Raw genomic sequence first — 285,911 nt, forward strand, 5'->3', positions numbered from 1 at the left:
TGAAGATTATTGGCTGCCACTTCTAGGGTGCCAATTTATTTTTGTAGCTATGCCTTTAAAAAGTAGGCTCATTATTAGTAAACTTACCTTTATACGCTGAAGAGACACTCCTATGTGTTTCTGAATGTCACGGCTGGGGGCTTTCCAGCCTGAGTTTCTTCTTTAAACCCCGTTTCCTCTCCTCCACTGGGATTCTTATCACTGATCCCTTAGGATTGGAGATAAGAGCCAATTTAACAGCATTCACCCCGCTCATTTTAAACTGCAGGGTTTTAGAAATATAAACAGCCTGGGTGGGAACTTAAGCTTTAAATTAGACATTTTGTCCTGTAATGAATGTTTTCTTGAGAATCTTAAATTTTTAAAAATGATGCTGTTGCATGACCCTCCCCTAAAAAATTAATCCCTCGGCCTCTATGGTCAGTCAGTGTCCAATATATAAGGAGGAGTCTTATCTCCAGCCTCTGGTAGGGGCTGCAACAAATCACCCCCATCCTCCATAGCGGGGAGATTCCCTCGGTCATCCCCAGAGGACTTTCAGAGCCCCCCAAACTCAAAATAGGTTGCCTCCACTTCTAGGATGTACAGTATATGTACATTTCACTTCAAATACAGGTTGTATGCGCAGGAGAGGAGACGGAGCAAGGTGAGAGAAAGCACACAGTCCACCTCAGCTTTTATCAAAATCACCCTATCGCCAAAATTTATTGGTTTTCTTTATGGCCCCAGAAAATCAAAGAGTAAAAAAAAAAGAGAGATGAAAACACATAGAAAAGAGAAAGTGAGAGAAAGAAAAGAGAGATAAGGCTGGCCCCTCAAAACTGAAATCACACTTCCATTGCCATTCCAGGGGTTTACAGGGGAGCAGGGCAGCTCTGAGAAGAGAAGTAGACCCTCCAAACTGGAGGCCAAGCTGTCCTGACCAGAAATTGAATGTTATCTTGGACCAGAACAAGGTAAAAAGGTTGGGGGAGGCGCCAAAGACATCCATGTTTTTCCAGTCATGAAAGGAAGTCAGACGAGAAAATAAGGGGGAGTGTGACCGTAAACGTAGAGGGCTACCAACACGAGGCGGCAGCCTTGTCAACTTCATAGCCCTCAATAATCAGGTCTGTGTTATCTGCCAGAGCAAATGTTAACTTAACCGTTTCCTACACGCACTCTCAGACGGGCAGCAAAAAAACACAAGAGGTTTCCTGAGGCTGCAGTGAAGGCGCAAGCAACGCTGACGGAATCCAGGAGGAGCGTGCCTCGCTTTCCAGCTGAATCCCACCTCCGGGAAACAAGATTCAGCCTGAAATGCGAGGAGGGGCAGCATCCAACCGCTCATACAAACTAGAGCAGATCCCCCTGGAATGAAGGAAAACGACATGACCTCTGCCATGACGAGTCCGCTCCGTTTCAACAGGTGTACTCGAGGAGCCGAAACCTGGAGTTTAGCCCGAGAGACGCATTTCCAAGCAAAGGGAAATGAAGAGTGAGTTTTGGCAGCATGAGAAGGTGGAGGACAGCCACCGCAACAGGCAGAGGGCCACATCCAGATCCTGGGTTGCCCACCCAAGTTCCAGGGGGCTCATATGAAGAGTTAGCACCGGTTTCTATTGCCCATGACCCCCCCATGCCTAAAGGGGCAAGTGGGAACTTGAGATAACTTATGTGTTTGCTGGGCCACCTGCGTTTCAGAGAGACCACACGCCAGGCTTCTCTCTCTCTCTCTGGTTTCCTTCTCAAGAGCCTGTAAAAGTTAGTTTCGGAGCTGTTGTCTCGAAGAACCAGTGTCTTCTCAAGAGGTCCCTCACCGTGTGTGTCCCCCTTTTTTTCATCCCCTGGAATAGGACACACTCTCCCCCCCCCCCGTTCTCTCTTCTGCATTCAGCAACAGGGTGTTTCCATCCAGGTGAACTCAACATGGAGAAGGGAAGCTAAGCCTCAAAGGAGCTGCCGACGGTCGGTGGGAGACGGCCGGGAGAAGGAAGGGTTCCTGAGTCCAGGATTGGCAGCGAAACCCCGCTTAGGCCTGAGCGGCAGGAAGGCTACTGCTGTCCGGCAAGACGTCCTGGTGAGCCTCCAGCCGGGCGAGGCGGCTCTGCTCCAGGGCGATGGCCTCGGCCGAATGTTTGCACTTCTCCGAACCGCACTGGCAGGTGAAGTATTTGCTCTTGATGTCCCAGAAGCGGTCGCCGTAGTCAAACCTGCGGGCCAGAGCAGGGAAGGAAAAGAAGCAGTTAAGGGGCTCATCGGTCATTAGAAGATGTGAAAATGCAACCAAACGCCACTGTCTCTTAGAGGCCCATGTGAATGTTTTCCCATTTAGTCCCTGTATTCTAATTTACTTGTCTGAAGTAGACCACCTTCTACCAAATCTTACATTAAAATATAGTTATGTCTTTAAAGTGCCACATCTTTTTTTATTTTGTTTTGTGTTTCTCATTGAAACACAAACCAACACAGCTACAGACCAACACAGCTACAAGTCCGAAAACGTCCTTCCACTGTGTATGTCTGTGAGATGCCTTGGAACACAAATCTAGTAAGGACCACCCTTTTTCAGAGCGGGAGGACCCACGTTGTACCTACCAAGGGGTACTTTTCCTAGAGTAGGACCTCCCCTATCTGTGGGACCAGTATCCACTGATTCACTTATCTGCTGCCTGAAACTAGTAAATAAAAATTACCAGAAATATGTACAGTGGTGCCCCGCACGACGACGATAATCTGTTCCATTGAAATTGCTGTTTAGCGAAAACATCGTCTTGCGAAAACTGTTTCCCCATTGGAATGCATCAAAACCCGTTTAATGCGTTCTAATGGGGAAAAATCGTCGTCGTTCTGCGAAGATCGCCCATAGGGAAGCCATTTTGCGAAGCGCAGATCAGTTGTTAAAATGGCTGCCCTGCGAAGTATCGGTCCCGAAAACACCCGTTTTGCAAAGTGCAAAATTGTCATCTTGCGAAAATCGGTTTGGGAAGCACGGACCCAAACATTGTCCAGCGGAAATCGGCCATTGGAATCACTGTTTTGCGAATTGCTATAGCGATCGCAAAACGTCATCGTCATGCGGATTCGTGGTTTTGAAAGGTCATTGTCTAGCGAGGTACCACCATATTTGTACAGTATTTATTTTCACATCATATTTACCAGAACTGGCCACTAGAGGGAGCCAGAAACCATGCAAAGCATAGTGTTGGCTACTTCTGCCGTTTTTCACATCTGCTGTGGAATCGATCCCCTGCAGATACCATCTCCTACTGTACTTTGAAACAGCACAAGCGTACAAATGGATACACACAGTTCCTCATCACCCACCTTTTTCATCCCCCCACCACCACTAAATCCCAGTCTTGCTTGTCTATTGTCAGAAATGATCCTCTCTTTTTTGAGTACGTTTTCTCAAAAATCCTCAGTTTAAGCCATGCTGGCTAGGTGACCGTGGCATTTGTACTTTAACAAAAGCAGAACATTTCCAAGCTCTGCGGCCCCTCCCCACAGGCCCTTTCTCAGCACTGACCCGAGCTCTTCACCGGTCTGAATATCCCGGCTACTGAAGAAGGCGATGCGGGGGAAACGCAGGTCCTGGTGTAACATGAACACCCGCACAGGGATGATGTTGGGGTCGCACAAATGGTTGATGAAGCGGCTGACGTTGCCGTAGTAACGGGCATCGATGCAGTAGACTTCGCCATCCTGCCCAGAAGTCGGGAGGGGGCAGAGACAATTTAATTTCAAATCAGGCAGTTTCCTTATTTATTTAAAATAATTTTACCCGGCTTTTCTCCTTAAAGAGGACCCAAGGCGGCTTACATCATAAAAAGACAATATTTAAAAGCCAAAAACAGTAACTATTCAAATATTTTTAAAGGATTTAAATTTTTATCTTTTTTAAAAAACAAATAGGGTACTGTTTTATTGAACAAGACTCCTCGTGTCTTGTTTCCAACCTTGGGTAATCTTGGACTGCAATTCCCAGAAGCCTTTAGACCGCCTCACTGTGCTGGCCAGGATTTCTGGGAGTTGTAGTCCAAGGATATCTGGGGACCCAAGGTTGGGAACCACTGATCGAATGGGGAAATAAATAAATAGTCATTAGAGGTGAGGGCAGAGGAGTTGCTGGGAGTCCTCTAAGCATAGCCAAATTGCACCCCTCAGACAGCACAAAGGGGCTTTGAGAGCCATTAAAACTATTTTTTTAAATGTGGGTTGGCCAAGGTTGCTGAAAGCCGCTTGCTGCATGCAAGCCACTATGTTCTTTCACACCCAGTCAAATGCCCTACCTATTCAGGTGTTGTGTGTCTCTCTTTATCCAGTACACTATGAAGGAAGCACCTCGCTTGCTTCCCTAAAAATCACTGCTTTTTCTACATGGGAAGGGACTGGTTCTCCAAGGAGGTTCCCGTCTCCATGTGGGCTCTGTATGTGAGGCAAGAACCCTCGACTAGCAGTGTAGCTGTTTCAGGGCCCAGCTAGATTGAGCCCTGCATTGTTCACAAGTGCCCACAAAGCCTCCGACTCCAAGACAAACCAGGCAGGCTGAACAAGCTTACCTTATTGTCGAGATCAAACAGGTAGGAGTCGTCTTCTCTGACGTCTGCTTCGGCATCCGAAATCAATTCCCCCACATACCTCAGGAAGCGCAGGACAAAGAAAGAAAGAGAGAAAAAGATGTAATCTAGACTGCTGAGGGAGTGACTCGTTAACCTCAGCCAAGACGTCTCAGGCCTGGCAACACCAGCCCTTGAGGGTAGGGTAAGGCCTGCCCAACACATTTTGCTGCCTGAGGCAGCAGATGGTGTTTTTGCCTGCCTGCCAAAGCCAGCTGAGATACCTGTTGGTACATAAAGCAGAAAATCCAGAAGCCCGCACCCCCATCCCTCCTGTCTTTGGTGGTCAAACAACCATAAGGCAAGGCAGATAAGAAATGTGTTGCTGCCTTTTGGGGCCCCCTGATATCTGATCCCTGAGGAGACTGTCTCACTTAGGTCTGGGGAACGCCTTGCCACTGCCTTCCCACTTTGTCTTTTCTATATGGACAGAGCCTCAGAAGAAGAGAAAAGGGGTTCCCCTCCCCTCCCCAGCCACTCACTCGCATATAAAAGTCCCCTGGGGAATCGTCTGTAACGCGCGGACACCCCATCCCATTTTGGCAGTGCGGTAGAGCTGCAAACGGACCCTGCGGGAAAGGAGACCAAGAGAAAAGCAGCATTATTGAGACCCTTTTTACGAGAAGCATTTGGAAAAGTGAATTTGGGGACTACAGATCTTAGAGGCCCTCCCCGACAGGGCCAAACGTCACGGAGGATGGAAGGGAGTCCAAAATCTACAAGGGCAGAGGTTTCTCCATCAGTGGTCAAAATGTCTACCAAGAACTGGGGAAAAATTAAGCAAACTGAATGAAATGAAGCGAACCTTTCGCCCGTCAGCATCTCTCAATCTAACTCAAACTCACAAGAGGTTCTTCCAAGTATAACGTACTGGTTTGAAAAACGACTCTTAAAAAACTTTAAATCCCAGAGATGAGATCTTTTTTTTTTCTTTAGCTGAGAGGAAATAAATCAGCATATGTGTGTCTATAATCATCTGTAAATAAATAATAGCTTGTATTTTTTAAAAAGAAATCCATCCAACTAGATGGCTTTCGATTGCCATATCTTGTGACACTGAGTTCCACCGGTGAATGCTGTGATTTAGTTCCCCCCCAGAACTTCGAGTAGTACTTTTAGAATTGCTGGATTATGTGCTATTTTGTTATCAGCACATTAAAAAAAACACAGGAAATATCCTCTGGTTGGCGATTTCTGATATTGCACTTTGGAAATACTCACTAGAATGCAAAACACATGGCTGAAATTCTGCTCGTGCAGTTGCGCCTACATAAGGCTGATGATGTAATCAGTAGGGACTATGCTTTTTTGAAAATAAAGACTTCCCACTTTTGTCCCAAAGTTCCCATGGCTCCTATGCAATCCCTTACACCATCAGGAAGCCAAGAGAGATGCAGGACAGAAGAATGAGGTCTTTCATTACCAAGAATCACTAATGCCAGGATGACTTCATATAGAACTGAAAAGAGAATTATTTCTAAAGAACCTCTACAAATGCCTGAAAGAGAAATATTTGGTAATAACTAGAACAATTTACTCATTACATCACCAGAGTCACTTTCCCCCATTTGTTACATTACATCTGAAGCATTCACTTTATTATACATACACCCCCCCCCCATTGCAAAAGCAATTTGTTATAGGCAACTGAGTTACCGGCAACATGTTACTTTCCATTTCAATTTCCCACTACCTTAGGACTGTCCCTCTAAGCCAGTGGTTCCCAACCTTGGGTCCCCAGATATTTTCAGACTAAAACTCCCGCAAGCCTTCACCACTACCTGTGCTGGCCAGGATTTCTGGGAGTCGCTATCCAAGAATATTTGGGTTATCCAAGGTTGGGAACCACTGCTCTAAGCCACAAACTATTTCCAGCTCTCCAAACAATTTATGTCATTCCCTGGAGATAGAAGTGGCTTCTGAGAGAAGAACAGTTCCCAGAATAATGTAACGGCAACAACCCACGCTTCCACGTTTTAGGTGATTGTGAGCAAGGGGGTAGGGTAAGGGAAAACTCACTTGATGCCACTCTGCACAACCCGATTCTTGCAGTTCCTCCAGCACGTGCATGCCTGGTTACATTCGAAGATCAAGGGCGGTTCAATCTTGTTGAACTCCTGTAGCAAACGGCCATCCTACAACAGCAGGGAAAGGAGGAAGAGGGCATTATGAGGGCAGGGAGCCAATGTCAAGTCAGGATCACTCCCTCCCCCTTCTCTGCATGGCTGCTGCCAGAGCTCCACCGGATGCTGCCTCTGCAGATCAGTACCCATGGTGGTGTTTATGTGGTGCTGGAAAGGCATGCATGCATGTTTGCTTGTGTCCCTCCTTGCTTCCATCCAGCCACCCATCCCTCCCAGAAGTAAACCTTCCCAACTCATATTACTAGGACTGACCACTAGATGAAACCAGACTATGCTATATCCAGGCGGCGTCAGAAACGCACTTAGGACCTGACCTCTCCATGGGAAGCAGCTTCTGATGAAACGGAGAAGCTGCATCTGCAGGGACCAGGGGAGAAGGACATGGAGTGGCAGTCGTTTGCGTCAGGGAAGGCTCCCTTGCGAACAGGAGGGCGGGAAACTCAGTCCTTTGGCAAGACTAGGTCAGGACTCCCTCTCTTGACCATGCACGGACACCAGAGATACTGGAAGTGCTTCGCTGAACCCATCTTTCAGCCACCCATGTGGGAAAGAGCCTTGGAACTGCCCCCACCCCCCGTGGATACCGCAGTTCTATCATTCTCTGCCTAGCAAAATCCCTTCTTCTCCCCAGGACTTAACAGGAAAAATCCTGCCACGTCTTCCAGGGAGGTTGGTGTCCTCTTCAGATGCCCAGGGCCAGAGGTGTGTTGGAAGCAACCCAATGTCTTGAGCCAGGAGTCCGCCACTTTTTTCCCCCCAATTGCATCTTCTCCAGCAGCCAGCACCCCCCCCCCCCTTTTACAGTATCTAGCTTTCCTTCCGGTTCCCCTACTTCTGATTAAGCCAATCAGGGACCCTCTTCTAAACACTCACCTTGTCATACCAGCAGCGGATGCTGAGCTGCCCACACAGGCAATTGCTGGAGGAACAGTCGTCCTGACACGTGCAATGCTAGGAGGGGAAAAAAAAAAGAGATGAGAGACGAGCAGGACACTCTGCACGCCTGGGATGGACACCTGAATTAAATGCTCCCACCCCATGTTGCTGTTGTCATGTTTTTATGGGCCATCAAGTAGCCCCTGACTTTCGGTGGAACCTATGAATGAGGGCTCTCCGAAACGTCCTTCCCTCAACTGTGATGAGATGGGTTTTTAAGTTAAAATCTTAAAAAGGCATATGGGTTTTGTAATTATGAAGTGAGCCAGAGAGGTTCCATTTTGTTTCTTTGTATATAGTATCTGTGCTATGCTGACAAATTGTTTTCTAGGCGAGCAGAGAGAATGTTATTCTGAAGGCCTGAGAAGGACTCTGTGTGATTAGATAGATGGGAATTGTTGTGACTCTTTGAGAAACCACCGTTAACCCAAATAACATCTGCTGTGTATGAGAAAGAAGTCATGTGGTACAACAGGACTGTTTGCCTAGTAACGAACTCTGACTGGATGACATCGTGGGAAGGTGCATTAAGCCCTTGCCAGTTACTCTTGAAAAAGGAACTTTTTACCTATGGACTTTGTCTCTCCAAGACCGACCTTTCAATGATTCGTGACCTACACTTCAGCCATTTGGGACTTACCCTGATGTCTTTAGAGAGAGTTTTGTGGCCTACCTACATGGACTGGTTTCTATGCTTTGCTGGATTACTTTTGGATTTATGGGATTTTTCCTAAGGACTGTGCATGGACTATTTTCTATGGACTGTTCTATGGAATATTCTTTATGGACTTCTTTTCTTGGAATACTCCATATGGACTATGCTCTTGTAATTTTGTAAGGACTATGGTATATTTACTGGATTTTTCTTTTCTAAGGACTATGGGACATATAATGGATTTTTACTTTTGTTTAGGGGTTTTTATTCTATAGGATCACTGAGGACTATAGCCTTGTTATAACCTACTTGGATTATTTTATTTTACTAATGATTTCCTGGACTGGAACTGTTTTGATTCTTTTCAATGGCTTTTTGTATTTTTAATAAGGTTTTTGAACTCTTTTATATTTTTCATGTTTTCTTTGCCTCACTACATCTGTGTAACTAAACAGCACAATGCTAGTTTATTTGTTTTGGTTTAATTTGGCTTAGTAACATGCTTTTTTTTCTTTAATAAAATAAAGATTATAAAACTCATTTGGTTTCCTGAACAGTACACTTGCCATAGGGTCATCTGAGAGTGCTGCCTCAGCTTAGCTTACTTAGAGTCCTGTCAGTGGTGCAAGTTAAGTCTAAGGACTACAAAGCCCACTTGACCTTTTCACAATAATATCTGAGAGTACCAGGGTGTTCTTATGTGGGCAGACTTGTGAGAAGGAGTGTTGTAGCATGGCTGGCTGAACTGGACTCTTTCAGCTCATTTTAGCATGTGCAAACTCCTGATTGCTCTCTGTCCAAGCTTACACGTGTGTTTTCGAACCCGTGTTCGCTGAGCCCTGCTCAGCTCTTGCAAACTCAAGCTTGTGGCTTCCTTTAGGAAGTCAATCTCTCTCATGTTCGGTCTTCCTCTTTTCCTGCTGCCTTCAAGCTTTTGCAGCATTATTGCCTTTTTCCAGGGAATCCTGCCTTCTTATGATGCACCGAAAGCAGGAGAAGCGCCTCGGTTTCAACATTTTTGCCTCGACAGATAGTTCAGGCTTGATTTCATCTAGGATCCATGATACAACCTCATCGACTCTACTTCTGCCAGTAACTGTCCTTCCGATAGCTAGAAACTGGGCTTGGGCCATGCTTTTCCCCCTCCGTCCTTCTACATCAATATGGGAGGCATCGTTCTCCTCCCTTTGTTAAAAGGAGGGCTCATTTCTAAGCTACTCTCTCCTGTCTCAAAAATGGTTTCTCTGGAAAGGAAAAGTTGATGCAAGTACCTGCAGGTGGGTAATGTTGCGGTCAATGTTCATGGTGGACGTCTCACAGTTTTCCGAGATGTACTTGTAATCATCCGGGCATGGTTCATCATCTACCGAGTTGACGCAGGGAATGGGGACGTTCTCATAGCCGCGGGCCACGTCCCTGCAAAGAGAACCGAGAAATAATCAAGAATACTTGTTGTTGTTGTTTACATTCATATGGTTTCGGAATCTTTGTATCCACTTCCATCATTACCCTGCAAAACAAATGTCAAGTCCATTCTGAAATTCTATTTGATTGCTTCAGACTACTGTTTCCCTGTCTGTAAGTTACAGCAATGATGGATTCACAGAAAACAATGGAAGAGAATGATTAGGAGAAAAACATTAAACAACCACCCCCCAGGTAATGAATAACATTTCATTTCACTTCCCCTGCTCATTCCTTCACAGGTATCGTTCTTGCAATTTGTACTGATGTAGTCATGTGGAAAGCCTTTAAAGGGCATATTTAAAATAGCTGCCACCCCTCCCCTCCCAGCTGTTTCGGTCTTTCGTTATGGAGCCAAAGGTTGGACACTCGATTCCCCATAGCACCTCGACAGGTTGGCCTTGATGATCCGTGGGGCCCCTCCCAGCCCTCCAGTTTTATTCCAATGATGATCTCTCTCTCTCTCCCCTCCTTATTGCCCATCCACACAAAGATCCCTGGAATGCCTGCCGGCTGAAGTAAAACATGGTACAGCCCAAAAATCATATTAAAGTCTTAATCCTAGAACGGAGACATGCAAGACATAACAAAACACAACACTGCACAATGCTGCCCCCTACAGGTCAACAGTGAGGCTGAATCTCCCTCCACCCTGGGTGTGAAACTCAACGGCAGGTTCCACAGCCAGGGGGCCCACCACTGAGAAAGCACTGCCACCTGAGGTGGCTGGAAGGGGGGGACCAAGGGGAACATGAGCAGAGCCTCCTCCTGCCAGTCTTTAAATCTGCGCTGTGAAAAATGCAACCTTCCCCAGCAAGGAGAAACAAAGCTAATCGTGTCCTCCTTTTTCACCTCTTCTCTTTCTCTCTCTCTCTCTCTCTCACACACACACACATACACACACACTGCCCAGGCATTGCCCACCTGCTAATGATGCGTTCCGTGCGAACAGAGCGGTTCAAGATGCCTTGGCGAATCTTGCGGTTGAGCTGCAGGGCGAACCACACTTCGGAGTTCTCCAAGGTGAGGTCCAGAGGGGAATCCCCTTCCTTATTGCGCACCTCCGTGTCCGCCCCTCGCGAGAGGAACAGGCTGCGGCGTGGGACGTGGGGTGGAAAGAAAGGTTAAAAGCCAAGGCCACCACAACCTCCAGACTAAACCCTGCCATCCCTTACCATGCTAAAACCAAGAGCCCTGCTGCTTACAGGACACACTCGTGGTAGCTCTCCCGGGCAGCGATGTGCAGAGGGGTGTCTCCGTGGAAGTTGACCGCGTGGAGGTCGCACTGGGCATTCAGCAGGACCTCGGCAATCTCTGCGCTCCCCGTGAAAGAGGCCCAGTGCAAGCAAATGTTCTCTTCCTGGGAGGAGAGAAAAGGCAGGGTTTGAAGGGACAAGGAAGGATTCGGGTGGCTCAAAAGGCTGGTTCCTCCCACTCACGCTGCCACGGAACCGCTAACGTGCCTGCAGTCACCAGACGGCAGAAAAATTGAAACGAAAAGTGACCAGGATCCCACTTGTATTTTCAAAAAGGTTGTAACAGCATCCGTTCTGGAGCCAACAAGAAGAAGACACTGCCCTGTCAATCTACTCGATGCATTTCAGGCAGGAGCAAAAACAAACAAACAGAGAACCACCTTCCTGACTTTGAAGCCTAAAAGGCCAAAATAAAGCACAAATGGGCCACAGTTCTTGTGGTTCTCCCTTGTTTTAAATTTTAAATGAGTATCAGTGCAAGGGTCCTCCTACAGGGGGTGTAAAAAACATGTAACCTTCATAAAAATGTCCATCCGTGAACTGACAGAACAGGAGGGTGACAGCTCAGACGTGCTGGGAGACCCAGTTTCCACCCGTACCCTGAAGAAGACAACGGCAGCCTGACAAAATCTTCAGTAGAATTTTTCTACTGCTTTTTTCCTCCTCGCGCTGTCCTTGATGGCTTTTGCAGGAAGACCTTTTCCTGTAGTCTAAAATGCAAATTCCCTCCATTCCCTTATTCTACTGCAGGCACACATCCAGGGCGGACACCTCATTTCTTCAAAGCAAAAGCTCCAGGCTGCCTAGGGCAAAACCCCACTCATTTCTCTTTCATGCCAACTGGGCAGATTCTGGCGCTTCACCCTCCACAAAATGCTGCACCCACCCACCCACCCCAAACTCACATACATTGTCAGTCAACGTGACGTCCGCTCCACGGGTAAGCAGCATACGGATCACCTCGATGTGCTTATGCTCGGCAGCCCAGATAATGGGGGTCCAACCTCCGCTATCCTAAACAAAGTCAAGGAGAGGAGTCTGGGTGTGTCGCCACTCCTTAATAGCTGTCATTCAGAAGGCGGCTTGTGATATTTTTTTTTTTGGGGGGGGGGGGAACGGACAGTGGCTGACAAACTGTTCTGGCTGATGGGGTCAGAAGCCACAGCGGCTAGTGATGGGCAGAGGGAAGGCTGGAGGCTTTCTGGTGCTCCTTTTTCCTCCTCTCCCAGTAGGATGAGGCTGAGTGCAGGACCAGAAGGGGAACCTAGGCCCCAGGGAGTGGGGTGGCCAGGTATAGCCTGACCTGAGGCAGTGCCCCATTTGCCAAACTGGGCACATATGGCTACTTATAGCTCCACAGTCTATGCTTTTGGCCAGATTATCTGTCCATTTATCCCACTATCGTTTCCTTATCGCTCTCAGCTGCTTTCCAGTTCTCTGTCAGGAAACCCATCCCACGGTCTCCACTCTGGCACCATAGCGTCTCTCTCTCTCTCGGGTTCCCAAACTTGGGTCCCCGGACGTTCTTGGACTAAACCTCTCAAATTCCTTCACCCATAGCTGTCCTGGCCAGGATTTCTGGGAGTTGTAGTCCCAGAACAACTGGCTGATCCAAGATTACCTCTCACCTGATCCAACCTTTCACCTCAGAATGTCGTCATTACAATTCATTGGCTTTACAAAGTTTGTCTTTTTGACGAGCTGTACAAGTGCCTCTCGCTCATTTCTTTTTCACGCCAAACGCACAGAAAAGCCGTTTAGACATGGCACAAAATGAAACACCACACAGCCGGTAGTAGGTGATCAGAAAAAGGGCCAGACAGGGGACTTGGGAGGCCCAGCATCAGAGTCTCCATTGAACCAGGGAGCTCAAAGGGGAGGGGGGCCGTGGACCATTCCTTCTCTCCCAACCTAATCTACCTTCACAGGGTTATTGTGAGGTAAAAGTTTGGAGGAAAGAGAGCCATGCATCTCACTTTACATTCACTGAAGGAAAGGAAGGACATACAGCAAACCTAACTAATAAATAAAAGTACACTACACAGGAGAAGAAAAAGGCACCAATTCTGTCCCCCTCAAGCACCTTACTCACTTGGGCATTAACATCCACCTGTCCTGTGGAGAGCAACAAGCTGACCATTTCAACGTTTCCATTCTTGGCAGCATGATGGAGGCAGGTAGAGCCATCATCTTCCTACAGTGAAAGTAAAGGGTAAAATAACAAGAAATCAGAAGGCTGAGAACTCAGAAGGGCAGCAATACGTAAAGAAATTCGAAAAGATCATCCTGTGCCAATCACTTCTTGTCGAAGTTATCTACCAGTGAGGCTCTTGTTCCTTTAACAGCAGAGGGGCATGTGAGAAATTCAACATCACAGGAAAAGGCAGGTCTGTGCTATTTTTGCTTTTTGCATAAGGCACCAAAACATGCAAGAGGACAATCTACTCTAGTCCTCCATCAATGTACTTTTGCAAGTCTCCCAAAAATGTCTTCCTAGACAACCTGCCCCTTAAGAATTGTCTCTACCTCCTCCTCAAACACAGAAACAGTGCTCCAGAAGTCCAGCTTTCCTTCTATAGCCTTACTTTGGTATAAACACAACCACCCCTTTTGATCAAGTAACGTGCTAATTCCACGTGGTTGTTTGCAACAGCTTCCATCAGAGGCGTCCGATGCAACTTGTCCACCGTGTTTATGTTGGCACCGGCCTGTGGCGAGGAAAAAACAACAACGGAGTTAAAGGGGATCCTTAAACATTGTTCTACAAACCAAATCCTAAGCACCCACCCTCTAAACTTCCACAAGGTTCTCTTATGGAAAATGCATAGATTAGTAGCTTGTGATTCAGAATGCCTATAAATTTCAGCTGGAGGTGAGAACTAAGAGCAGGCCTTGGAAGAAATTACTGTTGGACAATCATAACATACAGTATAATGGACAGAATACTGGACTAATAAACAGGAGACCTGGGTTCAATTCTTTACTGCTCCATGGAAATTCATTTATAGGAAGAAAAATATCCATATACAGTGGTGCCTCGCACAACGATGTTAATTGGTTCCAAAAAATTCATCGCTGTGTGAAACCATCGTTCTGCGAAACACCATTTCCCATAGGAATGCATTGAAAACCGGTTAATCTATTCCAATTGGAACGGATTGCCGTCCTTAAGCGAAAATTGCCATAGGAAACATCGTTGAGTGAAACCCGGTTCCCCAATTGAAATGCATTGAAGCCGACTCAATGCATTTCAATGGCTTTGCTAAGTCCTTTTTCGCTCCTGTAAAAGTGTCTTAAACTGTTAGAAACCTGTTTTAAATGCTTGCAATCGTTAGCCCACCTCCTGAAACCTATGCAGACTTAATTTGGTGTTGTTCTGAGTCGTCGTTAATTTTTGGTGATTTTTAGTTTTTTCTCTCATTGAACTCTATTGAACTGTCCGTCCAATGCATTTCAATGAGAGAAAAAACAAAAAATCACCAAAAATTAACAACGACTCAGAACAACACCAAACTAAGTATGCATAGGGTTCAGGAGGTGGGCTAATGATTGCAAGCATTTAAAACAGGTTTCTAACAGTTTAAGACACTTTTACAGGAGCGAAAAAGGGACATCGTTGAGTGAAATTCCCCCATAGAGAACATCGTTAAACGATGGGGGAAATTCCTCAAAGAAACCCATCGCTGTGTGAATTCGTCGTTGTATGAAGCAATCGTTGTGCGAGGCACCACTGTAGTTGGTTATCTTTAGCTGTAACTACAGATGGACATGAACCACTAAACTGACAGTTTGTGCCGGTTCATTTTTCAGCCAAATAGGTGTTTGGCACTTCCCAGCCCTCCCTCCTCTGGTGGGCATCCTCTCAGAGGCAGTGGTTTGGCCTCCTTGCCCCACCTCCTCCTTCAGATGCTGCCTCTGAGCGGGTGCCTGGCAGAAGAAGGAGGGCTGGGAAGGGTTAAACACCAGTTCAGATGAAAAATGAACCAGGACAAACTGCCGATTTGGTGGTTCATGTTCATCTCACGCCCAGAAGCCACTGGGAATGGTGCGGCTAAAAAATATTGTAAATAAATAAATAAATAAATAAATGATCTCTAGTTGTCACCAGTTATAGTTTAGCTGTATTCATTTATTTGCTAGATTTTTATCCCGTTATTCATAAAAACAATTAAAACGAGTTACATTGACAATATTAATATTAATCAAGATGGAGAAAATGAAAGTAAAAACTAAAAATCAGGTATTGATAGGAGGGAAGGCCTGCCTAAAGAGCCAAGTCTTTAATTGGCTCTTAAAAACACCCAGCGAGAGTGCCAGGTGGATCTCTGGCGGCAAGCTATTCCAAAGGCGAGGGGTCACTGCCGAGAAGGCCCAGTTTCTTGTTCTTTCTTTCCGGGCCTCTCTCAGTGTTAGGCCCCTCAGCCGTCTTTCCTGGCTATAGCGAGTGACTCGGGTAGATCTAGGTGGGAGAAGACGTTCTGTAGCGAGCAAATGCTAATCGCTTGAAAAATTACTTTTGAAGAGCATTTTAAGGTATTTTGATAGCCATTTTTCAGGTTTTGCATCCTCTTACTAATCCTAGCTGGCCAAGAAAATATTGTTTGGGTAGTCTGTGGTGGTTTTTTAAAATAAGTGCTTCAACCAGATTAAAAATAAGAGCAGCCCAGCCACTGAAAAGTAATGAATAAGGCAACACATTTCTTTTTAAAATGTAACAGACCATGCTGTAATTAAAGAGTTAGGTCAAAACCACATGGAGGGAAGAGAAAAGCATTATTGCATGGGTGTATTAAGGAAAGATGTGTCATGTGTCAGGGCAAATAAATTATACTAGAAAGCAGGAGATCTTTGACAGACAGGCAATGATGGAGTTTGGGAAGGAAAGGTGGAAGACAGGGAAGGTGCAAGGGATAAAATCCAAGTCAGTGATGGCTATTATCTTGGATAGCTTTAAAAGAGAATGGGACAAAATTATGGAAGATTGGGCCAGCCACGAGAAACATAATAGGGAGGATAGTGCTCGTGGGCTTCCTCTTAAGACATCTGGCTGGCCATTGTGTGAACAGGATGCTTGGACCAGACAGGCCTTCATTCTAATCCAACCTGGTTCTTATTATGATTACGGAGAGCCCACCTCCAGGGAAGCAAACCAGAGGAGCACAAACATCTGGTTTAAGCTGAACAAGCAATAACTCCTGTTTTACAAATGGCAATTAAGAAACACAGATTAGTCATGACATCTATTTTCTTCTTTTTCCTGCCTGAAGTTTTTCACTCACACTTTTTAAATTATCAAAGAACAGGAAGGAACTCTTGAAGATTTCCTGAAAATCGTAAGAGATCATACTAGTTGGTCTCAAAAATCTGCATTCTGGCCCTCCTGTGAACAGCTCCGAAAGCGAGTACAGTGGGGAAGATTTGATTAAAATATAGTAATTGGTCTAATAGAATCGTCATCGTGTGCTGTCAATTCTGACTTATGGAACTCCTTTATAGGTTTTTGCAGGGAGCGAATATTCAGAAGTGGTTCCTTCTTCTGGGGACGCCCTGGGGCTGTGCAGCTTGCCTGAGGCTACACGGGCTGGTTCTTCACCCACGAAGCACAGCGGGGAATCAAACTCGCAGCCTTTGGCTCCACAGCTGAGTGCCTAAACCACTGAGCTAAGGCACAATGTTTTTGTCTCTTCTTCTTGTTTTAGGTATCTGGCTGCAGAGCCAGAAGGTTGGGAGTTCAATTCCCCATTGTGCCTCCTTAATAGAGGCTGGGCCTCAATCTATAGGGTCCCTTCAACTTTGCAGTTCTAAGATTAAGCGTGTTCAGCCTAGTTCCGAGAAATCAGGGTTCTAGTCACTATTCATAACAGAAAAATAACAGAAAAGGAAAGACCAGAGATCTGTTCAGGAAAATTGGCGATATTAGAAGAACATTTTGCGCAAAGATGTACATGATAAAGGACAAAAATGGGAGGGACCTAACAGAAGCAGAAGACGTCAAGAAGAGGTGGCAAGAATACACAGAGGAATTATATCAGAAAGATGTGGATATCCCGGACAACCCAGACAATGTAGTTGCTGACCTTGAGCCAGACATCCTGGAGAGTGAAGTCAAGTGGGCCTTAGAAAGCCTGGTTAACAACAAGGCTAGTGGAGGTGATGGCATTCTAATTGAACTATTTAAAATCTTAAAAGATGATGCTGTTAAGGTGCTACATTCAATATGCCAGCAAGTTTGGAAAACCCAACAGTGGCCAGAGGATTGGAAAAGATCAGTCTACATCCCAATCCCAAAGAAAGGCAGTGCCAAAGAATGCTCCAACTACCGCACAATTGCACTCATTTCACACGCTAGCAAGGTTATGCTCAAAATCCTCCATGGTAGGCTTCAGCAGTATGTGGACCGAGAACTCCCAGAAGTACAAGCTGGATTCCGAAGAGGCAGAAGCACTCGAGACCCAATTGCTAACTTGCGCTGGATTATGGAGAAAGCCAGAGAGTTCCAGAAAAATATCTACTTCTGCTTCATTGACTATGCAAAAGCCTTTGACTGTGTGGACCACAACAAACTATGGCAAGTTCTTAAAGAAATGGGAGTGCCTGACCACCTTATCTACCTCCTGAGAAACCTATATGTGGGACAGGAAGCAACAGTTAGAACTGGATATGGAACAACTGATTGGTTCAAAATTGGGAAAGGAGTACGACAAGGCTGTATATTGTCCCCCAGCTTATTTAACTTATATGCAGAATACATCATGCGGAAGGCTGGACTGGATGAATCCCAAACCGGAATTAAGATTGCCGGAAGAAATATCAACAACCTCAGATATGCAGATGATACTACTCTGATGGCAGAAAGTGAGGAGGAATTAAAGAACCTTGTAATGAGAGTGAAAGAGGAGAGTGCAAAAAACGGTCTGAAACTCAACATCAAAAAACTAAGATCATGGCCACTGGTCCCATCACCTCCTGGGAAACAGAAGGGGAAGACACGGAGAAAGTGACAGATTTTATTTTCCTGGGCTCCATGATCACTGCAGATGGAGACAGCAGCCACGAAATTAAAAGACGCCTGCTTCTTGGGAGGAAAGCGATGACAAATCTTGACAGCATCTTAAAAAGCAGAGACATCACATTGCCAACAAAAGTCTGAATAGTCAAAGCTATGGTTTTTCCTGTAGTGATGTATGGATGTGAGAGCTGGACCATAAAGAAAGCAGACCGCCGAAGAATTGCTGCTTTTGAATTGTGGTGCTGGAGGAGGCTCTTGAGAGTCCCTGGACTGCAAGGAGAACAAACCTATCAGTTCTAAAGGAAATCAACCCTGAGTGTTCACTGGAAGGACAGATCTTGAAGCTGAGGCTCCAATACTTTGGCCATCGCATGAGAAGAAAAGACTCCTTGGAAAAAACCTTGATGTTAGGAATGTGTGACGGCAAGAGGAGAAGGGGACGTCTGAGGATGAGATAGCTGGACAGTGTCTGCGAAGTAACCAACATGAATTTGACACAACTCCGGGAGGCAGTGGAGGATAAGAGGGCCTGGCGTGCTCTGGTCCATGGGGTCACGAAGAGTCGGACACGACTAAACGAACGAACGAACAAAGTCACTATTGAATCAGGGACCTTACCAGTCACTCTGTCTCCGCCTCACCTCCTTCACAGGATTCTTGTGAGGATAAGATGCGGGGGAGAGTCATGTACTCTGAATTGAGCTCATTGAAGGAAAAACCAGTAAGTATTATTTAAAACAAAGGTCAGGGCAAAAAAGATGGTGCCAGAGGCAGGAGGCAGTGGAAAGCCAGATACACACAACAACTCACCTGCAGCAAAACATGACAGATCTCCAAGTAGCCCTTCTGTGCTGCAGCATGAAGTGGGAACCGTTTGCTTTGCTGTTCGCTCTGGAAGTTTGGGTCCAAGCTGTCCACTGGAAAGGAGGGGCGGCAGCCCGGAGAGCAAAAAACAATTGGTGAAATGGAATGGTTTCTAAACAGACATGAAAGGAAGTGAAAACAAGTTTGCCCCTCTGAGTCACCAACATCTCTATCTATCTGGACAGGAGTATCTCCCAAAGGGGAGAACCCTGGCAGGTATGAGGTATGTGTGTGTTGGGGGGGCAATTTCTCCTCCTGGAACTTTTTGCAGGCTATTCCTGCTAGAAAACATTTTAGCTTCCTTGCCCTTTTTCAGCTGCATATTTTCACATGCTTACTCCATATGAATTTTACCTTGTAAAATTTCCCCGGCTCACTGTATTTGCCAGGGATTTGACACTGTTGCTTTTTATGGGTTATCTACAATGCATGTTGTCATGCATGCAGTACATACTGTTGCACAGTGGCCCAAAACCCACTTTTGGGGCTGTTTTTGGCTGGGGTTCCTTTTTTTAAATAACTTTTATTTTATAACACATGCATATATACATACAAAACAAAACAAAAACATCTAAAACATTCAAAAACATATAAGAACAAACAAAAACATATAAGCGGGGAGGTAATTCACATTCAATCTTATCCATTATATAATTCTGACTACATCAAACCTTATTACCCTACTCCCATACTAAAACATAATATATCCATATATATCTATGCATATTATATTTCATATCAATATTTCAAATCAATACATATGTAGTACGTATATGCACAAGTACGCAGTACATACTTTTGCACAGTTGCCCAAAACCCAGGTTTTTGGGCTGTTTTTGGCTGGGGTTTCTAGTCCACAAATTTCTAACCAGCGGGACTGTTGAGGTGGCTATCCATTTACATTCAAGGCCATCTCCTCCAACTTGAGATGTTTTAGACCAGTCGTTCCTAACCATGGGTAATTCCAAGTATTCTTGGACTGCAACTCCCAGAAACCCCAGCCAGCACAGCTGGTAGTGAGGGCTTCTGGAAATTGCAGTCCAAGGACACCAGGAAGTTTAGATGATGCCTTCCGTAAGGCGGTTGTCAGAAATATGCTGATGGTCGCCTTTCTCCAACCAAATTCCCTCCAGAAGCAACTTACACAACATGAGCACCACTTTCTGGAGCTCCCCTTGCTTAACGGAGAGATACAGCTGGCGGGGGTGGAATCGCAGCTTCTTCCGCCTGCCAGAGAGAGAGAGAGAGAGAGAGAGGATAAGATGGAGAGAGAGAACAGAAGAAAGATATGTTGGATTTAGCAGGATACTTCCATTTTCTATAGTGAGAAGAGGACACCCTGTACAGTGGCTTCACTGTACCCTTCCTTCTCGCTTCTGGTCAGTATGAACTAAACAAGGAAGGAGAACTTTTCAGGGCTTTCTCAAGAGGAGGAGAAGAATCTGAAGAGAGAGGAACCTGCCCAGCAACCCCCTTGTGGAGGACAGCTTCCTTCTCCAACAGCAAACGAGGCCCACCTTGGGCTTATCCTGGCCCATGAGGCCTTCTGGAGCAGCCTTCTTTCAGGTGAGCCCAGTTTAGGCTCTCCCAGAAGGAGCATTTGGGGATTTAGAGTCCAAACAGAAACAAATGAACATGCGTAGAAGAAACCATGAAAGCCACAAGAGCGTCAATGAGAATTACCCGTACTCCTACTCTTAACCCGACTGTCTTAACTGTTAGAGTAGTATGACAATGGAACCCATTACCTCAAGGGTGGTGAGCACTCCAACACTGGATTTTCAAGACAAAATTGGACCACCCTCTGTCAGATCTGCTTTGATTTAGATTCTTGCCTTGTACATGGGGGTTCAACTCAATGGCCTTTCAAGGTCCTTTCCAACTCAGTTATTCTATGATTCTAAGCATGGATTGAAAAGGGCTATAATTATTTTTTTAACATGGGCTTGGATAGATTCGAACATGGCAGGCTTAGCCCATTCTTGTTTTATTACATCCATAAATTGGCTATGAAAGGTATGTCTGTTGTAGACGTAACAGTTCTTTTAAATGCCTTCTTCTGAACAATGACGTTAAGCTTGGCCGAAGTCAGTATGACTAACTTCCAAAACTTCCATGGCTTTTGTTAAGCGAAAGTACAAAGTCTTCTGTGTCAAATCAGAAGATTCATGGTCCTCAGAGGAGAATCTAGCCTCTGCCCTGGTCAAACTGGGCTGAGCTAGGAGAGCCAATGCCTTTCTGGCCTCGAGACTCCTTACAGAGTTTTGCATCCATCGACATGGCAGAGCCCTGCTCTTTTCCACTGGACCTAAAATGGCAGTTGGGGTCAGGGGAAGCCAAGCGAGGGTCAAAGGCCCCACCAAGATAAGAGGATTGGGGAAGAGACCAGGGGGAGGGAGGTTCCCAGAGAAAGTGGCAGTTTGAACACAACAAGGACCCATGCTAAGAGTATCTGGAATGTGAGTTCCACTAGAATCATCCTCATCCTCATCTTAGAACTACAAAGCTGGAAGAAACCCTATGGATCATCAAGTCCAGTCCTCATCAAGGAGGCCTGGGGGGGAATCGAACCCCCAACCTCTGGCCCTGCAGCCAGATACCTAAACCACTAGGCTTTCCAGCAGTCCAGAAACAGCCATGACTATTGAGGCATTAAAAGTCCTCATCCCGCTGATAAATTCACGATGTAGGCTCTGTTCCTCCATCACTGGGGAAGAAGGGGAATCTTTTGATAACAGGTCCCTGGGACTCACCTCTCGACTGCCAAACCTGAAAAGCCCCCCACAGTACCTTTTTAATGTGGGTAGACACAAGACTCTCTATGGCAGTACTTCCCCAAACTTGGGTAACCCTGATGTTCTTGGACTACAACTCCCAGAAATCCTGGCCAGAACAGCTAGAGGTGATGGCTTTAAGGAGACTCAATGCCCGAAAGACAGTTCTCTCTCAAGCAAGGCCCTGGTCAATCATCATCATCATTTGTTGTTCTCCTGGCCCGGCCCATGTCGACTAAGCCACAGGACCATGACAGACGGACCGCCTAAGGCTAGGATAATTTCCTCCCACCTCTGACACAGTCTGGGTTTGGTTGAGATTGCAGCTTATCAAACAGACAGAGAGAAAGGAAAATGAAATGCATTTTTTTAAAGAGATGGAAAAGGGACAGAATGAAGTAAGAATTGAGGTGAGCAGCGCACTGAAACAACACGAGTCTTGCATGGTGTTCCTGTCAAGAGCTGGGATTGGGACAAGAACCTGCCTCTTATTTATTACTTATTTCGAATATTTCTATCCTCCCTTTCTCCCCGAAAGAACAGTGAATTGTGGAGGCTCTGCTTTGTTTAGCTACTCAGGAGCAAGGAAGACGGGCCCCATCCGTCAGCTCAGGACGAATCCTCTTCTTCACCATGGGAAAAAGACAGTTCTCTCTCCAGTCAGGAAAATAGAAATCCAGAAAAAGCAGAACTGGCAAAAGGAAAAAGACAAGCCAGAAAGGACATTTCACTGGCTTAGAAGGACAACAGCCACACCTTATTTATTCAGCACCCTTCCACAGGCACTTGTAAAAAAGAGCTCTCCGCCTGCTATAAAGCCAAATAAAAACAATGGCTGAAATAATAAAAATCGTTGTAGGTAGTCTTGCTTCCATGAAAGCAGAGAGAGAGAGAGAGAGAGAGAGAATGGGGCAAGCCCCTGCCTTCACTTACCGCTCAGATTCCTGCACCACGAGGGCCCGCTCCAGTTGTTCCCGCCCGGCCCCTGGCGGCAGGCCCTGTGCGGACAGCACAGCGCCGTTAGGAAGGGTCAGCCGGGGCCCTGCGCTGTCGATCCCCGGGCCCAAACTGGCTGAATCATCCGGCAGGTGTTCGACTCCTGAACCTCCACGCATCCGGGCACTGAGGAAGAAAAACACCAGGGCTAGAAAACACGCTCACAACAGGGCCTCCCTTAAGGATCAAGCACGCAAGAGGCTAGCTGTGAATCCAAACTGAAATCAGAAGAACTCTGAACGTTTGCCTGGTTGAATAGCAGGCGGATATAAACATATATATATGTATGATACACATACAGAGAGATATACATTTATACAGATTTTATTTACTGTTACATCGCTCCTCTGCTGCCATCAGTTGTTATCCTGTATCCATAGTTAGTATGGGATTGGTTTCTTTTATTTGCTGCTTATTATTGAATTCTATGTATGTCGAGGGCGTGACGTAAGGCACTAAGAGTAGTGGTTTGGCCATTAGGTGGGTGTGGTAAAGTTTAAAACAAATGAATAAATAAAATAAGAGAGAGAGGGAGAGAGAGAAAACACACAAACGTATAGTATATCACAGGAGTACACCCCCTCACATTTCGTAAACATTTTAGTACCATTTCCCTGAAAATAAGACCTAACCTGAAAATAAGCCCTAGTATGATTTTTCAGTATGCTTATAATATAAACCCTGCCCCCAAAATAAAATAAAGTTAAGTGAAAGCCCACCCTCCACCCTTGTACAGTAACCAGAAGATGAACACGACTGTATTTGAATAAACATAGATTGTTGTACAGTGGTGCCTCGCTTAACGATTTTAATTGGTTCCCAAAAAAATCACTATGGGAAAACATCACTAAGCGAAACACCATTTCCCATAGAGATGCATTTAAAACTGGATAATCTGTTCCAATGGGAACGGATTACCGTCCTTAAGCGAAAATCGCCATAGGAAACATCACTAAGCAAAACACAGTTCCCCCGTTGGAATGCACTAAATAGGTTTCAATGCATTTCAATGGTTTTGACAGGTCCGTTTTCGCTATTTTTAAAGTGTTTTAAAATGTTCAAAAACTGCTTGGAATCGTTAGTGCACCTTGTAAAACCTTTGCAAGCTTACGGTAATTTGGCTTTGTTCTGAGTCTTCGTTAACTTTTGGTGAATTCCCCCCCCCCCCCCGGAATGCATTGAACTGTAGATTTGACAGCTGTGGGTTTTTCAGGCTCTTTGACCTTGTTCTAAAAGTTGTTCTTCCTAACGTTTTGCCAGTCTCTGTGGCCGGCATCCTCAGAGGATAGGAGTCAGGACTCTGTGCTCTGGTCACAGCAACAGTCTAGGGCTCATCTTACCTCAGGACCTCATAGGTTGTAATTTAGTTTCCTTTCCTGCCAAAATAATGAAGGATTCAGGGCTGCACCAAGATGGAGGGGGCACATTCTGATAGCCCGCCTGACGGCAGGGATTGCAAACATTTGGCCTGCCAGATTTTTGGAGGACAACTTGCAGAATCCCCACCTTCACTGCCCATGAGAGAAGGTCCTCTGGATGTTGTAGTTCAAAACATCTGTAGTGTGGAGGAAAAAACACCCTTGCCCTAGAGGGCCCCGTAGGTGGAAATCTGGAGTACAGGCCCCTCCCTCTGCCACCTCCCTTCTCACCTGGGCTGGGTGGTATCCGCACGGCCTGTGCCCTCCGAGGCGCTCTGCCCGTGAGAAGGTGGAATGGGGACAGGTGTGGAGGTGTCTGCCTTGGCTATAGTGATTTCCTGGGCCTCGGAAGCATCTTCTCCACAGTGCGGGCAGAAGATCATGCCGTTGAGCTGGGAAACGCAGGCCTTGTGGAAACGGTGAGCCACACGGAAGTCAGGGTGGCACTCCAGAAAGGTGCCCTGCCGAGGAGAAAAACAGACCAAACCATGGATGTGGAGGGCCTGAGGAAAGAAAATTGATGGGTCTAGGCCTCCCAGAAATGGGGCCACTCAGATCTTCTACTACTGACAGCCAGGAAAAAATCCTCTGAATGGATGTAACTTTGCACCAGTTATTCTAAACTAAACCTTTAGTTCTTGCCCAGGGAACAGGGCAAACCTTCCTTCTTGGTACACGTCCGGACAGAACCCCCATGGAACCATCCTGGCAGGGAGTCTCCCAAGATTATTTTGTGGTCTGAAGAAAAGAAACAAATGGTGTGGGCCCATGTCCCGTTTCATGCATAAAAGCCAGCTGAACCGGCGGGTGATTCTTTTCTCAAGACTCATGAATGGGGAAGCCTTTCCCACAACATTTGGAAGGAGGAGGCTGGTTTAAGAGGTGCAGAGCAAGCTGTGTGGCCTTTCTCGCGGCCAACATTTAGTCACCGGTCACCTGAGGCCACTGCTCCTCTCCATCTAAAGTGAGGGCTAATCTGCGATCCTGCACTGGCCAATGCATCTTTCAAATTAGACTGTTGTGCTCAATTGGTTTTAAGTCCTTTTTTAGCATCTCTTTTTTTTTGGCCATTTTTAGTTTATTTATTTAATTTTTATACCACCCATCTGGCCGAGGCCACACTAGGCGGTTAACAACATATACCACCAAGTACAGTTTAACATAACAAAAAATGGAAATAATAAAATAGAAATAAGCAATAAACTCAAAGCATAAAAATACATCAAAATGAAATACAGTGGTGCCTCGCTTAACGAGCGCACTGTATAACGACAAATCCGCATAGCGATCCCGTTTTCGGGATCGCTAATGTGGAGGCATAGCGTCGGCCCCAATGGGCAAAACTCGCATAGTGAAGATTGGTAAGCGTTTCTCTTGCCGATCTTCGCTTTGCGACGCCCGCAGATCAGCCGTTCAGCGGTTTCAAAATTGCCGCCGGACGCCCAAAATGGCCACGCGCAGCGTTTTCGCACCCTCCCCTCACTTACCGAGGGCGCGAAAATGGCTGCCGGACCCTGGAAACTTCGCTAAACGGTGAGTTTTGTGCCCATTTGGAACTTCCCAATGGGCTTCTCCATTCCGTTTAGCGAAGTTTTCACATAGCAAAGGTTAATCCGGAATGGATTAACCTCGCTATGTGGGGCACCACTGTATTTAAAAGCATTCAAAGCATTTAAACCATATAAGAGTGGATATTACTTATATCCTAATAGCCTAATTAGATTCAGCTGAGTTTGCAGGTATGATGATTTCAAATGCTCGCCTGAATAGCCAGGTTTTTAGTGACTTTTTAAATATCACCATATAATACTTAATGCTTTTTTTTAACTATTTGCATAGCCATTTTTCCCTAGCTTTTAAATATTGTCTAATGATGTTAAGGGTCCATTTAAGGAGAAAGGCAGAGTGTGTGACTATTTTAAAGAAACAAGCATGCATGACACAACGTGGTCCAACTCTGGGTTCTGGGACATGTACGGATCCCCCCCAGCCTAATTCCCTTCCTTCCCAGGCATTTGACAAGTTCTGCAGATAGAGGGTCTTCTCCATCTATCCAACCAGCACACCCTCCCGGGTCCCCTTCCCCTCACCGCAGTGCAGAAGTAGCCACATCCGGGGCAGCAGTGATGCTTCACCATCCTGGCTCGGTGGGCTTCACACAGGACCATGAGCGGAACCCGGCTGGAGGGACGCATCGTCTCCCGCTTGAGGATGCTGCTGCTGCAGCCGTTCAGCTATAAAGCACAGACAGGAAGATGGTATTTCTCTCTTGCTTATTCCCTGGCCTTCACTGAGACTGCATCGGGTTTGTATAATTTCTAACGTCAGGAGGGGACTGGGATGTTTAAATGGTCTTCCGCATCTACAAATGATTCTGCCCCACAGGCGCTTTGCCCCCTTTTCAATGAGCCCCAAAGGCCAGATTCTGCTGGAAGTCCTTGTATACCTCCAAGAAGCACCGAGGCTTGGCTTTCAACCAGATACATCACGGAGAGTATCCAGTGCAATTATTTTATCATTACAGAAAGCAAAACAATGCAAAAGATGCTGTTAAGGTCCTGACCCATAGTGCTAAAGCACTCACTGAGCTGTTTACAATTCAATTATACAAGCTACACATTCCCCACCACCCTCACAAGCTGGGTAATCAATTTATCAACCTTGGAAAGATGGAAGGTTGAGTGAACCTTGAGCCAGCTGGGATTGAATTCAGATCATCATCAGAGGCATGACTGCAGTACTGCAGTTGAACTGTGCCACAAGGCTCCTAATATTTGAGTTGCAGCCATAAAACAAGCGAGAGCTGACAGCTTGTTTCTATGCTACCTTTCCCCCCAAAAAAATAAATTAAAGGTAGAGACTGTGCTTTTATCTTTTCTTGCCATCTTTTTATTACCGCCATTATTCAAGGATGCTGCAATTCTGCTTCTCGATTCTGATACCTTTTGAAAATCTGAGATCTCTACTTGAGTCTTCCAGATGGTGAATGCATAGATGCAAGTACAGAGTGAAAAACGTGGTTTTCTAACCCTCCTCCTGGTACGCTGAGCTTCTCCTACAATGTATTTGACCCTTGAGTTGGCTGGATAGCACAGTGCTTTAGGTCTGGCTGTGGTGCCAAAGGCTGGAAGTTTTGATTTTCCACTGTGTCTCTTATGAGCAGAACCAGCCTGTGTGGCCTTGGGCAAGCTGTACAATCCCAGGGCTACCCCCAGAAGAAGGGAAGGGTAAATAACTTCTGAGTACTCTCTACCTGGAACGCCCTAAAAAGGGCTGCCATGTCAGAACTGCCTTGACAGCACGTGATCATTGTAATGTCTTTAATAACGGTAAGAACAGCCACAAGAATAATGACGATATTATCTTATGATTTTTAGCTAAACGTGATTTTATCTATTTTTATTCTTTTACATCATTTGCAGGTCACCTTGAGCATTATCATTTCGTGGAAAGGCGGGATATAAATGTAGCAAGCCAATAAGTAAGTAAATAAATAAAGTCCTTGTTTATACTCAGCAGAGGACCTGAAAAGGAGCTCTGTGACTGTGAGACACAACTGAAATATCTAAAGCACCTTAAGCAAAAGACGCTTCAGTCTCTTGCTTCCTCCCAAACCTGCTCCCCCAACCCCCAAATCTTACCTCTCCGTCAGCACTCTCTGTGGCCATGCACTGATTCCCCGCCTGCTGGCTGAGGCGCTCTATCGTCGGCGCTTCCATGCGGCAGGAGCAGAGGGGCAGTTCTTCAAAGCGCTCTGTCTCCAGTGAACTTGTCTCATTAGACACCCCTGTAAAGGGGAGGGAGAGAAAGGAAGGAATGAAGGAAGGAAGGACGGACAGTGGGAACTGGGTAGGATCTACAGATATGCACCTACATACAGCCACACCCAGTCTGAAGAGCCTCTTCTGACTGGGCCACGGCTGAGCCAAGGGTGGGTAGAGAACCTTTGGCACACCAGATGTTTTGGACTATAACTCCCATAGGTAAAGGTAAAGGTTCCCCTTGACAATTTGTGTCCAGTCGTGTCCGACTCTAGGGGGTGGTGCTCATCCCAGTCTCCAAGCCATAGAGCCAGTGTTTTGTCCGAAGACAGTTTCCACGGTCACGTGGCCAGCGGAATTAGACACCTTCCCACCAAGGTGCTACCTATTTGTCTACTCGCATTTTTCCATGCTTTAGAACTGTTAGGTTGGCAGGAGCTGGGAAGAAGCAACGGGTGCTCCCTCCGTCGCGTGGATTCGATCTTACGACTGCAGGTCTTCTGACCTTGCAGCACGGAGGCTTCTGCGGTTTAACCCGCAGCGCCTCCACGTCCCCTACTCCCATAGTCTTTCATTATTGGCACTATAGGCTGGGGATGCTGGGCGCTGAAGTTCAGAACATGAAGAGCACCAAAGTTTGGCCAGCCTCGAACTAGACTCTCTCAAATCTCCTGCCTGTCCATGACTAACGACACTTAATCCCAGTCAGAATTAAAAGCAGTTTGTGATAAAACCATTCCAGTTTCCTCTGGTGAAAACAACACAGGGCAGAAGCATTCCTAAGAGGAGGAAGAAATTCAGTGTTCCCGAGCATCCATTCACAAATGCCCGAACTGTGCTTGTATCTGAACGGGCTCCTGGTGCTGCCCCATTTCACAGTGACCACAGGATTATCAGAAGGAAGCCACCTACCAGCGTTGTTGGGAGAGAGGGCGCCTTCACTGGGAAGCTCCAAACAGCCAAGAGGCACCTCGGTATATTCACTCTGTGTAGTTGAAGGGCCGCCGTTCAGTCCTGGAGAAGAAGAAAAAGAACAAGAGGATGGGCAGAGGAAGAGGGTGGGCGGGAAGGAAACCAACATTGGCAGAGAGCCAGGTCCCTTTGCATGCAATTCTCATCCACCACTCGGCTGGCTCTTCAGCCAGTTTAGCGCTGTTCTTCTGTACAGTTCTGGTGATATCTTCAAACTCATTGACTCACCCATATCATTTCAGTAGCGACTGATTCCCTAACAATCCTGGAAGGCCATCATACACTGTATTGTATTGCACAAATGTCCTCAACAATCGAAATCATTTACTTGGGGTTGTTTCCTTGGAAGCCAAGCCCTACAAGGAAAGACTGAAAGAACTGGGCGTGTTTAGCCTTGAGGAAAAAAAAGACTACAGCACTTTTCAAATTTTTGAAAGGCTGTTATTCAGAGGAGGGGCGAGATCTGTTCTCGATCACCCCAGAGTGCAGGATAATGGGCTCAAGTTACAGGAAGCCAGCTTCAGGTCGAATAGCAGGTAAAACTTCTTAACTGTTAGAGCAGTACGACAATGGAATCAATGACCTTAGGAGCTGGTGAGCTCTCCGATGCTGGAGGCATTCAAGAGAAAATTGGACAATCATCTGTCAGATCTGCCTTGGATTCTTGCCTTGAGCAGGAGGTTGGACCCGATGGCTTTCTAGGCCCCTTCCAACTTCATTATTCTTCGATTCTCTTTCATTCTTAATTATTCCCTTTTGCGTTAATACCTGGCCCGACATACCTCTTGTAATCTTTCGAGTCTACAGTGGACCCTCTACTTAAGGAATTAATCCGTATTGGAACGGTGGTTGTAAGTCGAAAAGTCTGTAGGTCGAATCTCCATTGACCTACAATGCATTGAAAACTGATTAATCCCACAACTGGAAGTTTTTATTCTATTTTTGTTCCATTTTGGTTTTTTTCTGGTCTGTAAGTCGATTCTCCGGCTGCAAGTCGAATCTAAATTTTGCAGCCAGAGAAGTCTGTAACTCGAAAAGTCTGTAAGTCGAGCCGTCTGTAAGTCGAGGGTCCACTGTAGTTCTAAAGGCAGCGCTACCCACTTTTCGTGGCTCCCCTCTTCCAAAAGAAGAGACCTCCCCCATTCCCACCTCCAGAAGCTCCGGTGCCAGAGCCCTTCAAAGGGATCATTACCTCTGGCATCCTTAGGGTGGGGCTCTTTGCGCTTCCGTTTCCGGGATGGTTTGACCCACGGGCTGTCATTCCGCCAGCGCTTCCGGGCCTTCCGCTTAGAGCTGGAGGTAGCACTCTGGGAAACAGAATATGAAAAGATAATACGAGAACAGCAGCACATGCTTCGGCAGGGCGGCAACTCAGGAAACAGCTTGGAAATAACGAGTTACAAGCAATGCAGTTAACTGTTATTTTTCCATAATGACAACAGAATTGCATTCCAGAAGTAACTGGATAATACCAACTTTCAAATGTGACTTTTAAAGTGTATTTTAAGGTGTGTTTTTTTTACAAGATTTTTTTCAAGTTCTACCCTCGTTTCTTTAAAAAGTCCTAATATGAAGAAAAGAAACAGGAAGTCCATCAGCACAACAAACGGTATAACCGGTTATTCTGTCAACACTGTTAAAACAAGCTCTAGTTTAGGGAAAAGAGAATGTATCTCGTGGAATGCAGCAAAAACTAGATCCAGTCCCTGCCATCTTCAGCTACCAGCTGAAATTATCAGTGCTAGCCAGAATTTGTGAAAAGTTCATTTTTTGGACTCAAGCATCCAGAACCTCTCCAGTCAACATGACTACTAGACCTCCTGGCTGGGTGATTCTGGAAGCTGCAGAATCTGTTAGTAGTGGTTCCCAACCTTAGGTAAACCAGGTGTACTCAGACTGCAATTCCCAGAAGCCTTCACCACCAGCTGTGCTGGCCAGGATTTCTGGGAATTGTAGTGCAAGAGCACCTGGGTTATCCCAAGGTTGGGAACCATTGGGGGATGTTGTGTTAAGGGACTCAAACCTATTTGGAATTATGTTTTCCCCTTTGTATTCCAATATATGGCACGTGTAGAATAAAAGTAGGACATATTCAGCATATGAGCCGAACATGAGGTTGTTGGAAAGGGGGACACATCTCATCAAATTCAGGAAAGGTTACTTGGAACAATATTTTAAAAATAAATAAATTGTTAAACAAGGTAAGTTGTTACGTAATTAAGCAGCCTCTATAGAAAAACCCCATCCCTCACCAATTGAGTAATTCTCTATTTTTTAATAAGCTGCAACTCACCCTATCAGAGAGGTTGCCCGATTCCTCGTCCTCATCTTCTTCTTCCTCCTCCTCTTCCTCCTCCTCTTCTTCTTCCTCTTCTTCCTCCTCTTCTTCTTCCTCTTCTTCCTCCTCCTCTTCTTCACTCATATGTTCTCCAGCAACATCTGCATCTGACTATAAAAAAAGGAAAAAAATTAAAAAGGCAGCAACCTATGCTGAGAGGGGGCGGTGGATAGAACAGTAGGGATCAGGAAGCTCCTACAAAGGTCAAGGCATCAGAAGGCAGGGGAGCCCATTCACTGTTCACAATGGAAAATGGCAGTTTTCAGCCCAAGGAAACGCTACTGGGCGCTGGCAGGTGCACAGGAATGCCATCAAGCCTAAAGATTTAAGACTTCAAAGTACAGTGGTGCCTCGCTTAGTGATCGCTCCACTGAGCGATGAAATCGCTTAGCGACAGGGTTTTTGCGATTGCTTTGCAATGTCCCTATGGGGTTTTTTTGCTTTGCAATGATTGTGGGAAAACGATCATCGCAAAGCGCCCATTTTCGCACAGCTGATCGGCGGTTTCAAAATGGCCGCCGGGAAATAAAATGGCCGCCCGCTGTGTTTCCTCGCTTAAGAGGCACTGAAAATGGCCGGCCCTATGGAGGATCTTCGCTTAAAAGTGAGTTTTTAGCCCGTAGGAACGCATTAATTGTGTTTTAATGCGTTTCTATGGGCTTTTTAATTTCTCTTAGCGATGAAATCGCTTAGCAATGTTTTTTCCAGAACGGATTAACGCCGCTAAGTGAGGCACCACTGTACTACTGGTCCATGTATATTACCTAAGTTTTAAAGAAACACTAATAAAGTAACAATAATCTCAAGCCATCAAATCGATTTGGACATACAGTATGGTGAACCTTTCTGGGGTTCCCCAGGCAGACAGTACTCCCGTTTTCTAGAGCCATCCTGGGACTGTGGAGCTTGCCCAAGGCTACACAGGTTGGCTTTTCTCCAACCTGGAGAAGAGCCAACCTGGCTCATTGGGGAATCCAACTCCTAACCTCTGGCTCTGCAGCCAGATACCTAACTCACTGAGCTACCCAGCCAACAATGTGACTGAATTAAGCAGCAGCTTTCTTATCTCTCCTTCTGTGCAAAAATCATCTTCATCAGAAGAAAACTCCCCACCGCCCTCCATACCTACCTTGCTGTCTGAATCAGCATGGCCATCCACGGAGTAACTGTCATAAAAGAGGCTGAAGTCATCCCCCACTTCTGTCTCCCACTCCTGACCCCTTTCCTCCTGCGAGGCCGTGGCTGGAGCAGTCATTTCTTCCGTGACTGTGATCTAGGAACAAAAAGTTATTTATTTATTTATTTACGGCATCAGCCGCCCACTCTTCAACCAGAGCTCTTGGGAGCAGCTGGTGAAACAGAAGAACGGAAGCACCTAATAAAATAACAGTTTTAAACCAGTAAAAATAACAGTTATAAATTCCAGCGAACAAGAAAACGCAAAACGACAAAGGCTAAAGAAATAAAGAGCGTGCCGTTGGTGGCTTTCTTTCATTCATTCAGTGAAAAGGAAAGAGGCACAGCAGCAAGAGAACTTCTGAGGAAGAAAATGTCAAAGGCAGGGATTTCCCACCCTTGAGAGAGTCAGAGCAAGGCCTCTGTGACTAGTTTTTAAATTCATACAGGAAACACGTGTCCCTTTATTTAGCTGGACATATGAGTGAATGTATTGGCTGGGATACACAACGCCACAGTGCCCTTCGTGTCACATGACAGACCACAATCACTTTCACACTGCAGACTGTCAACTAATTCAATTTTTTAAAATGAAGCATGATGGCCAACAGTAGACCAACCAACAAGCAGATGTTTCAAGCAGTGGATCTGGAGACGCTCTTCAGTGAAAGCAAAGGAAGAACTTGGCAGAAGTGGGCAACCAGAGTAAGCTTCAAGAAATATTCTTCTCAGTCTTCTGCCTACATCATGGATTTTTTGTGGTTAATGCCTGGAGGGAGTTCTTAGCAAACTGCACATCTCTCTACACAGAAAGCCCTATCAGAAGGGACTAGAACTCCCAAACTCACAACTTCAAGCCTGTTTACAAGGAACATAAATTACAATCATAATAGAGAGTGACCCAAATTAGAATATTATCAATCCAATAATAGGAGGTTGGGTTCATTGGCTTTACAGGCTCCTTCCAACTCCATTATCCTTTGATTCTAGGATCTTTCGGCAAAAGAACCCGAGAGTATCTTCATCTCATAAATTCCTTCAATATATAAAAACCTTAGCTATTATTAATATTTTTAATGTAGAGGACGGAACATTTTGGAGATCGCTCATTCATAGGGCCACCAGAAGTCAGAGGGGACTTGATGACACACAGCAACAATTTTTGAAAGTGTTCAGGCTATTTGAATAGCTCAGTGGTTAAGGTATCTGGCTGTGAAGCCAAGCATTGGGAGTTCGATTCCCCATTGTGTCTCCTGTGGGTACAGCCAGCCTGTGTGGCCTTGGGCAAACTGCACAGTCCCGGAACTACCCCTAGAAGAAGGGAAAAGGAAACCACTTCTGTGTATTCTCTACCTGGAACACCATGGAAAGGGTTGCCATAAGTCAAAATTGAACTTCACAGCACATCATGATGATGATCGCTAGCTATTTATGTAGCATTAAAAAAAACCATTAATTTTTTTCCCTACATAATCATACTATAATAATAGAGAGATAGGAAGGCAGGTTAAAAACCTAACAAAAAATAACCAAATAAATTAAATATCTGCTAGGAAAAAAATGTACTGAGAAGATAAAAGAGAAAAGGGGAAAGCTTAGAGAAAATGTATTCTTCTTCTACTCCGACTCTGAACTTCTCTCATTACATTCGTGTAGTGCTCAGAGACTTATCATCATACAGTGACTAAAAAAAACTACACATCTACATATAAACAAAAGAAACAACATGATTGAGAACCACAATGTCTACAATCTACATACAACCGCAGAGAATGTTTATCTCACCAGCTCCTGCCAAACAGGACTTAGACATCAGCAAGACAACGAATGCCTGTAGGAGCTTTTTCCGAGATAGGAACGGACAAAGCGATACAACAGTTATGCGCGGTGTCCTGCTAGACCACATCTACTCCACGAGAATGCTCCAAGAATACTTTATAGGGAATAAAGGTTTTTTTAAAAAAAGAAAAGAAAAAACCTAAGAGAGAAAAATAAAAGAAACAATACAGTACAGGAGCCTTTAAGAAAGGACCGGATGTTCTGGCATCACCTTTCTCATCAAAACTCTGCTGAGCTTCACTGACATAACAGGAAAAGGGGCACCCCCATGCTCTAGCAATATTTCCTTCACCTTGAAAAGCCTGGTGAACGCTCCTGCAGAGAGTAGCCACAAGGTATGGAAAGAGCAAAAGAGAAGGAAAATGGATACAGTTGATGACAATTCGGAGTTCTAGAGGAGCCCTCACCATTCATTTCACTCCCCCCACTGACGTCAGCGAACACAATGGAACTTTTGCATCACTTTTGAGTTTCAAACTAAATACATCCTTTTGTAGAACTGCACATTTTGTGCCTGGTTGCACCTTAAACGGAAAAAAACAGCTTTGAAAGCATTACAAAATAAGCCGATCGTTTCTGGGAGATCTGGTGACTAAGATCAAACCTGTTCGGGCACCAGATCCATCTCTGAAGTGACTTTTGACTTGTCTTCTGGAAGATCTACCCTGCTGTTTCTTCTCAATGGGGGTAGAGACCTGGTATCTGGTCTAGAACTGGGAGAAATTATTTTTGGACTACCATTCCCAGAATTCCCTGCCCGCACTGCCAGTGGCTTCTGGGTACTGTAGTCCGAGAGAGAGAGAGAGAGAGGTAACTCTTTCAAGATCTAGAACGGACCACGCTGCTTTGCTTATGGCTGAAATTTCCCATCCCACCCAAACGTACTGGCTTCTGCAATTACAAAAAGGTCTTTTGGGGGAGTTAATTTATTAACCAAGAGATAGTAGGGGTGAGCTTACCCACTCAGCTCGCTTGCAACCTCAAGTTCTGCTCTCAATGCACAAGAGACTCTGGTAACTTCACAACAGCATTCCTTGCGGCGGCATTATATGAGAAAGCATTGCTTTCTGAAGAGCCACATGGCAAGAGGGCCTCATGCGCCAAAGCCTGCACTCAGCAGCTTGAGGCCCCACCCAGGCCTCCAGAAGGAAAGCAAAATTAAAACTGGTCAAGTTCTTCTTAAAGCTGTACACACACATCACCGTGCCTTCTCTTTTGCTCCTAATAGACTGTACAACTGCTGTAACAACTTCTCAAAACCCGGCAGGTCCCTAAAAACCACCCCCTCACACACACTCTCCTAAAAACCGAACCGCACTGGACCACCACCCTCCTCTTCCTTCTCTCCCCTCTTTTCCTCCATCCACTCTGGGATTAGTTGGTGCCATCTGGCTTTTTAGGGTTCTTGCTCTTGGTTTAAATACCTCGATTTTTTATTTTTGTTTCCTATTTTATGAGATGTAAACAGACCCGGAGTAGTGCTGTGACACTAATGGGAGTGGGATACAAACTGAATGAATGAATGGATTTTCCCCTCCCTCCCAAGCAAAATGTGTCTAACAACACAGGGGCTCCTTCAGCGATCTGGCAGAGATATCCAAAAATAAATTAAACAGAAACAGAGACATACGTGGTTTTAACTGCAAATGCACTCCTGGCTACGGCCAAAACCTGAGTATCCAGCTCAAAGACAAATCCAAGAGGACACCTGGGATTTCAGGGGGGAGGGCAGCCCCACCCAGCACGGTCCGGATCCGTATTCCTTGATGTTTACTCATTTTGGCTGTTCAGGAGCACCTCTGTCTTGTTCCAGATTAAGTTTCAGTTTATTCACCCTCATCCAGGCCTTTACTGATACCACACACTGATCCGCTACTGATCCGCAGCTTCCTCAGATTTAGATGGCAAGGAGACATAGTTGGGCGTCATCCACATACTGGTGACACCAAAATGCAAAACTCCGGACAGCCTCTCCCAGTGGTTTCATGTACATGTTAACTAGCAGAGGGGACAAAACAGGACCCTAATGGACACCTCAGACCAATGGCCAGAGTGTCAAACAGAAGCCCCCAACATCACCATCGGACTTCTCTCACCCAGGAAGAACTAGAGCCACTGTGCCTCCAAGTCCCACCCCAAGGAGATAACCCAGAAGGATACCATGGTCGAAGGTATCGAAGCCTGCTGAGAGATCTAGCAGAGGATACCCGAGTGCTTAAGAGTACCCAGCTTCAACTATCTCCTTCCACACGAAGGAAGTGACACGGAGAGGAGAAATCCCGGTTTGCATGTAGGTTCTCCATGAAAACAAGAATCCTTGATTTGCAGATACCCGTCAGGGATGGTTGGTATCTGCAAATCAGGAAGCACACATAGAGGAAGAACTCCTCTGCAGACACACAGCTCAGGCCATGCAAAAACATTTAAAAAGGGGGGAACCATGGCAATAGAAGGTCAGGTGCTCCCGTTAAAGAATAGCCAAGTATATATATCTGCAAAGGTAAGGCTTAGATAGAGATTCCCTTTCTATTTTTCCCCCCAAACGAGAATATGGCTCTTTTAAACTGTTATGTATAATAATACAGTGGTGCCCCGCATAGCGACGATAATCCATGCAGCAAAAATCGTCACTATACGGATTCGTCCCTATGGGAAAATAAAAAGCCCATAGGAATGCATAAAAACCCATTTAATGCGTTCCTATGAGCAAAAAACTCCTCCATACAGCCGCCATTTTTGCTACCCGGTAAGCAAGGAATCCAGGCGAAAACACAGCGGGTGGCCATTTTTTTTACCTGGTGGCCATTTTGGAACCACCGATCAGCTGTTGGGAAATCATCGTTATGCGAAAATCGGTAAGCGAAACAGCTTACCGATCACCACAAAGTGATTTTTTCCCATTAGAAACATCTCAATGCGATCGTAAAAACGATTGCAAACAATTCGTCGCTATGCGGATTCAGCGTTAAACGGGGCGCCCGTTAAGTGAGGCACCAGTGTACATTTGTGCATTGTTTAATTCAGGTCTGGGGAACCTTTTGCCCTAGAACTCTCACCAGAACACAGCTGGCATGGAACAAACCACAGGGTTCCAAACCTTGAGTAACCCAGATGATCTCGGACTGCAACCCCCAAGCAGCACAGCTGGTGGTGAAGGCTTCTGGGAGTTTCAGTCCAAGAATGTCTAGATTATCCAAAATTGGGAACCACTGTACCAGGGTATTAAGAAAATTCATTCCCAAACCCTTGAAGGCCAAAGGTTCTATCACTCCTGATTTAGATGCCACATCATCCATGCATTAAACAAAAACAAAAATAAGAGCTGTTTTTCTTCAAAATGGTTGTTTTTCTTCATGTGGAAATCTATTCAGGCAGATTCATTAAGTGATTAAACTGCATTAACTGATAATGTGACTGTGCAAGCTAAAAATTTATTTAATGACCTGAGCGTCTGAATAAAGACTGGACGTAATCTGTATCCTGTTAAAACAATTTTTTTGAGGAGGCCTACCTCTGTCGTTGCCCTGGGACTTGACCGCTGGAGTGAGAGGGGCATCCTTTTGTGCATTGCATCGGCCATATAATCGTATTTCCTGCGTTTGGCAGGTTCTTCTTTGGGAAGAGAAGGAAAAAGAGGGAAAGTGAGAAGGGTGGCCTAGGAATTCTACAACCCACAAGCCCTTGGAACCCCTGTCCATTTCTGTGCCCCCCCTTGTTGTTCAGCAATTTGCACCCCCAGGTGAAAAAAAAAAGGCCTTGAAGAGCAGTAATACACCTTAACAAGGCGACAAGGCACTCCTCCTACACTTTATTTGAATCCAAAAAACTACATTAAAAAGTTGTTATGAACGTTGTGACGAAACCAGAAGTGGACTTCCAGCTACTTCCAAGTTTTCTCTAAGGGAATCTTCTAGGGGTGCAACAAGTGGACCCTAGAGCTCACCGACCCCCCAGCTCTCGTTCTATCCTGCAGTCTTGACCTCAGAATCACAAAGCTCAGGCGTGCCCAACAGATGTCCTCCCACCAAGTCATACCTGGCTCTTCAATGGCCCTCAGGTCATCTGGGACTCGAAAATGCAGCATCTCTGAGACTCGCTTTTCAGGGACCTTGGGATGAGAGGAAAGGAAGGACACTTATATCCAAGTCTCAGATTATGTCTTTTTTTAGCCAACTGGAGAGCTCAGTAGTATAGATTGCAGAGCCAAAGGTCAGAAGTTTGATTCCTCGCTGTGCCTCCTGAGGCAAAAGCTAGCCTGGGTGGCCTTGGGCAAGATGCACAGTCCCAGGGCACCCCCAGGAGAAGAGAACGGCAAACCACTTCTGAGTATTCTCTAACAATAACGACATTGTTACCTGTCCTGGAATTCTTATGAAGTATGGCGTAGAAATAATGAAATAAACAAAGCTATCTACAGTCGGATGCTTCTGAGCCAGAAAGCTCATGTGAATAATATTCAAAAGTGTTACGAACATTTCTCTGTGGCTTTCACTGCTGAGATAGCCCCAAGCTGTAAGATAATACACATAGAGTGGCTAGTAGCCAGATGTCAGTTTCAAAAACTAGGTTACATTCATAATCGCTTTAAAAAGTTATTTTTTGGGGACTGCAGCTCTCAAGTTACCACACCGCCCGGCCATACTGAGTAGGGGCTTTGAGGAGCTGTAATCTAACGTGAATGTCCATGCTCTACTTATAATGAAAAGCTGGCTGGATAGCTCAGTGGTTTAGGTATCCGGGTGAAGGGCCAGGGGTTGGGAGTTCAATTCCCCACTGTGCCTCCTTTAAGTACAGTGTGAGCGGAGGAAGGAAAGTGAGCCGTCCTCACAGGCGTCAAAAGAAGAAGGAGGCGGAGAATGCGCTGTGGGAGAATTGATAAAACTAGACGAGGAAGAAGGGGGCGCTAATAAGGCTATAGAGGTGTTCCTAGCGGAGAGGACGAGAGACTGGGGGGAGGAGTCGGGAGATTGGAGATGGGATGAGGTTATAAAGGAGGAGAGAAGAGAAAAAGGGTGAGACGGAGAAAGGGAGGAGAAAGGCACTCAAACGAGAGAGACAGGAGTAGAGAGAGAAAGAATTGCGACTCTGGTTAAGAACTTCCCAAACCTGATGAGAGAAGACGGTTTGCTACCTCTACCTAAAGAGCTGAGCCAGGCGGGAGTCCGTGAGTCCAAAGAGGGATGGAAACCGGGAGGGGGTATGGCTTTTCGCCCTACGATGGACAAGGCAACCCCTGGTGGTGTCAGCCCTTTCCTACCCAGATTGGAGGGGGCGACCGTGGTCCATCCCTGTTGCAGGACTACCTGCTCAGTTCTGACTGCGTCGGTCGCGAACCCGAACGCAATCGCTCGTTTTGGGGTGAAGAAACAATGAAAAACAAAGATGTTGTGCCTGGGACAAAGCCCAAGAAATATAACTTGTTAACTGACGAAGAGTTGCCGGACCCATTCGGTCCAGAGTTATCTGATGTTAAAGTTAATAAAACCAATCCGTTTTTGACTGTTACATCGACTCCTGCCATTATTCCCGCCGAATCCCTTGGTCCGCCCTCTTCAGGAAAAGAACCCAATCACAGTGGCGCCCAACGTGGGGCGGACCAATGGGGAGGCAGGGAAGAGATGACGAGGATGTTGAAGACTATAGAGAGGCAGGAGAAGATGATTGAAAGTTTGACGGAACAGCAAATGTTGGTTACCAGACACATGATGAGGCTGGGGATGGACGATGAAAGAACCCCAAAGAATAATGTGTTTATAAAGAATGGTCTGGTGGCCGGCCCCGCCCCCATCAGAATACAAAAGATGAGCGCTAGCGATGACCCGGAGGCGTATCTACATACATTTGAGCGAGTGGCGGTGGCTGCAGGGTGGCCCAAAGAACAATGGACTTTAATATTGGTGCCTTGCTTGACAGGACTATTACAAGAGGTGGTAGACACCCTGAGCCCCCAAGAAGCCGCACAATACGAATCCGTAAAAACAGCGATTCTGAGGACTCTTAATTTGACGGAGGAAGCGTATAGGAAAAGATTCAGGGAACTTAAGTGGAAACCCGGGGTACATCCACGAACCTTGGTGCAGAGAATGAAAGCTAACATGACTAGGTGGATTAAACCAGAGGACAAATCTAAAGAGCAAGTCATGGAAGCGTTTGTGTTAGAACATTTAGTGACGACTTTGAGCGGGAATCTGAAAGGGTGGGTGCAGAAGAATAACCCAAAGCAGTTGGAAGAAGCCATCAAGCTGATCGAAGACTATTGCGCCTCCGAAGAAGCAATCAAGGAAGGTCCCGCCTTTTCAGGGGAACGTGGGAGACCTCGTGAGAAGGCGGGGACGCAGACACAAGGCGGCGGAGTGAAGAGAGGGATGGACGTGCCAGGAGGAGCTCGCCCTCGCGGACGCCCCTTCGAACCTATGGGGCCGAAGCCAGTGCGCCCGGTTACAGTGGATGACCGCGTGTTTGGGGGGCTTGTGTGTTTCGGCTGCGGGACCCCAGGCCACGTGCGTCGGGATTGCCCTGGGACAGACTGCTCTTGGGTAGGAGGATCGAATAATGCCCAAGAGAAACCTGGGAAACAAGCAGGTTGGGAGGTGGTTGCATGGGTGAATGGGGAGAAGAAACAGGCATTAATTGATACAGGATGCGGCAGAACCTTAGTGCGGGAAATAAAATTAGAAGGGGTGGAAGAAGGGTTTACAGTGAAGTGCATACACGGAGACTCTAAGACCTATAAGACGACGTGGGCCGAAGTTAAAGTTGGAGATAAGAAACGGAAAATGAAAGTGGGGATTGTTCCAGGACTTTCGAGAGAAATGTTATTGGGAAGAGACTGGGTGGGGGATAGAACATTAGCGGAATGTAGAGAAGCGATGCAAGGAGACTGCGTTAAAATTGAAGTGGGAGATGATTTCTTACAGGAGACAACACGCGACCACATGCGTATGTTACAACAAGATGACGCCACGCTGCAAGAACACCTGCGAGCCGCGCGTGAGGTGGGCGAAGTAGTAGGGGGAGAAAAGGGGATGATCTTGGACAATGGGCTGTTGTATAATGTGACAGAGAAGGGGGAAAGGCGGTTGGTTGTTCCACAGAAATGGCGTATGGCGATTTTACATCTGGCCCATGATATCCCTATGGCGGGACATTTAGCATATGATAAGATGAAACCCAGGATTGAACAACGGTTTTGGTGGCCAGGAATGGAGAGAGAAATAGAAAGCTATTGCCAGACATGCCCAGAGTGCCAGAAAACTCAGGCCAAACCTAGACCAGGAGCCCCCTTAATACCCATGCCCCTAGTGGATCAGCCCTTCCAGAGAATAGGGGTGGACATTGTGGGGCCCCTTCTTAAATCGGCGGGGGGTCACACCCACATTTTGGTTATTATAGATTATGCTACCAGGTACCCAGAAGCAGTACCCTTGCGGTCCACGACATCTAAAGTGTTGGCTCGGGAGTTGTTACAAGTATTTACCCGGCTGGGCTTTCCGAAAGAAATCTTGACAGATCAAGGCACCAACTTCATGGGACAAACATTGAAAGAAATGTGGGGGTTATTGGGGGTAAAACCCCTCCATACAGCAGTCTATCATCCTCAGACTAACGGATTAGTGGAGAGATTTAATAAAACACTTAAGGGGATGCTAAGGAAACTAGTGATGGAAAAACCGAAAAGGTGGCACCTGCTAGTAGCGCCATTAATGTTTGCGGTGAGGGAGGTTCCACAGGCTTCCACAGGATTTACACCTTTTGAGATGATGTATGGCTGGAACCCCAGAGGTATACTCGATTTGGTCAAAGAGAAGTGGGAGAGTGGGAGAGATGAGGTGCAAACGAATGTTAAACATGTCATAGAAATGAGAGAACATTTGAAGTTAGTGGCCTCTTTGGCGAGGGAGAATTTAGCGAAAACCCAAGAAGGACAGAAACGGAGGTACGACGCCAAAGTTAAGACAAGGCAATTCGAACCTGGGCAGAAAGTTTTGTTATTAATGCCAGCGGCTTCATCAAAACTGTTCGCCACTTGGCAAGGTCCCTATAAGGTGTTGAGAAAGGTAGGAGAAGTAGATTATGAGATTTGGATGCCCGACAAAGTTAAAAAGAAGGGCATCTTTCATGTAAATTTGTTAAAGGAGTGGAAGGAGAGAGAAGCATTATGGGGCGAAGTAAAAGACGAAGAATTTGGCCCGGAAACCAAGGACTTTTTACGCCAAGGGGTAGAATTAGATTTGGGAGAGGAGTTAACTGCAGAGCAAGAGAAGCAGATGAGAGAGATAGAACACCGATACAAGGAGGTTTTCTCGGGAAAACCTGGTAACACCACGTTAGTCGAACATGCAATTAACACACAACCACAAGTCATAGTCAGATCTGGAAGTAGGAGTTGGCCTAGGCACCTGAGGGAGACTATTAATAAAGAGATAGAGGAGATGCTTCAATTGGGTGTAATTGAGCCATCTTATAGCCCCTGGAGGAGTTACCCAGTAGTGGTACCAAAACCAGATGGGAGCGTTAGGCTGTGCATCGATTATCGCAGATTAAATGAGGTGTCCAAGTTCGATGCTTATCCGATGCCAAGAATTGATGACCTGCTAGAACGATTGGGAGGGGCGGAGTACCTCACATCATTAGACCTGACCAAGGGATATTGGCAAATACCCTTGAGGTTAGAAGATAAAGAAAAGACAGCATTTGTGACCCCTAAGGGTCTTTACCAATTCTCGCGTATGCCCTTTGGGTTGCATGGGGCAGCGGCGACGTTTCAACGGCTAATGGATAAAGTGTTAACCCCTGTTAAAGATTTTGCCGGAGCTTATATTGATGACATACTTATATATAGTAAAAGTTGGGAGGAGCATTTGGTGCACCTAGAGAAGGTGCTACAGGTGTTGCAAGAAGCTCGACTGAAAGTTAATCCAACCAAGTGCAAAGTGGCGTGTAAGGGGGTGAAATTCTTGGGGTTTCAAGTGAAACAAGGTAGAATACAGCCAGTATCAGACAAGATCGACCAAGTGACGGCCTGGCCCGTACCCCGGACAAAAAAGGAAGTACAGAGATTTTTAGGGTTAGCAGGTTATTACAGGCAATTCGTTCCCAACTTTGCCCACATTGCGGCTCCCCTAAGCGATTTGACTAGAAAGAAGAAAGCAAAATTGGTTTATTGGGGAGAAAAGGAGACCAAAGCTTTTGAGGAGTTGAAACAGATACTATCTGAATTACCCAGTAGATATGCTCCAGATTTTTCCAGGCCTTTCATAGTTCAGACTGATGCCTCAGATCGGGGAGTGGGGGCAGTGTTATCACAAGAGAAGGATGATGTAGAATTTCCCGTAATGTATTTAAGTAAGAAACTAACCCCTAGGGAGCAGAAGTATTCGACTATAGAAAAAGAGGCTTTTGCTGTTAAATGGGCTATACAGGCTTTAAGGTATTACCTGTTAGGGGCACCCTTTACTCTCGTCACAGATCATGCCCCGCTACAATGGCTGAACCGGATGAAGGATGTGAATCCCAGGTTGACCAGGTGGTACTTAAGTTTGCAGCCATTTACCTTCACAGTGAAATATCGTAAGGGAAGTGCCCATGCTAATGCGGATTACTTTTCCCGACAGGGAGAGATGCTACCGCAAACCAAAGAGAGGACGGCCCACTCCTCAGGGGGGGCGTGTGAGCGGAGGAAGGAAAGTGAGCCGTCCTCACAGGCGTCAAAAGAAGAAGGAGGCGGAGAATGCGCTGTGGGAGAATTGATAAAACTAGACGAGGAAGAAGGGGGCGCTAATAAGGCTATAGAGGTGTTCCTAGCGGAGAGGACGAGAGACTGGGGGGAGGAGTCGGGAGATTGGAGATGGGATGAAGTTATAAAGGAGGAGAGAGGAGAAAAGGGGTTAGACGGAGAAAGGGAGGAGAAAGGCACTCAAACGAGAGAGACAGGAGTAGAGAGAGAAAGAATTGCGACTCTGGTTAAGAACTTCCCAAACCTGATGAGAGAAGACGGTTTGCTACCTCTACCTAAAGAGCTGAGCCAGGCGGGAGTCCGTGAGTCCAAAGAGGGATGGAAACCGGGAGGGGGGTATGGCTTTTCGCCCTACGATGGACAAGGCAACCCCTGGTGGTGTCAGCCCTTTCCTACCCAGATTGGAGGGGGCGACCGTGGTCCATCCCTGTTGCAGGACTACCTGCTCAGTTCTGACTGCGTCGGTCGCGAACCCGAACGCAATCGCTCGTTTTGGGGTGAAGAAACAATGAAAAACAAAGATGTTGTGCCTGGGACAAAGCCCAAGAAATATAACTTGTTAACTGACGAAGAGTTGCCGGACCCATTCGGTCCAGAGTTATCTGATGTTAAAGTTAATAAAACCAATCCGTTTTTGACTGTTACATCGACTCCTGCCATTATTCCCGCCGAATCCCTTGGTCCGCCCTCTTCAGGAAAAGAACCCAATCACATACAGCTAACCTGTGCGGCCTTGGGCAAGCTGCACAGTCTCAGGGTGCCCCCAGAAGAAGGGGATGCGTAACTACTTATGAGATTTTTCTACCTGGCAAAGCCTGAAAAGGATCGCTGCAAGTCAGAATTGACTTGACAGCACATGATTATTATGTTGATGTCTTCTTTATGCTGTTCAGGTTTGATTGATCTAAGCAAGACCATTTAAATGACAGCAGATGCTTAAAAGGGCAACACATGACTGAAAGAAGGGGGCAGATTTAAATCAGGTTGGTCTAACTGGAACTTGCAAGGTACCTTTTCTGAGACAAGCCTGTATACAAAACAGTGTACAGTGCAAACTGTCTGCAAGCTGAATAGAACTTCTATATCACCCCAAGAACACAATCCAAAAAGATGTGGTCACGCAAAACACATGGTTTTCATACAGCAGAATTCCACAGCCGTTTGCAAGAGGGAAAAAAATTGGCAAGACTGATTTTGTTCTGCCAACAGGGAACGTAAGGATATTAAACAAGTCCTGTTGCTTAAAAGATGAAGTAATCAGAACTTTCCAGTGCTGGCTGCTTCTTGATCAAACAGTTTCATCACATGAGACATTTGAAGGCTGCTATCAGGCAGATGAGAATCCAAATATTCATAAACTGCAAAGTGTGCAGATTTTTGCTCTTGGACCACAATTATCCTAGGAGCTATAGTCCAAAACCAAAAATCTGCATACCCTTACTGTCCACAACCATCTAACCTGCTACCGTTTCTCACCGGTGGTGCCTCCAGGTATTTCAGATTAAATAGACAAATGGCAGAGATCAAGCAAGTTTCATTTTGTGATAAAAAAAATCTCAGAATTCCATTCCACCCCCCAACATTGCTCATGTTAGCAGGGTGTGTTTGGACAAGGAACTTTCCCACTACAGTGGTGCGTCACTTAACGGCGATAATCCATTCCAGGAAAATCACCGTTAAGCGAAAACATCGTAAAGCGAAAATAAAAAGCCAATTGAAATGCACTGAAAACCTTTCAATGCGTTCCAATGGGCTTAAAACTCACCGTCCAGCAAAGATCCTCTATACGGCAGCCATTTTCGCTGCCTGTACAGCGAGGAATCCGTCCCTAAACACAGCGGGGAGTCATTTTAGTTACCTAGTGGCCATTTTGAAACCGCCAATCAGCTGTTTAAAAATCATCGTTTTGCAAAGAATCAATTCCCGAAGCAGGAAACAATCATCGCAAAGCGAAATTCCCCCATGTAGACCATCGTTTTGCGATCACAATTGCGATCGCAAAAAGATCGTCGTAAAGCGGATTCATCATAATGAGGGGCAATTGTAAAGCGAGGCACCACTGTATCTCCACAGAGACGTATCCACTGCCAGTGGCCAAAGGTTTGCAGTGTATCAGCTCCAAGACAGAAGCTGCATTTTGAAGTTCTAACCTGAGCACTGGGAGGTTTCGACATGGTCTTCCGAGCCCGATGAACTTTGGGCTTAGCTTCTTCCGCCGCTTGCACCGGAGGCTGCGCGGGGGCCAGGATTGGGGCCGGGGCCGGAGTTTCTGCCCCGGGCGTTCCAGTTTCCCCAGGAAGGCGTGATCCGGGCATACTCAGCAGCCGCATTGCCAAACTTTGGATAGATGTCGGAGACTTGCTGGTTCCTGTTAGGGACATCTTGGCCCGGCTGGGCCCGCCTGCTTTGCTGGGGGATGATGGAAAAGTCTTGGCGGCATGGCCTGAGGCAGAAGAACAGGATGATCATTAGACATGTCTGCCCTCATTAGAGGGGTTTGTTCCCCCCCCCCAGAGTGTATCCACATCAGGGCTTAGAAAAGTTACCTTTTTTGGAATCCCAGAACCTTCTAGTTCACATGAGCATAAATAGAGCTGCATCATGGAAAATCTATACCAAAATACGAAGGTCAACGTTGGATTGGCATCAGAACCTGCTATGGTCCGCAGCTCTATTCCTTTTCTTTCTAGCTTTTGCAACTCATTTTTCTGTTCTGGGGCCCAACCAAGATACAGTACTCTGCTTCTAGAAACAGAGCAGGAAAAGGCTCCCCCAAGTTAAGATGCTTCAACCTCGAACCCCTCACAGATCAAGGTGTCTCGTACTCCTCCTCATCCCTGGCAAGACAATTAATTTATCTGATTTGTATTTACTATTCCATTAGTGCGAAGCACAATTCTGAGCAATTTACAACAATAGACAAAAACATGCCATACTAAATAGTACCTACACAAGAATTAAAACATTAATAAAATAAGAACAAGTGGCATCCGAGAACGATCATCTGAATGAAACACAAGGACAATAACTTTAAATGGCCAATCATCTGCTGCTCCCTTTCACCACCACTCGATCGGCTGCCTCAGGCGGCTGCCTCACTCTGCTTAATGGTAGGGACAGGCCAAGCATGGCTGTCAGGGTGAGAGAGAGAAAGAGCAGTAGATTCTGGCATGAAACTCTGGAAAGTCACAGTTGGTCTCCGCTGACAATTCCAATCTTGAGGGACTCACGTTCTCAGTTAGTTATTAAAGAGAACTTTGTTGTTGTCATCGCTAACATGCATCTTGACCACTCCCTTGAGCAAACACTGGGGCCAGAGGAGAGGTCATGTGAAGAGGTGGCCATTGCAGTGGTGAGGAGGTAGGCCCATGCAGGGAATAAAAGCCCACCAAGAACAAGGCAGGCTCTGGACTTCTCACTGCATGAGGCAAAAACCATGTTCTCCCCCTTCCACTGAGTCAAATCCCTCTTACCCGTCTTCCTCACCTGGCAGACCTTTACCCCCTGGGCTTGGGCTGGTGTTGGATCCGGCCGAGATCCCCCCTGCTTCTGGAGACACGCCTCCCATTTCTTTGCCACTTCCCGTCATCTGCGCCCTTCCTCCATCCTCTCCGTTTCGACCAGAGGCCAACAGGCTCTCCCCTGCTCCTCCCTGGGTGCTTTTGGGCTTCCGGGGAGACAAAGATCCTGAAGCAGGATCAGGACCCACATCTCTGGCGGGTGCACCACCTGGGGAAAAAAAAGAGGTAGACACACATCATGCCGAAGGGCTAGCTTTCCCCGTCTGTTTCAAACCCAGATTTCTAATCCCAGCCTACCTGTTTCATCTGGCCCCACTTCCACCAGTGATGTTGACCCTCGTGGAGGTTCATCCTGCAGAACAAAAAAAAAGAGGTTATTCACTCAAATGGAATGGTAGTGTATTTCTATCATGGATGGATAAATCAGAACTCATCCAGAGGTAGCTGAACAGCAACTCATTGCATCCCTCATCAATGGTAAGGCTGGCTGGGGCCAGTGGGAATTTACAGTCCAACATCTGGGAGGCAGAACTTTGTCCCATTCCTCATCTTTATGAATATGTAGGCTTCCGGTTTTGGCTCATGCTGTGTACAGTGGTGCCTCGCACAGCGAGGTTAATCCGTCCCGGATTAACCCTAGCTGTGTGAAACATCGCTAAGCGGGGCAGAAAAGCCCATTGGAACGCATTAAACAGTGTTTAATGCGTTCCAATCGCGTGCTGTACTCACCGTTCAGTGATGTTTCTCCGATGGCCGGCAGCCATTTTCATGCCCTCCCCTCGCTGAACGAGGGCGCGAAAATGGCTGCGATCAGCTGTCCGGCGGGTTCAAAATGGCCGCCGGAACAGCCGACCGCAGCATTTTCGCGCCCTTGGTAAGCGAGGGGAGGGCGCGAAAACGCTGCGCGCAGCCATTTCGGCTGTTCCGGCAGCGTTTTCGCGCCCTCCCCTTGCTTACCAAGGGCGCGAAAATGCTGCGGCCGGCCATTTTGGCTGTTCCGGCGGCCATTTTGAAGTCGCGGAACAGCTGATCGGCGGGTCGCAAAGCGAAGGCCGGTAAGCAAACCACTTGCCGACCTTCGCTCTGCGATTTTCGCCCATTGGGGGCATCGCTCTGCGATAGCATTAGCGACCGCAAAAGCGTCACCGTAGAGCGAATTCATCACTCTACGGGGCGCTCATTGTGCGAGGCACCACTATATTTGTAACTCACAGTTGGGCTACCAGCCAGGAAGCTGCAGATTCATATCATGTCTAGGTTACTAATCAGTCTTAGGGTATTCCCTACTGGGGTGTCCCTCTCTCCCCCCCCCAATGCAACTCCCAAAATTGAATAAAGAATTCTAGGACTTCCTGCCCACACCTACGTTTTGCTCACCTGAACAGGCCTTCCTTCCAAGCTATTTCAGACCTACTTCCTGCGCAAAAAGAAAACAGCCCCAGTGGTTCCCGGCCGGCCTAGGTCTTTCTGGCGGTGTAGGTCTTTGGAGAAGCCCTCCAATAGAGCCTAACGGTTAGCAAGTCTATACCTCCCATGAAGACTGGGGCAGTTTCCTTTTTTGTACAGGAAGTAGGCCTGAGAAAGCCAGCAACAGAGGCGTATTCCAGGTGAGTGAAATGTCGGTGTGGTTCTGTGTGCAAGAACTTCCAGAATTTTGCCTGGGAAATTCTTAAGAGTTGCAGTTAAAAAAATAGGTACACAGTTCATTCCCTATTCTCTCAGCCTCCCAGTTAATTATAGGGGGATAATACCACTGGCCTACATTACAAAGCTTTTGGAAAAAAAAACTCTGATAGAATCTGTGCAATGTTTTTGGACACTTTCCATTTTTTGTCTCCTTTTTAAAATCTGTGACTCCTTTAAATCATCCTGAAAAAAAATCTTCTTGATGAACAGTACAAAAATATATTAAATGAACAAGCTTGACTTGCATTACATACAAACACAAAAACATACAAAATCATGAGTGTTTGGCTCAAGGATTGTTACAAGAGTTTCCTTGGCTACCAACATACAGTAGTTCAAACACAATTGAAAGTAATGGCTATGACCTACACAGTCCTCTACAACATGGGCCCTGAGTACCTGAAGGATGGTACGTATCTTCCTATACGAATCTGCCTGGACTTTCAGAAGTTTGCAGGGGGGAGATTTTCCCTCAATCCTTGCCATTCTCACACACAGGCAACTTTGGTAAGGACACAAGAAACGAGACAAGGTCTTCCTGGTGTCTGCTCCCTGGCCTAGAACTCTCTTCCAAGGGAGATTTTAAAGCGAACCTTTCTTTCTTTCTTTCTTTCTTTCTTTCTATTTTATTTGTATCCCGTCCATCTGGTCTATGCGACTTCTTACCTCTTTTGGAAGCAGACAAAAGTGTTTTTATTCAGACAGGGCTTTAGCCCCTAGTTAGCTGCTGCAGAAAGTTTTTTCCCCAATGGTGAACACTGTACATTTCCTTTATCTCTTGCTATGCTTTTAAATGACTTTAGATTGCTTTAATTCTGTACTTGTGTTTAACAGAATGCCTTGCCTGATTTTTATTATTTTATTTCAAGTGGCTGCTTTTCAACTTTTTAAAGTTGAAAGCTGCCTTTGGGTCTGCACTGAGGGAAAGGCACGATTTAACTAAAATAATAAATACACTGAAAATTATATATTTTTTTAAAATGCTGATCAATGGTTTATATTTTTAAAACGCAAAGGTACAATACCTGAGGAAATATTTTCCGATTATTACTAGTGGTATCCGTGTTCTCTAATCCAGTGGTTCTTAACCTTTGTTACTCGGATGTTTTTGAACTGCAACTCCCAGAAACCCCAGCCAGCACAGTTGGTGGTGAAGGCTTCTGGGAGTTGCAGTCCAAAACTCCTGAGTAACCCAAGGTTAAGAACCAGTGCTCAGTCTAATCCACTGGTTCTTAACCTTGGGTTACTCAGGAATTTTGGACTGCAATTCCCAGAAGCCTTCACCACCAACTGTCTGGCTGGGGTTTCTGGGAGTTGCAGTTCAAAAACATCCGAGTAACAAAGGTTAAGAACCACTGCAAGTCTGCCATCTTGCTCCCCACATGGCATTTATTTATTTAAATATTACATGCTGCCTTTCTCTAAAGGATAAAAGCCGGCTTACAGTATTAAGAGAAACAAAGTTAAACGCTAAAACAATGAATGGTTACAGTATTAAAAAAGAATTACATTAAAACTTATAAATAAGAGCAATCAATAGAATATGATAATCTTTTTAAAAAAACACATTGATCAACCAGCCATTTTAAAAAAAGTCCGGCTCAAGAGAAAAAGTCTTCACCTGCTTACAGAAGAACAGCAAAGACGGGGCCAGTCTGGCCTCGTGTGGGAGGGAGTTCCAGAGTCTTGCAGCAAACATGCAATGCAGCCTGAAACACTGCTCAATAGCATGTTAAACATGCAACAGCCATGCAACATTGCTAGATAGATAAGCATGTTTACTTAGAATTAAGCATCGCTGAACTCAATGGAGATTTTATTTGCCATTTGTCCTTAAAATTGTAAATCACTAGTGTTTACAAGAGGGATGATATAGTCAACAGCAACAGCTGCTGTAATACCAGAAACCAGACTGGTGGCTGAACTAGATTTCTCTGCCCACCTTGTACTTCTGAGACTTCGTTTTTGGAAACGTGAAAAGAGACTGCATTTCTTACTCTAGAAAGCAAGAAGCAGGTCTCTAAATTAAACTGAAATTACATCCCCAAGCAATCTAATTCACCATTCTATTGTTGGGAAAGGGCATGATTTGGCTCAAATGCTTCGGGTATTTTGGACTGTAACTCCCATAATCCTTCATCTGTGGACAGACTGTGTGAGGATAATGGGAACTGAAGTCCAAAGCGTCTAGGTTTCCCCATCTCTGGATCGCAATACAGGACAAGGGTTCAGAATCAAATCCTCACTGAAGCACACCCGCTCTTTCAAGCTTAAAGCCACCTCTGAGGAGAAAACTGAGAAAGCTTCACACACCCCAACGGGAGGAATTAAGACAAAATGAAGAAAGCAGCACATAAAGAAGACCTGCTCTTTGCAGGAGGTAACCCAATTAATTAGAAGCTGTTTTAAAAGGTCAAGGGATGCACTCGCAACAAATGTGAATTTTGTTCACACAAGACCCTAAGTCACCCTCAATCAACTTCCAGAGAATTCTCTAGAATCTACACCCACTCACTCATACTTTCCAAAATGTGACAACCCAAAAACGAAATCTTTGGCCTTTGAGCATCTTCTCAGCCATCAAGTTACTCCTGTTTCTTACACCCAAAGGCGGCTTTCCTCTTCCTCCAAAACGAGTCAACCTGGCAGAATTCCTCTGCCCCATTTGGAACCATTAAGCAGCCAGTGGAAATGAGGCCTCCATGAAGCCTCTCTCTCTCCACTCAGGTAGAGGGAAGGTGCTGCTAATTGCCAATTTTATAAGTCCCACCCACCTCTACTATGGAAAATGCATGATCTGGAAAGAACAGACCTGCTTCCTTTCTCCAGACCATCCTTTCCCCCAAGAGTTGCATGGAAGCAAAGGTTGGAAACCCCTGTTTTCAGATGACCTTTCCAAGAACTCTGCAGCCATTCTGATTCTGGGAACTTTGGACCACAAAAGCAACCTTTTCAACCTCTGTAAAGAATGCCTTTTCTAATGTTCAGACAGAAGGCAAAGGCCTTCCTTCTTAGGATGTTTAGATTGGCATAATGAAGAACTTCTGGCCCTTCAGGCTCTTTAGACTACAACTCCCAGAATCCCTTGCAATCGACCATGCTGGCCAGATCTGGGAATTGAAGACTAAAACGTCAGGCTCCTCGCTTGCTTTAGTAGTACAACACAGATTCTGCAAAATACGCAAGCATTTTGTGGTATCTCAAACACTAACTTTCTTATGGCACAAATATTTGTGGATTAAACCTTGCCACCAGATGCATTCAATATGGGTGGTGGTGGTAGGTAACTGTGAGACCTGAGGGAAATGAAGAAAATGTAGACAGTGATATATTTGCTATTCCAAAATTGGCAGCTACTGAGCAGTAACACAAACAGTCTGGTACAAGGTACAGTACCTTATGTACTATAATTTTTATAAAACTTTATCCTGATTCAGAACTCTAAAAAACTGAATCAAGATAAATATTTGTTTTTAACTGGGACCACAGTAATTTGTCAGAAGCCATGGTGTAGTTTGTTTAAAACCTAATTTGTGATGAACAAACATAACCAGCCACAAACTATATCAACTCATAGTGTGTTGTCAATTTACAAAATCTAGATTATTCATGCCATGGTTTATTGTGATGTCTAAACCTTGTCTTATACCTGGCTGGCTTGCTAAACTGCCCGCCTCAAATAGGACCCCAGAAAAGACAATTAAAAATGCTGGACAAAGCACAGCTTCTGGTCTGTCATGGAATTTGGGGATGAAATCACAACTGTGTTCAAATACTAAACCTCAGTTTTTTGGTGGGCAGTTTAACTGGTCCAGTGTGATGCAACATACTTGGATTGGGCATCGGTTTCGAGGGTGGGGGTAGGTAGATCTGGCATCAAATTTCTCTAAGTGAAAAAGTGATTCATGGGCAAAATCACAGCCCCCTTTTTAAACCTGACTAACAGTTGTTTAGTGAGCTAAACAGATCTTTTATTTTAAGCAAGAAATTATTTGCACATCATCCAGAATCCTACTGGCTATTTATACCAATAGAAGCACAGTGATATATGAATTACAGCAGTAAATTGCCACTAGCTAACAAAACATTGCTTGTATTCCTCATCACATACCAAGTCATACCACTAGTATTCAATGAAGAATACAAGCAGCAACTTGCCAAGTATGGTACTGGCAATTTGTTACTGAGATTTATATCACTCTACAGTGGTGCCTCGCAAGACGAGCACTTCGTTTAATGATGAAATCACATAACGAAGAAGTTTTTGCGATCGCAAAAGCGATCACAAAACGATGTTTCCTATGGGTTTTTTTTTTTTTTTTGCTTTGCGATGATCAGTTACCTGCTTCGCTAACCGATTATCGCAAAACGAAGATTTTTGCAAAGCTGATCAGCGGTTTCAAAATGGCCGACAGGTTAAAAAAAATGGCCGCCCGCTGTTTTCTGGGATGGATTCCTCGCTGCATGGGCAGCGAAAATGGCCACGCTATGGAGGATCTTCGCTAGACGGTGAGTTTCAAGCCCGTAGGAATGCATTAATCAGGTTTTAATGCGTTTCTATGGGCTTTTTAAAATCGCTTTATGATGTTTTCGTTCTACAGCGATTTCGCTGGAACGAATTAACATCGTAATGCTTGGCACCACTGTACGTATGTATGTACATACATACATACAGTCCTGCCACTAGGCTTCCATTAAGGCATCTGGTGGGCCGTGGTGTGCATGAACAGTATGCTGGCATGAGAATTAACATCGTAATGCGAGGCACCACTGTACTTATGCTGGTATAAAGATCCAATTGGATTCTGGCCATGAACGACTTCATATAAAATATTTAATTTATTTAAAATTATTAACAACTGTTAAAATACTTGAAACTCCCTATGGAGAGAAAGATGGCACATACACAATTCAAATAAATGAATAATAAATAAACAACATTTTAATATTAAATATAAAATATTGCAAATATGGAATATGAAATGTTTCAGTACCAAGTGCCTGCTTCAGACTAAAGTCCTGTGATTTCAGCACGTGTGACAAAAATCGGAATCTTACACAAAAACATATTCTGTATCCAGAATGATGTGAATATTTAAAATACCTGTGATGCAACATTTTAAATTTTGCAAGGATTTTTAAATATATATATATATACACTGTATAAAGGTTTTTAAATTCAATGTACAAACTGAGGGTCAATTCATGCCTGGGGAATAAACACATCCCATGCATGAGGCCCTGAATCCTTTGAAAGATGAATGAAACGCAGATATAACTAAACATATCAGCAGAAATAGGAACAGCATTGTTTGAATCAGTTTTCCCAAAGCAAGGGGTCTGAGAATTCCTAACAAAGCGAGAGTTTTAGGCATCATTGCCTAATGCCTTACTATTATTATTTTGCACGGGGCGGGCGATTCAAATATTGCTGGTGGAGGGGATCGGAAAAACACGTGGACTGCAAGGAGGTACCGGGGGAAAAACTAAGAACTCAAGGCAAGACAGAAGGAAATCTAAAGATCACAAGTGGGGAGGATCAAAAGTGAGAGGGTGATCTGAAGGCAGGCTCGCCCTGAGGCAATGATTCCTACTTTACTCTTATGATTACTTTCCTGCCTGCTTCGAAACAATTCTCTTTGTGTTGTTTACCATCCTCCTGAAATCATAAAGAGCTTGAACGCTCATCGGGAGCCTCCCTTCTTATTGCAAAGAGTAAACGAGCTACCCAGAACTAATGCAACCTGGGAACAACAGAGGAAATCCTTGCTCCCCCCCCCCTCCAATCACTTCCAACTGCAAACCGTCTCTTCTCCTCCAAGGATCAGCTCCCTTACTCCACCCCATGAAGAATCAATGCAGAAGACAAAAAGAGGGGGGGGGGGAGAGAAATCTGCTTTTGCATTTCCGATTCGCCCTGAAAGCCCCTCCCAGTTTGCAATGGGGGAGCAAAAAGGCCACGAGTGATGAGGACCGGCGGGGGGGAAGATATTGGATGATCTCCCCTTGTTGCCCCCCTACTTTCTCCCCTACGGAGCCCTATCGTCCTGGTTCCACCACCGTCCCCCTGCACGCGCATAAATCGGCGCCCCAAACCTGCGCGACTCCCGCTCCTGCAGCCTCCATGGCCTCGCGCCGCAGCAGCAGCAGCAGCAAAGCCGGCCCCGCACTGACGTCACAGCCACGGGGAGAGTCAAGGGGAGAAAGGAGGCAGGCCCTTAAAGGGGCCGCGGCTCCCGCGAGTTCGCCCCACTTCGGACAAAAGAGGCCGGAGGAAGCTGGAATGGCCCAACCGCCTAAGCAATCTGTCCCTTGGAGGATATCATTTGATCTGTGCTCAGTTTCCCTGCCTCGAGATCCGTGCTCAAGTTTCAGGAAAAGATGAAGCGAAAGGGCCTCTGAGCATGTACAGAGCGTGGGGTTCTAGTCCTCTTTTTGTAGCACAGGCTGCTGGATCGCGGCAGAACCTACGCCCTTTCAAAGGGGTTTCGACTTTAGCTTTCGGCGACCCAGATAATCCGCTTCGGTGGTCTTGGAGAGCTAAACATTGGAATATTGGAAGCCGCCCAGAGTGGTAGAATATACCAGATGGGCGAGATATAAATCAAATAAAATAAATAAATAAACCTACAGAGTTGTTTGTAGTGGATAGGGTTACACTCTGCCTGAAAGGTCAGGCCCACTGTTTTTGTGTGCCCCTGGAGTCAGCCCCCAAGCGAGGATGCCTAGGGTTCAGCAGCAACCAGGAGGGCAATGACACAGGGAAAGATAATGTAATTAATAATTTTAGAACTGCAGAGCTGGAAGGCGACCCAAAGGATCATCAAGTCCAGCCCCTGTCCGGGAGGCACACTGGGGAATCGAACTCCCAACCAGACCTAAAACATTGAGCTACATATTGCATCACTGTGCCCATTCCTTGAAGTACTGTACCCGACCTGTGGCTATGGTGACACATGCTTGAGCTAGCTCTCACCTGGATTACTGCAATGTCTCTCTGTGGGGCTGCGTTCGAAAGAGCGTTCGGAAGTTTCAGATGATCCAGAACTGCTGGATAGCTGAGGGGTTTCGGTATCTAGCTGTTGAGCTGGAGGCTTGGGAATTCTTCCCTTGCCTCCTTGAACAGGGGCTGCTCTCGGTGATCCATAGGGCCCCTTCCAGCTCTACAGTTCTAGGATTAAGATTAAAATACTACATCTGGGGACGTGGTGGCGCTGCGGGCTAAACCGTAGAAGCCTGTGCTGCAGGATCAGAAGACCAAGCAGTCGTAAGATCGAATCCACGCGACGGAGTGAGCGCCCGTCGCTTGTCCCAGCTCCTGCCAACCTAGCGGTTCGAAAGCATGCAAATGCAAGTAGATAAATAGGGACCACCTCGGTGGGAAGGTAACAGCGTTCCGTGTCTAAGTCGCACTGGCCATGTGACCACGGAAGATTGTCTTCGGACAAAAACGCTGGCTCTATGGCTTGGAAACGGGGATGAGCACCGCCCCCTAGAGTCAAACACAACTGGACAAAAATTGTCAAGGGGAACCTTTACCTTTACCTTTTTACTACATCTGGACTGGTGCGGGTTAATGGGGAGCATGCAATCCCCCTATTCTAACAGCTTCAGTGGCTGCTGGTTTATTTCCAAGCCCAGTTCAATTTGCAGGTCATGCTTGGGCCAGGCTACCTGAAGGATTGTGTCACACCACACAAACCACACGGGCTTTTAGTATTTTCTGGGGAGGCCCTTCTCTTGGTCTCCCGGGCTTGTATGCGAGGATGCAAAAAAGGCCTTTTCAATGGGTGTTCCCAGATTGTGAAATGCACGCTTCTGGGAAGCCCTCTTGTCCTTGCCAGGCAGATTTGTAACCGATTTGGACCTGCATTATTGTGGAATATATTTCCTGGCTTTCAGAGGGGCGTGTTTTTGAAACTTGGTTTTTAAAATTTATTTATTTATTTATTTATTTATTTATTTATTTATTTATCTATCTATCTATCTATCTATCTATCTATCTATCTATCTATCTATCTATCTATCTATCTATCTATCTATCTATCTATCTATCTATCTATCTATCTATCTATCTATCTATCTATTAAATTTATACCCCGCCCCTCTAGACCATGTCTAACGTACAGTAATTTCTTGTGCCTTTCTTATTGTGGCCTCTGTTTCTGGAATAAAATGCTGACAGAGATGTGCCAGGCTCCTTATGTTATGAAGATGGTAAAGAGGGAATTATTTAAAGCTGCCTTCGAGAACTGAATCTCCGGGATGTATGTATGATCAATAACAACTTTTTAAAAAATATTACGGATTTTATAGGGTTATTTATTTTTATGGTTATCCTTATTGTTGGCGGTGTTGTCGTAATCTGTGTGTGGAATGGAGCCGGGCAAACTACCTTCTCCCTTGCATCAAGAAGCCAAATATCCAGCCACCCAATTCTTATTCTCATAAATAAATCCATGGTGGTGAAACTATATGATGGATATGAATTGACTCAAGGTTCTAGTTTTTGACCTGTAAATCCATAAACAATCTGGGCAGAAAATGTTTGCAGGACAGGCTAAACTCATGTGAATCTATGGGAATCTGTTCACGGCTGAATCTCTGAGGCTCTGCTTTCCAGATGTTTGGTAAGTTCCAGGAACAGGGCTCTTTCTGTGCTGGTCTCACACTTTCAAACCCTTTCCCCATGAAAGCATTTATGTCTTTACATAAGAACACCTGGCAGGACAAAGTTCCAAATAGAGTAGTCCTAGAACAAGCTGGAATTTTTAACATGTACACATGACTGAAACAGTGACGTCTACATTGGCTCAGGCATGTCGTGACAATGGCTGATGGTCGGATTCCAAAGGATCTCCTGTATGGAGAATTAGTGCAGGGAAATCGCCCCAGAGGGAGACCACAGCTGCGATACAAGGACATCTGCAAGTGGGATCTGAAGGCCTTAGGAATGGACCTCAACAGATGGGAAACCCTGACATCTGAGTGTTCGGCCTGGAGGCAGGCGGTGGATCACAGCCTCTCCCAATTTGCAGAGACCCTTGTCCAGCAGGCTGAGGCAAAGAGGCAATCCCGAAAGCAGCAAAATCAGGGAGCTGGACAGTGGACAGATTGGATTTGTCTTCAGTGTGGAAGGAAATGTCACTCCCAAATTGGTCTTCTCAGACACACTAGACGCTGTTCCATGTCTTCTGTTCAGAGTACGTTACCATAGTCTCCTAAGACTGAAGGATGCCTAATCTCGAATAAGAACATAAACAGAGCCCTGCTAGATCAGGCCAAGGGCCCATCTAGTCCAGCTCCCTGTATCTCACAGTGGCCCCACCAGATCCCTCTGGGAGCACGCGAGACCACTAGAGACCTGTCTCCTGATCCCCTTCCCCTGAGTCAGGCATTTGGAGGTCCCTTCCTTCTCTAAACCTGGAGATTGTACATCCCCATCATGGCTTGTAACCTCCAATGGACTTTTCCTCCAGGAATTTGTCCAGTCCCCTTTTAAAGGCATCTAGGCCAGATGCCATCACCACATCTTGTGGCAAGGAGTTCCACAGACTAATGACACGCTGGGTAAAGAAAGTCTTTTATGTGTGTTCTCACTCTCCCAACACTCAATTGGAGTGAATGTCCCCTGGTTCTAATATTGTGGGAAAAGAGCGTTCCTCTATCCATTTTATCCACCCCCTGCATAATTTTAGACATCTCAGTCATGTCCCCCCTCAGGTGCCTTTTCTCTAGACTGAAGAGCCCCAAACGCTGTCGCCTTTCCTCATAAGGGAGGTGCCCCAGCCCAGTCAACATTTTAGTCACTCTCTTCTGCACCTTTTCCAGTTCCACAATGTCTTTTTTGAGGTGCGGCGACCAAAACTGTATGCAATACTCCAGGTGCAACCTTACCAGCGTTTTGTACAAAGGCATTATAATGTTGGCTGTTTTATTCTCAATCCCTTTGTTAACGATTGCTGGGTTTTTAAAAGCTTTCCAAATAGGTTTTTTCTTCCGGCCTGTGCTAAGTTTATATATGCTGGTGATGATTTTAAATTAATGGTTGAAACTGTCCATTGTCCTGTCGCTAAATTTAATTCAAAATCTTTTTTTTTGAAGCAGCTCTGTAAGGGTTACTTACTCCCCAAAGTTCCTTTCAAAGGGCATTTTAAGAGTTATGTCTAAATTAAGTTTTTCAGAATTTATGCCATTTTGTTATCAATGTAAAGTGCCAAGGTAAGTAAAATAGTTGTAAGTAGCTTTTCGGTTTTGACTTATTGGAATTTACCATCAGAAGGAACCAGAGAGTATCATCACTCTATAATTTTCTGGCCTATTGGTAGCCAGAAAATTACGCCAATCAACCCAATGTCTTAATAACACATACAGTCGGGTCTCTACTTAAGAACGTCCCTACTTAAGAACAATCCAACTTAAGAACAGCTCCATTCGTTAAATCTTGTTTCTACTTGAGAACGGAGATCCAAGATAAGAATGGAAAAAAAAGTTCCTACCCTTTTTTACCTTTTAGGTCATCTTAGGTTAAAAAAAAAATCTTCCCGTAGTGGTAGAGTACAGATTAACTGGCTTTGCATTAGTTCCTATGGGAATTGATGCTTCGACGTACTGTACGAATGCGCCTCTACATAAGAACAAAAAACAGCTGGAACGGATTAATCGGTTTTCAATGCATTCCTATGAGAAAATTTGCTTCAACTTAAGAATGTTTCAGTTTAAGAATACCATTCCAATATGGATTAAGTTTTTAAGTAGAGGTTCCACTGTAGTTTCTATGGACGGAAAAGAGCAGATACGGATTAAATGGTTTTCAATGCATTCCTATGGGAAATACAGATTCAACATAAGAAGTTTTCAACTTGAGAACCACCTTCCAATACGGATTAAGTTCTTAAGTAGAGACCCCACTGTAGCAATAATGGCAAGCTAGGTGCTGCAAATGCAGGGTTCTGGCTCTATGGGGGACAAAAATGGAACACCGGTTCTGTCATTAGGCACAATGGAGCTGTCACCTTGGGTAGCAGATGACACATGATGCAGAAGAGGGAGCTGCAGTGCGTCCCCCCCCGCTTATTCTCTTGTGGTGGAGACAGAGGGCTGTGTGCCACCTGGCATCTCGTCCCTACCTCACCAGCTCTAAGCTAGATTTCTGTCTTCATGAAGGGTGGAGGATGCTGTTTCATCAGCACTGCTTAAGTAAGATTCATCTGTCAGTCTGTGTGGGCTTCATACACAGAACTGAGAGATCCATCTTGTCTTTTAGCACTCACTGTCTTAGCAAAATGTCTCAAGGCTAGCATCAGGTGATGGCCTTGGTTTCATACCAGTCTTGTGAACTTCCCCTGAAGGAACTTCAGTTTGCCTCAACAAGGCACGCAATTTGTAGGAGTTTATTTTCTGTTCACTTTCCCAAGTCTTTTTTTCTTTGGCCCTTGAAGATCCGGAACGTATGTGTTGTGGCCCTCACTCTGAAAAGTTTGGGGACCCCTGCTCTATATACATCACAGTTATTCAAAACACTATTCAACAGACTTCCAAATCTACAGATCAGTGCTTCCCAACCTTGGGACCCCTGATGTTCATGGACTACAACTCCCAGAAATCCTGACCTGCACAGCTAGTGGTGAAGGCTTCTGGGAGTTTTAGTCCAAAAACATCCAGAAGACCCACGGTTGGGAATCACTGCTACAGATCATCAGACGCAAGAATCTTGTTCCATTCCCAATAAGGTCCAGTCCACATAGTAATGACAACAAAACCATAGAAATGTTTATTTTTTATTTTTTTTTAGAAAAAAATAATGGAAAAGAAACTAGCTAAGAGTCCAGGAGATCAGAGTCAATACCACTTTGAAGGGGGGAAAATCCTCATACCCTATTGTCACTTCTAGGACTATTTCCAAGACTGTATGGGATTCTGCGTAGGTGAGCATTTTGATGGTAAAGACTGCAGTAATCCAGAGGATTTGAGCTTCCTTATTTTCACACAGACAAGCAAATTTCTAGCCCTCAAAGCTGTGATGGAAAATGCTTGAAGATTATGCGCAATTCCTGTGCTTAGATTGGAAAGCAGAGTGGAATTAATGCAAAGATCAGAAAATATTGCTCGTTTGCATGACAACTTTCAGAATATCCTCACCTAACATCTCTGGATTAACGGGCCTTTCAAGAGGGCCAGACCTAACAAATGTGAAAAAAAGTCATCTCTGACCCCTGGTTCTCCTTGGAAAAATTAAAAGACCATGTATAATCAGACACAAATGTGTACATTTGGTTGGATGTGCCAATTCTGCCTGGGCTGCAGAACTCAGCATTTCACAGTTCAGCCCTCTGATTAAAAATAAAATAGCACCATCTTTACATAATTCTTGTAAAAAAGTGATATAAAAGTGACCAGCCTGCTAAAAGACTAGTAGCCTGTATTTCCATGATGGTTGTAAAACAAAGGAGACTCTTCAACGGTCATCAGAGGAAAAACAACCAAACTCTTAGCACAAGGAATGGGCAGAACAATGGCAGCAGGGGGACCTACCTTTTTTTGGTTTTGTTCCCCACCCCACCCCACCCCATTGCCTCAGGATCTACCAACTGCAATTTGGTGCCGAAAAATCTATTTAAAATTGAAGAATTCTGAGCCCAAGGATTCTGTTTTAGGTACCTAAACCAAAACGATTACCCAATATTTTCAAGCAAAAATTCATTCTTGGTGTCTCTCCCTTACACACTTTACTTTGCTTCATAAAATCCTGAATTTAATTAAGAAAGCAGCTGCAGAGGCCAAAAAGACAGTCGTCATTATTTCTGTGAAACCACTGGCGGTGAAATTCACTGAGTCAACCAGGGATCTACCAGTAACCCCTCACTCATTCCACCCCACCTTCACTGGTCTGAAATTCTTGGTTGCTTACAACTACCAAGCAGGTTGTTAAAACAGACGTCTGGAACATATCATGTTAACAAAATGCTTCTCAAAAGTCTGGCATAGATCATGCTGAAAAATGTTCCACATCGTGTTTTGTTTGCTTATTTTATGAACTGCAACCAACATTCTTAAGAAAAGGGCGGAGGCTACTTGGAGGAGACCAGTGAAGCGGTCTCTGAATTCAGATTAATAAGAAAATAAGAAAACAAAACACTGGATGTGGAACATTTTTCAGCATCGTCTATGCCAGACATTGTGCATCTTTTGAGCATACAAAGTGCCTCCTATCTGAAGCCTTATAATACAACACTCTGCATACAACTGCTGGAGATCTGGTGACTTAACACTATTCATAGTTAATCCCTAGCCATGATTACTCAGAGGTAAGCACCAGTGAATTCAGTCGGGCTTACTTTCCCCAAAGCGCAACCGTAGCAGTTACTGATCAAGCAAGATCTGAACGGGGAATTTTTGCTCAAAGTTTAAGACCAGAGGGTGGCCGGAATTTAGATAAAGGTCTGTGGCAGGCTCAGTAGCTTTGGTAGGACCCAGGACAAATTTTCTGCTTCCAGAAACCTCTGAAGTCTTTGTGGACTGCCAAAAGCACATGCGCACAAACACAAACTCACAATGAATTTAAAAATGGCTGGAATTCTTCCTGTGGTTATTTGTGGAGGAGGTCAAATGATGCATGGAAGACCCTGCTCCTTATTGTAAAAGTGAATCGCATGGCAAATTAGCATTTATTTATTTTTTGGCTGGGAAAAATGGGACCAGAGGAGAGACAGGGAAGTAAAAACCCAACCTCAAGGGGACACACTCTGCTTGCCTCAATATATAGCAAAGGTAAGAAATATGCAGCCTTCCACGTCATTGTACTGCACCTTCTATCAGCCCTACCCGGTGCAGCTAATGATGATGGAAACTGCAGTCCAACAGTATCCAGAAAGCCGCATGGCCCCCATCTGTGATCCACTATAGATCTCTGGTACAAAAGCAAGCGTTTTTGTCTGATCCTGTTTCCAAGAGTATCTTCTTAGCACTTCCGGAGGGGGGAGACGCCCAGAAGGAAATCCGTATGTTAGAATGTGAAATCATAATGGCCTTAGTAAATCTATACAAAAATTAGAGTGTAATGGTGTAATGGACAGAGTAATGCACTAGTGCTCAGAAGATCTGGGTTCAAGTCCCCTCTTGGCCATAGAAACTTAGAGGGAGTGGTTTTAGAAGAGGTAGTTGTGTTAGTTTGTGCAGGCAGGTCACACAAAAACAAAAGTAAAAAAATACAGAAGACAAAATGTTCTGGGTCCTTTGTACACACACACACAAATATGGATGGTATGGGTGTACATACTGTATATTATATATCAGTTAGTCTTTAAGGTGTCACAATACTTCTGTCTTCTTTACTTTTTATTTTTCTTTTGATTTTGCCTGTCTTACCAGGAGTGGTACTAGTTAAGCCACTATTTAAATACCTCACATGCCTCAAAAACCCACTAGGGTCACAATATATTGGACCTGATGTGGCAGCACATAACACTCAGAAAGAATGTATTGGTTTCCTTTTCTCACAATTCACTCTGCTTTTGCTACCCAACGGAAAAAGCAAGGAGATCTACACCTGAAGTCCAGTTCTCCAAACACAGAAAACCTACTCACTGTGTTTCTGGGTGAAAAAAAATTCCAATAAACACTGTGCCTGCCTATCAAGCATATGTTCACAGCCATGAGGACTAGAAACCTCTGTAAAAGTCCTTGAATTGATTATAAAAATAGTCTTAGAAGGTTGACATTCTACACCTGGATGATGTAATTGTGGAAAAACAGGATACGCTCAGCTCTGCTGCTCCCCTCTTCGGTTTGCCTTCCTAATCCACCAGATTCCTCTAGATTACTCATTTGGTATTTGGATGAAATTCCACCCCGCGAACCAAAGCTAGCAGGCTTCTGAAGTCACACTACGCAGCAGAGACGCTTTTTGTCCAAATGATTTTGGGGTCTGAATCCTCGGGGGAAATCCACACATTAGATTTAAATTGTGATAACTTCCCTTTCACCGCTACAATTCCCCAAACTCTGCAAACCGTATTGGGGGGGCTTCAAGTAAGGATTTCCTGGTGAACCGTTCCCACCTCCTGAAAACCAGGAAGGAAAATCAGAGGTCACAGACTACGGTCCATTCACCTTCCCTGCTGACACTGTGTTGTTTTAAAACAACCTCTTGTTTTGTTTTGTTTCTTTGGCTGCTGAGATAGAATGAGGTCTTTCACCCTTTAGCGGAGGGGGAGGAGGTATTTAGGAGGCCAAGGCATCTCCCCAAACAACCCAAAGGCCACAATCCTACACCCCATCGCTTGGGAGTTGGTGACTTCAACGGGACTTCGCTGTCCAGTAAACATGTGTTAAGACTGGGCTTTAAAAGAGGTAGCGGTTTTTTATCTGGCAATAGGGCATTTGGGGCACAGCAGTGGGAACTGTGAAGGATATCATCCTCTTCGGACTGCCGAGCTGGAAGGGACTCTACGGATCATCAAGTCCAGCCCCTTATCTGGGAGGCACAGCGGGGAACCAAACTCCCAAACTCCGGCTTTGCAGCCAGAGACCTAAATTCCTGAGCTATCCAGCAGTTCTATTGAGAGAACAGAACCCAAGAATCCAGTGCCCTACCCTCTGATCTGCCAGTCCCTGTTGAGTGACTAGATCCCCTTCATTTCCTGGGTAAATCAGGAACCTTTCTTCCCATGTAACCTATTCTTTTCTAATCCACTAGCCCTACCCCACCCCCAAGCCCCTTCCACAGAATCCGTGAGCTCCACCTCGCTAGTATACTAGACACTAATGCTATTCCCCCAAACTTCGAGGAGTCCTGGCTCGCCACCCCTACGTTCTAACCACTACACCCCATTTCCCTCCCTCAGAGCTCAGGAGCCCCTCCCCTTTCCACTTCCCGCCAAATCCGGCCCTACTACCAACACTTGTTGCCACCAGGTTCTCCTCTTCAGCGTATGAGGACGTTGATCTCGGTCACGCTGGCTTCCATGACGTTCTCGGCCGTCGTCTTGCCGTGCTGTTCCTTGAGGTGGCGCCGGATGGCCGGCTTGTGGGCGAAGCGGACATCGCAGTAGGAGCAGCGGTACGGCCTCTCGCCGCTGTGGAGGTTCATGTGGTCGTGGAGGGTGGACTTCTGGGTGAAGCACTTCCCGCAGATGGTGCAGGAGTGGGACTTGACGCCGCGGTGGACGTTCATGTGCCGGTTGAGGTTGCTGCTGTGGTTGAACTGCTTGCCGCAGCGGGGGCACATGAAGATGAAATGGTGGGCCCGCATGTGGAAGACCAGCTTCTCCACCCCTTGGAAGACCTCCTCGCACTTGGTGCAGCGAATGATCCTCGAGACGCTCCCTCCTCCGGCGCTGCCGCCTCTTCCCACAGCGGGGAAAGTGGAGAAGGGGCGCCCGCTCAGTCCGGCAAGGACCAGCCCCATCCCACCTCCGCTGCTCTGGCACTCTGCCGCCACCGCTGCCGCTTCGCTGGTCTCCTCCAAGTAGCCTCCGCCCGGAATAATTAAGAGGCCTTCGCCCTCAGCATCCTCAGTGAGGCTGTAGGAGGCCTTCACCACCCCGTGCGGAGGCTTCTCTGGAGTGGATTCTGGAGAAGACCCCATGGCTTCGGCCACCGTAGAGTTGACTTGAGGCTCTTCCTGGTCTCCGGATCCATCCTTGTTCCACCCAGGTGGGGGAGAAGACTCCTTGCCCCACGTGGGCTGAGGAGAACTTTCCTTGTTCCAACTCTGTTGAGGAGACATATCTTTGCTCCAACTGGCTCCTCCTTGCTGGGGCTGCTGCTGTTGTTGCTGCTGCTGCTTCTTTTGACGCTGGGCCACCTCCAGGGCCGATTCTATCTTCACAATGCAGATGTCAGAGACAGCATCCTCATCGCCATAATCATCTTCCTGCTCTTCATCCTCATCCTCCGCTTTCATCTCCAGCTCTTCTTCAAGGGGGAACTCCAGCTTGACAGGCCGTTGCAGGGACCTGAGGGTCACACAAAGATACAAACGTGAGCACGCCAGTGGGGGAAATGGCCGACAGTGTCTCCACAAGGTTGCCCTTATGCCACCCCTTCTCAGTTCTGGGGTTCTCCGGGCCGAGTGTGATTTTTATTCTAAAACACCAGAGGGGCAACAAGTTGTGAAAAATCTTTATTGAAAAATCACTGTTCGGAGCAGGAACAGGGAACTTGTGGCACTCCAGATGTTGTTGGACTACACCTCCCAGTATCCCCAATCCCTGCTCAAGCTGGCTGAGGATGATGGGAGTGTCAATCCAGCAAAACCTGGGGAGCCTGATTCCCCACTGCAATTCTGGCCGGCTGGCTGCATCTCTTTCAGGTTTCAGAAAGAAGGAAACATTGCAAATATTGTTACCTGGGACTATTTTAGGCACCAGTGTTAGGCTCTCAATGCAAAACCTACAAGCCATTATTCTACCACTGAGCCTCAGGACCGCCTTCCCATTGATGGGTTTAAAATGCATGGACAGCGACAGTGGTCTAGGGCGGGAACGTCTAGGCATCATTCCCCTGTCATCGGTTTCATTGGGGTGAAAGTGGGAAGTGAGAAGACTTGATAGGAAAACACTCAAGAAATTGCCTTGATCTGGGGAACAGGACCACTTCACACAACAGCTTAAATAAAGCTACAGTACTGATATTTGTCTACTGATAAGTTGGTTTTCTTAGATTTTCTTACTGGCGACTATCTGTTGCCTTCTTAGCAGCTTTCTGCCTTAACATCAGCACCTACTGGTCTTTGATTTTCATATTTAATTGGACACTTCATTATTCCTTTAATTTTAAACTGAAAAGGAAGTGCAGCTCTCTGGAAAAGAAACAAATGCTTGGATCCAGAGATCTACAAAGCTGCCTTTTGCTGTGATGTAATACCTTTCTGCAGAAAATTGGTAACTGAGGAGCAATATTCTTCAAGAAGAATATGACGAGTAACTTTGTTTGCTTGCATGAGGTCAACTACGAGAAGGAGCTGAGAAGGATCCCAATTTCATACGCCATACCATCCCTTCTCTCCTCCATTCTTTGACACGCGGGCCACTACCATACCAGGGAGAACAACATTCTCAAGTCTGCCCTACAGGACTGTATGTGAACACCTTCATATGGGAAAAGTATAGAAGCTTCTGTTTAAAGATATGTGTCTGCAAGCTGATTGATCTAGGCTTTCATGCCAGCACAATAACAAAAAACCCAACACCAAGATACAGTGGTGCCTTGCTTAGCGATGTTAATCCGCGCAGCAAAAATCGCTGCTATGCGATTTCATCGCTAAGCAATTTTTAAAAGCCCATAGAAACGCATTAAAACGCGTTTAATGCGTTCCTATGGGCTTAAAAAGTCACTTTATGCGAAAATCCTCCATAGGGGCAGCCATTTTCGGTGCCTCTAAAGCGAGGCAAAACAGCGGGCAGCCATTTTGGAACCGCCGATCAGCTGTGCAAAAATGGGGACTTTGGGATGATTGCGGGGAAGCGCTTCCCCACGATTATCCCAAAAATGGGGGCTTTGTGATGATCACTTCCTGCGATCATTGCAAAGCGAATTTTCCCCATGGGGCCATCGCAAAGCGATTGCTCTTGCGATGGCAAAAAGTCCATTGCAAAGTGATTTTGTCGTAAAACGGAGCGATCCCTATGTGAGGCACCACTGTACTTCTGTGATTGGAAGCAACTGTCGTGAAAAGCACCCTGTTTGGATCAGATGGTGTAGTCTAAGGCACTATCACATAATGGGGCACAAGCAGAGATGGGCATGAACCGCTTGCTTGGTGGTTCATAATGGCTCATTCTTCAGATGCACAGGTGTTCCACAGGGGCCCTGCTTTCTTTTCCCTGCCTCCTCCAGCAGGCACCCATTCAGAGGAGGAGGCATGGCTGAGCAGTCTGAGATACTACCTCTGAGTGAGGAGGCACAGTGCGGGAGGGAAGCCAGGGCGCCTGCTGATCACCTGTGCATCCGAAGAACAAACCCATTACAAACCGGCAGTTTGTGCCCATTTCTAGGCACAAGCTTTCTTCCGTTTCATGCATGCCCACATTAAAAAACGTGACCCAACACGTGACGTAGCCCACAGCATGGGCATGTTAATTCTTTGCACTGCAACTCCCAAAAGCTGGCATGCTTTTTTCAACACCGCCCGTTCCTTATACTGCAGCAGCCGTCACTGAGCCCCTGCAACTGAATTTATAGGTGCCAGACCACACATTACATCCTTCTCACGATTACATTCTCAGGGACATTTGGAGGCACTTAACAGAGGCAAATCAGAGCATGTTGAGGCAGAGTTTACAATTTAATCAAACAGGTAAAGTAGGACTAATTTGCACTGAAACAGATACTGTAATATTTTTTTCATCTGCTGTCAGGAGATGGTGCTATTGCCTTGCTTCCTCAGCATTTTTAGATTTTTTTCCCCAACTGCAATTGAACAAGGATTATTATGGAAAAAAAACATTAAATTGCTGGCCTTGGTCGCCTGTGGAAGATAAAGAATCACCTCCAGGCGACTAGGCAAAGACCCTTGACAAATGTTAAGTTGCCTAATGTAGATACATGTTAGTTTCAATGTCAAGAACACAAAAGGACTAGTGACTGTGGGGAACTTATTTGCCAGGATTGTAGGAACATAGACTCTTCCGCAAACCTCTTCCGTGAGTGTTCTTTGTGGGATGAGGTCGAGCAGCCCACTACGCTAGGGGACTTGGACCGACGGTGTCCTCCATATTTTGCCGTTTCTTCCTTGAGGCTGATCTTGGGCTCAATGAACTGGGACAAGGCATTCCGGCATTTCTCCACCACATGCTCCATCTGCAGGTAGCTCGCGGCCGTCAGGTAGTTGACGATGTCCCGCACAGCAAACTCCAAGGCGCCCGTGTAGCACGAGAGGAGGAGATCAGCCACGATCTTGGCGCTGTGCATGAGTGAAACCTGGAGCTCGGAGGAAGGGTTGAGGAGGAACTGGTCCCTCAGGAACGGGGAGCAGGCCGCCAGGATGACCTTGTGGCCCCGGAACTTCAGGCTGTCGGCCACAATGGTGACGTCGCAGAAGCGCTCCTCGGAACGGAGCTGGTTCATATTGCGCAGGGTGGCCGCCTCGTGGCCAGGGAGCTGGAATCGAAGGAGCTCCACGCCAGAGGCCATTATGAGATGGGGGGAAAGAGCGCAGGAACAAAAAGGGGTGGAGGAGATACGGCTGCAAAAGCAGACAGCAGGAGGGCTCCAGAAAACTGAGGTACTGAAAAAGACAACAAGAAGAAAAGGTAACGCCAGGCAGTGTACGTCAACTCAAGTGGCTATGGTGGAAGGGTACGTGCCCAGGTCTCAATCCAATTGCTAGTTTCAGCCAGACAGACCCACTGAACCCATGGGGTGGACTTATCACTCAATCATTGTATCTACTCCAGATGGGACCAGGGGCTGGGTTTATTAAAGAATTTCTTTTCTTCTTTTTTTTCTATTCTGATATTTCCAAAACGCAACCAAGCCTAGATAATTTTATTCAGCTCAGATCCCCACCTTTTTATGAAGAGCTTTTTCGAGTTTATACACTGCTGATGGGTTAAAACAGTGCCACGCACACACACACCCCAGCCACTATTATTTCCTGCCTCTCCTTTCCTTCCACATCTCACCTAGTCTCACCTTAGTCCCATGGCTAGCCTGTCTGAACCACTGCCCTCCCACTGGCTTATTCTGAACCTCACCCAACTAGTTTAAATTGTTAAGTTGTGGTTGTTTTTGTAGGCTGTTGAGTCGAAATAGACTAATAGTAACCCTACCTGGGCTTTCATGGTAGGTTTTACCAATTCAGCCTCCTCCAGTGAGTTTCCACGGTCAAGCAGGGTTTTGAACCCAGGTTTCCTGAGCCCGTCTATCCACTACACCACACTGAGTATCCCCTAAACCAGGGGTCCCCAGCTTTGCTCCTCCAGATGTTCTTGGACTTCAACTCGTATAGACCAGATGGGCGGGATACAAATCAAATCAAATAAATAATAAACTCCCAGAAATCCTGGCCAGCAGAGGTGGTGGTGAAGGCTTCTGGGAATTGTAGTCCAAGAACATCTGGAGGCCCAAGGTTGGGGACCACTGCCCTAAACTGTTAAGATTAGACTTCAATCTTCTTAAAATGTGCACACATACCACTGAGAAGGAATGGTCAGCAAGAGAAGGTGTGGGAACTGGAAACAAACCCGCCCCCCCATATAATGTTTTCCACTCTGTCTTCCAATGTCACAAGAAAGCATGATTTGCTACAATAGGGTAGGATGTCAAGCTCTTCCTGGATTCACATGGTCTCTCCCTCTTCTGGCCTATCCATAACAGCAGTGGTCCCCAACCTTGCACCTCCAGATGTTCTTGGACTACAACTCCATCATCTCTGGCCAGGATTTCTGGGAGTTGAAGTCCAAAAACATCTGGAGGCCCAAGGCTGGGGACCACTGCATAAGAGGACTGTAATTTCCCACTTCCATTTTTAGGTTACAATTTATAGGCTTAGATACAGTACCGTCCTTAACTGCTACTAATCCTAAATAGAAATGGGCATGAAGGTTTGGCGGTTTCTGCTGGTTCATTTTGGGGGCTGAACGGGGGGGGGGGGGTGCAAGTTCCCAGCCCCGCCTCCTCCATTGAGTGACCACTCAGAGGCAGCGCCCTGGCTTCCCAGCCCCGCCTCCTCCAGGGGCTGCCTCTGAGTGGGCAGCCCCTGGAGGAGGCGGGGCTGGGAAGCATCAAAAACCTGTTCAGCTCAGAAACGAACCCACACGAACCACCGAAGTTGTGGTTTGTGCCCAATCTCTAATCCCAGCCAAATCCCAAGGCTTGGCTGAATCGAGCAAAGCTTCACAAACGGAACTCTGCAGCTGGACTGTGTCACAAAAATCATCATTAAAACCAACCCCAGCTTCTCAGTTTGGACAACGCCAGCTGCCACTGTTACTCAAACATAGAAATAAACACCTCTAATTACCTCCTCACGCCTGGATTGGAGGAAAAGCAGGGAAATGCTAAACTTGCTCCAAAAATAATGATTTCCCAAGCCATAGATAGCTCAGTGGTTCAAGCATCTGGTTGCAGAACCAGAGTCTGGGAGTTCAATTCCCCACTGTGTATCCCAGAAGAGTGAGCCTGTGTGTACAGTCCCAGGATGCCCCCAAAAAACGGGAAAGGCAAACCACTTCTGAGTATTCTCTACCTGGAAAACTCATCATGTGTCATCAGTCAGAATTATATAAAGCCATACAAACAGCCCTAATCCCTCAATTTAGTTGAGTGCCCAAGTGTAACGGTCATTTTCCTGTTCTCCCCTTCCAAATCTGTCCACATTCTGCACATTTTTGTGTCACACACAGGTTGTGCTCACAGAGATTTGCATCAGCATCGCACAACTCTCTTGTAGCTGTTGTTTGGCTGTTCACCCCATCTTCCAGTCAACTAACATGGCTGAACTTGTCCATTTCAAAGGTTATACAGGGCATCACTTTCTGCTACACAGACACCCTGCAACAGACATGCAATGAAGCTCAATTTGCTGCACAGAAAAGTTGGATGGAGAGAATGGCTGTTTTTTTAAAAAAAGGGACCGGTTGTAAGAAAAAAGTACCATGTGATGAAGGAACAGGTGTTCTTTTCAGTAAAGCACACCCACTGGGAAGGTGCATAGACACAAAGTGAAACACCCAAGTGTACGACCTGCATGATGACAATGTTGTACCTGCACGTGCTTTCTATGTGGGAAACAGACAATCTATGGAACCGCCTGGGAACCCCAAACCTCTTGTGCAGACACAGCTGCTTTTTTCTTCTTCATTTTTTGCATAGTTTCTGAGCACACGGATCTCGCCTCTGTTCACACGCACACCGTTCCTGCCTGTACTATGGCACCATTCAAAGAATCCCTTTGATTCCTCCCCCCCCCCCCGTCTCCATTCAAAGCCACACACAAAACAATACGATCTCCACCCCTCCTCCTCCTCCTCCTCCTCCTCCTCTTCTCCCAACTCTCTTCTCCCCCCTCCTCTCCCCCGTTCACACGCTCCTTTCTTTCTTGCAAGCCCACAATTCTCCGATCCCTCTTTCCTGCCCCCTTTTTGCCCCCTTCAATTTCCCAACCTCTTCTGCCCCCCCACCCCGACCCTCTTGCTCTCCTCCTCCTCCTCCCTTCCTCACCTTGCACGCTGCTCTCCCCCTCTCTTGGAGGAGAGGGGGTGGCCCCGAATGGCCAAAGAAGGAGGCAAAGCGAGAGAAAGGAATTAAAGGGGCCTCATTAAAGGGCCAGGCGGTCCGAAAAGTGGGGAGCAATATTTGCCCGCCACATAGAAAAAGTCGAGGGAAAAGGTCAATGAAAGAAGGGGTGGGGGCAAAAGGGAGGAAGCGTTTCGCTGCATTGTGGGAAGAACGGCTAATCCCTCGGCGAGTCCTTTAAATCCGCTCTCTCTCTCTCTCTTCCCCTTTAAAGGCTGGTGATGTCATAAAAGCGCGCCCAGAAGGCGCAGGAGAAGGGAGGGGTGGGTTTTCCTCCCCCCCCAGGCTCCTCCAAATCACCTTGGCAACTAGTGTCCCAACTTCCGAAAAGAGGGTTTTTCGTTTATAAAGAGGGTGGTTTGGGTGGGTGAAATAAAAGTTTGGATTGGGAATTAAAATGTCATACATCTGAATAGCTTTCAAATGTAAGGGGCTAGAATTCAACCGATGTAGCTTTTCTCCTCTTAAGCCTCAAATAATCGGCTTTTATTGTTTTATACAGCTGTTCATCAATCCCCCCCCCCACTCACCCCGTTTTGTACACCTGGAAGCCTAGGAAAGAGAAAGTAGGCAAAACGGTCTAATGTGTTATTTCACAGCTTCCTTGCCTCCCCCCCCCTTTTTTTTTGTAAAGGACCGACTTTTCAACTTTTAAATAATATTTTATTTATAGTATCACTGGAAGGACACGCACTGACAAAAACACCATCACCAAGTGAAGGTTGGGGAAAAAAATTAGACCTCGAATAAGGGAAGAAGTTAGGGACCAAGCTTGTGAAATAAGAAAGAAAAAGGGGAAAGAGGATGGGGGGGGGGAGAGAGGTATGGACCACTTTTATTTGTTGCCTCTGGGATATCTTAAATTTGGTCATACTATTTCAGGCCACTGCCCAAACATTAGTTTAGCTTCAAGATTATAGACTATCTCAAGAGGTAAAATCTAAGATACACCGCTTTATACTTTATTCAGATGGGAGGAAAAGTGGTTGCTTTATTAGCTGTTCTTTTAATCACACTAAATCTATTAATCGCCTTGAGTGTGTATGAATTTCTGTGTCTTCATCCAACTATACTTGTTAACTACTACTGTACTACTAATCAATCTTTGTACTAGCATTTCCATCCCTCTTCACCCCCCAAAGATGTGTATATATATTATGCCCATTGATTGAATACTCCATGTATTTTATGAAGCAAACGACTGTAGTTCAAATAGTATATACCAAATAAACGTTAGCACAGTACATACTGTGATGCTGCAAACACTTTTTGTTGTTAATACTTATATGTGATTTCACCCACCCATCCCAATTGAATTGTTTGTATGAACAGGAGCTTTCCATTGGTAGCTCTTCAGTTGTGGAACTCTGGGACCATTTTAATCAATCTGAGATAAAATCCAGTGTCCTGATAAATGAACTTGACACAGCGTTCCAAGTGAGGTCTGATCAAAACACAATTGTTACTTGCCTTGATTTGTACACTTTATTTCTGTGAATGCTGCCTTATATAGCATTAGCTTTTTTTTGCAGCTGCATTCCATAGTTGACTGATCTTTAGCTTGCGCTCTATTAAGGTGCTCTGGGTTCTTTTAAAGCAGAAAGGTGGGATAGAAAATTTTTACATAAAATACATTTTCACATGTACTATTCCCAAGTCATCTGCAAACCAGCTTATACTTGTGCATCTGTTTTTTCCCCCCCTTCTTCTCCCTGTTGAAAATTTGTCTGTTTTGGCCCACTTCTCTAATCTGTTTAGGTCATCCTGAATCCAGATTCCATTTTCAAAGTATTAGATACCCATCTCACTTTGGTGTCATCTGCAGATTCGATGTGCATCCCCCTTTGTTCCTGAATCCAGTCATTTATAAAGATGATGAATAACAATGGGATCAGGAAAGAGCTCTGTGACATCCCATGTCACATTCCCACCTGCCTTGTGGTTGTTTCACTAAACAAAGGCACAAGCTATGTGTCGTTCAGCTGCAACCAGTTCAATTACATCAACGTTATTCTCTATTAAAGATAGAGGTCCAGTCAATGCACCAACCTCCATTGCTGAGGAGACTGAAATTGAACAATTTTATGAAGATTTACAACACCTTCTAGAACTGACACTGAAGAAGGATGTTCTTCTCATTCTGGGGGACTGGAATGCTAAGGTAGGGAGTCAAGAGATAAAAGGAACAACAGGGAAGTTTGGCCTTGGAGTTCAAAACGAAGCAGGGCAAAGGCTAATAGAGTTTTGTCAAGAGAACAAGCTGGTCATCACAAACACCCTTTTCCAACAACACAAGAGGCGACTCTACACATGGAAATCACCAGATGGGCAACATCGAAATCAGATTGACTATATTCTCTGCAGCCAAAGATGGAGAAGCTCTATACAGTCAGCAAAAACAAGACCTGGAGCTGATTGTGGCTCTGATCATCAGCTTCTCATAGCAAAATTCAAGCTTAAACTGAAGAGAGTAGGAAAAACCACTGGGCCACTCAGGTATAATCTAAACCAAATCCCTTACGAATACACAGTAGAAGTGAAGAACAGATTTAAGGAACTAGATTTGGTGGACAGAGTGCCTGAAGAACTTTGGATAGAGGCTCGTAACATTGTACAGGAGGCAGCAACAAAAACCATCCCAAAGATAAGGAAATGCAAGAAAGCAAAGTGGCTGTCCAACGAGGCCTTACAAATAGCAGAAAAGAGAAGGGAAGCAAAATGCAGGGGAGATAGGGAAAGTTACAGAAAATTGAATGCAGACTTCCAAAGAATAGCAAGGAGAGACAAGAGGGCCTTCTTAAATGAACAATGCAAAGAAATAGAAGAAAATAACAGAAAAGGAAAAACCAGAGATCTGTTCAGGAAAATTGGAGATATTAGAGGAAAATTTTGTGCAAAGATGGACATGATAAAAGACAAAAATGGAAGGGACCTCACAGAAGCAGAAGACATCAAGAAGAGGTGGCAAGAATACACAGAGGAATTATATCAGAAAGTTTTGGATATCCCGGACAACCCAGACAATATAGTTGCTGACCTAGAGCCAGACATCCTGGAGAGTGATGTCAAGTGGGCCTTAGAAAGCCTGGCTAACAACACGGCCAGTGGAGGTGACGGCATTCCAGTTGAACTATTTAAAATCTTAAAGGATGATGCTGTTAAGGTGCTACATTCAATATGCCAACAAGTTTGGAAAACTCAACAGTGGCCAGAGGACTGGAAAAGATCAGTCTACATCCCAATACCAAAGAAGGGCAGTGCCAAAGAATGCTCCAACTACCGTACAATTGCACTCATTTCACATGCTAGCAAGGTTATGCTCAAAATCCTACAAGGTAAGCTTCAGCAGTATGTGGACCGAGAACTCCCAGAAGTACAAGCGGGATTCCGAAGGGGCAGAGGAACTCGAGACCAAATTGCTAACTTGCGCTGGATTATGGAGAAAGCCAGAGAGTTCCAGAAAAACATCTACTTCTGCTTCATTGACTATGCAAAAGCCTTTGACTGTGTGGACCACAACAAACTATGGCAAGTCCTAAAAGAAATGGGCGTTCCTGACCACCTTATCCATCTCCTGAGAAACCTATATGTGGGACAGGAAGCAACAGTTAGTACTGGATATGGAACAACGGATTGGTTCAAAATTGGGAAAGGAGTACGACAAGGCTGTATATTGTCACCCTGCTTATTTAACTTATACGCAGAATACATCATGCGGAAGGCTGGACTGGAGGAATCCCAAGCTGGAATTAAGATTGCAGGAAGAAATATCAACAACCTCCGATATGCAGATGATACCACTCTGATGGCGGAAAGTGAGGAGGAACTAAAGAACCTTGTAATGAGGGTGAAAGAGGAGAGTGCAAAAAACGGTCTGAAACTCAACATCAAAAAAACTAAGATCATGGCCACTGGTCCCATCACCTCCTGGGAAATAGAAGGGGAAGATATGGAGGCAGTGACAGATTTTACTTTCTTGGGCTCCATGATCACTGCAGATGGAGACAGCAGCCCTGAAATTAAAAGACGCCTGCTTCTTGGGAGGAAAGCAATGACAAACCTTGACAGCATCTTAAAAAGCAGAGACATCAACTTGCCAACAAAAGTCCGAATAGTCAAAGCTATGGTTTTTCCTGTAGTGTTGTATGGAAGTGAGAGCTGGGCCATAAAGAAGGCTGACCGCCGAAGAATTGATGCCTTTGAATTGTGGTGCTGGAGGCGGCTCTTGAGAGTTCCCTGGACTGCAAAGAGAACAAACCTATCAATTCTAAAGGAAATCAACCCCGAGTGCTCATTGGAAGGACAGATCCTGAAGCTGAGGCTCCAGTACTTTGGCCATCTCATGAGAAGAAAAGACTCCCTGGAAAAGACCCTGATGTTGGGAAAGTGTGAGGGCAAGAGGAGAAGGGGACGACCGAGGATGAGATGGTTGGACAGTGTCATTGAAGCAACCAATATGAATTTGACACAACTCCGGGAGGCGGTGGAAGATAGGAGGGCCTGGCGTGCTCTGGTCCATGGGGTTACAAAGAGTCGGACACGACTAAACGACTGAACACACACCAGTCAATGTGTCATTTAAAAACCAAAGTAGAAATTGTTTATTGTTACAAGAAATAAAAGTTCAATCAGTGTCGTTAACTCTCAACTAAAATAACATTCCTTTCTATTCTCTACCGCCCTCCCAAACTTTCTCTCAACTCCAGACTCCCCAACTCTAACTTCCCCCTCCTCTTATCATCTCCCTTCTTTTTCTTCTCCCTCCTTAACTCCGTCCCACCAACTCCCATTGGTGCATACAAATCTCAACACGAATACTGTACAGTATTAATAAGCACAGTGAATGCTACACCCCCCCTTGTCACTTTTCTCCAGGACTACAACCATTCATGAGCACTCTTTGTATACCCCCCATCAGCCAGCTACAAATCTATCTAGAGCCCATGTTGTGCAGTCATCTTCATGTCTACTCTGACATCTCATTGAATTCCCTGGGATGTCCGAGTAAAGGTGAAGCCTTTGGGAGCCTCGGAACAAAGGAGGGAGCCTTCAATGTCAGAAATTGCCAGCAGCAGTCCCAATATTAAAGGCTCCTCCCCCCTCCCTGTCCTGGGGTTCCCAAAGGTTTCCCCAATGCAAAAAGTGTCAGAATTTGAAGGGGAAGGATAGGAAGTTTTAAATTAAAAAAAAAATAAAGAGTAACATCATCGTGTGATAACATCAATGCTGTTGCATGGTGTAAAGTTACATCAACTGGATTTCAGCCAGTGTGTGATGAAGTTCCTGAGACAAATCGTTCTGTGCCCAAAGACAAGTACATATTTCAGAGTGCTCAAAATTGCCCGTTCGGTAGCTGCCACCACTCCTAATGGAGATCACTCAAAAACATTTCCAACATCATAGAATGACTAAGGGTAAAGAATTGGATAACAGGGACACACAACTCCACTCTCAGTCACCTTGCAGACAAGGTCTGCAAGTTTTATAAGGTTTATTAAAAAGAAAAGGTAGAAAGGGGGGGGAATCAAAAGGAATATTGCAGAAAAATTCAAACAGTTCCAAAATCACAAAAACGTCTAGAGATAAGTCAGGTCTACTTGTAAATTGTTGGAAATTACAGCTTGGATTGAATCACCCCCTACTTCCTTCTTGGAGTGAAATATTGCTGTCAGACCTGAGAGTGAAAAAGACCCAAGTTCTGCTCATCTATTGTACAGATGGGCTAGCTGTTAATTACTTGTAATCCTCTTTTAACTCAGCAGGGAGTCAAGAAGCAGAACATAGCAAAATCCAGGTCCTGCCAGTATCTTAATCAGAATAATCCGAGGGCAACCTTTTTGACTTAGGATGCATAACATCCAGGACATGAACTTTAATTAAAAAGGATGATACCTATTGGTTTCAAGGGCACTTTGAAACAACAAACCACAGGATAATTAGGTGTGAATCTGTTGCAAAGGTTTGAATTTTTTGTTAAATTCCTCTAGCTGCTGTGCAGCAGAGGTACTGTACAGAAGTTCACAGAGTAGAATAGCTTCAAGTTCTCCAGAGTAGTTCATCTCTGTTCTCATCAACTGGCACTTACAATCTCAGGAACTCGCTCCGAGGCATCAGAAGTAGAAAGAATAACATTACTGTAGTTACAATTTAACAGATCAGACAGCAAACAAAATATGACTCCTTATAACAACAAACTTCAGCTGGGAAAACTGCTGAGAGGGGAAAAAGCTCTCAGCAGAGAAGCAGGGATCTCTCTGAAATCAGAAGCAGAGAAAGAACAATTGGTAAGTGCTGGACACCCCAGCCCAGAAAGGTCCATATCAGCCACTCCAACTGGAGGCAGCAGGCAAGGCAATAAAAACTCCATCAGAAACATCTGCTGAAACCAGCTTGATTAGAAGTCCTTGGAAAGGACTCAATAGAACCTTCCCATGTTCCATTTGTTTCGGGGTGGGGTTCAGTCCATTTCCCCACTTACTTTAATTAGTCCAAATAATATCTGAAAGTCCAAATCATTCCTTTGCATTGAGGAAAACTCTATTGTAGAAAATATACTTTGTGTTACATTTTTATAAAATGGCTCTAGATGTTTTAGTGTCATTTAAAAACTGATTTGGCTTGATAGATTTCTATCATATGCTTTTCATTAGCTGCTGAATCTGCTTCACATTTGGTATGTTAATACTGATGCTTTACTTAATTGCATATTTACCCTTACAATATATTTTTTTAACAATTTTATTTTTAATATAAGGGATGACAAAAAGGAAAAGGGGACTTGGGAATTTATGGGGAAGAAGAGAGATTATAACATGCTAACAACCATTCTAAACTTAATGCCATATCATAGTTTTAAATTGTTCTGTTTTCTCTTTTCTGCCTTTTAGATTAAGCACTCATTTCAGTATATGCTATTTACACCCTTACAATATATTTTGATGCATTTTAATTTGTTATATTTAGGATTGAAAAATATCCTCTTCTTTTCTTTTGTAAATAATCTTGAAGCATTTGCCTTCAAAGATTACATAAAATTAATTTTATTGGTGTATATGTTGAATTGACTGCTGTAACACTCCCTATGAGCCCTTTAAGCACTATGGGGCCACATAAAAGCATCCTATTTTATGCCCAGTGACTCTTCCCCCCATTTTTGTTTGTTACCTCTGGTGATCCATTTCCAATTTGTTGTTTAATAATTAAAACAGATAAAAATCTAGTGAGCTTGCGATAAACGCATGGCTATCCCATTTGTTTGTAGTTTGCCGGCTTTGCTATCATTTATCAAAGAAGGACAAAAAGAGGCCGTTTTTATTTGTTTGTTTGTTTTCCTTGTGGGTGATTTTTTAAAAAATTATATATTTTTTAAAAAATTAAATAATTTTTTTCAGTAAAAGGGACCCCTTTTACACCTCTTTTTGGCTTAACTAGAAGGGAGTTGGCTAGTTTCACAACAGAGGCAGGGCCTATGGAGGCAAGAACTAGCCTTGACTTCTGGTCTAGTAAACTTAGCCAAAAATAATAAAAAATTTAAAAAAGCAAACCCACATTGATATACGGGAAATTGAAGGGCAACAGGAGGGCGACTCTGACAATGCAGCCCGTGCCAGGGATAGATTCGAGGAACAAGAAAGGGAAAGGCTCAGGAGTCATACACGGACATCGTTGAAATCTGAGTGGTCATTTTACAAGTTTGGGAAAGTCCAAGGATCATTTATTTGTTTTTCCGCAATTGCAAAATTGCGCGCGCTAACAACAGCTGGGGAGGCCAACCCCGATCAGTAAAAGCGCCGGGGAAGACATTTCCCAGGAGGGCTTCTCCCTTTCCCAAAAATCAGGCGAGGTCTTTCGGAGGGGTTTCCTCAATCCCCACGTTTCTCCCTACACGTCGTCCCCACCACACGCTCTTTATCGCCGAAGGCGGATCCGCAAAGTTTTCCCGCCGCTGGGAAGCCCGCCTGGGAGATTCCCACATGACAGCAGCCGCTTGCCCCGGCATGGATCGCGGGGCTCCGGGGCGCCTCTCCAGCGCCACCAGGATGAGCCCCTTTCTCTGGGCCGCCCTGCTCAGTCTCTGCCCAGGTAGTAGTAGCCCCACAGCCCCTTGGCTGCTGCAGCGGATTGGGGGCGGGGGAGGTGGGGGGGACGGGGTGTTGTTTGGCAATGGGGCCAGGTTGGGGGGGGGGCATCTGCTTTCTCTTTCTGTGTTGTCTGTGGTGTTTTAAGTCTGCATATTTCCCCCCCTTTCCCTCTGATTCCCTGATTTCATTCCTTACAGCCGGGACACCTCCATGTATTCTGCAAAATCCAAAGAAACTAAACAAAATAAGACCAAAATAGGTGTTACCTTTAAGATTTACGATGACATTTTAATTGCGATCGTTACGTTTCACATTACATTTTAATGTTTCACATAACATCAGCTGGGTCAGACATACGGAAACAGAATGAGATGCTGAATGAAACAATCAGTTTCATACTAAATATTCATTGGCTTTTGGAGGTATGTTACATTTGCAGGCGGTAATTCATGGCTTGTGTTGTCTTAGGGCTCTGTTGTAAAAAATTCCTCGGGAGACAGAAAACAGGCCAGGCGTGAGCAAAGATAAGGGAGGGGACAGAGAAGAGCAAGAAGGGTGTGTGGTGTTTTTTTTTTTTTAAGATTGGGGATTAACTTAAAATTCAGAGGGGGAGGAAAAATATTAAATATAAAAATGAAAGAAGATAGTGAAGGAATCATGTGTGTTAATATAGTAGGGCATATTGACAGTTTTTATCTTTGAGCTTTCATATGAGGGATGGGCTTGGTACTTGTGAAGAAAATAACAGTGGCAGTAGATAACAGCAGAAGCATTACATTTGGTAATGATTGAAGAAATTTAGGCTTAAATTCAATCAATTTATATGGGTGTCCATCACTCATGTAAATTTTATCTCAGTTGTTTCCCTCTGTATTCTTGGTTTGTAACAATTTTGTTCCAAAATACTGTAGTGACTTTCAGATCTTCCATCCATCCAGTAATAGTATGAAACTTACGTATATTTCATTCAACATTTCATTCTGTATCCATATGTCTGATGAGGTGGCCGTGTCTTCAAAAGCTCATATTAGAATACTGTATAATAGTCTTTAAGGTGCCACATGTTTTTGCCTTGTTTTGTTCCTTTGGATTTTGCCTGATGTGCTTGCCCAGACTAACACAGCTACCTCTTCCAAAATTAATCCATTTACTAGTTACTGTGCGAGCCAGTGGAATTCCAGATGTTCCATTGACTTCAATGGGATCTAACTCCCTGTGTATGTGTAGCGGCAAGCTTACAAGCTCCTCTCACCCACCCACCCGCAAACTTTTCAGTCTCTTTTTTTTTTCAAAATTTATAGACTTTAAAGTTTAATTTGTTACTAATTAACTGGGGTTTTAATCCCTCCATTCTATGTTGCCGCTTTTCCTTTCTCCTACTTTCAGTTGCCATGTAGCTACCTGAATAGGTCCTGCTGAACTCATTGGGATTTGTTGTTATGTGCCGTCAAGTTGTCTCCAACGCATGGTGACTCTATGAATGAGCCATCTCCAAAAGGACCTGTCCTCAACAGCCCTGCTCAGCTCTTGTCGACTCAAACCTGTGGAGGTTAGGGAGTTAGTCCATCTAGTATTTCGTCTTCCTCGTTCTTAAATGTCCAGCTTTCACACCCATACATGGTGATCGGAAATACAAGAGTGTGAATGGTCTTGGTCTCCAGTGACACATCCTTACACTTGATCATCTTTTCTAATTCCTTCATTGCTGCCCTTCCTAGTCTCAGTCTTCTGATTTCTTGGCTGACTTCTCCATTTGGGTTGATAGTTGAAGCAAGGTACTATACAAAATCTCTAACGATTACTATTTCTTCATTGTCATTTCTGAAGTTGTGTAGTTTTTCTGTAGTCATGACTTCTGTCTTCTTAACATTCAACTGCACACCTTCATTTGGCACTTCCTTCTTTCACTTTCGTTTCAAGTCATTCCTGTTTTCTGCCAGTAAGATGGTGTCCTCTGCATATCTTAAATTATTCTCATTTCTTCCACCAATTTTCATTCTTCCTTTATCTGAATCTAGTCTGGCTTCCCATGTGATATGTTCTGTGTACAAATTAACAGATAAGAGGATAATATGCACCATTGTCTGACAACTTTGCCTCTCCATTTTCTGTCCTAATGGTAGCTTCTTGTCTACAATACAGTTATGGAACAGGATGATCAAATGCTGAGGCACACCCTTTTCTTTGAGAACAACCCATAGTTTCTCATGATCTACAAAGTCAAAGGCTTTGCTGTAATCTATAAACCATAGACTGATCTTCTTTTGAGATTCTTTAGTGCTCTCCAGTAGCAAGTGGATATTTGAAATATGATCTCGCGTGCCCCTTTTCGGAATCCAGCTTGCACATCAGGCATTTCTCACTCCATATAAGGTAAAAGCCTTTGTTGCAGCATCACTTTGCTTGCATGGGAAATTAAAGCAATGGTCCTATCCCACAAAGTGCTTTGTTGTTGTTTAGCCATTAAGTCGTGTCCGACTCTTTGTGACCCCATGGACCAGAGCACGCCAGGCCTTCCTGTCTTCCACTGCCTCCAGGAGTTTGGTCAAATTCATGTTGGTTGCTTCGGTGACCCTGTCCAACCATCTCGTCTTCTGACGTCATCTTCTCCTCTTGCCTTCGCACCTTCCCAACATCAGTGTCTTTTCCAGGGAGTCTTCTCTTCTCATGAGATGGCCAAAGTACTGGAGCCTCAGCTTCAGGATCTGTCCTTCCAGTGAGCACTCAGGGTTGATTTCCTTCAGAATGGATCTATTTGTTCTCCTTGCAGTCCAGGGGACTCTCAAGAGTCTCCTCCAGCACCACAATTCAAAAGCATCAATTCTTCGGCGGTCATCCAACCTTCTTTATGGTCCAACTCTCACTTCCATACATCACTACTGGAAAAATCATAGCTTTGACTATGCAGACCTTTGTCGGCAAGGTGATCCACACCCATTCCCAACTGTCCTTCCTCTCTCTCCACCTCCCCTGTTCCTGCTTCAAACTCCACCCTCCTTTTCCTCTCTTTTCCCGCCTTTTCTCCCTGAACCTCCACAGTCATCACATTCTGCATGTCTTCCGTCAGCTCCTCTATCTCTGTCTCCTGCTGAGGTCTAGCTGTAGGCTCTGGTGCGGGTTTGGGGTCCACTTCCTTAGCCTTGCTGTTGAGGAGGGACGGCTCTCCAGCGAGTGGGGTATCCCTCTCGCCCTCTGTCTCACAGCTGGTAGAAGAGGTCAAACCATGCCAGAGTGGACTTCCAGCATGGAATCACATTTCTGTGGGTCTATCCATGTGAAAGCAATAAACACCCCTGAAAACAGAAGCCCTGTTCTTTTTTTTTTTTTTTTTTTTTTTTGGCATCTTGTGTATGGAATTCCCACTCCAGAGAAGTTTACTTTGCACTGTTTGATTATGCCCTGGTGTCAAGCGGTCATACAGTGGGGTCTTGACTTGAGAACTTAATCCGTATTGGAAGGTGGTTCTCAAGTCAAAAAGTTCTCAGGTCAAATCTGCATTTCCCATAGGAATGCATTGAGAACCATTTGATCCGTATCTGCTCTTTTCCGTCCATAGAAACTAATGGGAAGCTGCTATTCCGCCTTCGACCACTAGAGGGGGATATTTTGTTTCTTTTTTTCTCAGGTCAAGAAAGGTTCAGGGAAGGCAGGGAAAATACAGTCCAGGCAGTACCAGGCAGTCTGAAGACTGCCTCCCAATCCACTCTCTAAACGCTGGGAGGAGTGAGGAAGCAGACAGGCACCCTTTTCACTGGCCAACAGTTAACTGAAAGTTCAAATTTTGCACTTTCCCTGCCTCCCACGTGGTTTTTTTTTCAGTTCATAACTCAAATCTAAGTATGTAAGTCAAGTCAATATTTTCCTATGAGAGCGGTTCTTAAGTCAAAATGTTCTTAACTCGAGCCGTTCTTAAGTCAAGACCCCACTGTATTGGCTTGTGATGTTTGTTTTGGGGCATCTTTTCTTGCATCTTTCAAACATTTAATTGGGGTTTAAAATAAAAGATTGCAAGGCATTCGCAGCTGATGGTAACTCTGGTTTAGGAAGTGCTAGGAAGCCTGCCACCCCAGGCTTTCGTCTGCTCTTTGCAGGTGTTGCTTAAGGTAATGAACATATTCTAGGCAGAGAGCCCAGTCTATCCAGAATCACAGTGTGGATTTCTAGCTAATAGATCCACCACCGACATGGTATTTTCCCTCAGTTGTAGGAGAAATGTAGGGAACAACACAGCTGCTCTTTGTGGCCTTCGTAGATCTCACAAAGGCCTTTGATTTGGTTAACAGGGATGGCCTTTTTAAAATACTTCCCAAAATTGGATGTCCACCTCGACTCCTTAACATCATCAGGTCCTTTCATTAGGAAATGAAGGGCACTGTTGTTTTTGATGGCTGAACATCAGATCTCTTTGACATCTGGAGTAAAACAGGGCTGTGTCCTCGTGCCGACCCTGTTTGGGATCTTCTTTGCTGTCATGCTGAAGGACACCTTTGGAACTGCAACAGAAGGTGTCTATCTCCGGACTAGATCAGATGGAAAGCTCTTTAATCTCTCTAGATTGAGAGCAAAGACCAAAGTCCAACTGAAATGCATGTGGGACTTCCTCTTCGCTGATGATGCAGCCATTGTGGTCCACTCTGCTGAAGACCTCCAACAACTCATGAATCATTTTAGCAAGGCCTGCCAAGACTTTGGACTAACAATCAGCCTGAAGAAAACACAAGTCATGGGCCAGGGCGTGGACTCACCTCCCTCTATTACTGTCTCCATGCAAGAATTGGAGGTTGTTCATGACTTTGTGTACCTTGGCTCAACGATCTCCAGCACCCTCTCCCTAGATCTCGAGCTGGATAAACGCAGCCTGGCAAAGCAGCTACCATGTTCTCTAGACTCACAAAGAGAGTATGGCTTAATAAGAAGCTGATGGCATATACCAAGAACCAGGTCTATAGAGCCTGTGTCCTGAGCACACTCCTGTACTGCAGTGAGTCCTGGACCCTTTGTGCACGGCAGGAGAGGAAGCTGAGCACGTTCCATATGCGTTGTCCCCGACGCATTTTTGGTATCACCTGGCAGGACAAAGTCCCAAATAGAGTAGTCCTGGAATGAGCTGGAATTTTTAGCATGTATACATTACTGAAACAGTGACGTCTATGTTGGCTTGGGCATGTCGTGAGAATGGCTGATGGTCGGATTCCAAAAGATCTCCTGTATGGAGAATTAGTGCAGGGAAAGTGCTCCAGAGGTAGAGTACGGCTGCCATACAAGGATATCTGCAAGTGGGATCTGAAGGCCTTAGGAACGGACCTCAACAGATGGGAAATCTTGACGTCTGAGCGTTCAGCCTGGAGGCAGGCGGTGCATCATGGCCTCTCCCAATTTGAAGAGACACTTGTACAGCAGGCTGAGGCAAAGAGGCAGTCCCAAAACCAGCAAAACCAGGGAGCTGGACTGGGAACAATTGTATTTGTCTTCATTGTGGAAGGGATTGTCACTCTCGAATTGGCCTTCTCAGCCACACTAGACACTGTTCCAAGACCTCCATACAGAGCACGTTACCATAGTGTCTCAAGACTGAAGGATGGCCACACACACCAGGTATAGAGCCCAGTTCGATGGAGAGCAAAGGACAAAGTAAAAACTGGAATGGATTCACAGTACCCCTGCAATTGGAGTTAACATGGTCACCATAATAAAATTAACAGTATTAGCCATTGTTAGGTTCATTTCCAAAGGACTGTTGTTACCCTCACAATCCTTCAATGTAACATGTTAAAGATAACACAGTTACTTATAATGCCATTGGTTATTGTGCTAACAAGAAGTAAATACAGTAGGAGTCTCATATCCATAGGCGATCAGTTTCAGGCTCCCCAATGGATGCTGAAAAACGCAGATTATTGGAAACGCTTCTTTAATAGCTAACGCTATATATCGCATGGCCTCTGACTCCCTCTGTTGGCCATTTCTGGTAACTTCATATTAAGAAAAAAATCTACAGTATTTCTAGAATATTTCTTTTGATATTTTTAATATTTTCAGAGTGTGGATGAATGAATCAGAGGATACTGATCCAGTGAATAAGGGAGTCCCACTTAAATGGTATTCTCTATTGCTGGCCACTTGTCATGCATCGCTTCTACTTCTATTCCATAACTTACTTGTAACATTTTACTTCTATCCTCTGCAAGAAGGAGATTGTCAGTTTAGCCCTGGTGACAGGACAACTTCCTTCACTACAACCATGTGTAGCTTATCAGGACATCTTATGAGGTTTAGAGATGTCCAAGGGGTGCACCCAGCTTCACACTCCTACTCCTGCTTCCCCCTTCCCCGCATCTTTTGCCTGAAGCAACTAATTAACTTACTTTGGTTCTTTTCAGTTGTATGTGTTGACTAGTCCTTAATGGCTAAGATGAAAATGCTCTAAAAGGTGGAACTGAATAATTACCCAGAAGTACATGATTTTGATATAATTATATAATTATATCAGAAAGTTTTGGATATCCCGGACAACCCAGACAATATAGTTGCTGACCTTGAGCCAGACATCCTGGAGAGTGAGGTCAAGTGGGCCTTAGAAAGCCTGGCTAACAACAAGGCCAGTGGAGGTGATGGCATTCCAGTTGAACTATTTAAAATCTTAAAGGATGATGCTGTTAAGGTGCTACATGCAATATGCCAACAAGTTTGGAAAACTCAACAGTGGCCAGAGGACTGGAAAAGATCAGTCTACATCCCAATACCAAAGAAGGGCAGTGCCAAAGAATGCTCCAACTACCATACAATTGCACTCATTTCGCACGCTAGCAAGGTTATGCTCAAAATCATACAAGGTAGGCTTCAGCAGTATGTGGACCGAGAACTCCCAGAAGTACAAGCGGGATTCCGAAGGGGCAGAGGAACTCGAGACCAAATTGCCAACATGCGCTGGATTATGGAGAAAGCCAGAGAGTTCCAGAAAAACATCTATTTCTGCTTCATTGACTATGCGAAAGCCTTTGACTGTGTGGACCACAACAAACTATGGCAAGTTCTTAAAGAAATGGGCGTGCCTGACCACCTTATCCATCTCCTGAGAAACCTATATGTGGGACAGGAAGCAACAGTTAGTACTGGATATGGAACAACGGATTGGTTCAAAATTGGGAAAGGAGTACGACAAGGCTGTATATTGTCACCCTGCTTATTTAACTTATACGCAGAATACATCATGCGGAAGGCTGGACTGGAGGAATCCCAAACTGGAATTAAGATTGCCGGAAGAAATATCAACAACCTCCGATATGCAGATGATACCACTCTGATGGCGGAAAGTGAGGAGGAACTAAAGAACCTTGTAATGAGGGTGAAAGACGAGAGTGCAAAAAACGGTCTGAAACTCAACATCAAAAAAACTAAGATCATGGCCACTGGTCCCATCACCTCCTGGGAAATAGAAGGGGAAGATATGGAGGCAGTGACAGATTTTACTTTCTTGGGCTCCATGATCACTGCAGATGGAGACAGCAGCCCTGAAATTAAAAGACGCCTGCTTCTTGGGAGGAAAGCAATGACAAACCTTGACAGCATCTTAAAAAGCAGAGACATCACCTTGCCAACAAAAGTCCGAATAGTCAAAGCTATGGTTTTTCCTGTAGTGTTGTATGGAAGTGAGAGCTGGACCATAAAGAAAGCTGACCGCCGAAGAATTGATGCCTTTGAATTGTGGTGCTGGAGGAGACTCTTGAGAGTTCCCTGGACTGCAAAGAGAACAAACCTATCAATTCTAAAGGAAATCAACCCCGAGTGCTCATTGGAAGGACAGATCCTGAAGCTGAGGCTCCAGTACTTTGGCCATCTCATGAGAAGAGAAGACTCCTTGGAAAAGACTTTGATGTTGGGAAAGTGTGAAGGCAAGAGGAGAAGGGGACGACCGAGGATGAGATGGTTGGACAGTGTCATCGAAGCAACCAACATGAATTTGACACAACTCCGGGAGGCGGTGGAAGATAGGAGGGCCTGGCGTGCTCTGGTCCATGGGGTCACGAAGAGTCGGACACGACTAAACGACTGAACACACACATGATTTTGGGGTCACGAAGAGTCGGACACGACTAAATGACGACATGATTTTGAATTCAATGACATTTAATCCCGGATATGAGAGCCACGGTGGTGCAGTGAATAGAGCAACAGAGTAGGATTCAGGGCACCAGAGTTCAAATCTCTACTTAGCCATGGAAACTCACTGGGGAGCAGAAGTAGTAAGAACTGTAGGAAGTTTTTGCAGACTCGCATGCTGCCTTTAGTAGGTTTAGCTGGGAGAGACCTTTTTTGGGCTGGAGTGACTTTCAATCTATCTAGCACTAACCAATCATTCTTTCCTTGCTTCTAATTTCAAAGAGAGCCACGTCTTTCTGCTCTGTGTCTTTTCCATTCTCTTTAGTCTGCTGAAGTCTGTTGCTGAAAGCAGTCACGTTTGTCAGTTTGCTGTTTGATCTGTTGATTTGTAAGTAAAGAAAATGTGTTTTCAATTCTGTCCACTACTAATATCTCAGAGTGAGTTATTGAGACTGTAACAAGGGGTGGACTACTCTGGGGAACTTGAAGCTATTCTACTCTGTACCGCTAGACAATCTTAACCAGAAATTCAAAACACTGCAGCAAAAAACACGCCATACGTATCTCACATACCATGAAAGGCATGTTAGGGCTTTTCCATGGATCAGGTGTGACTTTATGGCACATAACATGCAATCCTAGGCACAACGAATGGAGAAGGAGGGCAGAGGTTGTCATTCAGTAACCACTATAAGGCCACATGCTCCTTACCTCTGGATTTTTGGCCAGTGTCTGATAGGGGAAAGCTACTCTGGCTGCATATGTTTTCCCAAAGCTGTGAAACGGAGCAACAAGAACAGGCCAAGATGCTGAAGAGATCCGAGCGGAAACCCTAAGCACGTAACACCTGTCTCTACCCATTGCAGCCGCTGCTGTACAGGAATCGGCCCCTGATGAAACACCATCCTGTCCGAAAGACCTGTCTATCCGAGGTGGCACCTTCTCACTCTCCGACGGGTATCGCTCTGGAAGCATCCTTGCCTATTCCTGCCCACCCGGTACCTATCCGTATCCCACGCGAAGCCGGATCTGCCAGTCAGATGGAAAGTGGACACCGATGTTTTCCTCCAGTGGAACCCGTACCAACGTGGCTCAGTGCAGAGGTACGTAGGGTTTGCTGGCAGACGAAGAGCCGTGTAAGGTCCCGTATGGGGTGCACGGTGGTTTAGAATGTATAGTCAGTGTTTTGTATTTTTGTATTTGTTTTTGTTTTGAAAATTTAAAATGATGATGATGATGATGATGATGATGATGATGATGATGATGATGATGATGATGATGATGATACATCGTTTGCCACAGGCAGCAAAATGTCACAAGCTAGCTCTGTGTCCTGGGGTTGTAAACAGTGCAGAAGGCCAGTTCTTTGATTGCCCTAAGTCATATCAGAAAATAATTTAAAAAATCAGTCCACCTCCTCAAAATTTTATATATGGAATCTCTAACACAGCTCTTTTGATGATGATGATGATGATGATGATGATGATGATGATGATGATGATGATGATGATGATGATGATGATGATGATAATAATAATAATAATAATAATAATAATAATAATAATAATAATAATAATAATAATAATAATAATAATAATAATAATAATAATAATAATAATAATAATAATAGCATCATAGAATAATGGAGTTGGAAGAGGCTTATACTGTACTATAAGGTCATCATGTCCAATGTTCTCCTGAATGCGTCCAGCGTTGGAGCTCTCACCACTTCCCAAAGTAACTGGTTCCACTGTTGTACTGCTCCAGCAGTTTTTTTCCCTCATATTACACTGAAATCTAGCTTCCTATAACTTAAGCCTATTATTATGTACCTTATACTCTGGGATGATGGAGAACAGATCCTGCCCCTCCTCTGGATCATGAAACATCATGATCATTCAAGGGAAAATACACATTTCCCTTGAATTGCATTGTGGTTTCAGTTATATTCAGATGTTTCTATCAATCAATGTTCAACAAAGACTGTGCTGCTATTTGTCTCCAGGAAATGGCCTGAGAAAGGTTAGGTCTCGGACTTACTAAGGCCCCTGTTTGGGGTGTGTGACAGCCCCCTCTCCTGGCATACTGGCTCCTCATGGCAGCTGGGAGGCCTAAGCGGGTTGGGGAAGATGTGTGTGGATGTGTGTATTAATTAATCAAATCTTTATGCATTTTGCATAAAAATTACATGTGGATTTTGAAATACATGAGGGCCCAGCTAGCCCAACCCAACAAGGAGACGTGTATTTGAAAAGTGCTGTCGTATCACCCGTCAGGACCCCACACTTCAGGAAGGATCCCAGGAAACTGGAAGAAGTTCATAGGAGAAGAACAAGGATGATCAGGGGGCTGGAAACTAAACCTTATGAGGAAAGACACTGGGCATGTTCAGTGTTGAGAAAAGAAGACTGAGGGGAGATCTGATAGCACTTTTCAAATTCTTGAAAGGATGTCATTCAGAGGAGGGGCAAGATCTGTTCTCGATCATCCCAGAGTGCAGGACACGAAACAACGGGCTCAAGTTAAAGGAAGACAGATTTTGACTGAATATCAGGAAAAACTTCCTAACTGTTAGAGCAGTATGACAGTGGAACCAATTACCACCTGACAGATATCCTTTGATTTGCATTCTTGCACTGTGCAAGGGGGTTGACGTCCCTTCCAACCTCATTATTCTATGATTCTTTTCTCAAGGCTATACATGCCCAGTTCCTTCAGTCTTTCCTCAGAAGGCTTGGTTTCTTGTCCCCTGATCATCCTTGTCGCCCTCCTCTGAACTTGGGGACTTGGAGACTATACTTCTCTTCATGCGTTCTAAAATCACCTTGGCCTATCTTGCAGCCACTTCATGCTGTTGGCTCATATGAAGCTTGTGGGATGACTCACGGTATTGCTGAGCCAAATATCCCCCATCTTGTAACTGTGCATTTAGCTCTTTCCTTATCTTCAGTAGAGATTAGGGAACAGATACAGGAGTAAATAAGGGATTTCTTTCTGGCTTTTACACATTTTCTAAAAACTCTTAGTGTGTTCCTTATTCTGTTTATATTAATTTTTATTAGCTTGTGACGGTAACATTAAATCATTCTGCGCATCGTGTCCAGTTTACAGTTCCTTCCCATTTTTCATGAATCTGTGCTTTCATGTATTGCATCATGGCATTTCCGAGACCTCCCAGAATGCATCCCACTAAAATTGCCACAAGATGATTCTGTCCAAGGTCAAAGAACAGCCAACGGCCCTGCCTTGCTCTTTACTGGAAATGTCTGGAGAGAGAAAGTGAAAGGATGAGGGGAAATCTCGTGCTGAAAGCATCGGTTTTCAGGGCCATAACTAAGATGGAGCAACTAAGGCTTTGCCACCCGAGCACCAGAATTTAGAGATGATGTGAGAGGAAACCCCTGATAAACAGCAGCCGTTGCACCTTGGGAATTTAGTGCTCTGTACTTGGAACCTTTTAAAAAATGCCTTCAGGCCTTGCGTTTATATTTTTAAATGAATGGAATTATGAGTCAGTGTTTCTGAAATGTACCTCTTGCATATATGGGAGAAACTGTGTTGTGTAAATGGGTGTTGAAGCACAAGTAACGTGCTTAGAGAAAGACTGCAAACAAATATCAAGCTTAATTACCATACTGCAACGACAGTGCTTTATCTCTGCTGTAGACAAGAAATAATTTTGACAGAAACAAGGCTTTCTTCCATCCTTCCAAGGTTGGTAAAATTAGAATCCAGCTCGCTGGGGAGTAAAGTGTTCTTTGTTTAATTATGCTGTAAACCGCCCAGAGAGTGCCCTAGCATTGTGGGGCTCTATCTAAGTTGAGATAACAACAACAACGATAATAATAATTTTAAAATGCATTACTGCAAATACAGCAGGTAGTAGAGGAGGAAAAAAGAAGCCTAAATGATTATATCAGTACAAGCAAGAAAAATTACGGTACCTAAGGCAGTGAAAGTGGAGAATATTTTGAAAACAACAAACAAAGGCTCAATATAAGAAACAACAATTTGAAAATAAATTAAACAGTTGGAAAAACAAACCACTACTTGGATTACACCTGAGAAATATTGATGGAAAGCATGATCATAATTCAACATGAGCATGGCTAAAATTGGGGACCCTTAAGAATAAACTGAAGGCTTGATTTTTGCTGCATAAGAACAAGCACTCCAAACTAATGTGATGAAAGCCAGGATTCAAGGAATTGGCACTAACAACAAATGTCAACTCTGCCAAGAAAAAGATGAGACTGTGTCACAACACATCTGCAAATGTCCAAAGATTGCACAGATTACAAATTTAGACATGATAGAGTGGCAAAATTAGTGCACTTACCATTATGCAAAAAATATAACTCGCCAGCCTCCAAAAGCCCATGGGAACATCAGGTAGAGAAGATGTCAGAAAATGAGGGAGTCAAGATCTTGTGGGATTTCCGGATCAAAACGGACAAACACCTTGAACATAACACACCATAGTAGTAATAGAATGAAGAAATGTCCGGATCATTGACATTGGAATTCCAGGGGATGCCAGAGCTGAAAACAAATGGAAAAACTAACCAAGTACAGAGACCTGGCATCAAAACATCTCGCCTTTGGAAGAAACACACTATAGTGGTCCCCATAGTCATTGGGACTTTGGGGACAATATCAGGAAACTTCACACAATACTATAAGCAGTTTACGGATCTCCGCCCCCCTGCATGCATGCGCGGTGGGCATGTCACACTTGCAGGGGGCATGTTGCACCTGCGGGAGGGTGTATCATGCTCACACAGGGTGTGTGTCATGCTCGCACAGTGGGCATGTCCCGCTCACGCGGGGTGGGTGTCATGCTCGCGGAGGTTGTGTCACACTGGGGGGTGTTGCGCTCACGCTCATGCACATTCACATGGGGGTGCCCCGCTCCCCCAGTGCATGGAAGTTTTCCCCCCCCAGCTGGTCCACAGCCCCAAAAAGGTTGGAGACCCCTGGGTTAGAGGATCTGCAGCAATAAGGGATTTGAGGTACAAGACAAGGCCAATTTAAGCCCCTGGCATCAGGCCAGACATCAATTCCTAGTATTTCTGGATAGCTGCCCCGGCTCCAATAGCTGCCCCCTACACCCCTGATTCCCAGCCTTGGCTTCCCAGACATTCTTGGACTGTAGCTCCCAGAAGCCCTTGCCAGCATAGCTAGTGGTGAAGGATTCTGGGAGTTGCAGTCCAAGAACATGCAAGGTTGGGAACCACTGCCCTACACCAGTGCTACTCATGGACCTCCACTTGCCCCATAGGGAAACATCCTGCCGTTGTAATTTTGTTTTACGTATCTGCGGGAATGACCGTTTCTGTTCAGGCAGGCTTTAGGTAACTTGAGAATGTGACTAGATGGAGTTTTGTCCCATGGTTTGGTCTGCTGTGGGAACAGGCTGGCTCGTTCCTTTTCCTGTTAACCACATGACATACGTGTCATTGTGAGCCAACTAGTCTTTGATCCATGCCTACCTGCACTGGCATCCATTCCAGCTGGGCTTCAGGCCATGCCACAGAACAGAAACGGCATTGGTCACCCTGTTTGATGACCTGCTGAGGGAGGCCAACAGGGACAAAATGTCTCTGCTGGTCCTCCTCGATATCTCATCTGCCTTTGATACCGTCGACCACGGGGTATCCTCTTGGAAAGGTTCTCCAAGTTGGGAATCGGTGGCCTGGCGCTTGCCTGACTCCGATCCTTCTTGGAGGACCGTCCCCAGAGAGTCCAGCTTGGGGAGAGTGTCTCGGGCCCGTGGAGTCTCAATTGTGAGGTTCCACAGGGCTCGATTATCTCCCCAATGCTGTTTAATATCTACATGAGGCCTCTGGGTGGGGTAATCAGGGGGTGTGGGGCTTTGTGTCATCAGTACGCTGATGACACCCAGCTCTACATCTCCTTTAGCCCTACAACAGTGGATGCCTTTTCATCCCTTCAGCGCTGCCTGGAGGCCATATTGAAATAGATACAGGTGAATGGACTGAGGCTGAACCCGGACAAGATGGAGGTCCTGAGGGTGGGTGGCCCTGCCATTGGTGGTTTGGGAGACTCCCTCACATTTGGGGGAGTGACTCTCACCACAAAGAGTGAGGTTCGCTGTTTGGGGGTCCATCTGGATCTGGTGCTTACTATGGAAACCCCATAGGTAGTGTCAATCTTTGGCGGATTGCCCGGCTGTGTCCCTATCTTGATGGTGGGGCGTTCGCCACTCTGGTCCATGAGCTTGTAGTCTCGAGATTAGACCACTGTAATGTGCTCTACGTGGGGCTACCTTTGAGACTGATATGGAAACTTCAAATGGTGCAGAACACAGCGGCCAGACTTCTCACCCGGGTGAGAAAACATCAACATATTTTCCCCACTCTGGCTGCCCTGCATTGGCTGCCCGTACATTTTTGCATTGATTTCAAAGTATTAATGATGACATATAAAGCCCTAAACGGTTTAGGTCCTCGATATCTATTGGAACGCCTTCTCCTACCTAGATTGTTCTAGCCAGGAAGGGCAGCTGAGGGGCCTAATGCCGAAGGAGGCCCGAAGAGAAAGAACAAGAAACTGAGCCTTCTTGGCAGTGGCCCCTCGCCTCTGAAACAATCTCCCCCCAGAGATCTGTCTGGCTCCCTCGCTGGGTGTTTTTAAGAGCAAACTTAAGACCTGGCTCTTTAGGCAGGCCTTCCCTCCTAGTCAATATTTAATTTATTTATTGCCATCTTCAATCGTATTAATGCTGTTGTTTTATTTTATATTTTTATTATTTTATGAATTGCTCTTAGCCACCCAGAGTAGACTTCGGTCTAGATGGGCGAGATATAAATTAAAAAATAAATAAATAATAAAACTAATTTTAGCTCCCTGTCGGGGGTTGGTGGTTTTTTCTCCCTGCTGGGATGATTATAGTACCTCTCTCTCTCTCTCTCTCTCTCTCTCTCTCTCTCTCTCTCTCTCTCTGTGTGTGTGTGTGTGTGATCTCTGGAACTGAACCAAAGCGGATGGCTTAAGTTGTCTCTTTGTTTAAGCTACTTCATGATCTCGAGAAAACTTGTTGCATCTGGTGGAGAAGGAGAGAGAAGAAACAAAGGGTTTTTTGAAGCCCTAGACAATGAAGAAAGGTGACAAGAAAAAAATTGATTCATTAGAAATGTGCTGGATGAGAGCTTTGTAGATATCCTGGATTGCCAGAAAGACAAACAAGTGGGTCCTACAAGGTCAACCACAGGCCTGAGTTCACAAGAGCTGAGACAGGAGAGTTTGGCAATTGTTCATTCACAGGGTTGTCGTGAGTCTGTTTAAAATTTTAATTTAGAAGTTAATTTAAATTATAACTATAGATTTTTAACTGAAGCAAGCTATAGAAAATGTCACTAGTGTTATAAAATTCAACTGTAATCTGGCTTTTGCTCTTTTGTTTTTAATTTTCATTGGCATTCATTTCAGAACACTGCTATTTTGTGCTAATAATATGGTTGATTTGTGTGTCTCAAATAATTTGATTCTTCCTCCAGTTGTCACTCCTCCTTTGTCTGAATTTAATTTTCTGTTCCCCCATTTTTATGCTGGAAGGCAGGCATGCAGGTAAGGCATGAAGACATTGCCCGGATCACAAATGGAAGCTGACTCGTAAGATGCCATTCACCGCTAATCTTCCTTTTTTCCCTCCCTCAACAACAAGGAAGAAAATGAACACAGCCTGAAAGAGGAAACTGTTAATTGATTTGACATAAATGGTTTTATTTGCGAGCAAACATTATTGAAAGATTTGAGTCATTGGGAAGGGCTGGCTAGATAATGAAGGATGTCCATGCAGAGTGTTCCGACAACAGCCGCCTAGAGTGGTCTTAATCGACTAGATAGGCGGGATATAAATAAAATAAATAAAATAAAAATAAATAAATAAACAGTTAACAGAGAAGCCACCCAACTTCACCATTCTCTGACTTCCATGCCCAAACGACATTGCTATTAAGATTGTTTTCATCCCCGTTCTCTCCTTTGCAGTCGTACGCTGCCCTCCACAGAGAGCCTTCGAACATGGTTCGTTCAGCCCACGACGAAGCGCACATCCAGTGGGTGACATCTTGAGCTTTGAATGCTTTGATGGTTACCAGCTGCTTGGCTCATCTCAGCGGCACTGCCTACCCAATGGACGCTGGAATGGAACCTCCCCAGTTTGTGATGATGGAGGTGAATCCTAGCTGGCTTTCATTCTAAACCACCTCTAAAGCAGTAATTTGTCATCTTGGGGAAGAATGAAATGGTTCTTGTGGGCTTTGCATGCATTATACAGTGGTGCCTTGCATTACGACGTTAATTCGTTCCAGCGAAATAACTGTAGAACGAAAATGTCGTAATGTGAAATTATAAAGCTCATAGAAATGCATTAAAACCCGATTAATGCGTTCCTAGGGGCTTGAAACTCTCCGTCCAGCGAAGATCCTCCATAGGGTGGCCATTTTCGTTGCCTGTGCAGCGAGGAATCCATCCCAGAAAAGAGTGGGGAGCCATTTTTTTTACCCAGCGGCCATTTTGAAACCGCTGATCAGCTGTTTTAAAATCATCGTTTTGCGAGAATCGGTTCCCAAAGCAGGGAACCGATCATCGCAAAGCGAAATTCCCCCATTGAAAGCATTGTAAAGCAATTGCTTTTGCGATCGCAAAAAGTTCGTCGTAATGCGGTTTCGTTGTTAAATGGGGCGCCCGTCTTGTGAGGCACCACTGTACTTTAAAAAAAATGCACCCAAGCCTCCGCAGGTTCTTCTTCAGTATCAATATTTTATTTATTTATTCTAAGTATTTTTACCCGGCCTTTCTCTTTGAAAGGATCCAAGGAGCTAGCAGTTAACAAATTAGTTACAAACATTTTCACCTCTTGTGCTAGAGCAGTGGTTCCCAACCTTGAATAATCCAGGTGTTCTTGGCCTACCATTCCCAGAAACCATAGCTACTCAAGGTTGGAGACTACTGTAAAATGTTCCATGCTCACTCTAACTGGGTCTAATCCATGTACAGTGGTGCCTCGCTTAACGAGGAAATCACTTGATGATTAGGTTTTTGCAATCGCAAAAGTGATAGCAAAACGATGGTTTAAATGGGAAAAATCCATTTCACAATGATCGGTTCACTGCCTCGGGAACCGATTTTCGCATTACGACGATCTAAAAACAGCTGATCGTCGGGTTTCAAAATGGTCGCTGGGTGTACAAAATGGCCCCACACTGTTTTCTAGGATGGATTCTTCGCTTTGCAGGCAGCGAAAATGGCCGCCCCTATGGAGGATCTTCGCTGGACAGTGAGTTTTCAGCCCATTGGAACACATTGAATGGTTTTCATTGTGTTTCAATGTGCTTTTTTATTTCGCTTAACGAGGATTTCGTTCTACAGCGATTTCGCTGGAACGGATTATCCTTGTTAAGCGAGGCACCACTGTAATTTGTTGTAGGGAGTGCTTTGCTTTGCTTGTGGAGAGGTATGGTTGCAAATTGCCTGGTCATACCATCCTACAAACACACTAGATTTTATTTCATTGTGTAAGCTAAGCAGGATGGCTCCTAGTTAATACTTGGGAGGCCACCAGGGAGTACCAGAGGGACGTGGTGGCGCTGTGGGCTAAACCGCAGAAGCCTGTGCTGCAGGGTCAGAAGATCCGGCAGTCGTAAGATTGAATCCACGCAACGGAATGAGCACCCGTCACTTGTCCCAGCTCCCGCCAACCTAGCAGTTCGAAAGCATGCAAATGCGAGTAGATAAATAGGGACCACCTCGGTGGGAAGGTAAACAGCGTTCCATGTCTAAATCACACTGGCCATGTGACCACGGAAAGATTGTCTTCGGACAAACGCTGGCTCTATGGCTTGAAGAGCGGGATGAGCGCCACCCCCTAGAGTCGGACACAACTGGACAAAAATTGTCAAGGGGAACCTTAGGGAGTACCAAGGTACCTCGTTGGTTAGGCAGAAGAAAGAAAACCCTGCAGAGCAGTGGTTCCCAGTCCTGGGTCCCAAGGTGTTTTTGGACTTCCAGAAATCCTGGCCAGCACAGCTAGCAGTAAAGGTTTCTGGGAGTTTTAGTCCAAGAACATCCAGTGACCCAAGGTTGGGAACCACTCCTGCAGAGTCTTGGCTGTCGGTCAGAGGATTAGTGGATTAGATGGACCAGTGACCTGACTTAGTAGAAAGCAGCTTCTTCTTTTCAAATGTTTCTGTGGCTTCTTCTCAGATTGATGGATTTTTTTTGTCCTGTTCCCTCTTCAGTGGGGCACTGCCGCAGTCTTGCCATCCCGCCAGGGGCGATTGTTTCTGGGGTGCATAACCAACTTGGTGATCGAGTCTCCTTTCAGTGCCAGAATGGCTTGGACTTGGTAGGGTCCGCCCAGCGTGTCTGCACTCCAGAAGGTGAATGGTCAGGAGCCGAGGTCAGTTGCAGAGGTAAGCTTTACGGCCTCCCCTGTCCTCTTGGGGGGTGAGCCTGCAACACACGGTGGCCTTCTAAATATTTTCGACTTCAGCTCCCAGAATTCCTGACCATTGACCATGGTGGCTGGGAGATGAAACCCAAACATCTTGAAAGTCAACAGTTAAAAACTTGTAGAGTAGCTTACTTCCAAGACCCTTCTAAGACTGGGAGTCCACCGCTCCCCCATCTACTGTTTTCATGTTCATTATAAGGCATGCTACTTATATACTGCCCCATAGTGCTTAAAGCCTGCACATTGACCACCCCGTGTGAGCTTACCATTCTTGCAAGGATGGAGGGCTAAGCAAATCTTGAGCCAGCTACCTGGGATGGAATACAGTGGGGTCTTGACTTGAGAACTTAATCCGTATTGGAAGGCGGTTCTCAAGTCAAAAAGTCTGTAGGTCAAGTCTCCATTGACCTACAGTGCATTGAAAACCGATTAATCCCGTAACAGGCCGTTTTTGTTCCATTTTGGTTTTTTTCTGGTCTGTAAGTCAATTCTCAGGCTGCAAGTCAAACCTAAATTTTGCGGCCAGAGAAGTCTGTAACTCAAAAAGTCTGTAAGTCAAGCCGTCTGTAAGTCAAGGCTCCATTGTACAGGTATTCCTCCTACTTTTACTGGTAAATCTGTAACCTGCCTTGAGTGCTATCTTTTAGTGCAAAGGTGGGGTATCAATAGGGATGATGACAGTGATGATGACAATGATAATACGTTTCTTGCTTCTCTGTTCCATGTTTCCATTTTTCTTCTTGTGTGCAGAAGTATGAGTACCGAAACGTTTCAACCTAATAAGAAAGAAGTCCAGTTGCCATGACTCAACTTCCAGATATGTTCCTTCTTGTTATTTCCACTTCATCTTCCTGTCCCTCTTCATTAATTGGACTACAACTCCCATGATTTGCCACCAGCAAACATGTGGTAGTCCAAAGCAACTGTTCTCAACCATTTTTTGGGCATGGCCATAAACGCAATACATATGAAAGAGATTTGGGGCGAATCAGGATTGTTTACGTTGCATAATATGGTGGTGTGTGAAGAATTGTTTCCAATCTGTGGCCCCCTTCAAATGTGCCGGGGGGGGCAGGGGACCATATGGCCCCTGTTGAGGATGGCTGGTCCAAAACACCTGGAAGGCTGCTTTACAGGATCTGATCATGTCCCTTCTACCTCTCTTCTGAAATTCCCTTCCCCCAGATATTCACACGGCTACACAAATACTCTCTCAACCCTGGCCTTTTAAACTTATCTTTTCTCTCAAGCTTTTTCTAATGGAACCTTTGTCTACTCTTATTTTCAGTTTCCCTCGCTTCTTTTGCGTTTCAAGTCCACTTTGCACAGGGAGATTATTGAAAAAGTGCATCGCTGTTTGTTCTGTCCGCAGGACTTAACTTCTTATCTGTTCTTGGGAAATATCTGTTGTTGTCATTGTGACGAAGTGCAAGTGTACTGCTTTTTTCACCAACCTAGCAATCTCAGGTGTCCGCGGCTGGACCAAAACACTTTGCTGCCTGAGGCCTGGCAGCAAAGGGCAGCTCTCTCCCACCCTAAAACAAGCTGCATGTAAGCCGAAAACCACACCAGCACTTTGCTCTATCCTTGGCAATAAAAATACAATGACAACAAATTAAATAGCCCAGAGTCTGCTGTCCGTTTGTGGCAGCCACTGCAGGCTGCCACCTCATTATTCCTATTGGCAGGACCGGCCCCCTCAGCGCTCCAATATCAGTCCTGGGAAGATCCTAAGAAGAACTTTGGAACATCCTGACCGTCAGGAAGTTTGACTGAAGTTCTCGTCAACCATCAGTTCAGAGACAAGCAGAGCGGCTCATGCCAGACAGAGGCATTTCTGAACTGATGGTTTTACTGCCCCTGTCAGCTGTTCTACGGTTCTGTTAACTTTCATGTTTATGTTTATATGAGAGGGATGGCAAATTTCTCTTTATTATGTTTACTCTTGTGATGATGCACTGCTTTTGCAAATGATATTTACTTTTTATGGTGATACACCTACTGTAACGATAGCAGGATGAAAGGCAGCCTTTCCATTTTGAAAATAAAATCAATACAGGCACTTTGTGGTCTCAAGCAGATCCCAAAGGGCAGGGGCACACACACATACACACTAGTGCATCTACAGTACATCCTTTCAAGCACGTCGACACACCACGAGTACCACCCCCTTTGGAAGTCTTCCTGCACAATTCCAACCCTTGTCCTCGTCTGTTTCCCGGATCTTCTGCCTGATGGGACCACCTAAATATTGATGACCTTGTCTGTGCTTGGTCTCCAGAGAGATCTAGGTTAGTGGTCCCCAAACTTGGGCCTCCAGATGGACTTCAACTCCCAGAAATCCTGGGCAGCAGAAGTGATGGTGAAGGCTTCTGGGGGTTGTAGTCTAAGAACATCTGGAGCCCCAAGGTTGGGGACCACTGATCTAGGGGACTCTGCAATTTCAGCCCCCCTTTTTCTGACCCGAGCTGATCATACCAACCTGGCATGTGTGTCTCCCCTCCATCCAACTGCTTGCTGACTCTAATCAACTAGACTCCCATTTCTTCCTCAAATAACCCACCCACCGTCTCTTCAGTCCCTTTACATCTCCAAGCTCTTTCTTGCAATGACGGAGTGTCTGTTGCTTTTCTTCTTTCGTACAGCCCCCTATTCTTATGATGAGGCTGAAGATGTTAGAGCTGAATTTGGAGCCTCATTCACCAATGTTCTGACAGAGGTATCATCATCTGGGCCTGACCCTTCTGGGTCATCTCAAGGTAGGTCTGAGACCCTCCACATTCTGACCTTGCTTTGGTGGGTGGAGTTACTAGAGGTCCACAGAGCAGAGTCTGGACAGAAATCTAAAAAAAAACCCCATCATCTTAATGTCGACTTGAGCCAGAGTCAAATGTTCACTAGGCCTTTTTTTCTAGGAAGGACTTAAATCTGAGCCATAATCAGAGTTTAACCTGTCTTCACTGCTAAACTGTTGTGAAGACGACATGACATGAAGGTTGCAGCTTCTATGCTATGTGGCAGTCACACTGCCAGCAGGTATACATCATACAGTCCACATGACACTGACCCAGAGGAGATGCACTAGTGGTCTGGATTTGAGATGCTGGTGGTGACATTTAAGTGGCCTGAGACCTTGATACTTGAAGGAGTGCCTTCTCTTCGGTGGCCCATCAATGCAAGCAACACATTATATGAAGACACTAGGGAGGGCCTTCTCTGGTCGTACCCCATGGTTGTGGATGGCTCTTCCTGTAGAGGCTCCGTTGGCATCAGTTTTGGCCTCATTCCATTGCCAAGTTAAAATTAGGCTCTTCTCTGAAACTTTAGGGACGTGGTGGTGCTGTGGGCTAAACCGCAGAAGCCTGTGCTGCAAGGTCAGAAGACCAAGCAGTCGTAAGATCGAATCCACGCGACGGAGTGAGCTCCCGTCGCTTGTCCCAGCTCCCGCCAACCTAGCAGTTCGAAAGCATGCAAATGCGAGTAGATCAATAGGGACCACCTCGGTGGGAAGGTAACAGCGTTCCGTGTCTAAGTCGCACTGGCCATGTGACCACGGAAAGATTGTCTTCGGACAAAACGCTGGCTCTATGGCTTGGAAACGGGGATGAGCACCGCCCCCTAGAGTCAAACATGACTGGACAAAAATGGTCAAGGGGAACCTTTAACCTTTACCTGAAACTTTGGAGAGCTAGTGATTAAGGAAGATGGCCTGACTGTTTTCTGGGTTTCTCTTACAGTCTGTGTAGTTTTAAATAATTTTGGATCGTTCGAAACAGTTTGACACTTGTCATTGCTTTAGAACTATTGACTGTCTGTAATTCACCCTGAGATCTTCTGATACAAGAAGACAGATATTGTTGTTGTTGGCATGTTTATCTTCTGACTCTGAAGGCAGGATTTCTCCTTCCTTTTATTCTGTTTCCTGCTTGCAATGCAGCAGCCCTAGAATCCTGCTCCTTACATCAAAAGGAAGAGCTAGGGCAGAGGCAATGTATTAGGAGACCCTGGTTTATTTCTTGATTTTTGCCGTCTGCCATGGATTTAAAGGGAGGGCAATCAAGACCCTGGGAAACAAAACAAATTATTATTATTTAATTAATGAGACTATTCTTTTCATTTTTTCCCCTAACAAGGGACAGACACAAATCTAACGGCTTACTTAGAACTGATTTCATCATACTTACTTGGAAGTGGATACCATGATAAACAATTGAATTCATTTAAAATTAACCCACAACTTTAATACTGTATATTTAGGTGTGTTAGATGAATTAGGTATGGAAACTGTCTGTGTGGCTAGGAAAAGAAGGGGGATCAGATCATAGTAATGTTACAGTAGTTTAATGATGGGATTTGTAGTCCAAAGCACATGAAAAATACTGGGCTGAGGAAGACAATCTAAGGCATTAAAAACCAATTTGAAAGAAGAGATAGCGGAATGCCACAAAGAGGAACAGCACCAATCACATTTAACATATGTCACTTTCTTCTAGCAGTTCCTTTAATACCAGCTAATGACTTACTGTTCATTATAATACATAGGTTAATCAGTAAAAAAAATTCGTGCACTACTGTTGATCTAAGCTATATTGGTTTTGGGGCTCCTCTGCCTAAAATCTTAGCCATTTAGGCCTTTTTGCACTTAACAGTCCAAGTTCTGGGAATTACGAGGGAGCAAACATGCTGGGTCAGAGGAGAGGCCTCTCGACTCCAGCATCCATGCTTCTAGAAAGATGGCTACAAATCGTCCTTTTTCCCTTCCCTGTGCCAGCTCCAAATTTGGGACGAAGGCTCATCCTGACTAAAGACGGTTTTCTCTACCTCTACTTGCTTGTGGATGCCTCTCACAGTGTCACTGAAGCCAACTTCGACATTTTTAAAGAATGCCTGCAAATTATCATCAACAGGGTAAGAGGCTTGTTCATGGAATAGCTGCTGTCAGCTAGATTGGCTAGTGACGGAACTTAGATGACACCATTGAGGGTCACCTGCAGGCAGGGACTACACCAGAAAGCAAAGTCGCAGTGATTCAGCTTTGCTGTGGCTTGATTCACAACTTGTTTTACGCTTCTCTTTGGATCAGATGATCCCACGGAGAATGGAGACTATGAATGGTTTTGGAGGCAGTGACCACACTGGCCCCTCAATCCAGTGTGGTTTGATCTGCTCCACAGCCCCGGTTCCTTAGACCTCACCCTCTCGTTTCATGGTTTATTGCAAAGCCAGTGAGCTGTTTGAAATGCTGCAAAGCGTTAGGCAAAGGGAACCGTTTCGCACAGTTCTCCGTAACATACAAATATATGGACACATAGTAGTCTGAGGTGGTTTGCTGGAGTTGTTTCCATTTCATATTCTATTTCTATTGCATGTTGTTTATTATCGCCCTCTTTCTCTTTTTGTCTGTGCAGAGGTGATCTAGTGCTAAACTAATGTATCAATGCAGTGATAAGGTGATCTAATGCTAAATTTATTTGTTTTTTAAATTATTTAGTTAGTTATTATATTTCCATCCCATATTCTCCAATAAATAGAATAAAAATGATAACCCATCCACAACATAAATCCACAAATAATAAAAATCAGCAAAAGAACACCTAAATTTATTTGTTTGTTTGTTTAGTTATTTAGTTATTTAGTTATTACATCTCCAACCCATATGGGTGCCTAATAACAATAAGGAGATTAAAAATGTTAACCCACCCACAGCATAAATCCACAAATAATTAGGCATCCTTCAGTCTCGAAAGACTATGGTAATGTGCTCTGTATGGAGGACTTGGAACAGCGCCTAGTGTGGCTGAGAAGGCCAATTCGAGAGTGACAATCTCTTCCACACTGAAGAAAGATCCAATCTGTCCCCTGTCCGGCTCCCTGGTTTTGCTGCTTTTGTGACTTCCTCTTTGCCTCGGCCTGCTGGACAAGGGTCTCTTCAAATTGGGAGAGGCCGTGATGCACTGCCTGCCTCCAGGCTGAACGCTCAGATGTCAGGGTTTCCCATCTGTTGAGGTCCATTCCTAAGGCCTTCAGATCTCGCTTGCAGATAATAATAAATAATAAAAATAATAAAAATCAGCAAAACCACACCTAAGGCAACAACAAAACAAACTCAAAATTGAACTCAGTTGTTTACTTAAAATTTATTTATTTATTTATTTATTTATTTATTTATTTATTTATTTATTTATTTATTTATTTATTTATTTATTTATTTATTTATTTATTTATTTATTTGATTTTTTACCCCGCCCCTCTAGACCATGTCTACTCAGTGGTTTCTTCTTTAAAAATTAAAAACACTTTGGGGCAACTTGGGAGGAGGATTGTGGGGGGGGGGATGTTCCTGCTGGCTAAAACCTTCGGACTTTCGGGTAGTGTGGGCGGCATATAAGTTAAATAAATAAATAAATGATGATGATGATGCTGATGCTGATGCTGATGCTGATGCTGATGCTGATGCTGATGCTGATAATAATAATAATAATAATAATAATAATAATAATAATAATAATAATAATAATAATAATAATAATAACACCAGCTTAGTATGTCGCCAGAGTGTCTCCCACAGTCACACTCACCCCAGTCTTTTTGGAACTGATCAAAAAGGGGAAACACCATTCAAATTGGTCTATTTTAAATAAAGTAGAAGCCCCCAGTGGTGGTGGTGGTGGTTAGAACCTAAATTTGAGAAGCAAAAAAACCAAAAAAACCCACCACACCCGGCTGATTCATGTTGGCCTTTGTGTTGTGTAATCATTTAAAACAATGAATGAATTCATCTATTCTCCTTCCTCAGCAAATCCCGTATTATTTGCCAGGATACTCACAGCCATACACTGGGAATGGAAGCTATTTTTAAACTCATGTTTATTTTATGCAGTAAAGGACAGTGGTTAAAGGAAGAGGAGTTGTAAATAAGTATTATAGAATGGTGTTGTGTGTGCAGATGGACATTACTAGATTAGATGGTGTGTTGTTTAAGAACTGTCTACAGCCACTCTTTTAATTCTGCTTCCAGCTAACTGCTGAAAGAGTTATAATGCAAGAGGGGGCAGAAAGTGGATTGGGCTCTGCTGGTAGATCTCTGATACACTTGAAGTAAACCACCAAGAACCTTTAACTCCCACTTATTTAACTGGCAATAACCAAATGGCACCTCCCTCCCATATATTGTAGAATTAAATCTAATGACGTTGGAGGTAATGGAAGTGACCAGAAGCTGATTTTTATGTGGAAAAACTGAATTTTGTTTGGTTCTGGATCTCAAAACAAATTCCTAATCTTATAAATTTTTCGTTCTCAACATCTCATCTTTGAAATGAGCTTTAGTTTCTAGGTGGCTGGATAGCTTTAGGTTTAGATGTCTGGCTATAGAGCCAAACATCGGGAGTTTGATTCCCTGCTGTGCTTCCTAGGAAAAGAACCAGCCCATGTAGCCTTGGACAAGCTGCACAGACCTGGGACACCCCCAAAAAGGGAATACAGTGGTGCCTCGCTAGACAGTTACCCTGCATGACAGTTTTTTTCGCTAGACATTGACTTTTTGCAATCGCTATAGTGATTCTCAAAACAGTGATTCCTATGGGGGAATTTCGCTGGACAATGTTTGGTCCCTGCTTCGCAAACCAATTTTTGCTAGACAATGATTTTGACAGCTCTCTCCGTGCTCGCAAAACGGGTGTTTTGAAGACCTAAGCTTCGCAAAACAGCTATTTAAATAGCTGGTCGGCGGTTCGCAAAGCGGCTTTCCGATGGCCAATCTTTGCTAGACAACGACGATTCTTCCCCATTGGAACGCATTAAACAGGTTTCAGTGCATTCCAATGGGGAAATGCTTTTCGCTAGACAATGATTTCGCTAAACAGCAATTTCAGTGGAACAGATTATCATCATCCAGCGAGGCACAACTGTAGTAAACAACTTCAGAGTACTCTCTATCTGAAAAACCCCAAAAAGAGTTGCTAAAAGTTGACTCGTCGGCCCACAACTATTATTATTAGCTTCTAGGTCTCAGCGTTCTAGCTGAAAACAAAGGAGACCTTTAAAGCCTAATGTTTGCCCTCCTTTTCTATAAAGTGGTTGAATATGAGAAACCAGTCTTTCCCGAAAAACAAGATTATCAGAGCACACACAATTATTAGAATTGTGCGACAATTCAGAAAAGGCTACTTTGAGGCCCACCTGGCCTGGCCTATACTTCACATGAAGTGAAAGGACAATGCAAAACATGCCAAATGTATATTCAGTTTCCCTACCAGATGTTCAGATGTGTTGAAGTTGGTGGAGCAGTAACCTGGCGGCAAATGATTTAAAGACTACTGATTTGCTGAACATGTTCCAAAAAAAAAGTTCTTTGCCAAAACCGGCTAATGATTTTTTCTGTGAAAGACAAATAAAAAGATTACCCAACCAAGGTAATAAATATTTGCTAGTACAAAAATGCAACACTGAATATGCTTGTGGTTTCAGAAATGGCAGGAGGGTTTTAATCTTGAATCTCTTGATTCCAGAGCTTAGAGGAGTTTCTTTTTAAGCTGCATGACCATATTGATACAGCATTGTGGGATGGGTAAAAGAAAAGAAGTTGCATGATTTCAAGACAATTTTAGATCACTTTTCCTGTTTACTTTTTGCCTTTCCTGTGGTGCTTCTCTCTGCTCTTCTTCCTCTCAGATTGCCAGCTTTGATGTGCCCATCAAGTTCGCCATCATCTCTTATGCCAGCCAGCCCAAAATCATTGTTGACATCCTTGACGATATAGCTGAAGATCCAGAATTGGTCCTGGAGCAGATTAAGAAAATGCGCTACAGAGGTACTATGAGTCTTCTGAGATACCTACCCACAGCAAGTTTGAAATTCAGGGCCTAGTGAATATCGTAGTCTTTTTTTTTAATATTCTCCAAGAGGCAGGAAGGGACGTGGTGGCACTGCGGGTTAAACCACAGAAGCCTCTGTGCTGCAAGGTCAGAAGACCAGCAGTTGTAGGATCGAATCCACGCGACGGAGTGAGCCCCTGTCGCTTGTCCCAACTCCTGCCAACCTAGCAGTTTGAAATCATGTAAAAATGCGAGTAGATAAATAGGTACCACCTGGGTGGGAAGGTAACGGCGTTCTGTGTCTAGTCGCGCTGGTCACGTGACCGTGGAAACTGTCTTCGGACAAATGCTTGCTCTATGGCTTGGAAACGGGGATGAGCACCGTGCCCTAGAGTCAGACACGACTGGACTAAATGTCAAGGGGAACCTTTACCTTTAAGAGGCAGGAGGAAAGAGAGAGGTCATCATCACAGTCCTTACCTCTTTTATTTCCCTTCCTCATAGGCTTTATAGGTCATTTGGACTGTCTCTTCTCAAATAGGGCCAGCTTTCCTAATTATAAGCCGGGTGAAAGGATGGTCCAAGAAGCAAACAAGTAATTTAAGCTTGCCTAAGTACTGATGAAAAGGGACGTGGTGGTGCTGTGGGCTAAACCGCAGAAGCCTGTGCTGCAGGGTCAGAAGACCAAGCAGTGGTAAGATCGAATCCACGCGACGGAGTGAGCGCCCGTCGCTTGTCCCAGCTCCCGCCAACCTTGCGGTTCGAAAGCATGCAAATGCAGGTAGATCAATAGGGACCACCTCGGTGGGAAGGTAACAGCATTCCGTGTCTAAGTCGCACTGGCCATGTGACCACGGAAGATTGTCTTCGGACAAAACGCTGGCTCTATGGCTTGGAAACAGGGATGAGCACTGCCCCCTAGAGTCGAACACGACTGGATAAAAATTGTCAAGGGGAACCTTTACCTTTTAAGTACTGATGAAGATCAATGAAATATCCAATACAAAATTTTGTGCATGTTGACTTAGGTTGGTTGGGAGAGCGCCATTTGCTGCCTCATCATGAGTAGGAACATGTCTTGTTCTGCCCCAGACCTCAATTAATATTTCAAGTATGTGGTTGATTCTTTTCTTGTGGTAATACTGTGAATACCTCTTTCTTATGCATTCTTTCCTTTCAAGAACAATACAACTTTTCTAGGTTTTGGTAGCATAAGCTGAAGATGCTCCTGATTTCCCTCAGCAAAGAGTATGTAGAAAGTTTTTGTTCTGGCTTACCCTTGAAAGGCAGAAGCAGATTGGAGGGACCAAAAAGCATAAACAAGGAAAACTCAATAGCCATGTTGCCTCCTTTTGCAGACCATGGCAATGCTACAGGAACCAACATTCATGCTGCGCTTGATGCTGTCTACAAGATGATGATTAGCGACCGAGCATCTTTCTCAGAGCAGTGGGACAAAGTCCGTCATGCTGTCATTCTCTTCACAGACGGTGAGGAGAACTGATGAGGCAAAAAATATTGGGCAGTGGGGAGAAGTTCACGGACCAGCCAGAGATGTGAGGTCCTCTGCCTGCTCCGTTAGGCGTCTGGGACTGTTGCAAGTAATGATTATAATGCTGGCAGGGAAGACTGTGGAACCCCCTGTCCCAAAAGCCCATTACTGTGCCCCTTTAAACCAGCAAGTGAAAGGGTATGCCTTTGTCTAGAGGGGTGGGGTATAAATTCAATAAAAGTAAAAGTATGCCAAGAGAGGCTTTTAACCAGGGTAGAACTATGTCTAGATGGGCGGCATATAAATAAATAAATAAATAAATAAATAAATAAATAAATAAATAAATAAATAAATAAACAAACAAACAAACAAACAAACAAACAAACAAATAAATAAATAAATAAATAAATAAATAAATAAATAAATAAATAAATAAATAAATAAATAAATAAATAAATAAATAAATAAATAAATAAATAAATAAATAAATAAATAAATAAATAAACTTGGCACCAAGCAAAGGGGACAGGAGAACCGGAGCTTGGGGAAAATCATGGACCATATATTTGAGCTCTGCTTTGCTGGTGGGAAAAGTGGCTGCACTGAGAGAGTTGTTGTTTTTATTTATTTACATTTCTGTCCTGCCCAACGAGTAGCTAGGCTACTGCTTCGGGCAGCTCACAGAAGGTCAACACAGTCATAAACAATAATGATAAAAACAAGAAAATGAAAGTGGAGAAAAAAGGGATTCTAGAGATAGCTACAGGAACCACAAAAGTAAAAAAAGGTAAATTAATGACAGACTGTCAGCAGGAGGGATACATAAAATTACTTGATTAGGGGCAAACTATTGAAAGGCTTGGGTAAAAGAACCAAGTCGTCAGTTCCCTCCTAAAACCCAGGAGGGATGGGGCCAGTCACACCTGTGGTGGGAAGGGGGTTCCAGAGAGATGTGGCCACCACAGAGAAGGACCAGTTTCAAGTGACCAATATCCAGGCCTTACTTGGGGTGGCCATTTGGAGCTTCCCAATATGAGAGGTGTGGGTGGAACGGGTAGATGTTTTGAGAGAGAGTTGGTCAACCAGGTTAAAAGGCTCTAAATCATTAAGGGCTTTAAAAGTGAACACAACATTTTTGAGCTCTAGTGGATAGTAGTAGCCCTCCAGATGTTTCTGGTCTATAATTTCCAAGAGCTGACATCATTCTCTCTATATATACTCGAGTATAAGCCTAGTTTTTCAGTACAGTGTCAAAATTACATGCTCTCCCCTGCAGTGCGGGTGTTCTCCGGACTCCCCTGCTCATCTACAGGCACCTGCAGCCTCTATGGGTGGTCCGATGACCTGGGTTAAGTACACTGCATTTCCTCTTCCAGGACACTCCCATTCTCCTTCTTCTGCATATTCTATGTATCCACCTTCCTCTTCCCACCTTCCTCCTCCATCCTCCATCTCCCTCCATCTTGTTACGCAGCAGTAGAGCAGTGGATAAGCACAGCATCTGGTGTGAGTCCTCCCTCTGCAGGCACTGAAGTGTGTCTCGCAGCTCAAAAGGGCAGTATCTTTAAAAACATTTAACCTACTGATGCCTCAATTAAAGTAATTTTATTGGTATCTATTTTTATTTTTGAAATTTACCAGTAGCTGCTGCATTTTCCACCCTCGGCTTATACTCTAATCAATAAGTTTTCCTAGTTTTTTATGGTAAAATTGGGTGCCTTGGCTTATATTCGGGTTGGCTTATACTTGAGTGTGTGTGTGTGTGTATGTACGTACACGCACGCACGCGCACACACACACGGCATTTTGAAGCCTCCCATAACTGAACACTAATTTTAATTCTTTAATGCTGCCCAGAAAGAGGGACGTTTCTCCTACTCATTTTTAATATATATATTGATTCAGTTTGGACATGCAGGTGCCTTTATCAGTTTCCCTTAGTAGTGTGCTAGTGTGTAGCTTGGGGAAACACAACCTGGCTTTTTCCTCCACCCTCTAAATAATTTGATTTTTATTTTTATTATTATTATTATTATTTTTTTTTTAGGGAAATCCAACATGAAAGGTTCTCCCAAAATGGCGGTGAAACAAATTGAAGACTTGGTGAATGTGAGGGAAAACAGGACTGACTATTTGGGTGAGGTTCACGTAAAACTACTTTTCTTTATGGATTTTTTTTAAGAGGTCTTAGACGCTTTAAGAAATCAATTCTTCTGAGAGGAACTTGGTGCTCTTTGAGTAGGGTTGCCAGATACATGGGTACCAAAAGGAGGCCATAGAAAGACAAAAAAGAGGGCAGAGGAGGACCTATTGAATGTTTCATTTGAATCGTTCCAGATTAAACCCACATTCAATACAATTTTATTACAATAGCTGCCAATAAATGTCTCTTAGTGAACTCACCAAGAAACAGTCATGTTAAAAAATAAAAATAAATTCAATGGAGACTTTTTTATCTATTTTATTTATTTATTTATTGGACTTATATACCGCCCCATAGCGCTACAAGCACTCTCCGGGCGGTTTACAATTTTTTTAATTATACAGGCTACACATTGCCCCCCCAGTAAGCTGGGTACTCATTTTACCGACCTCGGAAGGATGGAAGGCTGAGTCAACCTTGAGCCAGCTACCTGGGATTTGAACCCCAGGTCGTGAGCACAGTTTTAGCTGCAGTACAGCATTTTAACCACTGCGCCACGAGGCCCTTCATAATACCAAATAATACCCTTTCATAATACCAAAAAAAAATTATTTAAACAGCCAATTGTACCTGAACTCACCCTGGCTCGGCTGCGGGATCCCCTGGCTGCTCGCACTCTGCACAGGCTCAGAGGCAACTTTACTAAACTGGACGCCCAAACAAGGCTCTGGTTTAGGGAAAGGGAAAGCAGTGCCGGGCAAAGACGAATGAGGCAGCCACCCCGCCCCTGAGGGTTATAAGTTCAAGGCTGGGGAGTGTGGGAGTTGGAGTCCCCGAAAGGGACTTTGAACACACACAGTCCAGGCGCTGTCAATTTGCTCGGGCGCTGCTTGCTCCTGCCTGGCTCGGCGGGCGGCGCTCCGCTCGCACTGCCTTTCTGGACTCCATGTGGCCTGGACAGGCATGGCAGATCACCGAGCAGCCCTTGCTGCAGCGGGAGGGGGCGAGGGCTGCGCTCCGGCACCAGCGGCAGGTAACAGGGGGCAGGGAAAGACAGGGGGAGGGGGTCATTCCACCTCTCCCCCTCCCATCCAAAATTATAAAATAAAATATACAAAAGCCTGACATTTTAAAGGTTTTTATCTTTGCCTGCCGGATGGAAGACATTAAGCTAAAAAGGAGGACATGTCCTCCTTTTGCCTGACATCTGGCCACCCTATCTTTGAGGCATCCTGAATCTCAAATCCAAGCAAAATATTATGGCGGGCAGCCAGGGTCAAAGCCCTGACAGTAATGTAGTGGTCGTTGAATATTTTTCTCTCCGGAAGAGGAAGTGAACTTGTTCCAGAAAGCTCCCAGTAAAATATAGCAGTTAATCTTTAAGATGCCGGAAGGCTAATGTCTTTTTTATTTTAATTCTTCTTTTGTTTTTGCTGACTAGACACCTCATGTCTCTCTGTCAGGGGTGGGAACAGATCAGTAATGTTTGGCATGTTTTTATGAAAGCTCCCAATAAGATTCTGAAGAATTCCACCTTAATTTCAGAAAAAGCAGTGGTTAAAAACAGCTGGCTGTCTCCTGCCACCTGGAATTCCCTCCCCCCCAGTTCTGTTGCTGTTGGAAAGGCAACGTATCCGAGCGATCTGTCTTTGCAGCTGGCAGTACAAAGTGGAGTTTTAAGCCTCATGAGCAGCGGGCTTTTGGAATTTCCCATTTCTTCATGTCCAGAAAACCCCAGTAACAAAAACTTCCCATCTTTGTTCGGTGCAGATATCTACGCTTTTGGTGTTGGGAACCTTGATGTGGACTGGAAGGATCTGAATGAGATAACATCTAAGAAACCAGGGGAGAAACATGCTTTTGTTCTGAAGACTACTCAGGAACTTAAAGAAGCCTTCGAAAATGTGCTAGGTGTGTATGATCCCTTACATGCCAGAAAACCCGTGACAGTGTGCAAAGAGGAAAGAGGCACAGTGTTGGACAACAATCAACGCACAGCGTTAGACAACTTTGTGTTCCATTTTCTTTTGAAGACGGTAGTGAACCAGAGCTTGCAAATAGCTCATTACAAAGGAAAAGCTATTTATACAGTGGGGTCTCTACTTAAGAACGTGCCTACTTAAGAACAATCCAACTTAAGAACAGTTCCATTTGCTAAATTTTGTTTCTACTTGAGAACAGAAATCCGAGATAAGAACAGGAAAAAAAACCCTTTCCTGCTCTTTTTTTAACCTTAGGTCATCTTAGGTTAAAAAAAAATTCTCCCCCTAGTGGTAGAGTACGTATTAACCAGCTTTGCATTAGTTCCTATGGGAACTAATGCTTCAATGTACGAACGCACCTCTACGTAACAAAAAAACAGCCAGAACGGATTAATTGGTTTTCAGTCCATTCCTATGGGAAATTTTGCTTCAACTTAAGAACGTTTCAACTTAAGAACACCATTCCAAAACGGATTAAGTTCTTAAGTAGAGGTTCCACTGTAGTTTCTATGGACGGAAAAGAGCAGATACGGATTAAATGGTTTTCAATGCCTTCCTATGGGAAATGCAGATTCAACATAAGAACTTTTCAATTTGAGAACCACCTTCCAATACGGATTAAGTTCTTAAGTAGAGACCCCACTGTATTTAATTCCTTTGTCTAATAAGAAAGATATAACCACTTTGCATTCTCATTGCAACTTAGTAAAGGATCATATCACTCCTTTTGTGGAGTAACAGTAACTTTTCAATTCCTTTTATCGTTATGGGGTCTGGAGGAGGAATATTGTATGTTTCAGCTGTTACGTGGGTGTCAGCACTGACAAAGGTAGACAGGAAACGGAGTACGTTTTATTCCTCCATATAGTAGTTTGTAGCATTCAGATTTTATTTAAAAAACTAATGGTAACTATTTCAGTTCCTTTTTAAAAACAGGAAGTAGTTTTCTTAAAATTGCAACTACTGTATATAGGAATCAACTGTTTTGGGAGCCTTGGAAGTATAATGTGCCACCCAGAGTAGACCTTTGGTCTAGATAGGCAGGGTAGAAATCTAATTAAATAAATAAATAATGGTAGCTCATTACTCTTAAAATAACTTTCCAGGCTCTTCCCAATGCTATTTGCCTGGACTTCACCGCTTCTGTTGAAGAACACATGTGCACCTCTCACCTTCCATATTGATAAATCACATTGTCTTCTCAGAGAAGAGAAACGTTACCTCTCAATTCAGAGCTGGCTAACTTCCCAGTTCATGAGTTGCTCCATTCAGGCCTGATACCAGCATGTTTCAACTTCATGTGATTGCCTCAAGGTCCAGATGAATGAATGAATGAATGAATGAATGAATTGAATTGAATTGAATTGAATTGAATTGAATTGAATTGAATGAATGGGGTGTTCCTCCAGGCAACTGTGGATGGGATTTTGTGACCATGAGGCACATGTGTGGGTGACTCATAAGAACAAAGGGTGATGGATGGATGGCATGACAGTGAAGTAATCTTTCCCCCTCTTCCAATGCCTTTAGATCCCAGGGATCTGGACGATATATGTGGCTTAGCAAATTACTCTGACAGTGCCCGGAGGGATCAGAAGAATCCATGGCATGTATTGCTGCAAGATAACGTGAGTAGGGGGCTTGCTCTGTGCCACTCCCTGCAGTGGCATTATGATAGGTTTTATTACTCCTTTCCAGAGGTCTAGAGCAGGCTTGTCCAACCCGCGGCCCAAGGACCGCATGCGGCCCAGGTCAGCTCGTAATGCGGCCCAGGGAGAGAGGGAAGGAAGGAGTGGGAGGGGAGGGGACGGGGGGCTGCGTGACTGCATTGCGCCATCCCCATAAATAGGTAGAACCCCTCCCGGCCCCATAAAGCCACCGGAGTCAAAGCTGGCAGCCTCTGCTGTCTGAGATCGCAGCTGCCGGTAAGTGCACTTGGAGCGGGGCTGCAGAGGACGGCTAGGGCTGCCCCCCATGCGGCCCAAACCAAATTTTCATCTTCTAATGTGGCCCAGGGAAGGTGAAAGGTTGGACACCCCTGGTCTAGAGTATCCCTTGGTGCCTCTAGGTCAGTGGTTCCCAACCTCGGGCCACCCAGATGTTCTTGGACTGCAACTCCCAGAAGCTTTCACCACTAGTGGTGCTTGCCAGGGTCTCTGGGAGTTGCAGTCCAAGAACATCTGGGTGGCCCCAAAGTTGGGAACCACGGATCTGATGGTTCCCAACTGTAAACTATAAGCCTGTTTATCCCTAATTATTGGGCATGCTGTCTGGGACTGATGGGAACTGTAGTCTAAAATCTTTAGAGCAGTGGTTCCCAACCTTTGGTTCCCCAATGTTCTTGGACTACAACTCCCAGGAACCCTGGCCAGCACAGCTGGTGTTGGTGAAGGCTTCTGGGAGTTGCAGTCCAGGAACACCTGGGTGACCCATGGTTGGGGAACCACCGCTCTATACGTTTGCTGGGGAAATGTCTGCATGGCTTCCAGTCCTCCTACCCAGTTGGCACTGGCAACTTGCCTCCTCCATTTTGGGTTCCAGCCTGTGCCTTTTAACTTCACCTGGTCCGCAGACCTCAAGATCCTTCCCAAACTAGAACTGGGTTCCCAGGGTGTGAGAAAGGTTCCCCTCCCCCACCTTGGCCTAGAATATAATCCCGGGATGTTAGCCTTGTATTGAATAAACGTCCTCATTCTCACAATAGCATCAAGCAGAACCACCTTGCCGGGGGGCCTTGATTTCAAAGACATGGGTCTTGACATCCGCTCACTGCTTCAACACGATAAACAACATTTCCAGCTGGACCGTTATCCTGGGTAAGAGACAAAGGAGAAAGTAGACGTTCTTTAAGCGGGTCTCGATTCTAGTGGAATCATATGGAAGTAAGGATGCTTCCATAGTAAAGCCCTTTAGCACTAGGAGTGGCACTTAGGATATAGCGCTATAGTCTTGATTTGCATATGGCGCCATTGGTGTAAATATGGCTGTATTAGAATCCGAAAGGACAGGTTTCTGTATTTATTTGGTTTATAATCCTTCCTTTCTACCACAAATCCTGTTTTACTTCTATGAATGATATCCCTGCCTGAAGGGTTTTCCAGCCTAGAATTCAACAGAGAATAGCAGGGAAGTGGAGGGAGGGGTGAATAGGGTTGGTGGTTGTTGTTACGTGCCGTCAACTTGTCCCCAACTTATGGTGACCTCATGAATGAGCCAAAAGGTCCTCTCCTCAGGCCTGTGTTTTCCTTTAGGGAGTCAGTCCATCTTGTATTTAGTTTTCCTCTTTTCCTGCTGCCTTCCCGGTGAATGGGGGCGGAATGGATTAGATCCTTTTCCCTAGTCCCAACTAGAGATTGGACCTTTGGGTTAACCTGATTGGAAAACCTCACAAAAGAGGCTCACTCGGTTTTCAGAATCTTGTAGCTTCCTGGCTAAGAGCCTCTGAAACCGTAAGATCTGGGATTCTGAAAGAGAGGCTGGCGAAACTTACAGATTTCTTATGAATTTCCTCTTTCTGATTGCCTCCATTTGATCCCTATGCCCTGTTCCCCCCCCCCAAATAAGACCTAACCTGAAAATAAGCCCTAGTAGGATTTTTCAGGATGCTCGTAATCTAAGCCCTACCCCAAAATAAGTCCCAGTTGAGTGAAACTCCACCCTCCACCCTTGTGCAGCAACTAGAAGATGATAGGACTGTTTTTGAATGAATGTAGATGGTTGTACATGAAAAAAATTAAAATTCCCCTGAAAATAAGCCCTAATGCATTTTTGGAGCAAAAATTAATAAAAGACTCTGTCTTATTTTCGGGGGAACATGGTAGGAGGACTCTCTCCTCTGTCATTTCCTCCCTGGTGCCAGCCTTCTTCCTCCCCGCTCCGCCTGTTCTTTCTCCTAGTCTTTCCCCCACCCCTTGTCTTTTTAGTTCTAGAGATCCAAAAGGGAAAACCAAAATAAAATCATCTCAAAAGATTCAGGTGTTTTCGGGTTTACCGAAAGGCCTGGCACCCAAAGATACCGAAACAAAAGAGGGGCTCCTTACAAAAGACCTCCCCCCCCAAATGAAAACAAACCGAATGGCTTCCTCTTGCATGTCTCCACTTACAAGTTGAACAGATCCATTGCATTGGAAGCCAACGGGAAGCCGAGACGTGGACAAGTCCAGTCGATTCAAAGGGTCTGCTTCAGATCTTTCGAATCTACTTTGTTGTTTTTGTTCACCATTTTTTAATATAAGATATTTTTTAAAAAATCCTTTTTAGTTCTTTCTATACTCACTGTTTTTAGCTTTTCATATTGTCTTTTAATGATCTAAGCTGCCTTGGGTCCTTTTTAAGGAGGAAGACAGGGCAAAAATGTTTTAACTAAATAAATAAATACTTGAGTCAACACTGGCTGTCGAGTTAGTCCAGTACTCGTTTGTTTATGTTACGAAAATTTGAGGCTTAACTACAGTCTCAGCCTGCAATTCTAGTAGGGATTAAGTACAATTAAACTCAATGGGATTTAAGACGCATAGAGAGATGCCTTGGATTGTGCTGTCAAGTTGCGGTAGGGCACAGCGACAAGGGGCCAAGGCCCTCGTGACTTTTCCTCACAGCCAAGAGGTTTTCATATTTTCGCATAGCCTCATCTCCAAAGCCCGTCTGCACTAGGTATTAAAAGTGTTCTTCCTGGAAGGCCCAACTTGTTTTACCGTTTCCTCTTCTGGGAGACAGGAACTGGGTTCGTGAGGTAATTGCCCCTTAAAGTTGGGTGGATTGTGGTGGACTGGGATAGGGGGAGCACCTCCTCTGAATATTTTACCTGACTGTTCCTTGGCCCCACTCCTGAGCTGTCCTAACTGACCTCAGTGAGTTCCCTTCTTCTGCCCCAAAGGGTGTGTGTGTGTATTGATTCCTTTCTTTAGTCTTCAGTCAGCACACCGTGCTTTTTTAAAAACGAGACAAGGAAGCCAGTAACTCAAAACTCCTCCCTCCTACAAGGAAGAGACTACAGACAGCAGACACAGGGCGGCTTTGTTGTCGTCTCTGGGTTCCTAAGGCATGCCTTGAATGTGTGCCGTGCCTTTTCTTCCTAGAGTATACCTTGGTATGTCCTTTCAGCTCAAGACCTGAAATGGAATCAGCCTGGGAAAAATCCCATTCAGTTCTCATGCTAGCAGGCGGGGGTGGGGGTGGCTTGTGAGTGTTGTATACTCAACGGAGTATCCGTCTGCAACCTAGATCTTTGGGGAGCAAAGCAAGACAAAGCAGCATGGGTAGAAATAGATTACAATCAAAGATTTTTTCGGTGCAGGACTTCTGAGAGTATTAGAGGGTCAGGGCAGGGAATCTAGTTGAGTATGTTATGCCACTTGTGTTGTTCTTTCATTTTCAGCAGGACACAGAGATGGGCACGAACCACTGAACCAATTCATGGCAGTTTATTTAGCGGCCAAACGGGTGTTTGGTGCCTCAAAGCCTCCTCCAATGGGCACCCATTTGTAGGCAGCACCCCGGCTTCCCTGCCCGTCTCCTCCAGGCGCTGCCTCTGAGTGGGTGCCTTCCAGAGGAGGTAGTGGTGGTCTAGAAGTGTTGAATATCTGTTTGGCTACTAAACAAACTAGTCCATCTCTAAGCAGGAGTCCTCCTCTCCAGAACTTTGTTTGGTCACCAGAAGCCTGCTTGCAAAGGATCATAGACTCATAGAATAATGGAGTTGAAAGGGGTCTTTCAGGCCATCAAATCCAATATGAGCACATCATCGTTATTATCATCATAGAATTGCAGAGCTGGAAGGGACCCTATGGATCATCAAATCCAGTCGCTATCAAGGAGGCACAGTGGGGAATCGAACTCCCAACCTCTGGCTCTTGAGGGCAGATGCCTAAACCACTGAGCTATACAGTAGCACTGCTGGATAGCTTAGTAGTTTAGGTATTTGGTTGCTGAGCTGGAGTTTGGGAGTTCATTTCCTCACTATGCCTCCTTGACAGGGGCTGGACTTGATTATCTGTAGGGTCTTTTTCCAGTTCTTCTGTTACTGCTGACTAGATAGCTCAACAGTTTAGGCACAGAAGTTGGGAGTTCAGTTCCCCTCCTTGCCAGGGGCTGGATTCAGTGATCCAGCTCGGCAATTTTAAGATAAGATAAGGAAACTGGATTTCAAGGATGTTCGTTTGAACCATCTTTTCCCCTTAGGAGGAGGAGAGAGCAGGGTGCCAATAAAGAGGCGGATCGACCATGAATTGTACAACGTTCGAGCGAAGGTGGGCCAGGGCATCAAAGAATTCTACGATTATGACATTTCCCTGCTTGAACTGAAAAGTCCCGTGCAGTTTGGTGGAAGAATCAGGTAACGTGTCTGTACAAACAGGGCCAGACAAACCAAGAAACAACCTAGGGGAGAATCTGCAGTGCTGGGAACGACGAAATGTTGTGTCTTTTCTATATACCGTATTTGTCCATGTATAAAATGACACTTTCCCCTAAAATAATTAGAGGAACAATTGAGGGTCGTTTTATACATGGAAGTAATGGGGAAGGGATCAAAGCACTTTGATCCCTGCTTTCCCACTCCACGTTTTGCAACGAAACTGGAGGGGGAAAGCAGCTTTTTGCAAAGAAAGTGGAGGGGGAAAGCACATTCCTCACAAGAAAGTGGAGGTGGAAAGCAGGAATCAAAGCACTTTGATCCCTGCCTTCCCCTTCCACTTTCTTGCAATGAAAGTCATTTTGGGTTAGAAAAGTAGGGGGCGTCTTATACATGGAAAATACGATATTGTGTATAGAATGCACACTACTTTCTAGCTGGCTATGAAGAATCTGCACAATACCTGGCAGGCAAGTCACTCAGATCCACTCTTGGATGCTGTAGTTGACACAGGCGCTGTGTGAATGTAACGATGGCCCCTGCTTGCCCTGTGTTGATGGATGAGTTTCAGCTCTTGCACCCTGAAGGTGTGGGTAGGACTACTGGAGTGACGAAGGTGACCCCAGGTCTGTTGGACCCTTGTTGGATCCTTGCTCTTCTCGGCTTATAAAAGTTGCGGCCATTAAAGTGTTGGGAGGTGTCAGGCCCTTGTACAGAGTAATTGACAGAATCCAGCTGGTGGACTGGCATCGGCCTTCTACCTGCTCTCGCTCTACAAACTGCAGGCTTTCTCTGCATTCAATGAGTTTCAAACGGGACAGTCGGGGAGTTCATGCAGTCCTTTTTTGTATTTTAAACAAAATGCTAACCTTGGGCAAGTGCAAATTAAGTGTTCTTGTTTTTAGTGCTGGCAAGGGTCTCTGGAAGAAGAGTTCAGTTTAACACATTTCATCTGATCCTATGCAGGAAGGTGGCTTTCAAAGTAAATCTAGGTATAATATGTCCGATTGCTTATCCAGTACAGTTAAACCCACGGAGCACTGGGATCAATGCTAGCGCAAGTCTATCCATGAATTGAGTTCTGGGAAATCTGATAAATCTTAGAGAGCTGCAGAACTGGAAGGGACCCTATGGATCATCAGCTCCAGCACTCCCAACCTCTGCCTCTGCAGCTAGAGATCTAAACCACCGAGCTATCCATCAGTCCTTGGATCTGCTCTGAGGAAATTCTGGGTTCTTCTGTCATCTGAGACTGACTAACTGGAAGTGAAGCTTGCAAGAATGAAGTGGGTCTCTATTTAGAGAACTTCCTTAGAGATCAGATTGGTTCCTTATTATGTTTTACAGCAGGAAAGGACAACATTATTGGTTTGTTAGGTGTGTCACGGCGAAAAATATTTTTACGCCGCTTTTTTTCTGTCTCTCACAATCTAATTTTATTCTGCTGAATGTTTTTATTTCTGTTTATTGGGTCTTTGTTAATCATGTAGAATTTATATTTCATTTTTATGGTTGTTTTATTGTGTATTTCTGTCGGTGCCTGATAAGAAGAACAAGGCATCCTGAGGCGTTTCTACTTAGAACAATCCATCCTTCCCCCTTAAGAGCTGTCCTGCACCTTTCTGGCTCAGTGGTAGGGCATGCATTTTTTTGGCGTGCCCATTGCTTAATCTGTTTAGCTGGGAGACAGGGGGGACAGTCTCTAACAGCCTCAGTGTCCAATTACCACCGTGGCTGCAGATTCAGAGAGAGAAGTGAGAGAAAAAATGTGAAGTAACGAGGGAAGCAGGGGGCGGTAAGTGAGAAAACAAAACACCACTGACAGAGAGAGAGAGAGAGAGAGAGAGAGAGAGAGAGAGAGAGAAAGGAGTGATGTAAAAATTTTCACTTCCCCTGATCCTCCCCAGAGGATCAGGGGAAGTGCTGAACTGACAGCGGATTGGGCTACAAGAGGTCATTTGCTGTTCAGACAGGAGGAGGCCAAATGACACATCGCTCCTCCACCTGACCTCAATAGACCCCTTGTAGCCCAATCCACCCCATACCCTAAATGAACAGTCTGGATAGGCTCACTATTAATTAACCTTTATGGTGCCACAAGAGACTTTTTTTTCTGCAACAGAAAGAAATGTCATATATTGAATAAAGTAATAAAATTATAACGGCAATACAGCCTAGTATCTGAAACCAAATAAAGTGCAGTAAGGACTGAATTCCCGTTCCTGCTTTGTTCACATATAAAGTCAGGTAAAGGGGCCATATTTGAACAGATAGGGGAGGAATGTTGAGCCCTCCCTGATCCCGTAAGTTTCCTCTCTGAGATTCCTTGCTTCAGGCGTTTTTCTTCCTTCCTGACTCTGATACCTGAGCTAGGAAAGAAGAAAAATAATGGGAACAACAGGGAGAAATCTCAGTTCCTTGGTCGCTGTCATTGCTGGTGGGTCCCTTCCTGCCAATCACAAGCCTCTTTCTCCTTTGCAGGCCCATCTGCCTTCCTTGTACTGAAGGAGCCAATCGGGCCCTGAAGAGGAAATCGGGGGCCACCACCTGCAAGGATCACGGTGAGCGCACGGGGGCCTCCCAACAGCTCTTGGAGCAAGCCGCGGCGTTCAAGATGGTGCAGAGCCTAGAAGAATCCCCCCCTCTCTCTCTTTTTCCAAATCCCACCGTGAGCCTTGCCTGTGACCATGCTGGCTGGGGAATTCTGGGAGTTGTAGTCCCCGAAAGTGACTCTTTCGCGCTCCCTTCTCGCTGGGCCCAGCTCTCGTTCCCTCATGCGTTTGAATGAGGTGGACCTCAGGTGGCTAAGTACTGAAGTGGTAGGATGTACTCTGTCCTTTCAGAGGCATGGAGGCACCGTTTTTAAGGCTCCCACCTGTTCAGAAACAAAATGGTGCCCTCAGAAGCGAGTCACACAGCAAGATATTGGCATGGGATACCCTGCCTCCTTCTCTTACGCACCAAACTGTTTTCACGTGCTGGAAATTTGCTCATGCTCAAGCACTTCTGTTGCTTCACTCGGCTCTATGTGGTGCAAGCCCTGGAGATACTTCCCAAAGGGAAGCAGGATCTTTTTGAGGCACAGTGGTAGGGATTTGGGGGTCCCCTTTACATCTTGACTTTCACTGAAATAATGAACCAAGGGAGATGAAGTAAGATATTTAAGCGGCGCTCATAAATATTACTTGTATCTTGCTAACTAGGGGATTCTGGAAGTTGTAGTCCAAAAGGTAAGGCTTGTCATTCCATAGCCGTGTGCCTATTCCTGCAGGTGTGTCATGCTGATGCAAAATCAGGAGGGGGCGTATTGGATGATGATGACTTTTCTATTCTGTGCAGCTGTTAGAGGGCTAGTGGCCAGGAATGATGGGAGTTGTGGTTGAAAAACATGTGGAGGAGCACAGGTTGGAAATGGTGGTATGGACCGAAACACAAGTGGAGTCCTGGTGCTTTCCTCTAAATCTTCCTGCCCTCTCGAGATAGTGAGGAACAAATGAGGATTGGAGTGGAATCAGAGGGTATGAACTGTGTTCGTGCCATTTAGTAGATTCTCACTTACGGTGACACTTTTCAGGGTTTCCTACGTAGAGCATACGGCACAGTGGAGGACTGAACTCCCAACCTCTGGCTCTGCAGCCAGATCCCTAACGCCACTGAGCTATCCAGCCAGTTGAATGAGTGACCTCCTGTCCTTAACAGCCCCGCTCAGCTCTTTTAAACTCAAGACTGTGGAATGCGGGGTCTATCCATTGAATCTTTGATCTTCCTCTTTTCCTGCTGCCTTCGACTTTTTCCAGCATTATTGTCTTTTCTAGCGAGCCTGGTCTTGTCATGTTGTGCCAAAAGTGCAATTGCTTTAGGGTGGTCCCTTTTGCTATAGAAAGAGTTCCAGCTTGATTGAGCATCGTATGAGGTTACTACTGGAGCCAAAAAAACAACCCAGTGGAGTACAGGCTTCCCGTTGCCACTGCAATTGCCATAAAAACTTTCAGAAGCTACCCAAACTTTCTATGGGACAAGAGCATACTAGGGTGTGGGTATGCTCCAGTCTACCAATCCGGACGGCAGAATTTCTCCAACACTTTCCGTAGTCATGCAGTTTTGAGGGAGGCTGCAGTGGTGCTGCTGTTTCCAGCTGTGCTGCTCCAGGAGTTGCAGCAAAAGGGCCGTTGGATTGTGCTGAGCCCCGAAAATGTACCTTGGGGAGCCCATGGACTGCATACTGTCTAGACCTGTTGGAAATGGATTTGTCTGTGCGAGACACAAGAGAGCCTTTGGGATGCAGATTGCACACCCTCCCACCAAACGGAGGAGGCAGCACCCCTCTGAGATAAATATAGCCACCCTTCCAAGCCAACTGCCCAGCCCTATTTCACTAGAATGCTATATATACTGGGTGAGTAAGAGTCCTATGCAGAGAACATGCAAGAAAACTGGAAACAAACCCAAGCTGTTCTTTCTTGAGAAATAATTTATCTCCTTGCTTCCTCCTCTCATTCCCTCCAGGCATGCTTCCAGTCAGGCCACCCGCGGAAAGTACTACAGGGCTTTCTCCATTTGTAGGAGTGTTTGAATCTGGGGTTTTGTTTTTTGTTCATTGGCTCTCGTGTTTTTCGAAATACGGTGTTGGAAGAGAGCTTTGCGGGGAGAAAGGCAAATTACAAGAGTTTACAGGCTTGGGTTTACAAGAGCTGAGTAGGGCAGTTGAGAGATAGAGAGAGAGAAAGAAAGAGAGATGTGCATGCACACACACACACACACACACACACGATTTACAGGGTGAGACAAGAAGAAGTCATTCAGAAAGTAGGGTTCTCTCCTACACCGAAAGCCTGCTTGACCAAGCCAATAACTGGTCATGATTCAAAATACAGTGACAGCTTGTTCCACAAGCTAAACTGAAGCCTGGAAGAATTAGTTTTCTTGGACTCTGGTTTACAGAATCTCCAGACCAAGTACGGGCACCTGTTGTGTTACCTAGGGCAATCTGGGAATTGTAGTCCAGAAAAGTAACTTTTCCAAGGCGTGGGGATTCCTCTGGATATGGAATAGAACTGTTTCCCATGTGCCTCAGCAGTTATTTCATTTCTTGCTCATTGATTTAGTGAGCAGGGCTGAAAGAACCAAGGCCATTTTCCAGCAAAGTGGGAAATATAGGGAACGCAGTAAAACATGGTGGCAAAGCAGACCAAGCCTCTTCCTATTACAGGTGAAGTGACAGGATTTTTGAATGTCACACAGTGTTAGCATTTCCCTCCAAAAGAGAAAACTAGGGCATCCTAGTTAAGTTTACAAGTCCAGTATTTTGCTCATACTTTTTATTTGCAAGGATGTTTTGTGGAGAAACAAGGCATAAGTAGACATCCTTCAGTCTTGAGAGACTATGGCAACGTGCTCTGTATGGAGGACTTGGAACAGCACCTAGTGTGGCTGAGAAGCCCATTCGAGAGTGACCGTCCCTTCCACACTGAAGACAAATCCAGTCTGTCCCCTGTCCGGCTCCCTGATTTTGCTGGTTTTGGGACTGCCTTTTTGCCTTGGCCTGCTGGACAAGGGTCTCTTCAAAACGGGAGAGGCCATACTGCACCACCTGCCTCTAGGCTCAACGCTTAGATGTCAAAGTTTCCCACCTGTTAAGGTCCATTCCTAAGGCCTTCAGATCCTGCTTGCAGATGTCCGTGTATCGCAGCTGTGGTCTCCCTCTGGGGCAATTTCCCTGCACTAATTCTCCATACAAGAGATCCTTTGGAATCCGACCATCAGCTATTCTCACGACATGTCCAAGCCAATGTAGACGTCGCTGTTTCAGTAAATGTATGCATGCTAAAATTTCCAGCTCGTTCTAGGACTATTCTATTTGGAACTTTGTCCTGCCAGGTGATACCAAAAATGCATCAGGGACAACGCATATGGAACGTGTTCAGCTTCCTCTCCTGCCGTGCACAAAGAGTCCCGGACTCCCTGCAGTACAGGAGTGTGCTTAGGACACAGGCTCTATAGACTTGGATCTTGGTATATGCCGTCAGCTACTTATTAAGCCATACAAAGCATAATACATAGAACATACAACCAGCCTGTAGTCTCGTCTATTCTGTTACCTCCTGTCAAATTGCTTACAACTTATGGCAACTCCAGAAATTAGTGGCTTTCAATAGGTCCTGTCATTAGCCCTGCTCAGATCTTGCAAACTAAAGGCCATGACTTCCTTTATTGAGTTAATCCATCTTATATTCAGTCTTCCTCTTTTCCTGCTGCATTCCACTTTTCCCAGCATGATCGTCTTTTCCAGAGAATCCTGCCTTCTCATCATGTGCCCAGAGTAGGACAACTTCAGTTTCAACATTTTTTTTCTTTTTTTGCAAGAATCTGCCACTTCAGATTAGAAAAGTTAGCCCAGTACAAAGTTTGAGAACTGTGGTGCATTATCTTTCTTTGAATTCTGCAAGTTCAGGCTTTTGATTCTAGTCATGCAATGACTACCCAGCTCAACAATGGTTCTTAGCCTTTGCCTTCCAGGTGTTTTTGACATGACCTCCTAGAATCCCATGATCAGGGATTCTGAAAATTTTAGGTTCAAATCTGGAGCGCTAGTAGCTGAGCATCAGCACTCTGGCTGTCCATCCTCCACCAAGGAAAGCAATTTTAGGTCTCTGGCCCCTCCCTTAATTAACTAAGGGTGCGGTCAGATGGGGTTTTCGAACCCATTTTTGGGAGTACTGACAGTACTGTCTGGTTCACTGTATTTGCTGGCGACCAGGCAGTGTACTACAAATCACAAACCCACTCAGTCCTGTGGTATCCTCTGTCCACCAGACCTTTTGGGTCAATCAGCAGAACTGTGCTTTTCTTTTTTTGAGCTGGTGTGATCAGGGTGAGAGGGAAGAGTCGCCTTAAAGAGTCTCTTTGAAGATCTTGGTTGGATAGCTCAGTGAGTTAAATACAGTGGTGCCTCGCTTAATAGGCACCCCATTTAACAAAGAAATCGCATAGCGATTAACTTGCGATCGCTTTGCAATGTTCCCTATGGGGAAAAATCGCTTTGCGATGATCGGTACCCTGTTTCGCTTACCGATCATCACAAAGCGATGATTTTTTAACAGCTGATCGGCGGTTCCAAAATGGCCACTGGGTAAAAAAAATGGCCACCTACTGTTTTCTGGGACGAATTCCTTGCATACAGGGCAGCGAAAATGGCCGCCGTATGGAGGATTTTCGCTTAAAGGTGAGTCTGAAGCCCATAGGAACGCATCGAAGGGGTTTCGATGCATTCCTATGGGCTTTTTAATATCACATAGCGACGAAATCGCTTTGCAGTGATTTTTGCTGCACTGATTATCGTCGCTATGCGAGGCATCACTTATCTGGCTGCAAGAGCCATACGTTAAGAGTTTGATTCCTCATTGGGCCTCCAAGGAGAAGAGCCAGCCTGTGTAGCCTCGGGCAAGTTGCACAATCCCAAGGCACCCCTATGAGAAGGGAAGGGTAAACCACTTCTGATTACTCTCCACCTGGACAACCCTGAAAAGGTTCGCCATATGTCAGAATGGACTTGACAGCACATGATTATTCTTATTTAGGATCATACTCTTCAGGTAAGTCTTCCTAGCATGATCCACGGCCATCTCTATGTCCTTGTCTGATCATACTCTTAAGTTTCTGGTGCCAACTCTTGTCCAAGAGAGCTCAGAAGTTCTTCTGCTGAGTCTCATGGTCACTTCCCCCTCCTGCCTTGTAGAGCTGGAGCTGCTGAGTTTTGAGAAGGTGCCTGCTCAGTTCATATCCCTGGACTACAAGAGAATGAATGTGGAAATCAAGACAAAGACAAGCGTAAGTTATATTCTGCTCCTAGGATTCTGGGTAACAGTAATTTGATAGAAAACGTCTTGAGAGAATTTGCCTTGGAGGGTATTTCTGGGTATTTCCTCCAGAGCCACAAATGACAACCCTCTTCCACACTGACGAATGAACTGGTGGTTCAAATGTAGTAGCCAGGATCCGCTGGCATACCAATAAGGTCTGAATAATTTGCTGCGGCTAATTGCAGCTAATTGTCTAGGTTGCCTGGGCACATAATGGTGACATGGCTGGTTGTGCCGCTGATTGCACAACCAAGATATGTCCTGGCACCTCTTCTATTAGCTGCAGCAAGATGTGCAGAACTTACACAAATGCTAGTAGGATTCCAGCCAGCTATAATAATAATATTATTATAACTAGTTTACACTGCTTCCTTCCTTCCACCAAAATCCAAACAAAATCTAGTGAACAGAGTAGCTTTCTTTTGTTGTTGAGTTTTGTGTGGTTGCACAACAAAGTGCAGGGCAGTTTTATATATATTCTAATTCTTATAATTCTAATCAGTCAGACAATACTAAAAACTTTGTACTCAAAAACCAGTATAAAGATATGGGACCATTACTGGTTTCTTTTATTAAGGAAACAAATTAATGATGCTTCCATGTGATTTTCCTCTGGATTCATTCACCTGGTCTGTCTTAAACACATTACCTCCTGTCCTTAGGGGAGAAAAACAGTTTATGGTCCCTGGGCCCATGCTGACTGATTTCACTTTGCTAATTTTCCAAAATGACGTCTGTGCTAAAATGGCCATTTTAGCAATTCTACCATCAAAATCCATTCACATTTTGATCCTCATAGCGTCCCTTGTGTATTTCTGGAGCTAAACAAGAAGATATGCTATATTCCCAAGTGTCTGATGTCTCCGAAGTGGTAACAGACAGATTCCTGTGCAGCGGGCAAGATAGCGCTGTGGAAGCTGCCACTTGCAAAGGTAATTTTGGCTCTTGATTAATCAAGGAGAGTGTTGGTGGTAGGTAGGGAAGTGGCTCTTAATCTTGAAGAAGTGCTTTTGTACAAATTAAGCTGGAAAGGTGTGACCAAAGGTATGTGCTCCCATCACAACTGTGTGAATTCTCTTGTTTTTCTTACTTCCTTTGATAAATGTCTGGTTAGAGCCTTGAGAATTTAATACACCAAAGGCATCTGAAGAGAGCGTATGTTTTTCTAGAGCTTGAAAAAAGTTACTTTTGCAGACTACAACTCCAGATGGACCGGTGACATATTGGCTAGCCAACAAAGTGACTTACCCAAACACTGTGCATTTCACAGGTGCCTCATGAAAGCAAGATGAAACAATATCCGTATTATGGTTATTGCATGTACAGCAGATTCTTGATAGGCTGTCAAGTGATATGACTTTTCTGCTCTTTTGCGACCATGTTGATGGCCAAACAGAGCCTGAAATCCAGCAGCACAACTTATACTGCTTAAGGCTGGTGACATCATCAACGTCCTAACTGTTAGAGCAGTACAACAATGGAACCAATTACCTCGGCAGGTGGTGAGCCCTCCAATGCTGGAGGCATTCGAGAGACAGTCAGACAACTATCAGTCATATCTACTTTGATTTGCGTTCCTGCACTGAGCAGGGGGTTGAACTCGATGGCCTTATAGACCCCTTCCACTCTATGAAAACGATGGACATTTTTCAGAAATTAAACATCTCCTTCCCCAAAATCCCGAAGCTCCTTTGGGATCCATTTCATCATGGGGAGACCATCGGGTCTGCAGGATGTGGGGGAGTTTTTTAATTACCGAAAATTACTGCCAGGGAGTTTACCACCAGGGGCAGTTTTCAGCAATTAAAGACTCAAACCCCCCACCCCGCATCCGATGCCCCCCAACATCTTTTCTGCAGTGAAAGAGACAGGGATTGGAAAAGTTTTGTTTGTGAAAAACCACCACAGATTATTGTGTCATCAGCCTTACATGGCATGGCCCATGTAAAGAGGATTTCTGCCAGGGATAAATTTAACATCATTTAGTTTAAATGTTTTCACTTCCACATTCTTCAGTAACAGAGTTATGATTTTAAACAGAAGTCAGCAGCACAGTTTTTAGAACACTTGATATGGAAGAATTCTAAGGAGAGTGTTATGTGTGACAAAGTTTGTGTTTTTCAGTTTTAAAGTAAAACATCAGACTCTACACAAAAAACCAGAATTTTTTATTTTACAGATTAAGTTACTAAATGAACTCTATAGCTGTAGATCCTTTCTGTCTTACAATGTTTTAAGGGTGTTCTTTAGTAGAGAGAGAGATAAATCAAAGCATACTGATTACATACAACCCCACAGCTATTAAAGCAATTTATGGACAGTTTACAATTTAATTATGCAGGTTACACATTGCCCCCTTAGCAAGCTGGGAACTCGATTTACTGACCTCAGAAAGATGGACAACTGAGCCAACCTCAAGCCAGCTCCTTGACCCCATCAGGATTGAACTCATGTCGTGAGCAGAGTCTTGACCGCAGTACTGTAGTTTAACTACTGCACCACAAGGCTCTTACCTGAGAAGGAATCCTGTCCTGCCTTGTTTGTATCAGATAATCTAGAACTAATCCTTCGTTAGTCTGAAGATAAAACTTGAACGTTTTTCTCTCTGAAATAACCGCAGGAAAAGACAGCAGGACTTGAGTCAACTCTAAATCCACTTTCAATTTTTTAACAGGAGAATCTGGGGGATCACTGTTCGTGGAGAGGAGGGAAAGATATTTTCAGGTAAATGAGCCTCATGGTGTATCCCAGTACTATCCCATCATTTCTCATGAGAGCCTCTGTCGTGTAGTTATCGGACTGTTAAGACTCTGACCATCATAGACCAACTTTCAAATCACTGCTCAACCATCAAGATAATTTGGGTGGCTTCAGGCCAGTCATTGCCTCTCAGCATATAGCCCATTCTTTCAGGCTGCTTTTACTTTCTTTTTAATTGGTTTTGTCATTCAAGTACAAGTATATAGTTGTAAGCATTTTTCTGTTGTATCAGGCAAAAACAAAAGAAAAAATTAAAGAATGAAGAAGCCAAAAATGTAGTGGCAACTTCAAGACTAACTGCTATATTTTAATGTGAACTTTCATGGACAAATCCACTTCCTCAGACAAGTCATAAGATCCTCTTAGGTCTGAGGAGGTGGACTTGTCCATGAAAACTCACAAAAACAGCAGTTAGTCTTTAAGATGCCACAAAGTTTTGGGCTTCTTTGTTTTTCTATTTCTCTTTAGTTTACCCCAGAGAGAGAGAGAGAGAGAGAGAGAGAGAGAGAGAGAGAGAGAGAGAGATTACATACATTTTCCCTCCAAAAGTGGTTGTACGGTTTTACGACATTTAACATGATGTCTTTATACGAGTATCTTCAAAACAACTACTATAACTATCACATATAAGTTTTATGAGCAATTAAAACAAATTATAGGCTTTAAACTATAAACTTTTAGCCGTGATCTGACATTTCAATATTTAGTCCAGTCAAGCAAGGAATTCAGTAGTTCACTAACGCAAAGATTGTGTCTTGTGATGGTTCCTTTAAAAATCGTTTATCTAAAATGGAAATTGTTTCCTTCGCAGTCCGTATGCTATCTTATCTGAGTTTGCAAATATAATGAAGCAATGCCATGTTGCAATTAACTTGTCTGTTTTTTTCAACTCCTTTTACAATCCTTATCTGAGTGCCAGCTTTTCAGACAAGGTGGTTTCTTCCTCCCATGTTCAACCACATTTTGATATTAACTTCCTTGACGCCTTTGCGACATCTCGTTATTACGATTTGTGTCTGTGAGGCTGTTGTGAGGAGGGCCCTGCAGATGGGGAAGGGTCCATCTGTCGAGGATCGGTAGGATCAAAATCTGAAAGGGAAAGGAAGAAAATGGTGAAAATGATAACCCAGAAAGGTTTTTGGAATTCTATTCGGTTTGTGTTGCGGATAGAGAAGGGAACATATATGAAATAAACGCATTGCAGAAAATGTTTAGGGTCTCACTTTAACCATTTCCTCTTTCTGATTTTTATCCCAGCCTTACTCTAGAATTTTATCCTTCCGTCCCTATTTATCCCCACTACACCCCTGTACGGTAGTAGGCTATATCGGGAAAGAATGACTCGTCTAAAGCCACCTGGTTTATCTTTATGGCCGAGGATCGATTTGAAACTACAGCTACAGTTGTCTAATGTTCTAATTATTGCATCACACTGTAGTGTGTGAGTAGTCCAGGGCCATGTCCGATCAAGCCCAGTGTTCTTTCCTTCCTTTCCTTCCCTCCCTTAGAAGCTCATGAAACTCAGTTGATCAGCACAAAATGAAATATTTAGACCATAAAAGTGGTTCAGTTGCCTTGGAGAACTGACTAGCAACAAATTCAGCAATTGCTGCAGAGAAAATGAGGATTTTTGTCTTCCTGTAGTTTAGGAGCAAGGTCTTTGGACAGTAATATTTCCAGTAAATCAATACAGGTTTAATAACCATTGCATAAAAAGGGGACGGGCACAAAATATGTGCAGGCAAAATATCCAGGCAAGTGTTATCATATGGGCAAACTCTCTCTCTTGCATCTCCCTCAAAGGGAAAATATTCAGTCTTGCATGTAAAAAATGCCCGGGCCCGCATTCTATTTCCAGCAGTGACCAACCAGGTGCTTCAAGGAAGTTCACAAGAAAGGTTCAAAAGACACAGCCATCTTTTATTTAAACTTTCAGGATAAGCACTGTTTTAGATTTGGGATCACTGACTAGAGCCTAGTGTAAAATAGTATCCTATTGGTGAGGAGATCATAAGCTCAGAATTATGTAAAGAAGGATCTACTTTCTGCTACTAGCGCCTATTTTAGAAGGATGTTGTAGCATTCCTGATGACAATTTGCACTGATTTTTTTTCATGCCTGTGAATTGCCATTCTTCTTCGTGGCCTCTGTGAATGCACACAAATGGGTTTTACTGAGCTTGCGCAGGACTTCTTGGAATATTCTAGAGCTTAAAAAGACGGGTGGGCGGAGCATGCGCTCCACAGGGCAATGTCCTACTAATCATGTCTTTTTAAGCTCTAGAATATTCCGAGAAGTCCTGTGCAGGCGCAGTAAAACCCATTTGTGTGGCTTCACAGAGGACCACTTGAAAAACTATGGTTACAGGTTCTAAGTAACCTCTCTTTTTAACTCTTTACTTGGCTTCTTTGTCTGTGTTGGCAGGTGGGGGTGATCAGCTGGGGTACATATGACCCATGTAAAATTAAGAAGAAGGACTGGAACACAGAGGAGATAAAGCGGGCCCGTCCTCCACCCAACCATAGACCACGAGATTTCTACATCAGTATTTTTGCTGTGCAGGACTGGCTAAGGCAACACCTAAGTGGATCCCTGAGATTCATTCCTCTGTGATGAGACCAAAACACATTTCTGTTATGACCAGAATTCTTCCCAGCATTGTCTTCCAACACCTCCGTCTCTCTGCTGCTAATTAAAAATTTGCCTTAGTAACCTATGGTATACTTGTGCTTTTGTATTCCTAGCTAAATGATTGGAACTTATTAATGTTGCTCCCGCAAACATTAATTTCTTCAGTCACCCTGAAGTAAAAGCCTTATACAGTATGTACTTCATGGCACTTCATGTAAAATGTATTACCTACCAAAGTACCTTCTCAAACAAAGATCCTTAGTTATTATTTTGTTTATTTGTTTGTTTGTTTACTCATTCATTTGTTTGTTTGTTCATTCATTCATTCATTCATTCATTCATTTATGTATCTCACTTTTTTTTTTTGCCAAAAATGACACTCATGGTGACTAACAACAACATAAAAATAAAGCACAAACTCATAATTAAAGTGTAAAATTAAAATAATAAGTTTTCAAAATTAGGAAAGACTGAAAGAGCTGGGCATGATGAGCCTTGGAAAAAAGAAGACTGAGGGGAGATATGAAAGCACTTTTCATATACTGTACTTGAAAGATAGTCATACAGAGGAGAGGAAGGATCTTTTCTGAATCATCCTTCCCAAAGTGCAGGGCACGTAATAATGTGCTTAAGTTACAGGAAGCCAGATTTGGCTAAAAGTCAGGATAGACTTCTTAACAATAGAACCAATTGCATCAGGAGGTAGGGAGCATTCCAGTACTGGAGGCACTGAAGAGAAAATTGACAACCGTCTGTCAGATCTACTTTGATTTGGATTCTTGCACTTAGTAGGGGGTTGGTCTGGATGAACTTACATGCCCCTTCCAACTCCATTATTCTATGATTCTATGATACGGTGACTCAGAGAAATGATCCCAAAGATAAAACAACCAAGAGAATACGTACATTGAGTGGGTTTTAAAATCACATACAAAATGTTTCCGAGAAATGTGGAGATATTCCAGTTTTTACAAGAAAGAAGTATCTGTGAGAATGACAAGAGAAAATTCAAGGAGGTTAAAATTTAAAGAGGCACCAATTCAAGTGCTTCAAGATCTTTGTTTCCAGACTATCTCTTTCATACATTTCATATATTAAACTGCCCAGAGTAAACATGTTCTAGATGGGCGGTATATAAATCTAATAGTAAAACAAACAAACAAACAAACAAATAAATAAATAATACATTTATTAAAACTAGTCAAAGTTATACTGCGGAAGAATAATATCAGATACACCTGGGCTATCCAGTGCATATGAGGTTTTTATACAATGGGAAATTTTATAGAGTACATACGCTAGAACAAGGTCAGGATCTGCTGCTTGAAGAACGTGAATTTAATTAGAGGAATGGGGTAAAATAAAGTGTAATCAATATTTTTTTTAAATAGAATTAGTATATCCAGAGTAAATAATTGACAGAGAAGGAAATATACTGTATAGTAATATAAACTGGTGAATTAAAGTTCTAATGTGTTTTACAAGTCTCGTGGCGCAGTGGTTAAAACGCTGTACTGCAGCTAAAACTGTGCTCACGACCTGGGGTTCAAATCCCAGGTAGCCGGCTCAAGGTTGACTCAGCCTTCCATCCTTCCGAGGTCGGTAAAATGAGTACCCAGCTTGCTGGGGGGGGCAATGTGTAGCCTGTACAATTAAAATTGTAAACCGCCCAGAGAGTGCTTGTAGCGCTATGGGGCGGTATATAAGTCCAATAAATAAATAAATAAATAAATTATAAGGGTGTAATTGGACAAAATTTAAAAGAGAAAGGGTAAATAATTCTTAAATCTTTATGTATAGGTAGAGTACTGTATAGGAAATAAGGTAAGAAGGTTTGGTAAATGCAGTAGAGTATTCTTGAATAGTTGAATTAAAAGAATGATATAATGTGATTGAGTAGAATAGTGGGAATTTATGGAGAAGAGGCTGGGTGTATAATACACAGGTTGTGAAAAAATTAGGCAAAAGCAATGTTTCATCATTATAATGTAGGATAGGCAAAGACAGGTGAAATGTAAAAGAGAAGGGTGACTTTGGGAGTGGTAGGATATAAGAATAATGGTCCTAATTAATAATTAGTTAGAGTCATTAAGAGTCTGGATGTTAGCGATCTGTGTTGGTGGGTAGTTTCTCCCCTCACCCTTATGCTTTTAGGTGTAGCGATCAGAATAAGGTTACTATGGTAGAAGGAGAAGGGAAGTAAAGGTATGTCAGGGTGGAGATTTTGTGTAATAGGAATTGGATATAATTTGGGGATTAATTTTTATTTTATGTGGATTATTACAATAAGAGACCAGGATTGAGATATGTTGTTAAAATAATATGGCTAAAACTATGATGGTAATACTGTATCTTTAAATGTTAAAGTTCTGGGGAATGTAACTAAAAGGAAAATAATTGAAGCTGTGCTAAAGAAGGATAAATTGGATCCTGTGTTTTTACAGGAAACATAAAAACAGTTAATGAACTCAAAGTATCATGGTCAGACATTTATGAAATGGATTTGATCTCATTTATGAGATTGAAATGCATGGGCATTATTGTTCCTAAGAAACGTCAATTTAAGATGAACAAATTAAAGAGAGATGAAGGAGGTAGATACAGTATTTGATACTACAAGGTGAAATGAGAGGAAGAGATTATACATTAAATATTTATTTACCAAATGATAATAATTTTTTTTTAAAAAAAGGTGTTTAAAGAATTAGAAGCTATAAAGAAGAGGTTTGTAATAATGGCAAGAGATTTTAATCTGGTAATGCACAAAATGAAAAATAAACCACATCCTACAAAAAAAGAAAGAAGATACCATAAAACCGATTTCAAAGATGTGTGGAGAGAATTAAAAGGGGATGAAAAAAGCTCCCCTTTTACTCCTCGATTCACAACATGTACTCTAGGATAGAGTGTATATTTATAATCTAATGTATAAAAATATTTATAAATTTATTTTATTTATAAATTTATATATTTATTTATTATAAAGTATATAATTCAGATGTAGGTTAGATAAAAGTAACAGATCAACATCACTATGGATTTTAAGAAGCTAAAAGATGGAGGATCCTAGTATTCAATATTAACAGATAAAAGAAATGAGGAAAATATGGGAACAATGTTAGAGAAGCAAAGCAAAGCAAAGTCTGCTGCTTATATATCGCCCCATAGTGCTTCAAGCACCCTCTGGGCAGTTTACAAGTTAATTATGCAGGCTACACATTCCCCCCCCCCCGCGAGCTGGGTACTCATTTTACCGATCTCGGAAGGTAAAAGGCTGAGTCAACCTTGAGCCGGCTACCTGGGATTGAACCCCAGGTCGTGAGCACAGTTTTAGCTGCAGTACAGCAGTTTAAGCACTGCACCACAAGAGAAGGTAGTAAGGAGAATTTATTGTGGGATAAAATGAAAGCTATTAGAAGAGTAATGTATTAAGGAAGCATATAGATTAAACTAAGAAGATTAAACACGTGAAAAGTTTGGAAGGGCAAATAAAAGAATCGAAGAAAAAACAAAAGATAGGGATATAAGAATATTTGCAGAAATACAGGCAAAAAAATTACAAAATATTGAAGTAGAAAACAATAGAGAGAAATTTAATATATTTGAAAAAATGACTACAGTGGTGCCTCTCTAGACGATGATAATCCGTTCCACTGAAATCGCTGTTTAGTGAAATCATTGTCTAGCGAAAAGCATTTCCCCGTTGAAATGCATTGAAACCTGTTTAATGAATTCCAATGGGGAAGAATTGTCGTTGTCTAGCGAAGATCGGCCATAGGAAAGCCACTTTGCGAACCGCAAATCAGCTGTTTAAATCGCTGTCTTGCGAAGCTTAGGTCCCGAAAACAACTGTTTGCGAGCGCGGAGGGAGCTGTCAAAATCGTCGTCTAGCGAAAATCAGTTTGCGAAGCAGGGACCAAACATTGTCCAGCGAAATTCCCCCATAGGAATCACTGTTTTGCGAATCGCTATAGCGACCACAAAAAGCCAATGTCTAGCGAAAAAACCCATGCGGGGTAACTGTCTAGCGAGGCACTGCTGTATTTCGAATTTAGTAGTAAGAATTCATGATTCTTAGCCAGAGTCACACAACAACAAAAAAGCTAAGAAATTAATTGGGGTAGTTAAGGGTGAAAACAGTAAGAATTGTAACTTAACAGAAGAAAGAATGGGTGTAATTTATTTATTTATTTATTTTATATCCAGCCTATCTGGTTGGTTAAGACCACTCTTATACATTTGTTTTCCTTAAGTTGTATGCAGGTTAAAAACTTTCATTGGATAAAATTAGATTATATATAGGAAAAAAGGTTAGGAATAAATTGCAACACATTAATAGGGATTTCATGGAACATGTTTTTAGAGAGGAAGAGGTAGAAGACATTATCAATAAGTTAAAAGTAGAGGAGATTCGCAGGCTAGATTGATTAGGACCAGTGTAGTAAAACATTTTAAAAGATGTTGGTTCAAAAATTGAAGTCTTTTTTAAATAAAATATTGGAGGCAGAAAACATTCCATTATAGGAGAAATAATCTTCAGTATTATTCATTCCAAAGCCTAATAAAGATCTAACAGCGCCTTGTGCTTATAGATCTATGTCCTTGGTAAACCAAAATGCAAAAAAAAAAAAGTTACAGCAATATTAGCAAACAGAGTGAATAATCTTATTGCTAAGGACATTAAAGTGGATCAAAGTGGTTTTATAGTAGGGAGACAGATGGCAGATTTGACTAGAAGATATTAAATGCAACAGATGCTACAGCTAAACTTAAAATAGCATAAGATATTTTAAAAGCCTTTGATTGTGTGGAGTGGTCAACAATAAATATGTTGATAGAGCTATTAGAATTTGGAGCATGATTTAAAGGTATAGTAAATCAATTATATTCAGAAAATTTTTAAATGAAGATAGTGAATGACAGCTCAACAGAGCAATTTTCCCTAGACCGAGGTATTAAAAAAGGAGGCCAATTTTTAAAGAGTGGATTATCATGGTTTTGGCAGAATAACAGTATTTAAAATTATATTTTTTGTTTGTAAAATGATGTTGTGCAGTCAAATAAATTCTGTACCCAGATACAGTATTATATTACAACCCAACAATTCAGTATGGGTAAAATCAGAGTTTCAATAAATTGTCAAATATTTTCTTTAAACAAGATAAGAGCATTATTTTAAAAAATTAGAAAATTCTTTCCTTAAGAATATGGTACCAATTTAGAATAAGTACAGGAAAATATTAAACTCACTAATTTCACCCTTATATCCAGTTACAGATTTAGAGAGGTTTGAGAGAAAGATTGGAGAGAATTTGAGAGAAAGATTGGGCAAAATATTGAGGAATAAACAAGTTATTAAGTTAAAGGATTGGTTGGAGAAGTTAAATAACAGGGAAAAGATAAAGGCAGAATTAGAAATGGGAAATTAACTTGGTTTAGTCTAATCCAATTAGAACAATGGACTAAGGAGTGGACTTCGGTCTAGATGGGCCGGGTATAAATTTAATAAATAAAATAAATAAATAAACAAAGAAAAATTAAAAATGTAGCGGCTACACTAAATTTGAAGAGTAGTAGTACAAAAGCAAAGACAATATGTGGATGAGAGAGATAATAAGTAAAATTTATAAAATATTAAAACAAGTGGAGGATCAATATGATGTCCCTAAAGTACCATGGGAAACAGAGGAGAAAATCCAGAAATGGCATATCTGGCCATGAATTTCCTTTAAAACTGCTTTCAAAAAATACATTATATTTTCACCTCCCTGGCCATCACCAAAAACCCAGACCTCTAGATTCAGGACTGAATCCAGAAGCATTGCCTCAGTATGAACCCAAGTCTCCATTTCCTATTTCCTGATTTGCCTTTCAGTCGTCAAGGAGCAGCTCCGTCTTATCCGAATGAAGTTTCAATTTTATCCAGTCCATTGCTAACACCATATGGTTTTGAACCAGAACAGATTCCTTTGGTTTCGAGGCAAAGGAGAGATATGAGTTGGGTATTGTTAGCATATTAGCTGTACAGACCCTAATCCCGACCCGGACACACAGCTCCAGATAACCTGGTGTTAAATAGCCCAAGAGACAAGGTAGAAGTCTGAAGAACATCACAGGCCAGCAGCCATATTGTCTTAAAGGAAGGCCCCCAGTACCAGGTTCTATAATTGTACTTCCAGGAAGAATTGGAGCCACCACAGTAGGTAAATATTTCCCAAATATGTCATCTGGATTCTCTACCCCTCTCGCCCTCCCCCCATGTGTGTGTGTTCAGTCGTTTAGTCGTGTCCGACTCTTCGTGACCCCATGGACCAGAGCACGCCAGGCCCTCCTATCTTCCACTGCCTCCCCCATGTGTAAAGAGTAGTAATCTCATTCAGTATTGGATGTGGGCGAGCACAAATACAAAGCAAAAATAGACCGCCTCATTGCACATAAAGCACCCTCTGGACAGTTTACAATTTACTTAGTCAGGCTACACATGCTCCCCCCCTCAAAGCTGGATACTCAATTTATCGACCTCGGAAAGTTGGATGTCTGAGTCAACCTTGAGCCAGCTACCTGAGCCCGTTGGAATCAAAACTCAGGTTGGGAGCAGAGAGTCCTGACTGCAGTATTGCAGTTTAACCGCTGTGCCACAAGGCTCCTATGCAGTACAGCACAGAAACAGAGAAGCCGTTTAGTGATAGACTACCCACTCTCAGCCTGTGCTAGGGAACAATCCTGGCTGGGAGCAGAAGAGGACAACTTTTAGGGTTGACGCTGCAGCTGTATGGCCTGCTAGGGACCTGATTTCTTTTCAGCTAAGGACTCCCAGCTTATAGTGAATGTCCTCCACAATAATGCTCTTCCGCAGTGTTTTGCTGTCCTCTTTCAGCTGCCTATGAGGTTGTGGGCAGAGTCATGGTCAGAAGCCAATCTGTGTGCGTCTCTCAATTTGGTTTCGGAGAATGTTGTTGACGGTCTCGCTGTTCAAACATGGATGGGGACTTTGGACCCCTCTGGATCAGAAACGGCGCAGCGATGAGAAGCGCATGGCGCTGGGAGCGCCAAACGAGGAGCCTCCACCTCCCTTGCTTCTTCCAAACTTTGACCCTGTTCTTGAGCACCATTGCAAATTCCCCAAGCCATAAATGTAAGTTTTAACGCACACGACAAGCAAAGTCAATTTAGAACGATGGCAGGAAAACAGAAGAAGATTCACAATTGGAGGAAATGAATGACCTTCGATGACATTCCGCTTGGCATTCCAGCAAACCTTAAAGCTTTTTATTGATCTGAGACTCATTAATACAAATAATCTTGTTTATAACAGTAAGATACTGGGGCCACATAGATTATCAGATTTTTTTTCAGAGGTGGGGTGCCAGTAGCTGGAACACTGCGATCTCACCTCCAGGCTTGCATGAAATAAAACCAATAAGGAGTCCTGTGACCTTTTAAAGGTGAGCATGTTTCTTACAGCATGTAAGAAACATGAATGGAATACGTGGAATGATATATGGAATTTCTAGGCCATCTATCTATCTATCTATCTATCTATCTATCTATCTATCTATCTATCTATCTATCTATCTATCTATCTATCTATCTATCTATCTATCTATCTATCTATCTATCTATCTATCTATCTATCTATCTATCTATCTATCTATCTATCTATCTATCTATCTATCTATCTATCTATCTATCTATCTATCTGTCTGTCTGTCTGTCTGTCTGTCTGTCTGTCTGTCTGTCTGTCTGTCTATCTATCTATCTATCTATCTATCTATCTATCTATCTATCTATCTATCTATCTATCTATCTATCTATCTATCTATCTATCTATCTATCAAGCTGGCTGGATAGCTCAGTGTTCATAAATGACCTGGAGACAGAGAAAAGCAGTGAGGTGGCCAAGTTTGCAGATGACACAAAACTTTTCTGGGTGGTGAAGACCAGAAGGGATTGTGAAGAGCTCCAGAAGGATCTCTCCAAACTGGGAGGATGGGCAGCAAAATGGCAAATGCGTTTCAATAGAGGAAAATGTAAAGTAACGCACATTGGGGCGAAAAAAATCAAAACTTTATTTATCAGCTAATGGGTTCTGAGCTGGATCAGGAAAGGGATCCCAGTGTGCTGGTGGACAGCTCGATAAAAGTATCAACTGATACTGGGTTGATACCGTGTTGACACTGGTGGCAGTGAAAAACACCAATAAAACAGCCAACATTATAATGCCATTGTACAAAAGGCTGGTAAGGCTGTGCCTGGAGTATTGCGTACAGTTCTGGTCGCCGCACCTCAAAAAAGACATTGTGGAACTGGAAAAGGTGCAGAAGAGAGCGACTCAAATGATGACTGGGCTGGGGCACCTTCCTTATGAAGAAAGGCTACAGCGTTTGGGGCTCTTTAGTCTAGAGAAAAGGCGCCTGAGGGGGGACATGATTGAGACGTCTAAAATTATGCCGGGGATGGATAAAATGGATAGAGGGAAGTTCTTTTCCTCTCACGCAATATTAGAACCATGGGACATCCACTCTAATTGAGTGTTGGGAAAGTGAGAACAGACCAAAGAAAATATTTATTGACCATGTTGTTAGTCTGTGGAACTCCTTGCCACAGGATGTGGTGATGGCAAGGAGTTCCACAGAGGCCTTTAAAAGGGAATTTGACAGATTTTGGAGGAAAAGTCAGTTGCAGGTTACAAGCCTTGATGGGGATGTACAATCTCCAGGCTTAGAAGGAAGGTACCTCCAAATGCCAGATGCAGGGGACGGGTATCAGGAGACGGGTCTCTAGTGGTTGTGTGTGCTCCCAGAGGCATCTGGTGGGGCTTCTTTGAGATACAGGAAGCTGGACTAGCTGGGCCCTTGGCCTGATCCAGGAGGGCTCTGCTTATGTTCTTATGTTTAGTTAGCCAGAGGCTGTGAATTTGATCCCCCCGTGTGCCTCGTGCAAGTACAATCAGCCTGAGTAACCTTGGGCAAGCTGTACAGTCCTAGGGTAACTGAAGAAGAAGGAAATAGTAAAACATTTCTGAGTACTCACTAGCTCAAAAACCCTGAAAAGAGTCATCATACATCAGAACTGACTTGACAGGATATTATTATTATTATTTACAGAATACATAGTTGAGAGTTATATTAAATTAGAAAATATTGACTATATATATTGTCTAAGGGCAATTGTACATTGTACAATTGGACATTGTACATTTCAGTAAAGCCAATGAATCACACTCTGGAGTCAAATGACAAATCGGTCTTTAGTATTTCGTCACTCAGAAGTGATATTGATCCCAAACTTTGCTGTCTGTTCATCCCAATAAACAACAGCTAATCTCACCATTGTTTTCTTATCATATTTCTAAGAGTTTTGCTCACAGCTGAATGCCTCCTGTCATTCACTAGCTGAACTCCCAGTTGCTTAGTGTAGTAAGTGGCAACTAGATAAGGCCCACTCAATCACTGAGGATTTGGCGAGTCCACTTCTGTGTAAGATGTATTGATTAAAATGGCCTACTCTAAACGCCACTTTCAAGGCTAAGCAACATTGCTTAGGATTTCAGCCAGCGTTCCCTCAGGTGTTGAATGCTACCGGCCTGGAGTCTCTAAAACAGTGGTTCACAACCTTTGGCCCTCTCGGTTTTTTTAGACTTCAGCTTCCAGAGCCTCTGCCCTTTCGACCTATATTGGCCGGGATTTCTGGGAATTCATAGAATCATAGAATTATCGAATAAATGTGTTGGAAGGGGCCTATAAAACCATTGAGTCCAATCCCCCCCCCCCCCCGTTCAAGGCAGGAACACAAATCAAAGCAGATCTGACAGAGGGTTGTCCAACTTTCTCTTAAATGCTTCCAACATTGGCGCGCTCCCTACCACCTCCTGAGGGACTGGAAGTCTTTTAAAAAAACATGTAGCGGATCAACGTATGAGAATGAAACCCACGCCTCTAAAAGTTAAGGCAGAACCTGATAACGTTACTTTCCCAGCCATGCTGGTGAGAGGACTTTTAATCTTTCCAAGCACTGGAGGTAACTCGACAGCGGGGGCAGCTTTTCCAAGGTCTGGCGTGCAATGAGCACAATTGTGTCTGGCACCTCGATTTCTGACTTCTATTTGAGGAACGGGGTGGGGAGGGGTGGGAGGGAAGGGCCGGCGGGCCGGCTAAAGGTTGCCCACCTTTGAACCAACTTCTGCAAGCTATTATTTCTAGTCTGAGGCGCAGCAGTGACTCGGTAGCAATAACCCACAGCTTGCCCGTCTCTCTGCGTGTGTTTTCTCTCCACTTGGCAACCCTTGTTTGCTGATACTGTATTTCTGAAGAACTGAAACTTTGTCCGTGTCATCACCGAACAATAAGCAGTCTTTTGTACTTAAAAGAAAAAAAAAAGACTGAAAGGAAGTCCTGCCAAGTAAACATTGTGGCATGAGGAAAAGCAAACAGTGAGGCGCAAGGGATGGGGTCATGGCAGCCGAACACCCTCCCCTGATCATTCGTGAAGCTGAGCTTATATCTCCTATCCCTGCAAGGGGATGTTACTGATTTAACCCCTGCGCTTCTGACAGAAATTTGTGCATTCTCAAATTCCAAGGTGTCTAAACTGGGAATTTCCCTGCCTAACTTTCTTCTCTTCCTGCCCTCAAGGTCTTTGGGATTCCCCCTGTTTCCTTCCCTCAGGCAGTCTTACATTCCTGTCCACCTGCAGGTCCAAAAAAAAAAAATGATTGCCTTCACCCCGCCCTGGAATTGCTTCACGTACTAAGCCATTTCCCAAAACTCAGCCGTTTCAGTTGGGGTGGGGTTAGCCAAGAGCCGAGGAGTGAAGAGGAAGGCCAAAACTTTTCTCCAGCGCCAGAACAGCCCGGGTGCTCCAGAGCCACTGCAGAAAGGAAAAGCAGACAGGGAAAGAACCGAGCCAGAAATGCAGCCACTTCGCCAGTTTTTCTGCCTCCTCGGTGCCCTTTTGGCGTTTTGTGCAGGTGAGTTAATCTACAGTATCTCAGAGAATAATGTGAGGCACTGCAAGCCGGCTCCAGCAGAGCTAAGCTTTAGTCGGAGATGCCTTGAGGATGAAAAACCCAATATCCTCTTTAGTGCAATGGTAGCAAGAATAAGGTCAAGAAAGTTCACGCAGTATTATAAGCAGTTGCAGATTCCAGAAATGATATCAACAGAGCTACCAAAAAAAAAAAACCATTGGTATAAACAACAGCATATATACTACATTGATATCTAACAGGTATTTAGGTTTTTGGTTAAAGCTTGTATCCGTCATGTAATATTTTGTGCTAGTGTTTCATTGATATGCTTTCCTTAGAATAAGTCCTTCTGGAATCCAGAGTAAAGAGGTGTAAGGTGGCAACCTCGGTTCACATTTGTTAACATTGGGTAAATGAGATGAAATTAATGTGCATTATCACTTAATCGCTGACATGCAATGGTATTAGTATTTGATAGTTTATGTGCAATGATAACTGTCAGATTTCCCTTCATGATTTTTTTCCCTTCTTGTTCCTCTTTTTCCAAGAAATTACGTGTCCCCTTAGCCATTTTGACTCTGGATTCAGCAGCTGTTAAAATAACGTTGTGCCTCATCTGAAACAGTTTTCAAGTTTTTATTTTTTCCTGTATTTTCCCTCCATTATTTTCACAGAATAATCAGATTTTTTAAAATTTTTCCATTTCTGTCCTTTACATTGCTGGTTATCTGACAGAAATATTCCAGTTTTCTGCATTGCATGTTCTGGGATTCCAGTTTTCAATATTCCAGTTTTCTGCATTCCATGTGTTCCGGGATTTCTTGACCTTATTCATTTTCCTTAGCATTTCTTTGTTGGCTACCCTTTCAGTCTGGAAAGTCTTAGCATCCTCAATTAGTTTCAGAAGGGAGAAATTGCATTCAATATGAAAATGTGACATTTGAAACCAAATGTTCACTCCCTAATTCTGGCAACTGAAAACCAGGCACTTGCAAACAGGAGTGTTAACTGTCTCCCAATTATTAAAGATGTTATTGAATTCCTGCATTAGACTACTGATAAGCAAAAACGGAGTGTACATTCCATGTGACAGCAATACACACTTTTTAATGTGCATATATGTATGTGCATACATACATATGGGTATACTGTATATATACTTACAATGACAATAAATTATTATTATTATTATTATTATTATTATTATTATTATTATTATTATTATTATTATTATTATTATTATTATTATTATTATTATTATTATTATTATTATTATTATTATTTATGGGAGCTGTCATTAGCTGTGGCCTAATTGCCTCTGTGCAGAGTTGTGGTGTTTATTATCTGTTGTCAAGTCACCCCGACTTGTGGTGACCCCATAAATGAGCTGCCTCCAAAATGCCTTGTTCTCAACTGCCCTGCTCAGCTCTTGCAAACTGTGGCTTCCCTGATGGAATGAATCTATCTTATATTTAGTCTTCCTCTTTTCCCGCTGCCTTCAACTTTTCTAAACACTATTGTCTTTTCCAGCGTGTCTTGCCTTCTCGTGATTTATATATTGATTTGATTTCAATACCGCCCCACTAATGAGAAGCATTGCATAAAACATACAGTGCTAAATAGTGAATATATAAAAATTAGAACATTAATAAGGTGAGAACAAATGGCGCCAAGGGCAATGATCTGAATGATGACAGGACGGGGAGCGTAAAATGGAAATCAGTTAGGATCAGTGTCGAAAGCCTCCCTAAATACTGATGCCATGCACAGAACACATGTACTTTTTTATGCCATCAGAAGATGGCTTTCAACATCTCCTGCGTGAGGTGGTTTCTGAGTAAGAGTATTTGTAATGGTTGTTGTGGGTTTTTCGGGCTCTTTGGCCGTGTTCTGCAGGTTGTTCTTCCTGATGTTTTGCCAGTCTCTGTGGTCGGCATCTTCAGAGGACTCGAGTAGGAACTCTGTACATGCTCTGTTCCTACTCGAGTCCTCTGAAGATGCCAGCCACAGAGACTGGCGAAACATCAGGAAGAACAACCTTCAGAACATGTCCAAAGAGCCTGAAAAACCCACAACAAGCATTAGATCCCAGCCGTGAAAGCCTTCACAAATACAGTATTTGTAACATTTGAGGTTTTCTAATGTGGGCCATGGGGGACGGTTCTGTTCTGCTTGGGTAGCAAGGGTCTAACTTTTACAACCACTCTTCTTCACTGGGGTTTTTAAACAGCGATTTGTGATCAGATGGGGCTTTGTCACATGGTTTGGTATGCGATGGAAACGGGGTGGCTCACTCCTTTTTCTGCTGACCACAGGACACACTGGCAGTTGTGAACCAGCTTGTCCTCATCCATGCCTAGCTTTACTTTTCTTGGTGGTATTATATGCCCTTATCCATGTTAGTTCAGTTCAGGCATGCTTGATGGACAGGATCAAACCAGAGCAGATCGCTGGCTGTCCCTTTGCTTAAGCCGCTTCACCTTCTAAGTGGTTATTAGGAAATTTAAAGTTCCTCTTGCTTCCCCATGGAGGAGGAAACAGAGGAGAATGCCAAGGCTTGGGTGTTGTCATTTTTTAAATTCATGTATCCCTCCACTGAATTGGTTGATCGGCAAGCCAGTTCAACACTCTATCACATGGAAACACAGTAGGACTATAGCATCTGTGAGGGATCGGTTCCAAGCGCCCCCCCAGATGCTGAGAAGCGGAGGTATAGAAACCCTATCTATAGCATTGTCTCTGGTTCCCTCTTGAGGTTGGTTTTGGTAATACATGTTGGAAATATGTTTTTCAGGGAGGGGAAATTTAATATTTTCAGGTAGTGGATAAGTGAAATCGCAGGTACTAATCCTGTGGATCAGGCAGTCTTACTGTAGTGCAAAAATTTTGCAGCTTTCTCCTGCTCTTCCATGGAGGGGGAGACAGGAGGAGAGAAGGAATGAGATCTTGGTTTTTTTTTTCCCCCCTTTAAAGAGACAAATAAGGGACGTGGTGGTGCTGCGGGCTAAACCACAGAAGCCTGTGCTGCAGGGTCAGAAGACCAAGCAGTCATAAGATCGAATCCACGCGACGGAGTGAGCGCCCGTCGCTTGTCCCAGCTCCTGCCAACCTAGCAGTTTGAAAGCATGCAAATGCGAGTAGATAAATAGGGACCACCTCGGTGGGAAGGTAACAGCGTTCCGTGTCTAAGTCGCACTGGCCATGTGACCACGGAAAGATTGTCTTCGGACAAAACGCTGGCTCTATGGCTTGGAAACGGGGATGAGCACCGCCCCCTAGAGTCGGACATGACTGGACAAAAATTGTCAAGGGGAACCTTTACCTTTACCTTTACTTAAAGAGACAAATGGTCTTAATAGGGTCTCTTGAAGTTCACTGGGGTTTCCTGTCCATAAACCATTGGATCCTTGCACGTGGATGCAAAGATCACCCCCAATGATTTACCAAGTCAAGTTGGAACTGGCTTCCAGTGACCCTAATAAGGCTTTCAAGGTAAGTGAGATATTTAAGGAGTGGTTTTACCAGTTCCAGCTATCCCAGTGACTTTTCATGGCCAGGAAGGGATTCGAACCCAGGTCTCCTTAGTCCTAGTCGATCCACTGCATCACACTGGGTATCTTACATTTCAGAAGGAAGCTTCAAAGCTTGAACATTCTTCCATAGCAATAATCCAATGGAGAAAACTAGAATTGCTGTGGAAAGGTGGTACCTCCTTAATTCCTTTCCTTGGCCCTCTAGTTGGCTATATACAGATGTTATTATGCTTTAAGGAAGGGGCATTTAGCTATGTGAAAGTGCATCTTCCAGTCTGAGGCGGTATAGGACTAGCAGTTCACCGCGAGATGGGAGGCTCTGTTGATGTGCACAGTCAAGTTGCTTCTGACTTGTGGCAACATGATGAATTACTGACCCCCCAAAGATCCTTAATAGCTCAGGTCCTGCAAGCTATATGGCTTCCTTAGTGAGTCAATCCATTTCATGCTAGGTCTTCCTCTTCTCTTACGGCCATAGGAAACGTTGAGTGGATGCTTGCTCTGCCTATATATGTATGCTCGAAGCTTATGCTGCTGTTTAAAAAGAAACAGGATCTCTTTTCTTCTTCTTCATGTTTGTCATGGCACTGATAAAGCGAGACTTCAGCCAGACTTCAGCCTTGTGAGCTTTTTACAGGAAATGATGCCGAATAATCAGAAATTGGATTAACCATTATACGAAGTAGGCTGAACTGCAGGGTCACTGGGAAAAAACAACAACCTGGAACCCCTGCTATTGCCTGGGGATTTCCCGGCATTCAAAATATGTCAATATTGCACCATTTCTCGTCCCTGTATATTTGCATGTGTGCGGTAGATGGTGCAATGCTAAATTCAGATATTGGAAATCCTGGCTCAAATGCCTCCTTAGCTGCAGGACAAGAGACAGGGCTGTTTCTCATGCCACACTTCCTCACCTATGGGCATAAATTTATAAAATAAGGGGCTGTTTGCTTCAGGCCCACATTCCTTAATATAAAAATGGCTGCAATGTTCAAATGAATTGATGGCCAGCTGGATTTATTTATTGCTGAAAGTAGGTGTGCTCAGTCAGGATACCTCTGCTCCTGACTAACGTGTGGACCAGGTTTTGACGCTCAAATTAACTCTGAGGAAGTAATTTACCTCAAATAATGTTCAGGCTCCCACTGCATTTCTTTTGGGGTAAGGTGAGGGAAAGCTATAAGCCCTAGCTAGATGATTATTCCCTCTTACAATTAATAACAGGTGAAGGGGAGACTCATAACTAGTGTGGTATGGTGGATAGAATGACTGGCTAGGACTGAGGGGAGCTGGGTTCCAATCCCCACTAGGCCATGGAAGGCTGGGGGTCTGGAACTGGTAAAACCTGTCTTACATATCTCATATACACTAGGATCTCTGTATCTACAGGGGATTGGTTCTGAGTCTCCCCTCCACAATGGATGCTGACAATCACAGAAAATAGCAAACAGTATACATAGCATGGTGAAAGAAAAAAAAATCCAGAAAAATGTATTTTCACCATGTATTACCAGAACTGGCCACTAGACAGAGCCAGAGACCATTCTATGTATAGGATTCTATAACAACAAGCATACAGTGGCATGGTCTCTGGCTCCATCTAGTGGCCAATTCCAGTAAATACATGGTGAGAATCCATGTTTCTTGTTTTTTCTTTTAATACAGTGGTGCCTCGCTTGACGACGTTAATTCATTCCAGCGAAATTGCTGCAGAGCGAAAACGTTGTCAAACGAAATTAAAAAACCCATTAAAATGCATTGAAAACCGTTCAATGCGTTCCAATGGGCTGAATACCTGCTCATCCAGCAAGATCCTCCATAGGGGCGGCCATTTTTGGTGCCTGTAGTGCGAAAAATCAGTCCTAAAAACAGTGGGGGGGCATTTTCTTCAGCCAGCGGCCATTTTGAAACCCTACAATCAGCTGTTTGCTGATCGTCATAAAGCCAAAATCGGTTCACGAAGCAGGGAACCGATCATCGCACAGCGAAAAGACCCTATTTAAACCATCGTTTTGCGATCGCAAAAGTGATCGCAAAAACATCATCATGAAGCGGATTCATTGTTATATGGGTAATCGTCCAGCGGAGCATGACTTTATTTTTGGACTGCATATAAGTGAAACCATGGATATTGTTCTCATGGATATAGGGATCATGGATATAGGGTACATTGAAAGCCTTATTAGGGTCACCATAAATTGGTTCTGACTGGACGGCACATAACAAAAGGGGAGAACATTAGGCCTGCTTTTTTCTTCATATTCCCTTGACAATAGGAGAAAATGATTCTATTTGGGAGGATCACAGTTTTTCAAATGCAGCCTCCCTCTCCAGAACATGAAGGAACGTTTGTTTCCCTCCCCCCGATGCTTTTGGCACCTGGTTCCAGAGAAAGATCCAGCACATTGGGGGTGGGGGCATGCATCTGAACAAATCCACTTCTCTTCAGCAGATTTGTTTTGGGGTTGTTTTTTGTTTGTTTGTTTGTTTGTTTGTTTTTTGAGTGAGAATTGAAAGCATCTGTCAAGGAAGCTCTGTGGTGAGTATGACTGTCCATTGGGAAGTATGGTAGGGCTAAACAACCCCCTATGCACAACCAAACAGAGACCAGATTATTTATTATTCATTTGACATATATTTAGCCCACCTTTCTCCTTAAAAAGAACCCAAGGCAGCTTACATCATTTAAAAGACAATCTTTAAAAGCTAAAAACAGTAGGTATACAAATGTTTTTTTTAAAAAAGAATGAAACAAGTAGTGTATTATAGTAATAAAACCAATACCAAAACATATTTAAAACGACAGAGCACGACAATCCATTTAAAATCCCCTCTCGAACCATTTCTCAGAAACTCCAAAATCTCACCCTCAAAACCAGAGACTGAAGTGAGAGAAGGCTTAGGTTGTTTTGATGGTAGGAAAAAAGGGCGCTCTGTAAAACCTATTATTTGTACAAAAGTTCCATCTGGCTAAGTCCTTTCTCACTGTAAGTATTATCACCTAGTAATTATTACAGATTAAGCTATTGTGAAAGGAAAAGAAAAAAAGCCAGCCTGGGGGGTTTGTGTGTGTGTGTGCGCGCACGCACGTGCGTGCGTGCGTGCTGTCCAGTCAATTCTAACTTAGGGTGATGCTTCGCAGGGTTTTCTAGGAAGAGAGTCTTCAGAAATGGTTTCCCATTCCCTTCTTTTGGGACATTGCAGCTGGCCCAAGGCCACCCAGGCTGGCTTTTCCCCCAGGAGACCCAGTGGGGGAATCAAACTCCCGACCTCTGGCTGCACAGTCAGAGACCTACCTCACTGAGCCAACCAATCAGCTTTGCACTCATTACGAGACTATAAAAGTAAGCTAGTATAGTAACCCAGGTAGACGAGGACTCGGGAGATATGGGATTGAATCTTTGCTCATCCACAGAAATCCGCAGAGGGTGAGGGATGACCATGGTAAAACCGACCCCTTAAACATTTCCTTTACCTCGAAAGCCCTATTTCGGCTGCTATACGTTGGTTTTAACTTGACCGCATAGAAGATGTAAATAGATAAAGAATTCTTTGCATGGTAGCGGAGCACAGAGTCACCTGGCCAGTGTCCATGCCATCAACCCTAGACCGATGGATCATAATCTTGCCTGTTACGATTTGAACCTTTGAAACTTTTCTATGATGTTTTCCCTGCAGAGGCCATTGATGGAACCTGTGACCCTCGAGAAGCTCAGATCATAGGTGGCGACTACATGGTGCTGGAGAATGGCACGGTGCTGCAATATAAATGCCCGGAGGGACAATATCCGTACCCGACAGAGTTCCGGACTTGCGATTACGGCAGGTGGTGGAATACAATGACAAACGCCTTTGGCAACACTGTCCGTCAAGCCAAGTGCCAAGGTATGAGGGCGGTTCTAGATTCTTAAACAAGAGAGAGTCTGTGTTTCATAGTAGTCTGGAAGCGGTGGTGCAGTGAGCGGAATTTAAACTCTGGACCTCATGGGCTCAGGGGTTAGTACCGTGTTTCCCCCAAAATAAGACAGGGTTTTATATTAATTTTTCCTCCAAAAACAACACATTAGGGCTTATTTTTAGGGGATGTTTTGTTTTTTTCATGTGCAACCCTCTGCATTGATTCAAATACAGTCCTGTCATCTTCTTCTGTTTACTGCACAAGGGCGGAGGGCAGGGTTATTTTTGAGGTAGGGCTTAAATTACGAGCATCCTGAAAAATCCTAGTAGGGCTTATTTTCAGGTTATTTCATATTTTCGGGGAAACAAGGTAGTCCATCAGATTCCATACGTTTCCAAGGGCAGACTGTCTTAATCAGGCCCCACATTCCACAAATGGACCATATATCCATGTGAACACATTTTGGAAGTGATGGGGGCTTGTTACTCATTACATCACACACACACCCCAAATCTTCAATATACCGTGGCATCTCTCTTCTTAGCGTTGTAGGGAAGCTGCTTGCCCGTGTTGTGCTGAAGAGGCTCCAGGTTCTTGCAGACAGAGTCTATCCAGAATCACAGTGTGGATTCCGAGCTAATAGATCCACCACTGACATGGTATTCTCCCTCCGACAGCTGCAGGAGAAATGCAGGGAACAACAACAGCCACTCTTAGTGGCCTTCATAGACCTTACAAAAGCATTTGATCTGGTTAGCAGGGATGGCCTTTTTAAAATACTTCCCAAGATTGGATGTCCACCCTGTCTCCTTAACATCATCAGATCCTTCCATGAGGGAATGAAAGGCACTGTAGTTTTTGACGGCTCAACATCAGACCCCTTTGACATCCGAAGCGGAGTGAAACAGGGCTGTGTCCTCGCACCAACACTTTTTGGGATCTTTTTTGCTGTCATGCTGAAGCATGCCTTTGGAACCGCAACCGAGGGTGTCTATCTCCGGACTAGATCAGACGGAAAGCTGTTTAATCTCTCTAGATTGAGAGCGAAAACCAAAGTCCAACTGAAATGCATGCGGGACTTCCTCTTCGCAGATGATGCAGCCATTGTTGCCCACTCTGCTGAAGACCTCCAACAACTCATAAATCGATTCAGCAAGGCCTGCCAAGACTTCAGCCTGAAGACTTTCAGCCTGAAGAAAACACAAGTCATGGGCCAGGGTGTGGACTCACCTCCTTCTATTACCATCTCCACACAAGAATTGGAGGTTGTTCATGACTTTGTGTACCTGGGCTCAACCATCTCTGACACCCTGTCTCTGGATGTCGAGCTGGATAAACGCATTGGCAAAGCAGCTACCATGTTCTCTAGACCAGTGGTTCTTAACGTGGGCGATAATGCCCCCCAGGGGGCGATTTCATTTTTCAGGGGGGCAGTAGAACGAAAAGGGGCAGTGTGGGGGCGCTGGAGCAGAAGGGGGGCAGTAGGGGGGCGCTGGAGCAGGCCAAACCTGTGAAGATGGCTGCAGCCTTTTTACAGTGTGCATGAATATATATTTTCCTCCAATCTTAATTTAGTTTCAGAGTTTTTGTCTTGAAATTTTTAGTTCCTGCATTGCGGTTTGTTTTTATGCCCTTTTTATATTTCTTTTTGCATCTTAAAATTCGCTTGCAACTAAATCATTAAATATTACTTTTTGGGGGCATTTCATTTTCTTAGAATTGAATTTTTTTTCCAGGGGTCATTGGATTTAAGTGTCATAAATAAATAAATAAATAAATAAATAAATAAATAAATAAATAAATAAATAAATAAATAAATAAATAAGATATCATCACCATGGCGAGGGGGGCGATGATAACTTCCTCAATGGCTCAGGGGGGCGTTTCTTTCAAAAAGGTTAAGAACCACTGCTCTAGACTCACAAAGAGAGTATGGCTCAATAAGAAGCTGACGACACATACGAAGATCCAGGTCTATAGAGCCTGTGTCCTAAGCACACTCCTGTACTGTAGTGAGTCCTGGACCATTTGTGCACGGCAGGAGAGGAAGCTGAACACCTTCCATATGCGTTACCTCCAACGGATTTTTGGTATCACCTGGCAGGACAAAGTTCCAAACAGAGTAGTCCTACAACGAGCTGGAATTTTCAGCATGAACACATTACCGAAACAGCGACGTCTACGTTGGCTTGGGCATGTCGTGAGAATGGCTGATGGTCGGATTCCAAAGGATCTCCTGTATGGAGAATTAGTGCAGGGAAATCGCCCCAGAGGGAGACCACAGCTGCGATACAAGGATATCTGCAAGCGAGATCTGAAGGCCTTAGGAATGGACCTCAACAGATGGGAAACCCTGACATCTGAGCGTTCAGCCTGGAGGCAGGCATTGCATCACGGCCTCTCCCAATTTGAAGAGACCCTTGTCCAGCAGGCTGAGGCAAAGAGGAAGTCACAAAAGCAGCAAAACCAGGGAGCTGGACAGGGGACAGATTGGATTTGTCTTCAGTGTGGAAGAGACTGTCACTCTCAAATCGGCCTCCTCAGCCACACTAGACGCTGTTCCAAGTCCTCCATACAGAGCACGGTACCATAGTCTTTCGAGACTGAAGGATGCCTAACTGTATTTATATTATTTCTATGTCTCCTTTCTCCCATAAAGCAAAGTGAGCAAAGCACTCTCTGGGTGGTTTACAATTTAATTAGGCAGGCCACACATTGTCCACCATCCCCACCGCAGCGAGCTGGGTACTCAAATTACTGGTCTCAAAAGGATGGAAGGCTTGAGTCAACCTTGAGCCGGCTACCTTACACCCATTAGAACTGAATTCAGGTCATGAGCAGAGGCTTGACTACAGGACTGCAGTTTAGCTGCTGTGCCATGAGGCTCTGAGCAGGATTCAAGGCACATCACAATAATTAAAGTGCAAGTGATGTTTTTTTAAAAAAAGAAAACAATAAAGTATCTAATTATTATTATTAATTACTTAATTATTAAATAATTATTACATAAATATGATTTAATTAAAACCCAGTTAAACAATACTACCGTTGTATTACTTTTTAAAAAATATAATCTCTGTTGTTTTTGCTTGGATATTTTAATAGAAGTAACACAAGAGTAGCATTGTTGAATGGGTTTTAATTAAATAATTAAATAATTACTTAGTAATTAAATGTAATTAATTACATTAAATTATAGTAGTGTGTTTTGTTTAAAAAAAAATAACACCAGTAATATCCAAGCAAAAACAACAGAGTGCTGTGGAACTTTGAAGTCTAGCAAGTTTTTTTTTGCCTAAACATCTCTGGATTACAGCTCACTTCATTGGGCTCTGTGCATCTCTGACTGACACAAGTGGGCAACAATCCACAGAAAGGTTATGCCAAACGAAACACTTAGGCTAGTCACTTGTCAACGGAGTACGAAGCGCAAGAGAAATTGCATCAGCAACACTCCTTCTCTGGTGGCTTGGCGGTCACATGACTAGCTTTGTGGACCGATCATGCAACCAGTGAGACGACAGGGAGTAACGATTTTGCCGGAGTGGGAGGGTGACTTATGTGAATTCCCAACCGCTTTGCATTTAGGAGGCAGTGTACTTATTTACTTACAAATCACCAGCAAACTGACAAACATGACTACTTTCAACAACAGTCCTCAGCAGACATTAGGGAGGGGAAAATCTCTGGCCAGTGACAGTCCCATCTGTCATGAAATTACCAAACCTCTTTATAAAGCCATATAAGATGGCTGCTGTCGGTGTTGTTTTGTAATATGAAATTCCACAGATTAACTATATACCAATGCGAAGAGGTTCTTTCTTTTATCTGCCTTGAGTCTTGTTGACCCGGTACCCTAAAAACGGTTGCAGCTTTGGCAACATTGCTGTTGGAAGGTGTGGCTACTTACATCCTCCTAAGCAGGTTTCTTATAGGCTACTGACTGGCCACCCTTGGGAAAAAAACTCTTCGACTAGGTAGGTTTTCGGTGTGATATCTCTTCCCACCTTATGAATGGAAAAGGTGAACTATGGCTAGGTGTGTGGTGTGTAGATGGAAGAAGTAGACAATCCGTCCCTACATTCCAGTTGCTGATATTTGCTATCCCTTCCAGACATCCGCTGCCATAGGCCTGTGGAATTTGAGAATGGCCTCTATGAACCAAAGCAGCTGTACTATAACATAAGCCAGGAGCTGACGTTTGAGTGCTACGGAGGGTACAAAATGTACGGGTCCCAGAAGCGCACCTGCCTCCCCAATGGGAAGTGGAGTGGAGAGACGACCAGATGTGACGACGGAGGTGAGTCCGACGATGTTCAGTGACACGGACCCATCTGAGGATGCTTCCTCTTTGGGAAGGAGGTGGGTGATAAGGTTTGGAAGAGAGAGGTCAGGAATCGCTCACTGTCTCCTTCATGCTTGTCATAGTTTCAGCTCGGTTGGGACCCCTTAGCGACACATTTCTAAACCTTGTAAAAGTCCTCATCTCCAGGTCAGAATTGGCCAAGCTGTCTGTGCAAAAATCCGAGCCCTTTGAGAAGCAAAACACAAGCATAGACACAGAATGCCAGGCTGATTGTTAAAAGAGATACATACAACCTACCTGATGCTTCTCTTCCTTAACTATTCAGCAGCTGCCAGTGTCTTTTTCAGCGATTTGCATGAAGGTCTTCTCTGGCCAATGTTGCTTAATTGATCCGGGATGTTTTGATCAGTCTTGTGGACTGGGGTGGGGTTATTTTCAGAGTACCATAAAACACCACATTCTCTCACCGAGCAAGGAAAATCGTTACGTCAGTGTGCCTCATTTTGTGCAAGGGTGAAACAATCAAGGGTGTACGTCCCCACTTTTCATGTCAGTGTTTTGATTGTACCCATCGACCGGTGGGGACTCATCGCTCACGGCTGAGTCCCAACTTAAGTTGCACCTGTGACTCTACTTAGATCTTTTTTGAAAAGATTCTGATTCGACTCACGATTCAGACCCATTTTTCTGGGTTGCGTTGTCAAGTCCCTAGCCCAAGGGCCCTCTGTCTACCTCCCTCCTTCCCGGCGCTCAAGAAGCAATACTTGTGGAGAGGACATGGAAGTACACACTCCCACAGTTGCCGTCCTTGCCTCTGGAGTTCCTCCTAGCTCAGACACATGCACACGGGAGGCCTCTAAGGCCAAGATGGCGGCTGTGATTATATATAATAAAGTCCAAGATGGCGGCTGCTGTGATTACAACTCCCCAGGTAGAGACTTGAGACTCTCACCCCAAAACTCGGATTTGGACATCACCATGTTCAGTCCTCATAGCTTTGGCTAAAACTCGGCTCCATTTTGAGTGAGGAAGGTAGAGTATAAATCAATGAAACGAAAGAAAAGCAGAGCGATCTCAATGAACTGTGTTCATCAGCAAAGGCATATCAAAAGAGTGAGTGCTTGCAACCTGCCCCTCTCTGTAGGGACAGACGTTTTGGAAGGGGTCAGCTATGAATCAATTAAAGGAGCATCTAGTTGTCTGACAATAGGGATCCGGGACCCAGCTGTATTTACTTGACTCTGTGGCAGAGGTCAGAATACCTGGGTTAAGGGAACAGAAATGACTGAAAGTCGTAGAATCTTGCTGTATCTCTGGCAGTTTTCTGAGCATCTGCCGGAGCAGATGTTTCTCTGAGTGTTCTCAAAAGCCCGTGCTATTACACCCATGTGCTTTACAGTGTTGTCTCTTTTCCTCCTCAGCTGGTCACTGTCCGAACCCTGGTATCCCAATTGGTGCTCGAAAATCTGGCGTCCAGTACAGGATAGAATATCGGGTCCGCTACACTTGTGACAGAGGACTCACTCTTGTGGGATCGAAAGAACGGGTCTGCCAAGAATCGAAATCCTGGAGCGGAGCAGAACCAGAATGTCTAAGTGAGCAGATTAGAGTCTTTTATTGGATGCTAAGTCCTGCAAGTGACCTAGCTGAGGGATATACTATTTATCTACCAGCGGCCAAATTAATTAGGGGATTCTGGGATGCAACAGTGGCAAATGGCAACTTTTCCAAATTATGGATACAGTGGAGATTTCACGGTAGATGATAATCCCAAAGCCAAAACCAATTGTATTTCCTCCAAATATCTTCTTCCTCTTTTAGGTTGCAGCCCTTTCTCTGGGTAACATCAGAACTTTCTACATTTGGTCCTGTGTGGTAGATTTCCCCCCCCCCCCTTCTCTTGCTAATTTTCTGTTTCCTTGTTTCCTATTCCAGGCCCATTTACTTTCGACACTCCAGAAGAAGTCTCCTCCAAGTTCATTGCATCCCTCACAGAAGCGGTTGAGACCCTGGATGCAGATAAGAATAATTGTAAGCTTTTGTGAGTAGTGTGGCGCTTGGAACAAGACTCAGCAGCTGCAGAACAGTGGCAGAAATACTAAAGGCTCAACACTTTTCTGAGCAGGAAGTGATATCTCAGTTGTGGCCACCTGCCTTGGGAATTCTCTTCCTCTCAACTAGGACGAGCAGCGCTAGGATGAGCAGCAACCCGATTATATTTTAGTACCTCTCAAAAACTTCTTCTTTTTTTTTTTTTTTTGGTTACTTGGGGCCAAACTAGACATTGCAGATAACCCGTCATTAGAAGAAGGAATTCCTTAATTGCTGAAAATGTCAGAGTGGGAGTCTTTTGCACCTCCCAACGTTTGCAGATTATCTTGCTTTGTTTTGGGATTGGTTACTGCAAGATAGGAGGGCCTGGCGTGCTCTGGTCCATGGGGTCACGAAGAGTCGGACACGACTAAACGACTAAACACACACTGCAAGAAAAGCATAGGCTCTGTTTATAATTAGAATTGCTCAGTCACAAACATCAGCTCCAGCTTCTAAGGAAAGGCTGATCAATTTCTAATTACCACCTACTTATACAGTACAGTTTTCTCTCCATTTAATCTGGTAACTAGAGGTGGAAGCTCCGTATTCATATCCTGGGAGAGACAAATCTAAAGCTTGCCACCACAAGTTGCCAGTCTATTTGGACCCGCCACTCCCCAACCAGGCGTCCATTTAACAGTTGCAGGGCAGTCCACGTGGCTATTGTCCTTTGCATCACACCAATCATGGAAGTACAGTAGACTGGCTGGGGCTTCCCCACCTCCCTGTGCTGCTGATCAATCCGCAGCTGAGCAAGGAGGCTTTTCATCCCGCTCCCTGCTGGATGGGTCAGCAGCATAGGGAGGTTGAGAAGCAATTGGCATGGTGCAAAGGACGATAGGGACGTGGTGGCGCTGTAGGTTAAACCGCAGAAGCCTCTGTGCTGCAGGGTCAGAAGACCAGCAGTCATAAGATCGAATCCACGCGACAGAGTGAGCTCCCGTCGCTCGTCCCAGCTCCTGCCAACCTAGCAGTTCGAAAGCATGTAAAAATGCGAGTAGATAAATAGGTACCCCCATGGTGGGAAGGTAACGGTGTTCCGTGTCTAGTCACGCCGGTCACGTGACCACGGAAACTGTCTTCGGACAAACCCCGGCTCTACGCCTTGGAAACGGGGATGAGCACCGTGCCCTAGAGTCAGACACGACTGGACAAATTGCCAAGGGGAACCTTTACTAAAGGATGACAGCTGCACACACCTCACTCCACAGCAAGCAATAAGTGGACACCCGGTTTAGGGAGGGAGGGTCCAATTGGACTGGCTACCTGTGGTGGCGAGCTTCATATTCATCTCTCTCAAGAGACGAATGTAAAGCTCCCATCTCTACTGATAAATTTGCTTAACCAAACATTCACCATTTTAGCATCCAGTTTAGTGTCTAATCACACCTGCCAAAAGGACCCCAGTTATACTTATTCTTTCCATATCTCTGTTGTACCGATGCACTTATTTTCGCGGTCATGTGGTATATATGCCAGCAGGAATGGTCCCATTGGTTTTAACAATATCAATTCATTTCTTCCTGTTTGAAATGCTATTGCTGGCTACACCGCAGAATCGATCGATTTTTCTCTGGGGCAGTGTCGATATTGCCCCTCCTTGTGTGCTTTCCTTTATGTACGTGTAAGTAGTAGGTAGAAACGCCCCAAAAGATTCTAGCCAATATTTCTAACTGCCAATACCTAATATTTCTGATCTGCTGGATGTCCAAAATCTGAACGGAGTAATTGGAAATACTGAAACAGACTCCTTTGAACCATCTCTGAGCCATCTTTCATGATGCTCCAGGGGGTTGCACTAGAAGACCTCCAAGGTCCCTTCCTACCCTACGATGATTCTATGAGGCTGCCGTAGAGGTAACATGCTAAGGGCAAAGGGTGTGATCAGCTTGTCGCAAAAACTTGCAACTGGCCACACCAGAACGTATAATTTTAATGTGAGTGATTTCCATTAAAGTAGAAGTAGAAGCCGTCTACAGCCAGATCAAGAGGATCCACGTGGACACAGATCGGGATCAAGCTGGTGTGCATTGCCCTGCACATCATGTGATTCGTGGGAAGCAGATCACACCAGACTGCTCCAGAAGAAGTCCAATAGGTGGTCTGTTCCCCCCGTGTTCTCACAGCATAGACCAGCAATGACAGACCTATGGCATGTGTGCCACAGCTCTCATGTAGAGCCCTCTCTGTGGGCACGCAAGCCATAAGTCTCTGGATCGCTACCCCTGATGGCCAAACCTGAGGAGGCAGCTGCAGCCACGGTGTTAGCACCCCGACAGGTGGCAGGCCAGGATCTGGAGCAACTGGCGCCGGCAGCAGCAGGCCCGCCGAGCTATAGGCAGTAGCAGGGTTGGGCATGACTAGAAGCGGATCCGGAGTGGGGTCTGGAGGCACCTCCGTGCCTGGGATTCCCCCTTCTGCTGCTGCTTCTGCCGCCACCACTTCCACCGCCGCCACCCGCTGGGTTGTTGTTGTTGTTCTTTTCGGTTTGGGCACTCGGGATCAAAAAGGTTCGCCATCATTGGCCTAGACTGTGTCGATGCTGGCCGAAATCTGTTCCTGATCTCTGACTCGTTTCTTCCCCACAGCTGTGCTGGAGAAGCGTAAAATCAAGATTGAGAAGGATGGCTTAATGAACATTTACCTGGTCCTCGATGCTTCCCGAAGCATTGGCAAGCCAAGTTTCAAGCACGCTCAGAACATGTCAATCAAGTTAATTGAAAAGGTGGGGTCAGCTCAGTAGGCTTTCTTGCTTGTTCCCAGTCTTACCCAAAGAAATTCTTGTGCCAGGGGTGTATGTAGGTGCAGAAGTCTGCTCTCTTGCACAGCATTTCCACTAAAATAAGATAAAAGCATACGTGGGGACTTTGGGACACAGAGGTATCAGGGGAGAGCCCAGGAACTAACATTTTTGATCAAATGGTTCTGGATTAATTTGGAAATTTGTTAATGGAAAGGGACAAGATAATTTTTTTTTGAACTAAAGTGACTGACGAGTATAAAATATGAGGTTCTATTGGCTTCTCAAGGATTATGTTAGGGTTACCATGACACTATTCTCGTGTATACATGACACATGTTCTCCTGTCAGAGAAACTGCAGGATGTGAAACCCGACAAGGCCTTGTCATGGATTGCCCCCAAAAAACAGAAAAAATCTATATTCAAGTCTCCGCAGAGCCATAAACTGCATTGGTTGCCACTGGGCCAGCCTCTCGGCCTCGAACTGACTTTTCTTGCAGGATTGATTTTAAGGTTCAGTAGGGAGGCGGAAAGAGGCATGTACTGTACACGGTCTTTGTTTATTGGTGGGAAAATTGGGGTAAAAATATAAATAATAAATAAATTGGGTAAATCGGAATAGGCCAGCGGTCCCCAACCATTTTGGGACCACACAGACCGGCTGAGGCTCTGAGGAAGGCGGGGCACCCCCCGCGGATGCTCTCTCTCGGGTGCATGCGCGAAGCAGTGCGGGAGCTTCCTCCTGACAGAGCCAGCGTGAGCGCGCCCCCACCCCTTCGCGCATGCACAGGAGTGCCTGCATGCCCGCCCGCGCACCCACCCACCCCTTTGCATGGGCACTCCCAATGGACAATCCCAAAATAAATCCCACAACTGTTTTGTGATGCCGGAAAGCCACATTTGGGTCCTTTTTGGGGTTGTGTGCAGCTCGTGAAGTAATCAACAATTACAGATGGCCATGAACCGCAGTTCAGAGGTTTACGCCAGTTCATAGGCATGCCCGCCTCCTTGGTTGGATCCCCCGTTCACCAGCCGGCACGTGCTCCTTTCCTCCTCCTCTTCAGGTGTTCGACCATCCTCCAGGTTAAAAAAAACAAACCACCTCCTAGTAAATAATGGACTGTCTTGAGGAGGGAAAATCATGTCTGACATGTCTTGTTTCATTTTTCTCCGCCCCCCCCCCCGGGCCTGCTCTTGTAGATCTCCAGCTATGACACCTTCCCCAGGTATGGCATCGTCACTTTTGCCACCCACGCCAAAGAGCTGGTGCGAACAACCGACGCAAACAGCAACGATGCCGCCTGGGTGATTGAGCAACTGGAAGGCATGAAATATGGAGGTGAGGCCTGCTCTTGATTTTTGTGCCACGGAGATGGTGATAAAGGCTGAACAGATGGGGGGGGGACTGGAGGATGTGTGTGGTACTAAAATAGGCTGCACACACAGCACCTGGAGGGGGGGGTGTAAATAGCAGACCTGGCGGTGGGGCAGCATTTGGCCAGAATCTACTACAGAAATCTAGACAGTGGACCCTAAAGTGGATCAGGAATAGCACCTTCCAGGAATGATGCTCAAAGCCTCCTCCCCTTCAAAATAGATGCAGCCAATCTAAAGTATGCTTACTGAAAAGTATCAAAAACATGCCTTGGAAGAGCTATGTTCTTGGACAACAGCTCCCAGAATCCAAATTTGTGTGTCGTCTAAGGTAACTTGGAAATATTACCGTATTTTTCTGTGAATAATATGTCAATTGAGTGTCAGTTTATACACGGAAGGAAGCGATCGCACACACACTCGGACGCCTGTTGCTGCCGCCACCACCGCTCCCCAATTGCCTCTTCCAGAGGTCATGGAGGCTTGACCCCTCCGGTGGCCGAGGCAGCAGTGGCAGCAGCAGGAGGTGGAGAGGGAGGAGAAGGAGCATTCACATGCGCTGGGGTGCCTCTTGCTGCTGCCTCCCCCACCCACCCAATCACCACCTCCAGTGGGACTGACGGGCTCAGCTCACGTCGGCGCCTTGTCCCCTCCTGTGGCGCAGGCAGCAGGAGGCAGAGGCAGAGACAAACACGCACTCATGCAGGCTCGGGCGCCGCTTCCTGCTGCCCAGCCGCCAGATCACCTCCTTGAGTGATCATCTCCTTAGGCCAGGGGACAAGGCGGCAACGTGAGCTGGAGGTGAGCCCTGGCAGTCGCACTGGAGGAGGCGATTGGGCGGGCAGCGGAAACAGCAGCAGCAGGAGACAGAGATGGAGGAGCAGTTGCCCATTAACTCCTCCTCCGCCTCCGGCAAGTGTCAAATTTAGGGAGTTGTTTTATACATTGGGGGTCGTATACATGGAAAAATATGGTACTTTCTGGGGTATCAGCTCCCAGATCTCAATTCTATGAGTTTTTTTCTCCTAAAAATAAAATTTCCAAGATACTTGAATAAACACAACCTACAAACAGTATTCAAGCCCACCACAAAAATACAACAAATGTTACGGTCAGCAAAGGACAGAAGGGACCCCCTCACCACTGCAGGAGTATACCGGATACCTTGCAGTTGTGGCCAGGTATACATCGGAACCACAAAATGAAGCATCCAAACCAGAATCAAAGAACATGAGAGACACTGCAGACTAAAACAACCAGAAAAATCTGCAGTAGCTGAACATGCCCTAAAACAAACTGGACATGAAATTCTATTTCAAAATACTGAAATACTGGACAACACCAGCAATCATTACGTCAGACTGCACAGGGAAGCCATTGAAATCCACAAGTACCAGCAGAACTTCAACAAAAAAGAGGAAAGTGTGAAGCTCAACAAAACTTGGCTCCCAGCTTTCAAAAATACAGCGTGCAAAAGGTCAACGAACTCTACCCAGCCACAAGGACAGGGGATCACTACACACAAAAGACCAGCTAATGACACCCATCAACCACAGTGACAGATAATCTCTTCTCCTTAGCACAACAATACACCCACAACAAGACACACTTGTAGCGAGCATGCTGTAAACCTCTATTATCTAAGGCCTCCAGGAGGTGCTCTAAGGCCTCCAGGAGGTGCTCACTCTTTTTCTCAGTTGCTGCCACCAATACTTCAGTTCAGTATCAATTATTTAAGAAGACAAGTGTTGCTTTGAAACTAAAACTTGTTTATTTGATCAACAAAATAAAATAGGTAAATCACAAGTTGATGATCAATATCTCTCACTCACTGACACACAGACCCTTCTCTCACTGACTTTTTGGCTCACAGGCCCACAGACTCACTAAATCTCCCTCACAAATCTCAAATCACTCAAAAATCTCTCCCTCATACTCCACACACACCCCATTTATATACCAGCTCCTCCCCCTTTATCACCACCTTCCGTCCCCTCATTGGCTGCTTTTCCACTGCTCAGCTGTGACGGACAGGTGAGGGCAGGGCTGAACGCTACAACACTAATCACCCATCTACAGAAAAAGACAAAAGCCTATCTCATAGCCATAAATACTGCACTCCCAAGCCAACTACACCAGAGCACAGAGTGCTGTCCTCTGAAGATGCCGGCCACAGAGACTGGCGAAACGTTAGGAAGAACAACCTTCAGAACACGGCCAAAGAGCCCGAAAAACCCACAGCAACTACTTGAATAATGTCATACAACATGTTGCTTGACTTTGAATTGAGATGAAGAAGGTACTAAGGGTGATGGCAGTTGAACAAAGTCTTCCGTAATGCTTTCTGGAGATCAGCTGGGCTATAAAAGCTGCTAAGAGATGCGGGGAGAGAGTAGACAATGTTTTTCTCCGGTATGTGAGACTTCTGTGTAAAATCCTCAGGAACAAAGGCAACTGTGTCAAAGAGAGTGTTTTCTTTCTGTTTGGCACCATGCAGGGATCTCCAGAGATCCTAAAGTCTCTCTGCTCTATTCAGCAAGAAAAAAGGATCTTTTTAAATTGAAACAGGCTAACCTGAGGGTCTAGGCTAGAAGGCACCTCACATGTCCTCCCTCAGGTCAATTTTTATCCTGTTTTTGAGGATTTGAAATTAGTTAAGTTAGCTAGCTTTGTCCCCTTAAAGCAGTGGTCAGGGAACAGGGGTAAATTACCCCAAATGGGGTAAAAATGAAAATCCTGGGGGTAATGAGGACGTAACCCTAACCCCCTTCCCTCCTCCTCCTCTTCCTCCTGGCTAGAGGGGGGGCCCGGCTGCCTGATCACCCCCTTCCTACATCCTTCTCTGACCCGGCTGCAACTGAGCCACGGCAGATGGGGGATGGTGCTGGACCCCGGCTGGCAGCGTAGGGCAGCTGAGGGGGTGGGGGCGGCCATGGCGGGGGGCGGCCATGGCGGAGGGCGAGGCCAGGGTGAGCAGCCGGAGGAGGAGCCTCTCCTTCCAGTGCCTGAAGAGGTGGATTGCAACGGAAGGGGGTGGGCATGGCCACGGCGGCAGCCCAGGCCAGATTCAGCCTCCCGGCGCCAGGATGCCACTGCCGCCCCACACCCTGTCCCCATTCTTGGAGGAGCCCGTTGGGCAGGAGTGGCGCTCGTCTGACTGCGCAGCTTTCTTCAGTGCCACCTCCACGCCAGCATGGCCCCACCAGGAGGAGGAGGAGGTGGCCACCCAGGTACAGGCAGCGAGGCTTCGGTGGCAGCACTCGACTGGCCGCGCGTGATTGAGATCCTACTTTCAAATTAGGGGGGTAATGTCGGCGTGTATAAATTTTTTGGAGGGTAAAAGGTAAAAAAGTTCCCTGACCCCTGCCTTAAAGCAATGAAAAAAATATTTTTCAATTCAGAGGGGAGATCTGATAGCACTTTTCAATTTCTTGAAAGGCTGTCATTCAGAGGAAGGGTAAGATCTGTTCTTCATCATCCCACAGTGCAGGACATGCAACAATGGGCTCAAGGTAGAGGAAGCCAGATTTTGGCTGAATATCAGGAAAAAAAAATCTTAAATGTTAGAACAGTACAACAATGGAACCAATTACCACAGGAGGTGGTGAGTGCTCTGATGCTGGAGTCATTCAAGAGAGAATTGGACAACCATCTCTCAGATCTGTTTCAATTTTGGATTCCTGCATTGAGCAAGGGGTTGAACCTTATGGCCTTATAGGCACCTTCCAACTCAATTTTTCTATGACTCTGAGAAATGTTGGGAGTTGCCATTCAAAAAAGTCCTACATAAAGGTGATATTTGCTCTGCTTATAAAACGGGTAAATTTGAAGTAAATTTAATGTCCACATGAAGCAGAGGCTGATTCAACTCTTCCCAGCCCCCCTTTTTTAATCTCAAAGTGGCTTTTTCTCTCTCTGCCTCTAGACTGTACAATTAATGCATGTTTCCCTTTTCTTCCCCCTCCTCCAGATCACAAGAAGAAGCCTGGAACCAATATCCAGAAAGGCTTGCAAGCTGTCTATAATATGATGATCAGTCAACAAGCAGTGGAGAATGAACAGGGATTGAACCCTGCTCCAGTCGCCACCAAAACTCGTCATGTTATCATCCTCCTGAGTGATGGTGAGAGATTAAGAGGGGGGACCACAAAAATTCAGCAGAAAATAATGTCTTGGGATTTTTCCAGATTTTTCAAACAGGGGCTTTTGAAGGTGATTGATTTCCAAGGTAGATTAGCAGGGGACATTTGTCACACAAGGATGTGTGACTACTGGATCTTTTGTATCCCAAGAAGAACAATATTAAACAGTAAAGGGCCCCACAAGACACTTTAATAAACATATTTCGTTACCTATTGATTACAATTCTAAATACAGTGATACCCTGCTAGACGCTTACCCCGTTAAATGACGAAATCGCTTGACGATGCGTGTAGAAAATGATGTTTCCTATGAGTTTTTTTCGTTTAATGACGATTAGGTCCCTGCTTCGCGAACCAATTGTTCGCAAGGTGACGATTTAAAACAGCTGATCGGTGGTTTGCAAAATGGCTCCCCGCTGTTTTCTGGATCTATTTCCACAAGACAGGGATCACAGAATGGCCGCCCTATGGAGGCTCTTCGCTGCACAAGCAGGTATTTCTCCCAATGGAACGCATTAACCGGTTTTCAATGCATTCCAATGGGATTTTTATTTTCGCATGACGATGATTTCGCTGTACAGCGATTTTAACGGAATGGATTATCGTCGTCATGCGGGGCACCACTGTAAAGGGGTTTCACGCATTCAGCACATTCACACCACATATATACTCACCAAAGACAGAAGAATTCTTTATTTGCATTGTCCAAGTTCCAAAGCAAGTAGCTAGTTCCAAAAGCCTTTTGGTCTCAGCAGACAAATTGTGGTTGCCCAGACCCCTCTTTTTATATTCTTTTTAGGCAGGTTGCTAGCTAGGTATGCACATTAGATGTTTCTTTGTTTCCCCCTAGATATATGGTGCTTATCACTTATTATGAAGTATGGAATGCTTAATGTGTCTTCCGTCACTTAGTGGACAGGTGTGGAATCTGATTGCTCAGGAGGATCCTCGTACCAGGGTCTTCTTAAACCCCCAGTTTGCTCCACTCCCTCAATTTGCAGCAGATGTTTCTTTGTCAACTTACTGAAAGCATAGTTCAAAACGTTCAGTTCAAGAGTTGAATTTCTCACAATGAGGCTTATAGCCAGAAATACAAAGTCCCATAGTTCCTCTGGATTTTGTTGGCCTCCATCTTTGTATCCTAACTCTCTCTCTCTGGTTCTTCACCCTATCCAGGCCAAACATGCACACACCTTACCCATTGATCTAACGCTATTGTACTAAAGTGGGGAAGGAAGATGCAGCCAACAAGATAGTTTTATGGGCTTCCAATGGTTCCTTCAATTTTTTTCAAGCTTTGTGTAACATTTTTTATCTATTTCTTAAATAGGACTTTTTAAAATGCTATCTTCCTTTTTTTTTAATTTTAAATTTTTTATTAATACAACATAAACCTACTGCCACAAAAAAATATAAAAAACAATACAAAACACAATACAAAACAATAATATACAATTACACAAGTGCCCCCATCACCTTCAGGACTAGCATTAAACTTCATTCAATCCATTTTCACTCCAAAATTTCATTGTTTCTTCCCTCGGTGTATACCCCTTCCCTCTCCGAAATACTTATTCCAAAAATACATTCCATATTTTCTGAAAATCATTATTTTTCAATTGTCCTCTTCTTATTTTCACATCACATGCCAGTTTATCATTAATTGCCATATCCCATAATTCTCTATATCATTCCTCTAAATTAAATTATCATTTTTCCAGTTTCTTGCAAAAATTAACCTTGCAGCCGTAATCATTATTACTATTAAATCCTTATTTTCTTTCAGCAATTGATCCTTCTTAATCACATTCAGTAAAGCCATTAACGGGAACATTTGGATATTCAATCCAATTATTTCAGATATTTCTTTAAAAATTAAATTCCATTCTTTCTTTCTTATTTCACATAACCACCACATATGTAAATACGACCCCTTCTCTTGTTTACACCTCCAACATAATGTTGATACACTTTTATCTATTATATTCATTTTAACTGGCGTTAAATACCACCTCCATATTACTTTGTAACAATTTTCTTTTCTCCTTAATGACATGTTCTTCAGAATTCTCTGATCCCATACAGTGGTGCCCCGCATCGTCGCTATACGGATTCGTCGCTATGCGAAAAAAAGGCCATAGGAATGCATTAAAACCCGTTTAATGCGTTCCTATGGGCAAAAAACTCACTGTTATGCGAAAATCCTCCATACAGCCACCATTTTCGCTGCCCGGTAAGCGAGGAATGGGCACAAAAACACAGCCATTTTTTTTAACCCGGCGGTCATTTTGAAACCGCTGATCAGCTGTTCTAGAAACATCGCTATGCGAAAATCGGTAAGCGAAACAGCTTACCCATCATCGCAAAGCGATGTTTTACCATTTAAAACATCACAATGCAATCGCAAAAACTATCGGAAAAAATTCTTCGCTATGCGGATTCGTTGTTAAACGAAGCGCTCGTTAAGCGAGGCACCACTGTATTTTATCCCATTCTTCACCTATTACTTCTTTATCCAAATCATTCTGCCATTGCATTTTTAATCCTCGTGTACCCTGTTCGGCTTGCATTAATAATTTATATATTTGGGTTACAGTTCCTTTTCTTTCTGTCTTTTCCTCTGATTTTAAAGATTTATGCTATTTTCCTAAGAGAGAAGAAAATTAGAGATGCATGGACAGAAATCCTGGTAAAATCTGTTCTTGAGTGGTACTGGCCATAGTATACAGTGGTGGCGAACCTTTTTGGGCTCGCATGTAGAAAATGGTTGGAGGGAACAGCGGGTGGCGGACCTGGACCTGGAAGTGGCGGTTTAAGGGGGAATCATGCCGACAGACCCAGAGGACCCAGAACCGAAACCAGAAAAGGCAGTTTAAAGGGGAATTATGCCAGAGGACCCGGAAGTGGCGGCGGAAGGGGGAATCCTAGCTGCAGCCATTTCATGAGGTTTGGCTGAGCAGGGGTGGGTGGGGGAGTAGCGACCTATGGCTCGCGTGCCAGAAGAAAGGGCTCTGTGTGCCAGCTGTGGCATGCTTGCCATAGGGTCGCCATCACTGGTATAGTATAACTGCACCAATGTAACAGGAGTGATGACATAAAAAAAAAAGAGTTATGATGGGTGTGGCTCACAACCAACAATACCAAGTTGTGCATACCTCAAATTGAAGAAGGTGGCATCACTCCCAATTGTGCAATTGTTTCATGTTTATGTTTCACCTCACTCTCACTGTCCTTCCACAGGTAACTACAATATGGGAGGTAATCCCATTGTTGTCATCCGGCAAATCAGGGAATTCCTTAATATTGGACACGATCGCCGCAATCCTCGTGAAGACTACTTAGGTATGACACAATGGTCCGTGGATTAGGTGGAGGAATAGAAGGGGAAAAATATTGAGCCATCAACACTCCGAGCCCAGCATTTTGAGATAATTGACTTATTCCATCTTGGCCCTGCTTCATTCGTGATCACTGCCACAGTGATTTCTCTTTTTTGTTTGCTAGAGAATTAGCATTTCTGAACAGATTTTTTTTAGCCTTGTCTCTTCTACAAGAAATTATGTCTCTTCCAGAGGCAAAGTTATGTTTCTTGTCTTCTAATCTGGTGAGAGTTTCATGTGCTTCTGGTCACCCTAATGCAAGACACAATAGAGGCAGAATTATACAATTATTTACAAAGATTGGAAGGCCAATGTGTACAGTACAAGATAGCATAAGATTAGAAATTCTTAAGCAATGATACCACCTGCTTGTCACAGCTCGTATTTTTCGTATTTTCTATACTTCCACTAATTAATTTGCTTTGTTTCAAGATGGGTCTTCTAGATGTAATCAAAGACTTCATTTTGAAAACTGATTAGTCCTTAGATGTAATGGTGTTATAGTTCAAAAAATTTGAATTCATGGGGTGCAGTGGTGTTGCTCTTAAAATTTTCTTTTAAAATGTGCTTCACAGGTGTACATTAATCATGAAAATATTATTGAAAAAATACAGCTGGGAATATCCATTTAAATTACAAAATTACAAAACCAATACATAGCCATTTGCTTTGGAACATAGAACTGATAACATGGCAGATATAACTCACTCAGTTTCGTGAGAGTTTTTGAGGTGAAAAAGTAAACAATAGAGCACTTACATTATATGAAACAGAGACAACAGCAGGAAAAAATGGAGTGCATTTTAAATTGACACTTGAGTTATATTTTATTTATAATGTTAATTAACAATGAAATATCACAAAATAAATGTCCATAAGTTCTGACAATAGTCTTTTGACACACTCATGGGATTTCAAATGGAACGATGGATTGTTTATGACACAGACTGACCCTCAGAAGCAGTAAGTGATCATTTTGTGGCCGACACCACTTTGCTGAAGCAAAGAGAGTTCCAGACATTGGACGGCCTCTGTGAACCATACTGTGACATTTATTTATCGGCAATCAGCCAGAACTTGTTGATTCTATAGAAGTTCTATTTGTTTACCGCATTTCTAGGTTCCAGGTTTAATGTAACAAATCCACGCAATTTGGCGATCCCCTTTTGCCGAAGCGAAACAAAATGCTGAACTTTTTCCCCTTTGGTGTTTCACTCGCTTTGGCCGAAGGGGATAGCCACCCACCCCCTTCCCACCGCCCCCGTCACTTCCACCTACCTGCTCCTGCCACTGCTACCTCTGCCGCCTCCTCCATGGCTGCTGTGGGTGCCCTCCTCAGAGTGCCAGCCTGCCACTGCCTTTGAGCCTGCACCTATGGTGGTGGCGGAGATGAAAGTGGAGGCAGAGGCAGGAGGAGTGGTCAGGGCCTCCTCCGAGGCACAAACTGGAAAAATTAACTGTGATCCGGTTTGTTTTTCCAGAAATCCGTGGTGGTTTGTGGTTTGTGATTAGCGACGAACCCTCAGGAACCACTGTTTTTCCAGTTCATTCCTATCTCTGCCCTTGATCCTGGATAATTAGTTATATCCATGTGGACTACTAAAGTGATTCATCCCTGACAAGTTTAAAATAGTGACACAAACAATGTGGCATTTTGCAGTGATCCCACCCCCATTTGTCTCTTTACATCTCTGTAGACCAAGGGTGGCCAGTAACGCACTGTCTTTTGTTGCAACACGTGAGTCTTGCTTCGTCTGGAAATGCAGTGGTGCCTTGACTTACGAACTTAATCCGTATTGGAACGGTGGCTGTAAATCAAAACGTTCATAAGTCAAAGCACCATTTCCCATAGGAATGCATTGAAAGCCGATTAATCTGTTCTGGCTGTTTTTTGTCCTTATGTCAAGGCACGGTTCGTAAATCAAAGCATTACAGTAGTTGCCATAGTAACTAATGGAAAGCCAGTTAATCCATACTCTACCGCTAGGGGGAAGAATTTTTTTCTTTTTTCTTCTTTTGACCTAAGATGAACTTAGGAAAAAAAAGGGCAGGAAAGGTTTTTTTTCGTTCGTAACTCAAAACATTCGTAGGTCAGGGCGTTTGTATGTACAACCATCAAGAAACATGGAAGCCACCATATTTGAAATGCTGGAAACTGAATTTTGAGGGCACGCAAGGCAAAAAAAAATTGAAACCAAATTATGCGTACTGCTTTGCGATTTGAGGAAATGAGAGTCCTCACTATAATGGAGTCCGCACTGACGGGGTCGTAGAGCGTATTGTTCTGGTGGTAGATAACTCTCTGGCTGGCTACTCAGGGTATTTGCCATAACAGAACAAAAAGCACAGCCACCTTGTCCTTGAGCAACACCTAAAATCAGAGTTGGATAATAATGTTTTATCAGACGATTTATCCGTGCTTCCCTGTCATATCTTGCATGCAGATGTTTATGTCTTTGCTATTGGAGACAAGGCCCACATGGAGAGGGTGAATGAGCTGGCATCTCAGAAGCGTGATGAGAAACATGCCTTCAAAATCAAAGACTTTGATGAGCTGCAGGAGGCCTTTGATAAAATGATCGGTAATGTGAACCTACAAGAGTCCTGGGCTTTCGGACATCTTTTTGCTTGTGACCTTCAAGAGCATGATCTCAAGCGCCTATTCTTAGAGAGCACTTCCCATACAGTGGTGCCTCGCTTAACGACAATAATCCGTTCCAGGAAAATCACCGTTAAGCAAAAACATCGTAATGCAAAAAAAAACCCATTGAAACACATTGAAACCCCTTCAGTGCGTTCCAATGGGGTCAAAACTCACCATTCAGTGAAAATCCTCTATAGGGCAGCCATTTTTCGCTGTCTGTCTTGCGAGGAATCCATCCCAGAAAACAGCAGGGAGCCATTTTGTTTACCCGGTGGCCATTTTGAAACCGCTGATCAGCTGTTTAAAAAACGTCATTTTGCAAAGAATCGGTTCCTGAAGCAGGGAACCGATCATCGCAAAGTGAAAAAACCCCATTCAGACCATCATTTTGCGATCGGAATTGCGATCGCAAAAAGATCGTCGTAATGCGATTTCGTCATAATGCAGGGCAATCGTAAAGTGAGGTACCACTGTATCTAGGTTTCAGTGGAGGACCATCCCAAAGGATTCTGGGATATGTTCTGTGGGGGGGTGGGGAATCACTCTGTTCACGTACTGTGGTGTTTCTTTGCTTGATCTAAAAACTCTTTAGACACATACAGGGCCAGGGGAAATGCTCGGGCCAGGGGAAAGTTACCTTTTTTAGACTAGATTTTTTTCCGGCTGCCCATTTGATTTTGCAATAATTATTGCAATAATTCCAGGCCACTCCAGAACGTGTTGATTCTATACAAGCTCTAATTATTAATATCATTTCTAGGTTCCAGGTTTAAAGTAGCAAATCCAAAAATAATCAAAGACAGTCTTACAGTTACGAAGAAAAAAAAACTGTAGGCACATCTGCTTATATCCAAAAGTATTTCAAACATGTAACTTCTATTGGTTAAAAATACTTTAAAGTCCATAAAAACTGGACTTAAGCTTGAACAAATAATTAAGTGAGAAAATACATCTCAGTTGTAAGCTTATAGCTATGCAAAGTTCAGACAAGAACTTTAATCATGCTTGAATCAAAAAGCTGGAAAAATGAGCTCCTAAAGGTATGAGAAAATTCCAGGTGCAATGGAAGCTTTGTGTAAGGCTGCCACTTTTCGCAGAATAGAAGCAGGAGCAGGCTGTGGCCTCCATGCCTTCTTTAAGGGCTTCCGGAGAGGAAAAAGTTTGTATACTGGGGCAGGGGCAGCTTCTGAATCAATTTTGGGGATCTCTAGGCTTTAACTGAGGAAGAGCGGAGGACAAGGACAAGTAGCTCCAGAGCTAATGAAGTGGTTGGGCCAAACCGAAAGGACGCTCAGCGGCGGACACGCCTGGAAGTGAAAGGAAAGTCCAGTGCTTTAAAAAAAATAATACTACATCGGAACCTGGAACATAAGATCTATGGTAAGCTGGATGTGGTCAAACAGGAGATTTAGATTAGGCATCCTTCAGTCTCGAGAGACTATGGTAACGTGCTCTGTATGGAGGACCTGGGATAGCATCTAGTGTGGCTGAGGAGGCTGATTCAAGAGTGACAATCCCTTCCACACTGAACACAAATCCAATCTGTCCCCTGTCCAGCTCCCTGATTTTGCTGCTTTTGTGACTTCCTCTTTGCCTCGGCCTGCTGGGCAAGGGTCTCTTCAAACTGGGAGAGGCCGTGATGCAGTGCCTGCCTCCAGGCTGAACGCTCAGATGTCAGGGTTTCCCATCTGTTGAGGTCCATTCCTAAGGCCTTCAGATCCCACTTGCAGATCTCCTTGTATCGCAGCTGTGGTCTCCCTCTGCGGCGATTTCCCTGCACTAATTCTCCATACAGATCTTTTGGAATCCAACCATTAGCCATTCTCATGACGTAGCCCAAGCCAACGTAGACGTCGCTGTTTCAGTAATGTATACATGCTAAAAATTCCAGCTCGTTCTAGGACTACTCTATTTGGAACTATGTCCTGCCAGGTGATACCAAAAATCCGTCGGGGACAACGCATATGGAAGGTGTTCAGCTTCCTCTCCTGCCGTGCACAAAGGGTCCAGGACTCACTGCAGTACAGGAGTGTGCTCAGGACACAGGCTGTATATTGTCATCCAGCTTATTTAACTTATATGCAGAATACATCATGCGAAAGGCTGGACTGGAGGAATCCCAAACCGGAATTAAGATTGCCAGAAGAAATATCAACAATCTCCGATAAGCAAATGATACCACTCTGATGCCAGAAAGTGAGGAGGAATTAAAGAACATCTTAATGAGGGTGAAAGAGGAGAGTGAAAAAATGGTCTGAAGCTCAACATCAAAAAAACTAAGACCATGGCCACTGGTCCCATCACCTCCTGACAAATAGAAGGGGAAGATATGGAGACAGTGACAGATTTTACTTTCTTGGGCTCCATGATCACTGCAGATGGTGACAGCAGCCACGAAATTAAAAAATGCCTGCTTCTTGGGATGAAAGTGATGACAAACCTCGACAGCATCCTAAAAAGCAGAGACATCACCTTGCCAACAAAAGTCCGAATAGTCAAAGCTATAGTTTTTCCTGTAGCGATGTACAGAAGTGAGAGCTGGACCATAAAGAAAGCTGACTGCCGAAGAATTGATGCTTTGAATTGTGGTGTTGGAGGAGACTCTAGAGAGTCCCCTGGACTGCAAGGAGAACAAACCTATCTATTCTAAAGGAAATCAACCCTGAGTGCTCACTGTAAGGACAGATCCTGAAGCTGAGGCTCCAATACTGTGGCCATCTCAGGAGAAGAGAAGACTCCTTGGAAAAGACCCTGAAAGTGTGAAGGCAAGAGGAGAAGGGGATGACAGAGGATGAGATGGTTGGACAGTGTCACTGAAGTGACCAATATGAATTTGACCCAGCTCCGGGAGGCAGGGGAAGACAGGAGGGCCTGGCGTGCCCTGGTCCATGGGGTCACGAAGAGTTGGACACGACTTAATGACTAAACAACAAAAAAACAGGCTTTAACCTGCACTTTGCAGACTAAAACCCAGAGCAGGCTCACAGCAATCCTAATAATAGAGTCACCAGTTGCCACTGGGAAGCAAAAGCCACGTTTGCTGCTCTGTTATGGCTCTTTTTAGCTTTCATTAGCTAAACTAGTGTCCCCCCCCCCCCCAGAAAAAGCAGGAGCGGTCGCTTTCCTTCTGTATGCCAGCCACACCCCCTTCTAGGTATCCAGGGGTCCTGCCCCACTTTGCCAGCTGTCCAACCCATGAGGCATTTCTGTTTTTTGTTTGTTTGTTTGAAGGAGACCCTACGTTTCACCAGCTCTAACCAATGTGGCTTTCTGTTCCCAGACGAGAGCGACACTTTGTCTATGTGCGGTTTGGCCAAGGAGCACCCTGGAGCCGATGACCAGGAGAAGAATCCCTGGCAGGCCGTTATCATCATCAGGGTAAGACTAGACCTTCTGAACAAGAATCAGAGTCAGAAGGGATGGATTTCACTACGTGCTCATAAACCAGGAGGAGACAGAGGTTAAATGTAAAGGATTGCTTTAAAAATGTGAGTCACCTCATTTGCTGGTCAAAGTGGACCAGCCTGTTTTCGCCATCTTAGGCTTCTACCTGCCTCTTTGCCTGTACACAACCTCTTTATTTATTGTTTATTTCCTTAATTTATATACTGCTCCAATAGTGCAAAAGCACTATTCTTGGCGGTTTAACAGCAGGCAAAAAAATGTATTAAACAAACAATAATTAGTAAAATTAAAACATTAACAGCATGAAAACCAAATGGCATCAGAGACAGTTTTCCAATAATAGCAAGATAAGAGGCAAACAGTCAACCAGGGTCTGTATGAAAAGGCCTCCCTGAAAAGGATTGTTTTAAGTTGACTCCTAAATGACAGCAGGGAGGGGGGCAGGTGTAACGCCTCCGGGAACTGGTTCCATAACGTTGGTGCCACCATGAAGAAGGCCCTGATTCTTGTGGATCATTTTCTCCAGTGTTATTTCATGTCTTCACAAGTTGCAAATTAAGTTGCTTTGGAAGCAGATTAATGGGAAGTAAACACTAGGCTTTGGTTGTGGGTTGACTATGTAAACATGATAACAATGCAGAATACATCTCTGGAGTGATCAATGTTTCATCACTTTCTAATTGCAAAGCTGCCATCCTGAATTTTTTCCCTCTGTCTTTCTCTGTTAGTTCACTCAAGGATGGTCCACTTTATATCAATTCCATAGGAAAGCAGTAATAATATTGTATGGTTAAGTACAGACAAGATGTTGGCACATCGTTTAGGGACCCATGTCATCTGTCCTTTTAGTAAGTGGGAGAGATTAAACTGGTGTAGTTATCTCCTGACTTTCTCTTCTAGAGCAAGATTCAGCTGTTGAATTTCTGCCGACATTGCTGCAGTCAAAGGCACAGATGCCCAGCTAGAAACACCTATGGCTGCCAGGTCATATCTGAACCAGAGATGGGCATGCACCTCAGTTCAGTGGTTCACACCGGTTTGTACGCAAGGCACCACAGGTGCTGCCTGTTCCCATCTCCCGCCTCCTTGGCTGGATCCCCCGCTCACCAGCCGGCACATGCTCCTCTCCTCCTCCTCCTCTTTGGCTGTTCAACCAGTCTCTGGCAGGAACAGGAGCTTCCCTTCCCCGCCTTTTTGGTTGATCACCCACTCAGACAAGGAGGCAGGACAGGCAAACCTGTGCTCCTGCTGGGCACTGGTTGAACATCCGAAGAGGAGGAGAAGGGGAGCATGCATCGGCTGGGGAGTGGGTCACAGTCTGGGGAGGTGGGGGAAGGATACATGCGGCATCTGTGGTGCCCTGCATATGAACCAGCACAACTCTCTGAATTGAGGTTTGTGCTTATCTCTAAGAAGCTATACAATGGTGCCTCGCATTACGACGTTAATTCGTTCCAGCGAAATCGCTGTAGAACGAAAAGTTGTAATGTGAAAATAAAAAGCCCATTGAAACACATTGAAACCCCTTCAGTGTGTTCCAATGGGCTGGAAACTCACCGTCCAGTGAAGATCCTCCATAGGGTGGCCATTTTTGGTGCCTGTGCAGTGAGGAATCTGTCCCAGAAAACAGCAGGGAGCCATTTTATTTACCCGGCGGCCATTTTGAAACCACCAATCAGCTCTCCAAAAATCGTCATTTTGCGAAGAATTGGTTCCTGAAGCAGGGAACCGATCATCGCAAAGCAAAAAACCCCTATTCAGATCATCATTTTGCGATCGCAATTGCCATCGCACAAAGATCATCATAATGCGGTTTCATTGTAATGCGGGGCAATCATAAAGCGAGGCACCACTGTATCACTTGGCACTTTTTGAGCTCCACTTAAAGTAGCCCAGGCATCTATTTCCAAGTAAACGTACACAGGATCGGCCCTGTTGCCGAGTCCCTTCAGTGTCCCATTTTAACTCTCCTTTATGCTTTTCTCTTTTCCAAATCAAAGCGGGAAGGGAAGGGATTTGAGTACTGCAAAGGAGCCCTCATTTCCGAATATTACGTCCTGACAGCCGCCCACTGCTTCACCATTGATGACAAGGCAGAGCAGATCACTGTCAAGATTGGTAAGCTACTTTGCCTCAGCGTGGAGACAGGAGTATAAATTGTGGCTTAGCTTGTGTGTGTGTGAATATGTGTGTGATGTGCCTTCAAGTCAGAACTGACTTACAGTTACCCAGTAGGATTTTTAAGGTAAGAGAGAGATTGAAGTTGTTGTGTTGTTCGTTCCACAAAGACACCCTGTCGGTTTCTGTGATCTAGCTGGGATTCGAACCCAAGTCTCCTTAGTCCATCATTCTGCACCACAGTGGGTGTTAGTTTGTTGACTGGATTGGTAAATCAGAAAAGGTGAGGCAGAAACAAAAGCAAAGCTCACCAGTCGGAGATTTTTTAAATGTCAATCCGTGTGAGATTTTGAACATACACAAAACTGATTGTGTATTTCTATAAAAGGCACAAAACTCGAGAACGTGACAGTCATTCCCTTGTCACATGCACTCCCATGAAAGTCATCACTCTGACTAGGTTTGTCCATATGTTGGTGACCAATCAGCCTTCAATCAATCTTTGGTGCTGCCTGTGTATGTATGTCGTTAGCATTAAGAAAAAATAGGGATTCTTTTTGAGCAGAGATGATTTGTGCTGATGGTGGAAAACATGGTAGGGAAGAAAAACACTTTCACGTTGCTGCCGTAGTCTTAAACTAGAGGATAGATCTGGTTAATCTGGCTAATCTTTGGCAGGCTTTCTTATTATGCTAAAATGAACGGTTTTGAGTTGTAAGCTTCCCCCCCACACACACATTTGTAGCAGAGATAGACGGCCTGTCCACTCTGGCATATAGATATGATATATAGATCACTGATAAAGTTTAGGTAGGGGGAAAAAAGACCCTGTCTGCAAGTGTTTCTACTTAGAATGATCCATCCTTCCCCTTTAAGAGTTGTCGCACGCCCTTCTGACACAGGGCTAGGGTGTGCATCCTTTTTGGCATGCTCCTTGTTTAGACAGGAAAGAGCAGCCTCAGCTTCCACCTGCCATTCTGGCTACAGATTCGGGGGAAGAAGTGACAGAGAAAGCGGGAAAGGAAGCAGGCAGGTGGAAGGGAGAGAATGGAATGACACTGGCAAAGGGAAAGAGGTAAAGAAAAATCACTTCCCCTGACCATCCTCAGACGATCAGGGGAAGCACTTAAACTGATAGCTGTTAGGACTGCAATGGGTCATTATTTGCTCTTCAGATGGAAGGAGCATGCCAAATGGCATGTCACTCCTCCTCCCAATCACAACAGACCATGCTTTGTAGACCAATCCACCCCAGAGCCAAAACGGCTGGTCTGTACAGGCCCAGAGAAGAAGGGAATAGGGCAGGATGCCGACTGCCAAGGAAAAGACTAGCTTGACCTCCTCCCACAGCTGCTGGTTGAGCAGAAATGAGTTGGAGACAGTTTTCATCACCTGGAGATAAGCATTGTCTGCTAATGTCTATGGCTGCCTCTGTGAAGCCTTTAAGCTTTTCTCTTTCTCCCCCACAGGAAGGCAGAGCTCTGAAAGGCAGAGCTTCGACGTGGCTGCTGTCCATTCCCACCCACTGTATCAGCTTCAAAAGCTAAAGGATCGTAAAATTGACGAATTCTACGATTATGACATTGCCCTGGTGAAACTCGCTGTCAAAGTTAAACTATCTGTTTTTGCAAGGTAAGATGAAAGAGAAAGAAAGGTTAAAAATAGCAGAGGGGTTTTGAACTAAAAGTGAATTGAAAGTGGAGAATCCCATTCTTGTGTGATCCATGTTCTGGGCTCAAGTGCTAAGGATATCCAGAGGAGAGGTGCAATTTTATTCTACCCTGTTTCTCCTAAAATAAGACCTGGGCTGAAAATAAGCCCTAGTATGATTTCTCGGGATGCTCGTAATATAAGCCCTACTCCCAAAATAAGCCCCAGTTAAGTGAAACCCCGCCCTCCACCACTGTGCAGCAACCAGAAGAAGATAACAAGACTGTACAGCATTTGAATGAATATAGATTGTTGTAGATAAAAAAAAATAAAACATCCCCTGAAAATAAGCCCTAATGTATTTTTGGAGCAAAAATTAATATAAGACCCTGTCTTATTTCTGCGGAAACATGGTACACTCCACATGGAATTTGGGGATCTGGTGTCTCGCCTTTTTCCTCCTTAGCAACAAGCTGCTAGTCCTCAATGATGTCAAGACTCCCCCCCCCAAAAAAAATTGTTTGTTCTTAGGTTAAAGAGCAGAACTTATCCTGCCGTGTACTGTTTTCCTCCCCACTCTCCTTGAGACCTCTGATGTCTTCTCTAGAGATGGGCACAAACTGTTTCATGCCAAGCCACTCCAGGTTATTGGTGTGGCACCCCATTTCCTGCTCCTGCAGCCCCCCAGGCAGCTCCCCCACTCACCAGCTAGTACACGCTGCATGGTTCCCTTCTTATCACATGATTCTCTAGTCCTGGCAGAAGCATGGACTTCCCTTCTCTGCCTCCTCCAGCAGCTGCCCACCCAAAGGCAGCACCGCAGGAATCCCTGCCCTGCCTCCTTGTCTGAGTGGGTAGCTGCTGGAGGAGGCAGAGATGGGAAGTCTGTGCTCTGCTGGGATTGGAAGATTTATTTTATTTTATTTATTTATTATTGGATTTATATCCCGCCCTTCTAGACAGAAGTCTACTCAGGGTGGCTCACAAAATTTTGTGCACAAACAAATAAAAACAACAATTAAAATCTACAATAATAATATGATCAAGATGGGAGAATAAACAGCAAAAGCGAAGAAAGTACAATCAAGAATTGGCAGGAAGGAAGGCCTGCCTAAAGAGCCAAGTTTTTAATTGACTCTGAAAAACACCCAGCAAGGGTGCCGCACAACAAGAAGTGGACCAAGCAGCATACGCCAGCTTGCGAGTGGGGGAGCCAGGAGGGGGTAGGTGGGAGAAGGGAACACACAGCACCTGGGGTGCCACACCTACGATTTAGTTATGACCCAGCATGAAGCAATTTATGCCCATCTAAACTAAACTAAACTAAACTTCTCTGTAATGCTTCACCATACTGCTTAATCAGTGATGAAGGAAGAAGTGGGGTGCCCAAGGATATGCTGGGATGCTCTGCTGATTACCATTTGGTGCCCTCTTTCCCAGGCCAATCTGCTTACCGTGTACAGCAGGAGCCACTCGAGCTCTGAGGAAACCCCACCCACAGACCACCTGCAAGGAACATGGTAAGAGGTTGCCTGTAGCCTAAGTAAAGCAAAGTATGCTGCTTATATACTGTTAAAGCACTCTCTGGGCAGTTTACAATTCAATTATGTAGGCTGCACATTGCCCTCCCAGTGAGGTTGGTACGCAGTTTACTTGGAAGGATGGGAGGCGGAGTTAACCTGAAGCCAGCTACCTGAGCCCACCAGGATCAAACTCAGGTTGGGAGCAGAGTCTTGACTGCAGTACCACAGTTTAACCACTGTGCCAGAAGGCTCTGCACCAAGTACTCCAACTGGCATAGGTGGCAAACTTTGCCTTTTAGATTAGAGATGTGAAGAGCTGGGGAGTGGTGGGTGGCAGTGGGCTTTCAGGAAAAAAAAATATTTTCCCCCAAGAACAAAATGTTTTCTCCTGGTGAAGAAATTGTAAATTTTGGCGAATGTAGGGAGAAGAAAGAGGGGGGAAATTTCTCTTTTGGAATGAGGTTTTCCCAACAGGCCAGGAACTGTGTAGGGTTAGGTTTTGAATTTCAGTCTGCAGAATTAGTGAATGATAATTTGACAAGGGGATGAATGGGGAAAAAAAGAATCTTGATATTCGTCAGAAATCGCTGATTCTTCACTTTATCTTTGTTAATTCCGGAGGCCCCAACAAATACAAAGTGATGAATATTAACCCTTTTTATTCGTCCTTCCGTTGGGCCCATAGAACAAGCTAGGCTGCCGGAACTGCCGTGCTCCGTATGCAGGAACTGCCGCCCCCCACAGCCTGCTTACACCCCCTTCCCACTGCCCACCATCACCTCCGTACCTTGTCCTGCCATGGCCGACGGAACAGAAAGTAGGCTGCAAGAATGGAAGCTGCCGTTCTGGACAGCTCGCCTGCTTTCTGTGCCTCTACACATGCCGATCAGCTGATTGGTGCACACCCGCGGTTTCTATCCCTTTAATTGTTGTAAGGTGCCTTGGGTCGTTTTAAGGAGAAAGGCAGGGTAAATATATTTTAAATAAATAAAATAAAGAAATAACCTGCTTTATTTATTTAAAAAAGGGGGCTCCTTTTTTTTTTCAAACCCCACCACCACCTGCTCATACAGCAGAAACTACTATACATGGGGTGAGGTAACATCGTGTACAGACGCCTGTGGTTCCCTCATCATTCACAATTTTGCTCATATAAAATGAAGTATTTTCAGATCTTTGTGTATATTTACATTTTTTTAAAAAAATTAATTTCATAAGTATGCCAAATAGGACCACTGAAAAACACTAAGCTACAAATGAAGTATTTGATGTCGCTAAGGCATTAAAATAAATTTCACTTTAACTGGAGAAGAAAATTTGCATGTATTTCAATTTGACCCCAAATGTTCCTTCCTGCCCCCCAGGAAAAATTACACTTTTCCTCACACTGAGGGGAAAAAAACCTGAAAATGTACACCCCTATGGCTGATGTGGCACAATAGTCCCCACCTCAAACACAATTTTTTAACAGGTCATCCAAAAGAAAGCCTCATTTTCTGTCACTAACTCTCCCTCATTTTTCCAGTTTTGGTTTCCCTTTTTCCCCCTGACCATATATTCATAAAGTAGAAGGAAGATGGAAGAGTTGAATAGTATCTCAATTAGAGATGGGCACAAACTACCGGTTCAGCAGTTTCTGCTGGTTCGTTTCTTAGTTAGTTAGTTAGGCATTCTTCAGTCTTGAAAGACTATGGTAGCGTGCTCTGTACGCAGGACTTGGAACAGCATCTAGTGTGGCTGAGGAGGCCAATCCGAGAGTGACCATCCCTTCCACACTGAAGACAAATCCAATCTGTCCCCTGTCCAGCTCCCTGATTTTGCTGCTTTTGTGACTTCCTCTGTGCTTCGGCCTGCTGGACAAGGGTCTCTTCATTGTCCGTACATTCCAGGTGCCCAGCTTTAGGGCAGAAGTTTTCTTATGATTGTTGCATGGGGCACAGTTATCGACCTGCTTGTCCAGTTTCATCCACGCACCCCGTGAAATTAACAGACCATGGCGAGGTAGCACCTTACTGGCTGGGGTCTGCCCAGCTTAAGGCGGGCGGTATCTACCTAGTGAGGTGCAATGACCTCTCCCACCGTCAGAAGTAGCCCCTGGCATCATGCTCTATGCCAATCGAGCAAAGACTTATAACCGGTAACTGCTACTTCCCGTGTTGTTTCGACGCTGTATGCGAAGCTGGAGTGTCCTCTCCAGAGCACGAAGCCTGGGTAAAATAATATGGAGGATAGGCTGTTACCCAAGCAGCAAAACCCCCCTCTCCACGTTCCTGAAATGGTCCAATGGAAAGGCAAGAGCTAATACAACTGGTTCCAGCGACGTTGCAGGAGTTGCCAGAACGACACGAACTGCCTCCGGGACTCCAGCTCCGGATTTTGCCTCTAGGTTAACTCCTGAAGCCTTTTTTCATAAGTGGATATAGCCACAAGGCAGTGGAGGTTTGAAATTGGAGTTTTCCTTCTCCTAGATGGGCTGCCTTCACAGGCTGACGAGCCCCACCTACCTGGCCTGCTCTCTAATAGTGTGGAAGTATGATCTGACCTTTAAAAATATACTCCCTCCAGGTGTATGCCATGTTGGTTCATTTCTCAGCCAAACAGGTATTTGGGTGGTTCCCAACCCTGCCTCCTCCAGCAGGCGCCCACTCAAGAGGCAGTGCCTGGAGGAGGCGGGGCAAGGAAGCTGGTGCATTTCCTCTGAGTGGGCGCCCGCTGGAGGAGGCGGGGCTAGGAGCTGCTGAACACCCGTTTGGCCGAGAAATGAACCCACGCGAACCACCGAACCAGCGGTTCGCGCCCATCTCTAATCTCAACTGGTCATGTGAGGAGCGATCTCTCTTTGTGCAAGCAAGGAGGCAAAGAGCTTGTGCTCCAGCCTCCCTTTCCAGCAGGGCCTTATCGTCCATCCTCCACCCCAACTCCTTTTATTTCCAGGCCAATGGCTATGGCTCCCCTTGCTCAGAGGGGCCATCAGGGTCTCTCTCCCAACAGGGGAAGGATCTTGATTCCACCCCCCTCAGCCATCCCATCTCCTCCCCACTGAGTATCCCTGAGAGCCCACCTCCTTCCAGATCTTGACACAGGAAGTCCATGAGGCCACCACCTGGCAAGCACTTCTACTGGGGACCATAGACATGGGGAAAGGAGAGGCGGGCATATGGCTTCCGGTCCCTGTTGGACATAGAGCTATGAAGGACCTTGAGAAGCTGTTCATAGAGGAGTTATTCTATATTGCCTTCATAGCTGTATATTCCATCCTTTTTTTCCGTGGCACCCCTGGCTGGATTTCATGGTGCCTCATGGAGCCATGGCACACAATTTGGGAACCCCTGCTCCACCTTAATAATTTAGACCCTAAACTGTCTTAATAGCTTATGTAGGGGCAGTGGGTGGGTGGAGGCTTATCGTGTATTGTCAGTTATCTCCTGGAATGATGGCAAATAGTTTTCTTTCCACATGTTTGGCATGGACTCGTGGCACACTTGCCATAAAGACTGGGCCCTCCAGGTCTGCTGGAACGGTGGCCTTCCTCGGCCTCTCTCCCTGTTCCTTTATTCTCCTATTTACTCATCCACCTGCGCCTGCCAGTTGTCATCTAACTGCACATGGTTTTCTTTGTTTTTTTGTTTGTTTGTTTGTTTGTTTTCCAGAGGAAATGCTCCTGCCTGCTGGGAATGTTGCTTCCTTTTTTGTAACCGACTGCAGTCACAGTAGTGGAGGCAATAGGCTGCTTCGCCAAACTGTGCACATCAAGAATAGTGAACTGGTGAGGACGGCCGAACCGGAGTGTCTGAGCTGGGCAGCATCTTTAAAGCAACAGGAGCAGGACCACCACCGAGATATGGGATAGCTCTGGTTTATCTTCAGGACAATTATGGGTGTGATTACACAGGGATTTGTCCCAGTGTTTGGTCCAGTCTGGGGATGGGATGGTTTCCTCCTTTTCCAGGAGACTACACAACATAAATGCCAGTGTGAATCAGCCCATTCCCAGAGTGTTGCTCCTCGCACTTTTTTGGCACCCTTTCAGAAGCTATATACTTTTTAAGGTCCAGGCAGGATCGCTCCATTTTGGTTCGGTTCCAGAAGGTATGATTGCTGGGACTGACCCAAAGTGGATGGCTTTGCTGCTTTCAATTTCCCCACATCGTTCAGTGGCTTGAACAGACCGCTTAGCCACTGAACGGTATTGGGAAATTTAAAAACATCCTCTACTCCTCTGTGGAGGTACTCCAAGGGTCGGTCCTGGGCCAGGTGCTCTTCAACATTTATATTAATGACTTGGATGATGGGGTACATGGAATACTTATTACATCTGTGGATGACACAAAATTGGATGGAAGAGCTAATACCTTCCAAGACAGGAACAAAATTCAAAAATGTTTTTGAACAATGGGCTGAAAACAACAGAATGAAATTTAACAAGGATAAGTGCAAAGTTGGGGGGTGGGGAACCCAATGCACAGTTACAAGATGGGGGATACTTGGCTCAGTAATACTACAAGTGAGAAGGGTCTTGGAACTGTTGTAGATCACAAGCTGAATATGAGTCAATAGTGTGATGTAGCTCCAAAAAAAGGTAAATGCTATTTTAGGATGCATTAACAGAAGTGTAGACTCCAAATCCCATTGAATTACCAGTCCCCCTCTATTCGGCACTGGTTAGGCCTCATCTAGAGTACTGTGTCCAGTTCTGGACACCACACTTGAAGAAGGGTGCTGACAAAGTAGAACAAATTCAGAGGAGGGCTACAAGGATGATCAGGGGTCTGGAAACCAAGCCCTAGGAAGAAAAACTGAAAGAACTGGCCATATTTAGCCTTGAGAGAAAAAGACTGAGGTGAGATAGGATAGCACTTTTCAAATGCTTGAATGGTAGTCATATAGAGGAGGGGCAGGATCTGTTCTCAATCATCTCAGAGTGCAAGACATGCAACAATGGACTCAAGCTACAGGAAGACAGATTTAGGCTGAGTATGAGGAAAATTTTCCTGTTAGAACAGCATGACAATGGAACCAACGACCTTGCGAGGTAGTGAGCACCCCCAACGCTGGAGCCATTCAAGAGAAAATGAGAAAACCACCTGTCAGGTCTGCTTTGACTTGGATCCTGCACTGAGCCGGGGGCTGGACGCAGTGGCCTTAGAGGCCCCTATCCAACTCTGTGATTCTGTGAGAGAGAAAACAAATGGTGTTTTCTAAAAGCTTGTTTGGGGCTTTAGATTTTTATACATTGAGAGTTTCCTTCCAGGAGGAGGAGTCGGGAGTAATCCCACTTGTCCCCTGTCTTCTTGCAGAAAATGGCCTGTGAGGAAGACGCAAAGAAAGCCAAGCACTATGTAAATGTCACCGATGTCTCAGAGGTGGTGACGGACCGTTTCCTCTGCACGGGTGGTATTGACCCAGTGGTAGACCCGAACACGTGCAAAGGTAAGGAACATCAGCCTTGTCCCTCTCTCTCTCTCTCTCTCTCTCTCTCTCTCTCTCTCTCTCTCTCTCTCTCTCTCTCTCTCACACACACACACACACACACACACACACACACACACACACACACACACACACACACACACACACACACACACACACACACACACACACACACACACACACACACACACACACACACACACACCCCTCTCTTAGCTTGGCTTACCTGGTAGTGAGGGGCCGATTTGCTTTCTCCCACACTTTTGTTTATTTTATTTTATTTATTTATTCGATTTTTACCCCGCCCCTCTAGACAACGTCTACTCCCCCACAAAACCCAGTTTTGTCATTAGGGATTTGGTTTTACTTGTTGTGCTTGAATCTGAGGGCCAAATTCCCTCTTGAAAATGGAATGAGTGAGTGCATGAAATGAAAAAAAGAGCAGAAACATCCTACCAGGCACAGACGTTTCCTGTTCCCTCAGCCTTTTCCTTGTCACCCCCACCCATTTGCTGGATCAAGTGCTCGATGCAATTTGTTTCCCTTCCCAGGGAGGCTTTTATGAGAAGCCCCTTCTCCTAGCCATTGAATTTGAATTGAGCAGGCCGTCGCATTAGTCTTTGTATCAAAAGAGAAACCGGGAGTCTTGCAGCACCCTTCAGACTAACTAGTTTTTGCGTTTCCATAAGCTCTCATGTGCCCAAGCTGTGTCTTTTGAAGAAGGGTGCTTGGACACTGGGAAGCTTATGAAGAATAAAGGCTGGTTTAGTCTTAAAGGTCTACAAGACCTTCTGCTTAGAATTTAAAGAAAATGGGTGAGGAACCGATAGGTTCTGATATGCATTATATGCTTGCATGAAATTTCAGTTCTTTCACATTTTTATTTCTTCCCCCCTTCCTTCTGCTTGTAGGTGATTCTGGTGGCCCCCTTATCATTCAGAACCGGCTGCGTTATGTTCAGGTGAGTAGTTAACGGGACTCCTCAGCCTGATAACAAAAAGAACCAGATTTGTTGCCTTGACTAGAACTGACAGCTCCACGCCTCCTTCCCTTGTATCATTTCTAAGTGAGATTGTGTCCCCCGTGTTTCTACACCTGTATAATATAAGGGCAGCATTCGGTAAAGCAGCAAAAGAGAAAGTTCCCAGCCAAAATTACAGCTTGGCAGACGACAGCAACATTCAAACTAGACTTTACATTTATCACATCTCTTTTGCAGAAGTTCTCCCTCAGGTGGCGTTAGCCTATTATTTTCCCCGCCTACGTATCTTGCATTCAGTGTGCTCTGTTTTGTGATTGGTCACTGGAAGGCAAAGATGGTCTTCATTTGCAAGCCTTTTTGCTGAGATTCATATGAAACCCCGGGAAGGAAACGGGATTAACGGTGTTGTTTGTTTGTAAGGAATGGGTATTCCCTTCCAACGTTTTCACATTTTGCCATTCTGCATAATGATGGTGCTTTTTCCCCCATGGTAGCATCGTGTTTCTCACTCCACCTTCTTTTTCCTGCAGGTGGGGGTGATCAGCTGGGGTGTGGTTGACGTCTGTCAAAAGAGGCTCCCTGCGTGTGACAAAAATATCCGGGTGCAATCGCCCAGCTTTGCCAGGGATTTTCACATCAACATTTTCAAGGTCTTGCCTTGGCTTAAGCAACGGCTGAGTGACGAGGGACTGGACTTCCTGTAGAAGGGCTCCTCCTGGCCCACCCACATCACTTGGCGGAAATGGAACACTCTGTAGACTGACCACATTCCTAACAATTGGGTATAACATTTCCTTGTGGGGAGGAAGAAAAACCTCTGAGTGACATAAATATGTTCATCCGCTTATCTCCAGTTCTGGTGGCTTTTGTGTCACATGGAGAGCTGTGTGTATTCTGCAGATGTCTGGCACAGATGTCCATGTTCTCAGTTTCGTTTGATTCACATCTCCTTTCCATTCATGCCTCAGATCAGCTTCCTGTTACTTTTTTTCCAGTAAAATTTGTGTGCATTTTACAAACGTTTTGTTTCCTCATGTACGTATTTAGGCAAACCCTTGAATGAAGTGTGCTTGTGGGTATTTTTTTCCCCCTCCAATGATTTGTGTTTTAATCACACCTGTTTTTAAATTCGTGCATGGGTTTGTGTGCACTTCATTTCTCTGAATGGCCCACTTCGCCTTGCAAGCTTGTGAATTTTTATCACAAGTTGGAGTTCTTCTCAGAAGTGTTAAGAGCTATCAAATAACTACTTTTGAGACTAGTGAAACCAGGAAATCTCTTTCTGGTTCCATCTGGTGCAGAATTTAGCACCCTCAGAATTTTAACTTTCTCCCAAAGAATTTTTTTTACATTATGTATGGTTAAGCCTGAGGGGAAACGTGTTATTATAATTTTTTTTCACCATTTCAGTAAAGATCTTGTGGGATCTACATTCTTCCTTTTGTGTCTATTCAGGAAAAAAGTTTTACTGTATGTGGCAATAGCTAAATAGCATGACCAAATTGTCATTTATACGAAAGCCGAGGACAGAGCTCAGAATATAGTCACTGCTTCCTTTTATTTTCTTGGCTGTCAATCATGTGCTGTCAATTCTGGCATATGGTGACTCTTTCCAGGGTTTTCTAGGGAGGGAGTACTCAGAAGTGGTTCCCCTTTTCCCTTCTTTTGGGGTGTCCCGAGACTGTGCAGCTTGCCCAAGGTCACCCAGGCTGGCTGTTTTCCCTGGAGGCACAGTGGGGGAATCGAACTCCCAACCTCTGGCTCCACAGTCAGATGCATAAACCACTAAGCTATTCAGCCAGCTCAGCCAATCTCATGGTGAGTTGCTCCTCTAAAAATCTGTCAATTGTTATTATATCCCCCAATGCATTTCCACGGTGAAGACTTTGCATTATGTCCAATCGCCACCATCCATTTTCTTACGTTGGCAGCTCTATCCCAAGGGGCACAGAGGTCTGTGCCATCATGGATGGTGCTCAAGGGAGATCTATCCCTCCATGCAGATCCTGCCAAGGTGGGTAGACCTCCATAGAAGAGGTGGACATCACATCCCACCACACCCCTAGGCTAGTGTGAACCAGGAAATGCATGGCAACCCATCTCTCTCTTCTTTATCCTATGAGATTTCCCTCCTGGGTGTCTCTTGGGAACAGTCATCAGGTGGGAAGCTGTACTCATCCTTTTTCAGCATTCTAAACAAACAGAAATGTCATGCCATATATGAACCTGTCCTATTCTATCAGTCCTTTCCACTGCTTTCATCTATTAGCTAAGCTCAGCCTCTCACCTTGAGTGCAAGGGCACCTGAACCCTGATCTCTTGCTCTCAGGGTTAATAGCTCCGCTGGCCCACATCTCCTTCCACCTGCATCTTTTGCTCGGTTTGCACCAGTCACTGTGTCTAATTCTGGTTGATTCAAGATGACAAAGATAATGGCATCCAACCCAGACTTTAGTAGGGTTGCCTTTTAAGTTTATAAGCTCCAGAACTCCTCAGTAGCATCACCACAACCCTGAGCTGGCTAAGGAGCTACCTGAGCCAAAGACCATGCTTTAAAAAAACAACAAGGCTTACAGGCATGCAGTGGGCGTAGTGATCCATCAGCCGTGAACTGCGGGACTCCAAGACATGGGTGTGTGTCCGAGGAAGTGGACATCTCTGATCCACGAAAGCTTGCAAGCTGTATGATTTCTTCCACGGTCTATAAAGGTATCCCTGAGTCCTGCATTTGTATTGTGTGGTGACCCCATTGCTCTTTTATTCCAATCTGTATATAGTTACGGAGGCATGTATTTTTCTGAGCCTGGGTTAAATTTCAAGGTTCAAGCCTAAGCAGAAGGCTTTCAAGCAGAAGGGACACAGTGATGTCTAGAGATGGGCACGAACCAACACTTTGTCAGTTTGTGTGGGTTCATCCGTCGATCTGACAGATGTTCTGCAGTTCTGAGCCCCGCCTCCTCCAGCAGGCACCCACTCAGAGGCAGTGCCCAGAGGAGGCAGGGAAGGGAAGCCAGGGAGAGCCTCTGATTGGGTGCCTGTTGGAGGAGGCAGGGTTCCGAACTACAGAACACCTGTTGGATCGATGGATGAACCGTCACGAACCACCAAACCAGAAGTTCATGCTAATTTCCAGTGATGTCTGAAGACTGAGCCTAAATAATGGTATCAGCATAAGACTTTAAAAAAAAATTTATTGGAGCATCTTCATCAAACATAGAAAAAGAAAAACAAGCAAATGCATTCCATCACTGCGATGGAGGCGGCCATATAAGGCTCATAAGATATCCTCGCTGTAGGCAACCTGGGAGCGTTTGTCTTGGTAGGAGCCCTTGACACTGTTCTTCACAGCTAGAAAAAAAGAGGGAACTATCCTTTAGTGATCTCGGACAAAGGAAGGCACCGAGCTGCTCTTCTCCCCCCCCCCCCCCGGTTTGATCTCCAAGGAAAATAAAGATATGAACTCCATGCTATTTGTTGATTCCTTTCAGACAGAGGGTGGGAAAGATGGCCCTTAGCATACAGTTGCATCGCAATTCCCATCAGCTCTAAATAGCATAGCTCATGGCAAAGACTTCTGGGAGCTGCAGTCCATCAACATCTGGAGGAAAATACTTTGCTTGCCCTCTACTACAAACAATTCACTGCTACATTTTACCTGCATCTCAGATAAAAGAATGTCTGGAAGACATTCTACAGTATGATCCTTTCAAGGCAGAATGGGGCAAACTTCAGGATTGGGGCACTCGTGGCCTCTTTTTTTATTTTTTTTTATTTTGGTATTTTCTATCTTTTTTTAGGGGGAGGGTTAAAATCCCAAGATCTGTCCATCGGTAGAATTCCCTCAGTGGATATGGACAAGAACCCCCCCCCCTGATTTCTGGGTGCTCTAACAATAATGACTTAGGCTGGGAATTCCTCTCCAGAAAAGCAGCAGGAAAAGAGGAAGACCAAATACGAGATAGACCAATTCCCTAAAGGAAGCCACAGGCTTGAATCTGCAAGCGCTGAGCAGGGAAGTTGAGGACAGGATGTTTTGGAGGTTGCTTGTTCATAGAGTTGCCATTAGTTGGGGGGCGGGGACTTGATGGCACATAACAACTAATAAGGAATATTTACCCAAGGATCCCCATACAGAGTTGCCAATGGCTACATCCAGCATGGGCTGTTTGCGGGCAATGCTGACCTTCAGCTGGACATCTTCCACAACTGTACCATTGAGCTATAAAGAAATATTAAGATAATAAGCACTTTAGTGTGTTATATAAAAAGTCTGGAGATCAGTTCATTGTTGGACATACCCTGTTTCCCCAAAAATAAGACCTAGTATGATTTTTTTCCCCCAGGATGCTCATAACATAAGCCCTACCCCCAAAATAAGCCCCAGTTAAGTGAAACCCTGCCCTCCACCCTTGTGCAGCAATCAGAAGATGATATGACTGTATTTGAATAAATGTAGATGGTTGTACATGAAAAAAAATAAAACATCCCCTGAAAATAAGCCCTAATGCGTTTTTGGGAGCAAAAAAGTAATATAAGACCCCGTCTTACTTTCGGGAAAACACAGCACATGCATGCACTATTTCACGGCTGCCACAGTACTGCTTCAGTAGAAATCACATGCCCAGAAAGAAACCACAGGTTTCAAACATATTATTCTGTATTATTCTATAAATTGCTTATCTTAGCAAGGTTAAGCTGGGCTTGATCTAGTCAGAGAAGAAATCTGTGCTACTCAGGAAGTTTCCTCCCCCTCCCCCTCCCCCGAATGGGCAGGTGGCTACTATCTTAACCATCACCATCATCTTAGAACTGCAGAGCTAGAAGGGATCCTACAGATCATCTAGAATCATGGAGTTGGAAGGGCCCTTATAAGGCCATTGAGTCCAAACCTTTGCTCAAGTAGGAACCCAAATCAAAACAGATCGGACCGATGCTTGTCTAGTCATTTAGTCCAGCCCCTGTCAAGAAGGCATCGTAGGGAATCGAACTCCCAACCTCGGGCTCCACAGCCAGATGCCTAAACCACTGAACTATCCAGCCACCTTTATCTTCCATTCTTCCCAGTGGGTTTCAATCCAGGGAGGCAAAGCTATAAAGATGTTTTTGGATGGCCAGGTTAGGATTGCCCGTCTGCTGGGGGAGGCAGAGCTATCCCTCTTGTGGGTGCTGGGCCTTAAAGGACCAGGCCCAGCTGGACTCGGGTGGCCTCCCCTGTCATGCAAAGGCAGCCAGATGTCTCCTTTTGCCCTATGGTTTCATCCTGCATCCCTGTCAGGCATCTATGCCACACACAAAAAAACCTCCTTAAGGCACCAAGCTGATTCTCCACCTTTATCAGGGCATGAAGAACAGACGCTCACTGGGGTTCTGCCTGGTCCAGAAGAACCACCAATTAGGACAAGTGCTCATTCCATCGTCCACACAGAAGAGGGAGTTATAAGCAAAGTTCAGGTGAACTACAAGGCCTGGTGGGCAGAGGAGAAGCAAAACTCTAAGAAGGTCCTCATGGTGGCACTGCAGTTAAACTGCAGCCCTACAGCCAGGACTTTGCTCACGGCCTGAGTCTGATCCCAACTGGCCCAGGTAGCCGGCTCAGGGTTCAGCCAGCCTTCTATCCTCCTGAGGTTGGTAAATTGAGTACCCAGCTAGCTGAGGGGGGCAATGTATAGCTTGCATAATTAAACCGTATACCACCCAGAGAGTGCTTTAAGCATTATGGGGCAGTATATAAATAGCACACTATTTGCTTTAATACGTATAACCTATTGAGGCTTCAGACTGTTCAGGGGGTATAGAATACTATGTGTGGCTTGTGGTGGTAGCAAAGTGGAACGTGAAATCGTGGAGGAGGGCACAGCTGACTAGCTGGGACAAGGAAAATCAACCTGCCAACCTCCCCCATTTTGTTATAGCCCTGCTTGCATTATGCAACCCACGTGTCCTGAGGAAAAAATTAAAACAAAAAGCATCAGGGAACAGTTCCTCTGCTTGCCAGGCCCGTAGCAAGCAAAGTAGTGAGGGGGGAGAAAAAACAGAGCCCGGTTGTACCTCAGCTACGGCTTGATCTGCCGACTCCATCTTGTCATAGGTGACAAAAGCGCAGCTGAGGGTGTAGGAAAAAGAAAAGGTTCATCATCGCTCTTTGCAATCAACACCCCCCTTCCGTGGATGGAAGGGGAGGTCAATCCCTTAATGGCCCACTTACAACATCACAAACATTACTTATTTATTTTAAAATGTACAGTATATATCACAAGGCACCAGGGTAGGTTACAAAGCTGTATAAAAGAATTTTAACCCATAAGAGATTTAAAACATGCTAAAGGCAAACACAGTACAGTGGTGCCTCGCTTAGCGATCGCTCCGTTGAGCGATGAATTCGCATAGTGAGGGGGTCCGGGCCATCGCTGGAGCGTTCGCTCAGCGATGGCCCCTACGGCGTTTTTTCGGTGTGCGACGATCGCTAAGCGATTCGCTTAGCGATTTTCGCACAACGAAGCGGGGGAGAACAGCTGATTGGCGGTTCCAAAATGGCCGCCGCAACTTTTCGCTTACCGAGGGCGCGAAAATGGCCGCCCCTATGGAGAAGCTTCGCTCAACGGTAAGTTTAGGGCCCATTGGAATGCATTAAACCAAGTTTAATGTGTTTTAATGGATTTTTTTTTGTTCCGTTGAGCGATGTTTCCCATAGCGAGGGTTAATCCAGAACGGATTAACCTCGCTATGCGAGGCACCACTGTACTGTATAAAATTGAAACATTCGTAACATTAAAACCGTGTCACTGAAGCCTGCACAGGCCACGATTCTCAACCCCGGAGGTATCTCATAAATAAGTATGTTTTGATTTGGCACAAAAATGATGCACCAATCAAGCCTCCCCAGGGAGGTCCCTCCACCGTTGGGGTAACAACGGCTTTGCCCCCCCCCGGCCAGGTCTCCACACAACAAACTGTTCTCAATGGTGGGACACGGAAGCGGGTCCCCCCAGCAGATCTTAGCAATTGGGCAGGTTTATATGGGCCGAGGTGCTCCTTCAAATATCCAAGTCTCAAATCGTTTAAGGCTTTAGAAGTCATCATCAACACTCTGAAACGTACTGGGAGCCACTGCAAATAACACAGGCTTTCACGTGGTGTAGAAGACTTCATTAGCCCAAGTTTGACACTCAAGGTTTTTTTTTTTTACCATCTCTGTCTTATGAAGAGTTCTCTTGATTCTGAAACCTTGTCCCATTCGTAATTTATTTTGTGACCCAGCATGGATGTTGTTGTTGTTGTTTAGTCGTGTTCGACTCTTTGTAACCCCATGGACCAGAGTACGCCAGGCTCTCTTGGCCTCCAGGCAAGGCGAGATGATGGTCACCTCAGATGGCACCAGGATGTATAAAAATCGAGGATTTTTTTTAAAAAAGTCAAATTGATTTTAATCACAATTTTTTCTTTAAATCAAGCTGCAAAATCTAATTTTTTTAAAAAAAAATTCAATCATTGGTGTAACAGAATGCTGAATGCTGCCATCAGTACAATCTATGGGTGCCTGCCTGGGTATCAGGAATTCACGACTTGCGATGGTAGGTAAATTGAATGTAAAATGGTGGATGAGGGTACAAGCTGACTAGCAGAACTCCACGCCGCCCCATTTCATGACCATTAATACTGTATATTCAAATCAATTTTATGGACTTTACACCGACCGGGATTCAAATCAATTTCACTGAAATCAAATCCACCCCAGGCGGCACGTTTAATTTACCAGGAGTCATGAAGGAATAAATAAAATAAAATAAAAGAAGGTGGCAGGGTGGGAAAAACAGCCGGGATGTGCTCTGTTTTTACACTGTTGTTGTTCCTTTCCTAGCGGCCTACGCAGGACAGCTTTCCAGCCGATCTCTCTTTGTCTTACGCAACCGTGTTGTGAGGGGGTCCCAAGCCAGCCTCCTTCCCAGCACTTACTTGCGGGGGTTGTCCATAGAGAGATCAATGATGTTGCCGAAGGCCGAGAACGCATTCTGCAGCATGGTCTGGTTCATGTCAGCCCCATACACATATACTGTGTTGCCTTTGCGTGGGGTACGCCTTTCTGGGAACGAATCTGATCCTGAGGGGAAAGAAACGGAGAACAGCACAGCCATAAAAAGACTGGGAATTTCTACCACAGAAAAGCCCAACCAAACCAAGTCAGAGGCTCTCAAAAATGTGCCTTGAAACAAACAGCTCCTGTTCTCTGCCAACAAAACTCGCAGCTTGTTTGCAAAATTCTCAACCTCCGATGCTGACCGCTCGCTCCTCACAGTCTGATCATCGAAGCCTGGAATTTATCCAAAATCGAGGTCATGCAAAATGAATCTGTTACCGTTAATCGGTTAACATTCCCAGTGGAGTTTTAAAAATGCATTAGCACCGAAGAGCATCACGGGTTTCCGATCAACCATAAATGCTGCTTCTTACTTGACTGTTGTTTTGCTGGTCGTTTTTAAACAACGACACCTGGTTTTCTTCAAAACACGCCAACAACTTAGTAGGAGAGGAAATTAATAAATGAACCAAAAAGATGTTCTGAAGCGTTTCACGTCCACCCATCAACTGTGTTTCTTTAACAGTTCAATTTTAACATATCAAGATCAACGCAAAAAACATCCATGTTTTGTGCCCAGTTTTGACGCTCAACTAGCTGGACCCACAAAGGCAAAAAATCAGACTTTAAGATCCACCCAAGAAGCAACAGTGCCCAAGGATTGCACAGAACGAAGATACCCCCCAAAACTGCTTACGGCGGAAACTGCCCTCTCGGTCCCTCTCGCGATCTCGGTCTCGGTCTCTGTCCCGATCTCGATCGCGGTCTCTGTCCCGGTCCCTGCTCCTCTCCCGGCTGCGGTCCCGGTCATAGTGCTTACGGCGGAAACTGCCCTCTCGGTCCCTCTCGCGATCTCGGTCTCGGTCTCTATCCCGATCTCGATCGCGGTCTCTGTCCCGGTCCCTGCTCCTCTCCCGGCTGCGGTCCCGGTCATAATCCCACTCGTAACCACGCAAGTTTTCATTCCAATCTGACTCCTTTTCTGGATCCCTGGCCATTTCGGGATCTTTCTCTTGATCCCGCAGGCGATCGCTGGAGCTCACGAAGCTGGGGGGTGGGAAGCATGCAAAGAGGAACATCAACTCTCCCGTTCTGCCACCGTGAACGCATCTGATCATCTCTGATTCTGGGAATTAAAAGAAGCATTGGAGCCTGGTTGCTCCTTGCATCGGAAGACAAGCACAGCCAAGGAATAGAAGGCATCATATTGGGAAACTGCTACAGTTCCGGGGGTAGAAACCAGGATTTGCCTGTAGAAGGCCTAGGGTTCAACCCCAGCATTTCCAGATAGCATCCGGCCTGAAAAAGCCCTCCTGACTACTAAACATGTTAAGCCAAATAATTCCTACGATTCGTCTGATCTCACTTGGAAACTAAGGAGTCAACTGTCCAGAGAATACAGTAGTTCACAGCATGTTCTAGATCAGTGGACTACAACTCCCAGAAATCCCGGGCAGGATAGCTAGTGGTGAAAGCATCTGGGACCTGTAGTCTAAGAACACCTGGGTTACCCAAGTGGGGAACGACTGCCCCAGATGTTTCAGAGTTCAGCTCCCAGAAGCCTTAGCCCGTACGGCCCAGGGACAGAGATTCTGGGAGGTGCCATCCAAAACATCTGGCGGGCCAAACATTGAGGAACACGGATACAGAGTAGGCGGTTTGCCTACACTGAGGTTGGTCTCTAAAGCAACCGGTACGACATGGGCTACCTGCCCCTAAACAATCCAGCATGCATCATACTTTTGTGAGCCGCCCAGAGTAGACTATGTCTAGATGGGCGGCATATAAATGCAATAAATAAATAAATAAATAAATAAAATCATCCCTTGGCTTGGCCGAGGATGATGTAGATCAGATATGCTGGCAGTTTTTAGCTCTAAATGCCAACACATTTGCCAGCTTCTCGCCTATAAAACTTGCTCCAAGGTTTATTGGTAACAACATGCTGTGTCTCTTTGCCCATTCTTGTCTAACCCTGCCTTAGGCTGAAATATTCAAAATAGTTAAAGCTCCCCAAACGCCAGGATCTTTGATATACTTCTGTCTTAAATGGCCACAGTTAACCCCATAACCCCAACCCTGTCTCTACTTTGTGGATTTCATTTCCCTCCAATCTTGCAACTGATTTCCTTCTCACAACTGGGTGTGAACAGATCTACACCAACGGCTCCCGATCTTGGTTTCTTAGGTGCTCCTGGACTACAACTCCCAGAAATCCTGGCCAGCAGCATAGCTAGTGGTGAAGGCTTCTGGGGAGTTTTAGTCCAAGAACATCCGGGGACCCAAGGTTAGGGAAAAAAAAGTCCTATACAGTAGGATCCCCATTATCCGCGGGGATCCATTCCATGATCTACCGTGAATGTCTGAAATCATGGATAGTACTGAACCCTGCATACAGCATACAAGGGGGTAGGAGAAAAGCCACAAGGTGGTGGGGCAAACTTCACAAAGTCTATCCCATTGTATTTAGTATATAGGGCTATGGTAAATCACAGATACCAATCCCGCAGATACAGGGATCCGACTGTACACCACAAGCATCCATCTAGCAGATACTGGTCAGATCACAGCTGTTCCTCACATCTGACGAAATGGGCTCTAGCCCTAAAGGCTCATGCCATTATACAACTGGTCACTCTTTAGGATACAAGATTTTTCTTTGTTTTTAAAACACCATCACGTTAAAATATATATATATATACCCAAGGAGTTCACTTAAACCAGTGGGAGATTTCTATCGCCAGCCTGAATGCTTTACTTTAAACCAGGAATAAGAGCTTATGGCCTTACAGATGTTGCTGGATCATAGTTCCCCTTGTCCCCAACAACTGGTTAGGCTCGCTAGGCATGATGGGAAATGCATTCCGACAATATCTTAAAGGTCATGTAGCGCTCCTTCCCATCCTAAGCAAATAAAGAGAGACCCTTGTGCTCAAATCTGGATGGCGACAAAAACAGGGGCCCATCACACACTTCCTCCCAAAGGGGACTTAAACCGATGTAATCCAGTCACTCCCTGTTATAATCCGCCCCCCCCCCGAGACCTGGCCAGGTGGTGTGTTTCCATTTCAGAGCAGAAGGATGGATTTTTACGGTTTTACAATCAGAACTAACCTTTCATAGAGACTCTTCCTCTGGGGGCGCCGTGCCTAAAACAGATATTTAAAAAAACAAAACAGAACAGGTAAGTCAGGAAGGAGAAATTGAACTATAACCATCACCGAGCAACCTCTGTGTTGAACCAAGGGCATCTGCTGATCCATACACTCCCACTTCCCCTTTATTTTCCCCAAAGCTCTTCCATTTAGCCGCCTACCTCAATCTTGTGCTTTCCAGGTGGCTGATCCACCCGATCAGATCGCGCTGAAACTGTGGATAGTACTGAACTCTTACCTACAGCATACAAAAAGGTGGGACGACGGCTACAGGGTGGAGGGGCAAACGCCACAAAGTCCGCCCCCTTGGCTGTCGTACGTATGGGATGATGAGTGGCTTTACTTCAATCTACCTCAAGGAGATAAAGCGAAAGACTGCTGCCTCGCAGGACCTAGATTTCCTTTACCTCTCTATTGTAAAATTGTGTATTACACATTCTAAGCCATTTGGCTCAAAAGGTTTCCCAATTCCATTCAAGAGAGCAACAGCCAATTTCCCTCGTTTGGGAAGCCCTGAGCGCCCATCTCCCAGTTGCCATTGGAGTGTATGACGGGGATTTTTCTGTGGATTTTAACTTTTAAAAAGAAAAATATGTTAGAAATAGGGGACAAGCCGCAAGTGTCCTCCGTCAAGTTCCATTAGTGGACGACATGTGTGGCCTTGGATCTCTGGAAGTTACCCACCCCTGCTTTACATCATTCTGTCATCAATCCTAAATTTTCAAAGAATTAAACGTGTGACAAAATGCCGAACGAGTCAGTTTCCAAATCTTGCAACAAGTGACAGGAAGAGATTATTTTTCAAAAGGCCACTACAAGTCCCAGAAATAATTAACTTTAAAAAGTAACTTTGGTACCTAGCTTTGGGGCCCCAGATGTTCTTGGACCACAACTCCCACAAATCCTAGCCAGCACAACTAGTGGTGAAGACTTCTGGGAGTTGTAGTCCAAGAACATCTGGGGACCACAGGTTGAGAGTCACTGGTCAAGGCTCTGGAAACCTCCTAAAAGTGAGAGGCCCCCCTAGAACATTCCCGGGGTACCGTAAATGGGAGAATCACAGAGACAATTCCTTTTCACCCTCAAAGAATCCAGTTGATCTCCCTTCCCAATCTGGAAACTCAAATTCCGGTACCTCTTGGGAATCGTCATCTGCCGAGATGCTTCGCTGAAAAGGCTGGAAAGTTGGGGCCGGTCCTTTTTCAGGATCCTAAAGACAGAAAGAGGTTAACAGCAGGTTGGGAAACGAACCGTCCCCGATACGCTGATACGGCCTGAGGCGGCAGCTCTGCCCGCCGGCTCAGCTTACTTTCAGCTTCCCCTCCAGAGTGCGAGAGCGTTTGAATCCCGAATTCTTGTTCTCCGCTTTAATGGCGCTAATGGCTCCCGTTTTCACCAGCATCTTGGCCTGCTCTGTGGCCGTGGCCGTATCCACAACGGGCTGGTCTGAGATGGCTGAGGGACGAAAAGAGAAAGAAAGAAACAGAAAGAAACAGAGGTTACGACCTGGAGCTTGGAAAAGTTACATTTTTGGAAAATACTTCCAACTCCCAGAATCTGTTTTTTTCTCTCTTCAGAAATCTGCAAGCTGGAATTGTTCTCAAAAAAGTAACTTCCCCAAAGTAACTACCACACCCTGCTCCACCTCACCCTACTCTTCCATGGAGGCCTAACTCACATCGTTTAATTCCTCCTTGGTTGACTTGACTTGTTGAACTCTGTTGTTTCTTCAAGGCCATGAGGGCTTTTTTCTATAAAGAAAAAGGAGAGGAAATCATTCATTCATTCCTTTTGTATACCTCCTGATTTAGTGACATGCACTACTTCGGGCAGTTAACAATAATATAAAATAACCCTCCCAACCAAACTTCTAAATCCAAATCCCCCAAATCAAACCCGAATCCAAGACAAAATACACTGATGACAATCAAGGTGACACAGTGCCCACAATTACTCTCTGTGTGCGTGTGTGTGGAAATATCTCTAGCCCTCAAAGAGTTTGACTTTAAACAAGACTGGAAAGGAAGGGATCTGCTGGATCTCTACCAGAAGCCCATCCCAAAGAGACGGGGCCACTACCAAGAAGGGTCGGTTCCTCATGAAACCTCCTTCGCCTCCTTTGGTATGGCCACCCGTAAGAGAGTTGGCCTGGGTGGATGGGGTGGCACAGGCGGATGTTCTTCAGGGAAGGCGCTCAGACAGATAATGGGGACAAAGAGTATTAGTTAGGGATGCTCCGAGCAGTTTCCAAAATCTATTTCCATCAGAAAAAAATTATTTCTTCACTTCTAACAAAACATATGAAAAGATCTTGGATCGAACCATTGACACCTCCCCAGTGAAAAAGGTCACACAGGTAGAATGAACAACTCACCCTTCTGGAACCCCCACATCTTTTGGGATTACAGTTCCCATCACCCTGGACCATCATGTGTGCTGGCCATACTCCCAACAAAACCTTCATCTGCTTCCCTTCCCTACTTCAAAGGGCTCTTTGGTACTGTCCCTGCTCTAGCCTCTTACAGTATGATAGAGAGGTGCTGAGTTCTAGCAGCAGTGGCATTATCCTCAGGTTGGGGCTGGGGAGTTGGCATTGCATTTTCCCAGTCCCTGGAAGTGGCTGACTCCTGTCTTTGAGACAGCTCGGGGGCTCAAGCCTCTAGTTTTGGAGCCAGAGGTTGTGAGTTCGATTCCCCACTACGCCTCTCTGACAGGGGCAGAACTATAGGTCCCTTCCAGCCCAGCAGTTCTAAGATGATGATGATGATTATTATTTGCAGACAATAACAACGTGGACTGGGCAGGAGGGCAGCTTCGTAAGTGCCCTCAGATTCCCTCACTCGGAGTGGCCGGATGGCAGTAGTATCTGCTTCTGATGATGGCAGACAAACTGACCTTCTTTTTGAGTTTTGCAAATTTCTTCTGCAGAGCTTCTTCTTCCTCCGTCAGTCCCGGCGGCAAGACAATCATGGTGGCTGGACAAAGTCAACTCTCTGGAAGAAGAAGAAAAAAAAGAAGTCTATCAATTAATGTTCAATTAATGCTCATTGGGTCAAGTTATCCATACATCTCTAGGTATATAATTTTGTGTGATTCCCATGTCGGCTGGAAGGATGATGACTGTTGTATTTCCACATCCTCGGAAGGTATCAGCTTGGAGAAGGCTGCTCCGGTTTTTTATACAATGAAGTGGATTTTGAACTGCTTGTTGTATTCCCCACCACCACCACATCTATTTTGATTTTGAACATAGTTCCATCCAAACCACCCCGCAATTTGTTTAGCTACAGTTCTTCTCCGTTCTGTTTCTCTTTCCCATTTAATATACTTCACATGCATTACACTTGAACTACAGCCATCTTCAACTGCTTCTGTCTTTTGTATAGTGGCTTTTGTTGAGATCAAGTTTCCCTGCCTTACAGGAGAACCGAGAAGACACAGCATGATACAATGCACATTCTCAAAGCCAATATCAGTCAGTCTTTCCTCCCATACTACTATATTTAACACCTCAAGGAAGCCACCTCAAGTTCGAGCCCATCTGCGTTAGCTCCGGGTGCCTTTTTGCACCAGATTCATGGAATCAGTTTTAACATACAAAGTCTTAACGGTTCGGAGCCTCGTTATATGTCAGAATGCCTCTGTTTAAGAACTTTTACTCACCCTACCAGATCTTCTCAAACCTCCTTATTGCAGGTGGTCACTCCTAGAGAAACTTCGAAGGTTTCTACAAGGAACCAAGCCTTCCCAACTGTGGATTGTTCCTTATGGAATAGGCTTCCTCTGGAGGTGGGTCACGCCCTGTCACGGCACACCTGAGATGTTAGCAAGATTCAGCTCTACCTCCATCACTAATTCCTTTGATTGCTGTGTTTGGGTTTTAGAATTTAAATTTTTGTCTGATGGTGCGATTTGTTTTTCTTTTAAAATCTACTTTACTCTTGGGAATTTGGAGGCAGATAAATTATGTCTGTTGCTAACTACCCTGCATAATGTTTTGCACTGAGGAGAGCAGGATACAATAAATAAATACATTTCTTGGGCTGCTTCCTTTTGACCCAATACCACAAACTTGATGAGGATACCATTCAATGTGTGGCTTTACTAAGTAACTTTCTCAATGTCTTTCTATCCCTTTTGGGCCTACAGGCCCTCACTCTGTGTGACATGTCAAGGGATCACCCGTGGCTCCTTTTTGCCCCCCCCCCAGGTTCTCTGGCCAAATATTTTTGTCATAGCCCTAGGGGACACCTCCATGCCATGGGCGGGCATAGAGCAAGCCTAGATTTACCTGGCAGACTTCTGAATGATCTGCACATTAATACTACTACCTCAGGCTCTCAACAACTGTTGAAGACAACCAACAAAATTTACTTTTTACCCTCCAGCCCTAAACTATATTTTTCAACAGGAGACTTTTTTTTAGCACAAAGAGAAATAGATTTGGGTGGGAAAGGACAGGGTGGCTGGGTTCAGTTCCTAGACTTTAAAAAAAAAAGCAAATTCCTGGCCTCCCAAATGCTTTCATTCCAAATGTAACTCTTTTGCACCGGGTTCCAAACGGTGGAATAAAAATAAGGAAAACCTTGAACAGACCCACGATCGTCAAGGGCATCCACCCCTTTCACTGCAGCTATTATGAACCCCCCCCCCACCCGCATCTCCCCATCTCAAGACAATACAGGTCTCTGAGACCCCCCCCTTCCGACAATGCAACAGGCCCTCTGACCCGGGAGACACACGCCAAGTGCTCTGCCCGGGAATACGGCCAACCTCTCCCAGGAGGCACCGCGGTTCATACCCAGAGATATATCGAGATGCACACTTTCTCCCCACGCACCACCGATTCCTGCTTCGGGTCTTCCGCCTCGTCTCCCCTTCCCGGGACAAACGCGCAGGAGCAAAAAAGGGAGCCCCCGAGGAGGCGGGCATGCCGATTTGCATAAACTGCCTAGCAACGTGAAGCCGATTGGGTGGAGGGGAGAAAGGAAGCTGAGCGGGCGAGCACAAGGCGCGCGAGGATATCTTTAAAAAAAGCCGTGCGGGAGAGCGATTCTTATTTACATAGGAGCCCTTCATTGGCTGAATTGCGAAGAAGAACAGACACTTTCGAACTGCATGGGCGGAGTCCAATTTTTTTTCTATTTTCAGAGCCAGCCACTCATTGGCTGGCTCTGCCTTATGGAAATACAGCAATATGCTTTATATTTGCATATGGCACTTTCATTGGGCATGAGCTATGAATCAATTTCCTTTACAAAAAATTCACCCTATCAACGCCCGTTTTTGCTACCGGTACGTTTCCCCTCCCCATTTACAACTCACCAATCCAATGCAAGACTGTGTCTTTCACTTCCGCTTTTCCGGGAGGACCAACGCCAGCTACTTCCGCCCGGGCTAGAAGGATGACTTTGCCCACGCGTTCCACGTCTTCGACTTCCGCCCTTAGCTTGTTGGCAAGGTGAGAGCACTTCCGGATTAAGGGACGCCTTCTGCTCGGTGTAAACCGTGGCGGCTGGGATGGAGCTGGAGAGGATCGGTAAGCGGGAGGGAAGCCGTTCAGCCCGAGTCTGGCTGGGGAGGGCGTTGTTTATTCGGATCCAGAACTACTAAATGGAGGCCTCCCTTTAGTGTGGACGGAGAATAAATAAGGATTAGCCTCCAATCCCTCGTTCCTCCTTGCCAGCCTCTAATGCTGGTGTTGGTCGTTATGGTATCTATTCATGTTTTTTGGGTAATTTTAACCGTGTTTCAAAAAATGGACCCTTTGGTCGGTATAGAAATTGGACCAACAAACAAGTAAATCAATACTCGAAAATTGCCTTTCATTATAAGCCACCTTGGGTGCTGTTCAAGGAGACAGGCAGGGTAAAAAATATTTTAAATTAAATGATCTTTCAATAAAAAGCTTCTCGGGACGAAAGTGTTAGACCATAAAAACATTAAAAACACATTCCCTAAAATGAGAATTGTGAATGATGATGATGAAGAAGAAGAGGAAGATGATGATGATGATGATAATAATAATAATAATACTGTAATAATAATAATGTGTAGCACTGTGAGGTAGTATATAGTGATGTGTATGGTAATGTTATATCATAGACAGTAATTTTATTTTCTAGTTATGTATTCATTATTTATTTGATTTATTTGATTTATATCCCGTCCATCTGGTCTATACGACCCCTCTAGGCGGCTTCCAATATAACATATGTTATGCAGGAACATATCTATTGCTTTGTGGCTAGAACGTTTTTACTAAAGAACAAGGCTCTGAGCTGGGAAAGCAACTGATAAATCAATTTTTATTGGGTAGTGGGACAAGATTGTTTCTATCTCATTTCTACGTTCTATGAGGAAGCTGGAGGTAGACCAGCCTTGTGAGGGGGAACATGGTGTGTGTGTGTTGTTGCTATTAATAATAATACAGAATATGCTGCCGACTTATACTTCTTTGCCTGCCTTGTTTTGGTTGCAATATGCTTGTCATTTAAAAAGAGAGAGGTGATGAAAGAGGAAAAGAGAGAGAGCCAGGAAGTTTACTTTTGCCAAGGTTTGGATGTGGGAGTTTCTGTGTCTTGAGGCAAAATGACCAGTCTTGCCTACAAGATGCGAAGCCGCAAGCTGATCGTGGGGAATTATTTATAAGGCCTCAATGCTGGCCAATATGGGTGGCAGATTAGATGAAAGGATCAGACAGAATTAAGATGTGTGCTTTGGGGAGAGAAGCAATATAATACTTGTTCAGTTCTTTTTAATATGTGTATACTTACCGTTTTGAACTTCTAAATCTTGTCTTTTTAATGATGTAAGCCACTGGTTCTTAACCTTTGTTACTCAGATATTTTTGGACTGCAACTCCCAGAAGCCTTCACCACCAGCTGTGCTGGCTGGGGTTTCTGGGAGTTGCGGTTCAAAAACACCTGAGTAACAAAGGTTAAGAACCACTGCCACTTTAGCTCCTTTTAAGGAGAAAGACAGGGTAAACATATTTTTAATGAATAAATATGCATGAAATCCTGTCTCACAGAGACCCAAGCCTTTTGTTATTAGTAAAGAGAAATGGAAGGTCGTCCAGAGGAGAATGGACTGTTAACTCCTACCACCCGCAGTATTGACTGTGATGGTTTGAGCTCATGGGATTTGTAGTCCAGCAACCTCTGGTGTGATTCCTCCTGTATATGGTAACACACAGGCAAATTCCTTTTCGTAGATTGCACTTGAAATCCCAAGACCCTTCTAAATTTCTGGTCTGGCCAGATCCAAGTGATTTTGCTACCTGAGGCAAAGGGCAATGCAGAAGCTGACTGGCATGGCTGTCAAATCTTGCTTCAGCACTGTCGATGGGACAGTACCCTCCCCAGCCACCGTAGGGAGCAGGTTGGCTTGGGGGCCACTAGGCGGGCCCGATGGCTCACCCAGTTATGACGTCTCCCTACCCTTCGGCATTTGCCGCCTGAGCTTTCTCAACTCTGCCAGGCAGTGGACCAGAATTCCCCACTGTGGCCTACGCACTTCAGCACTTGCAGCTGCCTATTTCCCCTCCATACCTCCTTCGGACTTCAGTATCTTCTTGAGGACTTAGTAGAAAGGATAGGAAAATCAGGACAGTGTCCCTTTTAAGAACTTTGCTTAGGTAGCTTTCATCAGTGAAGGCTCATTCATTGGTACAACGGTTCCCAACCTTGGGTAACCCCGGTGTTCTTGGACTGCAACTCCCAGAAGCCTTGACCACCATCTATGCTGCCTGGGGTTTCTGGGAGTTGCAGTCCAAGAACACCTGGGTTGCCCAAGGTTGTGAACCACTGCATGAAGAAAAAAAGGGGGGGTCCTAGCCCATCTTAGGATGGGCCAGCACCCTCCACCATCCCTCTCACCAGATCTGTGTGTGAGAGAGAACTGGAGAAGAAAATGGGGGTGGGGTAGGGAGATGGATTCAAAGTCAGATTTAGGTTAAATGTCAGGATAAACTTCTTAATTGTCAGAGCAAAATGGAACCAATGACCTTGGGAGGTGGGGAGCACTCCAGTGCTGGAGGCATTCAAGAGAAAATTGGACAGCCATCTGCTGGATTTGCTTTGATTTTGGTTCCTGCTTTGAGCAGGGGGTTGGACTCGATGGCCTTATTCTATGATTCTAATTGATTCTCGTGCCTTCTTCCCCATCAAGCCCAAAGGCACCGAGTAGCTCTAGTTGCAACCATTTTGCTTACTTTTTGGCACATGCATTGACTTTTTTCTCCCCTCCCTCTCTTTCTGCCTATTTCAGGTGTGGTTTAAAAGTGCTGCTGATAGCTTTCTGGTTGTAGCACAAGGATTTTTTTTTAACTGCTTCAGTACCACTGTTTTTGCCTGAGATCCGGGAAGGAAGTGGTCACTTCACAAAATTCTCTTCGTTCAATAGTTGTTCCAGGTTCTTTCAGGAAGGGAACTGGCCGTCTGCCCCATGCTTTCCATTATAATGAAACCTGCTCGGAAGCACATCGTTTAACTTGACTTGACTTGAAGCCTTACAGCAAGGGGGCCCTTTCTAGTGCTTGGGAGAATCGTTTCTTGGACTGCAATTCCCATGATCCCTCCTAGTTCGGATGGCTGATGGCCTTGCAGGGTTGGTGGATTCTAGGAACTGTAGTCCAAAATAGAAACTTCTCCCAAGCTCTGATTTGTCCTGAATAACAACCAAGGGACACCCTGATGGGTCCAGGGGACAATGCCTGAAAAAGTAGCTGTGAAACTTAACGTTTCTTCTTTTTCCCTCCCTCAAGCACTGCCCCCCAGGAAACCTCTGGATCTGCCCCTCTCCATTCTAGAAGTTGGATGTGCTGGTCGGTTTGAGCTCATCACACATGAGAAGGAGCCCGATGGGGATGGATTTCCCATCACTACGGTAAGAACAAGATTTCCCAACAGGAGGAGGCAACAGTCAACAGTCAACACCCATTTTTGTTTAGACATTATCTGAACAAACTCCAAAATCCTTAAGATGATTTTTAAATTCCCAAACACTAACTGTATATAATTGAACGGATCTTCTACAGATATGAGGGTCCTACTGAATAGGCCAGCGGTTAGGCTCTTGTTACATTCTCCCTGCCCCCTCCCCTTGAAAAAATCCCTGCTCATTAGAGCAAACTACAGTGGTGCCTCACTTAACAGGCACCCCGTTTAATGACGAATCTGCATAGTGACAAAGATTTTGCAATCGCAAAAGCAATCGCATTGCGATGTTTTAAATAGGAAAAAATCACTTTGCGGTGATCGGTACGCTGTTTCGCTTACTGATTATAGCATAGCGATGTTTTTTTAACAGCTGATCGGCGGTTCCAAAATGGCCGCTGGGTAAAAAAAATGGCCGCCCGCTGTGTTTTCGCACCGATTACTTGCTTACCGGGCAGCGAAAATGGCTGCCGTATGGAGGATTTTCACTTAAAGGTGAGTTTTTTGCCCATAGGAACGCATTAAATGGGTTTTTTATTTCCGCATAACGACAAAATTGCTTTGCAGCGATTTTTGCTGCACGGATTATCGTCGCTATGCGGGGCACCACTGTATATCGTTTGTAACTTGTGGCTTCCGAAATAGAGTAATCTGTGGCTCTGTCACCTCTTTTGCCTGTTTCTACAGTTGCCACATGGCTTGCCCCCTTATGCTGAGGATCTGGCATCCGAACTGGAACAGCAGTTTCTTAACAGCCCCGAGTGGCTTCCCATCCATCACTTCGAAAGGTCTCACAGGTGAGGTTGCCAGCATCAAGTTGGGTTTGGTTGTGAAGGACTTTGGAAAGCATTAATAGGGACTTGAGTGGCTGGACTCGCTGTCAAGTCAGACTTAAGTTGCACCAGTGACTCAATTTGGACTCCACTCAGAGTTTGTTTGTTTGGTTTTTTTTGAAATGATACAGATTTGATCTGTAACCCACCCACCCCACCCTTTTTTTCTGAGGGAAAAGGCTTGTTTTTAATAGGGACTCAGGACTTGGTACCAAGACTTTGGACTCTGAACTAGAACCCAAAGACTTGCCAACATCCTTGTTGAAAAGATTTTTCAATAAGGAAGATCAGAAAACTTCCCTTTTCATGGGAAGTTTTCCGATCTTCACTGGGAGGTCAACCCCCCAAGTCAAAGAGGATCTGCAATATATGTGTATAGCACGTTGAGACCACTTACAACTACTGCAGCTTCATTCCTGAAACTTAGAATTCTCTCCTGCAGTGCTGTGTCCAGATCAGTGTTTAATCAATTTAGACTGATTGCCAGTTGTGTCTATATGGTGGGTCCCTGATGATGTCAGTATGGGTGCTGGTGATTTTCAAGATCGACTGCTATAATACTCTCTACAGGGGCTGCGCTTGAGGCTGAATCAGAGATTGCAGTGGGGGCAGAATGCAGCGGCCAAAGTGGTGACAGGTGTGAACAAGTTGGATGGCATCTCTCCAGTCCTCTCCAGTTCCCCTGCATTGGCCTCGTGTTGCTCTCTGGGCCAGATTGAAGATTCTAGTGCTAGCCTGTAAAGCCCTTAACGGTTTGGGGGCCCTTTATTGGTCCGAGCATCTTTCCCTAAGAACATCACCCCGTATCCCCTGTTGTTCACAGGCTTCACTTCCTTGGGTCTCCAGGCCAAGGGAGGCAAAGAAGATGGTCACCAGAAATCTATAACTTCTCGGTCATGGCCCCTTCTCGTTGGAACAGGCTCCCAGTACAAGTCCGTCGGACCCCCTCTCTGTCCTCTTTTAAGAGGATGCTGAAGACGGTCCTCTTTCAAGAGGTGTTCAGGGATGTCTTCCCTTCGGTCCACTTTTTTTGTTGGTTTGCTCCTGCCATCTTTGGGGATTTTTATGGTATAGGTCTCATATTGATGTTTAATGTTGGGGTGAGGTGGATAGGTTCATGGTTTGCCTCTGCGTTTATAGTTTTTTAAGTCTGTTTTGTAAACTGCTTAGAATAGTGCTCTGTAATAAATAAATAAATACATGCGGGGGAGTTGGTTAGAACCGTCTAGGGGGAATACGAAGTGCTGTATCCCAGGATAAATCCTTGTGTTCTCTGGCGTGGAGCCATACGGTATCAAGTGGTATCAAACTGCTTTGACTGTGCAGAGTAGATGTGCTCAAAATCTCTGCTCCCCAGATGAGTAAAGCAGGATGCAACTCCTGATGAGCTCCTTGATGGCTTGGGAGGTGTGTGTGTGTGTGTGTGTGTGTGTGTGTGTGTTCTGTGCCCTTAGAACAGACGTGTGTGTGTGTGTGTGTTCTGTGCCCTTAGAACAGACTTATAGTGACCCTAATTGGGCTTTCAAGGTAAGTGAGATATTTAAGGAGTGGTTCTACCAAATCCATTCCTCTAGTGACTATGTCAGAGCACGGATTAGAACCCTGTTCTCCAGAGTCCTAGTCCATCATTCTGTCCACTACACCACACTGGGAATGTGTGTAGGAAATGACTTTTTAACGCTGCCTGCTTTCTCACGCAAGGGTCTGGCCCCGAGAGAAAGACGTCCAGTCCCTTTTCCAAGTGGACATCACACCGGTGCACTCCACACTTCAGGCGGATCGCAATCCTACCACGGGCGAGCTTCTCGGTTTCAAAGAGGTAAGGAATTGTCCTTCGCCGGCACCCCACCCCCGTTCCTCTCAGAATAGCCGTTTGAGTAGCAAGTAGTAAGGATGCGTGGAGTTGATGGTTTGGGCTTCAATAGGGAAAAAGTAAAGTTGGAAGGTCATCATTTTGCTATTGCTGAGAGAGGAAAGCTTGTCAGGTCGCACCTGTGCATTTTCAAAAATTGAACCTCTGTTATTGTCAAAAATCAACACTCAAAGTAGCAGACCCTAATAATATTTACACAAAAGCAAAAAACATAAACTGAGCAGAAGCTCATGAGTAAAACACCTGAGAGCATCCAGTCAGTTAAGATTTCCTTTGACAGCGAATTAACTTAAAGGCACATCTTTGGACATCGCTTGAGTTCACCAGGTTCTGGTGCAGACCTCACTCTGTTGACCCCTGCTGGTGGGAGGGAGGATTACAAGGTTAGGTAGCACTTGAACATTTTCCTCCACAGGCAAGGTCTGGTTGTTGCCATGCATTGTCTGTCAGTCTGTAAAAAGGAGCAAGGGATTGTGTCCTTTTCAGTGCTAGGCTGCAGCTTCCATTACCTTTGGATATCCTGGCTGGGAACTCTGGCCCACCTACATCTGACAGGCCTCGTGTTCTTAACCGCAGCCTATAAGTATGTAAAACTTCCTGGAAGAAACCAATAGTTTCACACAAACCCCCCCCCCCGCTACACTAGCTCCGCTGGCTGCCAGTCCGTTTCCAGGCTGAATTCAAAGCGTTGGTTCTAACCTATAAAGTCCTAAATGGCTTGTCTCCAAGCTGTCTCAAGGACCACTTCTCTCTTGATGTGAGCCTGCCCAAACTTTAGGATCATCTAGAGAGGCCCTTCTCTCAGTCCTGCCACCTTCACAGGCTTGTTTGGGGGGGGGGGGCGACACAGGAGAGAGCCTTCTCTGTTGCTGCTCCCAGACTCTGGAACTCCCTCCCACTAGAGGCCTTCAGGGCCTCCCTCTTTGCTGTCCTTCCACAAGAAGGCAAGCTTTCACTGAGTGACTGGCTGCTGGAGTGGTTTTTTTTTAATGGATGCTAATGCATTCCTGCTTTGAATGTGCTTTGAGATTGCTTATGGTTTTTTGTATGGTATTTGATTCTGTTTAATATTTGTATACTCATTGTTGGTAGCTTTTAATATTTTCTTTTAATGATGTAAGCCGCCTTGGGTCCTTTTATGAAGAAAGGTGAGGTAAAAAAACACAATAAATAAATAAATAAATAAATAAATAAATAAATAAATAAATAAATAAATAAATAAATAAATAAATAAATAAATGGTGATCTTTGTCTCTCTTGTGCTACCTTAATGCCAGGCCCTTGTAGACAACATGGGGCTTTCAGCCAAGAATTCACTTTCCTTTCAACGAGCCCCTGGTCCCCCAGCCGAGGCTCTGCGAGGCAGCGCCACCAATTATCCTTTCTGGCCAGGTATGGGTCTCCTATCCTCCTTCCTTTGGGGCTCTCGGAGTTACGGGTATAATAACGTGGGAAGGAAGTGAAGCACGGATGAGCTTGGGAATGAGAGCTGATTGCCCATTCTTTCCAAAATGGTGGTGATGGGGGTTTGGACAAAATATATTGATTTGCGCATGACTTACGTGTGCTCTTTGTACCTTATTGGTGCTAGTGTGTGAAATTCTTTGTTTCATGTTTCGTTTTTAATATTTGTTCAATTATTTTTAATATTTGTATATTTACTGTTTTTGCACTTTAAGCTGCCTTGGGTCCGGTCTTATCGAAGGAGAAAGGCAGAGTGAAAACAATATTTCAGTATTTTAAATAACTAAATAAATAGTAAATTCTGGCCCATTTATATAGTTCGGTTGCAGAATTTGAGTCTTTGGGTTTCGGAATTCCTACCGCACACTTAGCCATTCACGGCCCGGTGTTTTACCTCAACCCTTGCAGGTGGGATGGATGAACCCAGCCTGGAGCAGATCAAGGCTCAAGAAGACTTGGAGGAGGACATTGATTTTGAGAAAGGTAATTTAACTTCTTTAGGCATGTGCTCGTTCTGCCACAGGTCCTCCACAAGACTCTTTGTGAACTCTGTGTGTGTGTGTGTGTGTGTGTGTGTGTCAGACAGGAGGTGCTAGGAAAAGAGTGAGGAGAGTGGAACGATTCTGGGTGAATGGCACAGGCAGCTGAATTATCAGTCTGTATTAGAGGGCCAGGGTTAGTGATGCTCAAATGGCTATCCAAATAGCCTTTCGTTGAACTTAGGACAGAGGTTATAAGGGTTGTACATGGTTGGGCGTAGATGGGGAATTGAGATTGACTGCAAATTATTCGCTATATGAGTTTCCTTTTGTTCGTGTATTGGAAGCCTTTCCATGCCTTCTGCAACTGCCAGTGGCTGATCTGTGCCTGGTTGGCTCCGCTTTCCGGTTCAAAGAAATGCAAGCCACTTGCCCTAACTGCTTGGTTGGCACACTGGAGGGCCAGTTGAAAGTGGGTACTTCCAGGATCAAGGAGGGCCGCTTTGTGCCAGGTGACATTTCGGGGTGGAGTGGCACCGTGCATCAGAGCCGCGGCTGTCTCCGTAGGAGTGTTTCCATGCTCCTATCCAGAATTATCGAGCTGTGACTTCAGTGTAAGAGCTAGAACTTAGACAAGTTAGTACTTGAGCTGCACCAGAGAGCTTGGGAAAGCTGCTTATTGGGACTACATGTCCCAGAATCCCCGTGCCAGAAAAGCCCCCTAGAAGTTGTAATGAAAAATAAATAAATGACAGGGTTTCTAAGCATTGATATACGTGACGGAAATAAGAATAGGAAAACTTGGGTTTTTTTCCTCATGGCCCATGAAACCAGCCTGGTAAATGGGTCCCACCTCTGATTCCCTCTTCACTTTCTCCCACAGATTTGCTGACGGTGCCGCCCGGCTGGAAAAGAGGGGTCGAGTTCACAAAGCAAGGTGTGTGGGGAGGAGGTTGGGAGCTGGGAGGAGGGTCTGCTGGAAGGGGCTGGAAAACAGCAGTTGGTTCTGTATACGTTTGCCCAGAGCTTGGAAGTGTTACATTTTTTTGGACTGCAGCTCCCAGAACCTTGCAGGCAGCATAGCCATTAGCGATGATGATTGTGGGATTCTGGGATTTGTCGTGAGGGAAAAAAGCAACGTATTTCCAAAATCTGGGTTTCTAAGGTGTGAAGTAGATCGCACCTTTGTCACTCAGCCAATGACGTGGCTTGCCTGCTTGAGATTCCTGGCTGAAGAACAGCACCTTGACTCTGTGTACTTCTCTTCAGAGCTTAAGGCCTCTCCTGGGTTGCTGAATTTGACCAATTTGCTGGGAGCACTGGACACCTTGGATCTGGAGGTCTCCAGCGATGAAGAAGGGGACAAGGAGAAGGCTAAAGTAACTGAGAAGAAAGAAGGGAAGGAAAGGAGGACAAAGAAAGAAGAGGTTCCCCCAGCAGAACCAGCACCACTGCAGAGGGCAAACAGCCTGGAGGAACTGGTGCTGAAGGTAAGAATGTATGTCCTGCGGTGTTAAAAGAGCCCAAAGCCAGCTTGGTTTGATGGATAGAGGCTTTGGACTGAGGCTCAAGTCCTCATGAAACCGTGAAGCTGATGGGCTGATCTTGGGCCAGTCAGTCACTTTTTCTCCACATGGCCCATCTCAGCTTCTGTGAGGATCAAGTTATGTGTGGAGACAAGAGCCATAAATACTGCCTTGAGTTTATTGGAGGAAAAGCAAAATTTTTCTGTAAATATGTTGTTGTTTAATCCTTAAGTCATGTCCGACTCTTTGTGACCCCATGGACCAGAGCACGCCAGACCCTCCTGTCTTTCACTGCCTCCCGGAGTTGGGTCAAGTTCATGTTGGTGGCTTCGGTGACACTGTCCAACCATCTCGTCCTCTGTCGTCCCCTTCTCCTCTTGCCTTTGCACTTTCCCAGCATCAGGGTCTTTTCCAGGGAGTCTTCTCTTCTCATGAGATGGCCAAAGTACTCGAGCCTCAGCTTCAGGATCTGTCCTTCCAGTGAGCACTCAGGCTTGATTTCCTTTAGAATTGATAGGTTTGTTCTCCTTGCAGTCCAGGGGATTCTCAAGAGTCTCCTCCAGCACCACAATTCAAAGGCATCAATTCTTCGGCGGTCTGCTTTCTTTATGGTCCAGCTCTCACTTCCATACATCACTATAGGAAAAACCATAGCTTTGACTATTCGGACCTTTGTCGGCAAGGTGATGTCTCTGCTTTTAAAGATGCTGTCAAGGTTTGTCATCGTTTTCCTCCCAAGAAGCAAGTGTCTTTTAATTTTGTGGCTGCTGTCACCATCTGCAGTGATCATGGAGCCCAAGAAAGTAAAATCTGTCACTGCCTCCATATCTTCCCCTTCTATTTCCCAGGAGGTGATGGAACCAGTGGTCATTATCTTGGGGGTTTTTTTATGTTGAGCTTCAGACCATTTTTTGCAGTCTCCTCTTTCACCTTCATTAAGATATTCTTTAATTCCTCCTCACTTTCTGCCATCAGAGTGGTATCATCTGCATATCGGAGGTTGTTGATATTTCTTCCGGCAATCTTAATTCTAGTTTGGGATTCCTCCAGTCCAGCCTTTTGCATGATGTATTCTGCATATGTTAAATAAGCAGGGAGACAATATACAGCCTTGTCATACTCCTTTCCCGATTTTGAACCAATCAGTTGTTCCATATCCAGTTCTAACTGTTGCTTCCTGTCCCACATATAGGCTTCTCAGAAGATAGATAAGGTGATCAGGCACTCCCATTTCTTTAAGGACTTGCCATAGTTTGCTGTGGTCTACACAGTCAAAGGTTTTTGCATAGTCATTGAAGTAGAAGTAGATGTTTTTCTGGAACTCTCTGGATTTCTCCATAATCCAGCGCAAGTTAGCAATTTGGTCTCTAGTTCCTCTGCCTCTTCGGAATCCAGCTTGTACTTCTGGGAGTTCTCGTTCCACATACTGCTGAAGCCTATCTTGTAGGATTTTGAGCATAACCTTGCTAGCGTGTGAAGTGAGTGTAATTGTACGGTAGTTGGAGCATTCTTTGGCACTGCCCTTCTTTGGGATTGGGATGTAGACTGAAAGGGAGAGCAAGGCTGTCCATATATGGAAGTGTAGGAAAGCTGGAGCAGAAGGTGGCAGACCCCAAGACCAAGTTTGGGGAAACAACTGGGCAATCCTGTGCCACCTAGAAACCAAAGGGGCTCCAACCAGTTCAGGTAGATTTGGGGGAAGAGGAAAAGGCTCTGTTCAAGTGTCACAATAAACTATGATCCGCTGGGACAGGAATGAGCCTCCCCTTATCCTGCCACATGACTATAAGGAGAACAAAAGCATGACTGAGAAAAAAAAACATGGCTAAGCAGGTCATGCTTAACTATGTAAACCATAGTCAACTTGAACTATGTAGTTGATTGGACTTGAAACATGCTGGTTTAGTAAATGATGGCTTGTAACTGGTTTGTTTCTGGTATAAATAATATCAGCTACAGTTTGATGACACAAAACAAGCCATGGTTAATTTAAACAAAGGAAAGCAAGAAGAAGGAATGGATGAGCTCACTCCTTGGTACTGAGCTAATTAGAAAAATGATTTCAGCTGAGTAAGAAGAGGGGAAGAATTCTCTTTGTGAAAGGTCAGGGAAACCTAGCGCTTGATCGGCAGATTTTCTAGAATGGCCTGGAATCTGGAACTCTGTACAAAAAGGGAGTAGAATTTATTTTAGTTGGCTCAGCTATCTCTCAGGAGAATGATATGCTCATTTGCTGCCTCTTTCAAGATGTGCACTTTATTTATGATCTGAGATTATCCTGAAGTCATGCTAGGATGTAAATACTAAAATAAGTTAGCTAAACTTCTTGGTCTTTTTCTTTTTCTGGTTCTGTTCTGTAATTGCTCTTACCTCAACATTTGATTGATTATTTGCTCCACAGCCTTTGTCTATTTCTGTGGCTGTAGAACTGTTTTGGATGCTTCACTCTTTGACTTTTTTTCTTGCCGCCTAATAAAATATAAAAAATTTGCACAGTTGTGGGTTCTTTTGGATTAAGAGACTTTTTGGTACTTAAAACCAGGCCTTACCTTGAGCATCTACTGGGAGTCTTTCTGTTTGTGGGTATATTGGTATTCTTATCCGGTAAGGTTGGTATGAGAGTCAAAGTGCTTAACCCTGTGGATTTTTGGCAACTTCCTGGAAGCGCTGTTTAGTCAGGTTGAGACTAAGTTTTTGGGAGGGTGCCCGGCAGGAAGATTCCCTCAGCCCTCAGCACATTTGCCCTCCTGGACCTCACTCATACGGGGCAATCAGGGTAGTGTGGCTGAGTGGTTAATATGGGCCTTCCTGACCTTGACAACAATGTTAAAAACTATTACAATGCAAAATTTAGTGTAAGGCAGAGATTTCTAAAAAATGACAGCTGATGGCACCATGTCAGAAACTGAAATATCCCTTTCTCCTTTTACTTAATGTCACACATACTTTCTGTGCTTGCTTGCTTGTTGTTGGTTTTTGACTGCCTGCCTCTCTTTGCCTTGTTCCCAGGAAGTGACACCCAGCCCCAAACCAGCCCCACAGACTGCCCCAGCTCCCACAGCCGAACCCCTCAAAGAGCAGTGGGCCATCCCCGTCAACATCAGCTCCCCTGTGGATGATTTCTACAAGCGAATTCCTGACCCAGCTTTCAAGGTGAGAGACCGATGCTGTGAGTTGGTGGGAGAGGAAGTGTAAGGCCAGGGCGGAGCCTGGAGGCTATTGCACTTGTCTGGGTCTTGGCAGGTCTAGGCTCTCATCGTCAGTGAGCCATGAAACTCACTGGTTGACGCTGAGCTAATTATTTTCCTTCAGCGTGACCTATACTGTAATATGGCCAGGCTGTTGTGAGTAAAAAAGAGGGGGAGGAGAGCAACTCATGATGCTTTGAGCTCAGTGGAGGAAGAACAGGATACAGTGGTGCCTCGCAAGACGATTGCTTCGCATGATGACGAATTCGCTTTACGATGAGGTTTTCGGAGCAATCTTGCGCTTCGTTTAACGATGTTTCCTATGGGTGATTTTCGCTTTACGATGTTGGGGACCTTGCCTCGCAAGATGGTTAAATTTTAAGTCCCTGTTTTTCGCTTTATGATGTTTTTGACAGCTTGGTCTTGCTTCAGTATACGAGTCTTTTAATGGCCTCTGTTTCGTTAGACGGCTGTCTTCGCTTGGGAACCGCGTTTCACTTAACAGTGTTTCCTATGGCAATTTTTGCTTTGCGATGACAATCCATTCCCATTGGAACGGATTATCAGGTTTTCAATGCATTTCAATGGGAAAACGTGTTTCACAAGATGATATTTTCGCTTAACAACAATTTTCGCAGAATGAATTAACATTGTCTTGCGAGGCACCACTGTATAAATGTAACTACTAAATGTGCTATGTTTATTTATAAACCAATATGAAGTAGAAAGCTAGAATGTGTTAATCATATACAGTAGGACCCCCATATCCATGGGGGAGTTGTTCCCGACCTCCCTGTGGATGTTGAAAACCACGGATAATAGCAAACGCTATACACAGCATGGTAAAAGGAAAAAAAATCCGGGAGAAAAGTATTTTCACCATGTATTACCAGAACTGGCTAACAGAGGGAGCAACACACCGCAGTATGTACCTATTCCTACAACAAAAATACAGATCTTGGTCTCTGTCTCCCTCTGGTGGGCTGTTCTGGTAAATACATGGTGAAAATAACTTTTTTCTACTTTTTTCTTTCTTTTAATATTTTCAGTCCTCAGGTAAGTGAAACTGCAAATATTGATTCCATGGATATGGGGGTTCCTACTGTAATGAGAAAAAAGCAAGTAAAACTGTTACAGCTGATCATTCAAGCTGAAATAAATGGGTAAATAAGGAAGAGAATTTAATTGGCTGAAAAGCCTTGGGGGACTGATTTGGATGCCGTACAACACCCTTGTCAAAGAGGTACCACATCCAAAGAGAGACTAAACATGATGACGTCACTGAGAGGAGAGGAACAAAAAGAATACGAGTGAATAAATAAGTCTGAGCTGCGTTTTTTTGTGTCTGCTGACTCCTTTCCCTCCCTTTTGCCCAGTGGCCCTTTGAGCCTGACGTTTTCCAGAAACAGGCCATTCTCCACTTGGAGAAGCACGATTCTGTCTTTGTCGCTGCCCACACCTCGGCCGGGAAGACAGTGGTGGCCGAGTACGCCATCGCGCTCTCTCAGAAGCACATGACACGGTGAGAGCAGCCTGCTTTGGGGGGGTCTCCTTTGTACGGTCTCTCTCTGTGCCCTGCCCCGTCTAAAGACGCCGGAGGCTGGTGTAAACTAGAAATGTTGGGATTTATGCTCTGCTTTGTGTTCTTTTTGACAAGCAGAAGTAGAAAAATGTCGCTTCCATCTTTTGAGGATGGAAACGCTCTCCCACAGGATGCTGCAGCAAAAGGCATGTCCCTGTTGGGGTCCCTAGGTCTATGGAGAGGTGTGGGGCTCATTGTGTGGGAGTTGTTGGATTCCAACTCCCATCAGCCCCGATTAAGAAGGCGAGGATTGAAGGCGATGGGTACCGTGGCCCTGAAGGATCTGAAACGTCCACGTTTCCTGGTCTGGGGCTGATGACAGTGACCGATGTGAAAGAAGGTTGCAGAAACCTTTGGGCCTCCCAGTGTTTCAGACTTCAGCTCCCAGCCAGCATGGGTGCAATAGCAAAGCCTTGTGGGAAATGTAATTCAAACCTCTGGAAAACCAGGATCTTCCACCCTTTGTCTCTCTGTGCCTCTTTTCAGCACATTTATATCTAATAGCTTGGGCAGTCTATTTATTGTTCCACATTGGCATGTCTTTCTAGAGATGAAAATTGTCCTTGGAAATCCTCCTCCTCTCCCTGGATTTCTGACTTTCCCCATCCCTTCCTGTCTCCTCTTTCAGCACCATATATACTTCCCCCATCAAAGCTCTTTCCAACCAGAAATTCCGGGATTTCAAAAACACCTTTGGGGATGTGGGGTTGTTGACGGGGGATGTTCAGCTTCATCCAGATGCCTCGTGTCTCATCATGACGACAGAGATCCTCCGGTGAGAACTGGGAGAAGGCCAGGGTCTTGGGTGGCCAGGGTGGGGTTGGGCCAGGTATCTGAATCCTTCCCTTGTTTTTATCTGGCATTACCATTTTTCCTGAACATCCCATATGCTGAGTGCTCTCTACCCTCTTGGCAGCCTGGCAGCTTCAGCTGGACCTTTTAAAGAAAGCAAGTTTCTAGTTCTCATGGTTACTATAAAGATCAGTTTTAGGTTGTGGAGACGTTGAATTTTAAGAAGCAGAGGCTGGAGTCTTGTTTCAAGGTAGCTGGGGCTTGGAAACGTTGGTCTTACATACGACAACTCACAAATGCACACACATTTATCATACTGCCTGGGGATTCTAGGATTTGTAGTCAAAAAGAGTGATGTTTCCAAGCTGTGGCTGCAGCAACACATCATCCAAGCCCTTCTTAAGTTACCTCTGCCCATTGAGTATTAAACAATAAGAGCCTTGTTTTGTGATGTCTCTCTTTTGATTATTTTTCCTTTATTTAAAAAACAGGTCAATGCTCTATAATGGCTCGGATGTTCTCAGAGACTTGGAGTGGGTAATCTTTGATGAGGTCCATTACATTAATGACTCTGAGGTGAGAGGACAGCTGTGGACAGAAGATGGCGAAAGAAGGGAGGGATACTGAGAAAGCTGGGTGGGTGTGCCCTAGTACCGTGTTTCCCCGAAAATAAGACAAGGTCTTATATTAATTTTTGCTCCAAAAATACATTAGGGCTTATTTTCAGGGGATGTTTTATTTTAATCCTGTCATCATCTTCTGGTTGCTGCACAAGGGTGGAGGGCGGGCTTTCACTGAACTGGGGCTTATTTTGGGGGTAGGGCTTATATTACAAGCATCCTGAGAAATCCTACTATTGCTTATTTTCAGGTTAGGTATTATTTTCAGCTTGAGAAAGTTTCTTTTTTTTCTTTTTAAGACTACAACTCCCAGAGTCTTCCTTCTGGCATAGAAACCTGACATAAGGGCTAGGAAGTTTCTGGAAGTTAGAAACACTCTCGGGGGGGTTGCGGGGGGTTTCTCTCATCTAATAACCACCTTCCATTTTGTCACTGTGTCCTGTCTTGCAGCGTGGTGTGGTCTGGGAGGAAGTCCTCATCATGTTGCCAGACCACGTTAACATCATCCTGCTCAGTGCCACGGTCCCCAACACCCTGGAGTTTGCTGACTGGATTGGGTGAGCAAGAGTATCTACCAACTGCTAGGCCAGATCAAGCCAAACTGTTTCTAGCCCATCATTCTGGCCACACAGTGGTCAGCCACGTGCCAGCGGGAAGGAGGCCATGAGTGCAACAGCGCTATTCCACTCTTGCTTCGTGTTAGCAGTTATATACAGTGGCATACTGCCTCTGACACCCTGTAGATAACTATGTAGGCCCCTTGACTAGTAGCCACGGTGAGCGTGATCCCTCACAAAGTTTTCCACTCTTTTGTCAGAGTCTTCCAAGTGGGTTGCTCTGACCGCATCCTATGGAAGCAAATTCCATAGTGCGTACAATATAGTTGTCATCCTCTTTGAACTAGAGCTGGAAGCGACCCTATAGATCATGGAGTCCAGCCGCTGTCAAAGAGGCAAGGTGGGGAACTGAACTCCTAACCTCTGGCTCCCCAGCCTGAGACTTAAACCACGAGCCATCCAGCTGCATACGTTTAGAGTCTACCATTCACTGAGCCACCCTCTTTTAGGATTCAGGTGATGCACAAGTTCCATTGCTCCCACCTGGCTCCTTCTACAGTAGGCGTGGGCAGAGAAGCAGTCCTTCAGATGTTTCCGGGCATCAGTTCCTAGTAGCTTTAACCAGTCTACCCCATTGTAAGGAAGGTTGTGAGTGGCAATCTGACCACGTCTGGAAGGCTACACCTGCCCAGCCCTGTTCCTCAAGCAGAAGAGGTTCAGCAAAACCTTGGATCCTTTGTTTGCTTATGAGGGCATGGAATGTGGGAGGTCTTGAGTTGCCTCTTCCCAAAATAAGCCAGGGTTATAAGCTAAAGCTGACCGCCAAAGAATTGACGCCTTTGAATTGTGGTGCTGGAGGAGGCTCTTGAGAGTCCGCTGGACTGCAAGGAGAACAAACCTATCAATTCTAAAGGAAATCATCCCTGAGTGCTCACTGGAAGGACAGATCCTGAAGCTGAGGCTCCAGTACTTTGGCCATCTCATGAGAAGACTTTCTGGAAAAGACGCTGATGTTGGGAAAGTGTGAAGGCAAGAGGAGAAGGGGACGGCAGAGGATGAGATGGCTGGACAGTGTCTGCGAAGCTTCCAACATGAATTTGACCAAACTCCGGGAGGCAGTGGAAGATAGGAGGGCCTGGCGTGCTCTGGTCCATGGGGTCACGAAGAGTCAGACACGACTAAACGAAATGATAAGCTAAAGGCAAACCATGGCTTCTGGCCATGACTCGTCTGGGAGAGACCAGGCAGAGTTGACCCAGATTAGCCTCTGTGCAGGTGCTGAAGACCCATTTGCGTGAGTCGCAGAGACCACAAAAGAAGAATAACCATTGACAGAAGGTCTGTGGTTTCTTTCGCTGCTCCTGCTTGTTCTCGGCTGTGTTAGTTTTCCCTTTGCAGGAACCTTCCTTTAATTGTAGGGGAGCGTTCAGCGTCATCTGCAACCTGAACTGGTGGAGCAGGGGATTGGCAGCTTCTAGAGGGCTGGGACGTGGTGGCGCTGCGAGTTAAACCGCAGAAGCCTCTGTGCTGCAAGGTCAGAAGACCAGCAGTCGTAAGATTGAATCCACGTGATGGAGGGAGCCCCCCATCGCTTCTCCCAGCTCCCACCAACCTAGCGATTCGAAAGCATGCAGAATGCAAAAATGCAAGTAGATAAATAGGGACCACCTCAGTGTGAAGGTAAACAGCGTTCCATGTCTAATCACGCTGGCTACGTGACCACGTAGGATTGTCTGCGGACAAACGCTGGCTCTATGGGCTGGAAATGGAAATGAGCACTGCCGCCTAGAGTCGAACACGACTGGACAAAATTGTCAAGGGGAAGGGCTGGGAAAGGTGTCTTGGAAGCGCACATCTGCTCCCGAAAGCACCATCTCCCAATTTATTTTTTCATATAAAAATGGTGGAGGCCTTTTTACTGAGAAAGCCCCTTGTGCGTTTTAGATGGATCACTTTAAAAAAATTGGGTAGCCCAGGAGACCCTACCTACAGGTGCTGAGTACTCTCAAAATATAGCAAATAATCATCCGCCCATAAGTCTTAGAGGTTATAAGGGGGCTTCCTGCACAATTTTTTTAATATATCTTTTGTAAAGTTTTCTAGGCATGTAGGAAGGCAGGGCCTCTGAGGGATGTCATCTTGCCAGTAGACCACAGGCTGGCCACCTCAGCAGCCCCATTCCATCGTATGGTTACACCAGGACTCTGGTCTGGAGTGTCTACACGCCGAGAGGAGTCCAGAGAATGAAGGATCCAGTAAAATGCCAACAATGGCATTTTTGCTTTCTTACAGGAGGATCAAGAGGAAGAAGATCTATGTGATCAGCACGCTGAAGCGCCCTGTCCCGCTGGAGCATTACCTCTACACAGGCAACAGCCAGAAAACCCAAAATGAACTTTTCCTTCTGGTTGACGCCCGTGGGACGTTCCTCACTAAGGGGTAGGCAGAGAACGCTTTTGCTCTCATCTCCTTACACATCAGGGGTAAAAAGTATAATAAATCAATGTTCTGGGGTTTTTTTTAACCCTCCATTTTAATGGCACCCCGGTCGGTCTCGTAAGGCAGGCTGTTTCATGGGAGAGCAGTGGCCTTGTACAATATTGTACAATAGTAGTTGTGCTGTATCCTAGCAAAGGGCCACATGTGGTAACCGTTACTTCTGAGGGGAGTGGTGTGTCAACAGCAACGTTGGTGTTCTGGGCTCAAATCCATGCTCAGCCACAGGGGTGGAGGTAGCAATTTGAAGCCACTCTTTGAACTTCTCGCGTGTCTCAAAAACCGTTTTAGGATCGCCACAAGTCAAAAATGACCTGATAGCACAGAACAACAAGGAATGGCATTAGGTTTTACCCAGGGTAACCATCGCCTATGGTGGGAATTTAAAAATTTGACCCTCCATTTTTTTGAGTTCCAAATACCATTGTGAACTCAATGGTCTCCATCCTACACTCACATGCTCTCTCTGTGTGTGTGTGTGTGTGTGTGTGTGTGTGTGTGTGTGTGTGTGTGTGTGTGTGTGTGTAAAAGACAGAGAGCAATTAGGTACCCTTTCTCATGATAAAGCTGGAAGAAATGTACACTAGGTGAAGAAAAAGCCAATAAAGGCCAAATGGAATACAGTAGGACTGCCATATCCACGGGATCGGTATCTGCAGTTTCACTTATCTGCTGTCTGAAAATATTTTTTAAAAAGAACCAGAAATCCATGTTTCCAAGGTGTATTGCCAGAACTGGCCACTAGAGGGAATCAGAGACTATATATAGGCTTTATAGTAGCGGCGCTTTCCAGTATCCACAGCGGGTGGTTGGAACGTGGATACTGCGGTCCTGCTGTAGTTTTACTTGGTAAAGTCTTAAGTCAATGGTTCCCAACCTTGGGTAACCCAGATGTTCTTAGACTGCAACTCCCAGAAGCCTTCACCACTAGCTGAGCTGGCCAGGAATTCTGGGAGTTGTAGTCCAAGAACATCTGGGTTACCCAAGGTTGGGGAGCACTGCCTTAGGGCATCACGTCATTCAGTTGATATAATTCCCTGTATCTGTATAACATGAATAAGACACGAATAAATTCTGTACAAGGAAGCTTTTATTTTTTAAGTTCATTGCCATTTAACCTTGATGGATGACCTTGGATTCTAGTAATATAAGAAAGAGAGAGATTTCCCCCCTCCCCTTTTCTCTGCCTTCTTCAGGCCATGCATCACTTTGTGCAGCCCTCCTGTGTCCTCTTTTACCCCCCCCCCCCAAGACCTAAACACTCTTCTTCACTCCTTCCAGGTATTACGATGCTGTGGACGCCAAGAAGGAACGGGCTAGCAAGCATTCCCAGTCATTTGGGGCCAAGCACCCTATGCATACGGGAGCAGGGCCAGGGCAGGTGAGCTAAGCCCAGGTCCACATCTCCCAGGTGGCCAAGGGTGCAGGAACGACAAAGGGTGTGTGTGTGGGGGGGGAACGGAGTACGAGGAGAGGGGGCAAAAGGGACAGCCTCAAGGCAGAGCCTAAGCAGAGGCAGGAGGGGTTTAGCAGCCTGCCCACAGTTCCTCCCCTCTCCCTATGAATCGTGGGTAAGGCTAGCTGCTCGTCCGACGGTAGCATGGCAGGCGCCAGTTTTGCTGAACTTAGAAAGCAGGAGGAAGAGGAGGAGGAGCTACATGCTGCAAACCCTGATCCAATTTGGTGCCTCCCTCAGAATCCACCCCCCACTGCTGAATTTGCTGCCAAAATGGGATAGCATAGCAGCAACCACAATGACCCCTTTTTACTTGAAAAGTAACTCAGAAGTCTCCCAGGAAGCACAGAATCTCCTTGTAAATGATAGTTTTAGAAGGGATAAAGGTAAAGGTAAAGGTTCCCCTTGACAATTTTTGTCCAGTCGTGTCCGACTCTAGGGGGCGGCGCTCATCCCGCTCTTCAAGCCATAGAGCCAGCGTTTGTCCGAAGACAATCTTTCCGTGGTCACATGGCCAGTGTGATTTAGACACGGAACGCTGTTACCTTCCCACCGAGGTGGTCCCTATTTATCTACTCACATTTGCATGCTTTCGAACCGCTAGGTTGGCGGGAGCTGGGACAAGCGACGGGCGCTCACTCCGTCGCGTGGATTCGAACTTACGACTGCTGGTCTTCTGACCCTGCAGCACAGGCTTCTGCGGTTTAACCCACAGCGCCACCACGTCCCTTTAGAAGGGATAGCCGTCTGAAAAAGTGGATTTCTCCACAAAAGCTCAGGTTTAAATATAGCGGTTTAGAAGTGCACGAACCTGGAAAATGGTGGTTCCTGGTGGTTCCTGGTTAGCCATCGACCACGACCTGTCACAAAATAACTGGGTTCATGCCCAGTTTGGGGGGGGGGGGGTGTTCCTACCTCCTCTGCTCTCTCATCACCAGCACTTCGTTTCATTTCAGCAAAACGGGATCCCTGAACTGAACCACGAACCAGTCCAGTTTGTGGGGTTTTTTTCTGGTTCATGGTTTGGTTCATGCTACAATATCTTTCCCTTTTAAAAAATTTTTATGTTTATGCCTTGTAAATGAGGCACACATGCATCTTGTTTGAAGGAGAAAGTGGAGCTTCTGAAGTATAAAACGGCACTTATTTTGGCACCGCACCTCGGTTTTGGGCAGTGTGGCATTTGTGCCAGGGGTTTGGTGGAGGAAAAACCTCATGACTTCTTGCAGTTCGCCATTCCACACTCATTTCCCAGTGTGGGGCCTTTTGGAGATGTTTCAGGAGAGACGGGTTAGATCCGTGGTTCCCCTTCCTGATTGTGTAGCAGAGGTGCCTGTTGGGGAGAGGTGGCCCCACGAGCCTAGGCCCTGAGCCAACTTTGACTTTCCTGCCAGGACAAGAACATCTGGCTGTCCCTCATTGACATGCTGCGGAAGAAAGATCAGCTGCCGGTGGTGGCCTTCACCTTCTCACGCAACCGCTGTGACGACAATGCCTCCATGCTGACCACGGTTGACCTGACCACAACCACAGAAAAAAGCGAGATCCATGTCTTCTTCCAGAAGTGTATCTCCCGCCTGAAGGGCACAGACCGTCAGTTGCCTCAGGTGAGAGACGGAGAAAAAGATGGGGGGCAACTAGAGATTGGCACGAACCGCCGGTTGATTTCCTTGCCTGATAGGTGTTTGGCGGTCCCTAGCCCCGCCTCCTTCAGCGGCTGCCCACTCAGAGGCAGCACTCGGTGGAGGCGGGGCAGAGTAACCAGGCCACTGCCTCCAAATGGGTGCCCACTGGAGGCGGGGCTATGAAGTGCTAAATACCAGTTTGGACAATAAATGAACCAGCACGAACTGCTGAACCAGTGGTTTGTGCCCATCTCTAGTGGCAACAGCTCTGAAGAGAGAGATTTGCAGACTAGCTCAGATTAGTGTTCAGCCTCTTGATGTGGCCGGCTCCCTTGGGCTTCCAACCCGATAAGAGGGTGGCCGAGGAAAGCTTAGCTTCAAATCAATATTTATTTATTTGTTTGTTAGTTTGTTTATTCATCTTGTATACCAGTGGTCCCCAAGCTTTTTGGGGCCACGGACTGGCTGGGTGGAGCGAGCTCCATGCATCGGGGGGGGTGCTCGTGCGGTGGGTGTGTCGTTCCTGCAGGGGGGTGTCATGCTTGCACGCATGCACGGAAGTGCAACATGCCCACCGCGCATGCATGCGGAGGGTGGAGATCCATATCTGCAGCCCAGTTCCTACAAGCACCGAGCTGTGGACGGGGGGGGGGAGGTTTGACAAGCCCTGTTTTATACCACCCCATAATGCAATGTGCTCTCTGCGCAGCATACAACAAAACGTACAACAGGGGGGAAAATGCAAATGCAAATCAACACACAAACATGGCTGCCAAGAGGAGAAATGGAAACTGAGGAGGAAAGGGAAAATGGCAGATGCAGATCGTTTTTTTGTTGTTGTTGTTTTGGGGGGGTTGTGTTTTTTGTTGATGATGTTTTGTTTGTTTGTTTGTTTTGCTTTCCTGGAGCACAGAGAGGAGATTTCAACATACGTTTTAAGATTGTTTTTAACGTCTGACCTGTATTATTTATTCAACGTACAGTATTTTCATCAGTCTCATCTTTCTTATAATTTATATTTCACTATAGTTTTACGTAATTCTGTTCTTTTTAACACTGTGAGCTGCCTTAAATTACCTCATTAAGGGAAAGGCATGCTTATAAATTGACAACCAAACAAACGTGGCCTGTGAGTCCTAGGTGAAGATTTGTGTTCAGAAGTAACAAAATGCACGCAATAAAGCTACCTGTAATGAGAAACTGGGTGGGTTTTTTAAAGACAAGAAGATAATAAAGATACATTCCAAAAGTAAGACATTGAATGGGAGCCAAATCCCTTCATAGGCTTAATGAGTGACGGCTTCCAGATACTTTTAAATGACTTTTCACCTTTTTTTAGTATTTGGATGGGAAATTTTCAGGCAACTTCCATTTTCTTATCAATCCCAATGTTGTTGTTGTTTTTAAAGCAGTGGTAGGTAATGAACCCTACAGTAAGTAACACAACAGACTGCTTTGGGGGATTGGGTTTTTAGTACTACTTGTGTTTTCCGTCTCTCTGAGTGGCACTGGGTTGGTTTTTTTTTTAATTCTATACTTACTATTCATAGCTTTAATATTGCCTTTTAATGACCCAAGATGCTTCTTTGCTAGAGATGGGGATATTCGTATTTGTTAAAAAAAAATACAAATACAGTGGTGCCCCGCATAGCAACGATAATCCGTTCCAGAAAAATAGTCGCTATCCGCATTCGTCGCTATGCGAAAAGGAAAAGCCCATAGGAATGCATTAAAACCCATTTAATGTGTTCCTATGGGCAAAAATCTTACCTTTAAGCGGAAATTCTCCATACGGCTGCCATTTTTGCTGCCCAGTAAGCGAGGAATGGGTGCGAAAACACAGCGGGCGGCCATTTTTTTCTGGAGGCCATTTTGGAACCACCGATCAGCTGTTTCTAAAACATCGCTATGCGAAAATCGGTAAGCGAAACAGCTTACCGATCATCGCAAAGCGATTTTTTGCCATTGGGAACATCGCAATATGATCGCTTTTGCGATCGCAAAAAAACAAATCGCTATGCGGATTCGTCGTTAAACAGGGCGCTCGTTAAGCAAGGCACCATTGTATCTCCATCCCAGGTGTACCTAATGAGGGTCCAGCCCTCATAATCAGCCCGTCCACTCATGCGCCTCCGTGCCGCCAGCATCCCACCCTTCCCACCAATCATGGAAGTCGCTCCGCCATGTCCTGGCTTGATTGGCCACTTCAGGCAGGGGGTGGGAGGACAAGTCTCCCTGCACGGCTGCTGAGTGTTCCTTACTCTTTGTTCTTAGCTTTAAATATTGTCTTTTAATTATGTTAACCACCGTTGTCTACTCTTTGTTCTCAACTTTAAATATTGTTTTTCGCTGTTGGAAGATGCCTTGAGGTCCTTTTCAGGGAGAAAGGCAGGGTAACAAAATACTTTAATTAAACAAAAAAATAAATATCCCAGTGAGCAAACAAGAACATTTCAGGAAGTGATGGGAACAAATGACTTTTAGGAAAGTAACTTTCCAAGCGGTGGCTAAGACCTCTCAACATGGCAACTCTTCACAAATTCACGCCTGGGACTCCACAAGATGGCTGCAGAGATGGGTCCAGGGCGCTCCCTCATGAGCCAAAGAGCTGCCTCTTCTTCTGTTTTGGGTCACCAAGACTAGCCAAGGAACCCAAGACAGCCACTGTTTACGAGGCCTTGTCTTTAAAATATACAACGAAGTCCCTTGGTTGTAAGATGCCTCTTGTTTTATATTTTCAAGGTTCTACACATGGTGGATCTCTTGAAGCGTGGCATCGGAGTGCATCACAGCGGCATCCTACCCATCCTGAAGGAAGTTGTGGAGATGCTCTTCAGCAAGGGGTTGGTCAAGGTGAGCCCTGCCCAACTCGTGAGGCAACAGAAAGATAGATATGGCGCAGAAGTGGTGGTTGGGCAGGCAGGGCCCTTTCCCTCAATGAAACAGAGCAGTGGGGGGGGGGGAAGGTTTTCCCTCCGGGCCCCACTCATGCGCCTTTAAACATGCTCCAGCCAGCTGGCAAAACTTCCGGAATTCATTTTCGAGTGGTGTGGGGAGAAGAAATCCTTGTTGGACTAGGTCAGTCGTTAACACAGGATTGTTGGACCCGAGCAAGAAAGAGAGGGAAATTCCCATTGCAGTGTAGTGGATCGAGGGATGGACTCTGGAGAACAGGGTTCGAATCCTCACTTGGCCACCGAAACTCGCTGGGGGAATTGGAACTGGCAAAACCACTCCTAGAATATCTCACTCGCCTTGCAAACCCTATGGGGGTTGCCATAAGTTGGTTCCAGCTTAACAGGGCAGAACACGCACACACACACGAGAGAGAGAGCAGATTGTGCAGGGACTTAGCCTGTTCCCTTGTCGCTCTTGTTGTAGATCCTCTTTGCCACAGAGACTTTTGCCATGGGGGTGAACATGCCGGCAAGGACTGTGGTCTTCGATTCAATCCGCAAACACGACGGCACTAATTTCCGGGATCTGGTGCCAGGTAATGAAAACTCTGGCAGGAGCGGGCATGTGGGTCCTTCCCCCCCCCCCGCATCACTTCTATTGTGCATCCTGTTTTTGTCTAAGTGCTTTCAAGCCTAAAAAAGTTTTTGCAGACTTTTCTGCCCCACAAGTTCTTTCATCCCACAAGTTCTTTCATCCACCTGTTTCTTTGCTTACCTGCCTGCTGTTCTCGCTGCCTGTTTGCAGCACCTTCGAAAGAGGGAGCAATGGCCTGGGATAACCAAACCCATGTGGCTTGTTCCCACATAAGGAGAGCAGAAACTCAGCACGAGGGCAGCGGCTCGATCTCCTTTTGCCCTACTTTTAAGACCGAGGGGGTGTCCTGTGGCTGCAGTTCTCATTGCCTAGTCCGGTGACGACTTCGCTCACACGGGGAACTAAAAGCTAAGCCAGGTGTTCCCAGCTGGGTGTCTACCTTGAAGGCTGCAGAACTTCCACAACCGCAGGCAGGCATGCCGGCCCGGAGGTGACTCATCTTCCTCCTGCCTTTGAGCAAGCAGGCAGTTTGGTTTGTTGCCCTTTGGAATCCCTACAAATCCCTCACTGGCATTTCGTCTTCTTTTTTTTCTGCTGTCGTTATGTGGTGTCGAATCGCCCCAACTAATGGCTACCCCAGGAATGAGCTACCTTCGAAAGGTCCTGACCTTAACAGCCCTGCTCAGCTCTTGTAGACTCAAGCCTGTGGCTTCCTTTTGGAGCCAATCTATCTCATGTTTGGTGTTCCTCTTTTCCTACTGCCTTCTGCCTTTCCCACCATGATGGTCTTTTCCAGAGAATCCTGCCTTCTCATGAGGTGCCCAAAGTAGGGCAGCCTCAGTTTCAACATTTCTGCCTCCAGAGATGGTTTGGTCTTGGTTTGGTCTAGGACCCTTTTGTGTGTCTTTCCGATTGTCCAGGGTATTTGCAAACCTCTCCTCCAGCACTACATATCAAACAAATCAATTTCAATTTGCCTAGCTTTCTTTTCCTGTCCAGCTTTCACGCCCCTACAAGAGGATGGTTGATCTTTGAGCCCATCGTCCATGTGTACACCTTTCTCCCTCTCTCTCTCAGTCTCAGTCTCTATCTCCCTCTCCCATAGCTGAGTACATCCAGATGGCGGGCCGAGCAGGACGCCGAGGGCTTGATACGACTGGGATGGTCATCATCCTGTGCAAAAACCAAGTGCCTGAGATGGCTGACCTTCACCGAATGATGTTGGTGAGATGCTGTGTTACCTCTTTTTCCCTTTGTCACCCCATGCAAATTTTTGTCTGTACTTTTCTCCTCTGTCTCCCCCCCCCCACACACACACACACACTTGGTCTCTAAATCTTATCCTGACTCTACCTCTGTCTCTGGCCAGGGCAAACCAACTCAGCTGCAGTCCCAGTTCCGTCTGACCTACACCATGATCCTGAACCTCTTGAGGGTGGAGGCTCTGCGAGTGGAGGACATGATGAAGAGAAGCTTCTCGGAATTCCACACCCGGAAAGACAGCAAGGTAGGGGGAGAAGGTTCAGCAGCCCAACACAATCTCATGTAATTTCATGATCTGGGAAGTCAGAATCTGAGCAGAGAAGCCCCCTGAAGTCTTCCGTGGTGTACAGTAGGACCCCCATATTCATGTGAGATTAGTTCCAAGCTCTTCCCTATGGATGCTGAAAACCGCAAATAATAACAACCATTATACATACCACGGTACAAGAAAAGAAAAACATAATGATTATTTTCACATGCATTATCAGAACTGGCCACTAGAGGGTGCCAGAAAAGTTACTATAAATTCTTCAACCACAAAAATTCATACCACAGTCGCTGACTCCCTCTACTGGCCAGTTCTGATAGTACATGTGTGAAAATGATTTTTTTTTCTGTTGGTATTTTTAATATTTTCACACCATGGATAAGTGAAATTGCAAGATACTGATCCCATGGATACAGGGATCCTACTGTATAATGCCCGTTCCTGTACCTTGGAGTCTTGGCTCCTGCGCGCCGAGGCAATAATGGATATGTTTCAACTAGTACAGTTTGAAGGAGTGAAGAGGATACAATACATGGAGACATGAGAGGTAGCATAGATGTTCTGGACCCTTCCCCTTTTTGGCTCATAAAAGGAGCAAGGTGGGACTACTGGCCAAGCGACTTAGAGAAGTAGCAAGTCCAATGTGTTGGGGGGGAAAAACCCATGAACTCCACCATGCTTGATAACTATTAGGGGATATGAATATGAAGCGCAGCTGCCACCATGGTTCATTCCCACCCACATCCATCAGCATCGTCATCACACCAATCGGGGACATGGTCCCGCTGGTGCTTCCCTGCCTCCCCCCGCAGCTGACCACTTCAGCAAGGAGGTGGGAAGATGAGTCTCCCTGCTCGGCTGCCAAGTGATTGGTGCAACAACGATGTTGACGGATACGCGTGTATTCTCTGAATACAGATACGAAGTGCCCGTCTCTAATAGCGATCCACCTCTCAGAGGCACTGTTTGCATTTTGAGTAACATTACAAATGGAGGAGTGGCTGAGGAGGCTGGATAAGAGGCCCTCTCCGTGGGATCGGTATCTGTTGCTTCGCTTATTCACTGCCTGAAAATATTATATAAAAAAACCTCAGAAATGTGTATTGATATGTATCTCCAGGTTGTAGTCACAAGAACTGACCACTAGAGGGAGCCAGAGACCATGCAATGTACAGCATCCAATACAGTGGTGCCTCGCTTAGCGATTGCTCCATTGAGGTTTTTTCGCTTTGCGATGATCACAGGGAAGCGATCATGGCAAAGCAACCCTTTTTAAACAGCTGATCGGTGGTTTCAAAATGGCCGCTGGGAAAACAAAATGGCCGCCCGCTGTGTTTCCTCACTTTAGAGGCACTGAAAATGGCTGCCCCTATGGAGGATCTTCACTTAAAGGTTAGTTTTTAGCCCATAGGAATACATTAATCGCACTTTAATGCGTTTCTATGGGCTTTTTAATATTGCTTAGCAATGAAATCGCTTAGCAACATTTTTTCCAGAACGGATTAATGTCGCTAAGCGAGGCACCACTGTTCTTCAGCATTTTTCAGCATCTGTGGGGGAAGTTTCGGAACCCATGCCCCACAGATATTGCAATACTACTGTACATTAAGGCTGCTGCGGATACGCACACTGTCTGCAGTTCACACTATGTCTGTCCCTAGACAACCTCACTGGTATCTGTTCTGATTGGCCACAATTCTTTACGAGTTCAGGAGAGGCTGCTTCCCCATCCTTTCATTGTGGGAGATGGAATTTGGCAACTTCTGCAGGATGAGTGTGTGCTCTTCCAGTGAGTTGTGTAGCGAAGAGGACCACGAGGGCTCTGTGTTCATACTTCTTCCCCCCCCCCCACCAACTTGGGAGCTTGAACCTTTCGTGCACTTGGTTTTCTTCCTCTCTTTTGTTCCTCCCAGCAGCTTTTGGAAAGTGGGTTCAGAAGGAAGCTGGGTGGGGGAGGGTTGGGTGCTGTGCAGCTTCTCTCATCATCCTACCTTTCTCCTTCACACATGTCCCAGGCCCACGAACACAGAGTTGCCCAGCTGAGCTCCATCTTGGCCAACATGGAAGCGCCAGATACGTCAGGACAGCTCAGTGACTTGAAAGAGTATTACTGTGTGGTTCGAGAGCTGCGGGAGACCCGAGACCTCATACAGGTACAGACGTGAGGCATGGGATCCAGGATTTCTCCCCCCTACCCTGGAATTGTCATCATTCAGCTCTTAACTGGCTGGCCAGAATCCTGTTGCATACTTAGTTGCACTGGTGAAAAGGGAAATGGTGTAACTTGTAGCAGCAGATGGCCGCTAATTAAAGAGTCCCTGCTTGGATTCCTCATGGTGCACCAGTCATGTGGCTTGGCACACGACCAGGAATCTAAGCGAGACTCTTTCATCAGCAGAGAGTTGGTGCTGTGAGTTATGCCATTTCCCTTCTGCTAGTGTAACTACTCATCGTCGTTGTCGTCGTCATCATCATCATCATCATCATCATCATCATCATCATCATCATCATCATCATCATCATCATCATCATCATGTGTCATCAGTTCTGACTTATGGTGACCCTTTTCAGGGCTTTCCAGAATACTTGGAAGTCATTTCCCATCCCCTTCTTTTTATGGGGGGGGGGGAATCCTGGGACTGTCCAGCTTGCCCAAGGCTACCCAGGCTTTGTTGAGAATTTTGATTATAAAGTGTATTCTCATAACTTCAGCAGAGTAGGGAGATGTTGGTTAGTGGAGATCCTTATGACACAGAGTATACAACTTAGTCTATTTACATATATACATAGAGAAGAGACGTTCCTCTGGCAGCATAACATGACATGAAGCAACACACAGCATAGGAAAACATGACCTGACTTACAGCAGGTAAAGACGTTCATTTTATGCATGATTTATGTACAGTTCGGTGACCAAACAGAAAAATGCATTACTTTATTTTCTGTTACGCAAAGTTTCATCATGTACACAGCTGTACAACATTAAGTCTTAATCCTTGACACCCACAGCTGAATACAAATCGGTACAGTGACTGAGGTAAAATCAGCCATTTTACATTTAACTATACAGCATTAATATTTCATACATTTTCATATCAAAATCTCAGCAGGCTTGCTCTTTCCCGAAGAATCATGGTGGGGAATCGAACCTCCAATCTGTGGCTCCACTGCTAGAGGCCTAAACCTCTGAGCTATCCAGCCCGCTGCGCAACAGGACTTGGGCCTTTCAGCCACATTGTGCAGACTCTCTAGGACTTGCTTACGAGAGGGCATGCTGTCCCTGAGATAAGCCTCCCAAGGGGCCTCTTTCCTAGGAGACAGTATCGCATGGAGCCTGAGACGACGAGCCATCTGCCCTTATCTAAAGGGGAAAGCCTAGTGGTGGGCAGGGCAGGCATTATCTTTCGAAAGCAGAAGACTAATAAATCCAAATTAAATGTCGCTGTCCTTCACACACCTAATCTGGTTTACAAAGGCATAAGCGGTCGGTCCATCGCTTTCCCCTTTTTTCCCCACTCTCCTTCAATGGATGTACTCCTTCCCCAGTTTTGCTTCTATAAATTATTGAAAGCAAGGGGAAAACCCTCAAGGGGGTAAATCCTGTAACTGCCTGTAATTACGTATTTTAAAAGTTTGGCTCACGGCCTTTCTCCCTTTCCGGGGGGTTCTACTGAATTGGCGGGTGACTTTTTCAAACTGGGAGGGTCTCTGGCCTTCCAGGGGTTAATGGATTACTACTTGGAGTCTACTTTAAAGCTGGCTGGATCGCACAGAGGTTTTAGACCTTCTGGCTGCAGAGCCAGAGGGTTGGGAGTTGGATTCCCCACGGGGCCTCCCAAGAGGAGGAGAAGCAGCCCCCCCCCGGGTGGACTTGGGCAAATCTGCCTCGTCCCAGGGCTAGGCAGAAGAAGGGGAGGGCGAACCGTTTCTGAGCGCTCGCGATCTGGAAAAAGTCAGAACTGACTTGATGGCATGCAATTGTTAATTTGAGTCTGGATGGGGGGTTATGGGAACTGGAGTCTTAACATCTGGAGGGAACCCCAAACCTGCTTCAGAGGGAGGCCTCTGGTAATAAAGCAAAAACAAAGTGTGCTGCATATATACTGCCCCCCATAGCACTTAAAGCACCCTCAAGGGTGGTTTACAATTTAATTATGCAGGCTGGGTACTCAGTTCATCCACCTCCTCAGGATGGAAGGCTGAGTCAACCTCGAGTGGGCTCCCTGGGATTGAACTCTGGGTGGGTGAGCAGAGTTTGGGCTGCCATCCTGCAGTTTAACCCACTGTGCCACGAGGCTCCTCACGAGGACAATCCTGCCGCCTTCCCAAGTTAGCCGCTCTCTAGACAGGTTGGACCGCAGCCCCTTTTACCCTCTACCTTCTCAGGCATAGTTGGGCGGGGGACGATGGGACTTAGTGTACCTCATTGGAGAAGCACCCGTTTGGGGGGGAGGGCTGGAACATAAGATTCCGTCCGTTCTGAAGACATATTAGCAAAGGGAGGAAAGGATCTTGAGACTCACTACCCCTGCCCCTTTTCCTCCCTTTCAGAGGCGAGTTATGGAATCCATGAACGGGCTGAAGGCCCTTTCTGTGGGGCGAGTGGTGGTCGTGAAGAATCAGGAGCACCAAAATGCCTTAGGGGTGGTCTTGCAGGTAAGCATGGGAAGGTGGGGGGGGGAGGAGGTGGCGAGACACGCACACCCTTGTTCACCCTTGTGCTGAGAAACCTCCCATAATCAGTTTAATTCGACTTGTCTATATACCATGCATGTTCTGTGTTTAGCCTTGAATTACCTTGATTGGGTCCGTTTGGGGATGGAACCATCAATAAGATGAAGGCGGGCTCATCCCTAGGGCCATAGCAGGGCCAGGGCGGACGGCCTCCGGGCGTTGAAGCCAACCCCCTTTGACCCTTGGCGGATCCTCCACCCAAGAGCCTTGCCTCTCCGTTTGTATCTTTCTGTGGCTGGAGTTAAGCACAGCATATTTCATTCCGTCATTCTCTCCGCAAGACGGAGGACCAGATCCTGCAGTCTGGTGCAAAAGTTTAGAAAAGTTACCTTTGAGACTACAGTCATCAGAATTCCTTCTGCCTGAGAATTCTGATCGTGGTGTTTTGAACCCATCTCTAACTTAAGTTCTTGGACCTGGGCTTTACTAGGTTTCTTCCGACTCAACCAATCGATCCTTCAGCACCTTGGTGATATGTGAGAAGAATCCCACTGAAGGGGAGACCCCCACGAACACAGAGAGCGACCTCCCCTCCCCTCCAGAAGTGCCTCTTCCTGATGACCTTCTGCGCACCAAGCTCTTTCTTCCCGAACGTAAGATGGCCAGATACCTCAAAAAGGTGGAATGAAATTGCTTCCTTGAAATCTGGAGATGTGGCTTCAGGACATTTAAGTGGGTTATGGCAGCGGTCCCCAACCTCTTTAGCCCCGCGGACCAGCCGGGGAAGGCGAGGCACTCCCCTGCGCTCGTGTGCATGCGCGAAGGGCACCACAGTGCTCATGCGGGCATGTGCTCACTCGCATGGAGGCGCAAACAGGGTGCGGGGGAGAAGTGTGTGCAGGGGGTGGGGGGAGTTCTGTCTCTGCGGCCCAGTTTGGCTCAGGCCACAGACCGGCACCGGACCGTGGACCACAGGTTGGGGAACTCGGTTATGGGGAGGGTCATTATTGTGTGCAAGGAAAACTTTGAACCCTCTTTTAAAGTCACAATGTGGAAATGCAACTTTGAATCTGAAGTATGATAAAAAAAAAATTAGAATTGTAGCAGGAGGACAGGAAGAGAGCTTGGACTTGAGGGAACAGCTCTCTCCCTTGGCAGCCTTTTTTGAAATATTGCTGGGAAGGGCTTACAGTAGGACCCCCATATCCATAGGGGATCAATTCCAGCCCCACCCCCATCTCAGGATGCTGGAAAACATGGAGCTCTATTTTAATAGCAAACCCAATATTCAGCATGGTCTCTGGCTCCCTCTCTTGGCCAGTCCTGGTAACATATATATACGGATTTTTCTTTGAATACTTTTAATATTTTCAGACTGTGGATAAGTGATAGGTGAATCAGTGGATTCTGATCCCGCAGATAAGGGGGCCCTACTGTACTTCAAGAGATCTAGAAATGTGCATTAAACGAACAAGGAAGCAAATGCTTTTAAAAGTCATAGCTGGCAAGGCAGTGATACCCAAAGGAAGTCAAGTTCCGAGTCATGTTGACTGCCCTGGTTTGAGTTATGGATGTTAGTGGTTTGCTAGCCAATTTTTCTCCCTTCCCCCCCTCCAAGGTTCCTGTGGACATACAATAAAGAAGCTAAGCTCCTCCGACATCTCCGGTATCACAACCAAAACTTTGCGTGTCAATGCTGAACGCATCCTGGAGGATTATAAGAAGCGACAGATGCCTAGGTTCAGGTGAGTTAGGGAGGCCGTATGTGCTCTGTAAGTACAGTACGGGCCACCCACTTAACGGAAAAGGTTTGTTCTGGACGACAACCCCCACAATCCCCCAGCCATCCTGGGGGATTCTGAAAACCGTAGTTCTTTGCCGAAGTAATTCCAAGCTCTGGTTAAAAGATTTAAGAGCCAAAAGAGGAAATTGATCCAGGTTATTTGGAATTCCAGCATAAAAATGGTCTCGCCACTTGTCCCTGCTTTTCAAATACCGTATTTGCCAGCATATAAGATGACTTTTTTGCCCTGAAAAATATGCCTCCAAGTGGGGGGGGGTTGTCTTATATACCGGGTGCACCCAGAGCGGGCAGCATGTAGCACAAGGAGGAAAGAGGAGAAGTGAGCGAGGAAGAGGAGGAGGAGGAGGAAGAAGTGGAGGCGGCGGAGGTAGTGCCTCTTCTCCCAAGGAGACAGCGGGTGGCTCCGGCTCTCAGGAGCCGCATGGCCCAGCAGGAAGCAGCATGAGAGGCGAGCCCAGCCCGGGAAGCGGGCAGAGCTCGGTCCCCACTGGCTCAGTCACTTCCTCGACACTGTTGCCCTCCCGGAAAGCAGCAGCAGCGCTGCCTCCTTCTTCCCCGTGACCTACCAAGTCTCCTCGGGAGTCCGGCGTGGCGGCAGCGCTGGCTTGTCGCAGGCGCCGTTTGCTTGCCAGCTTCTCTCTTGCTTGCTTGCTAATCTGTTGCAGCAAGTAAGCAAGAGAGAAGCTGGCAAGCAAATGGCGCCTGTGGCAAGCCAGCACCACCCCACTTGACGCCAGCGCCAGCGCCGCACCCAGCTCCCAAGGAGACTTCCGGAGGCTGGGCGAACAAGCAGGTGCTGGCCTCTGCCTTGAGCCAGCTGGTAGCCCGCCCCAGAAACTTGCTTTCCTTCCCCTTCCTCTTTGGCCCCTCCGGTGGCGTAAAAGGCAGAGGGAGGGGGTAGTCTTATACGGCGAGTATATAACGAATGCTAGATTTTGAGTGGAAATGTTGGGGTTGTCTTGTACGCCCAGTCATCTTATATGCTGGCAAATACAGTACTTGAAAAGTATTTGAATACAAAAGAGAGGCAGGATCTGTGCTCAGTCATCCCAGAGGGCAGAACCACAAAACAATGGGCTCAAGCGACAGGAAGTTTATTTAGGCTGAATATCAGGAGATAATTCCTAATTGTCAGTGCAGTAAGACAGCGGGACCCCTTACGTTGGGAGGTGTTGAGCGCTCCAGCGCTGGAGGCATTCAAGAGAAAACTGGACCACCCTCTGTCAAAAGTGCTTTGAGTTGGGTTCTTGCACAGAGCAGGGAGGGGTTGCTGGCCCTTGATCGCCTTATGGGCCCCTCTTCCAACTCCATGATTCTGTGATTCTACTTCTGCTCTCACCATTGGCAGGAATGAACCACCAGGTCCATCTGCGGCCACAGCCACCCAGGAACTGCTGCGTTTGGCCGAGGGCTCCCCGGAGGGCCTCCCCCTCTTGGATCCCATCAACGATCTTCAGCTAAAGGATCTGGAGGTGGTGGAGGGCATAGTGAAGGCCCGGCGCCTTGAGGAGGCACTGCCAGGATTCCAGTGTGTGCATAGCCCCCGCTTCCACATGGAGGTATTATGGGGTGTGGGGCTGGGCTGGGCTGGAACAGAGGGCTGGAGAGTCTGAGGCTGCCCTGCTAGAACTTGAGTGAAATCAAGGAATCGGAACAGCTGGGGTTAGGACGCCGACCCCCGTCAGGCCTCATCATGGGCTGAGGCTGTGTGAGGGCTGATGGGAGTTGTAGTTTAGCCACATTTCAAGGTAGGTTCTGACCAAAATGATGAACGCAGGTATGTATGTGTGAATGTAATGTCTACAGTTGGACACGTCTGCAAAATTCTGTACTCGGAGATTCTTTGGCTTCAGAAAGAGTCAGACCTCCGCAGGCGACGGGGTGACAAAGTAGCACGCTGAAGGTTCACAGGAGAAGCATCCTTCAGTCACCCTTTGTGCCATCCAAAGCGAGCAGAAGCAAACATCTCCTGGGAGCCAGAGGTTGGGGGTTCGATTCCCCTGCTGTGCCTCTGGCGAAAACAGTCAGCCTGTGGTGGCCTTGGGCAGGCTGCCCTGTCCCGTGGCGCCTCCCCCCCCCCCCCAGAGGAAGGAAACTGGGAAACCACTTCTAAATATTCTCTACCTGGAAAAACCCTGAAAGACGTGTCTCCATAAGTCAGGACGGAATTGAGGGCACAGGACAGTTATTAAAGGAAAGCATGCAGAAGCCAAAGATGAGCAGACTTGACCCTGAAATGTTGCAGCTGCCTGTTTAGTCAGGCATTTGGGGGGAAAGGGGGCTGGAAGGAGGAGCTTTTCAGCCTCACTTGGGGATGGCAGGAGGTTGGGGGAAGCCGAGTTAAGATCCTTACCTCTTCTTTCTGCTCCCTTTTTTCCCCTGCAGTTTGTGCGGTTCCGAGAGCGCCAGCGGGTGCTGGAGGAGATAGAGCAGCTCCGTTACCTGCTCTCCGACCAGTCCCTCCTCTTGCTGCCCGAGTATCACCAACGCGTCGAGGTAGGAGCTTTTCCAGGGCAATTTGAGGACAAAGGTTTGGCCAAGGAGGCCCGAGAAAAGGGTCAAGGGAAAAACCCCATCTATCCCGCTGAGTCTCCCTCCTTGCCTGTCGGAGCTCCGTCTTCCTCCTTTGGAAGCAGCGGCAGCCCAAGAGGGTTGAGGGAGCTGCTTGGAGCAATGCTTCCAGGAGAGAGCAAGCTCGATGCCAGGGGTTCCCGACCTTGGGTAAGTCAGGTAGGTGTTCTTGGATGGCACCTCCCAGAAGCCTCCGCCACCCATTGTGCCGGCCAGGATTTCTGGGAGTTGCAGTCCGAGAACCCTTGATTTACCCAAGATTGGGAACCACACCTGGGATGGGGGTTCGAGTTCTCCTCAAAGGGTTGGAGCCCATGCTCCGTCAGCGACCACAAGCATAGCCACTCTTTGAGGCTGACGAGAGCACCCTCCAGAGAGCTACCAGGTCTCCAACTTCGGTGTGTTCAGACCAGCTGAGCACACACCAGTACAGTGGTGCCTCGCTTGACGAGGATAATTCGTTCCTTTCAAATCACTGTTAAGCAAAATCCTCGTCAAGCAAAACAAAAAAGCCCATTGAAATGCATTGAAAACCGGTTCAATTAGTTCCAATGGGTGAATTACCTCAGCGTCCAGCGAAGATCCTCCATAGGATGGCCATTTTCGGTGCCTGTAAAGCGAGGAATCCGTCCTAAAACACAGCGGGGAGCCATTCTGAAGACCCGACAATCAGCTGTAAAGATCATTGTTAAGCGAAAAATCGATTCCCGAAGCAGGGAACCGATTGTCGTTAAGCGATTTTTGCCTATTAAAACATCATTTTGCGATTTCAAAAGCGATCGCAAAAACTTCATTGTCAAGCGATTTCCTCATCTAACGAGGTAATCATCAAGCGAGGCACCACTGTATATGTAATACTTACTGGGGTTTATTTGAATTGGATTAAGGAGTTTCCCTAAGCAGCTACTGTCATTTTGATCAGCCTCACATCAATTTATTGTAAATGCAGAGGGAGATTGGGGGGGCTGCCATCAGGTTTAAAGAAATCTTAACTGATAGTCAGACAACATGTTTCCTTAAAGGGCCTTTCAGCGGCACCGCAGCCAAATAGTTTTGAAAAGAAATGGACAGTTGTGGTTTTATTTTAACCATGTACATATCACTGCAGCTATATGCTGTTGAGCATCTTATAACACATAACAAAGGTTAAAGACATGGTCAGTCAAGTTTGTCTTTAGTTAAATAGAAAGCTCTGGATAGAAAGTTAAATAGAAAACTGCTGGATAGCTCGGTGGTTTAGGTCTCAGACGGTGGAGCCAGAGGTTGGGCGTTTGATTCCCCACTGACTCCTAGATGGGCTGGACAGGGTGATCTATAGGGTCCCTTCTAGTTCTGCAGTTCTAGAATGATAAGACACATAATAATGAAGGAATAGAGCGCATGTGGGTCTCCAGATGCAGCTGGGTTGCCACCGCACCCCGGACATCAGCTTCTGTGTGTCCCACCCCACCCGTCACGGTGGGCACCGGCGGCCGCCACCACGGCCGTGCACCCCTGGGGGGTCGCTGCCTTCTTTCCTCCATGACTGCGGCAGGTCTACCTTCTCTCCTACCCCCTCTCAGGTCCTGCGTTCCCTCGGCTACATCAACCACAGTGGGGCCGTGGAGCTCAAAGGGAGCGTGGCCCGTCAGATCAGCAACCACGAGCTGCTCCTGACGCAGCTGCTCCTCGACAACACCCTGACGGACCTGCGGCCGGAGGAAATTGTGGCCTTGCTCAGCTGCACCGTCTGCCAGGTGCGCACCCAGGTGGAGCCCCAGCTGCCTTCCGTCCTTCAGAAGGTGAGGGTCTGTGACTGAATGGGGGACAGGGAGTAACCATTGTGGTCACTGCTGTTTCAGCAGCAGGATTTTTGGGCATGCGGCGTGGCAAAGGCTCGACCCCCCCCCCCCAAATCTGCACAACCCTGAAAAGCGATCAGGGCTCATTCATTCATTCATGGAGACTTTGGGTCTTTATGTGGCATAAAGTATTTTTTTCATTTTCTCAGAAACTCTTTTTTAGTGCTTTTACCTCTTCCCCCTTTACCTCTAGTTTTATAGGATAAAATGTTCTATACTGTTGGGTTTTTTTGCCTTTGTTTTATGATGCACTTTTTCAGACATTGTATTACTACTGCATTTTATTTTATTTTTAGTATTTGGTTTGAAATAACAGCAGGGTCGCCTTATCTGCAGTAACAGTATCTGCTGATTAACTTATTCACAGTCTGGAAAATATTAAAAGAAAAATCCCCAAAAAATGTTTCTAGTGGAGAAGTTACCAGAACTGGCCACGAGAGGGAGCCAGAGGCCATGTGATGGGTAGCATTCACTATTATAATAGGGTTTGCTATTACTGTATCTGCATTTTGCAACATCTCTAAGGGGGGCTTGGAACCCATCCCCTGCAGATACGGGAGTCCTGCTGTATGCACTGCTGTAGGAACTCTGGTCAATGAGGCGATTAAAAAATGTATTACAATTTGTTGTGGTGGTGGGTATATATTCTCATTAAGGTAAGAGTGGCTGATTCCTTTTCTTGGAATCAAACACATTGCAAGCTTTCATGGAGAAAATTCCACCTCTTCAGGCTTCACGGATCCCTGTAGCTTGGTACAAAGGAGGCTGTGGCTTGAGACCACAGCCTCAAGAAGACCGACATACACGCTCATAGACTTGTGCCATCCTTTTTGGCGATTCTTGTCTACAGTGTTTCTGCACTATCCACGAAGAGGCATCGCTCAGTCTGAAGTGGTGGAATTCTCTCCATCAATACAGGGCTTGAGAACTGTGATCTGAACCCCCTGGGCTCTTGTCCTTGTTTGATACTTCGAAGGAAGCAGTGCCTTTGACCAGAAAATAGAAGTGACGCGTTCCCATGCCAAATCTGCCATTCTAATAATTATATTTCTTGCGTTGAGCAAGAAGAACACAAGGGACTCATTTTAAAAATGATTCAAAGCTGTTATGATGTTAAAACCCTTGTTCTTTATATGTCTCCGCCAGCTTCTCCATTTGGTAAATGCAAAGGTCTCTTGATGTTATGGTTGTGGGTTTTTCGGGCTTTTTGTCCGTGTTCTGAAGGTTGTTCTTCCTAACGTTTCGCCAGGAGGAACAACCTTCAAAACACTGCCAAAAAGCCCGAAAAACCCACAACAACCATTAGATCCCGACTGTGAAAGCCTTCGCAAATCTCTTGATGCTAAATCGGACACGGTGTGTTTGAGCACTGGTTTCTGTCTTCCTCCAGCCAGTTCAGTCCAGATGCTTTGAAACCCCCCCTCCAGCCCCTGTCAGCCTCCCAACTAATGATCAGGAATTCTGAGGCATGGCGTTTAGAACCGCTGGACGGTGCTGAATTGGGGGCAGAGCTACTGACCGGCACTCCTGGTTCACAGAATCCCCCGTCTCTTGCTTTGCCCTTCAGGGCATCGAGCACATCCGATCGGTGGCCGAAGAGATCGCCCTTTTGCAGCGGAAGTGCGGCCTGCAGGAGTCTGTGGAGGACTTTGTTGAGCAGTACAAATTCGGGCTGGTGGAGGTGGTCTACGAATGGGCCCGCGGCATGGTAAGCGTTTGAGCTCCGTTGCCAGCCTGTCTGCCTTCCAATGCGAACTTGCCTCCTTAACTGGGTCTTCTTCCCGTTTCCTCCTTCAAGGCCGACCAACGGCCCTCTGCGGAGAGCCGGTCTGCCTGGTCACTTCCTGAGCATAACAATTCTTGAACAAAGGCCTAACTGGGGGGGGGGGGGAGTGGGAAGAGTGCTTGAGTTGTAACACTGGGAGGAAGACACAGAGCCCTGGACCTCTTGCTAGCCTTGGACATGGTGGTAGATGAAGACTAGGAATCCAGTTGGAATCTCACTTCTGCCATTAAGTCACAAGGGAATCTTACCCAAGCGACACTGTTTGTGCAGGTTGTACGAAGATGACTCTGTGGTACTAACTTACAGCGATCTACCTTTTTAATCGCACAGATTCAGTCCCATACTGGAGGGGTGCACTTTCTTCTCTTTAATAGAAGGGCAGAATCCTATCCACTTCCATGCTTGTGGAAGAGCAATGGCACAGATGCTTTCTTCCCTCAGAAGCTCTATCTGCAACCTGGTTGTGAAACGGGGTGAAGCCAAAGAGCAGCCTGCTGTGGGAGGCAAACATATGTGGGATTTGCTTGCCCAAGGGCTTCAGCGGTGCCCTCTTGTAGCTGATTCTACCCTCACCCCATTTCAACCAAGCCCTTTAATCGTGTCCTCTCTGCAGACTTCCTGGAGGTGGCCCAAAACCCACCTGTCCACTAACCACCCCTACGGTCTCTCTCTTCCCTCCCAAGCCGTTTGCAGAGATTGCCCGCCTGACGGACGTCCAGGAAGGGATCATCGTCCGTTGCATCCAACGCCTGGATGAGACCTGTCGGGAGATGCGTAACGCTGCCCGGGTCACCGGGGAGCCAACCCTCCATGCCAAGATGGAGGCTGCCTCGAACATGATCAAGAGGGACATCGTCTTTGCCGCCAGCCTCTACACCCAGTGAAGGGGGCAGGGTTTGCTTGGACTCATCCCACCTCCCTGGATGTGTGTGTGTGTGTGTGTGTGTGTGTGTTTGTGTGTATGTGTGTAGTCCTTGACCTCTGAGAGGTTGTCATGAGTCTCGTGGACAGAAAGAATAAAAGACGCCCTTCTTGCCAACAAGAAGGTATGGAATGACCTTGTCTTGCCTCTCACACAGCAAAGGGTGTTGGCCACAGAGGTCCTTCTGAAGCCCCCCTTTTCCTTTGGGAAACCACCAAAAACTTTCTCATGGTGGCTGGAGAGAAACACAGAGCCTCCCACTCTGCAAACCGAACTATGGAGTTGGAACCAGTGGCAGCCTATATGCTGGCCGTATCATTCCCCATCTACAGAGAACCAGCGGCACATAAACATCATCACAGATCCAGAGGAGGGTCACTGAATCATGGAATTGGAAGAAGGGAGTAGAAGGCCATTGAGTCCAATCCCACCCACCCCCACCCCCCACTCAAGGCAGGAATCCCAAATCAAAGCAGATCTGACTGATGGTGCTCCAATTTTCTTTTGAATGCCAGGGGTGTCTCTAAAAGGGCAGATCTCTCAAGCCCCTTCCTTTCCTTGGGCACACAGGCGACCCGGGGAGGGGGGGGCTGCCACACACCCGTAACATAATTGGTGTAGCTATTCCTGTTAGAATTTCCTTAAGCCTTTTCTGCCTGAGATGACTGCCTCAGCTCTGCCTCAGGGGAGATGTTTTTTGACCACAACTCCCATCATCCTTCACCGCTGACAATGCTGGCCAGGACGGATGTGAGCTGGAGGCTAACCCATTCCTTGGCCCTGTGGCTGAGGGCCTTGGGCAAAGGCAGCTTTGGCTGATGCCCCGTAACCCACCTCCTTTGGGATGGCAAATGTCAGGCCCATCTCCGGGGCTCGCTTGACGTCTTATCGCTCTCATGGCTTCTCGGAGGCCTTTGGGGAGATGACGCCTCAGGCACCAGCCCAGGATCTCTGAAACGTCTGTTCTTTCTCAGAGACCCCCTCCAACTCCTAAAGGATCCTTGCTAGAGGATGTCTCTCTCTCTCTCTCACTCTCACACATACACTTCTTCAAAAAGTCATTCATGAGAAAAAGAACCCCCTCCGTCAGCACAACAAGGGAGACACTGTGTTCACAGCATAGTTTATTACCTCGTTCCGCCTCCGCTGAGAGCAAAGGCGCAGGACGCCCGTCTCTCCCGGCTTCCCAACCAACAGACCCTTCATGCGTTTTTGTTTTCGTTTTGTTTTCTTCCTCGGGGTGCGCGCTCACCGGATCTGGGTTCCCCGGCCGGCCGGCGTCTAGGTACTGTACAAAACCAGCTTGTCCCTCAAGGTGAGGTCATCAGTCCGGGATCCGTGGCGTCGGGGGCTTCTCGGTGCTCATGGCCTCCACGTACCAGTCGGGCAGGAAAATGTAGTCGGAGTCCCGATGTACTGTGTAGGAAATGGGATGGCCTGGTTCCCAGGCAAAGAGGTGAACCAACCTGAAGGGAAGGGGAAGCAGATTAGGTGTTAACTTTCAGAAGGATCGGTGAAAGGGAGATACAGGAGGACGTCGGTACCCGCAGGGGATTGGGTCCAAGCCTCTTCTCCCCCCCCCCCCCGGCAGCCGTGGATACTGTAAAACGCAGAAGTCGCCAACACTATACATAGTGTTGTCTCTGGCACCCTCTAGTGGCTGGTTCTGGTAACTACACCATGGAAATGCATATAAATATGCATTTGTGTTTTTTAATTTAATATTTTCAAACAGCAGATAAGTGATTTCGCGGAGGCTGATCCAGCAGATGGGTAAGTGTACTGTACTATCATCCTTGCAGCAGCACACACGTTCATTAGAGTGGCTGTCAGTAGCTTATACAAGATTCATTAGTGAGATTTATATATCTTGACACCACCCCCCAAAGAGCTGAAGGGAGCTCTCCTCTCCACGTCATCCTCTCAAACAGCCCTGTGAAGTAGGTGAAGCTGACAAAGTAGCGAGCCCACCGTCTCTCCGCCATTTCCCTACCCTTATCTAGTGAAGATCCTGCTATGTATACCCTGGGTTGGGCAAATCACATTTCCACTTTCCTGTTCTGGGTTGTGGTGCCTGGGGGAGGGGGGGGGGGTTGGGGTGCAGATCTGTGTTTCTAGACTCCAAGGAATGGGTTGGAAAAATAAAAAAATAGATATACAGCTGCACACTTGTAATGCTGTCCTCAATACATAAGATCCAGCTCTCAATTTACCCGTGTATTAGCTGGCTGGATAGTTCAGTGATTTAGGCTGGGAGTTCAATTCCTTACTGTGCTTCCTGTGAGTAAAGGCAGCCTGTGTGACCTTGGGCAGGGCACACCCAGAAAAAGGGAAGGGTAAACCCTTTTAAAAGTCAGCCTAAGTTAGAATTGACTTGACAGCACATTATTATTCTTCATTATTGTGCCTATTAGGTTCCTTCTAGGCTCTTCTGTTCTACTGAACTAGCCCCATATTTTCTCCCATCTATGCTCAGCAAGAGTTATACAGTGGTGCTCCGCATAGCGACGTTAATCTGTTCCAGGATTAACGTCACTATCCGGATTCTTCGCTATCCGGTCGGGGGAAAACCCATAGGAACGCATTAAACTCCGTTTAATGTGTTCCTATTAGGGAAAAACTCACCGATAAGCGAAGAATCCTGGATCTGGCTGCCATTTTCGCTCCCCGGTAAACGAGGGCAGGGCACGAAAATGGTGCGGGCGGCCATTTTCTGCACCTGGTGGCCATTTTGGAACCGCCGATCAGCTGTTTCCAAACTGGCCACTGGGTGCAGAAATGATCGCAATGCGATGTTTAACGTATCTAAACATCGCAATGCGATCGCATTAGCAACCTCAAAAAACAGGTCGCTATGCAGATTCGTCGTTAAACGGTGCGCTCGTTAAGCGAGGCACCACTGTAGTTTAAATTTAAAGATAGGATAGACAGAAAAAAGAATGAATGAGTGAAGAGACTGTATCACAACCACTTACTTTGGATTGTCCTCTGTCACTACTTTCTTGACAAAAGCCAAAAATGCAGCACAAAAATTCATGCACACAGCAGGCTTCCAGCAGCCGGGATCTTCCTGTCATGGAGGAGAAAGCAGGGGGTGCGTTTCAGACCATAGGAGATTTAGGAATAATATACTCCAGGCTGGTGCCTGTCTGCATATGTACAGGCACAGACCAGTGAGATTCCTTCTCTTTCCTGCATGCACAAATTCCAGGCAATTAAGGGCAGTGGTCTCCTCTGATGAAAAAGTTGTCTTCTTAGATGAGCCCAGAAGTGAGAAGGGGAAAATGCAAGGGGGATCCGCTGGAGGAGGCTTGATCCACCACTACTTTGTGGCCCTGGGTGCCAGACTGGTTCCCCCTTACACCCACTCCGTGCCTTGCCAGGCCCAGAAATGGAAAATTTAAAAAAAGAGCAAACATCAGAGTACCCCAAGAGCCACCTCCAGCTTTGGTTTTGGACCCGCTGAAAACAAAAACTGCTGCTCCAGGAGACCTTCCACAGCGGGGGTGGAAAAATCTGCAACACAAAAACCGGTCCTGGGGGCCAGTGAAGACCCTTGAGGCCTGGAGGGGACCCTGAAAATCTCCTTAGAAGGTTCAGATGGCCCACCAGGCGCCTTCCGATCACCCTGGCTGGCTCCTGATCATCCGGCAGCCTTTAGCAACTACATCATTTCCTGGGAGAATTGACAAAAATCTTCGCTTATCACCAGTGAGACCGTCATGGAGTCTCGGAGGAGTCTCCTTCGGCTAGCAAGGAGTCCAGGGGACTGAAATACCGGGACTCTCTTTGGACGGCGAACTTAGTTGAATTACACTCACCTTGATGAGCTGGAATATCTTCATAGTCTCAAAGGTTTCCAGCCCGACCACAGAGCCGTCTGGCCCCCGGTATCCTGCAACAATCCGCGACACTCCAGGTAAAAAGGACTGAGCCCACCACTTGATCATCTTCTGCCTGGAACAGGAGAGGAGCGCAAAAGCTAAGAAAATCTGCTCCGCTTGGGAAACTGGCTTTCATTCAACTGCAAATCTCAGAACCTCACAGCCAGGAAGTAACTTTTTCTCCGCTCAATATCCTCCAGGTAACTTCTGCTGCCCTTCCCAAAGGTTTGACACCCACCCTCCCCCTCCCAGATTCTCTCCTTAAGCACCAACACTAAACACAGAAACCATCAAGAATATTAAGACGCTAAATCAGATTAAGACCCTTCGAGTTCGGTATCATGTTTTCTTCCCAACATGGCCAATCAATCCCTTTTGGGAAGGACACGAGATGGGGGGGGGAGGGACAAATCAAATCTACAACAGCAACCATTAAGGATCACAAAGGAATTAAACAGAATAAGGCTTTTGTTGAAAAAGGGATGCAGTGGTGCCTCGACTTACGAACACCCCGACATATGACCATGTCAGGATTTTGTTCTTTTGGTGAACAGGGAGTTAAATTTTAATATTGCAATGGAAGTGCAAAGTCAGGAAGGTAGAGTAAAAGCCAATGTAATGACTTACAGCATACAGGTGTAACAAGCTGATGTAATGCTTGATTGTTAAGCAAAACCAGCTGTAATGATGAAATCTGATTGGTTGTTCTGGGTATAAATGCAACAGAGACAGAACAGACCTTTGTCACTCAGCAGTAAGTCTGGTGGTCATTTGCTTCTATGTCATTGCTCTGAATGTTGTTATGCCAAATGTATATTGCCTTGTATATATGTTTAGCCATATCCAATATATTATAATCACTAAGAACTCTCTCATGTCATTTTCTCCCCACGTCTAAGTCTCTTACTTTGCTAAATTGAAGTGGGAAGACTGGAAGCAGTCTGATAAGAGGCTCTGTATACAGTAACTAGTGTCCTTAAGTTTCAAGGCTTGTCTTTTAAACAGAGTGCTCTTGCCAAGCTTCACATTCAATCGGACTCTAAGAAGTGTTTTTGAGGCCAGGGCCTCATTAAGACTCCAGAGTTTTGGCCCCACGCCAACAGACCATTTCAAGTCGTGACCAGCTCCGGCCGCAAAATTTTGCTTCGACTTGTAACTGGAAAAAGGCAAGGGAAAAAAAGCGGGGAATTCAAATTTGCTAACTGTTGGTAGGCGAAGAGGCTGATTCTTTTAGCACTTTCGCCCCAACGGTTAGAATGTGTGCGTTGGAGGAGGCTTCAGACTGCCTGGAGCTGCTTTCTGCTCCTGAGTAAGTGCATTTACAGTGGTGCCCCACATGACGATGATAATCCGTTCCATAGAAATCGGTGTTTAGCGAAATCATTGACATGTGAAAACCATTTCCCCACTGGAATGCATTGAAAACCGTTTAATGCGTTCCAATGGGGAAAATACCTCGTCGTTTTGCGAAGATCGCCCATAGGGAAGCCATTTTGCGAAGCGCCGATCAGCTGTAAAAATGGCTGTCCTGTGAAGCATGGGTCCCAAAAACATAGGGCAGCCATTTTGCAAAGCCGACGATCAGCTGTAGAAATTGTTGTCTTGCGAATAAACGGTCCGCGAAGCACGGACCAAATCATCGTCAAGTGAAAATCGCCCATTGGAATGACTGTTTTGCGAATCCTATAGCGATCGCAAAAAGTCATCGTTTTGCGGATTCATCGTTTAGCAGGGTCGTCTAGCAAGGTACCACTGTACTATGTTTTGCAGGGTGGGTTTGGCTGTGGGTTTTTGTTTCTGTGCTGTGATTTTTTGGTTTTGGTTAAAAAAAAAATCAGCCCTGACACATTCCTATGGGGCTCGCGATGTTTTAGTTTTATTTTTTAGCGTTTTTTTCTTCTGGAATAGATTAATCACATTCCAATGTGTTCCTATGGGAAATGGTGCTTCAACTTAACAACCATTTCGAGTTACGCCCATCTTCTGGAACGGATTATTGTCGTAAATCAAGGCACCACTGTACTAAAATATTGTGCCCACTGGTGCTATTAAAATCAAACCTTTAAACGTGTGCAATAATACAAACAGTTGAAAATAACTGACTTGCATAAAAACAATAACAGTTGAAAAGCATTCCAACTACTCTTGAAAACTAATTTCAATTAAAAGGTGTGACGCAATTTAAAATGCTTTAACTAAATACATGTTATCCAGAGAAAATCTTATATCAAAACAAGCCAGATATGTTTTGATGTGTAGTTTTCTTCAGTGGCCACTAAGCCCCATCAAGTACTAAATCGTTAGGAAGGATCGGCACATTAAAACCCTCTAGTTTTTAAAGGCCCAGAAGGTAAAGACCAGAGTAAAACTGTAATGCTAACAGCTTCATTACTATACCCTCTATCAGGCACCAGGATTATTTTAGCCACTGTGGTGTTTAATTATTTGTTGTTTCCATATAGTAAACCCCAAAGCAGGATATGAGCCAAACAAGCTACTTCCAGAAAAAGACCAACTTAAAGTGGTTATTATAATTCAAGGCTCCAGGCCTACTAACTGAGCTAGCCATGCTCTGTCAGCCTGATCCTACCTCTTAGGGTTGTAGGGAGGAGAAACTGAGGAGGAGAATTAATAGTCACATACAGGAATGGGATTTTCAGATTTTTGGGGACTGCAAGTCTCATAATTCTCTGTTTTGGGAGTTCTCCCTGATGGACACTTCAATGTGGTTCACCTGGGAGAAAGGCCTATGCTAGCTAGGCCTAGCTCTGATCAGGCTTTCGACGCCTGCTTCCGTGCCAACTAAATGGAATCTTGGTTTCTGAAGAGGCCTAACTTGGAAGCCAAGCCTAACTTCGCTTCAAAGTCTTCCAGTTTTAGCCTTTCTCACAGGTGAACCGCTTTTAGGTGTCTACCTGTCAGGGAGGACTCCCGGAATGGAGAATTACGGAATCTGTAGTCAAAATTAAAAATCTAAAAATCTCACACCTAAAAATCTCTTCCTGTGGAGAGCTCACATATGTTCCCTTGAGCGCTCCACAGGAAAGGTGGGAGACAAATGGAATGAATATATAAATAGAAATAAGTTAGTCTATAATCCCCAAAGCCCTTTTACACCTTGAAAATACCTTCAGAGAAATGTTGAGCACATTCTACTCAAGGGTACTGAACAGTCAACCTCTGCTGGAAGTTGGAAGGGGTTTCTCCCCAGGGACGTCCACATCTGGCCGTAGTTTACTGAGCAAGGTATTTCTCTTTTCCCACACTAGCCAAGAATTCCAGTCCTCTGGAGAACCACCATTTTGGGTTGGTGAATCACGGCTGACCACCAGCAACGCAGACTGGCCTGTCTGTGTGGCAAGAAGACTGCCCTAGCATCGCCTCGGCTGCCGTTTTGCTCACCTGTAAAAATTCTTTCTATGAGCAAGGCTATGCATGACTTTGCTGGTCTTCAGTTCCACGTAGCAGCTCGGTGGATCTGGCCACGGGCTCCGCGGATCCGTGCAGTCCACCTCTCCTGAGAAGAGAAGAGAGTGGGTTCCCAGGCGGGTCCGAATCACTGTGCAGAACGCCTCGTTCGTGTTTACCACCCCGGATGGATCAGGAGTCCCATCTGGTGTATCTGGAGCAGGAAAAAAAAGGTTGAAAAAAAAATGCTAGAAGCATAATTACTACCCATAGTTCTGGAGAGTTTACAGTCCACAAAAACAATTTTTCCAAGCTGGATGCTTAATATTACAGAAAGGAAGTCATCGTTATAAAATGTCTTAATTCTTCTAGAAGGCTATGTAACCAAAGAGTCTAGAAGTGGGACTGCAGCCTTTAAACCAATGAATAGGTTAGATTAACCATTTGATTTCTAAGAGTGGGCCTGTGCCTATGGAAGGGATGATGATGATGATTAAAAGGTAAAGGTTTCCCTTGACATTTAGTCCAGTCATGTCCGACTGTAGGGCGCGGTGCTCATCCCCGTTTCCAAGCCGTAGAGCCAGCATTTGTCCGAAAACAGTTTCCATGGTCACGTGGCCAGCGCAACTAGACACGGAACGGCATTTACCTTCCCACCATGGTGGTACCTATTTATCTACTCATATTTTTACATGCTTTCAAACTGCTAGGTTGGCGAGGAGCTGGGACAAGCGACGGGAGCTCCCTCCGTTGTGTGAATTCGATCTTACGACGGCTGGTCTTCTCACCTTGCAGCACAAGGGCTTCTGCGGTTTAACCCGCAGCGCCACCACGTCTCTTCATGATGATGGCGATTAATTATTATTAATTATTCAAAAACACCAGGCACAGCCAAAATTATAAAAACACAGACTGGTATTATATAACAAGATAAAAGTTTTAACCAAAACCAGAGACCCGATCCAGAAGGGGAGCTTTCAGATACCTAGTCCCATGCTGAGGAACGACACAACGTGCCATTGAGCAATGTGAGGAGAGCTCTGTGTTGCCCACCCTTGGAAGACCAACGCTGCCCCTGAAAACAGAGGCTCGGGCCTCAGCAGGGCTCGGTGGTCGGTCCCTTCCGGCTCTCCAGGGCACTTACCGGCACACATGTACTGCTCAAACTTGTAGCCCATGTAGGCCAGCTCCTTCAGCAGTTCCGAACGTTGCTCCCGCTCCTCCCGAGCAGCCTCGGTCTCCACCTCGCTGATGTACAGAGTCCCACGGAAGAGGCTGACCGCCAGCAGCCACCCATCCCGAGTTTCGTAGGGCGTGGTCAAGACTTTGGTGAGATGCCCTCGCCACGTCACAAAGTCAGCGTTCAGGGGCCGCCTGCAGAGCAGAGAAAGGCCGTTCCTGAGCGCAGCAGGACAACACAAAGGGCTAGTGGCCAAGGGAAGGCAGCCTGCAGAAACACCAAAGTCCATCTACAACGGAAGCAATGTCTCCTCCTGCAGCCTGGATGGCCTTTTGTGAACTGAACAACACCAGTAGGTGCGGCCATGCCCACAGGCCTCCTCTAGCGCTTGGATGATGGACTGGGTGGCTTCTAGCTTAGCCCCTCCTCAAGGCGTGAAAAACTGAAGTCATTTGCATCTCCCTATTGCTAGGATGTTCATTTTACAAACATCTGGAATGTTCATATGGCCAGTGTCACCATGGATGAACAGGGGACTGGAAATCAAGCCCTGGGAGGAAAGAGTGAAAGAACTGGGCAGGATTAACCTTGAGAAAAGAAGACTAAGGGGAAGATCTAGTAGCCTTTTCAAAGACTTGAAAGGGAGTCATACAGAGGAGGGGCAGGATCCATTCTTGATCATCCCAGAGGGCAGAACATGTAATAATAATGGGCTCAAGATTCAGGAAGCCAGATTTAGGCTGAATAACAGGAAAAACTTATTCACTGTTAGAGCAATACGACAATGGAACCAAACACCTTGGGAAGTGGTGAACGCTCCAACACTAGAGGCATTCAAGAGAAAACTGGACAACCCTCTGTCAAATCTGCTTTGATTTGGATTCCTGCCTTGAGGAGGGGGTTCGACTCAATGGCCTTATAGGCCTCTTCCAACTTCACTATTCTACGATTCTACTCAGAAATGACGGTTGAAATCCTTTGTTCCATACTTACCAGTTAAAAAGCAGAGGTTAAAGACTCACCCAAAGCACAGAGAACTCCATATTATCCTGAACCCAATTTCCTAGTAAAACACATCCGCCCGGCCCACTTTCCTCTCCCCTGGTTCCTCACCCTTTGTCATCGGTCTGTAACTCCTTCTGGTTTTGAGCCACCCACTTCAGCAAGTGATCCAGACCTTCCCGGACGTCCTCATCCCGCTTCACGTAGCGGTCAGGGTAGCCGTCCCGCAGATCAAACCCAGGAGTCGGGCCCTCCATGGGGGGCGGGGCGTAGTAGCGCAGCTGGCGAGCGTCTCCGTGGTAACAGCGCTGGGCGTCGAGAGAAAAGCGTCCAATTTCCACTGGCCGGCGGTAAAAGGGGAACGGGGCATCGTAACGCGAAGCGGTGACTGGGAAAGTAAGGGAAGCCTTCGGGTCGCTCTTCTGGCGCTTTATGTGGTAATCTTGAGGATCCTGGCTGCCCTCTCGCTCTCGAGTCCCAGGGTGGACAGTGGGCTTCATTGGCAACTGTGGGTGGGATAAGGGGCAGTGAGAGCATGAAACTCAAGCTTGAGAACATCCTGCTGGGACATGGCTACCACCCTCGGTAAAACAAGCCAGCCTCCACTCTATGGCTGCATCCCCCACGTTTTGGGCTGTGGCCCCCCATCAGCCCCAGGCAACGTGGCCAATAAGCATAGCTCAATGGTTTAGGTTGAGAGTTCAATTCCCCACTGTGCCTCCTGCATGGTAGAGCCAGCCTGTGTGGCCTTGGGCCAGCTGCACAGCATCAGGACACCCTTAGAAATATTATTCTCTACCTGGAAAACCCTGAAAAGTGTGGTCATAAGCCGGAACTGACTTTTTAGCACATGAATATACACAGTAGCACCTCGACTTACGAACGTCTCCACTTGCAAACAATTCGAGTTACGAATGGCCCTGTTCACAAAAAGTTGCTTCGACCTGCGAACGGACCCTCAACTTACGAACGAAAAAAAGGAGAAAAAAACCTTTCCTGCCCTTTTTTGACCTGAGTTCACCTTAAGTTTTTTTAAAATACCAATTTTTTAAAAAAATTCAGCAAAAACCTGCGTATTACCAATTTATGAGAGAGTGTACTTACACTCTCAGGAATACAGTGGTGTCTCGCAAGATGAAAGTAATTCGTTCCGCGAGTAGCGCTGTCTTGCGAAATTTTCATCTTGTGAAAAGTGGTTTCCCATAGGAATGTGTTGCACTGCATTCCTATGGGAACCTCGCAAGACGAAAATAATTCATTCATCTTGCGAGGCATCGGTCTTGCAAAACAACATTCATCTTGCGAAGCACAGCCATAGAAGAAGCCGTCTTGCGAGGCACCACAGCGATCACAAAAACCATTCATCTTGCGGGTTTTTTGGTCCCGCGAGGCATTCGTTTTGCGAGGCACCACTGTATCAGAAAAAAACTTCGTAACTGTTAGAGCACTAGGAAAATAGAATCAATGACCTTGGGAGGTGGTGAGCACTCCAATGCTGGAGGCTTTCAAGAGAGAATTGGAGAACCCTCTGTCAGATCTGCTTTGATTCGGAATCCTGCACTGAACAGGGGGTTGTACTTGAAAGTCTTACAGGCCCCTTCCAGCTCCATTCTTCTATGATTCTATTTAATAGCCCACATATCCATTTTTAGTAACAAGAAATGTATTTAGGGTCATTTCTGATTTTGTTCCTTTCCTCCTTCAGCATTTTTGCCCCCCTGTGCAGCCCATGAGGGTTAGGGTGACTCCCAGTCCCACTAAAACTTCCCACTTCTAATAGATGTCAAAGAAACTGAGATTCTAAGACAGGTTAACAAATATTCAAAATCAAAAACAACAGACATAGTGAGGCTCTCAAAAGGCCATTTAACGCCATCCCACCGCCAGGCTCGTAAGAAAAGAACTCTTTAAGGCTGGGCTTGATTGGGGAAGTTTCCTTGGAGGAGAAAATCAGCGGGTCTCCTTCCTTACACAGCTCACAGAAGGCGGGGCTGAACTCTGGTTCCAAAAAAAATTGGTGTGTGACAGTGTGTGCGTGCATGTGCGTGTGTACACACACCATGCACACATTTTTCTTATACATTTTGCTTTGGAGGGGAGGGTTCTGATGGGCAGAAAGACACTTGATCAATTAATTAATGTATATTAATAATGCATAAGCAATCCCTATGTATAATTGCCTACATTTACTGATTTGCACGCAAATCCATAAATGTAGGCAATTACACCTAGGGACCCATTTGTTCCACCAGCGACTCCCGTATTTTGCCTCTCCCACCCTTACAGGCTGGGCCCGGGCACACGCACGCACGCACGCACGCACACACACACACACACAAAATACACACACACACCCAATACAAGGGCCACACGCTTATAGGGACCGAGCGATGCCTTCTTTCCCCCCCTCCCCTCCCCACCACAGGTACCTGCTCTGACGTCATCGCAGCACACCCAGAATCCACGCAATGAGGGGGGGCGGTGGAATCAGGTCAGCGCAGCGACAGGAAGCCACGCCCCCTTCTACCTCTCTCTCTTTCTACCCCTCGCTCGCTCTCGCACACACAATGCACGACCCAGGCGTCGGCCCAACCCCGCGACCGCCACAGCGCGGGTTTTTTCCCTCCCCCGCGGCGCGTCGATAACGTCATCACAGGGCGGCGGCCGAGGAGCGAGGCCGGCGGACCTTCCCTTTTTTTTGCCCGTTTTCGCCAGGAGGGTCCTGCAATTACAAGCCTGGCCAGCAGATGGCAATCACAGCTCGCCTTTGTCCTCTTCCTGAAGCGGCGGCGCAGCTGTACAGGCGAATTAAGGCTTTCAACCGCCTGTAGTAATGGGAGGAAGAGGAGAGTGGCCTACCTTACAAGGGTGCTTGTTATATCAAATAATAGGCAGAATGCGCCAAATAGTACGTGCCATGTGTTCTTGAATTGCGGTGCCGGAGGAGACACTTGAGAGTCCCCTGGACTGCAAGGAGCACAAACCTTTCCATTTTGAAGGAAATCAACCCTGAGTGCTGACTGGAAGGACAGATCCTGAAGGCTCCAGTACTTTGACCATCTCATGAGAAGAGAAGACTCCTTGGAAAAGACCTTGATGTTGGGAAAGTGTGACGGCAAGAGGAGAAGGGGATGACAGAGGACAAGATGGTTGGACAGTGTCAGCAAAGCAACCAAAATGAATTTGACCCAACTCCGGGAGGCAATGGAAGACAAGAGCGTCTGGCGTGCTCTGGTCCATGGGGTCACGAAGAGTCGGACATGACTTAACGACTAAACAAGTACAATGTGTTCTTGTTATTATCACAACTGTTTTTCTATTCGCCAACTACGTGAAAAGTGAAAGGGAGGGCTTCCTTCATCTTTGGCCATTGCATAGAAGAAAGTTTCAGCAGGTACAGCTTGTCATGCAAGCTTTGTTGTCACACTGTGATGTGCCATCAAGTTACTTTGGGTGCCTCTGTGAGTCCGTGACTTCCAGCAGGTCATGTTGTTAGCAACCCTGCATGGGTCTTTTACTGATTCAATCCATCTCACATTGGGTCTTCCTCTTTTCCTGTTGCCTTTCGTTTCTACCACTGTTGCCTGCTCCAAGCAGTTTTGTTTTGCCTGAAAAGACAAGAGTCTGAGTCCAGTCATTTCAACGTCTAGTGCAAATTCAGGCTTGGTTTAATCTATTTGTTTTTTGACACTTAATTCAGCAGTCCATGCGTTTCCAACGCCACACTTCAAAAGACATACCCCCCTCCGTGTCAGCTTTCTTCCTTGCCAGTCTTCTGCTTGTTCTGTTGTTTTTTTTATGATGTCATATCAATTTCTTATGTTGCATTTTATTATTATTTATAGTGTTTAATTATCTGTTGTACACCGCCCAGTCTGGCTGCAGGCTAGATGGCATGGTATAAAACGGTTTTTAAAAAATTACAATTTCAGAGGATGATTGTGGTGGTGTACACACCTCTTTGGGGTTGGGGATGTGAAAATGGTCTTGCAGGGCTGGGATGTACGCAGCTCATGGATTGCATGATTCCACTACACTCTTATAGAATTAAGCTGGCCTTCCAAAAAGGCCAATGGACATCAATGGTGACTGTGGTGTAGGGTAGATTGTTAAGGATGGCCCAGGAAGATCAAGCAGGTGAGTTGAGGTCAACCTTCTCTCTCTGAGGTTGACTGAGGTCAACCCCAATCCACCAGTGTTGCATCCGTCGCTGCTGATGCTGAGCTGAAACGCTGCACGGGGCTCATTAATCAGCGGAATGATGTGATGGGACAATTGATCAGGGGAAAAACAGGCACAGTCCAAAACAATCTTTGTCCTCACTCCGAGAACATCCCAGTGGAGGGTCCCATCTGTGAGATATCTTAGTCATTCACCTTTAAGAGCCTCTTCAGCAACTGCCTTACCTTAATTCGTAGAAGGAACTGCCTCTGGGCAGCCTGCTGCTTCTTCCGCATGCCAAGGACTTAGTTAGGATGTTTTGTACCTGAAGAAGGCTTGACATACATACCTCAGTCTGCCTGCTTTGTTTTGTTTATCTAAGAACCGGACTGGATTTACTGCCTGCCAGCTAGGTACGTAGCTGTTCAGGTTTTCATATTATATCTGTTTCCCGGACAACTTAAGTGTTCTGGAGTGTGGATTTCATAGGTTAGCTAATGTTATATTCTTACAGATAAAAACAGATTCCTCTAACTTGTTAAGATTGTATATCTCATGAGGCATAGCCTCCAATCCTCCGGCCAAAACCTTGTTGCGTTAAGATTATGCCATGTAAAGCTGATGTCTTCCCTTTCTGCCTTTAATCACTAATTAAATGCTTCTGATTCCATATCAATCCAGGATCTGAGGATCCCTTTTGTCCTGGAGAAGACTGGGGGGGAGGGGATGGCAGTGGTGGAGATGGAACAACTCCAGGCAATCTTCTCACATTAAAGACTCCCATATTGTCCCAAGGAGGAAAGAGATCCTTAGGGAGCCTCAGAAGCTGCGGGAGGTGGGTTCAGAAGGAGTGATAAAAGTCCACCACTGGTGACTTCATCAATCTTGTGTGGCATAACCTTATGCAACTAGGTTTTGGCCTATATACTTTTAAATAATATATTAATATTTTCATGGAAGGGAACGTCACTGAATTCAGTGGCACTTACTTCTGAGTAGACACGCATCGGTTGCATTGTTACAGGCAATGACTATAGCACATATTGGTTGGATGGGTAGGAAAATTAATTATGATGCATTGCATGCAATGTTATATTGGTGAGCCTATTGGCACACCACATAAATCAGGGGGTCTAATATATTTCCGAGAGAGAGAGATTTCAAATATTTTTGAAATTATGCCCCAGATGGGTGATTTTAGGGGGGGGCAGGGTTTGTTTTCTTTTAATGTTTTATATGGTTTTAATAGTATTTCATAAGACACTCAGAGTAGTGGCATGTTCACTAAATGGGCGAGGTATAAATATAAATAAATAAAATATTTTAAAGCAGGACCAGCCCTACCATTAGGTGGAATGATCTGTCCCCTCCAGACTGTACATATAAAATGCAAGAAAGAAAACAACCATAAAGCAGCAATTGTTGTGGGCTCGTTTCCACACTAAAATCCACTCCCCAACCCCCACACTTGGGCATGTATAGATGCTATTGTTGCTACTGCTAAACCATCAAGAATGCTTGTGGCACCTGAGAGGTTAATAAATGTATGGTAACAAGTCTTTAATCAGATGCATGAAAATGCAGAAATGTCAGATTTGTATTTAGCACACAGGATGATGGGTGGGATTCAATGGCAAATCGCCATTGTTAACCCTGAAAATCGGGTTGATTCTCCGGCAGAGGCAGCAGACTAAGACACGAGACAACCAGCTGTATAGAATGCCAATTATTTATTAACCGCTCGAGGAGGTGCAGACGCCTGCGTTGTTCCTGTGTTGGCTAACGTATTCCTGCTTTGAGCTGAGCCCTAGTGTAAATAAAGGGGGGAAGGAAAATCATCTGAGATAGTAGGAATTCCTTAGACACACATGTGAAAATTACTGCATTACTTGATAATCTGTGTTCTTGGACATCTGGACAATTGAAACTGTACTATCTGCATGAAAATTTGTTGAAAATACTTACTCACACACTGAAATGTTTCTGAAAAGGAACTACAGTACTTTCAAGATTGACAAAGGAGATTTCCAAGGGGGGTTGGGGAAGATTAGCTTAACTATTTGCTTGGAGTTTCTCATTTGCAGGGAAAAAAAAGGTTGAAGGGATCGCTGCCCCCCCCCCCCAGTGGATAGAAAACAGACAGAGGTTGGAAGATCTTCGCCGTTACACCATAGAGCAAAGAAATTTAGTGCTGTAATAAAAATGATAGGATTTCTTTTCCTTGCATATGTATCATCCTGATGGGAATTGTGTTTTTGTTTTAAAGTTTAACTGCTTGTATTATTTCTAAGTTTACTCCATCTAAGGACATGGCTTCTGCCAACACAATTTCTTAGTCTTTTAACTGCCACAGGGCGATTCTTCCGGCATAAAATCCAAAATAGCTTCCAATTTGTTCCTCACGCTTTCTCTCCCAACCAGCGTTCCCATATCCAAAATGGCGGCGATATTGGCTTCCTTCCCTTTCACCCTGTGCAAAATCAAGATGGCCACCATCCGGCAAAAGGCCCAACCTTATACGTCGCCTTAGCCGTCAATCAATGTTGTCTCCCTCCCCACCGGGCCAAAGATGGAGGAAGCGGCGTGGCGCGGGTATTGAAAGTGACGTCATCTTTTGACCACGAATACCGAGCGGAGGCTTGACAGTCGGCTGACCCAGGTGAGGACTGAGAGGGGAGACGAAGAGGGGCTTTGGGGAAGGAAGGTGTGTCGCAAGACGGTGACGTCATCGCCAGATGCCTGTGCTGGGCATTGAATGGGAAGAGCAGAAATCTCTCGGTTGGGAATGAGAAGTGTTTAAATGGGGATGGAAAGGAGATCTTGGGTATGAATAGGAAAGGAAGTGGGGAAAGGATAGACTGATCCAGGTGGAAAAAGAGTGTTAAGGAGGTGGATCTCGGGAGACAAAAATGTTCCTAGCCATGAGAAGGCAGGAATCTCTGGAAAAGACAAGGTGGAAAGGAAATGAGGAAGACCAAATAGGAGATGGACTGACTCCTTCAAGGAAGCCACAGGCTTGAGTCTGCAAGACCTGAGCAGGGCAGTTGCGGGAGGTTTTGGAGATCACTCATAAGTAGAAGGTGACTTGACAACACATAACAAGAAAGAGATGTTTGGTTTTCTCTTATAAAGCGGTCTCTAGTTCATGAAATGTTTGGCCATAATAAAGGGTGGCTAAAGATCCCTGGCTGAGGGTTATATATTAGTTAGTTTTCTATCCCTCCTTTTGTGTGATAAGTTCAGGGCTGCCAGCACTTCATGTGCACAATAATCCTGTAAGGTAAGAGAGACTGGGAGAGAAGGAGTAACTGGCAGAAGGTTACCCAGTCCGTTTAATGGCTCAGTGTGATGGCGACAGCCTGGAAGCTAGACGGGGGAATCTTGAGGGCTGGGTGAGGGTGAGAAGGAAGGGATGTGTAAGGTGGTTTTTTGACAACAGAGGGCTGAACTAAATGTGAAGCTGGAAGGGTTGGTTATCCATATTTCATCTAGTGATGTCTCTACATTTTAAAGCCAAATACAGAGTGGGGACTGGGGAGGTAGGAGTGAATCCTCCCTGTATCTTACATTATTTCAGATTCTTCCCTGGCTTCAGGATCTTTTCCAAGCTGGAAGGAATAATCTCTGGATGGAAGAACCAGAGGAAGCAGTGCTTCCTCTCCTACACTTAGTCTTTTTTTTTTAACATGACACCCTAATCCGGCTGTATGTTTTCACGGGGCAGAGGCTACCCTATCAGGTGCGCACCAGCTCCTTGAACTGGTATACTGTAGATCCCCAACTAATGTCTGGATTCACATGCTTGGTTCTTTCACTTCCATGCCTTCATCTGTTTTGCTTCCTAAAAGAAGCAAGTGAGATGGAGGGGAAGACCATTGAGGGATGTTGTGCTTTTAAATACTGCACATTGCAATGTCAAAAACTGAGCAACGTAAGAGAAAATTCAAATGTAGAAATCAGTCCCCGGGTGGATCAGGAACTCCTGTGGGATGAATAAAACATTTAATTTGTTGTTTGGTGCACACTTGACTTGTTTTACTGGTCCTACTCTTCTGGTTTTGCAACATGGTGTATAAAAAATTAAAAACTACAGTCTTCCAGAAGTGGCGATGAAGCCAGAAGAGGAAAACTTGTCTGTTGTAAGATATAGATGCAAGACCAGAATAAATGTTGAAAATATTTAAAGGTATGGATTGAAATAGATCCACCACTGACATGGTATTCTCCCTCCGACAGTTGCAGGAGAAATGCAGGGAACAACAACAGCCACTCTTAGTGGCCTTCATAGACCTTACAAAAGCATTTGACTTGGTTAGCAGGGATGGCCTTTTCAAAATACTTCCCAAGATTGGATGTCCACCTCGTCTCCTTAACATCATCAGGTCCTTCCACGATGGAATGAAAGGCACTGTAGTTTTTGACGGCTCAACATCAGATCCCTTTGACATCCGAAGCGGAGTGAAACAGGGCTGTGTCCTCGCACCAACACTTTTTGGGATCTTTTTTGCTGTCATGCTGAAGCATGCCTTTGGAACTGCAACAGAAGGTGTCTATCTCCGGACTAGATCAGATGGAAAGCTCTTTAATCTCTCTAGATTGAGAGCGAAGACCAAAGTCCAACTGAAATGCATGAGGGACTTCCTCTTTGCAGACGATGCAGCCATTGTTGCCCACTCTGCTGAAGACCTCCAACAACTCATGAACCGTTTCAGCAAGGCCTGCCAAGACTTTGGACTAACAATCAGCCTGAAGAAAACACAAGTCATGGGCCAGGGTGTGGACTCGCCTCCCTCTATTACCATCTCCACACAAGAATTGGAGGTTGTTCATGACTTTGTGTACCTTGGCTCAACCATCTCTGACACCCTCTCTCTAGATGTCGAGCTGGATAAACGCATTGGGAAAGCAGCCACCATGTTCTCTAGACTCACAAAGAGAGTATGGCTCAATAAGAAACTGACAACACATACCAAGATCCAGGTCTATAGAGCCTGTGTCCTGAGCACACTCCTGTACTGCAGCGAGTCCTGGACACTTTGTGCCCGGCAGGAGAGGAAGCTGAACACCTTCCATATGCGTTGCCTACGACGGATTTTTGGTATCACCTGGCAGGACAGAGTTCCAAATAGAGTAGTCCTAGAACGAGCTGGAATTTTCAGCATGCATACATTACTGAAACAGCGACGTCTACGCTGGCTTGGGCACGTTGTGAGAATGGCTGATGGTCGGATTCCAAAGGATCTCCTATATGGAGAATTAGTGCAGGGAAATCGCCCCAGAGGGAGACCACAGCTGCGATACAAGGACATCTGCAAGCGGGATCTGAAGGCCTTAGGAATAGACCTCAACAGATGGGAAACTCTGACATCTGATCGTTCAGCCTGGAGGCAGGCAGTACATCACGGCCTCTCCCAATTTGAAGAGACCCTTGTCCAGCAGGCTGAGGCAAAGAGGAAGTCACAAAGGAAGCAAAACCAGGGAGCTGGACAGGGGACAGATTGGATTTGTCTCCAGTGTGGAAGGGATTGTCACTCTCGAATTGGCCTCCTCAGCCACACTAGACGCTGTTCCAAGTCCTCCATACAGAGCACGATACCATAGTCTTTCGAGACTGAAGGATGCCTACTACTATGGATTGGCTAGCATACAGTGCTAAAAATGTTTTAAAAGGCATTCTGAACACAGGAAGATTGCAGGGTGTTTCTTACCATGAAACTAGGCTTGTGCAGTGGATTGTAAGAGGGGATACCGTTTTTAGTGGCAGAGCATAAAGAAGCTTTTTTTGAAGGAGGCCTCGGACAGAGATGGGAAAAGCATGGCCAGTGGTCATTTGGCTAGCAAATTCTAGGAGTCCCAGAATTTGATAGCCAAATGGTCACTGATTGTAAAGATTTCTGAGTGCTGTAGTCCCCAACAAGGGCGAGGGGAGGCTAATTCCCCCCCCTCGCTCTGGTTAAGAAAGAGATGTAAACAGGAGTTATTCTTGCAGGAGGAAATGGATGGAAAAGAAATAGAGAGTGGGTAAAAGAAGCCAAATGAGTTTTGACTCTGGAACAGCTGTATAACAACCCCATCTTCTGTTTTTAGCTTTCCTTTTGGCCACATGAAGCGCCAGCGTCAGCTCTTATCTGATACTTTTAAGGCGAAAAAGCCACGGCTGCCACTTGGATTGGAGCCTTTGGAACAGGGTAAGAAAGGAGATGTTCTGACCTGCAGCATCAGAACGGGGGCAAGCGGGCGGGCAAGGGTGAGCAAGAGAGCCACTGGAAAACATGAGAAAGAGAGATTTCATCTAAGAAGGGTGGGGTGTTGGGTCTCCTTGGTTCTTACGTAGTGTTTTTCTTTCCTAGAGGGCCCGAAGGCAGTTGAATCTGCACTCCAACACTTGGCATCTCTCTTCCCTCGCAAATTATTTGAGGATTCGTTGCCACCCTTGATTCTGAAACACCAGATCTACAGCATCGTCAAAGACCGCACAACGGTGGACAGGCAACTGGTAAGAGACCGCCTTCTCCTTTTCTGAAATCCCAACCTCTAATATGGATTTGTCCATCTCGATTCGGTCTCCAGTTAGCTTCTCTGGAACCCCCTTGATCCTGTAGCAATGAAGAAGATAAGGCATAAGATGGGCACAAGATTAGGAGGATCTGGACCAGAGGTGTGGAACACCACATAAGCACTTCTTATTTTTCCAGTGCTTTTCTTGTTGCTTATTTGTTAAGTCGTGTCCAACTCTTCGTGACCCCATGGACCAGAGCACGTCAGGCCCTCCTGTCTTCCACTGCCTCTCGGAGTTTGGTCAAATTCATGTTAATAGCCTCGATGACACTGTCCAACCATCTCGTCCTCTTCTCCTCTTGCCCTCACACTTTTCCAACATTGGGGTCTTTTCCAGGGAGATTTCTCTTCTCATGAGATGGCCAAAGTATTGGAGCCTCAGCTTCAGGATCTGTCTTTCTAATGAGCACTCAGGGTTGATTTCCTTCAAAATGGATAGGTTTGTTCTCTTTGCAGTCCAGGGGACTCTCAAGAGTCTCGTCCAGCAGCACAATTCAAACGCATCTATTCTTCGTCTGTCAGCCTTCTTTAGGGTCCAGCTGTCACTTCCATATGTTGCTACTGGACAAACCATAGCTTGGACTATGCAGACCTTTGTTGGCAAGGTGATGTCTCTGCTTTTAAGATGCTGCCTAGGTTTGTCATCATTTTCCTCCCAAAAAGCAGGCATCTTTTAATTTCGTGGCTGCTGTCACCATCTGCAGTGATCATGGAGCCCAAAAAGTGAAATCTGTCACTGCCTCCATATCTTCCCCTTCTATTTGCCAGGAGGTGATGGGACCAGTGGCCATGATCTTAGTTTTTTCAGTGCAGATGTGAGCAATTTCTGGGGGGGAGGGAAAACTATGTTGCCCCCTCAACACAATGACACAGAATCTAGTGGCAATTACCGGCTGCTCTTACCTCCACCATAGAGTTTTTCCCAATCCTTTCCTAGACCATCCCTGTCTGCTCTGAAAGGAACAGAAAGGAAGGAAAAAGAGGTTTCTTTTGTCCTTGGTCCTGAAAGATAGAGATTAAAAAAATACTGCTATATTACTACTACTGATGGCAGGCTGGGGGCTGAAACACTGGCTAAGGGCAGGCTGGGGACTGTGTGTTGCCCATTCCCTGTTCTAAAAGAACAATATAACACCGGAAGGATAAAGGACACACTAGTGGAAACTAATAAACATTGCTGGAGGATCTTTTGCTCATGTACACAATCTATGAAACAAACACGTGGGGAAACCCAACTTTGAAGACAGCCAGTCCTCTGTCACTGATCATTTTAGCAATGAAAGGAGATATAGTTGAGGATACAAGGAAGTCTACCCAATTCTGCCTTCACACAATGTAGTTGGAGGTGGTAGCAAGGGAAGCATTCCAAAACCACCACCCCCGGTTATTTTCTGATGCAGGGGTTTTCTGGTTGTGGAACACAGCCCCTCCTCTCATCCTCTTCTCTTCCTCCACCTTCTGTTCTCTGCCTGCTGAGTTTGAATGGGGCTGAACATGGAGGCATTAAAAAAAGAAACCAACCCTCCTCTCTTTCCACAGAGCCAACTGAAGGATGAAGGCCAAATCCGGATATTCCAGCATGGCTTCGACGCAGACACTTTTGTCGTGACGTTCACGGAAAATTACAAAGCCAAGGTCTAGCGTCCGTCCAGGGAGGTTTGTAGGTTGAGCAGCTGGAGGTGGAGAGGTGGGGATGATCCGACCCTGTTTCCTTCTCTCTCAGGTACTCGAGTTTGTGTCTGGGAAGGAATTTGCCAGGACAGTGAAGAAGTTCCTGGATTCTGTCCTCAGTTCTTGTCCTGACATCAGTTATGACAAGAAAAGGATGTTGGGAGAGTTTGGCTTCACCGACACAGAGATCACGTGAGCAAACCTTTCCCTTTTGTGGGTGGCAGATTTCCTGTCTTGACCCCTAAAGATAGCTCTTGAAGGACAAGTGTCTCTTAAAATATCTGTGCTGTCCTCACCTTTTCTGCCCTCAATCAACATTTGCTGGGGTGTTGTGACATTCACTGCTTGGGGGTGTTGCCCAGGTAAAACGAGCCTGTGTCACAAATGGATGAATTGTAATGGCTTAAATCCAAATGCTTATCCTGAGGAGAGTAGACCCATAGATTTAAAAGTGAAATGGTGCATCAACACTTCTATACATCCCATTGATTCTGTGAACTTACTCCTGCATTGGGTCTAACAATTAGATTTGAGTCCATTAACTTAAATACTGTATTTTTTTTATCCGATTAAGCACCCTCATCCTTGCGGCTGCCAGTAGCTTGTATCCAGAGCCAAGTTTTATGTTTTGTTTTGAATATTTTTACCTCACCAACAATTAAAAGATAATATTTAAAAACTAAAAACTGAGTGTGCGTATATTTAAAAAAATAATTAAACAAGTAGTGGTCAATCAAACCATTACTGGAAATAGCAAACAGCCATCATCTCCAGAAGCCATTGTTAGTCTCCAAGGACTTGGATTAATCCCTTTTAAAAGACATGAAAATAGTTCTTCTAAGCCTAAGGGATATTCTTGAGTGAGTTTTAAAAAGGATTTATTCTAAAAGGAATGGTTATGAAAAAACAACAACTCCCACTTCCTCGATAGCTGAGGACAAATCATTATGTCATCAAAAGTGATGGACTTGGTTGATCAAGTAGACTGAGGTGGGCCACTTGCAGCCATCCAGATTTTGTTAGAGTTTCTGGCCAGCATACTCAGTGGTGAGGGCTAGTCAGAGCTGTGGTCCAGCAACATTTGAAGAGCCACCCGTGGGCCAACCTTTGATTCGATGAAATGAACAGTGTGGCCCTGTACAGGTTTGCTCAACAACAAATCTTTTGAGTGTAGAAAGCAGTTATGTCCCAGGGTATCCATTGGTTCGTGGTCCTGATGAAGCCCAACAGCAGAGTTCGTGATGTGCAAAACTGAATGCAGCCCATGCATTTCTACCTTTCCATCTCCCTGATAGTCTCCTGTTCTGCAATCCTAAGCAGGTTTGGTGGATTCCCAGATCTGACTGTCAAGCTATATTCAACCTGGGGTGTAACTGAGTGTGGGAAAGTTATTTCTCTGGTACCACAGTTCTACCAAGGAAGACAATTTCTGAAAATTTTAGCCCAACAAATAGTGTTTCCAAGATCTTTGGTACATAATCAGGTGCGACAGTTTTTCTTGTCCACGGCTGACGTCTAGAATATAAGAAGTTGAAGCTGTGTTTACTCAGGCTTCCAAATGCATGTTTTCCTTGGCCAACATACTCTCTCCATAATTTGTGAAACTATTGTGTCTTGGAAGACTCCCTGGAAAAGACCTTGATGTTAGGAAAGTGTGAAGGCAAGAGGAGAAGGGGACGACAGAGGACGAGATGGTTGGACAGTGTCATTGAAGCGACCAACATGAATTTGACCCAGCTCCGGAAGGCAGTGGAAGACAGGAGGGCCTGGCGTGCTTTGGTCCATGAGGTCACAAAGAGTCGGATACGACTTAGGGACTAAAGAACAACAACAACAACTGTGTCGTAAATGCAAAAGAAATTAAGAATGAATATGAATGAAGAAACTATCTGCGTTTGCTTTCAGGCAGCTAGTGAATGCTGGGGTGCTGACCGTCCGTGATGCTGGAAGCTGGTGGCTGGCTGTGCCTGGAGCAGGCCGCTTCATCAAATACTTCCTCAAAGGTTGGTTTATCTCCTGGGATCTCTCCAGAACTGTGATGAGGGAAGACACCTGGCACAGGACTGGCAGGGTTGCAAATTCTTGGGTGTCCTCTCCAGCTTGACAGTTGATACTATCACTGTAGCACAGGGATGATGAACCCTTTGTTCTACAGATGTTTTTGGACTTTAACTCCTAGAAGCTAGTATGATTGATGCTAAGAGACTGGAGCAGGATTTCCCAACCTTGGTTCCCCAGATGTTCTTGGACTACAACTCCCAGAAATCCTGATCAGCACAGCTAGTGGTGAAGGCTTCTGGGAGTTTTAATCCAAGAACATCTGGGGATCCAAGGTCAGGAACCACTGGACTCAAGGATGCACTAGGACTCATGCCTGGCTGGCAAGCTGTCTGTCATCACATCTGGCTGACCATGATTTGAACACAATGTTCAGCTCGATAGATTCATTTGATCTTGTTATATTCATATAATTATGGAGAGTCGTCACTGTTCTATAATTGTGCAGCTGTAGCAGTTAATGTTTGCAGTCCAAAACCTCTAGCAAGCCAAAGGTGTGGAGGACAGCATATTTGAAGGGTTCAAATTCTAGTAACCAATTGATTGGGGTTTTTTCCCCTTCTTTTATGTGCTTATGAACTTGCCCTGTTTTTGCTGCCTAATATTATTGTGTTCACTATTGGTAATTCTTTTATAGTTTCTATTCTTTATTAGTTATGTTCTGTTTTAGATGTTATGTTTCTTACCCGTCTAAGTGGCTTTTATTCTGGTTGTTTGTATTTTACATCATTATGATTTGTTTGCTGCGCAGAGTAGTGGCTCTGCCCCTCGTTGGGCAGGATAAAAATATAAAGGAAATAAATACATACATAATCACATCCAAAGAGAGTGTTCCATTTCTCTGTCTGTCTCTCCGCAGGAAGGAAAGCTGTCTTGGGTATGATCCAAAAAGCCAAATACAAGGAGGTTTTGCTGTCCGACCTGCAGAATCGTCGTGCGCCCAGCGCTGTGAAACTAGGCATACCTTACCACATACATGACATCATTGGAGCCCAGCTGGTTGACTGGTACGGGATTTCTCCCGACCTATCTTTCCCCTGGTGGCATCTTTCCAAGCAATTGGGCATGTTGGATCTCTGCTTTATTGGTTACAACCCAGTAAAAGAAACACAGGTGGAAAGAGCAATGGGGATGGGATATGCTGGATGCCAAAAAGAATGAGAGGAGCCATGGATCGTCATACAAAATGAGTAGCATTAACTAAGAAGTTTAAGAAAGAATGCCCATACTGTGGCATGTATACAGATTTAAAATGTTACATGCAGAATGGGAAATACCCCAAAGCTAAGAAGATTATGTTCCCCCCCAAAAAAAAACTCTATGAAAAGCTCTTCCCCCTCCATTTTTTGCTCTTTAATCAAACTGAGACCCTAATAAAGGCTATGTGATTTGTTATATGAATAGAATTTTGCCATCCCCAGTTCTGTTTTGCCATGGGAGGTGACCTGCTGGTGGCTCAGGGACACTTCGGGGGGGGCACAAGCCACTCGTCACCCTCCCCCGTGCTATAAATTGTGTTTTAAGTTTCTCTTCAATTTTTAATTATTTTGTATAAAGGTGATTTTTTTTTCAGCCCTTGGGCGTTTCATTCACAGATTTCAGCCCAGTACTTATGTAACCAAGGGTGCAATCCTTCACAGTAGGGGTGAGGAATCGGTGGCCCTTGCAGTGTCTTTAGATTAAGTTTCATGAGAAACCAGTGGGACAGTATCTGGGTCGATGTGGGTGGGGTTGGCGTGAAAGATGTGTATGAATTCAAGATTCTGCGGGGGGCCCGGGTCCCTGGGGCTGAGCATTTGGGTGGCAGGCGAACAGAGCTTGCAACTCATGAGTCAGGAAGTTTCCAAGTCAAACTTCACATCCTCTGTGAACTTGCAAAACGACCCTACCCCAGAGGTGGAAAACAGACCTTCCCAGATGTTGATAGGCTGCAGGTCTCAGCATTGCTCACCCTTGGCTGTCCTAGCTGGGGGTTAAAGGGGATGCAGTCCAGCCCTAGGTAGAGGGGCTGCAATTTGCTCATCATGCCCGCTGAGCCCCCATAAGGGTAAACAACATTAGCCTACTTAACGGGCTTCTTAGGCTTCCATTAAAGTTCAGTGGTGGTGTTCTCTTGCTGTGTGCTTGAGCCTGGAATAGAAATTAAATGTACAAAAGCAGTTTTATTTTCCCTCCCTTTTTCCAGAGTTTGTAGAAGCTTTGGCTGTGGCCCTTTCCGGCCTTTTGGACATGACAACCTCTCTCTTATTACTTTTCTTTCCCCCAGCGTCCCGACGAGCACTGGCACTCTTCTCCGACTGGCTGATGATTAACCAGAGGTTGCTTTGTGCTGGAGCAGAGCAGAGCAGTGCCCGGAATGAACCGACCTCCTTTGGGTCACTCGGCGTTTACCCCGGTGTACAAGGATTTCTGCCTGGGCCGCCAGCAACAGTGTGGACAGAAGGACTTTGGCATTCCTGGCAAACTGACCTTTATTTATTAACAAACATTGTATTTTTGCACTTAATATGGGTCTGTGGGAGAAGGCAGCGTAGCAGGACCTGTGACGGTCGTGTAACAACTGTGATGTGATACAAGAGTGTGTTGAAAGTGGGAGCGCATGAAATGCAGTCTTTGGACAGAATCCAGAGGGGATGAAGCATCCCATCATACCTACCAATCCAGGATTAAAATGGCCAAGATTAAATAGTCAGCCCCAACATGCAAACCCCAATTTATCCCTTATAGTAAACATTGAGTGGTTTGTTTGTTTGTTTGTTTTTGCCTTGTATTTTTTCTTTCTCCTGCCAAGAGTTTATGAAAGACCTTTATGCTGAATTAAACAGTTTCTTTCACAGTCTTGTGACTTTTTGTTCTCTATAAGGGTTCTGAAAAGGTGTCCTTTCTCACCTGAACAGAGAGCTAAAGGATGTGCTTATGTACTTGAAAGGAGGGGCAGGATCTGTTCTCCATTGTCCCAGAATGCAGGACATGTAATAATGGGTTCAAGCTTCAGGAAGCCAGATTTAGTCTGAAAAACAGGAAAAACCTATTCAGTATTGGAGCAGTATGACAATGAAACCAAATACCTTGGAAGTTGGTGAGCGCCAAGGGCAAGTCAGAATTGATGGCACACAAATATTGTCCCTGATAGGTTGAACATCTGGACGGGAAACAGATGCCAGCCCCTATGAAAGGTGTTCCTTTTTAATATTTGCATATTCATTGTTTTAGCTTTAATATTTATTTATTTATTTATTTATTTATTTATTTATTTATTTATTTATTTAGCTTATATGCCGCCCACTCTACCAAAGGTCACTGGGCGGCTTACAACAATTGAAATTCAATTAAAATACAATAAAAGATAAAATGATTAAAATACAATTTAAAATGATTAAATTAAAATAATATTGTCTTTTAATGATGTAAGTTGCCTTTTTATAGTCATTCTTCTTCGCTTTAAATACTGTCTTTGAATGATGTAAACCACTCATGGTTTCCAGCTTTAAAAATTATCTTTCAAGGGTATAAGCTGCCTTGGGTTCTTTTTAAGGAGAAAGTTAGGGTAAACTTATTTTAAATAAATGGTGGGAATTGTAGACTAGAGTTCACCGTTACATTTCCATCTACTGTATCTGAATGAAAGGTGGGTAACTGTAGCCCTCCAGATATTTTTGAACTAGTTTCTATCATCCTCCACTATTAGCTATGGTGGCGAGGGCTGATGGAAGTCCTATGACAAAATACATCTGAAACACTGTGTTTCTCAGAAAGTGGGTTGCATCCGTGAAAGTTCACATAGAATTAAATTTGTTATCATTAAAGGTGCCACAATATTTTAATTGTTTTGCTTCTGCTGAAATAGACTTAAGTCCGCTATTTGTCTGAAGTGTCACGATTCCTCATCCCTCGTGTAAATTAAAATAGTGAAAGATTTCATACGCCTTGGTTCAACCATCAACCCAAATGAAGACTGCAGCCCAGAAATCAGAAGACTGGGGCTCAGAAGGCAACAATGAAGGAACTAGAAAAGATCATAAAATGTAAGAATGTATCACTGGAGACCAAAACCAAGAGCATCCGCACTATTGTATTTCCAGTCACTATTTATGGGTGTGAATGTTGACTTCAAAGTTCTGACGCTTACGTTTAAAGCCCTAAACGGTTTAGGGCCTCGATACTTGGCGGAACGCTTACTCCCACCCAGTTCTACCCGTGTCACCCAAGCGAGTCAGGAGGTGAGGCTGAGGAGCCTGACGTTGAGGGAGGCCCGGAAGGAAAAAACAAGAAACCGGGCCTTCTCGGCGGTGGCTCCTCGCCTCTGGAACAACTTACCTCCTGAGATTCGCGCTGCTCCCTCACTGGGTATTTTTAAGAAACAACTGAAAACATGGATGTTCAGGCAGGCCTTCCCCCTTTCCAGCTAATACCTAATTATTCTTTTTTCCTTCTACTATAATATACCCTGTTCTCGCCATCTTTGGGAAAAAAATTATTTTATCTTTTATTTATGCAAATTATGTTATGTTATGTGATATGTTATATGTTTAATTTTTATAGTGTGTATTGTAAGCCGCCTAGAGTGGTCACAATTGACTAGATAGGCGGGGTATAAATAAATAAATAAATAAATAAATAAATAAATAAATAAATAAATAAATAAATAAATAAATAAAAATAAAATGTAACTCAGATAATTGGGAAGTATCAAATTCTACTTAACACGTCTCTTCCAGCTGACGTCCAAACTTCCTATACAGCATAAGCAGCAATTGCCCCGCTCTCTTTCAATACGTGTCGCTCTAGCCTTCGACGTCTCGATGACGAAAGCTCTACACTCTTTGCAGAGCCAACAGCGATTTGTTTCGTCCCCGGAAGTCCCTATGAGCTGGAGATAATATAAACTCTAGCCTATCTAGACTTTATTTTTGTCTCAATCTCTATGGTCTTGCTTTGGTCATATGATCCCTCGCCTGTGTCTTCGCTTCCCTGTCTTTCCAGCCAGCCAATCAGAAGCGCGCTGCAGACCCCGGGAGTTCCCAAGCGCTTCTCTTACTGTTGATTCCCGCAGACAGACCTAGGCGTGACTGCGGAAAGGGGAAGGGAAGCGTCCTTAAAGGGGAAGCAGCCCTAATTGATGCGGGGAAAGGGGGATCCCGACGATCGAAGCCATGAGTGCCGAACGTGATCCCAGAAGGGGATCAGGCCCCTGTAGAGGACCGGAAACTTGGTGGAGGGAGCTTTGCCTTGGAGTTCTGCTTTTTCTCGCCTTGTGCTGCTGCCAAACGTGTGGGATGGCCACTCCGGATCAGGTAAGGGGGAAACGGTGTGGGATTCCCACGTTTGCTGCGATACCCTGTTCCCATCCTCGACTAGAAAAAACTAAACTGGAGCAATGCATTTGCCCTCTCACTTCCCCACATCCACGGAATCATCGATCTGTCTGGGCAAGGATCTTTTCCCCTACCCGCCGTTTCCCTGGTGACCGTTCATAAATATTGAAAACAACAATCGAAGTATCTTAGAAGACCAGGATCGTGGCCATACCTACCTGTGCTTCTCCCCCGCTTCGCCCTCTTTTTAAAAATAAAAGCACGCGACAAATGCACCTACAGGCAGCCTGAGCAAAGTTAGGTGTTTTTACAAAACGTATCTATAATGAATCGAAGGTTAAGGTTGAAAGCTGGAAAGGAGATCACCGTAAACATGGTAACTGCTTTTTATTGTGTTTCTTCTGTCTGGTTTCGAAAGAGGTTTAAATGGTGTCGGTGGTTTCCCTTTTCCTTCTCTGCTGCACAGTTTTGCACTCTGAACAACCCTGTGAAAGTGGGGTAAGCTTTGAAAGAGAGTGACAGGCTTTGAAAGAGAGTCTCCAGCCCTCACAGCAGGGTGCTTTGAACTTGGCCTTTTCCTTCCCTGGTGCCCTGGTTATTGGACTACAGATTTTGCCCTTCATAGTCAGCAAAGCTGATTTGCTGGGGCTGATAGTGGCTGTCGCGCAACACATCTGGAGAGACATGAGATTGAGAGAGAAAGGCTTTTGGTAGCCCTTACAATGCAATGGCCAGAACAAGTTTCATCGTATTACTTTACATTAAATAAAAATCATGTGCTGTCAAGTCAGTTCTGACTGATGGTGACCCTTCTCGGGGTTTTCCAGATAGAGCATGCACAGCAATGATTTGCCCTTCTCTTCTTCTGGGGGTGCCCTGGGATTGAGCAGCTTGCCCAAGGCTACACAGGCTGGCTCTTCATCTAGGAGGCACAGTGGGGAATCAAACTCCCTACCCTTAGCTCCACAGCTGGACAACTAAATGATGACACTCCTTAGGAGATGGAGGAGAACTAGAGAGAGAGAGAGAGAGAAAGAAAGAAAGAAAGAAAGAAAGAAAGAAAGAAAGAAAGAAAGAAAGAAAGAAAGAAAGAAAGAACGAAAGAGTTTAAGTAAATGAGGGAGAAACAAAATTGAATATATTGTAAATAAATAGAAGTGACACAATCAGGGTGCTTGCTGAAGATCACTTAGTGAATAGACGTCCCCTTTTTAATTACTGATTGTGAAATCATAACATTTGTTTCTTCCATTTCACCTCCACCCGCCTCACACGTTTTTGAAAGTATGCTTCTAGCCAGGCTGGTTGTAGCGTTTCGGGAGTAGCAGTCTGGTAAAGGTTCCTAAATGCCATCCTTTTCCTACCTTCTTGGGAATTTTAGATTTCCACTGCAGTATCACAAAATCCCCAGAGTACATGACCTAGATTTGAGTTCAGTCCTGCGCCACTCCCTCCCTCCGCTAGGGATTCTCTACAAATTAACTTTTCTCCAGATTAGTCTTTACAGAGAGATAGGTGTGCAAGAGAAGGGAACAGGGATTCCTGTCTGAAATCTTGAACAAATAAACCCAATTGTTCCATCCTGATCCTTCAGTTTTGGCCCAGGGCTAGCTGGAACAATGAGAATAAGAATTTGTGTGTCAGCAGTATATCTGCAAATTAGTCAGAAGGAGATCAAAGCTGCTAATTTTGTCCCTAGGCAAGAATAACTAGAATTTTGTAATCACTTGTGGGTTGGTTCCTTTAATCATTTTTGTGCTTTCTGCACCAGCCGGGTTCTGTCTAGTTTTCCTGTGGTAAATGTACAAACTGTAGCTGGTAGTTGCTGGCCCCTGGATGTTTGAGGAAATGCAACTTGGCCTTTGGAATAGGTTACCTCCAACGTTGGAGGCATTCAGGAGAAAATTGGTCCACCCTCTGTCACATCTGCGTTGATTTGGATTTCTATGATTCTGTCACTCTCCTGATCTTCTACTGTTTTCTAACACCCAGGTGTTCATGAACTGCAATTCCCAAAAGCTTTCACCACCCGCTGTGACCCAGGGGCTTCTGGGAGTTGCAGTCCAAGGACACTTGGATTACCCACAGTTTGGAATCACTGCTCTAATCTACAGTTTCCTTCAGCCCTAGCCAGCGTAGCCAGTACCAAGCCCTATGAGGAAAGACTGAAAGAATTGGGCATGTTTAGCCTTGAGAAAAGAAGACAGAGGAGTGATATGATAAGACTTTTCAAATACTTGAAAGGATGTCATTCAGAGGAGGGGCAAGATCTGTTCTCAATCATCTCAGAGTGCAGGACATGCAACAATGGGCTCCAGTTAAAGGAAGCCAGATTTCAGTTGAATAGGAGGAAAAACTTCTTAATTGTTAAGCGCAGTGGAACCAATGACCTCGAGAGGTGGTGAGTGCGCCAACACTGGAGGAATTCAAGAGAAACTTAGACAACCACCTGGCAGATATCCTTTGATTTGCATTCCTGCATCGAGCAAGGGGTTGGGCTTGATGGCCTTATAGGCCCCTTCCAACTTCACTATTCTATGATTCTACTCAGAAATGATAGTTGTAATCCTTTATCCCATATTTACCAGTTTAAAAGCAAAGCACAGAGAATTTCATATTATCCTGGGCCTAATTTCCTAGTAAAACACTCATTGTCTGGGCTAAAATTATGTCTAAACCACAGAGGCTCAGAAGCTTCTCAAGACTTGGTCATGTTACAAGCAGTTGACTTATTTGATTTGATTTATTTGCTTTGTTGTTGTCACCACCCTGTTGTGTAACAGGGTTGTTCACAAAATTGTGAAGTCAACCTTGCATTCTCTCAACATGCTGATGGGTTAAGGAGGGATTTTGATACATGTTGGCAAAAGCTGAGTGCAAGCGGAGTGTGAGGAAGGTAGAAGTTTGGGGAACTGGTAGTCAACAAGTTGGATGTGGCCATATGTGCCCACCCTTCTGGCTCATTCTCTGCTCAGTCTGTTGCCTTCATGCTCCTGTTTCCCACCATTGATCTTCTATTTCCTGGTTAGTTCAGGTTCTGGTGGAGATTTTGAGGGAGATTTGGTGGCTGCCAGGAGTGTAGAGGTATGCTGCCATGGTACCTCTGGATTAAGAAATCCCTCTTTTCCTTCACGGGTAGATCTCTAGATTTCCAGGATAGACACTGAGAAAGAGAAGAGAGCGCAATCATGATGTATGTGAGTTGGTTGTGGCCATGTGAATATGTTTATAAGGAGGGGGAAAGTGTGTGGGTAGGATATGGGTTCTGCCATGGCCCTGCCTGCCTGCCTACCTCTTTGCTGATATGTAGTCTGTAGGTACAACAGAGGACGAGATGGCTGGACAGTGTCATTGAAGCTACCAACATGAATTTGACCCAACTCTGGGAGGCAGTGGAAGACAGGAGGGCCTGGCATGCTCTGGTCCATGAGTTCACGAAGAGTCGGACATGACTTAACGATTAAACAACAACAAGACTGTAGGTATCCAGTATGGTTTAGCAGACAGAGTGATAGACTAGACCCAGGAGACCTGGGTTCAAATCCTTGCTCAGCCATGGAAAGTCACTGGAGGTGTGGAACTGGTTAAACCACTCCGTAAATATCTCATGTTGAAAGCCCTATTAGCATCCCTCTAAATTGGTTCAGACTTGTTGGTACATAAGGCACAAGCCTCCAGGAGATTACCCATTAAAAAATTTGGTTATTGGTCTGAAATGGGTCCCCCCCCTCCAAGGTTTATAATGGAGATGTCCAGATGTTTTAGAAGATGTCACCCACCTTGTCTTACTGGCAGGAACAACAGACAGAGATCAATTGCCAGAGAGTACAGGTGGGGCTAATGAGTGTGTTGTGCTTTAAACCATCTGGAGGGAAGGTGGCCATTTTGGGACCATAAGCAATGGTATGTGTCTGAATCTATCAGTGTCACGTTGCTTTTGAGTCAGCCAGGACTAGATGCATGAATAGTTTTCCCTGGAAGAAGATGCTTCACATCCTCTCCTGCCTTCTAGGTTTACTCCTCTAGTGTTTGTCTTCACGCCTCTAACTCTTTGTCAGTGTGAGATTTCCATCACATGCAAGCTTTCGTCATTGACCTCTTTCCATGTTATTCCTCTTTTATCAGCTGTTTTTCCAGCTGCCTGACAGGCAAATCACTTCCTGATTCTTCAAGAGAGATTAGCCCAGCCCTGAGAGCTATTTAAACAGAGTTGTCAAATTGTCCTGAACCTCAGAATCAAGTCTATTGTGTTGATTCTGATGCTGAGGCTCTTCAAATCATATTGGTTTCTCCTGTCAGCAAGAGGCAAAAATCATGAGAAGAACACCAAAATATTTATTATGTCAGATTGGTTTCAGATCCTGTTGATGGTAATGGTCCTTCACCAGGTGACTTAAGAGATTTCTTAAATCTTGATTTTTGATACATTTTGAATAATTCAGCTATCTGATTTGTTTATCTTTCCTCCTCCAGCCTTACAGACTGCTAAGGACTGAGGGCAATTGATTTGAATAACTTCGTTCCACAGAATCTGCCTGATAAAATTATCATATTGAAATACTCTAAAACATTTCTGCTACATTCCCAGAATCCCCTAGCAACTAGCCATGCTGACCAGGGATTTCAGGGAGTTGATTGCCTCAAGAAATTAATTTCCCAAAAACTTTGCTTGAACCCACAGTTTCCCAGTTTGGGCGTAAACAGAAACCGTGGTTTGGTCAGGCTGGCTGGGGGATGATGGGAGCGGTCACCGGACACATCTGGCAGATGCCAGGTTGTGGGAGGCTGTTTTAAAAGGTAGCGACAAAAACCAAAGGACCTTTCAAAACGGCAGGCTGTGTCCCCCGCTTTTCCGGCAAAGGACTCAAAGGCGGAATCACACAACATGAATGGGTGGTTGGCAATTGTGGAAAGTTTTCTTTTATGTAATTTTGTTGCTTTTATTGTTGCATCCCTCGCTGTAAGCCGCCTAGAGTGGTCTATCGACTAGATAGGCGGGATATAAATAAAATAAAATAAATAAATAAATAAATAAATAAATAAATTACAGTGGTGCCTCGCATTATGATGTTAATTCGTTCCAGCGAAATCGCTATAGAATGAAAATGTCGTAATGCGAAAAGAAAAAACCCTTTGAAACGCATTAAAACCCGTTTAATGTGTTCCAAAGGGCTGTAAACTCACCGTCCAGTGAAGATCTTCCATAGGGTGGCCATTTTCGCTGCCTGTGCAGCGAGAAATCCATCCCAGAAAACAGCGGGGGGCCATTTTGTTTACCTGGTGGCCATTTTGAAACCACCGATCAGCTGTTAGAAAATCATCGTTTTGCGAAGAATCGGTTCCCGAAGCAGGGAACCAATCATTGCAAAGCGAAATTCCCCCATAGGAAACATCGTTTTGCGATCGCAAAAAGTTCATCGTAACGCGGTTTCATCGTTAAACGGGGCAATCGTAAAGCTAGGCACCACTGTATGTCCCTGCAGTCCTCATGACAGCACCCCAGCCTAGTTTCTCAGCTTGTATGGTTCATGGGCACAAGCCATTGAGCACATTCCAGAGTCCTGCTGCATGATTCCAGGGGTTTGCCTTGCTTTGGGTTCCGGTGTTTTGCTGAAGGGCTTTGAGCTGAGAATTCTCAGGAGGCAAACGGAGGTTCCTGCCCATCTCTCCCCCTTTGCAAGCAGGGCCATCTGCTTGCCTTTGTTCCTGACCCGTCTGCCAGTCCATTCTTTCTCACCACCACCACCCTCCTTCCTCTCAGCATTATACTGGGGACAGGCATGTTGAGCTAACGGTGACCTTGGCTGCTCTGTGCTCTTGGTATGTGGCCAAAGCTTCAAAGACTGAACAGGAGTACAGTACAACTGCATTTACAAGTTGGTGGGGCTTTTAAACAGCCCAAGGCTTATAGTGAGGCTGGGATAAGCAGCATTCTGAGTTCTTGTTTTTAAACCAGTTCAGACAAAGCACTGAGTTGGAGGGGACCTGGGGGTCATCTAGTCCAACCTCCTCCTGATGCAGGCAAGGGAAGGCTCAAGCTCGTAGACACATAGCTATCCACTCCCTGTTTAAAATGTCCAGAATCCTGAGATCGCTTTGTTATCAATATTTGAGAATGTGTAATATGATAAGATGATTTAAGAATTGATAACTAATTTATTAACAGCAGCGAGATTAATAATAGCTAGGCAATGGAAATCAAAATCTGAATTTCAAATGGATGAATGGTATAGTGAAATATGGAATATAGCTCTAAATGATAAATTAACTTGTAATTTAAAGGTTAAGAAAGGAGAGTTCAAAAAGAATAGTTCTTATGAAATATGGGGCAGATTTTTGGAATATGTATTAACAAGAGGAAAGGGGAAAGCTCCAAATCAAGAATCAATGCAGTTCTGGTGAAGAGAACAATAAAAGAAGAGGAAGAATATAAATGGAGAAAGAAGATTATAGCAAGAGGTCCCGTCTACGGTGGTGGGGAACACAGTTATATTGTATTTTGATTTGTTTATTTTATGTTTATGTTTAAGATAAATAAAAACTACAAAAAATGTCCAGAAGCAAAAAATTAATATTCCATGATGGCATTCTTTCCATTTAACATCTCATACCTGTGGTTCCGAGTCTTAGATATGCCAGGTGTTCTCGGACTACAACTCCCAGAAGCCTTCACCACTAGCTGTGCCAGAACCTGGGTCACTCAAGGTTGGGAACTACTGACCTGTACTATTACAGGAGGGAATCATCACCCCCATAATCTCATCTGATTTAAGGAACTAAACAGGGTTGGTAGCCACTAGGGAATACAAGCTTTTTTATTTTATTTTATTTTATTTTATTTTATTTTGCTTTGTGCCCTCAAGTTGCATCCAATTTATGGCAACCCTAATAGAGTTATCAAAATCCGGGAAGTATTGAAGAAGTTGTTTGTAGCATCGCTGCCACTCCCAGGAGTTTTCATAGCCAAGCAGGGGTTTGAACTCAGGACTCTGGAGTCCTAGCCTGGCGCTCTATCCCCTGTGCCACTCTTCCTCTCAGAAGGATTGTAGCTCCATCGTGAAACATATATTTTGCATGGGTTCAGTTGCCGGCATCGCCACTTAGGATTAAGGAAAAAGCCTGCCCAGGTTGGAAATGATAATAGCAGGCTAACTGAACTAAGGGACCAACTCTGTAAAAGGCAGCTTTCTATATCTGATAGCGAACAGAACCTAAAATAAACTCTACAACTCTGTAGCGTTCCAAACAATTTGTATTCTCTCTCCAGCCATTCTAGTCTGTGCTCACTAAGTACTGTATGTTGTGTCCTCACTGGGCTGTTTTCACAATTTCACAAGGTTTAACTAGTTCACTGTTAGTTGATCAATGAGTTCAACCTGCTAAAATGTGCTATATGTAAAAACAAACAAACTGGGAACTGCAACAGAATGTGGCAGTAAGCAGTGGTGCTGTTTAGAATGCTGGGCAACCAACCAGCAATGCCTTTAGGAAAATTCCCTCCTAATTTCTTAAAATTTATTTATTCAAACTTCAAGATTTACCAAGGCTTGTCAAGACCTCAATCTTATGCACGGATGATACTATTCTGACTTTATACGAATCATCATATAAAGTAGAGAACTAGCTATTAACCACACCAGACCAAAACATGGAATATAATATAGAGAATGTGGTTGTGTTCCATGGTTTGGTGTGATTAAGTGCTAGTTCTCTGCTTCTTCTGGCGACCACATGAAATACAGGCAATCACGAACGAAACCAACCCTTACCTATGGCTTCCGGCACCTTTTTGGGTCCCTGACAGGGCAACTGTTTGTTTAATGTGGGTAGGATCACTCAGTTTTTAGTGGCTTCCAACATGTACGATGATCACTGATAATAAACCAAGCTTGCACTGGTAGTGGTTTACACCAGTGGTTCTTAACCTTTTTGAAAGAAACGCCCCCTTGAGCCATTGAGGAAGTTATCACCGCCCCCTCCCCTGTGGTGATGATATATTTCTTATTGTTTGTTTGTTTATTTATTTATTTATTTATTTATTTATGACACTTAAATCCAATGACCCCTGAAAACAAAATTCAATTCCAAGAAAATGAAATACCCCCCAAAAGTAACATTTAATGATTAAGTTGCAAGCTAATTTTAAGACGCAAAAAGAAATATAAAAAGGGCATAAAAACAAACCGCAATGCAGGAACTAAAAATTTCAATACGAAAACTCTGAAACTAAATTAAGATTGGAGGAAAATATATATTCATGCACATTGTAAAAAGGCTGCAGCCATCTTCACAGGTTTGGCTTGCTCCAGCGCCCCCCTACCGCCCCCCCTTCTGCTCCAGCGCCCCCACGCCGCCCCTTTTCGTTCTACCGCCCCCCTGAAAAATGAAATCGCCCTCTGGGGGGCATTATCGCCCACGTTAAGAACCACTGGTTTACACCAACAATTTAGTGGCATGTCACTTGGGTAGCAAGCCAATGAAGTGGTATGTCACATACTGATAAATGGGGGGGGGAGTTTTATCTTGCTCCCTGCAGAAGGGGTGACAGGAGAGGACTCAAAGGCTATCTCTCCCTCTCCTTTTATTTATTTATTTATTTATTTATTTATTTATTTATTTATTTATTTATTTATTTATTTATTTATTTATTTATATATTTATATATTTATATATTTATATATTTATATATTTATATTTATATTTTATTATTATTATTATTATTATTTTATTTTATTTTATTTTATTTTAATTCATCATTGTTTCACTTTGATGGCAAGCCAATGCAGTGATAGATCACTTACAAATAAATGAAATAATAATAATAATACTTTGGCCTTCTCCTCTCCCCATGGAGAGAGAGAGATAGGAGAGGATGGCAGGGGGCATCGGAGCTCAGAAGGAAGAACATGTTAAATAGAGTCACTTTAAGGTGCACTGTGCTTTTTCAAAGGCGATCGTCTCTTTCCCAACATAACTTTTAGAAAGGAATTTATTTTCTACCATTCACATGTCTATCGCCTTATCATGGCATGCATGACTTCCACTTTTTAAGCTCTGTTTATTCCAGTGGCGATAATCAGGTTACTTATTCGTACTTTCGGGTCTTGCCTAAACAGCTTCTTTTACATCAACCCAATAAACGGGATGGACCAAGAAGGATTGATTTCACAGCCGAGGATCTTTGCTGATGGCAAGCCTGATATTACGAGCACTTACAGTAGCTCTGTTATGACACAGAGATTTTAATTGGCGAGTATAAGCATGTGCTTAACCCATGCCAGGAGGGGAAAAAAAGCTTGTAAATGTCGCTTTAAGATGAATAATGCTTTCTTTTCATTATTATTTGGTCTGCTGCCCTAACACATGAGAGAGCTGCTCAGAAGATGATAAACGCAAAGGAAATATTTGGGTATTTTGCTTTGTTTTTAAAAGAGAGCCTGTAATCTTAGATGATAATAGCCAGCCCAAAAGAGGAAAAGGTTGCTTTTTTTTTTCTTTTTTTGGCTAACAACTGTCAGAATGCCTGAGCCAGCATAGAAGCTGAAAACGGTAGCCCAAGGCTAGTGTCACATGAAGGATTTAAGTGAAATGGTGGTTTCATAAGGACTGGTGGTTGTACTGTTTGGCGACATGGCTGTTGCACAGCAGACTCCACACCAAAGGTCAGCAGCCTGCCAGTTGCATTCAGAGAAATCCCCAACAGGATAATGCCACTAAAATACAGGTAAGGTGCTCCCATCTCTGCTAATACCAAACTCAGGGAGTGACTGCACAGCAAAGTTATCCTGAGCTGGATCGGACCACCCAGGGTTGCTTGAAGGTGTGGTCTGAGATTTAGAACAATCCTTGCATCCACCTACAAGGGATCAGGAGGTTTGGGTACAAATAATTGGGAGTCAGACATCCTTTCCCTGGGAGGATTTCCCAGCTGCGTCCCTATCTAGATGCAGTGGCGCTCACGACTTTGATTCATGTCCTCGTAATCTCAAGAATAGACTACTGCAGTGCTCTCTACGTGGGGCTACCCTTGAGGTTGATGTGGAGACTTCAACTGGTTCAGCATTTGGCAGCCAGATTAATAACTGGGGTGAGAAAATTTGAGCAAATCTCCCCCATTCTGGCAGCCCTTCATTGGCTACTGGTTCATTTCGGCATCAACTTCAAGGTTATGATGATACCATTCAAAGCCCTAAACGGCGGGTTAAACTGCAGAAGCCTCTGTGCTGCAAGGTCAGAAGACAAGCAGTCATAAGATCGAATCCACGTGATGGAGTGAGCTCCCGTCGCTTATCCCAGCTCCTGCCAACCTAGCAGTTCGAAAGCATGTAAATGGGAGTAGATAAATAGGTACCACCTCGGTGGGAAGGTAACAACATTCCGTATCTAGTTGTGCTGGCCACGTGACCACGGAAACTGTCTATGGACAAACGCTGGCTCTACGGCTTAGAGACGGGGGTGAGCACCACACCCTGGAGTCAGACACGACTGTACTAGATAGGTAAAGGTAAAGGTTCCCCTTCATCAAAGAGAACTTTTACCTTTACCTGTCTAGCAGAATGCCTGCTCCCAGCCAGATCTGTCCATAATACCCGTTCTTCACAGACAGGGCAGTTGAGGGCCTTGAGCCCAAAAGAAGCCCGGAGGGAAAGAACAAGGAACCGGGCCTTCTTGGCAGTCGGCCCCCGTCTATGGAACAACCTGCCCGTTGAGATCCGCCTGGCACCCTCGTTGGATGGGTTTAAACAAGCATCGAAGACTTGGCTCTTCCATCAGGCCTTCCCTGAGCATTCAGTTGCTGATATCTCTGCTTCGCTTTTATTATCCTTTTTGCCATCCTTTCATCATCCTTTCGACCATCTTTATAGCCATCTATTTTAATTTATCCTACTTGTTATTGTATCTGTTAAATGCTTGTATTATTTTATTCTTATTGTCTTTTAATCTTGTGTTGTTGTTAGCTGCCCAGAGTGGCCTGGCTGCCAGAGGGTGTGGGGTATAAATCTAATGAATGAATGAATATATATATGTCAGATAAGATGATTTATTTAGTTAGTTTGTCTTTTTTGTATTGTAGCATGTGTATCTTTGATTTGTCTGGCGCCGACGCTGATGACATTTCGGCGCCAGGTCAAAACCTTCCTGTTCCAAATGGCTTTTAACTGAAATAATATCAGCTGTAGGTCTGATGGCAATTTTTAGAATATATATTTTAATTGCATTTTAATTATTTTGCCCTTTTATTTTGCCTTTTTATTGTATTTTAAATGCTGTAAGCCGCCCAGAGACCTTCGGGTAGTGTGGGCGGCATATAAGTTAAATAAATAAATAAATAAACAAATAAATAAATAAATAAATAAATAAATAAATAAATAAATAAATAATAATAAAAAGGTAACTTTCAAGTAATTGAGTCATTTTTCATTCCTGAAAGCATTTTGGATATAAAATGGGGTGTACCTCCCCCCCAGCTGAATCCAACAAAAATTAGAATTCCCCCAATTTCATACCTGGCACAGACAGTGGTGGGTCCTGGAGGGTGAAAAATTGACCCTTAGACCCTCTATTATAATCGCCTCCCCTGGCAGAGGGGCTTGCCTTAGGGACACCGATGTTTCTCTGTCCTCCCTCCTCCCCGAACTGTCTTTGCAACAGTAATTTAACAGTCCTTCCTGGGTTTATCTTGGCAGGTTAAACCCATCATCACCATGGAGCAATTGCTGTGGGTGAGTGGCAGCGTGATCGGGGAGGTGAACACCTACAGGATCCCTCTCATCACAGCCACACCCCAGGGCACACTTTTGGCCTTTGCTGAAGCCAGGAAGCATTCGCCTTCTGACATTGGAGCCAAGTTTATCGCCCTCCGCCGGTCCCAGGACAAAGGTTTGTTGAGACCAAGGACTGGGAGAAATAGAAGGGAATCAGGCCTCTGAGGGGCATGCGTGCTGGAAATCAGGTGTGTCAGAACCACCATGCGGACATGCTTCTTCCTTGATCTACAACCCCCAGAACACCCTGGCTCCGTTGACCCTGATGGCTGAGGGATTCTGGGTCTTGTAGGCTAAAGAACATGTGTTCTTAAGATCCCTTCAGAAGACACCTGAAGGAAACCCAAATGCTTGAAT

General features: G+C 45.2%; 9 protein-coding genes across 23 annotated transcripts in view; 5 read left to right on the plus strand and 4 right to left on the minus strand.

Annotated features, from left to right (window-relative positions):
- Positions 1-675: 675 nt before the first annotated feature.
- On the minus strand, positions 676-55,328 carry EHMT2 (euchromatic histone lysine methyltransferase 2). Of its 5 annotated transcripts, none has more exons than XM_072988764.2 (28): positions 55,240-55,328; positions 47,755-47,809; positions 47,423-47,665; positions 46,087-46,379; positions 38,236-38,308; positions 37,712-37,812; positions 32,315-32,458; positions 31,141-31,296; positions 30,040-30,154; positions 28,788-28,889; positions 27,756-27,901; positions 26,205-26,348; positions 24,346-24,575; positions 22,634-22,822; positions 20,071-20,153; positions 18,873-18,979; positions 13,639-13,761; positions 13,146-13,247; positions 11,963-12,067; positions 11,003-11,157; positions 10,722-10,889; positions 9,605-9,749; positions 7,616-7,693; positions 6,618-6,733; positions 5,081-5,167; positions 4,542-4,620; positions 3,509-3,684; positions 676-2,192 (listed from the first exon to the last, which is right to left on the minus strand). In XM_072988764.2, the coding sequence occupies exons 1-28, from the start codon at positions 55,267-55,269 to the stop codon at positions 2,012-2,014; spliced, it is 3,726 nt and encodes a 1,241-aa protein (XP_072844865.1). In that variant the 5' UTR covers positions 55,270-55,328; the 3' UTR covers positions 676-2,011. The 5 variants fall into 5 exon arrangements, with proteins under 5 accessions (XP_072844865.1, XP_072844864.1, XP_072844863.2 ...); XM_072988763.2 differs by having other exon boundaries at positions 51,746-55,285; XM_072988762.2 differs by lacking the exon at positions 55,240-55,328 and adding an exon at positions 50,765-51,735 and having other exon boundaries at positions 37,712-37,809.
- Positions 55,329-60,909: 5,581 nt separating this feature from the next.
- On the minus strand, positions 60,910-72,579 carry ZBTB12 (zinc finger and BTB domain containing 12). The gene is made up of 3 exons (XM_020811183.3): positions 72,310-72,579; positions 68,783-69,373; positions 60,910-66,101 (listed from the first exon to the last, which is right to left on the minus strand). The coding sequence occupies exons 2-3, from the start codon at positions 69,277-69,279 to the stop codon at positions 65,069-65,071; spliced, it is 1,530 nt and encodes a 509-aa protein (XP_020666842.2). The 5' UTR covers positions 69,280-69,373; positions 72,310-72,579; the 3' UTR covers positions 60,910-65,068.
- Positions 72,580-79,982: 7,403 nt separating this feature from the next.
- On the plus strand, positions 79,983-133,161 carry C2 (complement C2). 2 transcript variants are annotated; one of them, XM_072988838.2, is made up of 18 exons: positions 79,983-80,469; positions 89,432-89,668; positions 96,579-96,764; positions 98,831-99,004; positions 101,691-101,804; positions 103,817-103,953; positions 107,719-107,857; positions 109,220-109,351; positions 111,401-111,490; positions 113,267-113,407; positions 115,009-115,106; positions 116,183-116,294; positions 119,659-119,812; positions 122,312-122,391; positions 127,566-127,657; positions 128,489-128,621; positions 130,364-130,413; positions 132,874-133,161. In XM_072988838.2, the coding sequence occupies exons 1-18, from the start codon at positions 80,358-80,360 to the stop codon at positions 133,060-133,062; spliced, it is 2,370 nt and encodes a 789-aa protein (XP_072844939.2). In that variant the 5' UTR covers positions 79,983-80,357; the 3' UTR covers positions 133,063-133,161. The 2 variants fall into 2 exon arrangements, with proteins under 2 accessions (XP_072844939.2, XP_072844940.2); XM_072988839.2 differs by having other exon boundaries at positions 79,992-80,466.
- Positions 133,162-141,128: 7,967 nt separating this feature from the next.
- CFB (complement factor B) lies at positions 141,129-188,291 on the plus strand. The gene is made up of 18 exons (XM_072988840.2): positions 141,129-144,049; positions 151,264-151,470; positions 155,598-155,783; positions 157,211-157,384; positions 157,725-157,820; positions 160,472-160,608; positions 161,825-161,963; positions 165,969-166,121; positions 169,381-169,482; positions 171,965-172,102; positions 175,445-175,542; positions 177,570-177,687; positions 179,157-179,319; positions 180,778-180,857; positions 184,511-184,626; positions 186,158-186,290; positions 187,202-187,251; positions 187,803-188,291. The coding sequence occupies exons 1-18, from the start codon at positions 143,992-143,994 to the stop codon at positions 187,974-187,976; spliced, it is 2,322 nt and encodes a 773-aa protein (XP_072844941.2). The 5' UTR covers positions 141,129-143,991; the 3' UTR covers positions 187,977-188,291.
- A 2,158-nt stretch (positions 188,292-190,449) lies between these two features.
- Positions 190,450-203,516, minus strand: NELFE (negative elongation factor complex member E). 5 transcript variants are annotated; one of them, XM_020811170.3, is made up of 11 exons: positions 203,303-203,516; positions 201,397-201,494; positions 200,180-200,252; positions 199,811-199,956; positions 199,637-199,711; positions 198,461-198,495; positions 196,167-196,393; positions 195,226-195,370; positions 193,321-193,375; positions 191,389-191,491; positions 190,450-190,620 (listed from the first exon to the last, which is right to left on the minus strand). In XM_020811170.3, the coding sequence occupies exons 2-11, from the start codon at positions 201,469-201,471 to the stop codon at positions 190,547-190,549; spliced, it is 1,008 nt and encodes a 335-aa protein (XP_020666829.3). In that variant the 5' UTR covers positions 201,472-201,494; positions 203,303-203,516; the 3' UTR covers positions 190,450-190,546. The 5 variants fall into 5 exon arrangements, with proteins under 5 accessions (XP_020666829.3, XP_072844942.2, XP_072844943.2 ...); XM_072988841.2 differs by having other exon boundaries at positions 196,044-196,393; XM_072988842.2 differs by having other exon boundaries at positions 196,044-196,393; positions 203,342-203,492.
- Positions 203,517-203,873: 357 nt separating this feature from the next.
- Positions 203,874-244,684, plus strand: SKIC2 (SKI2 subunit of superkiller complex). Of its 2 annotated transcripts, none has more exons than XM_072989029.2 (29): positions 203,874-204,040; positions 207,269-207,390; positions 208,128-208,237; positions 209,975-210,092; positions 211,424-211,538; positions 212,019-212,093; positions 212,973-213,026; positions 213,359-213,579; positions 216,625-216,768; positions 218,180-218,325; positions 219,014-219,160; positions 219,669-219,753; positions 220,248-220,354; positions 222,647-222,793; positions 224,132-224,231; positions 225,701-225,913; positions 228,674-228,784; positions 229,313-229,424; positions 230,529-230,647; positions 230,793-230,930; positions 232,970-233,107; positions 235,506-235,610; positions 236,119-236,281; positions 237,247-237,373; positions 238,781-238,991; positions 239,818-239,928; positions 241,566-241,784; positions 243,412-243,552; positions 244,314-244,684. In XM_072989029.2, exons 1-29 carry the CDS (start codon positions 204,022-204,024, stop codon positions 244,512-244,514), a joined length of 3,819 nt encoding a protein of 1,272 aa, XP_072845130.2. In that variant the 5' UTR covers positions 203,874-204,021; the 3' UTR covers positions 244,515-244,684. The 2 variants fall into 2 exon arrangements, with proteins under 2 accessions (XP_072845130.2, XP_078244551.1); XM_078388425.1 differs by having other exon boundaries at positions 203,957-204,214.
- A 977-nt stretch (positions 244,685-245,661) lies between these two features.
- DXO (decapping exoribonuclease) lies at positions 245,662-256,644 on the minus strand. Its single transcript, XM_020811182.3, has 7 exons — positions 256,456-256,644; positions 254,138-254,532; positions 252,989-253,218; positions 251,839-252,058; positions 248,374-248,509; positions 247,528-247,622; positions 245,662-246,018 (listed from the first exon to the last, which is right to left on the minus strand). The coding sequence occupies exons 1-7, from the start codon at positions 256,468-256,470 to the stop codon at positions 245,877-245,879; spliced, it is 1,233 nt and encodes a 410-aa protein (XP_020666841.3). The 5' UTR covers positions 256,471-256,644; the 3' UTR covers positions 245,662-245,876.
- A 119-nt stretch (positions 256,645-256,763) lies between these two features.
- Positions 256,764-271,310, plus strand: WHR1 (winged helix repair factor 1). 5 transcript variants are annotated; one of them, XM_078388621.1, is made up of 9 exons: positions 256,764-258,600; positions 260,609-261,267; positions 264,275-264,375; positions 264,538-264,683; positions 266,285-266,380; positions 266,469-266,608; positions 268,322-268,419; positions 269,334-269,481; positions 270,741-271,310. In XM_078388621.1, the coding sequence occupies exons 3-9, from the start codon at positions 264,291-264,293 to the stop codon at positions 270,784-270,786; spliced, it is 759 nt and encodes a 252-aa protein (XP_078244747.1). In that variant the 5' UTR covers positions 256,764-258,600; positions 260,609-261,267; positions 264,275-264,290; the 3' UTR covers positions 270,787-271,310. The 5 variants fall into 5 exon arrangements, with proteins under 5 accessions (XP_078244747.1, XP_078244745.1, XP_020666835.3 ...); XM_078388619.1 differs by having other exon boundaries at positions 260,609-260,965; XM_020811176.3 differs by having other exon boundaries at positions 260,609-260,846.
- A 2,137-nt stretch (positions 271,311-273,447) lies between these two features.
- Positions 273,448-285,911, plus strand: part of NEU1 (neuraminidase 1) — a 26,570-nt gene continuing 14,106 nt past the window's right edge. Inside the window, exons 1-2 of the mRNA XM_020811163.3 lie at positions 273,448-273,768; positions 285,477-285,669. Coding sequence (XP_020666822.3) covers positions 273,628-273,768; positions 285,477-285,669 — 334 coding nt within the window. The 5' untranslated portion in view covers positions 273,448-273,627. The remainder of the gene's footprint in view (positions 273,769-285,476; positions 285,670-285,911) is intronic.

The sequence above is a fragment of the Pogona vitticeps genome, chromosome 2 (genome assembly GCF_051106095.1).
Source record: "Pogona vitticeps strain Pit_001003342236 chromosome 2, PviZW2.1, whole genome shotgun sequence".
Taxonomy (NCBI): Eukaryota; Metazoa; Chordata; class Lepidosauria; order Squamata; family Agamidae; genus Pogona; species Pogona vitticeps.

Coding starts and splice junctions, on each gene's coding strand:
- DXO (XM_020811182.3), bottom strand. Junction 252,059..252,988: donor TGAGCAGTACATGTGTGCCG/GTAAGTGCCCTG, acceptor TTCCTGCTCCAG/ATACACCAGATGGGACTCCT. Junction 247,623..248,373: donor AGATATTCCAGCTCATCAAG/GTGAGTGTAATT, acceptor CCTCCATGACAG/GAAGATCCCGGCTGCTGGAA.
- C2 (XM_072988838.2), top strand. CDS start 80,358: ATGACAGCAGCCGCTTGCCCCGGCATGGATCGCGGGGCTCCGGGGCGC. Junction 113,408..115,008: donor AGCCTTCGAAAATGTGCTAG/GTGTGTATGATC, acceptor CAATGCCTTTAG/ATCCCAGGGATCTGGACGAT. Junction 128,622..130,363: donor GGAAGCTGCCACTTGCAAAG/GTAATTTTGGCT, acceptor ATTTTTTAACAG/GAGAATCTGGGGGATCACTG.
- CFB (XM_072988840.2), top strand. CDS start 143,992: ATGCAGCCACTTCGCCAGTTTTTCTGCCTCCTCGGTGCCCTTTTGGCG. Junction 151,471..155,597: donor CCGTCAAGCCAAGTGCCAAG/GTATGAGGGCGG, acceptor TATCCCTTCCAG/ACATCCGCTGCCATAGGCCT. Junction 157,385..157,724: donor AGCAGAACCAGAATGTCTAA/GTGAGCAGATTA, acceptor TTCCTATTCCAG/GCCCATTTACTTTCGACACT.
- WHR1 (XM_078388619.1), top strand. CDS start 260,943: ATGGGAAGAGCAGAAATCTCTCG. Junction 260,966..264,274: donor GGAAGAGCAGAAATCTCTCG/GTTGGGAATGAG, acceptor TTCTGTTTTTAG/CTTTCCTTTTGGCCACATGA. Junction 266,381..266,468: donor CGGAAAATTACAAAGCCAAG/GTCTAGCGTCCG, acceptor CTTCTCTCTCAG/GTACTCGAGTTTGTGTCTGG.
- ZBTB12 (XM_020811183.3), bottom strand. CDS start 69,279: ATGGCCTCTGGCGTGGAGCTCCTTCGATTCCAGCTCCCTGGCCACGAG. Junction 66,102..68,782: donor AAAGAACACTCACGGAAGAG/GTTTGCGGAAGA, acceptor TGTGACCCTCAG/GTCCCTGCAACGGCCTGTCA.
- NELFE (XM_072988841.2), bottom strand. CDS start 201,471: ATGATTGTCTTGCCGCCGGGACTGACGGAGGAAGAAGAAGCTCTGCAG. Junction 193,376..195,225: donor TCTATGGACAACCCCCGCAA/GTAAGTGCTGGG, acceptor CTACACCCTCAG/CTGCGCTTTTGTCACCTATG. Junction 191,492..193,320: donor CAGATCAAGCCGTAGCTGAG/GTACAACCGGGC, acceptor ATTTCTTTATAG/CTCAATGGTACAGTTGTGGA.
- SKIC2 (XM_072989029.2), top strand. Junction 236,282..237,246: donor CAAGCTCTTTCTTCCCGAAC/GTAAGATGGCCA, acceptor CCCCCCTCCAAG/GTTCCTGTGGACATACAATA. Junction 241,785..243,411: donor TGCCTTCCGTCCTTCAGAAG/GTGAGGGTCTGT, acceptor TTTGCCCTTCAG/GGCATCGAGCACATCCGATC.
- EHMT2 (XM_072988761.2), bottom strand. CDS start 50,842: ATGTTTGCTGCAAGACTCTGGAACTCCCTCCCACACGAGGCCAGACTG. Junction 11,158..11,962: donor ACGTCACGTTGACTGACAAT/GTATGTGAGTTT, acceptor CTCTCCTCCCAG/GAAGAGAACATTTGCTTGCA. Junction 3,685..4,541: donor TGTTTGATCTCGACAATAAG/GTAAGCTTGTTC, acceptor ACTTCTGGGCAG/GATGGCGAAGTCTACTGCAT.